A 288,358-nucleotide genomic window follows, 5' to 3' on the forward strand; every position below is an offset into this window, starting at 1 on the left:
ACACTGCAGATAGCGATATAGCTATATCGCTATGTGCAGTCACATAAACACACTATAACGCTACTCATGTGTCATGACAATGAATATACATTACCTCCAGCCAGGACGTGATGTGTATTCATTCTCCTGACCACTTCTGTAGCGTCTCTGTGAGTTACAGCATAGAAGGCGTAGTCTCGCGAGATTACGCTGTAAGCTGTCATTCACAGCGAGATCTCGCTGTGCTGTGCTGTAACTCACAGAAACGCAACAGAAGTGGTCAGGAGTGTATGACACTGACCAATCAGTGACCAATAAGCGTCATACACTCCTCTCCATTCATTTACACTGCAGATAGCGATATAGCTATATCGCTATGTGCAGTCACATAAACACACTATAACGTTACTACAGTGTCCTGACAATGAATATACATTACTTTCAGCCAGGACGTGATGTGTATTCATTCTCCTGACCACTTCTCTAGCGCCTCTGTGAGTTACAGCACAACACAGCAAGATCTCGCTGTGAATGATAGTTTACAGCGTAATCTCGCGAGACTACGCCTGCTATGCTGTAACTCATAGAGACGCTACAGAAGTGGTCAGGAGAATGAATACACATCACGTCCTGGCTGGAGGTAATGGATATTCATTGTCATGACACGAGTAGCGTTATAGTGTGTTTATGTGACTGCACATAGCGATATAACTATATCGCTATCTGAAGTGTAAATGAATGGAGAAGTGTATGAAGCTGATTGGTCACGGATTGGTCAGCGTCATACACTTTTCTCCACAACGCCCACTTGGTCAAAACTAAAACACGCCCAGTTGTCCATTAAGAAACTCATTAGCATAAAGCTAATATAGGTCATAACTCTGTCAAAAGTGATCGTTTTTCTAAATAAAAAACACTGCTGTAATCTACATTACAGCGTTGATCATATTATGTACAATATACGCCACTTATAATGTGGTGACAGAGCCTCTTTAAAGGGAATGTGTCGCTAGAAATTATTATTTTTTTTTTTAGTTAAATAGTTAGTGTATAAATAATTAAACATTGTTCTCATTTTTTTAATTTTTTCACGAGTCAGGAAATATTATAAATTAGATTCTAATTTATAACATTTCCCAGTGCTGGTCACTAGATGGAGCAATTCCCAAAATTGCAGCATTGGCATGTGGTAAAGCAACCACATTGTTTTATGCTGCAAAATTTGAGAAGACACACTCGCTCTAGTGAGCTCACAGAATCCCCCCTCCCTTATCCTGGCTAGTGCCAGGAGAAAGGAGGGGATTGAACAGTCAAACCTCCTACACTGTGTGTTGCCATTTTTTGAGCGAACACACAGTGTAGTAGGTTTACATACAGTAGTAATCACACACTAAAACACGTACATACACAGAAATAACTTACCTGCTCCTGCCGCCGCCGCTCCCTCCGGTCCGTCCGCTCCGTCTGCTTCCTCCGCTCCAAGTGCTTGCATTAGAACACAAGTCCGGAAGCCGCAACCGGAAGTAGTAATCTTACTGTCCGGCCGCGGCTTCCGGTCCACAAGAAAATGGTGCCGGGCGTCGCTTGGCCGAAGACCTTCCATTTGGATTGTGTGGGAGCGCCGCATGCGCCGTTCCCACACAGACGGCGTACAGCATAATGAATGGAACGGGTCCCGTTCGCATTCACTATGGGGCTGTATGTGCCGTATTCCATGTCTGTATGTGTCGTTAATCGACACATACAGAGATGAAAAAAAAAATGGCAGCCCCCATAGACAAGAAAAAGTTAAAAAATATAAAAAAGTAAACCACAAACACACAAATAAATAAAACATTTTTTAATAAAACACTATAAGCAAATTGATATAAAAAAAAAAAATTCGCGACACCCTTCCTTTAACAAATGTTGCCTTAAAACTTTGTCACTGTTATTTATATTATCCTTATATACAAAATTCTTAGACTTTTTAGCTATTATATTCACATGCAGAAGTCAAATGCTACACCATAGTGGATGATTTTTTTTTCAAGCCACAGATTTTAGGATATTCTTCTGTTATTAAATTCCACATCATTCCTTATCGGTTGTTGTTTTATTGCCAAGCATGATAGCCTCTCCATTTGGTTATCTAGGTCTGTAACACTTGTTAGCAAGTGTTGACTTTCTGCTAATTCTAAGTAACAGAAAACCAGAATAACTGATAAACCAGTTAACACAAAATGGTATACACAGAGCCGGATTATAGGGAGGGCACCCGGGGTTGCGTGCCCTGGGCCTCCACCACCCAGAGGAATTTAGGGGGCCTCCACCAAGGAAAATATGTCTGCCCCCATTTTTATTTCTACACATCTTGATTTTGCTAAGATTTTCAGCAAATCATAGCAAAAATGGTGCGGTTTTCATGACCTTGATTAACATCACAGTTATATGATCAAGTTCCTGCACCCAGGCAATGCAGAGAAAGAAGGGTAAGTGTGTGCTCTGTATGTATGTGTATAGTGTATAGTGTGTGTATATACAGTATTCTCTGTGTATGTAGTGTATGCTCAGCTGAGTGTATCTGCACCTTCTTGTCAGCGAACCTTCCTGCACCTTCTTGTCATATATGGACAGTGACATCGTCCGGGGTTTCCTCTATGAGCGGAATCTCTGGCCAGAGCGTTGCCGACGCTCTGGCCGGGGATTCCACTCCAGGGAGAGTGAATGGCAGAGCAGGAAGCGGAAAGTCTCCTGCTCTGCCATAGTATTCAATTGTATCTATGTCCTGTGGATATACAATTGAATGTAGCAGTTGCCGGGACACGTCCCGAGACAGTAATTTGCTGGGACTATCTCTGTAAATTCGGTGGCTGTAAACTCCTACTGAGCCACCAGCTGGGGATTGTTGGGCGACATCAAGTAAAGTTAGCCAGGTGCCAACACAAGAAGTCAGTAAGCATCAGCTTAGTCTAACTGACGTATACTAAGACTGCCCTGCAGTCCCATCCCGCTGGCTCAGTAGGAGGGTTGAAATAGGTAAGACAAAGCAACCACCTTGATGCAATTTTGGATGGTCATCCACAGCATTATAGGTCAATCACAGCAATACAGCATAGGGACTTTTATTGCAAGCATGAAAATACAAGAAAAAAACTATATATATATATATAAAATACGAGAGAAATGGAGCAGCACTGTAGCAGATGAACCTCGCGGCTCGTGCAAAAGTCGGGAAGCAGCATCCCATATCAAGGAATTTTATTCACCAAATATTCATCACAACGTTTCACCCTCTCTATGACAGGGTGAAAATACCCTCATACAGTGGGTAAAACGTTGTGGTGATGAATATTTGGTGATTAAAATTCCTTGATATGGAGTGCTGCTTCTCTACTACTTTTCTATAAATGTATATATAAAAAAAGATTAAGGTGGGCACCGTCATCACCTAGTGTGGCAATGCGTGGAGGTAAAGAGGACTTGGGCACGACAGACTTCGGTCTGAATTAATGTAACTGGTCTGGGTTCTAATTTAATTATGGGGTCTGGCTGGTGTCTAAATACATTTAGGAGTCTGGTTTGTGGTTGGAATTTATTTTGGGTGTGTCTGTAGTCTAAATTTATTTAGGGGTCAGATAGCGAAACCAATAGACAATTATGACCTATTTGTGTGGACCCCAACCTAAATCCGGCTTTGGATGTATATATACATAATCTGTGGGGTCTAATTCCAGCAAAATCACGTACATTTATACGTCATTCTGATTGCACGGCACAGAAACTCACCACAGAAATACAGCTGTGACTGAAAGACGGATTCTGGCTGCAATGACCAGGATTGGAGATCACTCCAATAGTGGCCATTTATCCCCTTAGATGTCTCTGTCAATAGCGACCACGGCATTTAAGTGGTTTGAAGAGGGATTTTCCTTTGTCACCTATAAGCGGTTCCCAGGCCTGCCATGGCTGTATGATCAGATCGGATAGTCATGTCCTCTACTGTGACTTTAAAAAGTAATTAAATAAAAGTTTAATTAACCCCTTTAGGACATAGCCTGTTTTGGCCTTGTGGACACAGATGATTTTTCAAATCTGACATGTGTCGCTTTATGTGGTAATAACTTTGGAATGCTTTAACCTATCCAAGCGATTCTGAGACTGTTTTCTCATGACATATTGTACTGTAGGTTAGTTAAAAAATTTGGAGATACTTCAAATTTTAGAGAAAATTTGCAAAAATTAGCATTTTTCTAAATTTAAATGTATCTTCTTGTAAAACAGATAGTAATACCACACAAATAGTTACTAGTTAACAGTTCCCATATGTCTACTTTATGTTTGCATTGTTTTTTAACACGTCCTTTTATTTTTCTAGGACATTACAAGGCTTAGAACTTTAGCAGCAATTTCTCACATTTTCAAGAAAATTTCAAAAGGCTATTTTTTCAGGGACCAGTTCAGTTGTGAAGAGGCTTTGAGGGCCTTATATATTAGAAAGTCCCCATAAATCACCCCATTTTCAAAATGGCACCCCCTAAAGTATTCAAAACAGCATTCAGAAAGTATTTGACCCCTTTAGGCGTTCCACAGGAATTAAAGTAAAGTAGAGGTGAAATTTACAGATTACATTTTTTTTGCTGAAATTAATTTGTAATACATTTTTTTCTGTAACACAGAAGGTTTTACCAGAGAAACGCAACTCAATATTTATTGCCCAGATACTGCAGTTTTTAGAAATATCCAACATATCTAGTCTGCTAATGGACTGAAGTACAGGCAAAGGAGCACCTAGTGGATTTTGGGCCCTCCTTTTTATTAGAATATATTTTAGGCACCATGTCAGGTTTGAAAGGCTCTTGTGGTGCCAAAACAGTGTAAACCCCCCATTTTGGAAACTACACCGCTCAAGGAATTTATCTAGGGGTATAGTTAGCATTTTGACCCAACAGGTTTTTTGATTAATTGAAATTAGTCTGTGAAGATGAAAATCTACTTATTTTCTGAAGAAACATAGAATTTTCTAATTATTACAAGGAATAAAGGAGAAAAAGCACCCGGACATTTGTAAAGCAATTTCTCCTGATTACAGGAATACCCCATATGTGGTAATAAACTGCTGTTTGGACCCACGGCAGGGCTCCGGAGTGAAGGAGCGCCATTTGGATTCTGCAGATTTTGCTGAATTGGTTTCTGGGGGCCATGTCGCATTTGCAGAGCCCATGAAGTACAAGTACAGTAGAAATTCCCCAGTTGTGATCCCATTTTGGAGACTATACCCCTCAAAGAATTTAATTAGAGGTGTAGTGAGCATTTTGATCCCTCAGGTGTTTTATAGATTTTATTAGAATCGGGACGTGAAAATGAAAAATATATTTTCCCAATAATATGAAGATTTAGCTCATAATTTTTAATTTCCACAAGGAATACAGGAGAAAAGATACCCCAAAATTTGTTACACAATTCCTCCTGAGTAAGGAAATACCCCATATGTGGTTGTAAACTGCTATTTGGACACACGGCAAGGGTCTAAAGGGAAAAAGCGTAATTTAGTTTTTGGAGTGGGGATTTTACAAAATAGATTTTTGACGCCATGTTGCATTGCGCTGAGGTACCAGTACAGTGAAAACCCCCCGAGAAGTTACTCCATTTGGGAAACTACACCCCTTTAAGGAATTTTGACCCCACAGGTTTTGCAGAAATTAGTACACAATAGATGTTGCAGATTGGAAATTGCCATTTCCCACATATATGCTATGTCAGTGCCCAATGTGTTGTGCCCAGCTTGTGCCACTGGAGACACACACCCCATAAATTGTTAAGTGGGTTCTCCAGAGTACAGTAACACCCCATATGTGGTCATTTGGGCACACTGCCAGGCCTAGAAGGAGCGCCATTTGGCTTTTGGAGAGCACATTTTGCTTGGTAGTAGTTTTGTTTAGTGTTTTACTTGTGTTTCAGTTTATAATGTGGAGGCATATGTACATCAGGGTATACATAAACTGTGTGGAGTACATCAGAGTATATGTAAGCTGGGCGGAGTACATCAGGGTATATGTAAGCTGTGCGAAGTACATCATGGTATATGTAATCTGGGCGGAGTACATCATGGTTTATGTAAACTGTGAGGAGTGCAACAGGGTATATGTAAACTGGGCGGAGTGCATCAGTGTGTATGTAAACTGGGCGGAGTACATCAGGGTATATGTAAACTGGGCGGAGTACATCAGGGTATACGTAATCTGGGTGAAGTACTTCAGGGTATATGTAAACTGGGCGGAATGCATCAGGGTGTATGTAAACTGGGCGGAGTACATCAGGGTATATGTAATCTGGGTGGAGTACATCAGGGTATATGTAATCTGGGCGGAGTACATCGGGGTATATGTAAACTGGGCGGAGTACATCAGGGTATATGTAAGATGGGCGGAGTGCATCAGGGTATATGAAAACTGGGCGGAGTACATCAGGGTATATGTAATCTGTGAGGAGTACATCAGGGTATATGTAATCTGTGCGGAGTACATCAGGGCATATGTAAACTGTGCGGAGTACTTCAGGGTATATGTAAACTGGGCGGAGTGCATCAGGGTATATGTAAACTGGGCGGAGTATATCAGGTCATAATAGGATGATGTAATAATGGGGTAAATTAATAATAAAATTAATTATCCATGGATAGTGACGTACGCTTTGAACCAATCTTTTATGCACAGGCCAGATTTTTGGGTGCGGGAGTCGCACTTCTAAAGAGTGTCCGTGGTATTGTACAAAATATCCGCACTCCAGCATCGCATAATCCTTGACTGCTTTACTAGCCCCATATGTAGCATAGAACCCAAAATGTCAAAGTTTCCGCTGCATTTACAGGGTCTACCAGTGGGGGCTGCAAATGGTGACGTGGGGTTTTCAAAGAGGAACTGCTACACATATAAATTATTCTGGGACGTCGTTTTGTAATATTGCGTTCAGAGAGTCATAACTTTTTATTTTTCCGTTGACGAGCTGTGTGAGTGCTTGATTTTCATGGGACGAGCTGTCGTTTTTATGAGTATCATTTTGGGGTACATGCGATTTTTCTGATCAGATTTTATTAAATTTTTTGGGAGGTGAGACCAAAAAACAGAAATTCTCTCAATGTTTGTTATACATTTTTAACGGCGTTCTCTGTGCAGTATAAACAACATGTTTACTTTATTCTGCGGTTCGATACAATTATGTTTGGGCACGCTGTAGGGTTCACAAGTCAGGGAGCGCCATTTGGCTTTTGGAGTGCAGCCTACACCATCTTGTTACTGCGGCCAGACTCCTTTTAGGCCCCGTCTCTGGGTGGGACCTAGCAGGCTTCCGTACTTGGCAGACAGGAGGCCATTGTTAGGCCACGGGTCTTTCGAAGCAGTCATCAGAACCCCGCAATTTTAAACACCATAGATGCAGCACTCGCTTTTGAGGGCTGCGTCTAAGGGGTTAATCGGCCAGATCGAAGGCTAGCTCCGGTCCTGGCCTTCAAGCAGTGAGAGCATTAAGCTATTACTGCTTTAAAACTGTGTCTGCAGACAAAGTATTCTATTAATTCTCTGACGTAATAGTCCGTCAGTTTGTGTTAACAGGACCACGCCTGTCACGGACTATTACGTCACATAGCGTTAAGGGGTTATATAAAGTTTTTATGTCAAACATTTTTTAAGACGTTTTTAAGGTTTCTTTTATTTATGTCATTATCTATTTTAAATAATAATCCTGGCCACTGGGCCTCATAAAAGATAGACACTTCCTGTTCTGTAAAGATCACTTCTCAGCAGTCATCTCATTATCATCACAGGCAGGAATACAATGAAAGGTAGCACCACTATATATTATAACACAGGATCCACTATTCATAATAGTCTGACCCTTCCTGTTCTGTAGAGATCACTTCTCAGCAGCCATCTCATTATCATCACAGGCAGGATTACAATTAAAGGTAACACCTCTATATATTATAACACAGGATTCACCTATCATAATATTCTGACACTTCCTGTTCTGTAGAGATCACTTCTCAGCAGTCATCACATTATGATCACAGGCAGGATTACAATGAAAGGTAACACCTGTATATAGATAACACAGGATCTACCATTGACAATATGTGATGGACACAGCTCACCTCCTATCCCTTCCTGCACAGTGACCTCTGCACATGTCACAGAGCATGCCTAGAAAACTCTCCCATAGAAGTCAATAGGCCCTTTCCTGTTCACATATGCTAATGGTCTGTGTGTCTGCTGTAAAGAATATCTCTTAATGCTATGAACATTTTAAAAACAAAAGAGAAAGAAAAATTTGGGAATTCAAGATGATAAAATTCCAGTCATTGACACAATGCCTCAATCTAACACCTAGATTAATGAGCCACTACATGGACACCCGTCAGATCCCCCATCAGACTGACTCCAGATGCCTTATCTCCTAAGACATCACCCCTATAACCTCAGTTTTATTGCCCCGGCTTATCTTAATGATATATCACTTCATGTACTAATTGTCTTTGTGTAACATCTAAATGTTGTGCTTTTTTCAAAGACATTCATTTGTAAATAGCCTGAAGAAGGAGCCTGTGTGCTCTGAAAGCTTGCATATAGAACTTTTATGGTTAGCCAATAAAGGTATCAAACCTACTATACTTATGTCTTTTTTGACACAAAAGTATTTAACATTGCATAAAATTATAGCATGAATCATATGGGGTGAAAAAACTAGTGTAAGTGTAAAATGGAGGAGATACCTATAGCTACCAATCAGGTTTCTACATTTATTCTCCAAAGAGCCTCTGAAAAATAAGACTTGAAAACGAATTGGTTGCTTTTAGCAACTGCTCCACTTTTTCCTTGCACTAGTTATGATAAATCTCCCCCACTGTTTCAGAACTCTTGTTGGAAGCAGAGACATACTTCTTCTTGAAGGAGATGATCCACTGCGCTCTCCAAGTGCCACTTCTTTTCAAAACCATTACAGTCATTATTACCTATTGGAAAAGATAGTAATCAATAAACTGAAAGTCAAATCCATATATCAGCCAACATACAGTGCAAATAAGTAACACGTCTAAGCTGTTTGCAGCAGGTGCACTTTTTTTTAACCAAAAGTATGGATAGAAAAATAAATGTGTCTGCTTATATAAAGGACCATCCTTGCAAATGCTCCTGTGTTCCAGTCCTGTACAAATCTAGTGGTGATGAGAATTGACAGTGGTGTATACTATGATGAAATGGAGAGCAAAGATATACTTATATAATACATATTATTCATGCCCCATTAGATAAAATAGACGGGCAGCCTGATTGGTATATGGATGTGCAAAAACAAAATGATAGCAAGTAACAAACATTTATGTATTCAATTAAACATGACCAATGACATATTGAGGACCAGGGTAAAAGTTTCACTTTAAATGAAAATAGGAAAGGGGAGACACGCATTGAGTCCCTGTGGATGTAGTTATTTTAACCTGTAAATCCATTGGGCTTCTTTCTGTTGCATACTCCTATCCCAATCTCCACCCTACTCTGAAATACAAGTCACATTGATCATGCAGAAACGTAAGGATCGATAATTATCCATATGTACCTCCCTAATATGTTTTCAGATAGGATTGTCCTCTATGTGCTCAATGTTCCCCATATGTTCAAGTGTCCTAAGCTAAAAATCACAGGAATTGCTCTATAGGGATACTCTTCCTACGGGAAAAGGCGTGGTGGCTCTCCCACCTAAGCAGTCTCCTTACAAAATATTGTTGTTGGAATATCACCTCTCCTTCCCTTTTGTAATAAAACATCCAAAAATAGGAGGATATCTCTGTTAATCTCATATGTAAACTGCAGTCCAGTTGGATTGATACTGATATCAGCTACAAATTAACAGGTTCCCGACCGCTGGCCGTAAATATACGGCCAGCGGTCAGGGTCTCTAAAGTCCGGCGTATAGTATATATACGGCCGCACTTCAGAGACTGTGCACGCGCGATCGCGTGCACACAGCTCTATGCCCTGGCTGTTGCTAACAGCCATGGGCACTGGGCAGAATGTCAGGGGTCAATCTTTTGGCCCCTGAACATGTGATCGCTGTGACAACCAATGACAGCGATCACATGCATTTCTGCATAGAAAACCGTGTGCACGCGATCGCGTGCACACAGCCCTGTGCCCTCGCTGTTACCAACAGCTCTGGGCACTGGGCAGAGTATCAGGGACCAATCTGATGGTCCCTGAACATGTGGTCGCTGTGACAACCAATCACAGCGATCACATGCATTCCTGCTTATAAAACAGTGTGCACGCGATCGCGTGCACACAGCCCTGTGCCCACGCGGTTACCAACAGCTCTGGGCACTGGGCAGAGTATCAGGGACCAATCTGATGGTCCCTGATCATGTGGTCGCTGTGAAAACCTATCACAGCGACCACATTTGTTTTATTTTGACTTTTCTGGCAGTAAATCTCCTGCCTCTTTTCTTCTCCTCAAACATTGTTTCAGTTTGAGGAGAAGAAGAGACTCGGGAGAATTGCTGCCAGAAGATTACAGTTACAGTTACACAAAAAATACAGTTACACTCTAAAACATTCTCTGTATAGATAGATTTCTATCTATCTATACAATCTATCTATCCATCTCTTTTTTTTCTATCTATCTACCTTTCTTTCTTTTATTCTATTAGAATAGGCAGGTAGGGAGTATATAATTATATATATATATCCACATATATATAATATATATAGCAATAGCGGTTTATTTTTTTGTTAGCGGTAGTATAGATATATATAGCAGTTAGTTTGTGTGTTTTATAAAAAAAAAAAAAAAATTTGTTTCGTTAGTGTTAGTTACGTTATGGCGAGGAAGTTGTTTAGCGCCGAGGAGGCATACGCCATGCTGTGGTCTGAGTCGGAGACCGCATCAGAGATGGCGTCCGAGATGGAACCTGTTTTAGGTAGTGACGATGACAGCGTCACTTCAGGTTCATCTTCAGGGGACGTTGTCCCTGATGCAGTCGAAACTGCAGAACATGAAAGCGCAGGGCCAAGTAGCGCTGTAGCACGGGACAGCCTGGTCCCTCCAGTCCAGGCTCTTGTATGGGCACCTGCCCCATCTTTTGGGCCTAGAATCCACGGATTTACGGCCACTCCTGGCATAACCGTGGACAATACAAATTTTGTCCAAATGGATTACTTCCATTTATTTATAACGGACGACATCCTAAATCAGATTGTCCACGAAACAAATTTATATGCCACGCAATATATAAGGCAGGAACCTTCATCCACCCATGCCAGAGATTGGACGCCCACCAATTTGCAGGAATTAAAAAAAAATTTGGGGCTCACCCTAAATATGGGTATTGTCAAAAAGCCCTCCATTAGGTCTTACTGGTCAACAAGACCCGCCCAAGCCACCCCAGTATATTCTGCAGTAATGCCCAGGTCTCGTTATGAGACAATAATGAGGTTCCTCCACTTCAATGACAACGCACAGGCCCCCCCAAGTACCGATGCAAACCGGGATCGGTTGTTCAAAATAAGACCGCTAATAAATTCCCTGAATAATTTATTTCTGCAACTCTACACCCCTGAGCAGAATGTAAGTGTGGACGAATCCCTCCTCAACTTTCATGGCAGACTTAGCTTTATGCTGCCAATATCTACCTTCCAAAAGGGCAAGATATGGCGTTAAGCTCTACAAATTGTGTGAAAGCGGGTCAGGATATACCACCGCCTTCAGGATTTATGAAGGGCGGGACCGCACAATAAATGTTCCTGGATGCCCCCCTGATCTTTCCACCAGCAGTAAGATCGTGTGGGAGATAATGCAGCCTCTGCTTCACAAGGGGTACCACCTGTACTGCGACAATTTTTATTCCAGTGTGCCCCTGTTTAGGCATTTGCATGCTGCAAGGACTGGGGCATGTGGTACCATGCGCAAAAACCGAATTGGTTTTCCACAGCAATTAGTGGGGAAGCGCATGGTAAAGGGGGACTCCTGTGCTTATGCATCTGAAGAATTGCTGGCGGTCAAGTTCAGGGATCGCAAAGATGTGTATGTGCTAAGCACGATTCATACCGCAGGAACAGTGGCAGTGAGGGAAAGGGGGGCAACATCGGACAAGCACAAACCAGTGAGCGTGTCCGAATATAACAAGTACATGGGGGGGGGTGGATTTAAGCGACCAGGTTTTACAGCCCTATTTAGTAAAACGCAAAACTAAAACCTGGTACAAAAAGGTGGCCATTTATTTGTTACAGGTGGCCATCCACAATTCATTTGTGCTCTATAAAAAAAACAGAGGCAGAGACACATACCTGGATTTCCAGGAAAAAATTATTGAAGGCCTCATTTTTGATGTTCAGGACACCCGAGAATGCCCCCAGTCTGAGGATGTCACGCGACTGACTGAAAGACACTTCATCAGTCGGATTCCCCCAACAGCAACCAGAAGCAACCCTCAGAAAAAGTGCCGCGTCTGCAGAAAAGACGGGCACCGCAAAGATTCCCGATATTTCTGTCCCTCATGTCCCTCACAACCAGGCCTGTGCATTGAGCCATGTTTTAAAAAATACCACACTGTTCTGAATTATTAGATTTTAGTTAATTTGTTGAAAATATATTTGCCCTACATTACGTTTTTATTTTTCCCCTGATTTTACTCCAAGGGTGAGGGAGGGAATGGGTGGGGGGGGTGGATGTCATGTTTGATGTTTTCTAAAGTTCATCTGCTGGAGAGCTCTATTTGCATAAACCTGCAATTTCTTATTTTAGAAAACCCAAAAAAAAAAATTCTCATTATACCCCTAGATGAATGTTTTGGGATCTCTGCTTCAAGAGCAGATATTTTGGAAGTGTTATAGAAACTCTGTTGAGTTTTGTAAAACCAGCTTTGAAAAAAAGCGATATGTGAAATAATCTTCTTCTATCGTCCGCCCTCCTACATCTCTATGTGATAAATAAGGCCACATATTTGGTATCCCCGTGCACGGGAGAAGTGGCAGAATGTGAACGGAGATTAATTTTGACCGTGGTCTATACCGTGTGTGAAAAATGCTGGTATAAACTGACGCATTTGCTAAAAAATTGCTTATTTTATTTTGATCCATCTTATTCAAGAAACTTTCAGAAGAAAACTGGACTTGCTAAAAATATGATAAACCCCTTGAAGGAAACCTTGTGGGGTCTACTTGTGTGAATGAAGTCATTTATGGGGTGTTTCTAATGTTTCAGCAGCATTAGGCCCCCCAGAAAACAGTATGCGGCTCTAAAATCAAATGCAAAATTCCTGGACCGAAAAGGCCAAAAAGCCTCCTTTTATGCCAAGCCCTGGCACATGCCCGCACAGTGAATAAGGCACACATATTTGGTATCCCCATGCACGGGAGAAGTGGAAGAATGTGAAAGGAGATGAATTTTGTCTGTGGACTATACCGTGTGTGAAAAATACTAGCCTAAACTGACGCATTTGCTAAAAAAGTGCTGATTTTATTTTGTTCCATCTTATTCAAGAAACTTTCAGAAGAAAACTGGACTTGCTAAAAATATGATAAACCCCTTGAAGGAAACCTTGTGGGGTCTAATTGTGTGAATGAAGTCATTTATGGGGTGTTTCTAATGTTTCAGCAGCATTAGGCCCCCCAGAAAACAGTATACGGCTATAAAATCAAATGCAAAATTCCTGGACCGAAAAGGCCAAAAAGCCTCCTTTTATGCCAAGCCCTGGCACATGCCCGCACAGCGAATAAGGCACACATATTTGGTATCCCCATGCACGGGAGAAGTGGAAGAACGTGAAAGGAGATTAATTTTGGCCGTGGTCTATACCGTGTGTGAAAAATGCTAGCATAAACCGACGCAATTGTTAAATTCTTGCATTTTTTTCCAATTTTGCCCACTTTAGAGAAGAAAAAAAAAATGATATATACTGACAAATGCCACTAAAACAAAGCCCTATCTGTCCTTTAAAAAGAGTGTAAAATTCAAAGATGAACTTTATTCACCTGCTGAGTTATAGTCATCTAAAGAAGCGCATAGCAAAATTGTGAAATTTGCTCTGGTCATTTAGCTGTAAAACAGCCTAGTCCTTAACCGGTTAAACAAAACAGATCTTTAATATTCGACTACATCACAAAAAATGTCATCAATGTACCAACCTCATAGGGTGATGTATCCATGGTAATTCTTGAACCCTTTAAAAATAACATAGTATACTCCCACCAGCCCAGAAGCAGGTTGGCATTGGAGGCAAAAAATACTTCTGCTCTTAAGGTGAAATTCAATTGGTTACAAATATTTGTCATGAGGTATGTGGCTATATAAGGCTTCGACATCTATACTACAATGCCATGAATCCTTTTATACTTGGAACCCCTCAACCCTATTCAAAGGAGCTCCATGGTATCCCTGATGTAAGATAGAAAGGTCGTCACATTGTTAGAATTTCATCAATATATAGAGTATGCCCAAATTATGAGTGAGACGATTAACACTTGACATTATTGGGCCACACTTATGAATTTTAGAAAGCCAATGAAAAGTGGCACATTCAGGTTTCTGGAGTACAGAAAATCAAACTTCGTTTTATCACTTACCTCTTGTTCTTAACCTCTTAGAAGAATAATTTTCCGTTCCCTAAGAAAACAGGAGTGGGATCGACATCAAGGAGCATATAACCTTCATTATCAGAGAGGAATGTCAAGCATATATCACAATATTTATTGTGGTACATAACAACAATGTTGCTGTCCTTGGCCACCAATTTTTTGACAATATGTGATCAGATTTGAGATTGACAAGGGCCTTCCACTTCTCTCTAGTAAGGTTATTTCTAAGTTGCAAAAGATCTCCTGAAAGTGCGTTTAGTTTTTCTATATCTTCCAATAAAATGTTCAGGACATCGATGATGTTATCAACCCCCACAGGAGGCATTCTTGTGCTCTTTTTATGACATTTAGTGAAAAGCCCCATGACTCCTGCCTCTTACATTCTCGTCAAGTAGTGATGCGAGACGGGAATACGCAGTAAATGGATATCGGGTGGTGGACAGAACAGCTGATCAGGTGATGAGTTTGGGCACATCTCCAATTTGTATTAGACCAATGTCTATGGCGGCAGATGTTTAAATATCATTGGTCCTAAGTTACTGTGCCACACACCTGGGAGCATCAGTTTCCCACTATAGCGATAAAACAGCTATGCTGACTGTGACAGCCAAACAGGCATCTACAGCCTGCATGGGACCGGTGATGGATACTCATTTTAACTTGTGATCTATATTAGCAACATTTCATTATTTCCATTACTGTATTTTTTTTTTTTATTGGCAATGGGAAACGGATTGAGATGTGATTTACAATTTGATTGCAACTCATTACTTATGTGTATTTTTAGGATTCTTTTCATTGTGATTACACGTTTATCCCACGAAGATAGGAGGTACGAGCAATTTTCTTTCCCTTTTTTATCAATGTCGTATATTTTGCACCAGGTCCATCTTTCTGGCTGGTCTCACATGTTTTTGTGATATCATGATATTAGGGCCATCCATGATAAACTAAGGCAAAGTTAGAGTGGGGTAGCCCGTTTTTGGGGCAGTTACTCTGGAATACATAGGATTGGCCCTTATCTAGAGCCAGTGGTAGTAATAGAGTGGGCCTCTATTCATAAGTTCGTACACCACTCTGTGATTTCTATTTACCTCCAAACCAAGTTTGTGACTTTAGGGTCCGACATCCATTTCAAAATGGCCAGCTCAATTAAACTTAAAACCATATATGTTCTAATGCATCAGATGGACTGGCAGCAAATCCACAGGGAATCAGAATCTATGCCGTTAATTATTGAAATCAATAATACCAATTTCTAAGGCCCTGTTCACACTGAGTTTTTTGCAGGCAGAAAATTATGCCTGGAAAAATCAGCTCCGTTTTTTTTTAGTGGTTTTGCACCACGCTTTTGTCAACTAATTTTTTACGCGTTTTTTTTGCCGTGTTTTTTTAAGCAATCTCTTCAAAAGAAAAAACACGATTATTTCCGTCTCCCATTGACTTCAAAGGGGTTTTTGAGGCGGAAAACGCCTCAAGATTGGGCATGTCGTTTCTGTTTCCTGCGAGCATTTTTTTGCTCGCGGTAAAAAAAAACGCCTCCACCTCCCATTGAAATCAATGTGAGTAAATTTCGGCCGTTTTTTGCCGCGGTTTCCTCGGCAAAAACTGCAGCAAAAAAAACTCAGTGTGAACAGGGCCTTACAGTAGAAATTCTGAGAATTCCATTATATTAGGGAATTTTATCCAATTTCCTGATATGATCTTTAAATCTTTCCCACCCTGTGTCGTATATACAAAGTGCGGGCGAGTGGACCTTTTAGGGGTTTTCAGGGACCAAGCACCGTCTGCCTATTGTACAATAACTTTGTAAATCCATGCGATGGCACGGTGCAGATGGGTTGCCATGACAGCAGGGGGCCCCTATGTCTGATATAGATTTAGAGGCTGGGCCTTATAGGCTGCCTGTCAGCAAGATTCTGACAGGCAGGCATAGTACACATAAAACTGGAATGTAACTGTTTAAAGGATAAAATATTCATGTTCTCTTGTAGATTGAAAAATATTGTAAAAAAAAAAACAGTGTTTAAAAATATAAAAAAATAAAATTCAAGTAAAAAAACCATAAGTTGCTTATTTTAAAATAAACAATGTTTTTTCTTTATAGAAATAAAACAATGAAAAACAAGAAATTGGTTAAACCACGTCCATAACGTCCCCTTTATTAAAATATGAAGTTAGTTATTCCGCATGGTGAAAGATGAAAAACAATACCACAATTGCTGTTTTTTAAAAATTCAGACTCTCAAAAAATTTATAAAAAGTGATCAAAAAGTTGTATGTATCCCAAAATGGTACCAATGAAAATTACCGTTAGTCCTGCAAATACACAAGTGCCCATAAAGCTACATCAATGGAAAAATATTTTTTAAAGTGTTTCTATTGTGCAAAAGTAGTATAAAAAATAATAATTTTGTATCGCTGTAAACATACTGACCCATAGAATGGGTAAAGTTATCATTTTATTTGTCCCGCACGGAAAACACCATAAAAACAAAACCCAAACAACAATGGTGTTTTTTTTACTCTCCATAGAATTTTTTTTATAAAAGTAATACAGTACATTATAAAGGCATGTTCACACAGAGCGGATATGCTGGGCAAAAATATAAATTTATATATATAAATTTGATATTGCCGTGATCGTACTGTACCGCAGAAGAAAATAACAAATCAGTTATATCCCACGGTGGAATAAAATCAAAAATTGATGGTGAAATTGATGATTTTTTTTTCCTACCACCCCCTCAAAAAAATTATAAATGTTATACAAGTCATTACATGCACTCAAAAATGGTGACATTAACAAAAAACAACCTGTCTCGCAAAAAAAAAACAAGCCCTTATAAGACTATATTTATGGAAAAAAATTAAATGTTATGGATCTTGGAGAGTTTCAACTCAAAAAAAATGTATGTTTCAATTTGGGTCACTAAGGGCCTGTTCACATCCGTGTTGGTCTTCCATTTGGCTTTCCGTTCAGAAACAGACAAACAGAAAGTATAGCTTCCGTTTGCATTTACCATTGATTTCAATGGTATATCTGTTTGTTTCAGTTTGCATAAGTTTGGCTCCGTTCTGTTTGGTTTGCATTTCTTTTTATGGAAAAAATAGCGTAGCACACTATTATCAAAATGGCACAGTCGTTAAAAAATGGCACAAATCAATGATACATTTGGTGCAACCATTGCAAGTTGATGCATCTCTTTTAAATCTGTCGTATATGTTGAAGATCAAGATGAAAAATGACGCAAGTTTTTCATAAACATGGCACATATAACTTGTGCAGTTTACATTGCGCCTTTTGATAAACGTACCCCATTAAATCCTTAGTGTATTAAAGACAACCTCCAATGGAAACACTACTTTCCATGACTGCATTCCCCACCTGACTGTATACCACCCTCTACACTTCTTTTATGTATTCTGGACTTACTTTGTGAACGGCTGCCTTATATGTGCTTTAAAAAAAGCCTCCTTCTTGATTCTTACATTTCCCCAGCTTTCTCTTCCTCTCTGCTTTGCTATCAATCCCATGATGCTTCAGCACAGCATCACATGACCAGCTAAAGACCGTACCATTTCTGCATGCTGGGGACACTGTGATTATCATTCTCTCTATATTCTCCTAAATAAGCTGAGAAACCATAAGTATACAGACAGGGAGGCTGCACTATATTCTTCTACATTATACCTGTGTGAGAGGAACCTAAGTATCAGTGGTAGTTGATGATAGAAGTTTCTGTCACCGACCCTGATTCACACTACTGCTAAGCAACCACCCCAGTCTGATATATAGAGATAGGAGAAGCAAGAAAAATAACAGGTGAGAGACTGACACATGGAATACCATTATGGTACACATGGAAAAGTTTAGTATCGGCCGGAGTGCCCTTTAAGTCAGCAGTGTCCCTGTGCCACCTTGCCAATTAGCACGCTGACCATTTGTAAATGGTCAGATAGACCTAATTATGTGTGAGCCTGTGGCTATTTTTATTTAGGGTCGATGCACACGGCATTGGCCCGTTTATGGATCCTGTACAGAGCACATAGAGTGAAAATGGGCCCGTATTATGGCCCCCTAGGTTCTCCGAATGACACAAAACAATGGCTCTGCGAGGAACTATATTCTTCCCTAGAAGTAATGCTTTTAGAGAATACAGCATGTGACGGAGCATACCAACATGTTATCCCTTTAAACACAATCAGGTTTTTACAAATTATTCCATCTAAACTGACAACAGGATCAGCTTTTCTTTTAACGTTTGGTCGCTGCAAATTTATACAATGTAATTTTTGGAAGACGCAGTGTCTTAAGTAGGATGAAAATCTTCACTCTAAATTATTGAGTTGGAAACTTAAAAAACAAAATAATATTTGATAAAATACATTAATGCACGGGCACTAGAGCAAGCATGGACACGTGTATATAAATAGCGGCATGAAATAGAGGGCTTTTCTGATTAGGCTAACATTACTTGCAGAGAACTACATGGGCCATGTCCTTTTCAATCTACTTATTAATGATCTCATAGAGAGAAAAATGTCCTGATTTGCAAATGACACAAAAGCTTTGCCTGATTATTTAAGCAGTGCAGGAGGGTTGGCTGGAACAGATGAATTGTGACTTGTACTAACAAATGACAAAAGTACTAGCTAAGAAAAAAAAATACATGTAAGGCTTCGTTCACATCTACAACAGGGCTCCGTCGGAGCTTTCCGTCAGATCGGTACCGACTGAAACAAAAGGAACTGTTTGCGTCACCATTGATTTCAATGGTGACGGAACCGGTACAAATGGTTTCCGTTTGTCACCGTTGTTTAAGCGTTCTGTCGTTTAGCGTAGTCAACTATTCCGTCAAAACAAGGGAACCCTCCCCTGTCCTCCTACAAAATGGAAAATACTTCTGGATAATCCCTTTAAGGCTATGTTCAGATGTGGTGCTACCGTGTGGGTTTTTAGCTTTCAGGCTGACTCCATCCACATTAAATTGTTGGCCCATCCAAAAAAAAAACGGACAGCTCAGCCGACTTTAATCTATTGTGTATTGCCAGCTTCAGATGGCAAATCATCACAGCTACGGCTCAGCGGCCTGAAGCGGGCTGCATGCAGTGTTTCCACAAAAAATGTAACATTCTGTGTCACCTCCGAAAACCCCATAAACTACAGTAATCCGATTCTGAATCTGCAACTTTTATCTTTCTACTTACTTACATTCGACAGCTGTAAGCTTGCAAATGGGCAGTGCACTGCATGCTGATGCATAGAGATGCATGCGCTATTGATTCCGTCGAAAACGGAAACCTGCCGGAACGGTGACAAACGGAAACCATTAGCAGTGTTTCCGTCACCATTGATATCAATGGAAGCTGTGGTTTCCGTTTGACTTTCCGTTGCGGGGTTCCACGACGGAAACCTCTGACGGAACCCCTGAACAGAAAGCCAACGCTGATGTGAACCGGCCCCAAATTGAATATATATGTTGCAGTGTTACTAGTCATCTACTCATGTTATTGTTCTATCCACACGGCTGTGGAACAGGAACAAACATTTCTTATATCTAAGGGACAGAGACTGCACGTTTGATAACACATAATGCATGGTACAACAGCGCTCTCTTATGGTCAGATGTTGGAAGTGCCAGATAATCACTAACTGCAATTTTAAAATAAATTTCTCCTAATGCAGTATGTGCTAGTGAAAGGAGTATAAATCCTTCAAACATGGCAAAATGTAAACATTTAATAGTGTGGTTGCATTGTAAATGTAACTTGCATTCTTGCCATCTGTTTGTACATGTGGCACGGTTTAGTCCACCAATGCAGGTATTCAAGCAAATGTGCAAAATTGGAAATCCCGACTTCAATAGTTTGCTATTTTGCAAGGGTGCGGGTAAAAATCCAAGGTGTGAGAATTGGTAGAGGTATCATATGGTGATAAGGGACAGGCAGAAGTAGAAATGCCATTGAGTGGCTGAAATTCAATAATGTGGTCTTTGTCGCAATGTACAGATGTAGCCGTCTTTTTTTTGACTTTTAACGGATTAAATACACAGTGGAAAGATCCTTTATCTTACCGTGTTTCCCCGATAGTAAGACACCCCCGATTGTAAGACGTATCGGGGGTTTCAGGGGGGTCGGCTAATATAAGCCGTACCCCGAAAGTAAGACATATGTCTTACTTTCGGGGAAACACGGGGGTATTTCTGATGCGCGGCTGCGTGATTTTCGCGCAGCCGCCATCATAGAGATGAGTCTAGTCGCCGCCCGTCACTGTCCAAGGTGCTGAAAGAGCTAACTCTTTCAGCACCCTCGACAGTGAATGCCGTGAAAAAAAGAAAAAGTTCGTACTTACCGAGAACTTCCCGGCCGTTGCCTTGGTGACGCGTCCTTGGTGACGCGCCTCTCGACATCGGGCCCCACCTCCCTGGATGACGCGGCAGTCCATGTGACCGCTGCAGGCTGTGCTTGGCCTGTGATTGGCTGGAGCTGTCACTTGGCCTGAATTGTCATCCCGGGAGGTCAGACTGGAGGAAGACGCCGGGAGTTATCGGTAAGTCAGAACTTCTTTTTTTTTGACAGGTTCATGTTTATTGGGATCGGAAGTCACTGTCCATGGTGCTGAAACAGTTTAACTCTTTCAGCACCATGAACAGTGACTATCTAGAAAATCGAGCAACGCAACGCAATATAAGACATACCCCGAAAGTAAGACATAGTGGGGATTTTGGGGATAAAAAGAAAGTAAGACACTGTCTTACTTTCGGGGAAACACGGTAGTAGTGACCAGAAAGGAGAACAGAATTCAAGATGGTAAGCACAGAATAGATAGTAGGTGATAGTAGATAGAATAAGGTGGCAGCCTCAGAAGTCCTGTATAGCAGCCTAATAAAAATGAAGTGGCACATGTTTTTAGTAGTATTGTTCTTAACTTTTCTTCAGTAAATTCTTGGACCGTGAATGTAGAATCAGATTATGGGGCAATTCCCCACAACTGTAATACAGCACCCATAGACTGTTAGTAGCCCATTCTCACACACTGCATTGCTTCTAGTGGAGAACACAATGCTTCCGAGAGGCACTATACGATGGTAAACGAAGGGAGCGTGATCTCGTGAGATGTAAGTCTGACGAGATCACACGTTGATCGGACAGTGACAGAGCAGATTATGGCGCACAGGCTAATTAAGCCTGAGAGTCACTGACTGTATGGCTATGTCCCCTTAAGAGATTACCCATGAGGTAACACTCTGAGGTGGCCAAAGATAATTGGCTGGTGAGCAGCACATAAAACCAGCATTCTCCCCCTCCTTGTCCTCTCTCCCGCTCCCCAGCTACTGGAGGAGTATCCACCTATCCAGTCAGGTTACATTTATCACTTGCTGATAACCTTAGTTGGAAATGTAAGGTTCCCTTTAGATAACGTGTGACCTCTTTTTACGTCATTCCAGTCCATCTGACTTGGCATTGAGACCTTTCCACATAAGGTTCCTGCTGCTGCGATGTCAGGCCATGTAACAGTGGTAACATATACGGTAGCTATTGTCCAATTGCTTTCCTGTACTGATTGTTATTTAGTAACAATGTCAATGTTTTGATCATTTCTTGAATCTTTTTCCTTTGGTTCAGAAGAAAACTGCTGTCTTTCTCTCTCTCAATCTGAATACCGAGATAATGATAGGTTTCCAAGATCTCTGGTCTCAAAAGTCTCATTTAGAGTTTGGAGTATTTTTGTTTCATCTCCTTCTTGCTGAAAACAGACTAGAAGATCCCCCACATATATGAAGCGATAGTAGACCCTACTAGCCGGCAGGCGTTACAATACCACAAAGATTAACTAATTTGCAATTAAGCAAAAAGATGCCCTGATTTCCGGCCAGCTTCTAAAGTATAAACTAAAATATAACTTTTATTGAGTATTATTAACCGGTTAAGGACTAGGCTGTTTTACAGCTAAATGACCAGAGCAAATTTCACAATTTTGCTATGCGCTTCTTTACATGACTATAACTCAGCAGGTGAATAAAGTTCATCTTTGAATTTTACACTCTTTTTAAAGGACAGATAGGGCTTTGTTTTAGTGGCATTTGTCAGTATATATCATTTTTTTTTTTTCTCTAAAGTGGGCAAAATTGGAAAAAAATGCAAGAATTTAACAATTGCGTCGGTTTATGCTAGCATTTTTCACACACGGTATGAACCACGGCCAAAATTAATCTCCTTTCACATTCTTCCACTTCTCCCGTGCATGGGGTTACCAAATATGTGTGCCTTATTCACTGTGCGGGCATGTGCCAGGGCTTGGCATAAAAGGAGGCTTTTTGGCCTTTTCGGTCCAGGAATTCTGCATTTGATTTTAGAGCCGCATACTGTTTTCTGGGGGGCCTAATGCTGCTGAAACATTAGAAACACCCCATAAATGACTTCATTCACACAATTAGACCCCACAAGGTTTCCTTCAAGGGGTTTATCATATTTTTAGCAAGTCCAGTTATCTTCTGAAAGTTTCTTGAATAAGATGGAACAAAATAAAATCAGCACTTTTTTAGCAAATGCGTCAGTTTAGGCTAGTATTTTTCACACACGGTATAGACCACGGACAAAATTCATCTCCTTTCACGTTCTTCCACTTCTCCCGTGCATGGGGATACCAAATATGTGTGCCTTATTCACTGTGCGGGCATGTGCCAGGGCTTGGCATAAAAGGAGGCTTTTTGGCCTTTTCGGTCCAGGAATTCTGCATTTGATTTTGATACTGTTTTCTGGGGGGCCTAATGCTGCTGAAACATTAGAAACACCCCATAAATGACTTCATTCACACAAGTAGACCCCACAAGGTTTCCTTCAAGGGGTTTATCATATTTTTAGCAAGTCCAGTTTTCTTCTGAAAGTTTCTTGAATAAGATGGATCAAAATAAAATTAGCAATTTTTTAGCAAATGCGTCAGTTTATACCAGCATTTTTCACACACGGCATAGACCACGGCCAAAATTAATCTCCTTTCACATTCTTCCACTTCTCCCGTGCACGGGGATACCAAATATGTGGCCTTATTTATCACATAGAGATGTAGGAGGGCGGACGATAGAAGAAGATTATTTCACATATCGCTTTTTTTCAAAGCTGGTCTTACAAAACTCAACAGAGTTTCTATAACACTTCCAAAATATCTACTCTTGAAGCAGAAATCCCAAAATATTCATCTAGGGGTATAATGGGAATTGATTTTTTGTGGTTTTCTAAAATAAGAAATTGCAGGTTAATGCAAATGGAGCTCTCCAGCAGATGAACGTTAGAAAACATCAAACATGACATCCACCCCCCACCCATTCCCTCCCTCACCCTTGGAGTAAAATCATGGGAAAAATAAAAACGTAATGTAGGGCAAATATATTTTCAACAAATTAACTAAAATCTAATAATTCAGAACAGTGTGGTATTTTTTAAAACATGGCTCAATGCACAGGCCTGGTTGCGAGGGACATGAGGGACAGAAATATCGGGAATCTTTGCGGTGCCCGTCTTTTCTGCAGACGCGGCACTTTTTCTGAGGGTTGCTTCTGGTTGGTGTTGGGGGAATCCGACTGATGAAGTGTCTTTCAGTCAGTCGCGTGACATCCTCAGACTGGGGGCATTCTCGGGTGTCCTAAACATCAAAAATGAGGCCTTCAATAATTTTTTCCTGGAAATCCAGGTATGTGTCTCTGCCTCTGTTTTTTTTGTAGAGCACGAAGTACAGTAAAAAATTGTGTAGTACCGTGTTAGCCAGAGACAATATGAAATGTTAAATACTTTTGTGTCAAAAAAGACAAAAGTATAATAGGTATGATACCTTTATTGGCTAACCATAAAAGTTCTATATGCAAGCTTTCAGAGCACAGAGGCCCCTTCTTCAGGCAGTTTACAAATGAATGACTTAGAAAAAAGCACAACATTTAGATGTTACACACAGACAATTAGTACATGAGGTGATACATCATTAAGATAAGCCGGGGCAATAAAACTGAGGTTATAGGGGTGATGACTTAGGAGTTAAGGGATCTGGAGTCAGTCTGATGGGGGACGTGACGTGTGTCCATGTAGTGGCTCATAAATCCTGGTGTTAGATTGAGGCCTTGTGTCAATGACTGGAATTTTATCATCATCTTGAATTCCCAAATTTTTCTTTCTCTGTTGTTTTTAAAATGACCCTTCAGAATGAGTACCTTTAAATCTGCCAAACTGTGGTCTGGTCCAGAGAAGTGTTTTCCCACGGGTGTATCCACCTCCTGTTTTATTGTATGTCTGTGAAGATTCATCCTAGTTAAATCTGAGATCTTGGACCAACAACACAAAGTAACACACAATCTCAGCATGGAGGAAAGGAATGCAACAAAATCACTCAAATCCAACAGAGACATCATCATCAAACCAGCTGATAAAGGAGGCGCTGTAGTGATTCTGAATACATCCGATTATATCCAGGAGGCACACAGACAACTCTCAGACAGAAAATACTACACCCTGCTTAATAAAGACCCCACCAAACAATACACAGTAGAACTTGTCCGTATCATCAATAATTTCAACGCTGTATCAGACAGTTTAATGGACCTTATACCGGACAATCCCAGAATGGGAACATTCTACATGTTACCTAAAATACATAAAGAAGGCAATCCAGGGAGACCAATCATTTCAGGTGTTGGGACTTTAACTGAGAATATTTCTGGCTGGGTGGAAAATCTTCTAAAGCCCTTGGTGAGGTGCACACCCAGTTATGTCCAGGACACCACAGATGTCCTCTGCAAACTCTCAGCTCTAGGTCCACTACCAGAGGGAACAATATTGGCAACTACATTGGAGAAACAATACAAAAACTACAAACCAGGATGAATCTTCACAGACATACAATAAAACAGGAGGTGGATACACCCGTGGGAAAACACTTCTCTGGACCAGACCACAGTTTGGCAGATTTAAAGGTACTCATTCTGAAGGGTCATTTTAAAAACAACAGAGAAAGAAAAATTTGGGAATTCAAGATGATGATAAAATTCCAGTCATTGACACAAGGCCTCAATCTAACACCAGGATTTATGAGCCACTACATGGACACACGTCACATCCCCCATCAGACTGACTCCAGATGCCTTAACTCCTAAGTCATCACCCCTATAACCTCAGTTTTATTGCCCCGGCTTATCTTAATGATGTATCACCTCATGTACTAATTGTCTGTGTGTAACATCTAAATGTTGTGCGTTTTTCTAAGTCATTCATTTGTAAACTGCCTGAAGAAGGGCCCTCTGTGCTCTGAAAGCTTGCATATAGAACTTTTATGGTTAGCCAATAAAGGTATCATACCTATTATACTTTTGTCTTTTTTGACACAAAAGTATTTAACATTTCATTTTGTAGAGCACAAATGAGTTGTGGATGGCCACCTGTAACAAATAAATGGCCACTTTTTTGTACCAGGTTTTAGTTTTGCGTTTTACTAAATAGGGCTGTAAAACCTGGTCGCTTAAATCCACCCCCCCCCATGTACTTGTTATATTCGGACACGCTCACTGGTTTGTGCTTGTCCGATGTTGCCCCCCTTTCCCTCACTGCCACTGTTCCTGCGGTATGAATCGTGCTTAGCACATACACGTCTTTGCGATCCCTGAACTTGACCGCCAGCAATTCTTCAGATGCATAAGCACAGGAGTCCCCCTTTACCATGCGCTTCCCCACTAATTGCTGTGGAAAACCAATTCGGTTTTTGCGCATGGTACCACATGCCCCAGTCCTTGCAGCATGCAAATGCCTAAACAGGGGCACACTAGAATAAAAATTATCACAGTACAGGTGGTACCCCTTGTGAAGCAGAGGCTGCATTATCTCCCACACGATCTTACTGCTGGTGGAAAGATCAGGGGGGCATCCAGGAACATTTATTGTGCGGTCCCGCCCTTCATAAATTCTGAAGGCGGTGGTATATCCTGACCCGCTTTCACACAATTTGTAGAGCTTAACGCCATATCTTGCCCTTTTGGAAGGTAGATATTGGCGAAAGCTAAGTCTGCCATGAAAGTTGAGGAGGGATTCGTCCACACTTACATTCTGCTCAGGGGTGTAGAGTTGCAGAAATAATTTATTCAGGGAATTTATTAGCGGTCTTATTTTGAACAACCGATCCCGGTTTGCATCGGTACTTGGGGGGGCCTGTGCGTTGTCATTGAAGTGGAGGAACCTCATTATTGTCTCATAACGAGACCTGGGCATTACTGCAGAATATACTGGGGTGGCTTGGGCGGGTCTTGTTGACCAGTAAGACCTAATGGAGGGCTTTTTGACAATACCCATATTTAGGGTGAGCCCCAAACATTTTTTTAATTCCTGCAAATTGGTGGGCGTCCAATCTCTGGCATGGGTGGATGAAGGTTTCTGCCTTATATATTGCGTGGCATATAAATTTGTTTCGTGGACAATCTGATTTAGGATGTCGTCCGTTATAAATAAATGGAAGTAATCCATTTGGACAAAATTTGTATTGTCCACGGTTATGCCAGGAGTGGCCGTAAATCCGTGGATTCTAGGCCCAAAAGATGGGGCAGGTGCCCATACAAGAGCCTGGACTGGAGGGACCAGGCTGTCCCGTGCTACAGCGCTACTTGGCCCTGCGCTTTCATGTTCTGCAGTTTCGACTGCATCAGGGACAACGTCCCCTGAAGATGAACCTGAAGTGACGCTGTCATCGTCACTACCTAAAACAGGTTCCATCTCGGACGCCATCTCTGATGCGGTCTCCGACTCAGACCACAGCATGGCGTATGCCTCCTCGGCGCTAAACAACTTCCTCGCCATAACGTAACTAACACTAACTAAACAAATTTTTTTTTTTTTTTTTTATAAAACACACAAACTAACTGCTATATATATCTACACTACCGCTAACAAAAAAATAAACCGCTATTGCTATATATATTATATATATGTGGATATATATATAATTATATACTCCCTACCTGCCTATTCTAATAGAATAAAAGAAAGAAAGGTAGATAGATAGAAAAAAAGATAGATGGATAGATAGATTGTATAGATAGATAGAAATCTATCTATACAGAGAATGTTTTATGAGTGTAACTGTATTTTTTGTGTAACTGTAACTGTAATCTTCTGGCAGCAATTCTCCCGAGTCTCTTCTTCTCCTCAAACTGAAACAATGTTTGAGGAGAAGAAAAGAGGCAGGAGATTTACTGCCAGAAAAGTCCAAATAAAACAAATGTGGTCGCTGTGATAGGTTTTCACAGCGACCACATGATCAGGGACCATCAGATTGGTCCCTGATACTCTGCCCAGTGCCCAGAGCTGTTGGTAACAGCGTGGGCACAGGGCTGTGTGCACGCGATCGCGTGCACACTGTTTTATAAGCAGGAATGCATGTGATCGCTGTGATTGGTTGTCACAGCGACCACATGTTCAGGGACCATCAGATTGGTCCCTGATACTCTGCCCAGTGCCCAGAGCTGTTGGTAACAGCGAGGGCACAGGGCTGTGTGCACGCGATCGCGTGCACACTGTTTTCTATGCAGAAATGCATGTGATCGCTGTGATTGGTTGTCACAGCGACCACATGTTCAGGGACCATCAGATTGGTCCCTGATACTCTGCCCAGTGCCCAGAGCTGTTGGTAACAGCGAGGGCACAGGGCTGTGTGCACGCGATCGCGTGCACACTGTTTTCTATGCAGAAATGCATGTGATCGCTGTGATTGGTTGTCACAGCGATCACATGTTCAGGGGCCAAAAGATTGACCCCTGACATTCTGCCCAGTGCCCATGGCTGTTAGCAACAGCCAGGACATAGAGCTGTGTGCACGCGATCGCGCGTGCACAGTCTCTGAAGTGCGGCCGTATATATACTATACGCCGGACTTTAGAGACCCTGACCGCTGGCCGTATATTTACGGCCAGCGGTCGGGAACCTGTTAAATAAACAAAAACAAAACAAAATTTTTAAGTGTGATTTTTTGTTTTTGTTTATTTAATAATACTCAATAAAAGTAATATTTTAGTTTATACTTTAGCAGCTGGCCGGAAATCAGGGCATCTTTTTGCTTAATTGCAAATTAGTTAATCTTTGTGGCCCCCACATATATGATCACAACAATCCATCTGTCTTACAGTCTCCTTTAGGGTCGGCCTTACTCCTCTGATAGCCTTCATCTGTAAGCACTTCATTCATTTTGACATTCCATGCTCTTGCCGTCTGCTATAGACCATACATACTTCCCTGAAGTTTGCACACTACGTCTGGTCTTTGTTCATCTTTGAATCCCGGTGGTTGTTCCATGTAAATGTTCTCTTTTACGTCACCGTGCAGAAATGCTGTTTCCACATCAAAATCTTTGACCTGCATTTTCCCTGTAACTGCTACTGCGAGCAATGTTCTGACGGTAGCATGTTTGACTACTGGAGCAAATCTCTCATCGTAGTCCTCTCCATATTTTTGTGAGTATCCCTTGGCAACAAGTCTATCGTTCCACCGTGCCATCTGTATTGTATTTAACTTTAAAAGTCCATTTACAGCCAATGGCTTTTCTCTCGGGTGGCGGCTCTGCTAGTGTCCATGCTTTGGTGTCAAGCATGGCTCTAATTTCTTCATCTGCAGCCTTCATCTATTTATTGGCTACCCCTTCTGGAAGATGGGATATGTCTTCCCAAGATGTGGGTTTATATATAGTGACTGTGCTTGCCTTGTATGAGATACATATAGGTGATTTACCTTTGTTCTCTCTTGGTGAACGCCTTGGTTCTGTATCTGGGTTTGGTTGTGTTTGCTCATTGGCAGGGCTTGGGTCTGCACTAACCAGTCATTTGCTCAGGAGACATACAGGTCGTCTGATCAGTGTCAGTTTCCTGTTCTGCTCTTGATTCCGGTGATGTCATCACCCCATCTTTCAGATCCTCAGCAAAAGTTACACTGTTGCTAGTAGTTACAGTCTTTTTTAGGGTTTAGGATTCTGTACCCTTTGCAGTAGTCACTGTATCCAAAAACTCTTAAATGCTTTAGACTTGGCTTCTCACCATGCCACAGTTCATATGGGGTTTTCTCCACTGTTCTAGAGAAGAGTCTATTGTGTAAATAAGTAGCTGTCATTGCACCTTCACCCCAATATTTTTTAGGTAATCAAGAATCTGTCATCATGCATCTGATCATTTCAGAGTTCTGTTCTTCCTTTCCGCTACCCCATTTTGCTCTGATGTATATAGGACTATTTTTTGATCCTCTATCCCATGTTGTTTCACATAGTCTTCAATTTTGCGCCCTGTAAATTTGCCTCCATTATCACTTCGAAATATGAGAGGCTTCCTCTGAATCTTCTTGCTTGTCTTTGTTACATAGTCTTGTAATTTATCCAAAACTTTGTTTTTGCTCTTCATTAGATAAGTGACTGTGTATCTTGAATGGTCATCGGTCGCTCGGTGTAGGCACTTATATAGGAGCACAAACATCACTGTGTATTAGGTCCAGTGGTTGTAAGGCTCTGGTCTTGCTTTCTTAGGAAGTGTTGCCCTTGTAGCTTTAGATTTAATGCAACATTCACATCTAACAGTGACTGGACAAGTGGACACTGTAAGATCCTTTGTTAGGTTCCGCATTTCAAGTTCCTGTGTGATTTCTGGATGTCTGTGACCTAAACGTCTATACCGCATGTGACTACAGTCATGGTGTCCATGCGGCAGAGTCTCCCCTGTTCCTTCACAGTGTTGGGATGATATAAATGCTCATCTGCTTTGGCACGGACTATCACCCGCTTTCCATGCAGGATGACACACTTGTCGCTTTGGAATTTTAAAGTGAGTCCTTTAGCTGTCAAACGTTTCATGGATAACAGTCCTCCTTCTGAACTGGGAACATCTAGCACGTCTTTTACTTGTACAGCTAAGTTGTGCCCATTTTGACTGGGAATTACTAAGATCTCATGCTCGATTCCTTCTGCATTTATTCTGCTTCCATCTGCAAGATAAATTGTTTCCTTGTTATTTAAGTCAAGTTCTGTGAAAAAACTTTTATCACTTGTCATGTGACTTGTTTCTTTGAAGTTAATACACCAGCCACGCAATATCTGACCGCTGTCACTTTAAAGGTGCCATTCCAATTATCTGCACACGGATTACAGATTGTGGCATTGACCTATTTTTTAGTCCCTTTTGGAAATTGTTTCTGCTGTTTTGCTTTCCATATTGTACAGTGTCTCTTTAGGTGTCCCTGTTTGTTGCATCTGAAACATGTTCTTGTTTCCTTCTGGTCTCTGTAGCTTTAAAGAGGCTCTGTCACCACATTATAAGTGCCCTATCTCCTACATAATGTGATCGGCGCTGTAATGTAGATAACAACAGTGTTTTTTATTTAGAAAAACAATCATTTTCACCAAGTTATGAGCGATTTTAGCTTTATGCTAATTACTTTCTTAATGCCGAACTGGGCGTGTTTTACTTTTGGCCAAGTGTCGTTGTACAGAGGAGTGTATGACGCTGACCAATCAGTAACCAGTCAGTGACATACACTTCTCTCCATTCATGTAATCAGCACATAGTGATCCTGTATTGTTCACTATGTGCAGTCACATACTCACACATTAACTTTATTGAAGTGTCTTGACAGTAAATAAGTTTGAACAGCAAAAAGATGAGGGGATGGCGGCGCTCCTCCGAGACTATTGTAAGGTGGTGAAGTGTAGATCGCCGGCTGCCACCCACTGCAGTCCCTTGGTGCTAAATCCTTAGTACCCGGCACAAGGTATGAGTCAGAAGGTAAGAAGAAAAATGCAGTCTAATTACGGGCATCGGCGCCAGGCTGTAGAGGATTAGGAACGGAGCGAAGTGAGTAGGATCTAGGAGATCTTTTATTGAGAAGACGACGCGTTTCTGGACCGGACTGGTCCCTTCTTCAGGTCAAAATACAATCATTTGTATATTGACCTGACGAAGGGACCAGTCCGGTCCAGAAACGCGTCGTCTTCTCAATAAAAGATCTCCTAGATCCTACTCACTTGACTCCGTTCCTGATCCTCTACAGCCTGGCGTCGATGCCCGTAATTAGACTGCATTTTTCTTCTTACCTTTTGACAATAAATAGACATCGTGTCCAACCAGGACGGGATGTCTATTCACAATCCCGACACTTCAGCAACGTTTGTGTGATTGGTCAGCGTCATACACTTCTCTCCACAACGTCCACTTGGTCAAAAGTAAACACACGCCCAGTCGGGCATTAACCCCTTAATGACCAGGCCATTTTGTGCGTTAATGACCAAGGATTATTTTTTGTTTTTTCACGGTCGCATTACATGAGTCGTAACTTTTTTTTTTATTCCGTCGACATAGCCGTTTAAGGGCTTGTTTTTTGCGGGACGAGTTGTATTTTGTAATTGTACCATTTTTGGATGCATATAATATATCACTTAGCTTTTATTAACTTTATTTTAGGAGAAAATTGAAAATAAGCAGCTATTTCAGCATTGATTTTCACGTTATAAATTGACGCCGTTTACTATGCAGCGTAAATAACATGTTACCTTTATTCTATAGGTCGGCACGATTACGGGGATACCAAATATGTAAAGGTTTTATATGTTTTTTCTACGTTTGCACAATAAAAACCCTTTTAGAAAAAAAATTACTTGTTTTTGCATCGCCGCATTCCAAGAGCAGTAATTTTTTTATTTTTCCGTCGATGTGGCCGTATGTGGGCTTGATTTTTGCGGGCCAAGGTGTAGTTTTTATTAGTACTATTTTGGGGTACATAGGACTTATAGATTAACTTTTATTTAATTTTTTATGGGGGGAATGGGAGAAAAGAGAATTTTGCCGTTTTTTGCGTTTTTGTTGGACGCCGTTCATCCGGCGGTTTAATTAATGTGTTAATTTTATTGTTCAAGTCGTTACGATCGCGGGGATACCATATATGTGTATGTGTGATTTGTTTAGACACTTTTACTAAATAAAACCACTTATTGGGCAAAGAAAGTTTTATTTTGACTGCAAATTTTTTTTATTTAACTGCTTTACATTTTTTTTTTAGTTCCACCAGGGGACTTCACCATGCGATCTGCTGATCGCATATATAATGCTTTGGTATACTTAGTATATCAAAGCATTATTGCGCGAGATTACGTTTGTCTTGCCGGAATCTCACAGAAAAGAGTCAGAAGTGTCAGGATTCTGAGTACACATCACGTCCTGGCTGGAGGTAATGTATATTCATTGTCAGGACACTGTAGTAATGTTATAGTGTGTTTATGTGACTGCACATAGCGATATCGCTAGTGCTGTGTAAATGAATGGGTAGAAGTGCATGAGGCTGATTGGTCACTGATTGGTCAGCGTCATACACTCCTCTGTACAATGCCCACTTGGTCTAAAATAAAAACACGCCCACTTGGTCATTAAGAAACTAATTAGCATAAAGCTAAAATCGCTAATAAAGTGGTAAAAATAATCGTTTTTCTAAATAAAAAGCACTGCTGTCACCTACATTATAGCGCCGATCTCCTTACGTAGGAGATAGGGCACTTATAAGGTGGTGACAGAGACTCTTTAATGTCATCACTAAGTTGTGCAACCACCTCAGCATTGCATCTATATGCTCCTGTATATCATTATCCTTGTTATGTCTAATTTTATAGTTTCCTTAGCAGAAATAACTCGCTGTTCAGACTGGATCTTTCACGCAGCTTTTGCAGTGCATCCCACATGCTTTTTGCAGCGCTGTCACATCTGTTTTTCTTGCCCCATTCCTGATAACTGACCTCTGGTCTCTCTGTAGTAATAACCTCCCACAGGTCTTCTCTGGATAGTAACATTTCCACTTCAAACTTCCATAGCTGGTAATTGTAATTGCTCAGTTTGGCTACTTTCAGCTGTGAGCTGCCGGCCATCTTCCTTTATATGTATAGCCTGTGCTTCTTACTTGTATTCAGATTAGACCTCTGCATGATTCCTAGTATCCGTCATGTCATTAAGCTGTGCTGTTCAGTTCCTTTGTCTGGGTCTGGGCCCATAACCTGTTGCAGTTTAGACATTGTGGGAGAATAAAACTGCTTTTTACTAGAGACAAACAGCAACCATCACCAGTAACAACATCAAGATGGAGAATACCAGAGATAACATCCACATCATCACCAGAGGAGCTACACAGAGATAATAACTAATAGTTAACACAGCGCCATCTACTGTCACTTCAAGATAGTTCCTCCGGCTTTAAAGAGGCTCTGTCACCAGATTTTGCAACCCCTATCTGCTATTGCAGCAGATCGGCGCTGCAATGTAGATTACAGTAACGTTTTTATTTTTAATAAACGAGCATTTTTGGCCAAGTTATGACCATTTTTGTAGTTATGCAAATGAGGCTTGCAAAAGTCCAAGTGGGTGTGTTTAAAAGTAAAAGTCCAAGTGGGCGTGTATTATGTGCGTACATCGGGGCGTTTTTAATACTTTTACTAGCTGGGCGTTCTGATGAGAAGTATCATCCACTTCTCTTCAGAACGCCCAGCTTCTGGCAGTGCAGACACACAGCGTGTTCTCGAGAGATCACGCTGTGACGTCACTCACAGGTCCTGCATCGTGTCGGACGAGCGAGGACACATCGGCACCAGAGGCTACAGTTGATTCTACAGCAGCATCAGCGTTTGCAGGTAAGTAGCTACATCGACTTACCTGCTAACGCCGATGCTGCTGCAGAATCAACTGAAGCCTCTGGTGCCGATGTGTCCGACACGATGCAGGACCTGTGAGTGACGTCACAGCGTGATCTCTCGAGAACACGGCTGTGTCTGTGCACTGCCAGAAGCTGGGCGTTCTGAAGAGAAGTGGATGATACTTCTCATCAGAGCGCCCAGCTAGTAAAAGTATTAAAAACGCCCCGATATACGCACATAATACACGCCCAGTTGTACTTTTACTGTAAACACGCCCACTTGGACTTTTGCCAGCCTCATTTGCATAAATACGAAAATGGTCATAACTTGGCCAAAAATGCTCGTTTTTTAAAAACAAAAACGTTACTCTTATCTACATTGCAGCGCCTATCTGCTGCAATAGCAGATAGGGGCTGCAAAATCTGGTGACAGAGCCTCTTTAAGCTGCATCTGTTGTAATAATTCAACACTTACATGAATCTACACATGTAAAGCCGGCACCAACATTCATTTATATAAAGAATTTATGCATTACGTTGATTCACTCTAACTAATATAACTCCTTCTTTAAAATTGGCCTTGCATCACCTCATTCACACATTGCAGATTGGGTCAGTATTTTGCATCCGTATTTGGAAGACAATATCTGGAATGGATGCAAAGAAGAGAAGTATAAATATTTCTATTATAGTTCCTCTGTGTTTAGGATGCAGTCCTGGTTTTGGCTTACAAATGCTAATGTAAAATACCAACCAAATCTGCAATGTGTGAATGAGGCATAAGAACCATGATGGAGTATTTTGTTATTTTATGCTCAAATCATTTTCCTCTGGCTGCCCAAGAAGGTACATATGAATGCAAATAATAAATGGGTTCCTATGGGTACCATAATATGTACAGTGACAGTATACGGAAATGTGAATCTAAAAGCAACTAGGGAGTTTCTGTGTCAGAAGAGCGTTTTCCCTATTAGGGTATGTTCACATGCTGAGTCAAAAACTTCTGAAAATACAAAGTTTTCAAGGGAAAACAGCTCCTGATTTTCAGAAGTTTATTTAAGCCACTCGCGTTTTTCGCTGCGTTTTTTACGGACGTTTTTAGAGCTGTTTTCAATAGAGTGTATGAAAAACGGCTCCAAAAATTTCTCAAGAAGTAACTTGCACTTATTTTTATTTTTCGCGGCCGTTGTTTTGAACGGCCGTTTTGAAAAACGGCCGCCCAAAGAAAAAAACGGCCCATCGGAACAGAATGCTGTTTTTCCCATTGAAATCAATGGGCAGATGTTAGGAGGCGTTCTGCTTCCGATTTTTTGGCTGTTTTTCATCCGATTCCAGCCTGAAAAATGGCCGAAAATAAGCCGTGTGAACATACCCTTTTGCCCTTTTGTTGCGTTTGAAAGCCGCATGTGGTCAACAGAATGTGTTTTTTGTCTCTGTAATGCTGCACTTCTGTTGCATTTTTTACGCACATCATTGATGGACATAGTTTTCACCCGTGTTGAAGTTTGTTAGGTGCTCCCTGTATATAGTTCATTACAAGGCATTGCAGAACTGTTAGCAAAAACACAGGCGGTTCAGCAACAACTTTGGCAGCGCGGTCAGTAACTGCATGCAGTCGGACATTATGAAGATGCGGTTAACCGCACAAAACACATTGTAATATGATAGCAGCAGTCTGTCCGTAACACAAATGCCACCATTGACTTCTATTGAAAGATGACATGCTGCAGTTTAAAAACGCAACATAAACGCAACGTGTCTGCACCGTGTGGCTTTACCCTTAGGCCTTATTCACACAAATGTGTTTAACGTCCATGATACGCGCGTGAATATGACGCTCGTCGCACGGACCTATGTTAGTGAATGGGGCCGTTCAGATATTCCAAGATTTTCACGTAGCGTGTGTCCGCTGCGTAAAACTCACGACATGTCCTATACTTGGCTGTTTTTCGCGCATCACGCACCCATTGAAGTCAATGGGTGCGTGAAAATCACGCGCAGCACACAGAAGCACTTCCGTGTGTCGCGCAACAGTATATAAAGAAATGAAGGCACAAATAAAAGCGCTTCCTTCATTTCTTTTTCTAAACATCAAAACCACGTGTCATAAAGATGGCATATGCGTTAAAATCACGCAGCCACGCAGCAAACACTGATGACACACGGAACTGCAACGCGCAAAAAACGCAGCATTTTTTGCGTGCGCAAAACGCACACGTTCGTGTGAATAAGGCCTTATGGTGTTTGGCTGGAAAGGGGTTTGGCTCTCTGGTTAATAAGCGTAGGCCCCCTTTCTATTAAATGGGTTTCTCATGAAGAAAACCCCTATTCAAATGCAAGCCAGCTAACAGCTGTTATCACTGCAGGTGGCCAGATATTTCCCATGTGGAAATGTGGCATTACATGGTGTCCATGTAATGCATGGATGGGCCACGTCCACTAGAGCAGGAGACGTTCTTACAGAGTGGTTCTCCATTCTGGCTGAGAGGTGGGTCGCCCTTTATGACTTCCATATGCCCTGGAAATGTATGAATAAATTAAAAACTAATTACCAGTGCCAGTGTCCTACCCACTCTGAGGGTATGTTCACACACACTGTTTTCAGACGTAATTCGGGTATTTTACACCTAAAAAAACAGCTCCATTACGCCTACAAACATCTGCCCATTGCTTTCAATGGGTTTTACGATGTTCTGTTCCAACGAGGTGTAATTTTACGCGTCGCTGTCAAAAGGCGGTGCGTAAAAAGACGCCCGCGTCAAAGAAGTGCATGTCACTTCTTGGGACGTTTTTGGAGCCGTTTTTCATTGACTCCATTGAAAAACAGCTCCAATTACATCCGTAAAAGACGCGTTACAAAAACATCTGAAAATCAGGAGCTGTTTTCAGGCGAAAACAGCTCCGTAATTTCAGACGTATTTTGCTACTGCCTGTGAACATACCCTCATACTGTCAGCATTTATTTCCCCCCTCCCCATGAAATGGTAACACCCAGAAGTCAATTTATTCATATATTTTCAGGAGGAATAACAGAGGAATGGCACAATGCACAATTTGAAAAGAAGATGCTCCAGAATTGTTATTTCATGGAAATACAAGTATTTAGCTATTTAGAGCCAGTTAGCGCAATAGGTAAGGTTTGGCATTTATAGTTGTTTTATGAACAGATATATTGGCATTTTTTTCTGTTCTATTCCATTTTTGCAAAAGTAATAAGATCAAGTATATTAATTAGTTTCTTAAAAAATGACAACTGTCACTTATCAGCATATCGGTAACAAAAGCTTACCGTCGGTTGCTGAGAAGACAAGTCAAAGGGACATCCACTACAGCTGCATTTCTGTTGTAAGTTTTGCAAAAAAAAGATAAAAATTCTCTTTAAGACATTGCGAAATTTCGCGTGGATAATAGGGCCACTTATGTGGCCCTTATAGGTTGTGTTCACATGTCACCATCAATATGTGTTTTTTTATGCGATTTTCAGGAAAAAGTCTCTGCAGAGCAAGCAGCATGAATCTCTGATGTTCCAGAGGTTTAGACAGTCAGAACCAGTGCTAAGCGCAACTAAGATGAGCAAACTGGGGATATCGGTCAGTGGACCATGGTTGAATACCCTGCAGCCAAGAAACTGTGCTCAAAAGTCACACCTTGCAAAGAAACAATGGAGTTGCCACGAATTACGCCTGAAAAGACGGCTCCAATACGTCTGCAAACATCTGCCCATTGCTTGCAATGGGTCTTACGATGTTCTGTTCAGACGAGGTGTAATTTTACGCGTCGCTGTCAACAGACGGCGCGTAAAATTAAGCCCGCGTCAAAGAAGTGCAGGACACATCTTGGGACGTTTTTGGAGCCGTTTTTCATTGACTCCAATGAAGAACAGCTTCAATTACGTTCGTAAAAGACGCCGCGAAAAACGCGAGTACATGCAAAAACTTCTGAAATTCAGGAGCTGTTTTCGCCTGAAAACAGCTCCATAATTTCCGACGTTTTTGCGTTTGCATTTCAATATACCCTAAGGCCGGATTCACACGAGCGTGTGTGTTTTGCGCACGCAAAAAATGCGGTGTTCTGCGTGCGCAAAAGGCACTTAACAGCTCCATGTGTCATGATCATATGGTGCGCCGCTGCATGTTTTTCGCGCAGACGCCATCATTATGACACTCCGTTTGTATGTTTGTAAACAAAAAAGCACGTGGTGCTTTTCTGTTTACATTCATAATTTAACTGCTGTTGCGCGAATCACGCTCGTCCCACGGAAGTGCTTCCGTGTGGTGCGCGTGATTTTCACACACCCATTGACTTCAATGGGTGCGTGATGCGCGAAATACGCACAAAGAACAGACATGTAAAATGCACCCCAATATTTGTAAAGCATCTTCTTCCGATTACGGAAATACCCCATTTGCGGTAATAAACTGATGTTTGGACCAACAGCAGGGCTCAGAAGGGAAGGAGCGCCATTTGGATTTTGGAGCGCAGATTTTGCAGGATTAGTTTTCAGTGCTATGTCGCATTTGCAACGCCCTGGAAGGACCAAAACAGTGGAAACACCCCAAAAGTGACCCCACTTGAGAAGCTACACCCTTCAAGGAATTTTTCTAGGGGTACAGTGAGCATTTTGACTGACAGGTTTTTTGCAGAACTTACTGCAATTAGGGTGTAAAAATGAATATCAACATTTTAGTCCAATAAAATATTGCATTTTTTCATTTTCACAAGGGATAAAGGAGAAAATACCACCCAAAATTTGTAACGCAATCTCTCCCGAGAATGACAATACCCCACATGTGGTAATATTTTTTTTTATTAGAAGATTAATTAACCTTTGCAGGACTGATCCTTTTTTGCTTTTCCATTTTAGATTTTCACTCCCGCCTACCAAACGCCATAACTTTTTTCTTTTTCCATCAATAGAGCGGTGTGAGGGCTTATATTTTGCGGGAAGAGTTGTAGTTTCTATTCACACCATTTAAAGTACCATTTATTTGCGGGGTGAAATTGGAAAAAACTGTGATTCCTCCATAGTTTTTTGGGTTTCGTTTTTACCGCTTTCACCATGCGATAAAAATGACAACTTAACGTTATTCTGTGGGTCAATACAATTACGGTGATACCAAATGTACACTACCGTTCAAAATTTTGGGGTCACCCAGACAATTTTGTGTTTTCCATGAAAACTCACACTTATATTTATCAAATGAGTTGCAAAATGACTAGAAAATATAGTCAAGACATTGACAAGGTTAGAAATAATGATTTTTATTTCAAATAATAATTTTCTCCTTCAAACTTTGCTTTCGTCAAAGAATGCTCCATTTGCAGACATTACAGCATTGCAGACCTTTGGCATTCTAGCTGTTAATTTGCTGAGGTAATCGGGATGAATTTCACCCCATGCTTCCATAAGCCCCTCCCACAAGTTGGATTGGCTTGATGGGCACTTCTTGCGTACCATACGATCAAGCTGCACCCACAACAGCTCTATGGGGTTGAGATCTGGTGACTGCGCTGGCCACTCCATTACAGATAGAATACCAGCTGCCTGCTTCTTCCCTAAATAGTTCTTGCATAATTTGGAGGTGTGCTTTGGGTCATTGTCCTGTTGTAGGATGAAATTGGCTCCAATCAAGCGCTGTCCACAGGGTATGGTATGGCGTTGCAAAATGGAGTGATAGCCTTCCTTATTCTAAATCCCTTTTACCTTGTACAAATCTCCCACTTTACCAGCACCAAAGCAACCCCAGACCATCACATTACCTCCAGCATGCTTGACATATGGCGTCAGGCACTCTTCCAGCATCTTTTCAGTTGTTCTGCGTCTCACAAATGTTCTTCTGTGTGATCCAAACACCTCAAACTTCGATTTGTCTGTCCATAACACTTTTTTCCAATCTTCCTCTGTCCAATGTCTGTGTGCTTTTGCCCATCTTAATCTTTTCCTTTTATTAGCCAGTCTCAGATATGGCTTTTTCTTTGCCACTCTGCCCTGAAGGCCAGCATCCCGGAGTCGCCTCTTCACTGTAGACGTTGACACTGGCGTTTTGCGGGTACTATTTAATGAAGCTGCCAGTTGAGGACCTGTGAGGCGTCTATTTCTCAAACTAGAGACTCTAATGTACTTGTCTTGTTGCTCAGATGTGCAGCGGGGCCTCCCACTTCTCTTTCTACTCTGGTTAGAGCCTGTGTGTGCTGTCCTCTGAAGGGAGTAGTACACACCGTTGTAGGAAATCTTCAGTTTCTTGGCAATTTCTCGCATGGAATACCCTTCATTTCTAAGAACAAGAATAGACTTTCAAGTTTCACATGAAAGCACTCTTTTTCTAGCCATTTTGAGAGTTTAATCGAACCCACAAATATAATGCTCCAGATTCTCAACTAGCTCAAAGGAAGGTCAGTTTTATAGCTCCTCTAAACAGCAAAACTGTTTACAGCGGTGCTAACATAATTGCACAAGGGTGTTCAAGTGTTTTCTAATCATCCATTAGCCTTCTAACACAGTTAGCAAACACAATGTACCATTAGAACACTGGAGTGATGGTTGCTGGAAATGGGCCTCTATACACCTATGTAGATATTTCATTAAATACCAGACGTTTGCAGCTAGAATAGTCATTTAGCACATTAACAATGTATAGAGTGTATTTCTGATTAATTTAATGTTATCTTCATTGGAAGAAAAACTGTGCTTTTCTTGCAAAAATAAGAAAATTTCTAAGTGACCCTAAACTTTTGAACGATAGTGTATATAGTTTTTTTTACATTTTACTACTTTTACAAAGAAAAAACTATTTTTAAAAAAAAAATTTGTATCAACACATTCTGAGAGCCATAACTTTTTTATTTTTGTGGTAGATTGAGCGGTGCGAGGGCTTATTTTTGGCTGGACGAGCTGTAGTTTTTATTGGTACCATTTTTTGGTGCATAAAATTTTTTGATCACTTTTTATTACATTTTATTTAGAGCTAAGGTGACCAAAAAACAGTGATTTTGGTGTTTTAAATTCTTTATTTCTTACGGCGTTGATTATGCGCTGTAAATGACAGTTTTACTTTATTCTACCGGTCGGCACGATTACGGCGATACCATATGTATATCGTTTTTTATGTTTTGCAGCGTTTGCAAAATAAAATCACTTGTTTATAAAATAATTTATTTTCTGTCACCATATTCTGAGAGCCCTAACTTTTCTATTTTTCAGTCAAAAAAGCTGTGTAAGGGCTTATTTTGGGTTGTAGTTTTATTGGTACTATTTTGGGGTACATGCGACATTTTGATCACTTTTTATTCTATATTTTGGGACGGGGTGACCAAAAAAATTGTGATTCTGGCATTGTTTTACGGTTTATTTTTTTTTCGGTGTTCACCGTGCGGGAAAAATAACATTAAAATTTTATAGTTTGGGTCGTTACGAACGTGGTGATACCAAATATGTGTACTGTTTTTTAACGTTTTCATTTTTTTCCTATAATAAAAGACTTATAGGAAAAAAGAAACTTTAATTTTTACACTTTTGTAAAACATTTTTATTAACTTTTTTTAACTTTTTTTGTAACTTTTTACACTTTCTTTTTTTACCTGCAGCTCTGATCGATGCTAGAATACATTACACTACCTAGGTAGTATTTCGGCCGCATGTCCCAGACCGAACACACTGCAGGGAGCCGGGCTCCTAGCATCATAGTTATGTACGACACTAGGAGTCCCTGCCTCGCTGCCGGACAACTGTTCCGTACTGTAATCATGTTTTCAGTACGGGACAGTAGTTACACGTAGAGGCAGGGACTCCTAGCGTCGTACATAACTATGATGCTAGGAGCCCAGCCCCATGCAGTGTGTTCGGTCCGGGACTTGCGGCCGAAATACGTTTCGTCCATTACGGACGGAACATGCTCGTGTGAATCCAGCAGGACAGTAAGTCTACCCTCATAGGCTTTCATACATGGCAGACCCCAGAGGCCGTTATCTGGCCCCCGGATGCCATCACAATCATCAGCAACCCCACAATTGCATGGGGGCTGCTGATGTGCTACAAACCCCCTAAATGCGGCAATCGCAATTGAGAGTCGCATTTAAGGGGTTAACTGCTTAAATCAGCGGCGATGAGCAGCTGATCGGCAACAGTCGGCAACAGTGGAATGTCAGCTGTCGTGGTCACTAACAGTGTGCATCAGGAACGAGACAGTTACTTCCTGTAACTCTGACAGGAAGCCTATCGGGATGCTCGTCCTGATAGGCTTCCATACATGGCAGACACAAAGGCCATTGATTGGCCTTCGGTCGCCATGCTAGCCATCGTCAAACCTCGCGAGAGGTCTGCCTATGTGCTAGAAACCCCTAAAATGCTGCAATTGTAATCGATCGCCGCATTTAAGGGGTTAATTGCCGAAATCAGCTGAAATGAGCCACTGATCGGCATTAGTGGAGTGTCACCTGTCGGGGACAGCTGGCCTCCCTGTTCCCGGCGCAGTGTCTGTACGTCCTCGTGCACTAAGACACTGGCCACCAGGAAGTACAGTTGTGTCGTGGTGCGCAGTAACTGTACGTCCTCGTACGTCCTGTACAGTTGCGTTGTGGTGCACCTAGGGGTTAAAGATAGAAACATAAAAGCAAGATGTACAGTAGAGACAAACTGGTAAACAACATAGAACTGTATTTCTAATAACTTGACCTGGACATGCTTCTATGTAACATAACACTATAATTTATGTCAGCAGATAGGAAAGACTAGAAACCCCTACTAAAGGCCCATTTACACAGGTCAATAATTGGGAAAAAGTGTTCTTAAAGGGTTATTCCCAATTCACATCCCAATACTTCTCATGGCTCCTTCTGTTTTACCTGCTTCTCCTACCCAGGAATTTCCTGAAATGTGGGCGTGTCGATCATCCACCTCTCTCCTCACCACCATCTCTGTGCACAGTCCTGATGCTGCTATCATAAACTTCTAATAGCAGCATCGGGCTCACAAAGGACGCCGTGCAAGAAGGGAACAGCTCCAGTGTTCCTGTGCTAGCCCTGGAGCCGTCTCTTAGAAATAATATTCCCAGCAGGGGTGGAGGAAGGGTCGGCAGTTCACAGCCCCAGCGCGCTCCCGGGAAAGCAGCCAGCAAAAGCAAAGGGAACTGCGCATGCGCGACAGGAGATTGCAAGCTCCGGCAGTGGTCGTTTCCATAGGAATGTCTACCGCAACAAAGAAGACGGAGTAGGGTAGAAAGGGACCATAGCTGCAAAACGCTGCACTACAGAAAGAAGAAAGTATTTAGAGATATTAATAAATTTACACTCCAGGACACTTGGACATAAAAGTATATGTTGTGAATAACCCTTTAAGAGCTCTTGTTTGGCTGATTATTGGCCTGCGTAAACAGGTCAGCGATCAGCTGACAAACAAGCAAATGCTCGTTCATCCGCTGATTACATTGTTTAAAGAGGCTCTGTCACCAGATTATAAAAGCCCTATCTCCTACATAATCTGATCGGCGCTGTAATGTAGATAACAACAGTGGTTTTCATTTTGAAATACTATCAATTTCGAGCAAGTTATGAACAATTTTAGATTTATGCTAATTTGTTTCTTAATAGACAACTGGGCGTTTTTTACCTTTCTACCAACTGGGCGTTGTAAAGAGAAGTGTATGACGCTGACCAATCAGCATCATAGACTTCTCTCCATGCATTTTTAGCAGTACTCGCAGCACAGTGTGATCTCGTGAGAGCACACTGTGCTGTCACATACACCCACATTAACTTTTCCCGAAGTGCCTTGAGAGTGAATAGACATTGCCTCCAGCCAGGATTCGATGTCTATTCACACTCCCGACACTTCGGTAAAGTTTGTGTGGGACTTAATCACAGCACAGCGTGATCTCGCGAGATCACACTGTGAATGATTGCACAGCGTGATCTCACGAGATCACGCTGTGCGAGTAAGTCCCACAAACATTTTACCGAAGTGTCGGGAGTGTAAATAGACATCGCATCCTGGCAATGTCTATTCACTCTCAAGACACTTCGGTAAAGTTAATGAGGGTGTATGTGACAGCACAGCAATATCTCGCAAGATCATGTTGTGATGCAAGTACTGCTAAAAATGAATGGAGAGAAGTGTATGACACTGATTGGTCTGATTGGTCAGCGTCATACACTTCTCTTTACAACGCCCATTTGGTAAAAAGGTAAAAAACGTCCAGTTGTCTATTAAGAAACTAATTAGCATAAATCTAAAATTGTTCATAATTTGCTCAAAATTTATAGTTTTTCAAAATTAAAAACCACCGTTATTATCTACATTACAGCGCTGATCATATTATGTAGGAGATAGGGCTTTTATAATCTGGTGACAGAGCCTCTTTAGGTAGGCTATAAAATCATCATTGCTGGTAGCACATCTCCCAACAATGATGCAAACTAATGGGAACCGAACAAATGTATTAACGATTGGTCGTCCCCATACAGTACTGCATCGGCCCGTGTAAAAAGGCCTGTTCTCGCTATATCCTCGTTTGGTGCTTGTTATGATCGGAAATCTGCCGTGTAAGCTCACCTTTTGCAATTTAACAACATTACGTACCTGTCTATAGAAATTATTATACAATTAAAGCATTGGCGGTGACAAAAGACAATTACAAATGTTTTTCTTTATGTATTCATATTGAGCATTGGCCTATTATTATGATGGCAGTATTATGATTTGTAAGGCAAAAATAACACATAATTGTTAGCTATGTGTCACCAGGTGAAGGGTTCGCTACTGCCTATTCTGCTAAATGATCGTATTAATACTTATCATGAATGATTAGGAAGTTGTTGACTGTCATACTTTGCGGTTTGGTGTATTCGGTTAAAATCCCAGAATAGGTAATCATTCAAAATATAACTAAAATAATAGGAGCCTAACCTAACAAAAGTTTCTTAACATGCCTATGACATTTAGATGCAACATAGTCTCTGTTATTTATTAATATTTTTTATAAATGTATTTTCTTTTTGTCTATAATGGAATATCCCCATTGTTGGAGAATAATAGGCAAAATAACTACAGCATTCCCATAGAGTAGTGGTTTCCAACCTGTGCCTATTCAGCTGTTGCAAAACTCCAACTTCCAACATGATGGAAGTTATAGTTTTGTAACAGTGGGTTGAAACCAATGCTTTAGAACTTGCATAATGTCACGATCTGTGGGTATCTGGACCCACTGGGCCGTACCGAGATAGCAGCTGGCCAAACAGGTTAGAAAGCAGGGCCGGACTGGGACTTAAAATCATCCCTGGCATTTTTAAGGAGACAGGCCCACCGCAGGCCATACGCAGCCGCCAGTGTTGGGCTGGTGTTCATGGGACCACCTTTCAGCTATACAAGATATGGGTACATTTATTAAAACAGGTGTAAATGAAAGAGGAATAGTTCCTGATAGCTCCAACTCCAACAAATCCACTGCTTTTCCACGAGAATAATGAACATGCTCATTATTCTAGAGGATTTTTTTTGCAGAGCAGAAAAAATTTCAAGCACACTTATTTTCGCTGCATGTGAATGGGGTATAAAATAGCCCATTCCCTTGTAATGGATGCAGAATGTTAGTGGATTTAAGACATTTAGGTGTGGAATCATGGACTTAGTCCTAATCAAATCCTGATTGCGTGATAATGGCCTAATACTGACGTATAAAGATTGCAAATTATACAATTGTACAATGCTAAAATATCACCATACTGTAACTAAATAGCATGATTTCAATTTTGGAAAATCATGACTCTGCACTATCTGGTCATCCAGGCATCCTGGGTACCAAGCACCTCATTGCCAGAAACTATTGGTGGACTGGGTTGCCTAAAGTTGTTAAGGCCTACGTCGCCGCTTGTGAAATTTGTGCCAGGTCCAAGAGTCCCAGGTCCCGACCAGCGGGCTTACTATGTTCTTTGCCCATTCCCCAGAGACCTTGGACCCATATCTCCATGGATTTTATCACCGATCTGCCTCCATCTCAAGGCAAGTCGGTGGTGTGGGTTTGTCAAACACATCCTGCGTCTCCATGGGGTTCCTGTCAATATTGTTTCTGACAGAGAGGTACAATTTGTTTCATTGTTTTGGAGAGCTTTCTGTAAAAAGTTGGAGATTGATCTGTCCTTCTCCTCGGCCTTCCATCCTGAAACTAATGGCCAAACTGAGAGAACTAATCAGTCTGTAGAACAATATTTAAGGTGTTTTATCTCTGACTGTCAATATGATTGGGTCTCCTTCATTTCCCTTGCCGAATTTTCCCTTAGTAACCGGGTCAGTAACTCGTCAGGGGTCTCCCCCTTTTTCTGTCATTTTGGGTTTAATCCACGGTTCTCCTCCGTTTCACCTGTTGGTTCCAACAATCCCGAGGTAGATGTCGTTCATCGGGAACTGTGCACAGTCTGGGCCCAGGTTCAGAAGAATATATATAGGGCCGTACAAGGTCATTGAAGTCCCTGTCTCCTTCCGACTGGAGTTACCCCGTCTTTTCGAATACACAACGTGTTTTATGCCTCCCTCCTGAAACGCTGCTCCCTGTCCTTGGCTCCCTCGAGGAAACCTCCGGTCATTGTTCTCACCCCTGAAGGGGTAGAATTCGAGGTGGCCAAGATTGTGGACAGCAGGATGGTCCAAGGTCCAAGGCTCCCTCCAGTACCTGGTCCATTGGAGAGGATACGGGCCTGAGGAGAGGGCTTGGGTACCCGCCCGGGATGTTCACGCTGGGGTATTGCTCAAGAGGTTCCATCTTCGGTTCCCCAATAAGCCAGGTCCACCTAGAAAGGGTCCAGTGGCCCCTCATAAAAGGGGGGGGGGGGAATGTAAAGGATCTGCCAGACACAGCTTCTGTGTCGACGCCCGTGGTTAATCAGTCTGCACCTGCTCCTAAGTCTGATAGAGTGACCCGATCTGCTACCAGTCAGGCTGGGAGGCTGAGGAGTGGGAGAGCCTATCACAGCCTGGCCAGATGGAGCTAGCTCCCGCCCTCTGTCTATTTATACCTTCATTTCCTGCTCCTCCTTTGCCTGTGATTTTGCCTGTTTCCTGGCTGCTGCTGCTTGTACTATTGTCCTCTGCTTCATATTGACCCTGGCTTTACTGACTACTCTCCTGCTCTGCGTTTGGTACCTCGTACACTCCTGGTTTGACTCGGCTCGTTCACTACTCTTGTTGCTGACGGTGTTGCCGTGGGCAACTTCCCCATTTCCCTTAACTTCTATGTACCCTTGTCTGTTTGTCTGTCGTGCACATATTGAGCATAGGGACCGTCACCCAGTTGTACGCCGTCGCCTAGGACGGGCCGTGCAAGTAGGCAGGGACTGAGTGGCGGGTAGATTAGGGCTCACCTGTCTGTCTCCCTACCCCGTCATTACAGTTCGAATGAAGATTAAATATTCATATGTCTACATACATTAAAAAATACCGGAGTCCATATTTTGCTATGCATATTAGGATTTTTTTTTATTTCTGTGCACATCTCTGCTTGGTGGCTATGATGGAGAAATAGGCCTTTTTATGGCTTAGCCTTCTTTGCTCTTATTATAGTTCTTTGTTTTTCTTGGTTAGATTCAAATAAGAACAAACTTTTCCTCTACTTTTACATTCATTCAACAAATGGGTATTTTGGCAAATATATTTTTAAATAAAATGTTTGAGGAATAACATTCCAAATGTCTATTTTTAACTATAGAAATAAATGCCATGTGACTACTGCCTCTTCTACCATCCTCCTCCTCCACGTATGCTATTTCTGATGAATTATCTTAAGCTTGTATTTTCTTTTCTGCTATGCAACAGCTGTTCATGTTTGGTACAACAGCTTACTTCCCTCTTATCATTCAGAAGGAAAGCTCTGGTGGGTTCCTATCACTTGGGAACTGTGACACATGCTTGTGAGCAAGACGTCAGCAGACCGCATAAGATTCTGTGAGTCATACATCAGGAGAATAGAGAAGATGTTACAATGATAGTGCTAAACATGATGATAGATAGATAGATAGATAGATAGATAGATAGATAGATAGATAGATAGATAGATAGATAGATAGATAGATAGATAGATAGATAGATAGATAGATAGATAGATAGATAGATAGATAGATAGATAGATAGATAGATAAAAAAAGGAAAGTCCAGCAGCACCGATGAATGAGAAAAGATGGGTGCAAATCCCAGGGAGCCGACCAAGCTCTCAATATCCACAGAAATACAAAAATAGGCAGCACACCATAGATGAAGTGAAAAAAAGGGTACTTTATTGGCCCCAAGTGCGACGTTTCAGCTCTATCCACTAGAGCCTTTCTCAAGGGCTTGAGAAAGGCTCTAGTGGATAGAGCTGAAACGTCGCACTTGGGGCCAATAAAGTACCCTTTTTTTCACTTCATCTATGGTGTGCTGCCTATTTTTGTATTTCTGTAGATAGATAGATAGATAGATAGATAGATAGATAGATAGATAGATAGATAGATAGATAGATAGATAGATAGATAGATAGATAGATAGATAGATAATTTTTTACACTGACTTTAACTAGATGCTTTAGGGCATATGTTGTAAAAAAAAATTCAAATGGTAATTTCCCACTTTTAAAGTAATGTCAAATTGTTAGCATATGCCATCACTTAAAGAGGCTCTGTCACCACATTATAAGTGCCCTATATTGTACATGATGTGATTGGCGCTGTAATGTAGATTACAGCAGTTTTTTTTATTTAGAAAAATTATGAGGGTGATTTTGTGCTGTGTCCTCTTTTACATTTTCCCTGCACCGTGGTGCTCCGGGCCACCTGGCTGTGCAGGTCCCGACAGCAAGCCACATTCACTTTAGTAGGGCTGTGGTGCATTTCCCTGCACAACATGTGGCCAGGGCGTCACTGTGCAGAGAAAAACAGTTAATGGGCGATAGCGCTAAATTAGCGCGAGAGCCCCATCGTTCTCGGGATCGGTGGGGGTCCAGGAGGTCGGACAACCACTGATCATAAAGTGATGACATATACTAGCGATATACTTTGCCATCACTTTAAAATATGGAAATACCCCTTTAAGTATGGGAATCCACATGTTGTGGAGCCTTAGTTAGGTGAATTATCTATGGACAGGTTCATGATGTGCTTGGTGGATGCTGCTGTGATTTTTAGGCATGCCTCTTTTCAGATGCTTCAGTTCTTGTTCTCTTTCGGGCCTTTCAGGCTACCTTTAGAGAAGAAAACCTTGTCTCAAACGTGTCGCTTTTTATATGCTACATTTTCTTACCTGTTGCTTGTAGATTCGCTTGATTTTACTTTCCGAGCACTTGATTGTTAGTATATTGCTCCATGCTTGAGTGCTAGCTACTGGGCCATCCACCATGATATTTCATCCCATCCTGCCCTGTCCACCCCTTACCCCAATCTTTTCATTTATTGTTCTCTATAGTCATATTGTTTTATTGATTAACAAATGTGTATATGGTTTCATTTACCTTGTACGCTCAGTGCGGTTGTCATAGTGTTTCCTGATCGTTACTTTCCCATATCTGATATATGCTCATAATATAAAAATGTGCTGTCTCCATTGTATCTTTATGTACTCTGATATACTCTGAATTTAGAAAGAAATTATGAAGCTCCTCTGTTTTGAATGAATAACAAGATCTGGTGGCAAAATTCTGTGTATTGCAAGTTATAGTAAGGGGTTTTTCCAGAGAGAGAAAATTGATAGCATATCCTCAGGACAGACCATCAATATCTGATTAGTTGGGGTCCGACTTTTGGCACCCCTGTTAATCAGCGGTTATGAAGTGGCGGCGGCACTGCTTCACCATCATTGCCTTTGTGGCTTAAAGAGGCTCTGTCACCACATTATAAGTGGCCTATCTTGTACATAATATGATCGGCGCTGTAATGTAGATTACAGCAGTGTTTTTTATTTAGAAAAATGATCATTTTTGACGGAGTTATAACCTATATTAGCTTTATGTGAATGAGTTTCTCAATGGACAACTGGGCGTGTTTTACTTTTTGGCCAAGTGGGTGTTGTACCAATCAGCGTCATACACTTCTCTCCATTCATTTTCACTGCAGATAGCGATATAGCTATATCGCTATGTGCAGCCACATAAACACACTATAATGTTACTACAGTGTCCTGACAATGAATATACATTACCTCCAGCCAGGACGGGATGTGTATTCAGAATCCTGACACTTCTGAAGCGTCTCTGTGATATTTACAGCAAGGCAAGCGTAATCTCGCGAGATTACGATGTAACCTGTCATTTCAAACGAGATTACGCTTGTCTTGCTGTAAATGCTGTAAATATAGCTATATCGCTATGTGCTGTGCAAATGAATGGAGAGAAGTGTATGACGCTGATTGGTCACTGATTGGTCAGCGTCATACACTCCTCTCCACAACGCCCACTTGCTCATATAGTAAAATACGCCCAGTTGTTCATTAAGAAACTCATTAGCATAAAGCTAAAATAGGTGATAACAGTCAAAAATGATCGTTTTTCTAAATAAACAACACTGCTGTAATCTACATTACAGCGCCGATCACATCATGTACCATATAGGCCACTTATAATGTGGTGACAGAGCCTCTTTAATAAAGTAAAATGTTGGGATTTCCCTGCACTGTAATAGTCACAGGCCAACACGTATTCTAAGCTATAGCACTTCGTACTTTTCTAATAGGACTTTCATAATTGATGCAAATGTCAAAATACAACCTGGGACTTTATTCAGATCGCCAGGTGTCAAATCCGCCGTGAAAAATGGAAGTTTTTCATGGCTGATTTGCACCGGTGCGGGACTTGTTTTCACGGATCCCTCATAGACTTCAGTCTATTGAGCAAGAAATCCGAGCAAACTGTCAAAAATGGGACATGTCCGATTTTTTTCCCGGGCCATTCACACAGTCTGTTAAAAAGATACGGTTGTGTGAATAGCCCCATAGACATGTATTGATTTCAATGCAGCTGTGTAACGACCGTTACAATAAATGGCCGCCACACAGCCAAGTTGACCTGTCATCTGAATAGGGCCTAATACAAAAGACCTAATTTCCTCTGTGGAAAATGAATAACACCTTCCTTATTGCATCTTTTGAAATATAAGTCCCTCATTTGCCGTCTTGAATGAAGTCCTTTAATATTCTATTGATGTATCTGTTATCTTAGTCTAACAACCATTAATGACAGCCATTAAAGTTTCGATAGATTGTAACTCTGTTTTGCCTAGACTTTGAATAGCATATAAACCTTTATAGTTATGTTAAGTTAAACCCTTCCACCTACTACTCTGCCTGTACTTTTGACATTTCTGCTGACTATTCATGACCCATTAAGATAAGGATGAAAGTCTTACTATTCATTTAGTCACTATGGATTGTATAGATAAGGCATGAAAAAAGATAAAGTAATTCTTCAATAGTTGGAGATTTTGTATATGTAATATTTTTATTACGTTGTTTATAAAAATAAAGTATATAACAAAAAAAAAACACTAGAAGTGAATGTTTGTCTAACTAAATGGTGAATTTTAAAAGTTGATGGGTACTATTGGTCACCATTACAGCACCCACATGGGTTGTCACCCAGACCCGTTTGACAAATCTGCCCAGTTGCGCAGCAATACAAACACTACTTCAGCATATTTCCACAACTGGGCAGTTTTGCCATTCAGGACAACTTGGTGGCTACTTGTGATATTAGGCTATGCTCACATCAAGTTTGTGATGTACGTTTAGGGTTTATGTCAGGAGCATTTCTTGACATATACATTAATGAGCCCATTAGCCAAACGTATACCAAAAGATTGTCATTTTGGAATACATTTGCTAGCCATACCTTATTTTTTTTCTAAACATAGTCAACTATGGTTTACAATACCGGGGGATGAATGGCAGATATATGCAACTGTATAGGATGTCTGGAGCATAGGTCTGGTGGCACTCTTCAAAAATGCACACTTACTGTATAGCCCATATGTGATGTGATTAAAACCTTAGTATCTAAGACACACTTGTAAGATTGCCCTTAATCCTCAAACTCAACAATAGAACATCTGATTATTACAATGAAAATTGTAATATAGAATTAACATCATCTAGGATTTAATAACTGGCTCCAACCATACATGCTTACTGGATCAGAGACAATTCCATCCCACGGCTATGGCATTAATAATATATCTACGTTCATATGCCATATGGTCTGTAGTCATAGCAATATTATAATAACAGAAGCTCCCTAGTTGGCAGCCTTATCTGTTTTAGTTATGACTTCAGTCCATAAATCAACAGAAGAAGTTTAGTGCTATGAGACCTGTACTGAATGAATATGAACTCTTCAAACGAATGTATGATACTGGTATGCAGTACTGAAAAATGGATTCCCAGAACGTGTAATGTTCAGAATATACCATACGTGGCATGTAGTTATATACAACGATTAAACCTCTAATTATTATTAGCCGCGTTGTACGGTGCCGTACACATGACATAAATGTCGGCCAAGGACGCTGATTTCGGCTGGATCATCTAATGTGTATGGTGGTGTCCTGAATCTCCCCCGACGGCAGATGTCGTGGGAGAGAAGAATGGAACTGTTGGTACGGCCAGATTTACAGTACCTCCGTATTACTACAATTTCATACAGATGCCATTTTTAGACAGAGGTTTTTTCAGATTCTGTAAAAATTGCAGTAATAAATTGTAGCAGTGGGTCCCTTATTGATCAGACATTGACAGCATATATGATCGATATGCCATTAATAGTTATGGCAGTAAAACCCCTTCATTAAAGTTTAAAATCTATGAATACACATATTTTTCTCTCATAGTGAGCACATCCCTGCAAGATCGTATACACTGCCCAAGGCCTAGATTTCAATCAGCAGAACATAGTCGGTGAATTTATAAAAAAAGGTTTATGGCTTTTTAAAAAGAAAAGTGGGTGGGACTTAGAATAAGGGGCTGGGCCACTCGTGGCGCAACACAGTTACTATAATTGACATCAGAAAATGACGTAAATTATAGCGGAAGCTCATAGGTGGCTTAGAGTTTACTTTCTGGCGCACATATAGAATAAGATGCGACTAATTTAATTAGAGGAATGCACCTCTTAATAAATGAGTTGCACCTTACTTGTGTGGGCTGTAGGCTAAGACTGGTGTATAAAACGCCATTTTTAGTAATTCTTCCCCCAGTATGCTGCTCAATTAGAGATCTTATTACACAACATTTACTTGCTGAGCTCGTATCTCACCCCTATGCCAGTCCCAGAACAAGTAAAATGCACATATTTTTCTAAAATGCAATATTATTGAATAGACTGCTGCCCTTAACAGTAATAAATTGCCATTGCATTCTGTGGTGGTAATTGTTATATAGCCTGAGGCCTCATGCACGCCAATGTATTATGGTTCTGTACACGTTCCAAGTTGTACAGAGATGTAATACGGCATGCAAGTCTATAAACCTAAATTGTACCTTTGTATGTCTGTGATTTCATATGGAGGATTTCATACAGAGGCTTTTTTCTCCCAGGCTCCATGCACACAGTCATTACAGGCACGGCCGTCCGCGGACAGTCACCCACATTTGCGGGCCGTGCTACCATTATAAAGTATGGGAGCACGGTCCGTAAAATCAAAATATAGGACATGTCCTATTTTTTACGGATGCTTTCTACGGCCGGGACGCCTTCCCGTAAATATACGGGAAGGTGTCCGTTGGCCATAGAAATTAATGGATCAGTATTTTGATCCGCAATTATGATTCTAATTACGGACATGGGGCCTAAGATAGCAAAAAATCATGTCATGTTCCATTGCTACTATGGGAGAATACAGTAAAGCCTCTCCAAAAGATCACCACTCTATCAAGATCACACTTTCTGTTATAGACGTTTAATTCCATTTTATTTTGCCTCTTTTTTGAGAGAACAATCCTTCTAGAAGACCATATTTTTAATGAAATGTTGGTGGTAGTCTCAAAGAGGTTTTACTGTGTTTTCTATGGCTCTCAAATACAGAAAATTATTTTTTTCATGACTGGGGGTGTTTTGGGCCTTCATACCCAGGGCTAAATTTCACCTTTTGAAATGCTGCATTCTAAAGCTGATTTTTTTTTTGTTTCTTGATCTACCCCAACATTTTTTGTTTCTTTTTTTGCAAGTCACATAGGTCTTTCATATAACCTAAAATTGGAGCCAATATTGATTAATTTTTAAGGTCTTTTTTTAGGACAAAAAATAGTTAGAAAGAGGAAAAAAATTTTTTATCTTAAGGTAGTTCATTCAATTAACAATATTTATCCCCAAAATAATTCATCTAAGTCTCCTGCACATAGTGATATCAAATATGTGAACATTGTTAAAGGGAACCTGTCACCAGCATTTCACTTATTAAACTTTACATATCCCTCACTGGCCGCTGCTATCAAAAGTTCATTGCCGTTATCCCCTCTCCTAAACTCCTCCTCTGAATGTAAATAACGGTCTGCAAACATTTCACGCTTTTTATCTTAATAATCCGGTGTCCCGTTGAGCGCATGCACAAGCGTGGGATTTTGTGTGCTGGGGGAAGGCGAGGAGCTGTCAATCAAAAGTAAAGAGGCGGGGTAAACTAGGAAAGACTTGAGGAATGAAGATCTGACTCTTATGCTCATTAGCATACGGTGCAGGGAGACTAAAAACTGAATACTAAAGCTACAGAGCCGACTAAGAAGACAATTATACGTTATATAGAAATGATTTTTCACCCACTACCACCTGATATTGCTGGTTTAATAGGTGAAATGCTGGGGACAGGTTCCCTTTAAAGAATGACCTCGCTATAGTGCTGAGAACAAAATCCCTGCTTTAGCTTTAAATGTATCTCCATCCCTAAGCTTTAGATGCAGCATCTGCACATGGTGGATCCAAGCACAGAATTTTTTTTAGTACATAGTGTCAAGATAGAACAGACTAAAATTGGTGGCCGGGGGTAATTATTTTATGTTTGGCGTAACGTACATTTTGCGTGATCACCTGATGTCCATGCAAAACACGTTTGTGTCATGCAGAATGTCTAAAATGAATACGTATGGATTCGCAGAGGTGTGTACTTTTTTTGGGGATGTTTTTTTTTTCTTTTTTAGAATTTTATTTTTAATTTTTTTACATTTTACTGTATTAGTGGTTTATTATTATTATTTTTACTATAGGGGCTCAGGTTAGCAGGGAACACATTATCTGTGTGTTCCTTGCTGTCCCCATTTAAAAATAACCAATAACAGTGATCTAATGGTAACAGCCCATTAGTTCACTGTTATAAAAGACGCAGATCGTGTCTTTTCTATGTCCTCTAAGTCCCTTTTGCACAGCAAATCCCATTGCAACAGGATTCGGAAACACGGCGCATTAGGTATTTTTGTGACGTGGAACTGATTATTTTAGTTCCCTGTCACAGTACAGGATCGGACTGTCAGTGGTGCTGCATGCAGGAATGTGCAGTGCCATCAAAGACAGCGTGTAAATGAATGGGTTGCAGGTACAAGAACCAGTTTCTTATGTGGTGTGGGTGGGAAGGGTTTCTTACATGAGCACAACTTATTCACTTACAGTACACAGTGATCTATGCATTGAAACCCAAAATATATTATAAAGTTGCACAACTTTAACATTATACAGTGATTAAGCTTTCACTTTGATTTTTATAACAAACCTTTTTAACCGTGTTACCAGAAATTTATCATTGGCATGCTTGCAGAAAAAAAGTGAAAATCTGTAGTTCCATTGATGTCCACTAGGCGGTGCTTCTATGTAAATATGACATTACAAAACAGGCATAATAGTTTTGTTGCATGGTATTCTCAGGTCACATCTTCTACAAAAGTAAAATCTGAATCTAGAAAATGTAAACTTCACATTAAAATTGTTTGCTATTAGATATAAATAATTTGCTCTCCAATTTTATATATATATATATATATATATATATATATATATATATATATATATATATATATATATACACGCATAGGGGGTGCAGCAATGGCATCGTTAACACCAGGCCCGGTGCCCCAGATCTGTACAAATGAACAGACCCAGCTGGCAGTCATCCTTTATTACCTGTAGACCCACTAACAAGAGTGCCTGTCAGTTTGGTGGACCTGGCCTGGTGATCAGGTATGTAATACTGCATTTCCCCTGCAGAGGCCACTGCTGATAGCTGGGGATTTATGAAGTCAGTCATGCCATGATCAGGGGTTATCCTGATGAGGCAATTCCATTAAAATCTTAGTAGTTTCATACCTGTGACATACTGAGGCATGTAGTTTACAGTTCACTGAATTAAACAAAGTTCGAAAAGCGGCACCACTTTTACATCGGTCTTAACTGTACTTCCCACACTGGTATACTTGGCAGGTCTGAATGGAGTAATCTTTTAATAAATAACATCAACTGATAAAAGGAAATCTTTGAGAAATTAAAACCAATCCCTTACTGAAATTATATTGGATTCAGATAAATACGGTAATACCATTTCGCAATACCGTAAACATATACAGTATTGGGATAAATACGGTGATCGAAGAGTACTAACTAGAATACGGTAACTGCTTCACTAGACTGTACCCACAATACTGGGATAAATTGGATGCCGGCGGACGTTCAGCTGGCTGGTGTAGAATATTAGATGGAATACGGTAACAGCTGTAAGAGTGGCAGAGCAGGAAAGATGCAGGCTGGCCCCGCCCCCCCGCGCTGGGTGCTCTGCACTGCTATGCACTCCCGGGGCTGCTCTGTGGACTACACAGGGAAGAGGAGCGCTGCCCTGGAGTGATAACTTCGGGACTGTGCATGGGGCTACTGCCCGCTGGAGAGAGCAGCGGAGGAGCAGTGTCGGCCCGGGCAGACCAGTGCCTCGTTTCTTATACAAGTGAGAGGGCCCCTGCACAGACCCGGAAGCACAAGTGAAGTACACTACACTAGTGCTGTATCGGCAGCCGGGCACCGGGAATGGGGGATCAGCATGAGGAGGCACCGCACACCCAGGACATGCAGCACACCGCCAGCAGTGACGACGAGGAGGACGACGATGAGGAGGAGGAAGAGGACGGGGGCACGCAGGAGGGAGTTGTGGCGGAACCCTGTTTGCGCACTGTGTCTACTGGGGAGACAGAGCAGACACTGAGCAGTACGGTTGAACCTATAGATGACGGCGAGAGTGTGACCAAACACCGGCCCGTGGACACCGAGGAGCCCGCCTCTGGGAGGTTTATGAGCTCCGTGGGGCGCAAGCCTAGGAAGAGATGTAGCGTCCTGTGCACCGTGTACTGCGTGGAGAGTGACTTCTCAGGGGAGCTACCTTCTGTGCCCCCGGCGGAGCTGGAGCAGCAGCGCCCTCTGGCGGATAGCTCCCTGCGGGGGACTAGCGAACTACCCCTGAGCCCGGCCAGCCTGGAGCTGGAACTGGCCCCCTTCCTGATCAGTAGCCTTGGCGATGGCGGCCACAAGGTGATGATGAGCTGCCGGGTGTGTTTGGAGGATAAGTCCATCAAGCCTCTTCCCTGCTGCAAGAAAGGGGTCTGTGAGGAGTGCCTGAAGCGCTACCTGAGCTCCCAGGTAATCATGGGGTATTACGTGCATAGGGCTGGGCCCACGAGCTCACAATCTGTTGGGGACACTTGCCAGCAGCTGCTGTCTTGATGATAAAAAATCTGACATTGTTCAAATAGTTAATAACAAATTGTCCTATAAAGGAAACTATTAGTGACCCTAATACTGATAACCCATAGAAGTATTGATTAGCAATAACGAGCAGTCCTTATAGTATTGGACATTTTTTAACACCCCCCCCCCCCTAAGATGTCCGCTATACAAAAATACATACATATTTTGCAATAATGTACCTATCCTTAAACTTTCCTTCCGTCGTTATTCAACCCCTGGTCTCGATCAGTCCCTGTCATTGATTATCTGACCATTTTATCATCACCATGGATGAAACGTTATCGAACTCCTCCGCTGTGTGGTCAATCGCGTCATGTTATGCCGCTTTCATGATAGAGTGGCAAGGACTTATCAGGACTGGGTATTTGGGTGCAGTTGAACATCTTAATGGCAAGTATATTGTAAAGCTGCTTTTTGTATGTGGGACCTCTTTAGCGGGTTTGAGAACTGACGGCCCTGTGAACGCGGTAATGAGGAGGGTAGCGCCACCTCTGCTATTTGCCTCCTACGTTTTCAAGTCTCTACAACCAGTTTACAATGTCAGTACAAGGGCACTTGTTATTTTTTTTAGTTATATTGCATCAATGCCTACGTATCTTGAAATACTGAAAAGTATTCTAGGCGGCCGGATCATGGTGACATCTGAGCCTTAATATTGGTCGAAGTCCATGGCAAAACGAAAAATATTGCTCAATTTATCCTTTGTCTCAGTGTATCACTAAAATAAGTATATAAGTTGCCAATTGGGCCCCATTGACATGAGGTTTTTGGCCTACGTTTAACGTATACGCTGGACGGATCTCACTGTTGCATCCATCGCTGTAGACTTGAATGGTATAACTTTAAATTAAGTCATTCACTTTTGACCCTGTTCATGATGTATAGGTTAAACCGATACCCTTCTAGTCTATGGGTGACTATACCACTGTTGGGCATCCATTTAACGCATCAGTCACCCATTACGTATACGCTAAACGTTTACCTGTGATGTATGACCAGCAGTATTAAAAAGTATAATGATGTATACCGGCCCAAAGGAGACCAAAAGCAGTCTCGGCCTACGTCAAGCTAATGGAGCCCTATGGACACGTTTAGCATCTACCTCAGTATAGAAACGCGTGTATGTACAAGTTTACTTGTTGTTCGCCCCCCCCCTTAGTGGTAGGTCCACAGCGTCCCACAATCGCATGACTCGAGTACAGCTGCCGCAGAAGACAAATGCTGTGGATCCCCCTACCACCAGCGATGCCCTGAACCCGCTGTCAAGAAACCAGAGTGCCAGACTATTGGGTAACCAACATGGGACTATTTGTGTCTCGTACTGGTTTAGCAGGAAATCCATCACTGTTCATAAATACATCTGTCACAATCATCGTCCTTCCAAAAGTTTGACTTCCTACAAGAATGAGGAACGTTTCCCCTAAAATAAAGGCCCTTGGTTTGTCCTTTTCTGTCAAGTGGTTAACAATTCGGAAATCCTGTGTCTTAGTCCTATCTGCGTCTGAGAGAATGGGGTGGAATCCAATGCGACTACCACCCAGCTCTTCCAGACTCCTAAATGGCAAATCTTCCTAATTTATACCGGTTTTGGTATATTTGCATAAACCGCTTAACCCCTTAATTACCGCTTATACGCATTTTCACGGTGCTGTGTCATAAGCCTGGCATAGGAGACTTGTGCCGATGGTTTCCATGGCAGCCAGGGGCTTAATGTCCATCCGCGTATGCCAGAGGCAGTGCCCAATAGAAAGCCTGTCTGTTTTACACTGCACGGTCTAATATACTACAATAGAGAGGTATTGCAGTGTATTATAAAAGCGATCAAACAATAGTCCCATAATGGGACCAAAAAAAATAGGTTAATAATGAAAAATTCCAAGTAAATAAAAAAGTTAAAACACACTTTTTCTCTTTTAAAATGCTTTATTATGAAAAAAAAACCTCTTGGTATTGCTGCGTCCATAATGACCTAAACTATAAAGCGGTTACGATATTTAACCCGCACAGTGAATGCCGTAAGAAATACAATTAAAGGGTAACTAAAAGTTCAACAAACTTCTGACAACATGTCATAGTGTCATGTCAGAAGTTTTGATTGGTGGGGGTCCGAGCACAGCTGAGCTGAGCCGCTAAGTTTATGATCGCCTTTAATAAAAATGACAAGTTGTCCCGCGAAACCGAAGATCTCATACAGCTACATCGGCAGAACAATACAAAAGATTTGGTTCTCAGGAAAAAAAGTTTTTATTGTGCAAAAGTAATAAAATATAAGAAACCTTCATGCCTGGTATCACTGTAATGTGAATGATCCGCAGAACAAAGTTATGTTGCGTATACCTCATGGTAATCAACGTAAATTTTACATGCAAAAAATAATAGTGGAATTTTTATTTTTTTTGTTTTTTTCTCCATTACCAGAAAAAAGTTAGTCATAAATGATAAGTGCCCTAAAATGGTAAAATAACCAACTTGTCCCGCAAATAACAAACCCTTACACAGCTGTCTCACTAAAGGGTTAATAACTACTAGATAGAAGGACTTATGTTTGCCTATTCTATAATAACATACATATATATTTTTTTTTACCTTATCGCCTCCCCATTTTGGGGGGAAGGAAACGCTCTTTGGTTGAACAGTATAATGCTTTGATTATATACAATATAAATACTGTAAAATGTCTCCGCGTGAACCTTCCAGGCTGCTAACTCCGATATTGTAATGGAAGGAAAATCTACCCCCAACCCTTGACCTTTGTGACGGGGTCACTTCCTGTGTGGCTGACTGGCTTATCTACTAACAAAACAACCTGTGTCTCAAGCACACCGCACGTCTGAGATAAGGGCACGGAGGATGTTGGCATTTGTTATCCTCCTCTTCACAGTGTGTATGTTGCAGGCAGCCATAAAGTTGTGTTGGCGCGTTTGCCAACTGTCAGGGAGGCAATGATTCATATCACATGGTCGCCACTGTTTATTTAACACGTGACAGCTACTTAATCCGTATATCAGTCGCAACTGCTATGTCTGATCCATTAATGGTGTTCATCAGGTTTCTGACCGCATTTTTGACAAAGTAGCTTTGCAGACGATCGTTGTGAAATGTCAAAAATTTTAAAAAATAAATTTAAAAAATGCCGGAACGACTGACCAAGTGAATAGAGCCACTTTGGCGATATTCGCAGTACATATAAGGGTATGTTCACACAGCGTATGTTTGAGGCAGAAAAGTATGGGGCGGATTTCAAGAGAAAATAGCCTCCCAGGCAAATTTTGGAGCTGATTTTCCAATAGTTTGTTTTGTTTTTGTAAGCATATTTTCATATCGTATGCCCTTGCCATTGAATTCAATAGGAAGCTGTCTGCAAGTGTTTTCAAGGCGTATCTTGGAGCGTAATGGGACCGTTTTTTACGGTCCGAAATACGCCTGATAAATCGTCATAAACATACCCCAACGCGTATGTGCTAAGTAATGACCGCCAAGCTCTGTGTGTGTGATTATATACATATGGGGCTGGGGTATATATTACAGCTGACACTGCTGCAACCCCCCGGATTGGAGCGCACTCTGATCCTGGCCTTTTAACCCCTTAGATGCCATGCTCAATAGTGACACTGGATCGAAGCAGCTAGACAGGATATGCCGTAAATGTATCATATGTGGGACACACAAATTATGCAAGTCCCTCCAATGTCCTTTTAAAGAACAGGATCCAGGACCGATCCTGCGTCCTTTTTTTAAAAAAATTTAATTTTTTTATTCTAACAATTTACATAATTTGGGGTGTTGCACTAAAGGACAAGTGCCTAAATGTATGTGGTTACTAAACTTTTTGTTTTCTCAAAAATAGTCTGATTGCTGGATTTCGTGCTATATTGCCTTTGTTTCACTTTGGCTTAATATATATTTTTATATTTGATAAAGGATTGAATAGATATATTGCAAGGCCATAGACCTGAGATTTTTACCAACAGACTGCCAGTTGCAATGAGATCCAATCTCCAGTCTATGGGCATGATAGAAAGACCGCTATAATTTGGTTGGTGAAGTAATATCGAGAGGAGTGTGAGAAAATCTTGAGGTTGGTAAAACGTCACAATTTTTCGGTTGACTTTTTTTTCTTCTGCGGCACCTTTCTTATAACTCTTTTATAGTGTTTCTCCCTTTTTACATTCAAGCACCAGAATATGTAATCTTGAGCATATTCCTATTTTTTATTTAAAGGGGTTGTCCATGACCGGACAACTGATGACCTATTCACCAGATAGGCCATCGGCATATGATCGGTGGGGGGTTCTAACAACCGGAGCACCCACCGATTAATTTTTCACGCATAACCATTGGGGAGTATTTATGAAGCCCTATACACCAGTTTTCTGGCATAGAAAAGTCGCAATTTGCGCAAAAACGTTGCGATTTTTCTATTCTTACGCTGACCCTGACACTTCTATATAAGTGGACAAGGCTTAGCGGGAGGGGGAGTGGACTCCGGGGACTGATAAATTTACTATGGTTTACGACAGAACACTGTTGTAATTATAGTGCAAATATACTCCAGCTCACAGGTGGAGTAGATTTAATTTTCTGGTGCACAGACCGCCAGATATGTGCCTAGTTTATTAAGAGGGGGGCAGGATTTCTTTATCACGAACATGGTCCCTGAAATTTTTTTTTAATCTGAATTGGATTAACTATAATGGGTCAATATTCAGTAGGGTGCTATCTGTTCTGCAGTCAGACAGCAACCAGAAGTGAAAATCGTTTGTCTCAATGCGCTGTAAGGGTATGTTCACACGGTTTATTTTCGAACATATTTTGGGCCCTAAGCGGCCGAAAAATCGGTAGCAGAATGCCTCCAAACATCTGCCCATTGATTTCAATGGGAAAAACAGCGTTCTGTTCCGACGGGCCGTTTTTTTACTCTGCCTTTTTCAAAAACGGCCGTGAAAAAGTGCATGTCCCTTCTTGAGTTGTTTGAAAATCAGCTGTTTTCCCTTGGAAACCACTCCGTATTTTCAGACATTTTTGACTTTGTGTGTGCACATACCCGAAGGGTGTGAATCCACCCTTCTATTTATATTCAGAAATTTCCATATGACCATGTTTCTAAAGTTATAGTTGTTAAACTGGTATAGTTGCTTGACCAGAATTCTTCAACTATAGTGTGTACTGGAGTATTTGATTCCTGGAAGTAAAGGCTCGCTTACACGTAGCAATAATCCATATGATTTGTCTAAATGCACAAAGCGATAAATGCTAAAACTATTGTTTGTTTGTTCAAAATTGTACCTACATAAAAAATCATTGCTATAGTAAGCGGTATTATAAACACTGGGCGAGTGTGATTACAGTACATATATATGCAGCAACAGTCAAATTTGTATTAACCCCTTCAGGACGCAGCCTGTTTTGGCCTCGTGGACACAGATGATTTTTTCAAATCTGATGTGTTACTACTATATGTGGTAATAACAATGGAATGCTTTTACCTATCCAAGAGATTTTGAGGTTTTCTCGTGACATATTGTACTTTATGTTAGTGAAAAAATTTGGTCGATATATTCAATATTTATTTGTGAAAAACTTCAAATTTCAGCAAAAACTAGCATTTTTCTAAATTTAAATGTATCCACTTGTAAAACAGATCGTTATACCACACAAAATAGTTACTAGTCAACATCCCCCATATGTCTACTTTTATGTTTGCATCGGTTTTTTTTCACATTTTTTTTTTTTCTATGACATCACAAGGCTTAGAACTTTAGCAGCAATTTCTCACATTTTCAAGAAAGTTTCAAAAGGCTATTTTTTCAGGGACCAGTTCAGTTCTGAAGTGACTTTGAGGGCCTTCTATATTAGAAAGTCCCCATAAATCACCCCATTTTGAAAACTGCACCCCTCAAGGTATTCAAAACCACATTTAGAAAGTATTTTAACCCTTTAGGCGTTTCACAGGAATTAAGGCAAAGTAGAGGTGAAATTTACAAATTTCATTTTTTTGGGCGAAATTAGTAATAAAAAAAATTCTGTAACACAGAAGGTTTTACCAGAGAAACGCAACTCAATATTTATTGCCCAGATTCTGAAGTTTTTAGAAATATCCCACATGTGGCCCTAGTGTCCTAATGGACTGAAGCACAGGCCTCAGAAGCAAAGGAGCACCTAGTTTTGGGGCCTCCTTTTTTTTTTTTCGGGAATATATTTTAGGCACCATGTCAGGTTTGAAGAGGTCTTGTGGGGCCAAAACAGTCGAAACCCCCCAAAAGTGATTCCATTTTAGAAACTGCACCCCTCAAGGCATTTTTCTATGGGTATAGTTAGCATTTTGACCCCAGTTTTTTTGCAGAATTTAGTGGAATTAGTCTGTGAAGATGAAAATCACCTTTTTTTTTTCTTCTGTGGAAACATAGCATTTTTTAATTTTTACAAGGAATAAAGGAGAAAAAGCTCCCTAACATTTGTAAAGCAATTGTTCCCGATTATGGCAATACCCCATATGTGGTAATAAACTGCTGTTTGGTCCCACTGCAGGGCTCCGAAGGGAAGGAGCGCCTTTTGGATTTTGGAGCGCAGAATTTTGCTGCATTGGTTTTCAGTGCCATGTTGGGTTTGCAACGCCCCGGAGGGACCAAAACAGTGGAAACACCCCAAAAGTTGACCCTTTTTTTGAAACCACACCCCTCAAGGAATTTTTCTAGGGATATTATGAGCATTTTGACCCCACAGGTTTTTTTTGTAGATTTTAGTGGAATTAGGATGTGAAAATGAATATCAACATTTTTGTCCACTAAAATGTTGTTGTTTTTTTTTTAATTATTTATTTATTTTTTTAAAATTTTCACAAGGGATAAAAGAGGCAAAGCACCCCAACATTTGTAAAGCAATTTCTCCCGATTACGGCAATACCCCACATGTGGTCATAAATGTTTTTTTTATTAGAAATTAATGAACCGTTTCAGGACTGATCCTTTTTTGCTTTTTCATTTTAGTTTTTCACTCCCCGCCTTCCAATGGCCATCATTTTTTTTATTTTTCCGTCAATAGAGTGGTGTGAGGGTTGTTTTTTTTTTTGCGGGAACAGTTGTAGTTTCTATTAACACCATTTTAAGTACCATATAATGTACTGGGAAGCTGAAGAAAAATAATTTGCGGGCTGAAGTTGGAAAAAACTGATTCCTCCATGGTTTTTGGGGTTTTATTTTTAAGTTTTCCAATGTGCGGTAAAAACGACAACTTTAGTTTTATTCTGCGTCTCAATATGATTACGGTGATGCCAAATTTATAGTTTTTTTTTATATTTTACTACTTTTACAAATAAAAGACTATTTTTAAAAAAATTAATTGTTTTGTATCATCACATTCTGACTGCCAGAACTTTTTTTATTTTTTGGTCGATTTGAGCGCTGTGAGGGCTTATTTTTGGTGGGATAAGCTGTAGCTTTTATTGGTACCATTTTATGGTACATACATCTTCCTGATCGCTTTTTATTACATCTTTTTTAGAGCCAAGGTGACCAAAAAAACAGCGATTTCGCGGTTTCAATTATTTTTCCCGGTGCACACTGTCGCCGAGTCTGTGCACCGGAAACAACTCAGTAACTATACATCCTCGTGCGGGAAGTAACCTCCCGCGACGACGTATAGTTACTTACTCGTGCGGATTGGGGTTAAATACTTACAAGCAGGCCTTAAGTTAGTAAAATAGGTTTTGCCAAAATCGCTTCATTTTGACAGCTACATGTGGACACCGCCTAATACATGTGACCGTCCATTCATCACACATAACATCTTGTCTTGTGTCTTTGGAATGGTGGTTTTGGTTACATGGGGATTTCTTTTTAGATCATTTTCTGTTTTATTTTTTTTCTCCCCCCTTTGAACTTAGTTGATTGAGAATATTATGGTCTCAAAGTTACATTTAAACGGGTTTCCCAAAACCCCCATTTATCTATCCACCGTGTAAATGCTACATTGCTGGGGGCCCTGCCTCTGGACCACAACGATCCCTGTTACGTGGGTACTGGACCTCTGCACTTCTCCTATAGACATGTGTAGAGCAGTAGCACGCATGCTTGACCACTGCTTCATACAACGGCTCACTGCAGTTGTGCTCGTGAGGAGGAATTGGGACTCAGGACCTCTGTACTAGTCCGCATAAGCCCCCCGGCAATCATACACTTAAAAGGTGTTTTTAGGACTTTGATATTAATGACCTATTCTTAGGATAGGTCATCAATATCCGATCATGGTCTGACTCCTGCCACCCCCACCGATGAGCTGATTAAAGAGTCTGCGACACTTCCTCTTTATTGTTTACCAGGCACAGCTTCGTACATTCAGTAGATGCTGTGCCTGATACTGCAGCTCTTTCCAGTTCAGTCCCATTCAAGTGAACAGGACTGAGCTGCAATATCGAGAACAGCCACTACATAATATAGGTAGCTGTGCCTGGTGGACAGTGAAGAGGACACAGCGCTATCTGGAGCACCGCGGCCCCTTCGAACAGCTGATCAGAGTGGGTGCTGAGAGGCAGACCTCCACCGATCTGATATTGATGACCTTACCTAAGAGTATAGTGCATTCGAAAAATTTGCAGACCCTTTCACTTTTCACATTTTGTTATGTTGAGGTCTTGTAATAAAATAAAACAAAATTCAAGTTAAGAACTGCCTGTAGAGCTCAGAGACCGGATTCTGTGGAGACACAGATCTGGAGAAGGGTACCAAAAAAAATCTGCTGCGCTGAATGTTCCTAAGATCACAGTGGCCTCCATAATTCTTAAATGAAAGAAGTTTGTAACAACCAGGACTCTTCCTAGAGCTGGCTGCCCCACCAAACTAATCGGGGGAGAAGGGCCTTGGTAAGAGAGGTGATCAAGAACCCAATGGTCACTCTGACTGATCTCCAAAGATCCTGTGTGCAGATGGGAGAAACTTCCAGATGGTCGACCATCACTGCAGCACTCCACCAATCTGGGCTTTATGGCTAAGTGGCCAGAAAGAAGCCTCTCCTCAGTAAAAGACACATGAAAACCTGCTTGAGAGTCCTTTAGGTGCTTTTTTGCAAATTCCAGACTGGGAGAAACCAGATTCTGTGGTCTGATGAAACCAAGATTGAACTTTTTGGCCTGAATTCTAAGCATTCTCTCTGGAGGAAACCAGGTACTGCTCATCACCTGTCCAATACCATCCCTACAGTGAAGCATGGTGGTCGCAGCATCATACTGTGGGGTTGTTTTTCAGTGGCTGGGACAGGGAGACTAGTCAAGTAAAGAGATATTCCTAATGAAAACCTGATCCAGAGTGCTCTGGACCTCTGACTGGGCAGAAGGTTCACCTTCCAACAAGACAATGACCCTAAGCACGCAGCCAAGACAACACAGGAGTGGCTTAGGGACAACTCTGTGAATGTCCTTGCATGGCCCAGCCAGAGCCCAGACTTGAACCCAATCGAACATCTCTGGAGAGGCCTGAAAATGGCTGTCCACCGACGGTCCCCATCCAACCTGCCAGAGCTTGAGAGGATCTCCAGAGAAGAATGGCGGAAAATCCCAAATCCAGGTGTGCAAACCTTGTGGCATCATAGCCAAGAAGACTGGAGGATGTTATCGCTGCCAAAGGTGCTTTAACTAAGTACTGAGTAAAAAGTCTGAATACTTATGTCAATGCAATATTTTAGTTTTTCCTTATCAATAAATTAGCAAAGATTGCTACCATTCTGTTTTCAGTTTCATTATGGGGTATTGAGTGCAGAATGATGGGGGAAACATGATTTATTTTATATTAGCACAAGGCCTCAACATAACAAAATGTAAAAACATTTAAAGGATCCGAAGACTTTCCGAATGCATTGTAAGTCATCAATATGAAAGTACTGGAAAACCCCTTTAATCGAATCAGGACCAGGCACCGTTTCACCATTTTTAGCACGCGTAAGTTAAACGGCTATGACTATTTTATTTGTTGGGCTAGCGATGTGATTTTTGTGTTATTTTTTTTTTCTTGATCAAGGCAGGTTTCTTTTTTATATACAATTTTTTCCTTATTAGCATTTTTAGGTTTATAGTTTGAAAAAAGAGGTAAACAAATATGCTTTTTTACATTTTAGCTCCTTCTTATTCTGTTCATGTTATAGTGTTACCCTAAGTAATTTTCCTCCTGCAAAAAAACTCAGTGTGAACAGGGCCTTAAGGTGATTTACTAGTATCTGGCCTCCTGTAAGTTTTTTTTTTTTACTAGCTGCTATGCTTTATGTTTAGCGTCCTTGTGTCATTTTTATCTTTCAAGTCATAACACTAGACTGTCATGTATTTTGTTTTTTGCTGTAGGTTATGACACAATGGTCCTTCCAGTGCAAAGATGACAGCAGACCTGTGTTTCGTCTCGGGTCCATATGATTTCATATCTAAAAGGCAAAAAAAGGAGCAAGAAAGAACAGTTAGGCTGGGTTCACACGAGCATGTTACGTCCGTAATGGACGGAATGTATTTCGGCCGTAAGTCCCGGACCGAACACAGTGCAGGGAGCCGGGCTCCTAGCATCATAGTTATGTACGATGCTAGGAGTCCCAGCCTCTCCATGGAACTACTGTCCCGTACTGAAAACATGATTACAGTACGGGACAGTTGTCCTGCAGCGAGGCAGGGACTCCTAGCGTCGTACATAACTATGATGCTAGGAGCCCGGCTCCCTGCCGTGTGTTCGGTCCGGGACTTGCGACCGAAATACGTACCGTCCATTACAGACGTAATGTGCTCGTGTGAACCCAGCCTTACAGGGCAGCATATACAAGCTAATGCAGCAAGAATTCTGTGTTCAATATAAAAATGGCTAGGAGTACCCAATAAGCATATTGCTCATTAGTCATGTGATCTTCTGACATGTCTGTCACTAGCGGTGGATGTCCAGGAACTGGAACCCAATGATGTCCTCCACAAGATGTTCCCAATGATGTTCTATACAGGATGACCCTGCTGCTCATTTAGGCTGTTGTGTTTTTGCAACTCTGGCCTTTTTTTTGAGCATTCAAAAGTGTTTTTTGTTTTTTTAAAAAAAAATAAAATAAAAATGGTAGCTATAGATATCACTCCTTTTTGCTTAGTGAGTTATCCAATTGTTTTTGTGACTAAAGTTGTAACCCCTTTGCTTGAACAATTCTCCGTCTGTTGCCCTGTTTTATCTCTCAAGGAAGCATGATGATCTAAGGAAGCCATACGTTTTAGCATACTGTATAAGCAGGACTGTTTCCCCAGAACTGCTCGCTCTCTATATAATTCTTAACCAGTTGATCACTACCCAGTTGTCTTAGATTAATATTGCCATTTTTACTACAAAAATGCTTTAGCTTATATTTTTATACTCTGATCAATTCTCCACTTTGAAACGGATGAATGGAAATGTCCAAAATAAATGGTTTGTGTCGATCTCCGACACATTGTTTACATCACACAACACAAATGGTCCATAATGCCTGTAGAATTCTATTGCGTAGGGTTGTATATTGATTTCATTGTACTCCATGTCTTGAAACTCTTCCACCCCTCACATGGATGAATGTTGTAGTAACTATGTCTCACGTTTGTTCGCAGTAGGTCAAGCAAATCGGTCCGGTATTCTTGACTGGAATCTGACTGTAGACTGTCCTCTCGCAGAAAGTATAAAATGCAAGTGTGAATGAGCCTAATGGCAATGGATACTTTTTTTTGTATAGTGAGACTATTTGTATTCAAAATAAAAAAATACCTTATGACTGACAGGGCCCTGTGCTACCAAATAATTTCCTCAGGAGGCAGTACCTTGGTTGTGATTATATGTAGGTTTTTCAGGGGGGATTCGCGCATGCCGTTTTTTGTTACGGGGATTTGTGTGGCAGGGCGTTGGTACTATTTACCTATGTGGGGTTGTTTCTGTAGCAACCACATGGATTTCTGCAGGTTCCATTTGGATGGGAGGGGCTAGCGGTTACCCTCGCTAAGGTAAAAAAGTTAAGCATTTTCTCCATGGGCTCTACGCTTGCAAGGCGAAGCCTATTTTAAGGGGATCTGTCACATATTTATGCTGTCCTCTGGGGGGGGGGGCAGCATAAAGAAGTGACAGATGCAGATTTATGTGGTTTGTCACTAGGTAATGTGCAATTGTTTCTGAGAATTTAGTAGTAGTGTTTATTGGGTGGGATTTATTTTTCATACGCCAGTCATAATATAAAAAGCGCTGTAATAAGACGTTTCTGATTTTATTAACCGGTGTAAATTAGGCGCTTCTCTGGCCGCTCGTGCATCTGGAAGGGACACCTATGCCAACTACAAGCTGCTCTAGATTTATGCTATCATATACGCCAGTTTCTGATGTAAATTTGTCGGGCCTCGGTGGGCTACATCCCCCTTTGGCACAAATTTCTACTCCAGAGAATGTAGAGTGCTTAGTAAATTCCCCTCAACATTTTTGAATTTATTATATGTAATTTAACTATCTGTATTTATCACATGGGAAGTTGTGGAAAAATGTAAATAACATTTAAAAAAAAATTCAAATAACTATTTTCCTTGAAAATTGCTCTTAAATGGCTCTTCCAGTGTTATGTAAATGTAAATGAATAGTTCTACAACATCCTTAGGGCTCGTTCACATTTGGGTTCTGCCGTTTTCCATCTTAGGGGCAGAACAACAAATACCAGAAGCACTAGATCCGTTGCATTATCCGCTTCATGGCAGAGGAGCAGTACCCGCTGATTGTCAATCCCGCGGACCTGACAGGTCTTCGCGCGCGATACAAATGCTCTGTATACAGAGTACAGAGGAGCTGTATCTCAAACTGAAAAATGATTTTTAATAAAAACTAACTTGAAAGCTGCACCAAACACACACACACACGTGTGTGTGTGTGTGTGTGTGTGTGTGTGTGTGTGTGTGTGTATATATATATATGTGTGTACACACACACAAATAAAATCTTTCGAAGGTGTACACAGCCTTTTATCTATAGGGGACTGTCTTATAGCTGGGGGCCCCACTAATTGTGTGAATGGGGGTCCCGAAACCCCCATTCCTACTCTCTGCGCTCGAGCAGTAGACTTTAAATTGAGCAGCGGTCAAGCATGCGTGCTGCCACTACATGCAAAGTCTGTTGGAGTACAGCCCTCGGCTGTTGACATCAGTCCCATAGAAATTGAATGGAGCGGTCACATGCTCTACCGCTGCTCCTTTCAAGCTCCTACTCGCTGCAGGAGGAGCAGTGAGGAGAAACAGTGAGGTTCTCGTGATTGTTGGTGGGGCCCCCAGCGATCAGACCGTTCTCACCTATCCTGTGAATAGGTGATAATTGTAGATTCTGGGACAACCGCTTTAGGACGAAGCTATATATTTTGTTGTCTCATTCCAAGAGCTAAAATCTTCGTTTTTTTTTTTACAGGCGTCATTTTGGGGTACGTATAATTTATTGACGCAACGTAAAAAAAGAACCGCAATTCCACCACGTTTTTTTTAGTTATTTATTTTATTTATTTTTTTCTCACGATTTACCAAGCATTAAAAATAACTTCAATATTTTTGTTAACTTTATTCTATGGGTCGGTGTTGCTGTATTCTGAACGCTAAACGTGTTCCTAGAGCTCTGTTAGGCTGATTAAAGGGCCAAAAGAGTTTATGGCCTACGTTGGTATATATTCATTATTCTTTTTATTTTTTTTTCAAGTATGGAATAAGGCCTTGTGCACACGCCCGTAGCCATGTGCACGGCCGTGATTTTCGGGGGGGGTCGCAAGCCGCCCGCAAATTCCGGGCAATGCACATGGCCGCGGCCATTATTTTCAATTATCCCAGACCGCAGAAGATGGCTGTAATAAGACATGTCCGTTCTTTCTGTGGTGCGGGCTCCCGGGTCACATGCACAGACCGTAAAAACTACGGTTGTGTGCATGGCCCCATAGAAATGATTGGGGCCGCAATCCTCCCGTGGATTTTCGGGGCAATTGTGGCCGCAAAAGCACGTTCGTGTGCATGGGGCCTAAGATAGTAGTATACGCTATTCCATACACCAAATGGAATGGCATGTCATTACTCCGTTTTGATTACGTTTAGCATGTACATCGGGAAAGCTCCGACATACCTGTCAATGCTTTTTCAGCCCACGTAGTCCAGAAAAAAAACGTATATATTATAATATAAATAGATATATAGTGAGAGATTACATTAAAGTGTCTGAATTGTGAGCAGGACCCAGTACTTTACCGGCCCCACAATGCGGTTTTAAATCAATTACATTAAGACCGGTTTCAAACGACAGTGATTGAACCTTGAAAATCTGATTTTCCGGCCCGACCACGGTACATGTGAACGGGACTCCTGCCATCATAGTCATCTAGGCTACAGTCACACGACAGTGGAAAAAAATAAGGCCTTTAAAAACAGATCAATTGTCAGTTCTTCATGTCCATTTTGCATCAGTGTCTCCAAATGGATTTCCTTTGTCTGGGTTTTTTGTTTTTTTTGTCTCCATCCCCAGAAAACTCTGCAGTGCCCATGAAGATAATAACACAGTGCCCACATATAGTGACATAGTGCCAACCCCATATAGTGACGCACACCATTGTAGCTGGCACCCCTACCATCCCTTGTAGGTCGCACCTCACATGTGGATCTCAGCAACACCCCCCTTGTAGATCGCAGCACCACCCCCCTCCATCGTTCTTGTAGATGGCACCACTGTAGAGGTTGCTGATGCTCTGACCGGGATTCGACTCCTAGTGGGAGCTAAAGTGGCGCTATAAGAAGGATGTGGGGGTGGTGCGATCTGCAAGGGGGGGGGGGAAAGTATCTACAGGGAGGTGTGGCTATATACTAGGAGTCCCTGCTTCCCATGTAACAACTGCTCCGTACTGTATCATTTTGTACAGTACAGCAGTTCTGTGGGGAAGGAGGGGCAGAACTGGACGCAGCTTTTCAGAGGGACAGAACAGGCAGTGACGAGGCTGCGGGGCGGAGCTTCCTCCTGCATCACGGCGCCACTAAAGAATAGATTTAATGATTCTGTTAATTCGATTAATTGCCCAACCCTTACCCATAGTGTCAGTCCATAAGATATTCAGACAAATTTTATGTGATGGGTTATGGCCCTTGTGTGGAGACTCCACGAGGAGGAAAGATTGGCGTCTTGCTACGCCGGTGCGATGTTTTGGGTGTCTGCCCCCTTTCTCAAGCATGCATATTGTGTCCTATCACCAGTTTAAATAGTTGTACATTAGACACATTCTATATCCGTTCTAAAAATATAAGCTAAAAAATGCAATAAAACATTGAGATGGAAGATGGCAAGATAGTACCACATAAAGTTACTCATGTCAGATTTGAAAAATAGGGCTCCGGCGTTAAAACAAAAAACTGTCCGCCTTGGCAAGGGGTTAATGACTCGTCTCCTAAAAAAGGTAGCCGTAAACCGTGTGAAATTGCAAATATCTGTCCTCACCCGGCTTCTGCAAAGAGAAGTGTATAGGATTTACACATTAAAATCTATTGGTACTAAAGGTCTTAATGAAATATGTAATATTTAATGTTTTTTTTTTGTAACACGTTACTATTACATTGATGCCGATAGTCCATTCTAGTTTAACATCTCTTGGGATTGCTACAGGAAAATGCGATGTTTGCAATTTAATACTGTAAACCGCTACCTTTTTCACATCAGAGGAGTTCATGATGTATCCATTAAATGGATATCATTATGGGGGATGGATGCCACTACTAAGCATCAGTCACAGCCTGCGTTTAACGTCGGGAACTTGTCCTGGCGTATATGTCAAACATAGTCCAAAAAACGTGATGTAAACATAGCTGTACTGTGGTTATTTTGAACTGCGCCGCCTTCTAGTGAGCCTTATATTTTATCTTTTGTTACTGTGACAGTGTAGTTCTTGTGTATGTCACAAGTGGGACTTTTATACTAGAGGTTTTATGGTTCCTGTGAAAGTGTTTAGCATAAACATGAACGGTCATGAACAAAACTGGTTTCTGTTGTGCCCACCATCCAGATGAAGCATTTACTGGGCTCTTGACGTTTTTGTTCTCTTGCTTTGTGTCTTACTATGGGAGGGATAAGCGAGTTAAACTGCTTTAACCTGTCAATGTGGTGCTAAAATACCTATCCCCAGCTATGGGTGTATCATAGAGAAAAACCTGTTCTCTCAATGGATTAAACAGTCGTCTTTTTATTGTAAGTATATTTAGCGACTGCAAAGGCTTCCTAAAGGCGATGTACACTTTTTAATATAATCAATGTTTTAGGTGATTCGAAGAAATTTAATTTGACCTTTATTAAAAATTGTGTGTTTATTTATTCCGATACAGCTTCTATATATCCTCTATACATAAAAGCTGTGTAGTTTGCTACAAGCCGATTACATCAGTTCAGATGATCCGATGGCTCGGTTGAGAGCTGGTGTGTGTGTGTGTGTGTGTGTGTGTGTGTGTCTAACACACACCACAACCATAATATCGATCACATCTAAGTTCTTCAACTATGTGATCGATATTATGGTAACGATACAGCTTCTATGGAAAGGGGTTAAATAAATCGAAGACCTGATGATGCTGGTGTACTTAATTTGAAAATTCATGTTAGAATAACTATAATACCTCCTCCCAAGTTTTCCTTCCTGATATTAAAATGAGCACTTTATGGGTCCATGTGCATTCATGAGATAAGCGCCATTTCCTCCCACCTAAGGCTGACAAGCTCCTACCAGTGTGTCGTATACCCCCCCCCCCCCCCGCATGATGTTGAGATTTCACACGTGCTCAGTACAAACTGCAGTCTCTCTGGCTCTGGAATAAAAGAAAGCAGCAGATGGAGTTAGCTGTAAGTCTACACTAAGGCCCCATGCACACGACCATGGATTTCGCCCGTAATTACATTCATTTCTATGGCCGACTGACACCTTGCGTAGATTTACGGGAAGGCGTGGGTGCCGTAGAAACTCTCCATAACCATAGGACATGTCTAGAAGACAGGCTCTCACTGCAGAGCTAGGGAAACTGCAACTTGTACTGAGCATGTGCGAGATTTCAGAATTGTACGGGAGAGAAGGGGCATTGATAGAAGCTTGTGAGTTCTAAGTGGGAGGAGATTCTGATTACATCATGCATATACTTGGTCTTCTGCATGTACTTGGTCTAATAAAATTCTCATTTTAATATCAGGCAGGAAAACAGAGGATTATACAGCCATTCTTAAACAGATTTTCTAAATAAGTACATCAGTCTCATCAGGTCTAAAATATATATTTAATAATCTGGTGCCAGTAGGAATTAGACCTACTGGTAATTGTATTTCCAGGAGTCTGTCATGACAGCACCATGGGAGGTTGCTCTATTGACCTCTATAGGGACAGGAAGACAGAGCGGTTTAAAGGCCCCTCCCTTCACCCACTTGCCAGTGTTTTTCTAATTACTACACCAGGATGGATACAACCCTATTGTATTTTTAGGGAAAATAACTGACCTGTTCATTGCACAAATCAGAATTTCAACATAGTGAGGGAATGTGAGGGTGCTGTTATGATGGATTCCTGGAAATACAATTACCGGTAGGTCTAATTACTACTTTCCAGTATGTCCCTCATGACTGCAACACAGGAGCAATACCAAATTATACTGCTCAGGTCGGGACTACGGATTGGAGGACTTTCCGTCCAAAACTAAGATCCGTATCTGACAGAACGTCCAATCCATAGTGTCTGCGAAAGGTATGATAGTTTGACCAAGTCTCTGCAGATCTGGTCCATAGAGCCTTCTCTTCTTTCTGCCCAAGAGGAAGAGACTGCTCTTGTTGAATGAGCTTTTATGCCCAGGGGAGCAAGGAGTCCTTGGGAACTGTAGGTTTCTTGAATTGTAATCCTTACCCATCTTGCTAGAGAGCTTTTTGAAGCATTCTTTCCTTTATTTCCGCCATAAAGGACAAATTTATTTTTATCTTTCCTCCAGTGGGATGTTGCCTCCAGGTAATGGAGTACAGCACGTCTAACATCCAGGGAATTATACCTCTGTTCCTGCTGATCTTTTGGATCTGGATAAAAGGAAGGCAAAATTATTTCCTGATCTCTGTGAAAGGAAGTAGCCACTCTAGGAATAAAGGGTGGTCTAGTTTTAGAATTATTTTGTCCTCCTAGGTCTTCAAGTAAGGTTCCATGATGGAAAGGATCTGCCAGGCACAGCTTCTGTGTCAACGCCCATAGGTAATCAGTCTGCACCTGCTTCTATGTCTGTGAGACTGACTCCATCTTCCACCACTCAGGATGGCAGGCTTAGGAGTGGGAGAGCCTATCACAGCCTGGCCAGACGGAGCTAGCTCCCGCCCTCTGTCTATTTATATTCTATATAACATACATATATTTTTTTTTTTTTACCTTCTCGCCCCCCCATTTTGGGGGGAAGGAAACGCTCTTTGGTTGAACAGTATAATGCTTTGATTATATACAATATAAATACTGTAAAATGTCTCCGCGTGAACCTTCCAGGCTGCTAACTCCGATATTGTAATGGAAGGAAAATCTACCCCCAACCCTTGACCTTTGTGACGGGGTCACTTCCTGTGTGGCTGACTGGCTTATCTACTAACAAAACAACCTGTGTCTCAAGCACACCGCACGTCTGAGATAAGGGCACGGAGGATGTTGGCATTTGTTATCCTCTTCACAGTGTATGTTGCAGGCAGCCATAAAGTTGTGTTGGCGCGTTTGCCAACTGTCAGGGAGGCAATGATTCATATCACATGGTCGCCACTGTTTATTAAACACGTGGCTGCTACTTAATCCGTATATCAGTCGCAACTGCTATGTCGGATCCATTAATGGTGTCCATCAGGTTTCTGACCGCATTTTTGACAAAGTAGCTTTGCAGACGATCGTTGTGAAATGTCAAAAATTTTAAAAAATAAATTTAAAAAATGCCGGAACGACTGACAAAGTGAATAGCGCAGATGTGACTAGAGCCGCTTTGGCGATATTCGCAGTACATATAAGGGTATGTTCACACAGCGTATGTTTGAGGCAGAAAAGTATGGGGCGGATTTCAAGAGAAAATAGCCTCCCAGGCAAATTTTGGAGCTGATTTTCCAATAGTTTTTTTTGTTTTTGTAAGCATATTTTCATATCGTATGCCCTTGCCATTGAATTCAATAGGAAGCTGTCTGCAAGTGTTTTCAAGGCGTATCTTGGAGCGTAATGGGACCGTTTTTTACGGTCCGAAATACGCCTGATAAATCGTCATAAACATACCCCAACGCGTATGTGCTAAGTAATGACCGCCAAGCTCTGTGTGTGTGATTATATACATATGGGGCTGGGGTATATATTACAGCTGACACTGCTGCAACCCCCCCGGATTGGAGCGCACTCTGATCCTGGCCTTTTAACCTCTTAGATGCCATGCTCAATAGTGACACTGGATCGAAGCAGCTAGACAGGATATGCCGTACATGTATCATATGTGGGACACACAAATTATGCAAGTCCCTCCTATGTCCTTTTAAAGAACAGGATCCAGGACCGATCCTGCGTCCTTTTTTAAAAAAAAAAATTTTTATTCTAACAATTTACATCATTTGGGGTGTTGCACTAAAGATACAACTAGGCACTTGTCGTGGTTACTAAACTTTTTGTTTTCTCAAAAATAGTCTGATTGCTGGATTTTGTGCTATATTGCCTTTGTTTCACTTTGGCTTAATATATATTTTTATATTTGATAAAGGATTGAATAGATATATTGCAAGGCCATAGACCTGAGATTTTTACCAACAGACTGCCAGTTGCAATGAGATCCAATCTCCAGTCTATGGGCATGATAGAAAGACCGCTATAATTTGGTTGGTGAAGTAATATCGAGAGGAGTGTGAGAAAATCTTGAGGTTGGTAAAACGTCACAATTTTTCGGTTAACTTTTTTTTCTTCTGCGGCACCTTTCTTATAACTCTTTTATAGTGTTTCTCCCTTTTTACATTCAAGCACCAGAATATGTAATCTTGAGCATATTCCTATTTTTTATTTAAAGGGGTTGTCCATGACCGGACAACTGATGACCTATTCACCAGATAGGCCATCGGCATATGATCGGTGGGGTTCTAACAACCGGAGCACCCACCGATTAATTTTTCACGCATAACCATTGGGGAGTATTTATGAAGCCCTATACACCAGTTTTCTGGCATAGAAAAGTCGCAATTTGCGCAAAAACGTTGCGATTTTTCTATTCTTACGCTGACCCTGACACTTCTATATAAGTGGACAAGGCTTAGCGGGAGGGGGAGTGGACTCCGAGGACTGATAAATTTACTATGGTTTACGCCAGAACACTGTTGTAATTATAGTGCAAATATACTCCAGCTCACAGGTGGAGTAGATTTAATTTTCTGGTGCACAGACCGCCAGATATGTGCCTAGTTTATTAAGAGGGGGGCAGGATTTCTTTATCACGAACATGGTCCCTGAAATTTTTTTTTAATCTGAATTGGATTAACTATAATGGGTCAATATTCAGTAGGGTGCTATCTGTTCTGCAGTCAGACAGCAACCAGAAGTGAAAATCGTTTGTCTCAATGCGCTGTAAGGGTATGTTCACACGGTTTATTTTCGAACATATTTTGGGCCCTAAGCGGCCGAAAAATCGGTAGCAGAATGCCTCCAAACATCTGCCCATTGATTTCAATGGGAAAAACAGCGTTCTGTTCCGACGGGCCGTTTTTTTACTCTGCCTTTTTCAAAAACGGCCGTGAAAAAGTGCATGTCCCTTCTTGAGTTGTTTGAAAATCAGCTGTTTTCCCTTGGAAACCACTCCGTATTTTCAGACGTTTTTGACTTTGTGTGTGCACATACCCGAAGGGTGTGAATCCACCCTTCTATTTATATTCAGAAATTTCCATATGACCATGTTTCTAAAGTTATAGTTGTTAAACTGGTATAGTTGCTTGACCAGAATTCTTCAACTATAGTGTGTACTGGAGTATTTGATTCCTGGAAGTAAAGGCTCGCTTACATGTAGCAATAATCCATATGATTTGTCTAAATGCACAAAGCGATAAATGCTAAAACTATTGTTTGTTTGTTCGAAATTGTACCTACATAAAAAATCATTGCTATAGTAAGCGGTATTATAAACACTGGGCGAGTGTGATTACAGTACATATATATGCAGCAACAGTCAAATTTGTATTAACCCCTTCAGGACGCAGCCTGTTTTGGCCTCGTGGACACAGATGATTTTTTCAAATCTGATGTGTTACTATATGTGGTAATAACTCTGGAATGCTTTTACCTATCCAAGAGATTTTGAGGTTTTGTCGTGACATATTGTACTTTATGTTAGTGAAAAAATTTGGTCGATATATTCAATATTTATTTGTGAAAAGCTTCAAATTTCAGCAAAAACTAGCATTTTTCTAAATTTAAATGTATCAACTTGTAAAACAGATCGTAATACCACACAAAATAGTTACTAGTTAACATCCCCTATATGTCTACTTTTATGTTTGCATCGGTTTTTTTTCACTTTTTTTTTTTCTATGACATCACAAGGCTTAGAACTTTAGCAGCAATTTCTCACATTTTCAAGAAAGTTTCAAAAGGCTATTTTTTCAGGGACCAGTTCAGTTCTGAAGTGACTTTGAGGGCCTTCTATATTAGAAAGTCCCCATAAATCACCCCATTTTGAAAACTGCACCCCTCAAGGTATTCAAAACCACATTTAGAAAGTATTTTAACCCTTTAGGCGTTTCACAGGAATTAAGGCAAAGTAGAGGTGAAATTTACAAATTTCATTTTTTTGGGCGAAATTAGTAATAAAAAAAATTCTGTAACACAGAAGGTTTTACCAGAGAAACGCAACTCAATATTTATTGCCCAGATTCTGAAGTTTTTAGAAATATCCCACATGTGGCCCTAGTGTCCTAATGGACTGAAGCACAGGCCTCAGAAGCAAAGGAGCACCTAGTTTTGGGGCCTCCTTTTTTTTTTTTTGGGAATATATTTTAGGCACCATGTCAGGTTTGAAGAGGTCTTGTGGGGCCAAAACAGTCGAAACCCCCCAAAAGTGATTCCATTTTAGAAACTGCACCCCTCAAGGCATTTTTCTATGGGTATAGTTAGCATTTTGACCCCAGTTTTTTTGCAGAATTTAGTGGAATTAGTCTGTGAAGATGAAAATCACCTTTTTTTTTTTCTTCTGTGGAAACATAGCATTTTTTAATTTTTACAAGGAATAAAGGAGAAAAAGCTCCCTAACATTTGTAAAGCAATTGTTCCCGATTATGGCAATACCCCATATGTGGTAATAAACTGCTGTTTGGTCCCACTGCAGGGCTCCGAAGGGAAGGAGCGCCTTTTGGATTTTGGAGCGCAGAATTTTGCTGCATTGGTTTTCAGTGCCATGTTGGGTTTGCAACGCCCCGGAGGGACCAAAACAGTGGAAACACCCCAAAAGTTTACCCTTTTTTTGAAACCACACCCCTCAAGGAATTTTTCTAGGGATATTATGAGCATTTTGACCCCACAGGTTTTTTTGTAGATTTTAGTGGAATTAGGATGTGAAAATGAATATCAACATTTTTGTCCACTAAAATGTTGTTGTTTTTTTTTTAATTATTTATTTATTTTTTTAAAATTTTCACAAGGGATAAAAGAGGCAAAGCACCCCAACATTTGTAAAGCAATTTCTCCCGATTACGGCAATACCCCACATGTGGTCATAAATGTTTTTTTTATTAGAAATTAATGAACCCTTTCAGGACTGATCCTTTTTTTGCTTTTTCATTTTAGTTTTTCACTCCCCGCCTTCCAATGGCCATCATTTTTTTTATTTTTCCGTCAATAGAGTGGTGTGAGGGTTGTTTTTTTTTTTGCGGGAACAGTTGTAGTTTCTATTAACACCATTTTAAGTACCATATAATGTACTGGGAAGCTGAAGAAAAATAATTTGCGGGCTGAAGTTGGAAAAAACTGATTCCTCCATGGTTTTTGGGGTTTTATTTTTAAGTTTTCCAATGTGCGGTAAAAACGACAACTTTAGTTTTATTCTGCGTCTCAATATGATTACGGTGATGCCAAATTTATAGTTTTTTTTTATATTTTACTACTTTTACAAATAAAAGACTATTTTTAAAAAAAAATTAATTGTTTTGTATCATCACATTCTGACTGCCAGAACTTTTTTTATTTTTTGGTCGATTGAGCGCTGTGAGGGCTTATTTTTGGTGGGATAAGCTGTAGCTTTTATTGGTACCATTTTATGGTACATACATCTTCCTGATCGCTTTTTATTACATCTTTTTTAGAGCCAAGGTGACCAAAAAAACTGCGATTTCGCGGTTTCAATTATTTTTCCCGGTGCACACTGTCGCCGAGTCTGTGCACCGGAAACAACTCAGTAACTATACATCCTCGTGCGGGAAGTAACCTCCCGCGACGACGTATAGTTACTTACTCGTGCGGATTGGGGTTAAATACTTACAAGCAGGCCTTAAGTTAGTAAAATAGGTTTTGCCAAAATCGCTTCATTTTGACAGCTACATGTGGACACCGCCTAATACATGTGACCGTCCATTCATCACACAACATCTTGTCTTGTGTCTTTGGAATGGTGGTTTTGGTTACATGGGGATTTCTTTTTAGATCATTTTCTGTTTTATTTTTTTTCTCCCCCCTTTGAACTTAGTTGATTGAGAATATTATGGTCTCAAAGTTACATTTAAACGGGTTTCCCAAAACCCCCATTTATCTATCCACCGTGTAAATGCTACATTGCTGGGGGCCCTGCCTCTGGACCACAACGATCCCTGTTACGTGGGTACTGGACCTCTGCACTTCTCCTATAGACATGTGTAGAGCAGTAGCACGCATGCTTGACCACTGCTTCATACAACGGCTCACTGCAGTTGTGCTCGTGAGGAGGAATTGGGACTCAGGACCTCTGTACTAGTCCGCATAAGCCCCCCGGCAATCATACACTTAAAAGGTGTTTTTAGGACTTTGATATTAATGACCTATTCTTAGGATAGGTCATCAATATCCGATCATGGTCTGACTCCTGCCACCCCCACCGATGAGCTGATTAAAGAGTCTGCGACACTTCCTCTTTATTGTTTACCAGGCACAGCTTCGTACATTCAGTAGATGCTGTGCCTGATACTGCAGCTCTTTCCAGTTCAGTCCCATTCAAGTGAACAGGACTGAGCTGCAATATCGAGAACAGCCACTACATAATATAGGTAGCTGTGCCTGGTGGACAGTGAAGAGGACACAGCGCTATCTGGAGCACCGCGGCCCCTTCGAACAGCTGATCAGAGTGGGTGCTGAGAGGCAGACCTCCACCGATCTGATATTGATGACCTTACCTAAGAGTATAGTGCATTCGAAAAATTTGCAGACCCTTTCACTTTTCACATTTTGTTATGTTGAGGTCTTGTAATAAAATAAAACAAAATTCAAGTTAAGAACTGCCTGTAGAGCTCAGAGACCGGATTCTGTGGAGACACAGATCTGGAGAAGGGTACCAAAAAAAATCTGCTGCGCTGAATGTTCCTAAGATCACAGTGGCCTCCATAATTCTTAAATGAAAGAAGTTTGTAACAACCAGGACTCTTCCTAGAGCTGGCTGCCCCACCAAACTAATCGGGGGAGAAGGGCCTTGGTAAGAGAGGTGATCAAGAACCCAATGGTCACTCTGACTGATCTCCAAAGATCCTGTGTGCAGATGGGAGAAACTTCCAGATGGTCGACCATCACTGCAGCACTCCACCAATCTGGGCTTTATGGCTAAGTGGCCAGAAAGAAGCCTCTCCTCAGTAAAAGACACATGAAAACCTGCTTGAGAGTCCTTTAGGTGCTTTTTTGCAAATTCCAGACTGGGAGAAACCAGATTCTGTGGTCTGATGAAACCAAGATTGAACTTTTTGGCCTGAATTCTAAGCATTCTCTCTGGAGGAAACCAGGTACTGCTCATCACCTGTCCAATACCATCCCTACAGTGAAGCATGGTGGTCGCAGCATCATACTGTGGGGTTGTTTTTCAGTGGCTGGGACAGGGAGACTAGTCAAGTAAAGAGATATTCCTAATGAAAACCTGATCCAGAGTGCTCTGGACCTCTGACTGGGCAGAAGGTTCACCTTCCAACAAGACAATGACCCTAAGCACGCAGCCAAGACAACACAGGAGTGGCTTAGGGACAACTCTGTGAATGTCCTTGCATGGCCCAGCCAGAGCCCAGACTTGAACCCAATCGAACATCTCTGGAGAGGCCTGAAAATGGCTGTCCACCGACGGTCCCCATCCAACCTGCCAGAGCTTGAGAGGATCTCCAGAGAAGAATGGCGGAAAATCCCAAATCCAGGTGTGCAAACCTTGTGGCATCATAGCCAAGAAGACTGGAGGATGTTATCGCTGCCAAAGGTGCTTTAACTAAGTACTGAGTAAAAAGTCTGAATACTTATGTCAATGCAATATTTTAGTTTTTCCTTATCAATAAATTAGCAAAGATTGCTACCATTCTGTTTTCAGTTTCATTATGGGGTATTGAGTGCAGAATGATGGGGGAAACATGATTTATTTTATATTAGCACAAGGCCTCAACATAACAAAATGTAAAAACATTTAAAGGATCCGAAGACTTTCCGAATGCATTGTAAGTCATCAATATGAAAGTACTGGAAAACCCCTTTAATCGAATCAGGACCAGGCACCGTTTCACCATTTTTAGCACGCGTAAGTTAAACGGCTATGACTATTTTATTTGTTGGGCTAGCGATGTGATTTTTGTGTTATTTTTTTTTTCTTGATCAAGGCAGGTTTCTTTTTTATATACAATTTTTTCCTTATTAGCATTTTTAGGTTTATAGTTTGAAAAAAGAGGTAAACAAATATGCTTTTTTACATTTTAGCTCCTTCTTATTCTGTTCATGTTATAGTGTTACCCTAAGTAATTTTCCTCCTGCAAAAAAACTCAGTGTGAACAGGGCCTTAAGGTGATTTACTAGTATCTGGCCTCCTGTAAGTTTTTTTTTTTTACTAGCTGCTATGCTTTATGTTTAGCGTCCTTGTGTCATTTTTATCTTTCAAGTCATAACACTAGACTGTCATGTATTTTGTTTTTTGCTGTAGGTTATGACACAATGGTCCTTCCAGTGCAAAGATGACAGCAGACCTGTGTTTCGTCTCGGGTCCATATGATTTCATATCTAAAAGGCAAAAAAAGGAGCAAGAAAGAACAGTTAGGCTGGGTTCACACGAGCATGTTACGTCCGTAATGGACGGAATGTATTTCGGCCGTAAGTCCCGGACCGAACACAGTGCAGGGAGCCGGGCTCCTAGCATCATAGTTATGTACGATGCTAGGAGTCCCAGCCTCTCCATGGAACTACTGTCCCGTACTGAAAACATGATTACAGTACGGGACAGTTGTCCTGCAGCGAGGCAGGGACTCCTAGCGTCGTACATAACTATGATGCTAGGAGCCCGGCTCCCTGCCGTGTGTTCGGTCCGGGACTTGCGACCGAAATACGTACCGTCCATTACAGACGTAATGTGCTCGTGTGAACCCAGCCTTACAGGGCAGCATATACAAGCTAATGCAGCAAGAATTCTGTGTTCAATATAAAAATGGCTAGGAGTACCCAATAAGCATATTGCTCATTAGTCATGTGATCTTCTGACATGTCTGTCACTAGCGGTGGATGTCCAGGAACTGGAACCCAATGATGTCCTCCACAAGATGTTCCCAATGATGTTCTATACAGGATGACCCTGCTGCTCATTTAGGCTGTTGTGTTTTTGCAACTCTGGCCTTTTTTTTGAGCATTCAAAAGTGTTTTTTGTTTTTTTAAAAAAAAATAAAATAAAAATGGTAGCTATAGATATCACTCCTTTTTGCTTAGTGAGTTATCCAATTGTTTTTGTGACTAAAGTTGTAACCCCTTTGCTTGAACAATTCTCCGTCTGTTGCCCTGTTTTATCTCTCAAGGAAGCATGATGATCTAAGGAAGCCATACGTTTTAGCATACTGTATAAGCAGGACTGTTTCCCCAGAACTGCTCGCTCTCTATATAATTCTTAACCAGTTGATCACTACCCAGTTGTCTTAGATTAATATTGCCATTTTTACTACAAAAATGCTTTAGCTTATATTTTTATACTCTGATCAATTCTCCACTTTGAAACGGATGAATGGAAATGTCCAAAATAAATGGTTTGTGTCGATCTCCGACACATTGTTTACATCACACAACACAAATGGTCCATAATGCCTGTAGAATTCTATTGCGTAGGGTTGTATATTGATTTCATTGTACTCCATGTCTTGAAACTCTTCCACCCCTCACATGGATGAATGTTGTAGTAACTATGTCTCACGTTTGTTCGCAGTAGGTCAAGCAAATCGGTCCGGTATTCTTGACTGGAATCTGACTGTAGACTGTCCTCTCGCAGAAAGTATAAAATGCAAGTGTGAATGAGCCTAATGGCAATGGATACTTTTTTTTGTATAGTGAGACTATTTGTATTCAAAATAAAAAAAATACCTTATGACTGACAGGGCCCTGTGCTACCAAATAATTTCCTCAGGAGGCAGTACCTTGGTTGTGATTATATGTAGGTTTTTCAGGGGGGATTCGCGCATGCCGTTTTTTGTTACGGGGATTTGTGTGGCAGGGCGTTGGTACTATTTACCTATGTGGGGTTGTTTCTGTAGCAACCACATGGATTTCTGCAGGTTCCATTTGGATGGGAGGGGCTAGCGGTTACCCTCGCTAAGGTAAAAAAGTTAAGCATTTTCTCCATGGGCTCTACGCTTGCAAGGCGAAGCCTATTTTAAGGGGATCTGTCACATATTTATGCTGTCCTCTGGGGGGGGGGGCAGCATAAAGAAGTGACAGATGCAGATTTATGTGGTTTGTCACTAGGTAATGTGCAATTGTTTCTGAGAATTTAGTAGTAGTGTTTATTGGGTGGGATTTATTTTTCATACGCCAGTCATAATATAAAAAGCGCTGTAATAAGACGTTTCTGATTTTATTAACCGGTGTAAATTAGGCGCTTCTCTGGCCGCTCGTGCATCTGGAAGGGACACCTATGCCAACTACAAGCTGCTCTAGATTTATGCTATCATATACGCCAGTTTCTGATGTAAATTTGTCGGGCCTCGGTGGGCTACATCCCCCTTTGGCACAAATTTCTACTCCAGAGAATGTAGAGTGCTTAGTAAATTCCCCTCAACATTTTTGAATTTATTATATGTAATTTAACTATCTGTATTTATCACATGGGAAGTTGTGGAAAAATGTAAATAACATTTAAAAAAAAATTCAAATAACTATTTTCCTTGAAAATTGCTCTTAAATGGCTCTTCCAGTGTTATGTAAATGTAAATGAATAGTTCTACAACATCCTTAGGGCTCGTTCACATTTGGGTTCTGCCGTTTTCCATCTTAGGGGCAGAACAACAAATACCAGAAGCACTAGATCCGTTGCATTATCCGCTTCATGGCAGAGGAGCAGTACCCGCTGATTGTCAATCCCGCGGACCTGACAGGTCTTCGCGCGCGATACAAATGCTCTGTATACAGAGTACAGAGGAGCTGTATCTCAAACTGAAAAATGATTTTTAATAAAAACTAACTTGAAAGCTGCACCAAACACACACACACACGTGTGTGTGTGTGTGTGTGTGTGTGTGTGTGTATATATATATATGTGTGTACACACACACAAATAAAATCTTTCGAAGGTGTACACAGCCTTTTATCTATAGGGGACTGTCTTATAGCTGGGGGCCCCACTAATTGTGTGAATGGGGGTCCCGAAACCCCCATTCCTACTCTCTGCGCTCGAGCAGTAGACTTTAAATTGAGCAGCGGTCAAGCATGCGTGCTGCCACTACATGCAAAGTCTGTTGGAGTACAGCCCTCGGCTGTTGACATCAGTCCCATAGAAATTGAATGGAGCGGTCACATGCTCTACCGCTGCTCCTTTCAAGCTCCTACTCGCTGCAGGAGGAGCAGTGAGGAGAAACAGTGAGGTTCTCGTGATTGTTGGTGGGGCCCCCAGCGATCAGACCGTTCTCACCTATCCTGTGAATAGGTGATAATTGTAGATTCTGGGACAACCGCTTTAGGACGAAGCTATATATTTTGTTGTCTCATTCCAAGAGCTAAAATCTTCGTTTTTTTTTTTACAGGCGTCATTTTGGGGTACGTATAATTTATTGACGCAACGTAAAAAAAGAACCGCAATTCCACCACGTTTTTTTTAGTTATTTATTTTATTTATTTTTTTCTCACGATTTACCAAGCATTAAAAATAACTTCAATATTTTTGTTAACTTTATTCTATGGGTCGGTGTTGCTGTATTCTGAACGCTAAACGTGTTCCTAGAGCTCTGTTAGGCTGATTAAAGGGCCAAAAGAGTTTATGGCCTACGTTGGTATATATTCATTATTCTTTTTATTTTTTTTTCAAGTATGGAATAAGGCCTTGTGCACACGCCCGTAGCCATGTGCACGGCCGTGATTTTCGGGGGGGGTCGCAAGCCGCCCGCAAATTCCGGGCAATGCACATGGCCGCGGCCATTATTTTCAATTATCCCAGACCGCAGAAGATGGCTGTAATAAGACATGTCCGTTCTTTCTGTGGTGCGGGCTCCCGGGTCACATGCACAGACCGTAAAAACTACGGTTGTGTGCATGGCCCCATAGAAATGATTGGGGCCGCAATCCTCCCGTGGATTTTCGGGGCAATTGTGGCCGCAAAAGCACGTTCGTGTGCATGGGGCCTAAGATAGTAGTATACGCTATTCCATACACCAAATGGAATGGCATGTCATTACTCCGTTTTGATTACGTTTAGCATGTACATCGGGAAAGCTCCGACATACCTGTCAATGCTTTTTCAGCCCACGTAGTCCAGAAAAAAAACGTATATATTATAATATAAATAGATATATAGTGAGAGATTACATTAAAGTGTCTGAATTGTGAGCAGGACCCAGTACTTTACCGGCCCCACAATGCGGTTTTAAATCAATTACATTAAGACCGGTTTCAAACGACAGTGATTGAACCTTGAAAATCTGATTTTCCGGCCCGACCACGGTACATGTGAACGGGACTCCTGCCATCATAGTCATCTAGGCTACAGTCACACGACAGTGGAAAAAAATAAGGCCTTTAAAAACAGATCAATTGTCAGTTCTTCATGTCCATTTTGCATCAGTGTCTCCAAATGGATTTCCTTTGTCTGGGTTTTTTGTTTTTTTTGTCTCCATCCCCAGAAAACTCTGCAGTGCCCATGAAGATAATAACACAGTGCCCACATATAGTGACATAGTGCCAACCCCATATAGTGACGCACACCATTGTAGCTGGCACCCCTACCATCCCTTGTAGGTCGCACCTCACATGTGGATCTCAGCAACACCCCCCTTGTAGATCGCAGCACCACCCCCCTCCATCGTTCTTGTAGATGGCACCACTGTAGAGGTTGCTGATGCTCTGACCGGGATTCGACTCCTAGTGGGAGCTAAAGTGGCGCTATAAGAAGGATGTGGGGGTGGTGCGATCTGCAAGGGGGGGGGGGGGAAGTATCTACAGGGAGGTGTGGCTATATACTAGGAGTCCCTGCTTCCCATGTAACAACTGCTCCGTACTGTATCATTTTGTACAGTACAGCAGTTCTGTGGGGAAGGAGGGGCAGAACTGGACGCAGCTTTTCAGAGGGACAGAACAGGCAGTGACGAGGCTGCGGGGCGGAGCTTCCTCCTGCATCACGGCGCCACTAAAGAATAGATTTAATGATTCTGTTAATTCGATTAATTGCCCAACCCTTACCCATAGTGTCAGTCCATAAGATATTCAGACAAATTTTATGTGATGGGTTATGGCCCTTGTGTGGAGACTCCACGAGGAGGAAAGATTGGCGTCTTGCTACGCCGGTGCGATGTTTTGGGTGTCTGCCCCCTTTCTCAAGCATGCATATTGTGTCCTATCACCAGTTTAAATAGTTGTACATTAGACACATTCTATATCCGTTCTAAAAATATAAGCTAAAAAATGCAATAAAACATTGAGATGGAAGATGGCAAGATAGTACCACATAAAGTTACTCATGTCAGATTTGAAAAATAGGGCTCCGGCGTTAAAACAAAAAACTGTCCGCCTTGGCAAGGGGTTAATGACTCGTCTCCTAAAAAAGGTAGCCGTAAACCGTGTGAAATTGCAAATATCTGTCCTCACCCGGCTTCTGCAAAGAGAAGTGTATAGGATTTACACATTAAAATCTATTGGTACTAAAGGTCTTAATGAAATATGTAATATTTAATGTTTTTTTTTTGTAACACGTTACTATTACATTGATGCCGATAGTCCATTCTAGTTTAACATCTCTTGGGATTGCTACAGGAAAATGCGATGTTTGCAATTTAATACTGTAAACCGCTACCTTTTTCACATCAGAGGAGTTCATGATGTATCCATTAAATGGATATCATTATGGGGGATGGATGCCACTACTAAGCATCAGTCACAGCCTGCGTTTAACGTCGGGAACTTGTCCTGGCGTATATGTCAAACATAGTCCAAAAAACGTGATGTAAACATAGCTGTACTGTGGTTATTTTGAACTGCGCCGCCTTCTAGTGAGCCTTATATTTTATCTTTTGTTACTGTGACAGTGTAGTTCTTGTGTATGTCACAAGTGGGACTTTTATACTAGAGGTTTTATGGTTCCTGTGAAAGTGTTTAGCATAAACATGAACGGTCATGAACAAAACTGGTTTCTGTTGTGCCCACCATCCAGATGAAGCATTTACTGGGCTCTTGACGTTTTTGTTCTCTTGCTTTGTGTCTTACTATGGGAGGGATAAGCGAGTTAAACTGCTTTAACCTGTCAATGTGGTGCTAAAATACCTATCCCCAGCTATGGGTGTATCATAGAGAAAAACCTGTTCTCTCAATGGATTAAACAGTCGTCTTTTTATTGTAAGTATATTTAGCGACTGCAAAGGCTTCCTAAAGGCGATGTACACTTTTTAATATAATCAATGTTTTAGGTGATTCGAAGAAATTTAATTTGACCTTTATTAAAAATTGTGTGTTTATTTATTCCGATACAGCTTCTATATATCCTCTATACATAAAAGCTGTGTAGTTTGCTACAAGCCGATTACATCAGTTCAGATGATCCGATGGCTCGGTTGAGAGCTGGTGTGTGTGTGTGTGTGTGTGTGTGTGTGTGTGTGTGTCTAACACACACCACAACCATAATATCGATCACATCTAAGTTCTTCAACCATGTGATCGATATTATGGTAACGATACAGCTTCTATGGAAAGGGGTTAAATAAATCGAAGACCTGATGATGCTGGTGTACTTACTTTGAAAATTCATGTTAGAATAACTATAATACTTCCTCCCAAGTTTTCCTTCCTGATATTAAAATGAGCACTTTATGGGTCCATGTGCATTCATGAGATAAGCGCCATTTCCTCCCACCTAAGGCTGACAAGCTCCTACCAGTGTGTCGTATACCCCCCCCCCCCCCGCATGATGTTGAGATTTCACACGTGCTCAGTACAAACTGCAGTCTCTCTGGCTCTGGAATAAAAGAAAGCAGCAGATGGAGTTAGCTGTAAGTCTACACTAAGGCCCCATGCACACGACCATGGATTTCGCCCGTAATTACATTCATTTCTATGGCCGACTGACACCTTGCGTAGATTTACGGGAAGGCGTGGGTGCCGTAGAAACTCTCCATAACCATAGGACATGTCTAGAAGACAGGCTCTCACTGCAGAGCTAGGGAAACTGCAACTTGTACTGAGCATGTGCGAGATTTCAGAATTGTACGGGAGAGAAGGGGCATTGATAGAAGCTTGTCAGTTCTAAGTGGGAGGAGATTCTGATTACATCATGCATATACTTGGTCTTCTGCATGTACTTGGTCTAATAAAATTCTCATTTTAATATCAGGCAGGAAAACAGAGGATTATACAGCCATTCTTAAACAGATTTTCTAAATAAGTACATCAGTCTCATCAGGTCTAAAATATATATTTAATAATCTGGTGCCAGTAGGAATTAGACCTACTGGTAATTGTATTTCCAGGAGTCTGTCATGACAGCACCATGGGAGGTTGCTCTATTGACCTCTATAGGGACAGGAAGACAGAGCGGTTTAAAGGCCCCTCCCTTCACCCACTTGCCAGTGTTTTTCTAATTACTACACCAGGATGGATACAACCCTATTGTATTTTTAGGGAAAATAACTGACCTGTTCATTGCACAAATCAGAATTTCAACATAGTGAGGGAATGTGAGGGTGCTGTTATGATGGATTCCTGGAAATACAATTACCGGTAGGTCTAATTACTACTTTCCAGTATGTCCCTTATGACTGCAACACAGGAGCAATACCAAATTATACTGCTCAGGTCGGGACTACGGATTGGAGGACTTTCCGTCCAAAACTAAGATCCGTATCTGACAGAACGTCCAATCCATAGTGTCTGCGAAAGGTATGATAGTTTGACCAAGTCTCTGCAGATCTGGTCCATAGAGCCTTCTCTTCTTTCTGCCCAAGAGGAAGAGACTGCTCTTGTTGAATGAGCTTTTATGCCCAGGGGAGCAAGGAGTCCTTGGGAACTGTAGGTTTCTTGAATTGTAATCCTTACCCATCTTGCTAGAGAGCTTTTTGAAGCATTCTTTCCTTTATTTCCGCCATAAAGGACAAATTTATTTTTATCTTTCCTCCAGTGGGATGTTGCCTCCAGGTAATGGAGTACAGCACGTCTAACATCCAGGGAATTATACCTCTGTTCCTGCTGATCTTTTGGATCTGGATAAAAGGAAGGCAAAATTATTTCCTGATCTCTGTGAAAGGAAGTAGCCACTCTAGGAATAAAGGGTGGTCTAGTTTTAGAATTATTTTGTCCTCCTAGGTCTTCAAGTAAGGTTCCATGATGGAAAGGATCTGCCAGGCACAGCTTCTGTGTCAACGCCCATAGGTAATCAGTCTGCACCTGCTTCTATGTCTGTGAGACTGACTCCATCTTCCACCACTCAGGATGGCAGGCTTAGGAGTGGGAGAGCCTATCACAGCCTGGCCAGACGGAGCTAGCTCCCGCCCTCTGTCTATTTATACCTGCCTTTCCTGTTCCTCCTTGCTTGTGATTCTTCTCTGTTGGTTTCCTGGCCCTGCTGCAGCTTCTGAACTATTTGACCCTGCTTCGTATTGACCCTGGCTTACTGACTACTCTTCTTCTCTGCGTTTTGTACCTCGCTCATCTCCTGGTTTGACTCTGCTCGTTCACCTCGCTTGTTGCTCACGGTGTTTCCGTGGGCAACTTCCCCATTTCCCTGGCTTCTTTGTACCCTTGTCTGTTTGTCTGTCGTGCACCTATTGAGTGTAGGGACCGTCGCCCAGTTGTACCCCGTCGCCTAGGGCGGGTCGTTGCAAGTAGGCAGGGACTGAGTGGCGGGTAGATTAGGGCTCACTTGTCTGTTACCCTATCCCGACATTACAGAATTTCTCCAATCCGGCCTGGGCGATTAATCAAATTAACTCGCCCTCAAGGGCTCTCACGATTCTGGTTTTTAACCATCGTTGAATCTATTCTGTAGTCACGCTGTGCTGCAGGGGGAAGCTCCGTCCCGCCGTCTCGTCACTTCCTGGTCCGCCCTGTCCCTGCTTCCCCATGGAACTGCTCTTCTGTACTGAACAAAATGATACATTGCGGAACAGCAGTTCCATGAGGAAGCAGGGACTCCTAGCATATAGCCATAGCCACACTGCCCCGCTGTAGATACCACCACCCGCTTGTAGAACGCGCCCCACATTGCAGATCGCCCCCCCCTCTTGTAGATTGCACGCCCCCTCCTTCCTTGTAGATCGCGCCGCTGTAGCTCCCACTAGGAGCTGAAGCCCCTGCCTAAGTGTCGGCAATCCGGCTGGAGATTCAGCTCCTAGTGGCTGGAAAGGGGGTTGAAATCTACAAGGGGGGTGGTGTTGCTATCTGCTAGAGCGTGTGGCACTATCTACATGGGCTCTGTGGCACTATATTGGGGAGTTGCACTGTGGGCACTGTCATTGCATGTGGGCACTGTGGCTCTGATGTGGGCACTCACTATGTGGGCAGTATGGCACTATGGGCACTGTCACTAAGGGCACTGTTTCACTATATTTAGGGGCAATGCAGCACGATCTACATGCGCACTGTGGCATTATGTGGGAACTATCTACAGGGACATTGCGGCACTATCTACATGGGCACTGTGGCACGATTTCACTGTATGTGGGCAGTGTGGCACTATGTATATGAACACATTCACTTTGGAGCTTCTGGCAGACGCCATAACAGGACATAGACATCCTTCTCTTATACAGCGATTGAGACAAAGGCCTGGGATGGGCCGCAACGTCTTTTGAAAATCCCCAGACAAAAAAACATTACAAAAAGTTTAATTACTTTGAATAAAAAAACCAATGATTTGAGAAAATCTATTTCTACGTCCATCATTTCTATAGAGTTCTTGGGTTTTTCTACTATACTGGCAATGTGGCACTATGTGGACACTGGCATTATGTGGGCACTATCTAAAGGGACATTGCGGCACTATCTACATGGACACTGGTGTTTTCAGGGGATTGGGACAAAAAAAATGAGAATTTGGAGACACTGATGCAAAATGGACATGAAAAACTGACAAAAGATCAGTTTTTAATGGCCATCTTTTTTCACAGCAGTGTGGCTGTAGCCTAAGGGTATGTTCACACAGCCTATTTTCGGCCGATTTTTCCGGAGTGTAAACGCCCGAAAAACTGCCGAAAAATCGGAAGCAAAACTTCTACAAACATCTGCCCATTGATTTTAATGGGAAAAACTGCGTTCTGTTCCAACTGGCAGTTTTTTTTACGTGGCAACAAAACAGTTGCGAAAAAGTGCAGGTCACTTCTTGGGACATTTTTGGAGCCGTTTTTCATAGACTATTGAAAACCGCTCCAGAAATGGCTGTAAACACTACGTGAAAATCGCAAGTGGCTTAAAAAACATCTGAAAATCAAGAGCTGTTTTCCCTTGAAAACAGCTCCGTATTTTCAGACGTTTTTGAGTTTGCGTGTGAACATACCCGAATTGTCTTTGATGCCAGAAGTCCTGTTCACATGTAGCGTGCTCTGGTTGGGAAATCCGGCGGAGATAGATAGTTTTTCAAGGTCGTGTGAATCTGGCATTCATGTAATTTATTTAACCCTCTATGGTGGGGCCGGCACTGCACAGGGTCCTTCTCAGAGTTGAGACACTGTAATGTAATCCACCCCCCCCCCCCCCCACCCAGAGTGCCCGCTCGGCGCTATCTACCTGGCCCTACTGCACTTTTACACTGCTCTCGCATGCAATGTCGGAGACCGGCTGAGGTGGTGACGGGCAGAGGTTGGATGTAAGTGCACGCAGTATATAATTGATGATAGATTCTGTTAACCTGTTAACAGAAGTTATAATCAATTAGATAGACAATTCTCCAATTTGTATTTATGATAAAAAAACAAAAGTATTTGCAGAGGTTAAAAGTTGTGAAGTTACGTACAATAATTATAGCAATATTTGTTATTTATATAAAGAAAATGTATTAAATTATCTCTGGGTATTACTGTTAAATAAACAAAAAAAAACGTAAAAATCGAGATTCAAATCGAAAATCGCCCAAAGCCTTGAAAAAAAAAATGTAAATTTTATATTATGTCAATCGCCCAGCCCTATCTCTAATCTTTCTTGCTGATGTGATATTGACTAAAAATGCTGCGTTTAAAGTTAAAGCTCTTATGGATATGGAATTTATGGGCTCAAAGGGAGGATCTATGAGAGCCGTTAACTGCATTTACATAGGTCCCAGGAAGAGACTGATTTCTTTAGGGATGGTTTTAATTTAGAAACTGCCTGTGTAAATCTTTTGATCCACCTATGTTGAGTTAGGGGAGTGTTGATAAAATGACCCAGCCCTAGTACCCTAAAAGTACAAGTTTCAGCTCTGAGTCCCTTTTTGAGCCCTGCTTCTAGAAAATCTAGGGTTTTTGCTATATTTGGCGAATGGATGGATCTCCATGCCAGGAACAGATTATTTTTTTTTCCAGATTTTACTGTATATCTTTGAAGTTACATCCTTATGGCTTAAAAGAATGGTTGAGATTACCTCTTCTGAAAGCCCATGATATCTCAGGATTTGCCTTTTAGGATCCTTGCTGGTAGATTGTGTCTCCACTTCTTGATCAAATAAAGGCCCCTGGGAGAGCAGGTCCCTTTTTACCGGGAGTACGATCGGGTCTTCCACTGCCAACCGTCTCAGGATTGGGAACCAGCTACTCTTTAGCCAGTATGGAAGAATTATAATTCGGTTCGTTAACTCCTCTTGAGCCTTCCTTAACCCCTTAGTGACCACCAATACGCCTTTTTACGTCGGTCACTAATGGGCTTTAGGCTAGGCTGACGCCTTTTCACGTCAGCCTAGTCTAAGTCCTGCACGGGTCTCCCGTGCAGGCTGGAGCCGGGGTTCTGCTGTCTGATGACAGCTGAGCTCCTGCTCCAACGCCCGCGATCGAAGTTTACTTCGATCGCGGCCGTTTAACCCGTTAAATGCCGCCGTCAATAGCGACCGCGGCATTTAACTTTGTTTACAGAGGGAGTGCGCTCCCTCTGTCACCCATCGGCGGCCCGCGAATGAAATCGCGGGTCTCCGATGGGGTGTCATGGCAGCCGGGGGCTTGATAAAAGCCCCCAGGTCTGCCCTGGACATATTCCTGTTAGGACGCGCCGGAGGCACGTCCTAACAGATTGCCTGTCAGATTTACACTGACAGGCAATAATGCTCTGATATGCGAAGTATACCAGAGCATTATAGCAGCGATCGGAATATCGCACAGTAAAGTCCCCTAGTGGGACTAATAAAATCAGTCATCAAAGTGAAATAAAGATTATCAATAAAAAGTACAGTAAAAAAATAAATCCATTTTTTTCCATAAAAAGTGGTTTTATTTAGTAAAAGTGTAAAGTGTGGTATCGCCGCGACCGTAATGACTCCATTAATAAAGTTAATATGTAACTTAAACCGCAAAGTGAACACCGTAAAAAAAAAAACGCAAAAAAACATGGCGAAATTGCAATTTTTTTCCATTGCCCCCCAAAAAAGTCATAATAAAAATGAATCAATAAGTCCCATGCACCCCAAAACAGTACCATTCAAAACTACGTCTTGTCCTGCAGAAAACAAGCCCAAAAAATCACTACATTGATGGAAAAATAAAAAAATTACAGCTCTTGGAAAGCGACGAGGCAAAAACAAATAATTTTAGTTCAAAAGTGTTTTTATTGTGCAAAAGTCGTAAAACATAAAAAAACCTCTACATATGTGGTATCGCCGTAATCGTACCGACCCATAGAATAAAGTTAACATGTTATTTACGTCGCATAGTGAACGGCGTCAATTTAAAAACGCATAGAACAATGGCGGAATTTCAGGTTTTTTTTATAATCCCCCCCCCCAAAAAGGTTAATAAAAGTTAATATAAAAATTATATGTACCCAAAAATGGTGCCATTAAAAAGCACAACTAATCCCGCAAAAAACAAGTCCTCACACAGCTATGTAGACGAAAAAATAAAAACGTTATAGTTCTTTGAATGCGACTATAGAAAAATGAATAAAATAGCTTGGTCATTAGGGCCTAAAATGGGCTGGTCACTAAGGGGTTAAGGGTATGTACACACGCAGAGTCAAAAACATCTCAAAATACGGAGCTGTTTTTAAGAGAAAACAGCTCCTGATTTTCAGACTTTTTTTTTTGTGCCGCTCGCGATTTTCACGGTGTTTTTTTACGGCCGTTTTTGGAGCTTTTTTCAATAGTCTATGGAAAACTGTTCCAAAAACGTCCCAAGAAGTGTCCTGCACTTCTTTTTTGCGGGCGTTTTTTTACGCGTAAAAAAAATGCAGCGAAAAACACTACGTCGGAACAGAACGCCGTTTTCCCGTTGAAATCAATGGGCAGATGTTTGGAGGCGTTCTGCTTCCTATTTGTCAGACGTTTTTCGGACGTTTACAGCCCGAAAAACGGACGAAAATAGGTTGTGTGCACATACCCTTATACTGCTGGAATTAGAGGGAATGGAGGAAACGCGTAAGCTAGCTTAATGTCCCACTGATGGGACAATGCATCTACTCCTACTGGGTTGTCTCTGGAGTTAAGGGGAAAAAAAAGTTATCTACCTGAGTATTTTGTTTTGTGGCAAATAGATCCACTTGAGGAGGACCATTTCTGGGTTAGAGATTGAAAGATATCTTTGTTCAAAGACCATTCTCCTGGATCTATTTTCTTCCAGCTCAAAGCCGGCTGATATATTTTATGTGCCCTTAAAGTGGAATGCTGATACGGACAGGACATTTTCCTCTGCCTAGCTGAAAATTTGAGCGGAGAGAGCTTGGAGATGAGCATGTCTTGTTCCCCCTTGGTAACTAAGCAAGGATATTGCTGTGATGTTGTCCTTTTACAAGTGGTAGAGCTTGCTGGAGGGTTTCCCAAACTTGTTTGCTGGCGCCTGTGGTGTCTACCACGTATAGAGACAACTTCATGGGACTCCACTGTTTAGGTTGTTTAGAGACACCCACCAGAGGAGAGATGTGTTCACTGACCTGAATCAATCTTTTTGAGCTTAGGTACTCCTGTTTGTGATCCCTCTGGGATAGAATCAGATTTTGTAATGTTCGAGAGTGGATTTGGGTTCATGGGATGGATTTGATACAGGATGTCATCAAACCCAGGATCCACATCCCCTCTCTTACCAACCAGCTGGTTTTCTTCAAAAACTTCCAGATCACCTACAAAACAAGAAGTCCAATAGAACTCCAAGAAATATTTTTTTTTTATTTGGGAAGAAATATTTGATTTCTCGAAGTTTAGCAACCAACCTAAACTTTGTAGAAGGGTCAGGATTTGGGTTTGTTGGCTTCTTAGAATGGATGTGGTATCTGCCACTAGAAGAAAGTCATCTAGGTATGGGATAATCACATTTTGCTTCCTTAGAAACACCATAACTTCTGCAATTATCTTTGTAAACACCCTGGGGGCTGAGGAGTTTCCGAAAGGGAGACAAACAAATTGGTAATGAATGATGGAGGCCCCATCCTGGATTGCAAATCTCAGATATTTTTGATATAAAGGGTGGATTGGGATGTGATAATAGGCGTCTTTTAGATCTATTGTACAAATTGATGCCCCTTGATTTATTAGTGGAGTAGTAGTTCAGATAGACTCCATCAGATAGACTCCATCTTGAACTTCTGATATTTTACCCCTTGTTTAAACCTTTGAGGTTGATTGTCGTCCTGTAGGAACCGTTCGGCTTTTTTTTAATCAAGAACATTTTTGAATAATGGCAGTGTTTTTTTCTTGTGTGGTATGGGAGATATCGCCTTCATCGGTAGAAGTTTTTGTATATCGTTGATGAGGACCTGTTGAAGATTTTTGGATTGGTATGAAGTAGGGCTGGGCGATTTTGCCCAAAGATTAAATCTCTATTATTTATTTTTTTAACCCTATGGCCGATTTTTTTTTTTATTTGAATCTTGATTTTTATTTTTGTAAGGCCTCATTCACACGGCAGGGTTTCCCGGCCGGGTGCCGGCCGTTCATAAATCGGCCGGCACCCGGCTGCATTAGGAATAATAGACCCCTAATGGGGCTATTCACACGACCGATTTTTTGACGGCCGGGAAACCCGGCCGTCAAAAAATAGGACATGCTCTATCTTCGCCCTGGTACCCGGCCGCCCGGCTCCCATAGAAGTCTATGGGGCCGGGTATTACACGGCCATCACCGGAATGTGTTCCGAGTGATGGCCGGGTTTCCCGGCGCTTGCGCTCTATCTCCTCCTCCTCACAGCGCAGAGTGCATGTGAGGAGGAGGAGTTGATGCCATTCTGACGAATGGCATCGCTGCACACTGTGTGGCAGGGCCGGGGTGTACAGCAGGTGGAGGGAGCGCTGCGCTGGCTCCCTTCCTCTGCTTGTTAAAATCACCCTGGCCCGGCGACACCTTCGATGGCGCCGCTAGCAGCTGCTGCTGCTGCGGCTGCTACTACTGTAGCGACGCCACTATAGCAGAGCGGGGAGGTATCTCCCCGCTCTGCTATGTGCTAGCCACACTTTAGCTCCTTGAAGGAGCGGAATCCCCGTGTTTTCGGGGATTCCGCTCCTGGACAGAGCGCTTGATGTCTCTGTCCATATCTGGGAAGTGACATCAGGGGAAACTCCTGAAGCGGAATCCCCGAACACATGGGGATTCCCCTTCAGGAGTTGCCGCTGATGTCACTGTCCGGATCTGCCCGGCCCGGCACGGGTGCAAAACTTTATGCAAACCGGCCGGGCAGAATGGCCGATTTTACCGGCCGGCACTCGGGCTCGGGAACGACCCGTTCGTGTGAATCCCGCCTTAAACTAACCCCCCCCCCCCCAAAAAAAAATACCCTAATCTTGGTGGTGGGGAGGTGCTGCTAGTGACAGTGAGTGGGGAAGATCCTGTTGGCTTGAGGGGCACCGTCCGGTACAGTGATTCACCTGGGGTATGGAGATGGGCCTTAAAGAGGCTCTGTCACAAGATTATAAGTGCCCTATCTCCTACATAATCTAATCGGCGCTGTAATGTAGATAACAGCAGTGGTTTTTATTTTGAAAAACGATCATTTTTGAGCAAGTTAGGAGCAATTTTAGATTTGGTTTCTTAATGCCCAACTGGTTGTGTTTTTACTTTTGACCAAGTGGGTGTTGTAAAGAAGTGTATGAGGCTGACCAATCAGTGTCATACACTTCTCATTGTTCCAGCCCAGCATGATCCACATCACAGTGAGATTGTGCAGTGAAAGAAGCTGGGCTGGAAAAATGAGAAGTGTATGTCACTGATTGGTCAGCCTCAAACACTTCTTTACAACACCCACTTGGTTAAAAGTAAAAACACACCCAGTTGGGCATTAAGAAACTAAATCTAAAATTGCTCCTAACTCGCTCAAAAATGATCGTTTTTCAAAATAAAAACCACTGCTGTTATCTACATTCCAGCGCCGATCAGATTATGTAGGAGATAGGGCATTTATAATCTGGTGACAGACCCTCTTTAAGGCACTATGTTGGCAGGGAGATGTCTGGCAGAGAAGGAGGCATTACCAGGGCTGCAAGGCACATGGTGGGTGGAAAGGCACATGGAGGGTGGGTGAGCCACATCCGGGGCAGCGAGGTGACTATAGGGATGATGAGAGAGCAGCAGAGGCACCTGGAGGTGAAGGATGAAAACAATATGGAGGAAGACAGCCATTTAAACCGCTATGTAAACCTTTGAAAGGCTTTTTTTTATTTTTTTATTTTTTTTTTAACGAAGGCCAGTCTGTTTAATTAGTGCAACTTTATAATTAGTTTTCATTAAATTGTCTTACTTTTTGAGATACAGCTATATGTAGCGCTAAATCCCGTCGGGTTCGCGTTACTGACAGGTTAAGTGAAAGCAGTTTGACACGCAGGATCCACCAGTAATCTATGACCTCTAAATTATGAATTTAGATGTGATAGATTACAGGTGGATCCTGTGTGTCAGAGACCCTGAACTTGTCGGGTCCGCGGGATTGACGGATTCAGGTCTTGGCGAACGATACAGCTGCTCTGTATACAGGATACAAAGCAGCTGTATCTCAAAAAGTAAAAAATATTCTTTCAAAATAAGTAATTATAGAGTAGCATCAATCACACTGACTGAACTTTTTATAAAAAAAAAAAAATGCCTTTCATAGGTGTAGATAGCCTTCAAGCTAACCTGAGGCTAACATATGCTGGTAGCAGGAACAGCAAAGTATTAGGTGTTGAGGTGTAACAGGGATACAGTGAGGGTACTGATTTATGTGTGTGTTGGTGCACAAACACATGATAAAAAAGGCCGTCGTTTTAGCTAACCTGGGGCTCCAAAGAACTCATATAGTCACTCATAAAGCCTGTAAAAAGGCTGAAAGAATTAGCCCTGCCTCCCATTCCCTTATATACAACTAGCTAGCCTGCCCTCTCCAACCCTGCCTACTAATCTCCGTTTACATTCCCCCCACCCATGTCCTCGGCTGGCAGCCTATGACTTCATAAGCTGCCAGACATTAGTAGAGTAATAGCTGCAGTACTGACATGCCGTGCCAGTACTTCAGAGCATTACTGTCAGGAAGCCACAGTAGGTGGGAGGAAACGGCATTGTTACATGCTGTATGCGGTCTCTTCACTCACAAGTAAACTTCGGAAGAGAGTGACGAGGCGTCAGGTCGGTGCTTAGTCTTGTAGCTCGGTCCGATGGTGCCACTATTAAATCGATTTCACGATTCTGTCTAAACACAGAATCGTCTGAGTCCTCAAAGGTGAATTAATCTTATTAATTTGAATAATCGCGCAACCCTAGTATGAAGTTACCTGAAATCTTTCTGCCGGTAGAAAGAAATTCTATTTTGTATCCTTCCATAATTCATTGCACCCAAGGATTTTGGGAAATCTTGGTCCACTCTCTGTGAAAGTGTATGAGTCTTCCCCCCCCCCCCCACTCACACACGACCGGCTTGATTGTTTTGTGGGTTGGAATGAATTGTTGGGGTTGAAAATAAATTCTCAACCTCTCCCCCCTTTGGGGTAACTCCAGCGACCGGACTTCCCTTTACTTCTATAGACCGGTTGTGGATGAAGTCTCTGAAATTGGGGCGTCTTTTTTTGGTTTCTCTTCTGAAAACCCTTTCTTTTTATCAGATGCATTCTCCAACATATTATCAAGGATTGGGTCCGAACATCAAGAATCCTGAGAAAGTGATAGAACACCACTTATTTTTTGATTTTGTGTCCCCCGTCCATGTCTTGAGCCACAACGCTCTTCTAGCGACATTGGATAGGGCCCCATTTCTGGCAGAAAACCTGACCGACTTTGCTGATATGTCTGCCAAGAAACCTGTCGCCGTTTGTAGAGGAAGAGTTTCTGAGATGTCTTCTCTAGAAGTCTTCGTTATCAAGTTGTTTTCTAATTGAGTTAAGCACATGAACATTGATCTTGCTACAGATGCAGCCGCAATGTTGGTTGAGGCTAAGGCGGATGAAGACTCCCGCGTTCTCTTTAGAAGACAGTCTGCCTTACTGTCCATAGGAACTTTTCTTTCCTGTGAGGAATCTTCAAAGGGGATTGCTGTCTTTTTTGCGAACGGGATGTCTACTTTTGGAATTTCATCCCAGGTTTTTGTATTTTCGGCGTCAGAGAAGTCTATTTTTAAATTCTTGAGAAATATACCTTTTTCATGAGTCCTCCCACTCCTTTTTTTAGGTCTGATTGCCTCAGAGAGGGTTATTTTTCCTTAAACTGATGAGGGGAGGGAGGTAAAATACCTGTATAATTAGAAAGTGAGTATGCCTTTAAATCCGCAGGAGGGACTCTCATGACTCTGGGACATATCTGGAATACCATCCGGCTGAGAAGGATCCATATTACACAGAGGATAAGGATTAACTCCAGTTAATCCTGTAGATAAATATTCGCAGACAAGTACTAATAGGATATCAGTTTGCTTACCCGTGCATGTCCCAATTTCATAGCTGGGAAGATTTGATTTTCCCGCTGTCCTCCCAAGATGGCCGCGGACAGGAACTGGTCCGACATCCCTTCCGGTGACGCTGCGATCTATACTGCAAGACGCGCATCGCCATTACTTTCGGTTCTGACACTCAGTTAGGGGAAGACCACCTGTGGTTAGGTCTTCCCCAAAATGGCCGCGTCTTCAAGCAATGCCGCTGGAGCTCGATGCGGCCATCAAATACCTCACCTCTGGACTACACTAGGATCCAGCTTAGGCCCCCGCTTCACCACCGGTTAGTAGTCTGGGGAGAGTGGGACTAAGGGACCCCTCCCATGAGGGGTGTTAGCCCAAGATTGTTTTTAAATCTGGGAAAGGAAGGAGAAGCCTTTCTCTCCGATCTTGCCTCATTCCAGGTAGCTGAACTCTCTGCACCTGTCCTCTGTAGGGATAGGAATAACACTGGCAATTGGGTGGAGGGAGGGGCCTTTTAACATCTGTATTCCTGTCCCCATAGAGGTCAATAGAGCAACCTCCTGTGGTGCTGTCATGAGTGACGTACTGGAAAGATCCTCTTTGCTATTAAACTATTTGGGGGAAGGGGAAAGGTGGCTAGCAATTTTTTTCCATCGGGCTACATCCAGGGTTGCCAACCGTCCGTAAATTTACAGACAGTCCGCAAAAAAAAAAAAGAGCGGCTGCAGAGGAGGAGCCTATGACTGTCTGGCTGGGGTGACCTCAGTCAGACACACACAGACTGTCATTGGGTCAGTGCCAGGACCAGTAACGTGAGTCACCCGGTCCTGACCTCATGTCCAGAGACCAGGCAGGGGGAGTGGATTGAGTGTCCGACTCAGCAGTCACAGCCCCGCTTGCAGCTTTCCTGTACTTAATTAACGTGGGAAAGCTACAAGCAGGGCTGTGACTGGTGAGTCTGTCACTCCCAGTGCATACTGCATGCAGAAGCAGTGGCAGCCAGTCTGACTCTGAGTCTCTGACCAGCTACCACCCCCACACAGCAGATAGACGTTGTCGGCAGGAAAGACTGAGACAGTGCCCGCCGTTCTGAATTGCATTGAAATCAATGATTCTAACGGAACCGTTGCTTTCCGTTTAATGTATTGATCCTCTCTTCCTCTGATGGAAGAGAGGTAAACGTATAGAAACGCTAGTGTAAAAGAAGCCTTACTTTAATCGGTTTTTAGTTCAACTTCAGTTGTGGTCGTACTCTTCTTTTTAGTATCCCACTCGTGTGATCACTTATAAAAGGTATTAGTCATGCTCTTTATTATCACTGAGGCCCCATGTACACGACCGTGCCCGTAATCACAATTTAAAGGATCTGCCAGACACCGCTTCTGTGTCGACACCCGTGGTTAATCAGTCTGCACATGCTCCTAGGTCTGATAGAGTGACTCGATCTGCTACCACTCAGGCTGGTAGGCTGAGGAGTGGGAGAACCTATCACAGCCTGGCCAGACGGTTCTAGCTCCCGCCCTCGGCCTATTTATACCTTAATTTCCTGCTTGTCTTTGCCTGTGATTCCTTCCTGATTCCTGGCTCTGCTGCTCCTGCTATTATTATTGACCTTCATTTTGACCCTGGCTTTACTGACTACGCTCCTGCTCTGCGTTTGGTACCTCGTACACTCCTGGTTTGACTCTGCTCGTTCACTACTCCTGTTGCTCACTGTATTGCCGTGGGCAACTGCCCCATTTCCCTTAGCTTCTGTGTACCCTTGTCTGTTTCTGTCGTACACCTATTGAGCGTAGGGACCGTCGCCCAGTTGTACGCCGTCGCCTAGGACGTGCAGTGCAAGTAGGCAGGGACTGAGTGGCGGGTAGATTAGGGCTCATCTGTCTGTCTCCCTACCCCATCATTATACACAATCTGTGGTTACGGGCAAGGACAGCTGCGGACAGTCATCCGTATTTGCGGACCGTGCTCCCATTATAAAGTATGGGAGCATGGCCCATAAAATAAAGATAGGACGTCCTATTTTTTATGGAAGGTTTCTACGGCCATAGAAATGAATGGGTCCGAAATGACGGACTAAATCTACGGTCGTGTGCATGGGGCCTTACTCTTGATTTTGTAATGTGTCCGTAAAAATTTTGGTCTGTCCGTGATTTTTAGCTATTCAGAAATGTCTGAAGTGGAGGTTGGCAACCCTGGCTACATCTTTAAATAGCGAAGTCCGGATAGCGTATAAATCTCAGCCTCTGCTTTTGTATTTTTTTTGTTGGAATGGTGCTTCCACACAGTTATAAATCGATTTTAGTTTCTTTCGCCAAAATCATTCTAAAGGCCCAGTAGAATTATATTTAGAAGTTGATGCGAAAAACTCTCCGCTCTTGTGATCACACTTGATCGAATTAGTAGTAGCTTTGAAAGATTCCTAGAATTGAAGCAAATTTCAAACAGAAACAGTGTGGCTTCAGTTTATACTTTGGGTCAAGGCTAAGATATTGAGAGAATTGCACAAATAGCAGCTTCTTCAAATCTTTTGATTATCAGATTCACCTTAATAAGATCGTATGGCAAATATGAAATCCGTCCAGTTGCCCTGAAAATCTATCAGCAAGTACAAGATGCTGTTTATAGCAGTCTATTGTCTATAGAATCTGCGGAACTAATTTAATATGAATGCAATTGATGTTTCCAGTTCCATTTTTTTTATTCTAAATTTACAATGTCTTATATGGGCATATGTGAGGCCTAGTTAGCTCAAGCCCGGTACACAAAATATACGGCTCCCACACTGAGCCATGTTATAACCATCTGAAAGCAGCCTAAGGGCACATGCTCGAGCGTTGTGTGGGGCTATTATACGGCACCCATAGCCCCAAAATCTTTTGGGGCCCTACTGTGCCTTATGGATGCCTTCGATTGCATAGTTCCGTAGCATGGTGCCACACAAAGGCACATTAAACCGCAGCGTGAGAAAAGGCTACGTGATGTCCCAAAAATTCTGACCATATAAATTTAAAATGCTGCATTTCACCATAGGAAAATACAGGTTAAAGCATGCCCCTACTGAAATGCTCTGCTGCTGTTTTTGGGATTTGTGCATTAGGCCTAAAGCTGGCCATACACTTGAGATTTTGGGAGGCTTAAAAAGCCAGTTTAGGTTATTTTCTGTCAACTGTCAGGGCGTTCTAGAAGGCAGATACAGTACTGAGAGTTTTTGCCCTGCGTTTTTTTCCACAAATTTGTCACATTTATATGTTTCAGATCATTTAACTAATTTTAATGTAAGATAAATACAACACAAGTAGGGCTGGGCGAATTTGTCCAAAAATGTTTTCAACACTTTGGGCGATTTTTTTATTTTTTTATTTTTTATTTATTTATTTTTTTTAATGTTTATTGAACAGTAATACCAAGATTTGATCTACACCTACAATGTTCTTGACCGGATGAGGGTGTGACGGGCAGAGGTTGGATGTAAGTTACATTCAACCTCTGCCCGTCAGCCGGTCAGGAACATTGTAGGTGCGAGCAGTGCCAGGCAGATAGCGCTGAGCGGGCACTCTGGGGGTAGGTGACATTAGTGTCTGAAGTCTGAGCAGGACCCTGTGCTGTACCAGCCCCACGATGGGGTTTTAAATAAATTAAATTAAGGCCGGATTCACACGATCGTGATTGGACTGTGAAAAACTATCCGTGTGTCCGCCGGATTTCCCAGCCCGACCACGGTACATGTGAATGGGACTCCTGGCATCGTAGTCATTTAGGCTACAGCCACACGACAGTGAAAAAAGATGGCCATTAAAAACTGATCATTTGTCGCTTTTTCATGTCCATTTTGAATCAGTGTCTCCAAATTCTCATCCATTTCCAGTCCGTCTGCCCATTTTTCATGGCCGTATATAGTGCCACAGTGCCCCATGTAGTGACATAGTGCCTCAGTACCCACATGTAATAGTGCTACAGTGCCCATGTAGATAGTGCCACACACCCTAGCAGATAGCAACACACTCCCCCCTTGTAGATCGCAATTCCCCTCCCTAGTAGATCGCACCCCCCTTTCCTTGTAGATCGTGCCGCGGTAGCTGCCATTAGTACTGTATCATTTTTCTTGTTCAGTACAAAACAGCAGTTCCATGGGGAAGCAGGGACCGGACGGGGCAGACCAGGCAGTGACAAGGAGGCGGAACGGAGCTTCATCCTTCAGCACGGCGCGACGGCGTCACTACAGAGTAGATTCAACGATTCTGTTAAACAGAATCGTGAGAGCCCTTGAGGGCGAATTAATCAAATTAATTAGATTATTCGCCCAGCCCTAAACACGAGTAAATACAAAATGCTGCTCTTAAATTCTTTCCATTTATTGAGGGGAAAAAATTTATTCAAAACCTTTATTACCCATGTGAAAAAGTAGTTTCCCCCCTAAACCTAATAACCAGTTATGCCTCCCTTGGCATAACCGCAATCAAATGTTTGCGATAAATTGCGATGAGTCTTTTACATTGCTGTGAAGTAATTTTGCAGAATTTAGAGCATAAACTGCCCCTTTTTAAGGTCTTGCCCAAAGCATCTCAGTGGGATTCAAGTCAGGACTTTGAATTTGCACCTCCAAAACCTTAATTTAGTTTCTTTTGAGCCATTCAGAGGTGGAATTTCTTGTGTGCTTCGGATCATTGTCCAGTACTATAACCCAACTACGCTTGAGTTTTAGGTCAGGAGCTGACCGGACAACATTCTCCTTTTAGGATTTTCTGATATAGAGCAGAAAACCGTCCAGGTCCTACAGAAGCAAAGCAGACCCAGACCATCACACCACCACCATGTTTGACTGACTGACTTTTTTTATGTTGGGATGATCTTTGTGTAGTCCGCCGGAAAAATCCGTGGAGAAACTATTCATAGCTTGACCTACAGTGAGTTTTTTTTAATCTGCAACCTCTCAATTTATTCTGCGGAGTTGCTGCCCTTCCGTTACAGGTTTTCCCCATTTGAATTCAATGGGGAGGTAAAACCTGCAACAAAGAGCCATGTGTTGCGACTATTGCGGTGGAAACGCTGCAATTCCACCACAAAAATCGCAACTGAGGGGGAAAAAAAAGTATACCCCCGGTCGTAGTCATAGCGATGTGATCCTCTGTTCAATCAAAGGCTGCGGTGGTCACATGGAATACAGCGTCCCAGGAGGCCGGGCTGCACTCAGAACAGAGGGACGCGTTGGCAAGTATAAACTTTTTCCTGCAGTATTTCCGCAGCGGACATCCCATTGCATTGTGGTGCAGCCCAAAAAACTGTGTACTTTAACACAGCGCAACCTCCCTGTGTGTTCCTACCCATATGGTGGAATGCGGTGTTAGCTTTTCGCTAGATGTAACGAGACCCATGTCTCGTTACACCTTTGACTTATCAGTCCACAAAATATTATCCTGAAAGTTTTGGGTCATCTAGATTTTTTATTTTTTTTGGGCACATGTGAGGTGAGCCTATGTGTTCATTTTGGTCAGCAGTGGCTTGTGCCTTGGAACTCTCCCATGGATGCCATTTTTGCCCAGTGTCTTTCTTATTTTGGAATTGTGTCCATTGATCCTAACTGAGGCAAGTGAGGCCTGCAGTTCTTTTAGATGTTCGTCTGGGTCATTTTGTGACTGTGAGGGTATGTTCACACGCTTACTAAAAACGTCTGAAAATACGGAGCTGTTTTTTAAGGGAAAACAGCTCCTGATTTTCAGCTGTTTTTGTTTAGCAACTTGCAGTGTTCGCAGCGTTTTTTTACGGCCGTTTTTGGAGCTGTTTTTCTATGGTCTATGAAAAACTGCTCCAAAAACGGATCAAGAAGTGACACGCACTTTTTCGTTTTTTTTTTTTTAAAAACAGCCAGAACAGAACGCTGTTTTTCCCATTGAAATCAATGGGCAGATGTTTGGAGGCGTTCTGCTTCTGATTTCTTTTTCCGGCAGTTTACGTCCCGAAGAACGTCTGAAAATAAGCCGTGTGAACATACCCTAAAAGTCATCGATGCGCTCCTGATTAAATTTTGGTAGGCCAGCCACTTTGGGGGAAGGCCCACTGTTCCAAGTGTTCTCCATTTGTAGATAATGGCTCTAACTCTGGTTCACTGGAGTCCCAGAGACTTAGCAATGGCTTTGTAACCCTTTGCAGAGTTTCACATCTGTATTTGAGTCTCTTTAGAACGTGGCATCATGATCTGCTATTTGAGACCTTCCAACCTGCTTCACGTTGCTCCAGACAGGTTCTATTTAAGTGATGTTTAGATTAAACAGGTCTGGCAGTAATCATGCCTGGTTGTAGCTACTGAAATAAAACCCAATTGTCAATTTGAGTTTGGTTAACTGGTTTATTTTAGTAGCTAAGGGGGCAATTGTGTTTACTTGGGTCACCCTTGTCTAATATTAAAAGAAGTTTGATCATCTGAAACATTCAGGTGTGGCAAATATACAAAAATAGAAGAAATTGGAAAGGCACGGTCTGTGGAAAAGTTTATCTGCCGTGTTGTATGTCTTTTGTCGTTGTTGGGTGCAGTCCTGTAAAGTCGTTTCTGCCAAACGACAGATCTGCTTCCCAATAATAGAAGACCAGGCCACTGATCAAGACAGATCGATCAGCGGTTTGTCGTTTTAACTAAAGCTGGGCATAAACATAAGATAATGATTGTCCGCAATGCAGCCGAATGATCCCACCAACAATAACTAACTGCCTGATCGGGGAGTCTGTTTTAAATAAAAATGTCACACTCTGGGGCTGGTTTAAATGATCGGTTGAACTCGGCCAATCATGCCATACATAGATAATTTTGGTCGACCACGGCCAACAGTATTTTAGGCATCGCAAATAATGGCCGACTGAATTGGGCAAAATCGGCAGTCTTTTATCTCTTGTATGGGCAGTTTTATGGCATTGTCATCTAGGACTACTACCTCCACAGACCAATTGTGAATGACAAGTCCTTCAGAAATCGCTATTGTATGGCCAGTTATTCTAATACAAGGTTTGTGAGGAACTGGGTGCACTTTTGTTTACTGAACGTACAAGAACATTAGATTCTAGCCCCATTCCATCTTTCCTTGCAGAACCGTCCTTCTATTTGTAAGTAGAATCCTCCTAGCCATACATCAGACATAACTTTCATATACCTAGGAGAGACCACATCAAATAACCGTGTAGAAACTTCAAGGTTATTGCACCTTTTAGAGCTGCGGTCTAGATGTGTTACCATAGTTAATTATTTATATCTGCCCTTTTGATTTTCTTTTTATTTGTTATGCACTAACATTTATTCAGGAGATCTGAAAGGTTAAAATATGACTGTTTCCGTGGTCTAACCACCTGCTATATTCTATGGTTACACCATCAGACGTTTTGAGCGTTGATTTATGACTGGATTTATAATGTAGTAGGGCACTGCTCTTCCTGGCGCAGTCCAGATGCTGTTCTGTTAGGCCGCTTGCACACGGCTGTATTATGGACCAGTGTTACCTGGGTTCATAATACGGGGCCCCTAGAAGTGTAGGGGCCTATACTGTAACTCCATGTGCCTTTTAATTCCATCTAGAGGAACATGGAAGTTTTTGCTACACATTCATTAGGATCCATGAAAATAGAAATCCTGACCAGCTCTATCATGCTGTATTTCAGAGAGGTTTTCCTGAAGGCCCCATACAGCAGCACAGGGAGTTCCTATGAAAGCTCGCTAGGGGCCCCTTCACTGGGACTTCCGCAGGTTCCTTGGACGGAGTGCCCCAAGCTCCCTGTTCCTCCTCACTGCACTATTGCAGTGATCAGAACTTTTTTTTCTAGGGAGTGGCGCACGAGTGGCACACCATTCAAAGTTTATGGGACTGACTGAAACATCGCATTGCTGTTTCCTTCAGCCCAATAGACATTAAATGGAGTGGTAGGGAGCATTCTTGACTTCCGCTCCATTTAACCTCCAGATCCCATTCTTTTGATCGTGGGTCTCCAGCAATCCGACTTATCACCTATACCGTGCATAGGTGATAAATGTTGACCTTGGAATAACCCATTTAATCTAAAGCTCGTCTCGTTTGGGATGAAATGGATGTAACTTTCTTTACTGTATATTACTGAGCATGCAAAATGTTTTGTTTTTTCTTTCCTCCTGGACTTTTTTGGGGTTCTTAATGTAGTATGTCCTCTTGTGGCTCCTCTGTACGTTCAGACACCTTAAAGGGCTGATGTAAGAGGTTGGTAGTTTGCATAGAGCATAGGAAAATATTTGAAGGTCAGAATCCCCATACGTTGATCAATACCCATTTTGGGAACTGGTGCTTTTTGAAATAATCTTACTTGACCTCACAAAGTACACCTGGGTCCTGAGCTATAAAACCTGCATCATAGCAAAAATGCCATGGGCATAAAGCAATTGTACACCTGTTAGTGACAGCCGGACAGCCATAAGTGATGGAAGAGGCATTTTATTTTTGTCTTGGTCTTCATTTTTCTAGAAAATTCATTTCTGTGTACAGTGCAGGCAGTCCCACTGATCATAATCGAGAACCTGGATCTGATGGGATGCCCTGCAGAGTCCACAATGCAAATTGTCAGCAACTTACAGTACAGTACGTGTGAATTGGGTTTTCAAAACCCCATCTACATATAATGGTAATATAAAGATACTGCAAATTCTCAAAATTCCACCCTTTTCAATGCATAGGGTGAAATCTGTGGCTGATTTTTTTTTTTCCACTACATCTGGACTCCGCCTAATAGTGACAAATTTATCGCGTGTCAAAGCTATTTTCACTTGTAATTGGGGCCTGCAGGCTTTTCTGAATTATTGTGGAACGCAGGATAGGGTAAAAAAGTTAGGTTGGTGAAATCTGACTTCTGGACTCTGTCTATATTGGAGAAACTCCTGTTTTTCCTCGTATGTTGGAAGAGCTTACCTGGCTGTTTCCCTTTCTCTCATAGACTTAGATGGAGAGTGCTGCACACATACTTGGTTATTGCTCCTTATATCTCATTCCCACCGCGGGCGTCCATAGGTGGATGAACAAGGGATGTGCCCCCGTTCTAGTGTTTAATGAGTGTCCTTGTAGTAAGAAGGCCCAATCTAATATTTCCTGTAGATAAATTCTGAAACTATTAGTAAAGCTTATTAATATATTTGTCACATGGAGACCGATCCTCTTTCGGCCGGTTCCGTTCAACCTTTCCGCCAGAGGAACCGATGAATGGACCCTAGCGTCCGTTGGCATTACCATTGATTTAAATGGTAATGCTTCCATTTCAGTTTTTCAGTCCGTTTCTGTTCCGTAAAGTTGTCAGGGGTTTTTTTTCTTCACGGAAACAATAGCGTAGTCGACGTTGCTTTTTTTTCTGTGAAAAAAACAAACTTTATGTGAACAGGCCCTCTAAATAAGTATGTAGCTGTTCAATCTGCTTTGTACCCAAAAAACAAGCACAAACAACCATTTCTCAACACAGGACCCTGGATTTGTGTAAATAAATGAGGTAACCTGAGTCACAACAGGAAAACCTATGTTTTCCAGATTCACTTCAGAAGAGGTCAAGTGGTCAAAAGCCACCTGGTCCTTTAGTACCGTCCCAGTGTGTATAGAAGAACAAATGGCCATGTAACAGCACTTCAGCATGCCCTTATATTTTCAGATAATTTTGATAAATGAGTGACTTTGTTCACACTTTGTTTTCATCAGGTTTCTGTTGCCCATTGACAGAATAGCATAGAATACGGCAATTTTTCTATACGGTAAAAAGAAACCAGACTAATGGACCCATCATAAGTCAGTGGGAAACTCTCATGATCTGTTACAAAATAGATCAGTTATCTGTCAAGATTCTGTAGAAACCTGTGATGCCAGTTGAACGCAGCCTAAGGCCTCATGCACACGACCATAGTTTTTATCCGCAATTAAGGATCTGTAATTGCGGATAAAATACTGACTCATTCGTTTCTATCGGCCGCGGAAACCTTCCCGTTTATTTACAGGTGTGTGTCTGGTGACGTACTATTTCTTGCATTTACGGAAATGTGGAGTACACTCCGCAGCCTGGCCCTGCGGTATTGACTGACCATAAATACTGCAGTCGTGTGCATGAGGCCTAATTATTGTAAATAGCTGATATTTTGAGTGGACAGATGGATAATCTGCCTATTTTTGGTGCTTATATATTAGGGCTGGACAATTTAATTGAAAAATCGAAATTCAGCACAATTAATCGACTTTCTCGGTTTTATCAATTATTTTTTCCTGGTTTAAACTGTATCTGCATCTTAAGGACGCAGATACATTTGAATTCAATGGTAGAGCGTGGGACCTGCTCCACCATTCGCTATGTATTGTCGGGCATGAGGCAGTGACATCATCACACGTGTCTGTGCTGTGCCGCAGAGACCAGAGAAGCAGAGGGATCTCCTCCACACGTCATTGGAACGAGGTTAGGTATGTATATTATTATTATTTTTATCAGGCACTATTGGGGGCAGCTATGGGGGACGGTATACTGTGTGGGGGGGCATTATGGTGTGAGGGCAGCTATATGGGCATTATACTGTGTAAAGGGCAGTTATGGGGGCATTATACTGTGTGGAGGGCAGCTATAGGGGCATTATACTGTGTGGAGGGCAGCACTGGGGGCATTATACTGTGTGAGGGCAGTGTCAAGGTGTATTATATACAGTAGTATACAGCAGGCTCAGGGAATAAATATGAATTCAATGGCGTAGCATGCAAATAGGGGGTGTGGCATGCAAAAGGGGTGTGGCCTAAATAATCATTTAATAATCGTAATCGAGGTTACATGTTCAATTAATCGTGATTTTGATTTAGGTCATAATTGCCCAGCCCTACTATATAGTATAAACAGTCAGGAGTGCTGTGCAGAAATTGTCACTATTCACATTAGTCTCTGGCCCAAACGGAGCTCACAATCTTCCAGTTTAGTTTGTTTTTGGCATGTGTGAGTACGCAGAAGAAATCCATGTAGATACAAGGAGGACTTACAAACCCCAGTGTGACAAGATACATGACTGTGATATGGCACATATATGCATTTGTACGTATAGAAACCATTGCAGAGTTATTAGGTAGCGTTGGGGTGCCTAGTCATGGATTATGGTGATGGTTGTTATAGGGGAAAATACCTTACACCTATATAAAAAAAAAAGTGTTCACTGAACTGTTAAGAGAAACAAAGGAAAGTTTACCTCAGGAAGAGGACGAGGTGTATTTCAGATGTATCTGGATAGTTGTTTCCATTGCTTATATAGCACTTTACAAAGATTGTCATCGGTCCCTTTTCCCAATGGGGCTCACCATCTAAATTCCATATCGCACGCACACACACAAGTACCAATTCTATTGGAAGACAATCAACCTATTAATGTTTTTGGAGTGAGATGGCAAACTGGAGTACTTGGCGGAAACTCCATGTATATGTTGCTCTGTCAGATTCGATCCCAGATCTCCATTCTGCAGTATGCTAATAACCACTGAGCCACCGTGCTTTACCATTTGTTGCAAATCTTTAAAAAACTCCAACTTTGGATACTTTTGATTTTTGACAATTTTTATAATCGATTTTATAAAGTCTAAAATGACCCCCATCATCCCTTTGCATAGTCCATCAAATTCCCTACCGATTCCTGTTGGAAAGGGATAAACAGGACATGTGAGATACCTCTATTGTTACTCTTGCAGTCCGTATAAGAACAGCATATTTACGATCTGTGCCTCAATGGACTTCCAACATGGACTTTTATTCTGTTACCTTTTAGTTGGCATGATGTTTTTTCTTTGTCTCTAGTCACATGTTTTAGTCTTGGGAATATTCACTGTGTGGCTTCATTTTTACTTGTATAGCCAGCATAAAAGGATGTCCCATATTAAACCAGTCAATGCCACTTGAGTTTCAAGCGAAACAACTATTGTGCTAGCATATTACTGAAAATGTGGGGGAACGGACTGGAGAATAGTATGGGCCTCATTTATGAAAACGGTCTCACCTGAATACTGGCTTTGTTGCCCATAGCAACCAATCATCACAGCTTTCATTTTTCCAGAGAAGTTGAATAAATGAAAGTTGAACTCTAGTTGCTATGGGCAACAAAGCCAGTTTATCTGATTTTTCCTGGACTACCTCTACCGTGAACAGAGCCATAGACCCTGCTCACACTGAGTTTTTTTGCAGGCAGAAAAAATCTGCCTCTATATTCCTTCAGGAATTTTGAGGCAGATTTTGACCTGCCTGCAATTTCTTTGCATTTTTCGCCACAGGCCATTGGGCGCAGCCGGCAAAAAACAGCGCGTAACAAGCTTTCTCTGCCTCCCATTGATTTCAATGGGAGGTCAAAGGCGGATCGGATCGAGGCAAGAAAGTGCATGCTGCTTTTTTTTTTACCGCGAGCGGCTGAAAGCTACTTCGGGGAAAAAAAGCCTCCCATTAAAATCAATGGGAGGCGGTTTCGCAATTACAGCGCCAAAATCGTCGTAAAAAACTGAACTGGGCTTTCAGTTGGAGGTATGTGTCTGGAATATGTCCCGACGCATATTTCTGCCGGAAGACTGCGACATATAGCAATTTTATAGGCATACAGTGGAATATGGCGCCCTTAGGACCCCATTATGTAAAAACCTATTTGTTTGTTCTTTTTACTGAATGCTTCAGCATGGAAAAGTGTGGTCTACTAAGCTTTACCTCCAGATGGATGCCATTCCATTTTACATATGCTGTGTAAATGGGGCCCTATGGATACATTCAGCATGCTATTGATTAATTTTAAAGGGAGATGATGAGTATTAATATCTTTTGATCATACGTGAGTTGAACACTTGTTCCAGGTTTCCTCCCATCCATCAGTTGGATGTGTTTAGACAGGTTCCATTCTTTAGCAGCTGGATCAATAGGTGACTATTGGTGGTCCTGACAAATGTCCAGCTTTGAAACGTAACATGTGAGAATTTCATCAGGCTGGGATTGTTTGGTTGTGTTCTTTCACAAAGAAGTTCTCTGCAACGGCGCGACCCCAGAAACTGCTTTCATTAGCACAAAAGGTGATCTGTAGCGTACTGTACCCTCGCTTCATCGCTCCCAATATTTGCCATTCTGTGCTAGTGCCTGGGATATAATCTGGTTACAGCATATTGACTACATTGTTACATAGGAATCAAGTCCAACTGCTCTGCTGCTCTAGTCTTTATCTTCATTTATCGCTTCCATATAGAATAACAGGCACTTTCACGGTACGTCCACACACCGTGTAAACAGTGCCGAATTTTCTGGAATTTCAGTGCAGAAATTCCACAGCATGTTACAGTAGCAGGAAAGTGGATGACATTTGAACAAATCTAATCCACACACTCCAGAAAAAACCTGCCGAAAACACGTGCGGAAATAAATCGCATATCTATTTCTCTAGCGAAACATGGCATCATTTTTGTAAGGAAAATCCGGAGGGAAATTCTGCAGTGTTTACGCTGTGAGTGGACATAACCTAAAGTAAAGCATGGCATTGTGTTCTCACCGCTTTCTGTTTTACAGTACATCATAAACTGTATAGTTATTTCTATTTTCTCCTAGATAATGTACTTCTATCACATTATACTTTACTTGCTTAGGATTTGGGCCCTCACTACCGCATTGTAATAATGTAGAATATTTTCCATTGTGTAAAATAAAATCTGAATAAAGGAGGCCATGCCCAATCTCATACCCACTCGTCATCGCTCACAGAAGACTTACAATATGTAGTAATCTACAAGCAATATTTTATATTTCTCATAGCCATGTCGCCAGCACAGCAGAGGTTTACGGGACAGGCCAATGTATCGCCAACAACTTCTACCTTTCGAATACGTTTTGAATGAAATGAACACAATTTGTACAATCTAATATATACACCCCTCAACATTGACATTTCAACACCAAGATGGAAAAGTTTTGAAATTGTGGAAATCACGGGATTGATTGATATGCAAATAACAAAAAAAATGGAAAAATATTCCAAGCATTTAAATTTTATTCAGTATAGAGTATAAGTGCCACGCGCAGAAATACACGTATTTCCACGCCTTCGCATGCGATCAATGAGGCTATTAATGGTTGTGTGAGGAATGTTATGCCACGCTGAATGCACTTGGGCACGCAAATCATCAAGATTGGCTGCTCCGTTTGCAATTGCCAACCAATGACGTCCAAGAAGTGCTCGATGGGAGACCAGTCCAGAGACGCTGGAGGCCATGGCAGCACTGCTTACACAGTAGCACTAGAAACGTGAGGCCTGGCGTTGTCCTGTTGAAAAAAGTCTTCTGGGATACTATGGAGAAATGGCTGTGCCACTGGTTCCGCGACCAAATCAATGTAACTCTGAGCTATTGGCGTACCTAAAATGAACACTGGAGGGGTCTGGCTACTGTACATTATGCCACCCCACATCATAATCCCATGAGTAGGGCCGGTGTGACATTCCCTAGTGAAGGCCTCTTCATGGCGTTGCCCATGTGGTCTCCAGACCAATCTCTGATTATCGTTGCATCCGAGACAAAAGCGGGACTCCTCGCTGAAGTAAACACGTTTTTTTTGTCGCTTTTTTTATCGTATAAAAAAAACCGCTCGCGTTTATTCCCTCTGTCTGTGGAAGAAATAGGGGAAAAAAACTTCAAAAAACACGTGTGGTGCAAAACCACTTCCAAAAAATCTGAGCTGATTTTTCCAGGCAGAATTTTCTTCTTCCTTACTGTGGAAATGTTTTTTTCCCCATAAGCTCTTTAAAGGGTTTTTCCCCATCAGGGACATTTTATGGCACATCCACAGGATATGTCATACATGTCAGATGTGGGTCTCACCTCTCTCTAGACTGTGGCCCCCCTCTCTACCTTTCTCTGGTCCCGCTGCCACTTGTAATTTCTGAAGAGGTATTCCGAAAACAACGTAGCTCGATCAGCTGCGCTGTTTTTCGTAACTCCCATAGAAAAGAAAGGCAGTTACGGAAATAGTAAAAAAAAACTACTTAAAAAACAAAAACTGTTGAAATGCATGGTGTTTTTAGAAAGCTGCAAAAAGTATATGAAGAAGGCGAAATGCTGGAAATGATTTGCCTGTAATAGTTTGGTGTAAGTAAGAAATCTCACCAGCTTAAATAGGCTCTGTCACCAGATTTTGCAGCCCCTATCTGCTATTGCAGCAGATAGGCGCTGCAATGTAGATTACAGTAACGTTTTTATTTTTAAAAAACGAGCATTTTTGGCCAAGTTATGACCATTTTCGTATTTATGCAAATGAGGCTTGCAAAAGTACAACTGGGCGTGTTGAAAAGTAAAAGTACAACTGGGCGTGTATTATGTGCGCACATCGGGGCGTGTTTACTACTTTTACTAGCTGGGCGCTCTGAAGAGAAGTATCATCCACTTCTCTTCACAACGCCCAGCTTCTGGCAGTGCAGCACTGTGACGTCACTCACAGGTCCTGCATCGTGTCGGCACCAGAGGCTACACTTGATTCTGCAGCAGCATCAGCATTTGCAGGTAAGTAGCTACATCGACTTACCTGCAAACGCCGATGCTGCTGCAGAATCATCTGTAGCCTCTGGTGCCGACACGATGCAGGACCTGTGAGTGACGTCACAGTGCTGCGCTGCCAGAAGCTGGGCGTTGTGAAGAGAAGTGGATGACACTTCTATACACAACGCCCAGCTAGTAAAAGTAGTAAACACGCCCCGATGTACGCACATAATACACGCCCAGTTGTACTTTTACTTTTCAACACGCCCAGTTGTACTTTTGCAAGCCTCATTTGCATAAATACGAAAATGGTCATAACTTGGCCAAAAATGCTCGTTTTTTAAAAATAAAAACGTTACTGTAATCTACATTGCAGCGCCTATCTGCTGCAATAGCAGATAGGGGCTGCAAAATCTGGTGACAGAGCCTCTTTAAATGATTTGCTTTGCCAAACTCCAGGCTGGATTCCTAAGTACTAATTTAGAATGGAAACAGATTGCTTAATTCATACTTGAGTGTTTACTAGCATATAAAGCAAGGAAAACAAGGAAATGGTTTTAAATAGCTATGTAATTGGCAGTCTGTTGGGTACACTCCTTTACCCATCCCACCTGGATGAGTTGTTAATGAGTGTCACGTTTTGGCACATAGGGCTATTCATTTTGCAGAAGCCAGTTAGATGCTACTAAACATAATCTAGTATTACTGAAAATATTCTCGCAAACTTTTTAAAGACCATTCACTAAAAATGACATAGTACAACATTTATACAGTGGATATGAAAAGTCTATACACCCCTCTTTAAACGCCAGGTTTTTGTCATGTTACAAAATCAGTCCAAGATGAATAATTTCAGAACTTTTTTCACCTTTAGGGTATGTGCACACGATAGCAGGCATTTACGTGTGAAAAGACAGACTGTTTTCAAGAGAAAACGGCTGCCTCGTTTCACACGTAAAAGCTCCTACTCGTATTATGCGAGGCGTCTGTGACGCTCGTAAATCTTGAGCTGCTCTTCATTGAGTTCAATGAAGAACGGCTCAAATTACGTTGCAAAGAAGTGCCCTGCACTTCTTTGCCGAGGCAGTCATTTTACGCGTCGTCGTTTGACAGCTGTGAAACGACGACGCGTAAATGACAGGTCGTCTGCACAGTAAGTCGGCAAAATCATTCAAATGAATGGGCAGATGTTTGCCGACGTATTGTAGCCCTATTTTCAGACGTAAAACGAGGCATAATACGCCTCGTTTACGTCTGAAAATAGGTCGTGTGAACCCAGCCTTAATGTCCCCTATAGTCTGTACAATTCCATTGAAAAACAAACTGAAAACTTTTAGGGTGGAAAAATAAAAATAACAAAATTAATGTGGTTGCATAAATATGCACACCCTTAGGCCTGATTCACACGAACGCTGCGCATCTCGGACATGAAAAACTACAGTTTTTTCACGTCCGAGGTGCATCCGTGCTCAGCGCTGCGGGACGTGATGTCACGCATCCATCATAGGTGAGAGTCTATGGAGTGATGCGTGAAAAGATAGGACATGTCCTATTTTCCCACGGACCCTTCACACAGTTCATTGAAACAACGGCTGTGTGAACGGCCACATTGAATTACATAGGTCCATGGAACGGCCGCTGTTTCAACGGCCGTCCCACGGACGTTTAACACGTTCGTGTGAATCAGGCCTTAAACTAATATTTTGTTGCATTACCCTTTGACTTTATGACAGCATTCAGTCTTTTTGGGTAGAAGTCTATCAGCATGGCACATCTTGACTTGGCAAGTGTTGCCCACTCTTTCTTGCAAAAGCGCTCCAAATCTGTCAGATTGCGGGGGCATCTCCAGTGCACATCCCTCTTCAGGTCACCCCACAGATTTTCATTGGGATTCAGGGCTGGGCTCTGGCTGGGCCATTCCAAAACGTTGATCATCTTCTGGTGAAGCCATTCTTTTGTGTATTTGGAGATATACTTTGTGTCGTTGTGCTGAAACGTGAAATTCCTCTTCAGCTTTTTATTTGCAGGTTTGATGCCAATATTGACTGATATTTGGAACTGATCAGAATTCCCTCCACCTTGACTAAAGCCCCGGTTCCAGCTGCAGAAAAACAGCCCCAAAGCATAATGCTGCCTCCACCATGCTTCACTGTGGGTATGGTGTTCTTTTGGTGATATGCAGTGTTGGCTTTGCGCCAAACATACCTTTTGGAATTATAGCCAAAGAGTTCAACTTTGGTCTCATCAGACCATAACACGTTTTCCCACATGCTTTTGGCAGACTTGATGTAGGTCTTTGCAAAGCATACCCGGGCTTGGATGTTTTTGTTTGTTAGGGTATGTGCACACGTAGTGACCAAAAACGTCTGAAAATCCAGAGCTGTTTTCAAGGGAAAACAGACCCTGCTTTTCAGACGTTTTTTGACCAACTCGCATTTTTCGCGGTGTTTTTCGCGCCGTTTTCGCAGCGTTTTTTACGTCCGTTTTTGGAGCTGTTTTCATTGGAGTCTATGAGAAAACAGCTCCAAAAACGTCCAAAGAAGTGTCCTGCACTTCTTTTGACGAGGCTGTATTTTTACGCGTCGTCGTTTGACAGCTGTGAAACGACGATGCGTAAATAACAGGTCGTCTGCACAGTACGTCGGCAAACCCATTCAAATGAATGGGCAGATGTTTGCCGACGTATTGTAGCCCTATTTTCAGACGTAAAACGAGGCATAATACGCCTCGTTTACGTCTGAAAATAGGTCGTGTGAACCCAGCCTTAGAAAAGGTTTTTGTCTTGTCATCCTACCACACAGCCCAGACATATGAAGAATACGGGAGATTGTTGCCGCATGCACTACACAACCAGTACATGCCAAAGTCCTGCAGCTCATTTAATGTTGCTGTAGGCCCCTTAGTAGCCACCTGGACCAATTTTTATCTGTTTTTTTTCATCAAGTTTTGAGGGATGTCCAGTTCTTGGTGATGTCACTGTTGTGCCACATGTAGTCCACTTCTTGATGACAGTCTTCACGGTGTTCCATGGTATGTCTAATGCCTTGGAAATTCTTTGGTACCCTTCTCCTGACCGATGCCTTTCAACAATCAGATCTCTTTGTGTTGTAAGCTCTTTACAGACCATGGCTTTTGCAGTCACATACCACAAAGAAAATGTCAGGAAAATCATAATAGAACAGCTGAAATTTATATGGAGTTACTCAGAATCACTTGAAATAATAGCAGCTGTGTACTGACTACTATTTAACATGAGTTCACATCTGATTGGTTAATTCTGACCGCAACCACATCCCCAATTATAAGAGGGTGTTCACACTTATGCATCCCTATTATTGTAGTTTTGTTTTAATTTTTCCCCTCCAAATTATTTCAGTTTGTTTTTCAATACAATTGTACAGATTATGGGTCACATTAAAGGTGGAAAATGTTCTGAAATGATTCATCTTGTACTGATTTTTTTTTTTTTACATGACCACCTGGCATTTTAGAAGGGGTGTGTAGACTTTTGATATCCACTATGTGAGAAATTCTATATATTGTATGACCGTATGTTTATAGGTAGTTAGCGATTTTTTTTTTTTTTTAATTTTTTTTAAGTTCTTTACTTGTGTACATATAATATGAATTCTTATTTTCTACTCCTGGTCATTTGATGGACACACAGATACTTGTTACAGTCTAGTTATCAGAGCTGTGTCTTATAACGAGCCATGCACCTGTGTCCATCCAATAACCAGGCAGTAGGCAATGAAAGTTTCTATTGAATGACAGCAAGCAGAGATATTGAAAACCATGAAGAATCGATACAGAAAATATTTTGTAAAAATGTATAATTTACACAAAGAATAACATATGTTTGACCTTGTTACTTCTAATATATGTATGCAAAAATGGAGCTCGGCTGAAAAATTAAGAAAATGATGAATATAATCGCTCCTCCGGTCACATTTTTCTTCTTTATTCCCACCACACACTTTGAAGACATTACTATTCATGGTAAATCGCAGGCACACCTAGCTCTTTACTCCACTCTGCTGTTGCGATTGTAGATAAAGGCGAAACCTAAATACCAGATGTGTGTACAGTCATTGCTGGCATTTAATTCTCTAATAAAAGCCTGGCATCTATAATAGGATGTTTGGCATTCCATGTGATTACATTGCTACTGTGAGGAAATGTCACCCTTGCTTAGTTTACAAACATAGCCATGCTACAGATGGGCCTGGGAAGAAGGGAACCTTTCTGATCACTAATTGTTTGTATATGTAACACAAAGCAATATCGTTATATCACAAGCTGGAACAAGATGAGTGTACAGTATACAAAGCACAAGAGGCGTAATCCTATAATATGTAATATATACTGATAGTAGTTAGCCGTGGAGTCTGTGATCATTCTAGTCTGTAGTTCTTAGGGTATGTTCACACGTCTTAACAAATTACGTCTGAAATTACGGAGCCGCTTTAAGGCGAAAACAGCTCCTGAATTTCAAATGTTTTTGCAAGTACTCGCGTTTCTCGCGGTGTCCATTACGAACGTAATTGGAGCGGTTTTTCAATGGAGTCCATGAAAAACGGCTCCAAAAACGTCCAAAGAAGTGACATGCACTTCTTTGACGCGGGCGTCTCTTTACGCGCCGTCTTTTTTGACAGTGACACGTAAAATTACACCTCGTCTGAATAGAACATCGTGAAACCCATTGCAAGCAATGGCCAGATGTTTGCAGGTGTAATGGAGCCGTCTTTTCAGGCGTAATTCGAGGCGTAAAACGCCCGAATTACGTCTGAAAATCGGCCATGTGAACATACATACCCTTACATTCAGTAGTTTTTAAAACCTTTTCAAAACAAGGTGTAACTATCAGGTATATTCTCACACTTCTGCCAGATTCTCTGTTTGGTTCTGGGTCTCAGTTGGCAGCCCCAGCAAGTTTGATGAAAACTAAACCCGACAGACCTGATTGTAAGTCAATGAGGTTTATCGGGAAGCTGGTGGTACCTGCCATATAAGGGTCAGTTCACATGTTGCATTGATACTGTGGATTTTCCGCAACAGAATTCGTTGGGGAAATTTTACAGCATAATACAGTAGCAGCAAAGTGGATGATAGAGAACAAATCTCATCCAAACACTGCGTAAATACTGAGCGAATTCTGCAGCATGTCGATTTGTATTTACGTAAACGCTGCTTATTTTTTGTGGGTTTTCCCCATTGAATTTAATGGAGAGGTAAGACCCGCAACAAAGAGCAGATGTGTTTTTTTGCAGCGGATTCGTAGCGATTCCGCTGCAAAAAATGCAACTGAAAAAAAATCTTCTACTTCTCCTGGGATGGTGTTTCTTCCCATGTGACCGCTGTAGCCAACCACAGGCTGTAGCGGCGGTCACATGGGATGAAACGTCATCCCAGGAGGCCGGCCTGATAGCAGGCCGGCTAAATGCTGAAGTTTTCTGCAGCGGGAATTCTGGGCAAAAAACTACACCGCAGTTTGGTTTTTCGCCCGGAGTTCCCTGCGGCCACCGGGGCAGGTACGCTGTGTAACTTTACACAGCGTATCCGCCCCGTGTGAACTCTGCCTAACTAATCCGGCAGAATGTTGGGGCTTACGTTATGAACGGAAGCCACAGCACAAATGTGAAGATAGAGGAGTGGACTCTTGGGCCAGGTTCCCGCAAGTCCGATACGCAGTGTAAAAACTGTGCAGCGCTTGTAGTTCAGCCTCCTGGGAGGACGTTGCATCCCATGTGCCGCTGCAGCGGTCACATGGGATGCAACGTCCTCCCAGAAGGCCGGACTGCAGGAAGAAAGAGTTCTGGGTTAGTGTTTTTTTTTGTTTTTTTTTTAGGTGGAATCGTTGTGATTCCACTGCAAAAGTCACAACACATGGCTTTCTGTTGCCTGGTTTTGCTTCCCCATTGAATTCAATGGGGAAAACCCACAAAAGAGAAGCAACGAAGACGCAGCATAAATTGACACTGCGGATTTAAATTCTGCATCGCAGGTCAATTAGCGTTTACGCTGCTGTTTTTTTTTTCCGCAGCGTGGACTTGAGATTTCCTAAAGCTCACCCACTTTGCTGCTACTGTAAATGCTGTGGAATTTCTGCACGGAATTCCGTTGTGGAAATTCTGCAGCGTTTACGCTACATGGGAACCCGGCCTTCAGCAGCTGATATATCCATTAAGTGTTTCATAGGTGAGAGACAAGAAATTTAAAGAGGCATGAATGGGAAGGAAAGAAACAGAAGAATGGTCTTAACCCCTTAACGACATGTATCGTACTGGTACGCGGCAGCCGTTAAGGGAGAGTATGCAGCGGGCTCACGGGCTAAGCTCGCTCCATACACAGCGCGCGACGGCTGTGTTGCACAGCGGACGCCTCACTGCAACAAGATCACTTTTATTCCGCCCGTTTAACACCTTAAATGCCGCGGCCAATCACGACCCCGGCATTTAAATTGTGAATCAGGGGGTGCCTTCTCAAACACGCCATCGCACCCCCCCCCCCCCTCCTCGGCACGATCGTCCGTTTACAGTGGTTTACAGTGTACTTTGTACTCAGCCGGCAGGGCTTCAAAAGGAGACTGTCAGAATCATGATATACTGCAATACATTACAGATATCAAGTATACCAGGATTTATTCCATTCCAGTCTCGGATCGCGTTACGCCTCTACTAGTAAACATCTTGCTCATTTAGAACGAGCTATAAAGATTTCTAGTCATGTTCTGTCAGGCATGAGGTAAATATGAGATCCCCAGAGTGCAGGAAATGCCACATTTTGTTCATCACTTTGTTTTCACTATTGAAAGAAAGTGGCCTGACTCAAGTCATTGACTCTTTAATTATGTTGGTTTTATGAATTGTATTGGATATCAATTGTCCTCGCTAATGTGGGAAATCCTCCGAACCATTATTAGAAAGGGTGTGGTTCCTGTGTTACGTATCAGTGTCTCGCTTGCCTCATGATATTTTTCATTACAATGCTTGCCATCTGCTTACAAGGTTATAAAGGGTGCATGCTTCTGCTGGCGACGTCTTGGATGACACCGCATTCTGCAAACGCAGAACTCCTGACTCCACGAGAATAAATGCATGTGACATAAGAGCATTTCAAAGCTGTTTAATAGGCACGGTTTGTTTTTATTTCACGGTATAAACCTGCAGCATTAATTTACATCAAATGATACAAAATGACACATAAATAAGGCCTTAATCACACGAACGTATTAAACGTCCGTTGAAACGACGGCCGTCACACGGACCTATATAATTCAATGTGGCCGTTCACAATGGACCGTGTCTAGGGTCCGTGAGAAAATAGGACATGTCCTATTCTTGCACACTTCACGCACTCCTCTATAGACTCTAGTCTATGGGGGATGCGTGATATCGCGTCCCGCAGTGCAGAGCACAGATGCACCTCGGACGTGAAAAACTCCAGTTTTTCACGTCCGAGATGCGCACGCTCGTGTGAATCCAGCCTAAGGCCTCATTCACACGGCAGGGTTTCCCGGCCGGGTGCCGGCCATTCATAAATCGGCCGGCACCCGGCTGCATTAGGAATAATAGACCCCTAATGGGGCTATTCACACGACCGATTTTTTTCCCGGCCGTCAGAAGTCTATGGGGCCGGGTAATACACGGCCATCACCGGGATGTGTCCCGAATGATGGCCGGGTTTTCCGTCGCTTGCGCTCTATCTCCTCCTCCTCACAGCGCAGAGTGCATGTGAGGAGGAGGAGTTGATGCCATTCGGATGAATGGCTACTCTGTACACTGTGTGGCAGGGCCGGGGTGTACAGCAGGTGGAAGGGAGCGCTGCGCTGGCTCCCTTCCCCTGCTTGTTTTAAAAGCGCCCTGGCCCGGCGACACCTTCGATGGTGCCGCTAGCAGCTGCTGCGGCTGCTACTACTGTAGCGACGCCACTATAGCAGAGCAGGGAGGTATCTCCCCGCTCTGCTATGTGCTAGCCCCACTTTAGCTCCTTGGAGGAGCGGAATCCCCGTGTTTTCGGGGATTCCGCTCCTGGACAGAGCGCTTGATGTCTCTGTCCATATCTGGGTAGTGACATCAGGGGAAACTCCTGAAGCGGAATCCCCGAACACATGGGGATTACCCTTCGGGAGTTGCCGCTGATGTCACTGTCCAGATCTGCCCGGCCCGGCACGGATGCAAAACTTTATGTAAACCGGCCGGGCAAAATAGCCGATTTTACCGGCCGGCACTCGGGCTCGGGCGGGACCCGGTCGTGTGAATCCCGCCTAAGGCTTTGCATACTGCTTATAAATGAGCTTTTACGTCTATTTATATCTTGTAGTCTTATCGCGCTTTTTTCCCCTATTATAGTAATTTCGTGAAAATAGTGGCAACAACGGCAATATGACCAAAGTGTAAGTAGACACTTATAGAGGCAAACGCCTAATTGGCATAGCGAGTCTTGTTCTGAAGGAGCACTGGTGTCTCTTCAGTTCTACCCCCCCCCCCCCCCCCGACAATCCACAGCAAATATGTACAGTGAGCGTTTGACGAATAGTTCATCTGGCAATAATAGCTGATCCAAGAACAGGTCTTGTATCAGCAAAAGTTATAGTCTAAAGTCAATGAATGCTGTGAACATTGTGAGTACGTAATTTCAGATGTAGCTTCTAAAGGCTCATTTACACGGGCCAATCATTTGCAGCAATCGCCCAACAAACAAGCAAACGCTGGTTGGTCGTCTGATCACATTGTTTATGCAGGCTATAAAATAATCGTTCTTCCTATGTAAATGGAGGATGTGCTGCCGATCCTTATTCAAACCGATCGGGATCAAACAATTGTATTAATGATTGTTCGTCCCTATGCTGTATAGCCCGTATATAAAAGGACCTGTTAACATGCACTGATCAACTTGTATTGCCGATCGGCGCGTGTCCACACGGAACTGAATTGCTGCAGAAAATTTTTGCATCAATTCCACGGCCTTAGAAAATCTGCAGCATGCCCATATTTCTGTGCTAATGTTTTCCCGCTATGTGTTGATGGGGTTTTTAAAATTGTAGTGTAGATTGCAGCGGATTTGCGGTGTAGAATCTGCACCACAAATCTGCTGCAATTCATGTCTGAACATATCCTGAGGGCACATGAACCTAGCAGTGTTGTTCGGAAACATAATACGGTGCCCATAGCCTGCTATAGGACCATACTGTACCTACATGTGCCTCCGATTCCCATAGGAATCTGTGAGAAAAGAAATGGTGACATATTCCATCGCATGCCATATTGAGGAGGCATTTTCCCATAGAAGCATCGCTTCTAACGGAAAAAAATATGGTGCTTCACAGAGGCACATGAAGTGTTTTTTCCGATACCATAGGGACTATACAGGGTCTATGAGCTATTATAAAGGATACATTTACTATGGTAGCTTTACAAATGTTTAGCTCAGAGTAGGGAGTTGACACTCTTTTATAAGGCTACGTGTATTTCACTTCTGTCTTCTCATATTAATTATTGGCGAAAATAATACAGCCATAGTGGTCCTTTGTCTATTCAAGGACTGGAGATATGGAGATAAAAGTGAAGTAATTGTCCATAACCAATCAGATCACTCCTATTTTCCAATCTCCTTTTAAAATTAAATCTGTTATCTGATTGGTTGCTATGATGAACTGCTTCCCTTGTTTCCATTAGTCTCAATGCTTGAGGCCCCATGTGTATACAAGAGTTTACTCTCCTCTTCGCTTCCTTTGAGTATTATATGGCGAAACTTTCCACAAAAATGTGACGTCAAGCTGTAAAAATAAAATGCAGCAGAACAACTGACTCTAAAATACATTCACCTTTACACAGAGTAACCTGGGCGTATTGATCACACGGTGTGTGCATTGTGTAGACTAGATTTACATTGACAACTCCAAGGACGGGTCTTGCATTATGTTTAATATACGTACAGTATATATTCTACAAACTATTTCAGAAGCCACATTATGGGTCCTTTATGCCTCAGGGCTCGTTCTGTCCTCATGTAGAAAGGTCTTCTTACTTTGGATCCAGTCCTGTTTTGTTTTTTTTGGGGGTAAGAAATATGCGGACAGAACACATGCGAATGAGCCCTAAAGCGTTCAGAAGATACGTTACATCGGTTGACAATTGTTCCCCTATAGCAAAAGCTATATAGTCACAATCAACCGTATAAGCCTCTGGTCTGAATTCAGTTTGCACTTTTGTATACCTGCCGTATGAACTACTAATAGATAATAGAGTTCCGTAATGTGAGACTGCTTGTGTGGAGACAGCTGGCCAGTGACTCGAGAATAATGCCATTCTTTCCAATACTAGCCGACATTGCCATAAGAATAAAATATTTGTTAGCCAAACCAAAATTTATATTGCCCCATGTATCAATGTAGTGTTGCTAGATTTGCTGTAAAATGCGACTTTTAAACATTTCACATCAGAACGTGCGTCAAATTTGCACAACTTTTTTTATGGCTTTTCTCCCCACTAGTGAATTTTGATGAGAAGTGTTTGTAGTCTCCCTGGAGACATAATTTAGGTTAAATGACGGAAATCTTTGCATGCCTTAGAGCTGGCGTAGGAAGCTGTTTTGCCTGTCAGAGGTCAAAATGCTCCAAATTTATTTAAGGAAATGTATCGTCAGAAAATGACATTATTTAAATACGTTTTTTATTATACATAATAAAAATGTTGAAGTAATTTTTACATTTTGTTAAGCCACATAAAAAAATTCTTGAAATATTACAGTACCACACTGGCCACTAGAGCAATCACTATACGCTGATATTTCCTGTTCTCTGTAGCTGTGTATATACATGATGTACAGCAAAAAAGTGTAGTACCGTTTAAAGGAGGTAGATATTTGTCCGTATTCACCACCTTTTTTAAACTAGCGTCGATCGGCGGTATAGCTTGTCGATCGGTGCTTGTTTGCTCTATTTAAGCAGAGCAGATTGTTCGCATTGGGACAATCCATCATTCTTCCGATCATTGGCGTGTGCAAAAGTGAACCATTGGCACTTAAATTTCCCTGGCCTGCTGCCATGCTGTGCGCCACTTCTCTCGAACATGGTATACATACAAGCAGCCACCAGAGAGCGCTTCCAGGTATCTTCAACCATCTGCACACTGTTTTCTGCAAACGTAGGATGTGGCTGTCCTTTGAAAGCTGTCTTTCTGAATCTGAACATGCTTATCTGGGGGCCACACAGAATGGCATTGCGTGCTGCATATGACGCCCAGACTGCAGATTCTACACACCTAGTTTAGAAGGTGACAGCCCATAGGCCGATAGTCATCATCTACTGTAATCTGGCTCATTTTACCATCACAACGGAAAATTAATATCATGGCGTTTTTGGTCTTTTGTGCATCATCTTTACCAACATGGCGTACAACTGTAAACGTGGTTCGTTTTAAAGGGGTTGTCAACTGATGACGACCGGACAACTGATGACCTATCCACCAGATAGGTCATCACTATATGATCTGTGGGGGTCCGACACCCAGACCCCACACCGATCAGCTGCTCCAGCTGCCTGTGGGCATCGGACGTTATTGCACAGTATGCAATGTAGAGCCGGAAGCAGTTGGTTTCGTACATTGCATAGCGGCCGTGCTGCAGCTCCGCTCCTATCCACTTGAATAGAAGCAGAGCTGCAGCTCGGCCGCTATTGCCATCTGCTTCCGGTGTGGACGTACGGTGCCCGGAGGCAGCTGGAGCAGCTGATCGGTTCGGGTGTCGGACCCCCACAGATCATATACTGATGACATATCCGGTGGATAGGTAATCCGTTTCTCATCGATCTGGAAGAAAGAAGGTTTGCGTTAATCTTTTCCTTGGGAGAAAAGCAGTATGGCTTCTGGACCCGTTCCACCCCCTCGTAATTTGCAAGTATTGAGGAGTAGGGGATAGGGGGGAGCTCCTTGCAGTCCAATTACCTAGTATTGTGTTAATACCTTTTTAGAACAGACTCCATGATAATGTTATGGGTTTCCTAATATAATCTGATTGATGCCATACAAATTGACTCTGGCATGAGCGCTGTTTTTTGGTTGTAGCAGTAAAATATCTGTGTACTTTTTTATTTATTTTTTTGGCCAGGCTTTTGCCATAAATGATTTGTTGCACAGAATTTGTGTGGCTGCTTCCGATCTGGGATAACTGGATAAATCTCATCATTTCAGGGTTCTGGCGCTTCCCGTGTCATGACTCAGAGGAGGAGAACTATTTAATGGCTCGGAGTTAAACATGTGAACATCACTATTTGCTATTAACGTCAGCCGAGTAGTTGTTAAGACCTCCTGCATAAAAAGGATTGTAGCTGGCAGCTCCCCAGAGTAGCCCCGCATGAGAACACTTCTAATTGGCAGTCAGTCAGAGTGACCCGCTGGCTTATTAATAAGCTCTTCACGGCTTCCCCTGGCTAAGCATCAGACATGTTTTTAACTTTACATCCAGAGATGTGCTCACCCCATCCTCCAAGTCCAATGTGGGAAAACATTCCTGGTTTCCAGGACATGTGGGTTTGTCACTTCACTGCAAGGTTTATAAGATTAGGTGCATTCACTATTCAAAATAAATAGCAAATAGCGGTCAGAGTTACCCACTCGCGCCCTCCAAAATAAACAGCTGGATTGCCTCTCAAGCAGTCCAGCATCATTGAGTAGATTTTTCTTGGAGTGTGCGAGGGAGGAGGCATGTTAAGATTTTTTTATGTGTCATATATATATATATATTTTTTTTTTTCTTCTCCTTAACTAATCCAATTGTACATGTCTAGATAAGAGTTTATTTTCAGGGATATAGGTGTCAGAATGATTTAGTCCACCCCCCCCCCCCCCTCTAGATTGGCAAAAACTTATTTGAAGTTATCCTTGAGTTGGGAAAATGGCAACCAAATCATGGAGAGGTGCGTAGACATCAATCATTTTGATGCCGCCTCTGTTTTGGATGACTGATCATGTGACAAATGTTAGTCTGTTAAAGGAAAACACTACCTTTGAAGGACTTTTTTTTACAATAGTACACAGCTGAAATCTGTATGAAAAGTTGAGTAGCGTTGCAAATACTACTTTTGTGTTTTGTTTTTTTTAATCTTGAATTGCTTTTTGATGACATGATGTTTAAACTCTGTTCAGGCTGGATTCCTCTCCCGACATGTCCATGCTCCCCCGGCTGGTCTCTCTGCAGCCTGCCTCCTGTGTTGACATTTCATCACATGACTGTTGCAGCCAATCACAAGCTGCAGCGGTCTCATCTGATGAAACAAGACTACAGGAGACCAGCAGGGGAGGCAAGTATTGCAGGTTTTTTTTTTTCTCTTTGTCAGCTGAATTCTGGAGTGGTGCGATTAGGTGCGGACTTTCGAGCGAAATTCCCTGTGGAATCTGGATTGTATTTTCTGCAAAATTTTCCACAGTGTATCTGACCTGTGGGAACATACCCGAAGACTAAGTTCACACTAGCGGTCGTATACGTTTACCTGTCTTTCGTCCGAGGAAGAGAGGATCGAAACTCTAAACGGAAAGCAAAGGTTCAGTTAGAATTCCCATTGATTTCAATGATAATTATTTTATATCAGTTGCTTTCCGTTAGTCTGTGTTCGCCTAGGGTTCAGTTTTTTTTTTGTTACGGAAACAAAAGTTCTGCAGACTGCACTCCTGTTTCTATTTAAAAAAACGGAAACCTAGCGAACGGAGACAAACGGAAAGAAACTTTTATACAAAAGAATTACAATTGAAAATAATGGTAATTCTAACTGAACCTTTGCTTTCCGTTTTTAACGTTTCAATCCTCTCTTCCTCTGACAGAAGAGAGGTAAACGTGTACTAACGCTAGTTTGAACTTGGGCTAAGGCGTTGTTCACATCTGCGTCGGGACTCGATTCATGGGTTCCGTCTCCGCTTTCCGTCAGGGGAACCCATGAACGGAATCCAAACTGAAACAAACGGAAACCATAGGTTTCAGTTTGCATCACCGTTGATTACAATGGTGACGGACGGTGCAAATGGATTCCATTTGTCACAGTTGTTTAAGGGTTTCGTCTTTTGATGGAATGAATAGCGCAGGCGACAACGGTATTCCATCAAAACGACGGAACCCTTAAACAATGGTGACAAACTGAAACCATTTGCTCCGGACCCGTTACCATTGAAATCAATGGTGATGCAAACGGAAACCTATGATTTCCGTTTGTTTTAGTCAGGGTTCCGTTCATGGGTTCCCCTGATGGAAAGGTCCGACAGAACCCATGAACGGAGCCCTGAAGCAGATGTGAACGAAGCCTTATTTTGATCCGTTTTTCACAGTATCACAGTAATGGATTATACAACGCAAGTGTGAATTTAGCCGAACGGTTAAAGCTCTGCTGTTCGATCACAGCTACATGGTGGGCAATTCTGTCTGTTTCCGAAGATGACCAGTGAAATCTTTGATGAATTTTGTAAGCAGCTATTCATATGAATAGCGAATATAACATTAAATAACTCCGTACATCAGTACAAACACAGTAATGCTAAGTATATGCAAAGTTACTCAGATTTTCATGTAGCTTTAAACTTAAAGGGGTTTTCCAGAACCTGACTTGTGATGGTCAATTACCTACAACTGCCAATACAAGTCAAACATGTGTAAGCAGAAATGCCTTCTAGAATCTCTCATACTGGGCCGTGGTGCATAGAAAGCATCCTGTGGCACCATCCTGTTTTTTTTAATCAAATGCTTTTTATTGTGCAGTTTCAACAAATACAGTAACATACACAAACATAAACACCCATACCCCCCCCCCCCCAGCCTTTACGCTCGACCAAGCATCCGGAGAGAGAAAGAAAGAACCATAGCAGGGAGGTGACTTGGCAAGAGGGTGACTTAGCGTATGCAAACACATAAATATACCTTCAAACATATATTTTAGTTACTACCCCCCTTTCACGTCTACAGCAGTCACCCAGGATCCCCAACCCTATGCAGTAGGAGATATAGATATTGAAATCCTCCCCCCTCTATCCCATAGCAGTGAGGCACAGGCCAGGCTATCAGTTTCTAGCCATGACACCCATAGTTTGTCAAATCTGGCAGACGCTCCACGATTAAGAAAAACAGCCTTTTCATTGACCAGCAACATATTCACCTTCGCTACAAACTCTTGCTCTGACGGGGGAGAGGGCTGTATCCAATGCTGCGCAATTAGTTTCCGAGCCACATATGGTAATCTCCCCACTGCCAACTTCCCATTGGAGTCCAGAGGCAGGCCATCCACGAAACCCAATAGACAAACCTTTGGGTCTCTGGGCACCGATATAGAGAACACCTTCCCCACAATGGCAAGGAGATTGGACCAGAACATATCTAATTGCGGGCAGTCCCACAGCATATGCAGTAGATCAGCAGGCTTTAGGCCACATCTCGGGCACGTAGCGTCAGGATGGACTCCAATACGGTGCAACACCACAGGCGTTTTATAGACATGGTGTAATATATATAGCTGTGAGAGCCTACCACCCTCGCTCAGCGAAACATTGGGGACAGCCGTCATTATGGTAGACCACTGGTCATCGTCAATCCCAGGTATATCCCTTTCCCATTTAGGCATAGCGACTAAAGGATCTCTATCTAAGAATTTAGACAATAGTAGCTGACACATCCATGATATAACTCCTTTCGTTTTACCAGAAGGACCAAGGGTTTGAATAATAGTGTCCGGTTGTATATTCACTGGTGACTGTGAGAATTGTGTATGGAACGCATGCCGGAGTTGTAGATACCTGTAGAAACTACTATGTGGGATATGCAATTCGTCCTGAAACTGCTGAAAGGATTTAAAGTCCGACCCGCTAACCAATCGGGAAACCCTTGTAAGCCCCGCAGTTTTCCAGTACTCCTAGCCATCTAGTGCAATAAACTCGGGGAGCGATCCATTCCCCCATAGTGGTGTATATTCCGTGTAGCCCCGCACCCCTCTCAATTGTTTAACTTTCCCCCACGTTTTGTGGACAAGGTCTAAAGTTGGAAACACAGGGTGTCTGCCTGAGAGACGACCAACCTCAACTGCCTCAAACGTCACATTTCAGATGGTATTGCAGTGTTAAGTCTGAAGCCTCCTCTCCTACGTGTGTACCCCACCCCTTAAGGTGTTGGCACTGCGCAGCCAGAAAATAGGGGTTTGGGAGGGCAAGGCCTCCTGAATCTTTGGGCCTCTGCAAAATTTCTAACCGCATTCTAGGGTGATTCCTACACCGTATAAGATCCTGGAAAAGGGCATTTATCTTGTGAAATCTAGTGAGCGGGATTCACACCGGTGCATTGTGCAACAAGTATAGCAGCTGCGGCATCCGTATAATTTTTATAAGGTTCACCCGGCCTACGACAGAAAGAGACATCTTTCACCGCCCCCATCTTACGTTTAAACTTTTGTAGTAGAGGAGTCTGGTTAAGGTCTTCAAAATCAGACAGTTGTCCAGTTACCTCTATACCCAAGTAACGTATCTGCTCAACACATTGGACCAAGGTCCCGTTCTTGCCAGAGGCTCGGGAAACGGGTCAATCGGGAGTAATGCCGACTTATGCCAATTAATAGTGAGACCGGAGAGACGTCCGAACTCATCCACCAGTCATAGCTTGTTAGGGAAGGACCAGTATCGCCCAAAAAGAGCAACGCATCATCTGCGTACAAGGCAATTTTGTTTTCGTAGCTACCGTATGTAAACCCTTTTGGAAAGTCTAAGGCCCCATGCACACGAACGTGTTTTTGCGTCCGCAATTCCCCCGAAAATCCACGGGAGAATTGCGGACCCATTCATTTCTATGGGCCCATACACACTATCCGTGTTTTCACGGGTCCCCGCATGTCCACAAATCCGTGCCGCACAAACTCAGGACATGTCTTATTACGGCCCGCAAATTCGATGCGGACATGCCCATAGAAATCAATGGGCCCGTGGAAAATGCGGGTACACCTCCGTGTGTCAACCGCAGTTTGCGGAAGTGTTGCTAGGCGACGACCAGGAATGAGTTCTGACGTCACCCTGTTTTACCTAGGCTTTTTTTTTAATGAACTCCGGATTACATACGGATGAACTGCGGAGGACATTTCACGAAACACGGTCCTGGAATTTGCGGACCAGAAAAACACTACGGTCGTGTGCATGAGGCCTAACTGCAGCAGCTAGGGGTTCACCATCCTATTTTTTACATAAATATTTTTTTTTACATGACAAAAAAAAAGGAAGTTTTTACTGGATGCCAAAACGTGATGTGAACATGGTCTTAGGATCACTTTTTCCAATGTGCTGTGCCTCCATGTAATGTGTTCCTGCCAGGAGACTTTATAACGGTAATTAATGATCGGTATCATTGAACCCACCTGTCGACACCGGTTTGGCTGTGACTACCATGCTCAAACAGATTAAGCGCTTGTAATAGCTTGTTTTCAACCAGGGCTCTTGTTTCCTAGAATACATCTAAATGCCCAACCAGTAACAAAAGCTCCCTCAATTATTTTTTCATGAGACTTGAACTACTTTGAAGTCCCTGCAACACGTTTAGTAAGCATGGATGACATGAAATGTGGCCATGTTGAGGACTTTTTATTTTTTTTTATTTTTTTATATCATGTATCTGTTTTAGCAGTTTGTCAGTTCTATATCGGTTATCAATAAAAGCATCTATGAAGCAGTGTAGGGTTAAAGGTCCACAGGATATGTCAGTTGAGGGGTCCACCTCTGGGACCCGGACCTTTCTCTAGAACGGGTCCCCCTAAACCCCGTTCTACCGCTCTCTGTTTTGGCTGAAGGGTGTGCTTTCAGACCATGAAGAATAAGAAAACCACGTAGCTCGCTGAGCTACACTGTTTCTGTTAGTCCAGTGTGGGCAGCGTCTACCAGACAATTTTCCAGCACTTCATGTTTCCCTCTGTGACCAGCTTTATGGAGATGCCGATTTCATTTTCCAGCAGGACTTGGCACCTGCCCACACTGCCAAAAGTACCAAAACAAAGTTTACTAACCACAGTATCACTTCGCTTGATTGGCCAGAAAACTCGCCTCCTCTAAACCCAATAGAGAATCTTTGGAGTATTGTCAAGAGGAAGATTAGACCCACCAGACCCAACAATGCAGACCAGCTGAAGGCTACTATCAAAGCAACCTGGGCTTCCATAACACCTCAGCAGTGCCACAGGCTGATCGCCCCCATGCCACTCCGCATTGATGCAGTAATTCATGCAAAAGGAGCCCCGACCAAGTATTGAGAGCATATACTGTACATACTTTTCAGTAGGCCAATATTTCCTTATTAAATTTTTTTAAATTGGGCTTATATAATCAAATTTCCTCCGACACTAAGTTTTGGGTTTTCATTAACTGTTAGCCATAATCATCAACATTAAAAGAAAAAAATGCTGGAAATAGATCACTCTGTGTGTAATGAATCTATATAATACGAGTTTCACTTTTTGAATTGAATTACTGAAACAAATTAACTTTTTGATGATCTAATTAATTGAGAAGGACTGGTGTATGATAGATCTAGAGAGTCACCCTAGATATCTATTAATAAATTGACAAAAAATATTATCAAAATAATTGAAAAATCGTGGCAAAAAACTGCTTTTGTAAATGTATCTTTACAGAAGTAAGCAAATTATTTTTGAAATTGTATTTATATTATTACAAATAATAGATTTTGCCATTCGATCCCTAAAAGCCTACGGCTACACTAAAGAGGGATGGCTTAATGTTTTGCTGGGTGCATTGTTATGGAAAGCTTGGACCTGTAGATGTATACTTAAAGGCCTCATGCACACGAACGTAAAAACACCCGTAATTACGGGCCCATAGACTTCTATTGGCCACGGGCACCTTCCCGTATGCTTACGGGAAGGTGCCCGTGCCGTTGAAAAATATGGAACATGTCCTATTTCAGGCCGTAATAACGGCACTGGCAGGCCCATAGAAGTCTATGGGGCTCCCGTAATTACGGGTGGCTATGTGTGTGTACCCGTAATTATGGGAGCGTTGCTAAGCGACGTCAGGGGATAGTCACTGTCCAGGGTGCTGAAAGAATTAACTGATCTGCAGTAACTCTTTCAGCACCCAGGACAGTGACTACCGCTGGAGTTAATAGTAAAAGTTAACTTACCCAGAAGTCGTCTTCTTCCTCCTCCAGTCTGGCCTCCCGGGATGACGTTTCATCCCATGTGACCGCTGCAGCCAATCACAGGCTGCAGCGGTCACATGGACTGCCGCGTCATCCAGGGAGGTCGGACTGGATGTCAAAAGAGGGACGCGACACCAAGACAACGGTATGTATGAACTTCTTTTAATAGCTGCGGAAACTCTGCCCGAAAGGGCTGCCCCTTCTCTCTTTCCAGCACTGATAGAGAGAAGGGGCTGCCGATTAGTGCAGAGAAAACGGGTCCTTGAATACTGGTGACACTGGACCCGTATTTATGGCCACGGGTCAGTAGATACTGGTGGAATACGGGTCGAATACGTGTGACAAAGGACCCGTATTTACGTCAGTATTTACGGGAGGAAAAAAATAAGTTCGTGTAAGAGGCTCTCTCACCACATAAGGTGGCCTATCTCTTACATAAGGAGATCGGCGCTGTAATGTAGGTAACAGCAGTGTTTTTTATTTAGAAAAACTATCTATTTTCACCAAGTTATGAGCTATTTTAGCTTTATGCTAATGACTTTCTTAATGGACAACTGGGCGTGTCTTTACTTTTGACCAAGTGGGCGTTGTGGAGTGAAGTGTATGATGCTGACCAATCGGCGTCATATACTTCTCCCCATTCATTTACTCTGCACATAGTGATCCTGCGTTCACTATGTGCGTCACATACACACACACTAACGTTACTGAAGTGTCTTGACAGTAAGAGTATGTTCACACACAAACTCGAAAACGTCTCAAAATACGGAGCTGTTTTTAAGGGAAAACTGCTCCTGATTTTCAGAGGTTTTTTTGTGCCACTCGCGAATTTCGCGGCATTTTTCGCTTTGTTTTTTTACGGCGGTTTTTGGAGCTTTTTTGAATAGTCTATGGAAAACTGCTCCAGAAACCTCCCAAGAAGTGTCCTGCACTTCTTTTTTGCGTCCGTTTTTTTTACGCGTAAAAAAAACGCCGCAAAAACGCTCCATCGGAACGTTTTCCCATTGAAATCAATGGGCAGATGTTTGGAGGCATTATGCTTCCGATTTTCCGGCCGTTTTTCGGGCATTTATGGCCCGAAAAACGTACGAAAAAAGGCTGTCTGAACATACCCTAAATAGACATCGCGTCCAGCCAGGACGGGATGTCTATTCACAATCCCGACACTTTGCTAACGTTTGTGTGTGACTTACTCACACAGCACATCGAGATCACGCCGTGCTGTCATTTACAGCGAGATCTCGCAAGATTACGCTTGCTGGGCTGTAAGTCACACATAAGCGTTACCGAAGTGTCGGGATTGTGAATAGACATCCCGTCCTGGCTGGAGGTGATGTCTATTTACGGTCAGGACACTTCAGTAATATTAATGTGTGAGTGTGCATTTATTTTTATTTATCTAGATTTTTTTTAGCTTACCGGAAAACCCCTTTATGGGGAGTTCACACAGAGTTATTTGACGCGGAAACAGTGCCGGAAAACGTGCCAAAAAACGGCCGAAAATGCCTCCCATTGATTTCAATGGGAGGCAGAGGTGCTTTTTTCCCACGAGCGGAAAAAACACCTCGCGGGAAACAGAAGGGACATGCCCTATCTTCGGGCGTTTACGCCTCTGACCTCCCATTGACATCAATGGGAGGCAGAGAAAGCTTATTTCGCTGCGTTTTTTGCCCGCGGGCGAAAATCGGCGTGCAGGCAGAGCAAAATCCGCCTGCAAAAACTCCATGTGAACTCCGTGTGAACCAAGCTTTTTGAGGCAGACTTTGCTCTGCCTGCCCGCCGATTTTCACTGCGTTTTTCGCCCGTGGACAAAAAACGCAGCGAAATACGCTTTCTCTGCCTCCAATTAATGTCAATGGGAGGTCAGAGGCGTAAACGCCCGAAGATAGGACATGTCCCTTTTTCTCGCGAGATGGATTTTCCGCTCGCGGGATAAAAACGCGTCCGCCTCTCATTGAAATTAATGGGAGGCATTTTCAGCAGTTCTTTGGCGCATTTTCCAATGCGGTTTCTGCGTTAAAAAATGTGTTAAACTGTGTGAACTGACCCTTGAACTTACGTTTTTTGCCGCATTATTAGGGTATTTTCACACGGCTTATTTTCAGCCGTTTTTCGGGCCGTAAACTGCTGAAAATACGGAAACTGAACGCCTCCAAACATCTGCACATGATTTAAATGGGAAAAACTGCATTTTGTTCCGCTGGGGCGTTTTTTTTAATGCGACCGTTTGAAAGAACGGCCGCAAAAAAAGCCTCAAAAAAACGTTTGTGGTTTAAAAAATGGCTGAAAATCAGAGGCTGTTTTCCCTTGAAAACAGCTCCATATTTTACATCCTTTTTTTGTTTACCGTGTGAACATACCCTGAGATGCATTATAGAGTTTTTGGGAACGCTCTATCTAGAGCTAATCCCTTTTGCTGCATTTGTATATGATGTCATTTAGTGACTAAGCCTTTAAACCTGCTGCTCCGTGTCAGGTTGTACAGAGAACGGTATTTCATTGTGTCAATAGAACAGCTAAAGCGATTGAACTGGAGATCAGCAGGTCACAAGTTACCTGTCTAGGTCTAGATGATGGCCGTGCTTACCAGGAGGAAGTTACAGCAGCACTATAGGATGAGAACAGCTGTATACTTAAAAGGCCAATTTGTTAATCATAAGGGTATGTGCACACGATGAGAGGCTTTTACGTCTGAAAAGGCAGACTGTTTTCAGGAGAAAACAGCTGCCTCGTTTCAGACGTAAATGCTGCTCCTCGTATTATGCGAGGCGTCTGTGACGCTCGTAAATCTTGAGCTGCTCTTCATTGACTTCAATGAAGAACGGCTCAAATTACGTTGCAAAGTGCCCTGCACTTCTTTGCCGAGGCAGTCAATTTACGCGTCGTCGTTTGACAGCTGTCAAACGACGACGCGTAGATGACAGGTCATCTGCACAGTACGTCGGCAAACCCATTCAAATGAATGGGCAGATGTTTGCCGACGTATTGTAGCCCTATTTTCGGGCGTAAATCGAGGCATAATACGCCTGGTTTACGCCTGAAAATAGGTCGTGTGAACCCAGCCTCACTGTGTGGTTATCCAATGCAGGTGCCCGTAACCATGTATCCATTCATATCTCCTGGTGTTTGTTTTATTTCACATTCTACATAAAACCGGCATCATTTAGTCATTATGATTTCTAGATGTTTGTAAAAAAAATTTTTTAGAAGTTAATGTTTGCTATGCAAGTATACCATAGACTATAGATCAACCTCGCCATCTCTTATTTTTTTCATCTTTTTTTTTGTATGTAACTCGAGCATAAAACAATTTGTACATTTTACAGGCAATATAGTTATATAAGGGAGTTGACATAATACATTAAAAGAAAATAAAGAGGTCAGTGCCGGACTAAAACAGATTGTATAACTGAGGCTAATGAGACTATATGGTGAAATAATGAACAGCCTCCTCTTGTAGTTAGTGCCACACACACCCCCTGTAGTTAGTGCCACACACCTCCTCTTGTAGATAGAGTCCCACCCCTCCTCCCTGTACATAGTGCCATTGGGTCTCCCACGAGGATCCTCTGATGTCACTGGCCATATACGGATAGTGACGTCGGGGGCTTCTCCAGGAGCGGATTCCCCGGGAAGAGCGTTGGCAACTCTGTGGCCGGGGATTCCTCCATACCTACAAACTTTGAAGTATCAGAAAGAGGGTCAACCGATGCGGCACGCATAGCAACACAGTATAATGCCCTTTAGCTGCTCTCACGCAGTACAATGCTCTCTAGCTGTCCTCACACAGTACAATGCTCTCTAGCTGCCCTCACGCAGTATAATGCCCCTATAGCTGCCCCATACAGTAGAATGCCCCACCCCCTTGAAGATGGCACCACCGTCTCTGTAGATAGCACTACCCTCCCCCCTAGAGATTACACCATTGGGACTCCCTTTAGGAGCGCAATCCCCAGCCAGAGCATAGGATGGGGATTCTGCTCCTAGATGCTACTGCATATATGGACAGTGACGTCACTGTCCACATATGGACAGTAACATCAGGGGCTACTTCTGGAGCGGAATCCTCTGGGATAGCATCGGCAAGAGGGATTCCGCTTCAGAGGAGCCACTGACGTGACTGTATATGGACAGTGACGTCAGTGGCTCCTCTGGAGCGGAATACCCTGCCATCGCATCAACGAGGATTCCGCTTCAGAGGAGCCACAGACGTCACTGTCCATATGGCTCTAAGTAGCGCTGTGCCCAGTCCTTGGCGAGCAGAGGATCTCCCTCTGCGCCTCCGCTCTAAACTAATGCTGAAGCAAAGAGCTTAAAGAGGCTCTGTCACCAGATTTTGCAACCCCTATCTGCTATTGCAGCAGATCGGCGCTGCAATGTAGATTACAGTAACGTTTTTATTTTTAAAAAACGAGCATTTTTGGCCAAGTTATGACCATTTTTGTAGTTATGCAAATGAGGCTTGCAAAAGTCCAAGTGGGTGTGTTTAAAAGTAAAAGTCCAAGTGGGCGTGTATTATGTGCGTACATCGGGGCGTTTTTAATACTTTTACTAGCTGGGCGCTCTGAAGAGAAGTATCATCCACTTCTCTTCAGAACGCCCAGCTTCTGGCAGTGCAGATCTGTGACGTCACTCACAGGTCCTGCATCGTGTGGGCACCAGAGGCTACAGTTGATTCTGCAGCAGCATCAGCGTTTGCAGGTAAGTAGCTACATCGACTTACCTGCTAACGCCGATGCTGCTGCAGAATCAACTGAAGCCTCTGGTGCCGATGTGGCCGACACGATGCAGGACCTGTGAGTGACGTCACAGATCTGCACTGCCAGAAGCTGGGCGTTGTGAAGAGAAGTGGATGATACTTCTCTTCAGAGCGCCCAGCTAGTAAAAGTATTAAAAACGCCCGCTTGGACTTTTACTTTTAAACACACCCACTTGGACTTTTGCAAGCCTCATTTGCATAACTACAAAAATGGTCATAACTTGGCCAAAAATGCTAGTTTTTTAAAAATAAAAACGTTACTGTAATCAACATTGCAGCGCCTATCTGCTGCAATAGCAGATAGGGGTTGCACAATCTGGTGACAGAGCCTCTTTAATGTTCCCTGGTTCAGAATTAAGTTCAACTGTATCTGCGTCCTGAGGACGCAGATGCAGTTGGCTGCAGGACAGGCCGCCTAGGACAGATTGGAGGTATGATTCCTCTCCTAGAGGAGGAGCCCCTGACGTCACTGTCCATATATGGATACTGAGGTCAGGGGGTTTCCGCTCTAGGAGGAGTAGTCGATTGTATCTGCGCCCGGCCCAGTGCGCCCCCTACCGTCTCTCCCAGTTGCGCCCAGGGCGCATGCCCAGCCTACCGCCCCGAGCTACGCCTCTGGTTGGACCCCTGACCTCTCAAGCCAAAAATCACAACCTCTATGACTTCCAGAAAACACAATTGTCTCCCTTTGTTAGGACGCTTTGCAAGCCAGAACCATTTAATGTATGTTCACACACAGCTTTAACCCCTTGACGCATTATCATGTACGTGATAAGCGTCCTAGGAAAGTATGGAGCGCGCTCACTGGCTGAGCGCACTCTATACGCTGCTGGTGCCAGCTGAGCTTTGCAGCTGACACCCGGGACTAACGGCCAGGCACAGTGATCGCGCTGTTACCAGCCGTTTAACCCCACAAATGCTGCGGTCAGTCGCGACCGTAATATCTGAGACGTTGAAAGTAGAAGCGGCCCCCTCCTTCGGCGCCCCCACAACACGATCGGTGGGTGCCGATGGTTGTCATGGCAGCCCAGGGGCCTAATGAAGGCCCCCAGGACTGCCTTCTTTCTGCCTCTGTTAAGCCCCTCCTCTGGCACAGCTTAACAGAAGCCTGTAAAAATTACAATATACTGCAATACATAAGTATTGCAGTGTATTGTACCAGCGATCTAACTCCCCCTAAAGGGGCTAATAAAATGTGTAAAAAAAATAAAAGTTTTAATGTTGTTAGTAATGAAAAAATAAATGTGTATGGAGAAATGAGTGGATAAGATTATAAAATGCTGTACAACATATTTTACAAAACTGAGACTGCTGACCAACAATGTTGATTAAACTTTACCTGTCCTTTTTTGTTTTTACCTATAGGTGCAGCTCGGACAAGTGGAGATAAAATGCCCAATAACTGAGTGCAATAAACACCTGGATGAATCCACCATTTTGTTCAACCTGCCACATGATGACATCATCAAGTACAAGTACTTCCTGGAACTTAGCCGAATGGACTCCAGCACCAAGCCCTGCCCACAGTGCAAGCACTTTACAACCTTCAAGAGGAAGATCCACATTCCAACCCCAAGCAAATCCGAGAACAAGTTCAAAGTAAGCCAACGACGCGCACATTGGAGATCCCAAAATTACTCATTGGGCCTCCTTCACATTTGCCTTTACGGTACCGCAACAAACACTTGATAATATTTTGGGTTTTTGCAATGATCCGCAGATGCATCATAAAGAAATAGCTCTATGGAATGTTCCTAGAACTGTATTATCACATTACTGGGTGTAGAATTATGCAAGCTCCCGGCAGTCGTCTTACTTGCTCAACGTCACCACGTGCCTAGCTTCTGCGTAGTTCACTGGGGAGCCATCACTGGCTATGTTGAGCCTCCTAAATGTGTCTTCATGGTTATGACTATCTGATCATTGCTCACTCCCTTTGTGCATTGTTTATTTATTCTCCGTTACGGTATATCAAAATGCTTACTTTTTTTTTAACGTTATTCTTTAACTTACAGCATGAGATAGGAGTAATTGGTCTAAAATATTGCTGAAACCTTGATGGGTTTTTATTAATATTACTTCACAGCGCTGGAGAAACCAGCTTGGCCTCACACTATATTTAGCGGTCAGTTGACATCTATTCATCCCGACTTTACCATTAGCATGTACACTCTGCTCCGGAGACCCCCATACACATTAGTCAGCGGATCCTGCTCAAATCGTTGCGGTCAGATGACTTTTATCTGTGCATTGGTGGGCACATCTTAGAATAGAATTGCATGCATTTGTGAAGTATGACCCACATATAATATAAAATGGAATCTGTCCTTTTGGCTTTCTGTTCCTTTTGCTTATATAGGATAATCTTGGTCTCACAGTTATTGGTTGCTAGTAGGTACAACTGATAGGGAGAAATGGGAGAAGAACCTTTACATACAGACACCCAGGCTTTCTGTGACCAGGTGACTGAGATATCTGCCACATGAGAGCTAATATGGATGCCAAGAAGTAGATGGTTCTTGTATCTATCTAGGAGGGACCCAGTGTTCACTAAAGAGGTTTTCCAGCTTGTAGATTCCAGAGCACATAATGTAGAAAAAAACCTTTCTAATATAATTATTTTACCAGTGTGATTCTTTTCCCGCACTGGGCTCTCTGCCCACCCCTGGTCGTCTTTTTTTTTAATTTTCTCTTCTATGTAATCTGAAAGCTTTAGTTATAACCCAGAAAACGCCTTTAATACACCGGCTGGTGTGTGTTGCCAGAACCACTGGACAAGTACAGGGCAGTAGGAGAGATAAATAGCAATATAATTCTGGAAAGCAACTCTAATGACACTGGCAGTATTGCCCAGTTGACGCTGGCTGTTACCCAAATGGTGGGAGAATGTGCAATTCTATCATTTTGGGCGCGAGCATGCATCCGTTCTGGGAAACAAATGTAACAATCAAAGTGTACAGTGAAAATAAAGGTATAATGTAAGTGGAAGCTTTACTGCTTGACCATGTTCTTCTTGCAGGTGAACAGAACTTATTTTGAATGTACTCCTATAGTGAACATATGTGACCCCATTCCATTTGGGATTACCAGCGGATCAAATTAATTTTTAGCATTCCAATCTATTGACTTAACTGTTACTTGTTGAATATGTAGAGCAGTTACATAACCGCAAATTACCATAATTCATTAGTGACTAATATTCCAAACTGATTTATCGCTATGATGCTATGGAGCATCCGGTTTTATTTTACGGCAATATTTATGATCTCATATTGTACAGAGTAGCAATTTTATTAGGATTTTGACTCAGTAGCAGTATATATCCAAAATGTGGAGGTTCACTGATGTGATCTGATGTAATGAAATCCTCGATTGGATTGAAGGAAAGATGAATGGCAGTAAATGCAGGGCAATTCTTGAGGGAAAACCGGTTTGTCTGCCATAGAGTTGAGACCGGTACTGATGTTCACCTTCCAGCAGGACAATGACCCTAAACATACTGCTAAAGGTGCATTGGAGTGGTTTAAAGGGAACCTGTCACAATAAAAATGCAGTCTGACCTACAAGCAGCATGTTATAGAGCAGGGGGAGCTGAGCAGATTGGTGCACATTTTGTGGGAAAATATTCAGTAGAACTGAAATATATTGATCGAAGCCTCTGCTCATTCTGGGCTTAGGAGTCCAGTGGGCGGTCCTACTCAGAGGTTTAGATCAAGAAATTACAAGTTTTATGGAATCTTTTACCACAAAAATGTATATTAATGTATTCAGCTGCCCCTCATCAGATCTGCCCGCAGCATGTTATAGGGGAAACCTATAAATGTCTTGGAATGGCCTAGTCAAAGCCCAGACCACAATCCAAATGAGAATCTGTGGCGTGACTTGAAGACTTCTGTACACCAACACAACCCATCTAACATTAAGGAGTTGGAGCAGTTTTGACTGGAAGATGGTGCTTGTGTCACAGTAAAAAATATTTTGCACCTTCAAAGTGGTAGACATGTTGTGTAAATCAAATGGTACAAAATCCCCAATAACCCATTTTAATTGACGGTTGTAAAGCAACAAAACAGGAAAAAATACCTGGGGCCAAATAAAAGCTTATTTTTGGAGAGTCAAGCAACTCGGTGAGCCTCATTCACACGGCAGGGTTTCCCGGCCGGGTGCCGGCCGTTCATAAATCGGCCGGCACCCGGCTGCATTAGGAATAATAGACCCCTAATGGGGCTATTCACACGACCGATTTTTTGACGGCCGGGAAAACCGGCCGTCAAAAAATAGAACATGCTCTATTTTCGCCCGGGTACCCGGCCGCCCGGCTCCCATAGAAGACTATGGGGCCGGGTAATACACGGCCATCACCGGAATGTGTCCCGAGTGATGGCCGGGTTTTCCGGCGCTTGCGCTCTATCTCCTCCTCCTCACAGCGCAGAGTGCATGTGAGGAGGAGGAGTTGATGCCATTCTGACGAATGGCTGTGCGCTGTACACTGTGTGGCAGGGCCGGGGTGTACAGCAGGTGGAAGGGAGCGCTGCGCTGGCTCCCTTCCCCTGCTTGTTTTAAAAGCGCCCCGGCCCGGCGACACCTTCGATGGCGCCGCTAGCAGCTGCTGCTGCTGCTACTACTGTAGCGACACCACTATAGCAGAGCGGGGAGGTATCTCCCCGCTCTGCTATGTGCTGGCCCCACTTTAGCTCTTTGAAGGAGCGGAATCCCCGTGTTTTCGGGGATTCCGCTCCTGGACAGAGCGCTTGATGTCTCTGTCCATATCTGGGCAGTGACATCAGGGGAAACTCCTGAAGCGGAATCCCCGAACACATGGGGATTCCCCTTCAGGAGTTGCCGCTGATGTCACTGTCAAGATCTGCCCGGCCAGGCACGGATGCAAAACTTTATGTAAACCGGCCGGGCAGAATGGCCGATTTTACCGGCCGGCACTCGGGCTCGGGCGCGACCCGGTCGTGTGAATCCCGCCTGGTAACCCCTGATGTGATCTCTGCTACATCTATTTGTTTGCTACATGAGGGCATGGTTCTTGTTGGTTTTTTACATAACTAACATCGGTACCATTTTAAACATGGCCGTCTCCAGTTGCTTATCTCACATGACACATTGATGGTGATACGTAAGAGCATTTATAAGTATTGGTGGTTGTATGAATCCCCTCCTCCTATGCAGATGTTCCATTGTTTACTGAATATCACGACATAATTACAATAATAAATTCTAATAAATGCATCAACGGTTAATTTTGATGTCTGAGTGAATGGGTACTTGTTCTTGTTGGCTACCTGGCATAAAGAAAATGTGCCTTGAAAGTACCTGCTGTCCCTAAACTTTTGGATTGTTCCTATTGATGTCTATGGGAATTTTTATTGCGTGTGAGTGGGAGTTTGTGCATTTTAAAAAAAAAAAAAAAGTCATGCTGGCTCCTGGACTAAAGTCTGCAGCAGCTCGTCCACCCCTTTTTAAAATCTACCCAATTCATACTTTGTATTTAATTGAAATAAAGAAAATGTAATGTATCACTCAGTTTTTATGACCAGGCTTATTGAATGACTGATTTGAAACTTTAACACATGACCACACATTTACTCGTAAAGAATTAACAACTAATTGTAATATATATTTTATTTTTTTTAATTATTATTTTAGGTTCAGTGTCCATATTGCCAATTTGTATGGTGTTTTAAGTGCCATTCTCCCTGGCACGAAGGTGTTAACTGCAGGGAGTACAAGAAAGGGGACAAGCTTTTGCGTCACTGGGCCAATGAGATTGAGTATGGGCAGAGGAATGCCCAGAAGTGTCCCAGGTGCAAGGTGAGTTTATGGCTGTTTAAGGGTCTGAAAAGGCCCATAAAATCACTCAACTGACTTTTACTATCAAACTAGACGGCTGCAAGAACAGTGGAATTACCTGCATTTCTGCATTGACTACATAGGGCCGGTTCACATAAGTGTTCGGGTTCCGTCAGAGGAACAGAAAGCCGAGCAAAAACGATCGCTTACGTTTGCATTACCGTTGTTTTCAATTGTAATGCCTTAGTTTAGTTTTTTTCCGTTCCGTAAAGTTTCTGTTTTTTTCACAGAAACAATAGCCTAGTCGACTACGCTATTGTTTCCGTGAAAAAAAACGTTACGGAACGGAAAAAAACTAAAACTGAAGCATTACCATTGAAAACAACGGTAATGCAAACGTAAGCGATCGTTTTTGTTCGGCTTTCCGTTCATCTGTTCCTCTGACGGAAAGGTTTAACGGAACCCGAACACGGATGTGAACAGGCCCTAATAAAATGTGGTCTGATTGTTATCGAAGTCACAATTATAGGCCATGACATGCACACGGCCGTGCCCGTACTCACGGGCCGCGATTGCAGGCATGACCGGCCGCGGACAGCTGCTGCATTCCCGGCCCGTGTTCCCATACAAAATATGGGAGCATGGCCTGTAAAACGCTAATGATAGGACACGTCCTATCTTCTGCGGTACACTTCTAAAGCCCGGACACCTTCTCGTAAATAAACAGGAAGGTGTCCTTGGACAATAGAAGTAGAATAGGTCCGTAATTGCGGACCGTAATTACGCTCCGCAATTACAGATTTTTACGGTTGTGTGCAAACATAATCTAACGAACCTATTAACACACACACAAACCTTTGTAACATTGCGTCAACATCCATGGGACAGGGACAGACGTACACAACATAGTGTGAACAGAGCCTTACTTTACTCCTTCCTAGCATATTCCTAGTTCTCCATTATCTGTTTGCAGTGGTCTGTTCCTCAACACCCACAGCATCTCTCTCAAACTAATTGAGTCCTAGAGAAATAGACCATGATCCTGCTGGCACCATGCTGCAATCTTGCTCCATTTGACATAGCGAAATCTATGAGAATGCGATTTGCCACTAAAAAGAGCAGCTCCCACTGGCAGACTGCACATGTCCATGTATTACGTGGACCCCCAATGATTTGTATGTGCATTATGTAATTCTACATATGTTGCGGCCTGCCACTTTACCTGGCAATATCCGCTGAAGGCCAGGGCTTTCATGGGCAAGGTCTGCAGGCTTTCCATCCCTCCAGAGGCCTGATTTGGTTAGTCTCTTCTTATTTCTAAGTAAGCTATGAATTGTGGTTTGTTCATCGGGTCGGCGAGGTAAAACTGTAACGCTCACAAATAACGGATGGATTTTACCTGCTTGTTTGCTTTCATCTGAGATGCTGTCCTTACAGAAGTGTCACATCTTTACATATCTGATCTCACAAGGTGATGGTAGAGAAGCCCCTTTTGTCAGCAACGTTGGTCTGGCGCTCACAAATGTCACACGGGCATTAATAATGGACACGGTAAAAACAAGCTTTGTATTTTACTGGGACAATTTTTCACAAAGAAAAGATCACATCTCACATTACAATAATCGGCCATCGCTGGAGAACACTTCCCACCTGGGCCCTGCTGTTAGATGTGCCAGTCTATTGTACTATTTGATGTGACTTTTTTCCTCTGCGTGCCCTCCATATGTGATCTCAATTTTGAAGGACACGACTGACAATAACCAGGCCATGTGAGGTTGAAGCTTTTGTTTCAGCAACACCTCGGAGTTGACAAAAGTCGAGTAAGTTTAGTATTTCACGTTCCCTGAGACAAGAACACTCGGCGGTGTGTCATGGGCACCCCCATTCTTGTGCAACCTGAACACACTTTGGTATAAACACGCTGTGTTATCAGTGTTTGGAGTGGGTTGGGAAGGAGAGTTTTTTTTTATTATTTTTTTTTCTTTCTGTTTTTAGAATCAACAGAAGACAACGGTCACTTGGTTTCTGCAGTTTTATTAGAAGAGATTACGTTCTAACCAGAGCGAAAACAAACTAAATTCTGTTGTTTGAATCTTGGGTTATACCAGTTGTACCTGAAATAATCAGTTCCCTGCTAGTAAAACCGGGATTCCCTGTGACGATCTGCATGTCTGTCATGTTTCCATTAGATCGTGGTTACCACAGATCTGTATATATGAACAGAAAGATCATGTGCTGACCTATGCCCCAATACTATAAACATAAATATATTGCAAATTATAAATAAATACAAATACATAAATTAATCATTAAAAAAACCAAAACATAAAAAAGTGGTAGAAAAAGACCCCCCCCCCCCCAAAAAAAAAACTACATGCATCTCCAAACTTAGGCCTTGTTCACACGGCGCACCAAAAAAACTACATGTAAAAGCGTCGAACACTAGCGTTTTTGCAAAGCGCTTTTTAAAGTAAAGGCGGTATTTATGGCGTTTTTTCACGCATTTTTGGGTGTTTGATTAGGACTCCAATTGACTATGGGCATTAGGCACGTTTCCGGCGCCAAGAATTGACCTGACGCTTTATTTACACAACGCGTTTTTTAAACACACGAGCGTAAAAAAAACACTTTTTATTCACTACAATGCGTTTTCCCATTGATGTCAGTGGGAAACTTAACGCAAGCATTTTTTACTCGTTTTAGACACGTAAAATGTGTCGCTTACATGCTGTGTGAACAAGGCCTTACACAAATATTACTCATCCAGTGTAAAACCAACGCATTTTGAATGGGCGTCAGGTAAGGCTGGGCAATTAGTCGGGAAAAAAGAGACCGAAATTCAGCGAAGATAACCGATGTCATCTTGCACATTTAGAAACTTGCGCCTGTCTGTGCTGAGCTGTTATGAGCGGCTTTGCACAGATGTATTACGTCCGCTGCACTTCTGGCATTTCTAACAATTGGAATAACATATCTAATTTCATACAATAGGAATTGCGTTTCCTACAATTGGAAAAATTTATATCTAATTGATTATAACTTCTGTTAACCTGTTCCCTGCCGGGGAACAGGTTAACAGAATCTGTAATCCATTATGCTCTACGTGCAGTAACATCCCTCTCTGCCTGTCACCACCTCAGCCAGTCTCTGACATTGCTGATGAGAGCAGTCTAAATTGCAGCAGGGCCAGGCGGATAGTGCTGAGCGGGCACTTTGGTAAGAGATTTCATTGTAATATCTGAAGTCTGAACAACACACCGTGCAGTCCCGGCCCCACGAAGGTGTTGTAAATAAATTACATTAAGGCCAGATTTACACGACTGTGATTGGGCCATGAAAAACGGTCTGTGTATCAGCCGGATTTCCCAACCCGACCACGGTACATGTGAATGGAACTCCTGGAAAAAATATGGCCATTAAAAACTAATCAACTGTCAGTTTTTCATGGCCGTTTTGCATCAGTATGTCTCCAAACTTTTATTCATCAGAGCCCACGTAGACCGTGCCAGTGCCCACTGTAGATAGTGCCACATTGCCCATATAGATAGTGCGACACCCCCCCCCCATTTAGTGCGACACCCCCTGTAGATAGCATCACCCAACTTGCCCCCTGTAGATGGCGTCACTGTAGCTCCCTCTAGCAACGCGATCCCCGGCCAGAGCTTTTCTGATGATCTGGCCAGGGATTCTCCTCCTAGAGGGAGTCCCTGACGTCTCTGTCCATATGTGGACAGTGACGTCAGGTTTTCCATCTAAGAGCAGAATCACCTGCCAGTGTCGGGAACTCTCTGGCCGAGGATTCTGCTCCAGGAGTAGCCCCTGATGTCACTGTCCATATATGGACAGTGACATTAAGGGCTTTCCCAAGACAGGAGTCTCCATCCAGAGTCCTTGCAATGCTCTGGCCGGGGACTCTGCTTCTAGAGGTACCCCTGAAGTCACTGTTCATGTATGGACAGTGACTTCCTGAAACAAAATCCCCGGTCAGAGGTTGCTGACGCTCTGGCAGGGGCTTCCACTTTTAGAGGATGCCCCTTACGTGTCTGTCTATATATGAACAGAAATGTCAGGGACTCCCTCTAGGAGCGGAATCTCCAGCCAGAGCGCCGGCTACGCTCTGGCTGGAGATTCCGCTTCCAGAGGGAGCTACAGTGGCACTAACTACAGGGTGGTGCTATCTACAGGGTGATGTGGCACTATACTAAGAGTCCCTGCTTCCCCACGGAACTGCTGTACTGTACTGTATCAGGGACAGAACAGGGAGCAGATGGAGGCAGAACGGGGCGCAGCCTCTCAGACGGGGCGGACCAGACAGGTGACGAGGCAGAGCTTCCTCCTGCAGCACGGCGCGACAGCGCCACAAGAGAATCTATTTCCACGATTCTGTTAAACAGAATAGTCAACGGCCTTGAAGGCGAATTAATAAAATTGATTTGGTTAATCGCCCAACCCTATCTTTTTATATAACCTCCATCATCCCGATATACAGGGATGATGGGGGTCCCCGTATATAACTCCCATTATCCCGGTATTTCACCCACATCATCCCTGTATATACTGTCACTGTCTGCTTGCCGTGGCGCGTGGGCATTGAGGCTAAACTAAGTAAATTGGGTGGGCATTGAAGACACTGTGGACCGATAGGATGCCTGAAACGCTGGCATATGCCAGAAGTGCAGCAGAACTGGAAGATATGCGCCGAGCCACACAGACCGGAGGAGCAGAGGGATTTCCTCCACTTGTCGTTGGAGCGGGGGTAGGGGAGTATGCAGTTTATTCTCTTTATTAGGCACTGTAGGGCTGGGCATTTAATTTAAAAAAAAGAAAAAATTGTTTTTTAAAAAAAAATTATCCCCCCCCCTCGTTTAAACTGTATTTGCATCTTCAGGCCGCAGATACAGTTGAATCTAATGGTAGAGCAGGGGGCTGTAAGGTCCCTCTTCGACCATTAATGCGAGTCAGTGAGGTAATCGTGCCTGTCTGCGCTGAGCTGTACAGACCGGAGGAGCAGTGGGATCTCCTCCACTCTTCGTTGGAACGGGGTTAGGTGAGCGTTTATATTTTTACCCTACTATTGGGGCTGTATAGGGGCATTAAATTGTGTGGGGAAAGCGTAATCTCTTGCGAGCAGGGTCCTCACTCCTCTGGTTTGAATTGTAAATTAACTTTGTCACTATATAATGTCTGATATTGTTTGTTTCATGTTCCCTCTAAATTGTAAAGTGCTGCGTAATATTTTGGCGCTATATAAATAAAGATTATTGTTATTATTAGGGACATTATACTGTGAGGGGCAGTATCGGGGGGGGGGGGGGGGGTATATTACATACTGTACAGTTATATACAGTAGTATGCAGCAGGCTCAGGGGATCTATATTAACCCCTTCCCGACTCATGGAGCGGGGGTGATGTTTGGAATGTGATGTTTCACGCTGAGCCCTCCCGATATGCTGCAGGTGTCCGCTGTGCATCACAGCTGACGCGCTGCTCTAATGTCCAGGAACCGCGATCGCGCTGTTCCTGCCCATTTAGTTAAATGCTGCAGTCGATGGCGACCGTGGCATTTGAGCCGTTAAAAGGAGTGGATGGCCCTCCCCGCAACGGATCACGGGGGCGCCGATGGTTGTCATGGCAGCCCGGGGGCTTGATGAAGGCCCTCACGTCTGCCTCTGCTAAACCATACCTCAGGCAGGGCTTAGCAGAAGCCTGTAAAAATGACAAAATACTGCAAAAACGATCGCTGCTTCATGTCCCCCAGAGGGACTAATCAAATGTGTGAAAAGAAAAAAAACAATTTTTTTCAGGAGTGTAAATTGTTTTTTAAAATAACGTTTAAAAAAAGTTTTCCCATCCCCCCCCCCTAGCACAATGTAAAAAATTAATGAAAGTAAACAAAATTGGTATTGCCGTGTCTGTAAAAGTCCAAACTATTACAATATACCATTACTTAAAGGGAATGTGTCGCAAATGAAACATTTTTTTTTAAGTGTCGTTACTTATTTCTATTATATTTTTTAAGTTTTTTGCTGTATTTTTTTTTTTTTTTCCGTATGGTGGAAAGTATTAAAAATTAAATAATAATTTGACATGTTTTCCAATGTTGGCCACCAGAGGGAGCACTTCCCAGAATTACAGCAAGGTGAATAAGGCAAAGCAACCTGACTCACAGCTGCCGTAAATGTGGGAGGGAACCTCACCCCCCCCTCTCACAAGCCAGGTAAAGGTGTCTTCAAATTGCTAAGCAGTGTCTGGCAGCCATATTGGGTGTGATTCTGCAGCTGGAAGAAGTAAGGCTTTATTCAGACGAAAGTGAATTACGTCCGTGCAACGCGCGTGATTTGCACGCGCGTTGCACGGACCTATATTAGTCTATGGGGCCGTGCTGACATGTCCGTGATTTTTACTCAGCGTGAGTCCGCTGAAAAAAAGTCACAACATGTCCGTTCTTTGGGTGTTTTTCGCGCATCACGCACCCATTGAAGTCAATGGGTGCGTGAAAACCACGCATGTCGCACGGAAGCACTTCCGTGCGAACAGCGTGATTCGCACAACAGCTGTCAAAAGGATGAATGAAAACAGAAAAGCACCACGTGCTTTTCTGTTTACAAACATCCAAATGGAGTGTCATAATGATGGCGGCTGCGCGAAAATCACGCAGCTGCGCATCATATGCTGCTGCCCCACGGAGCTGTTAGGTGGCTTTTGCGCACACAAAACGCCGCGTTTTTGCGTGCGCAAAAACGCCACGCTCGTGTGAATGAGGCCTTATAGGACACACCAAAAGGCTAAGTGTATGTTCACACGCTTACTAAACAAAGGGAAAACAGCTCCTGATTTTCAGCCATTTTTTAATCAAACTCGCGTTTTTTAACGGCCGTTTTTGGAGCTGTTTTTCTATAAAGTCAATGAAAAACGGCTCCAAAAACGTCCCAAGAAGTGATGTGCACTTCATTTTGGTCGGGCGTCTTTTTACGTGCCGTTTTTGGAAAACTACCACGTAAAAAACGCCCTGTCGGAACAGAACGCCGTATTTCCCATTGAAACCAATGGGCAGATGCTTGTAGGCGTTCTGCTTCCGATTTTTCAGCTGAAAACATTGTGTGTGAACATACCCCTAGGGTATGTGCACACGCTAACTGCATTTACGTCTGAAATGATGGAGCTGTTTTCAGGAGAAAACAGCTCCGTCATTTCAGACGTAATTGCTCGTACTCGCGTTTTGCAAGGCGTCAATTACGGCCGTAATTTGGAGCTGTTCTTCATTGAATTCAATGAAAAACGGCTCAAATTACGTCCCAAGAAGTGTCCTGCATATAATGTATATAAGTGTCCTGCACTTCTTTGCCGAGGCTGTTATTTTACGTGCCGTCTTTTGACAGCGACACGTAAAATTACAGGTCGTCGGCACAGTACGTCGGCAAACCCATTCAAATGAATGGGCAGATGTTTGCCGACGTATTGGAGCCGTCTTTTCAGGCGTAAATCGAGGCGTAAAACGCCTCGTTTACGCCTGAAAATAGGTCGTGTGAACCCAGCCTTAGAATGATGAAAGTGAAGTGAATGACTTTTCAGTTGACCGGTTCACACGCCTTGTATTTGACATGTTTTTTTTTTTTTGCACATTTTACGTGCAAAAAAAACACATAAACGCTTGATTACACTTGATTTTGTGTGTTTGGGGGATGTGTGTGTGTGTTCTCGCCGCTGATTCTTCAAAACAGCTGATAAGCGGCTATGAAGTATCAGCGGCGCCCGTGCACACTCCACTCTGCCACACACACACACACACACACACACACACACACACACACACACAGGAAAAGTCTTAAAGGGGTCGTCCAGGAAAACATGGCGCCGCACCTGTCCTCAGGTCGTATGTGGTATTACAGCTCTGTCCTATTCACTTCAATGGAGGTGAACTGCAATACCAGACACAACCTGAGGACAGGTGCGGCGCTGTCTCTCCAATCCGGACACCCCTTCTGTCCTGAGATGACCCGACGGAGGAGGCGGGTGTCAGAGCCACCCACCGCCATCACCGCAGACAGAACCACACAACTATGGCATGAGGGCAGGGCTTGTCCTGAGTGCACTGTCTCTTGTTATGGACAGAGTTATAGTCACATGAACCCCGTCTCATGAACTGGTAACCTAGGTCCGATCACATGACAGAGGGGGTCACCAAAAACCCTGTGCACCCTCAGCACGTCCATCCAGCCCTTTCCTGGTTATATCTGCGTCTGGGAAAGCTGGGTGACCACCATTACCCCTCATACTGGAGTGTTTAGGGATGTGACTAATGAACCTCTCACACTCCAGTAGGAGGGGTAATGGTGGTCACCCAGCTTTCCCAGACCCCTGAACGGTAAATCTGTCTAATCGTGCTAAGACTGAGAGGTTCATTAGTCACATCCCCAAACAGTCTCAGAACAACTAGAGGGATTTACCGTTCAGGGGTCTGGGAAAGCTGGGTGACCACCATTACCCCTCCTACTGGAGTGTGAGAGGTTCATTAGTCACATCCCTAAACACTCCAGTAGGAGGGGTAATGGTGGTCACCCAGCTTTCCCAGACGCAGATATAACCAGGAAAGGGCTGGATGGACGGGCTTCACACAAGGGAGGGGGGGCCGTTTCGGGGGGGGGGGGCCGTTTCGGGGGAGGGGGGCGTCGGGTGGGGGTGCCCGTCGGGGGTCACGAGAGCGGGGGTCTGTGAGGTAGAGAGTGGGACATGCAGAGACACACATCTTACCTGCAGTGCAGATGGTCTTCAAGATGGCGCCTGCTCTCTCCCTGCAAACAGCTGCTCTGCTCGGTCTGACTCTGACCTGCGTCTGCGCAGGACAGAGCCATAGTGCAAAGTCAATGGGACGGGTCCCGTTCATTGACTCCTATGGACTGAGCTTCCGTATTCCATGTCTGTATGTGTCGTTAATCGACACATACAGAAATGGAAAAAAAAATGGCAGTCCCCATAGAGAAGAAAAAGTGTAAAAATAAAAAAAAGTAACACACAAACACACAAATTAATACAAACGTTTTTAATAAAACACTAACATCAAACTGATATTAAAAAAAAATTTTTGGTGACACTGTTCCTTTAACTCGCTCGGTGAACGGCGAAAAAAGGAAATTAAAACACTAGAATCTTTGTTTTTTGGTCACCAAAAATAATGAAATAAATAGTGATCATATGTACCAAAAATGGTTCCATTAAAAGCTACAGCTTGTCGACGAAAAAATAAAGTTATGGCTCTCAAAATGTGGTGAAACGGGGATCGTCAGATCACTTTTTCAATACACTGCAATCTTGCAGTGCATTGTCCTTTTTTGCAGGCTTGCAGTGCACTCTTTATTGCGGGCTTGCAGTGCACTCTTTATTGCGGGCTTGCAGTGCACTCTTTATTGCGGGCTTGCAGTGCACTCTTTATTGCGGGCTTGCAGTGCACTCTTTATTGCGGGCTTGCAGTGCACTCTTTATTGCGGGCTTGCAGTGCACTCTGTATTGCGGGCTTGCAGTGCACTCTTTATTGCGGGCTTGCAGTGCACTCTTTATTGCGGGCTTGCAGTGCACTCTTTATTGCGGGCTTGCAGTGCACTCTTTATTGCGGGCTTGCAGTGCATTGTCCATTTTTGCAGGCTTGCAGTGCATTGTCCTTTTTTGCAGGCTTGCAGTGCACTCTTTATTGCGGGCTTGCAGTGCACTCTTTATTGCAGGCTTGCAGTGCACTCTTTATTGCGGGCTTGCAGTGCACTCTTTATTGCGGGCTTGCAGTGCACTCTTTATTGCGGGCTTGCAGTGCACTCTGTATTGCGGGCTTGCAGTGCACTCTTTATTGCGGGCTTGCAGTGCACTCTTTATTGCGGGCTTGCAGTGCACTCTTTATTGCGGGCTTGCAGTGCACTCTTTATTGCGGGCTTGCAGTGCATTGTCATTTATACCAGCTCTTGTTAAGGCGTGCCAGAGGCGGAAAGGAGGCTGATTTAACTATTATCAGCACCCCGCGATTGCTGTCAGAGGGGGCCGCCTTCCTCTATCGGAGTGGTTAAGCGGCCAGGAACAGAGCGATCTCTGATCCTGGCAGTTAGTGTGGAGTGACCGTTGTAATACACAGCAGACACCCACAGTGTATGGAGCGGGCTTAGCGCTAATACTTCACCCCCTACACCAGGACGTGCAGTTACGTTCTGGTACGTGAAGGGATTAACTTGAGTGTATACGTTGGGAAAGCTCTTGACATACATACGTACGCACGCACGCTAAATGTATTCATAGGGCTCTGTTGTCAGATGGAGGGAAAACGTAGGCCAAAAAATGTGAAGTGAACGTAGCCTAATCTCTAGTGAATTTGTTGGATGTCCTATATCTTCAGTATGATCACAAAGCATAAGAATCTGTTCATATATGTTTATATATTGGTTCCATATCACGGCCTGTGTAGCTGGCTCCCGTACTGTACCATGAGAACGGTGAATCCAGTATTCTCATCACTATGGCAGAAACACTTGATGCTGTGCCAGTAAATTTCCCTGTCACCTTCACAAATGTAATCAGGATTAGTAGAAGGATTACAGCAGTGGGTGGGATAATGGACTACCCTGTATTGTGGAACAGTTGGAGATTGCGATCAGATCAAGGATTTGTGACGGGTGATTAAACATCCTGTCTATATTACACAGCGCTTCAGTTTTGGGCTAAAAATCTACAACTATAAGAGTACAAACATTGTGGGTGGGGGGGGGGGGATTATTTTATTGGTTGTTATATAGTTTTTATATAGTTAAAGGGAACCTGTCAGTAAGTTTGGAGCCCCTGTACCACCAGCATGCCGTTATACAGCTGGGGTTTAGTGTTCCAAACCTGCCCATGGCAAAAACGGAAGTTTCAGGAATAGTAAAGTAAATAACTTACCGAGAGGAGTCCATGCGCATTAAGCATATGAAGCCGAGCACAGTACACCATGCGTCTCTGCCCATGCACAGTGTATTGTCCTCGTGTGCGCTATATACAGTCCCCGATGCCGCTTCTTGGTTCATCTCCGTAAATTGTACATTACTTTACGAACTAGTCCTGAAACCCCAATGTCATGCTTGTGGTTTAGTGACTCCAAACCTAGTGACCGATCCTCTTTAAGCCAAGATGATTGTCCTTTTTATCTTTTGAGGATATCAAAGATAAAAATACCACACTCACGTGGCATGATATTGGCACACCAGGCACAAGGCTTTCACTTTATTTCGGGGTTTTTTAGGCAATCTTTTCATCTACAAAACTTTGGAATTGGTCATGTTGACTTCCAGCATGCTTTGCCATCCTTTGAATAAAATAGTGTTATGTCTCCAAGGTTTTCCAACATAAACTAAAAACCTCCCTTATCCCAAAGCTTATCCACTACCAGTGAGGTCTATGCCATCTGGCACATATAGCATGTTATTTAAATTATAGCTATTTTGTAAAAAAAAAAAAAAAAAGTTGGCTCCAATGTTCAGGAGTTCTCACATTCCTATTATGTTTCTTGATCATTTTTCTTGCGCAGCATTGAACAGTGTTTATGGCAGTGGGAAATATTTTCTCCATGTTAAATCATTCCTAATATTTCATCCATCTGTTCCTATTTGCCTATAATCATCCTGATAGAGAACTTTGGGTTATGGGAAGTTGCTGGGCATTATGTGATCTATTTGCCAGGAAGTTCAGACCTGACTCCTGTGGGTAGTCGGGCCATTTACATACTGGGCGCGTGACAAATATAGATTTTTTTTTTTCATTTATTTACTTTTTTTGGGATAAGTTATATTTAGGCAAGTATTTTTTGGGGGGGCGGGGCTAATGATTTTTTCAATAAAACAGAGGGCAGTTCTAGCGATAGGTCCTCTTTAAATTGTTGGCTAGATATTCTCTAGATTCTGGAGTGAATCAAATAATAATTTAAGTGGTTGATACAAGTGTCTCTTGTTTCCTAGCTCTTCTGCTGATGCCATAAGTGAGGGTTTTTGTGTCAACGCTATACTTTTAAGTGTATATGTGTATTTTATTTCCTATACATGACCTGCAAAACATGGCATCTTGACCATTTTCACTATAGTTCTATTAAAATTTCAAGTATGGTATATCTTTCATACATTAACTTTAAATTAAAAGGTGTGTGTACATGCATATAAAATTAAATAAATATATATATACATATATATACATATATATATATATATATATATAAAATAAAATGTGTGTCAAAAGCCCCCTCTGCTGGCCTTTTTGTGAATTTCAGCATCCATTTTTTTTTTTTTCCATATTCTCTATCACCTTTTGAGTTTGCAAAAGAAAAATATTCCCAACTACTAGGAACATTATTTTTTTTTCTGCACTACTTGTGTTCTAGTAAGACCTAGTTACTACACATTTTTTGGCACAAATTTCTTTAGGCATCGTACCCCTTATTTCATTGGGCTTCAAAGAAATCCTTAATGCATTTGTTTTATTTGCTCAAACTAATAAAGAAGCACCCCCAGAAAAATGTGTATCTTTTGGTCCGCTTGTAATGGACATCCGGGTAAATAGGTTTGCAGCTGAATTCTCTAAAATATTGCTTTCTTCTTCAATTATCAGCCTCCGTTCATTCCTAAAGTTGTGCCATGTGACCAACTCTGACTCTCTGAATCATACAACGTATGAGGTCCGTCTCTCTGCATTCTTATGAGATTCTCATGGAAACGCATGGAGACTGACCTTCGATTAGTCTGATTTGGAGAGACCGAGGCACGGGCACATGGTACAACTGAAAGATCAAATGGAGGTTGATAATTTAAGGAGAAAGAGATAGGTAAGAAAATTCACTACAAATCTATTTACTGGATGTCCGTTACAAACGGACGGAAAGATAAAACAATTTCCGGGAATGCGTCTTTAAAGACACTTAAAACTGACCTATACCCATTGATGCCTGCAAACTGCTGTATAATCAATAAGGTTTACTTTAACTATATCTCTCATTTTCACCCTTACAGGTCCACATTCAGAGAACAGAAGGATGTGATCATATGACTTGTTCTCAGTGTAACACTAATTTCTGCTACCGCTGCGGAGAGCGATACCGTCAGCTGCGATTCTTTGGTGATCACACGTCAAACCTCAGTATATTTGGATGCAAATACCGCTACCTCCCTGAGAGACCGCATGTAAGGAGATTAGTGCGAGGCTCTGTTTGTGGTGAGTGCATGAATTGCTAGGCATTTTATTTGCATGGCAACAAAACTCTTCTTAAAGAAAATAAGCCTTAAAGTAGTTTTCCCATCAGACATTTATGACATATCCACGGAATACGTCATAAATGTCAGATAGATGCGGCTCCTACCTCTGTGACCCACACCTAACTCCAGAATGGGGCCCCCTAAACACCGTTCTAGCTTTTTGTACATTCTCGGGGGTTACGGAAATAGTGTAACTCGCTGTTTCCGTAACTTCCATAGAACTGAATAGTTACGGAAACCGTGTAGCACGCATGCTACGCTGCTTCCATAATTGCCATTCGCTACTATGGCTCTTACGGAAACAGCGTAGCTCAGAGTTACGAGATATTTGTCTTCAGTGGCACAAACTGGGCACAACATATAGTGCATTAAAATGGAATATTAAAATTTTCACTCTGCACCATACTCTGCGCATTAACCACTTTGCGCACCACAACTTAATAGCATGTTGTGGTGTGGGGGTGCCTTATCGAGGGAGCTCATGCGCTAAGCCCGCTCCATATGCTGCGGGTGTCAGCTGTGTATTACAGCTGACACCCGGGACTAACTAACAGGAACAGTGATTGCGCTGTTACAGGAGCCTGTAAAAATGACCTTGTACTGCAATACTAGTGTATTGTACCCGCGATCTAATGATCGCTGGTTCAAGTACCCTAGGGGGACTAATAAAATGTGTAAAAAGAAAGTAAATAAAGTTATTAGTGAAAAAATATATAATCTATTTAAAGTCCCAAAAAAAAAACCTTTCCCATTTTTCCTATAAAGTAATATAAAAAAATAAACAAAATTGGTATCGCTGCATCCGTAAAAGTTTGATCTATTACAATATACCATTATTTAACCCGCCCGGTGGACGCCGTAAAAAATAAAGCATTTAAACCGCAAAAATCGCAGTTTTTTGGTCACCTAGAGCTTTTTAAAAAAAATTTATGAAAAATGATCAAAATGTTGTATGTACCAAAAAATGGTACCAATAAAAACTACAGCTCGTCCTGCAAATAAACCCTCACACCACTCAATTGACCAAAAAATAAAAAGTTATGGCTCTCGGAATGTGGTGAAACAAAACGTTTTGTTTTATTTTAACAAATAGTTTTTACTTTGTAAAAGTAGCAAAATATAAAAAAAAAACTGTATAAATTTGGTCTCCCCTTAATCGTATTAAGTCTCCGCAAAAAAATTAAGTTGTGGTTTTTACTGCATGGGGAAAGCCATAAAAACGAAACCCAAATAACAATGGAGGAATCGCAGCTTTTTCCAATTTCAGCCTGCAAAGAATTTTATTTTCAGTTTCCCAGTACATTAAATGGTGTCACTAGAAACGACTCCTCCCGCAAAAAATAAGCCGTCACACCACTCTACTGACGGAAAAATAAAGTTATGGCTCTTGGAAAGCGGGAAGGGAAAAACTAAAAGGAAAATGCAAAAAATGGATCAGTCCTGAAGGGTTAATTTGTAATAAACCCATTTATGACCACGTGGGGTATTTTCGTACTTGGGAGAAATTGCTTTACAGATATTAAGGTGCTTTTTCTCCTTTATCCTGTGAAAAATGAAAAAATTCAACATTTTTGTGGAAATAATGTTGATATTCATTTTCACGGCCTAATTCTAATAAATTTTGCAAAAGACCTGTGGGGTCTAAATGCTCACTATACCCCTAGATAGATTCCTTAAGGGGTGCAGCTTCCCAAATGGGGTCAGTTTTGGGGGTTTTCCACTATTTTGGTACCTCAGGGTCTTTGCAAATGCGACATGACACCCGAAAACCATTCCAGGTAAATTTGAGCTCCAAAAGCCAAATATTGCTCCTTCCCTTCTGAGTCCTGCCGTGGGTCCAAACAGCAGTTTATTACCACATATGGCATATTGCTGTAATTAGGAGAAATTGCTTTACAAATTTTGGGATTCTTTTTCTCCTTTATTCATTGTAAAAATTAAACATCATATGTTTTTTTCAGAAAAAAAGTAGATTTTGATTTTCACGGTCTAATTCCACTAAATTCAGAAAAAAAAAACCTGTGGGGTCAAAATGCTAACTACACCCCTCAAGGATTTTTTTCCTAGGGGTATAGTTTCCAAAAAAGGGTCACTTTTGGGGGGTTTCCACTGTTCTGGTCCCTCCAGATCGTTGCAAACGCGACATGGCCCTGAAAACCAATCTAGCAAAATCTGCGCTCCAAAATCTCAATGGCGCTCCTTCCTTTCTGAGCTCTGCTGTGAGTCCAAACAGCAGTTTATTACCACATATGGGGTTTTGCTGTAATCCGGAGAAATTTCTTTACAAGTTTTGGGGTGCTTTTTATTTTTTATTCCTTGTAAAAATACTTTTTTGTTTTTTTTGTTTTTCCCAGAACAAAAGTAGATTTTCATTTTCACAGACAAACTCCAATAAATATAGCAAAAGACCTGTGATGCTAACTACACACCTCAAGGAATTTATCTAGGGGTAAAGTTTCCAAAACCGTGTCACTTTTTGGGAGTTTCCACTGTTTTGGCACCACGAGACCTCTTTAAACCTGACATGGTGCCCAAAATATATTCTAAAAAAAGGAGGCCCCAAAATACTCTAGGTGCTTCAGTCCATTACCGCACTAGAGCCACATGTGTGATATTTCTAAAAAAAAATGCAGAGTCAGGGCAATAAATATTGAGTTGAGTTTCTCTGGTAAAGCCTTCTGTGTTACAGAATTTTTTTTATTACAAATGAATTTCGGCAAAAAGAATTAAATTTGTACATTTCCCTTCTACTTTTCTTTAATTCCTGTGAAATGCCTTTCTGAATGCTGTTTTGAGTACTTTGCAGAGTGCAGTTTTTAAAATGGGGTGATTTATGTGGTCTATCTAGTACATAGGGCCCTCAAAGCCACTTTAGAACTGAACTGGTCCTTGAAAAATAGTCTTGAAATTTTCTTGAAAATGTGAGAAATTGCTGCTAAAGTTCTAAGCCTTGTAACGTCCTAGAAAAATAAAAGGACGTTCAAAAAAGTATATCAAGTAGTCATGGAATATGTGAAATAGTAATACCACACAAAATAGTTACTATCTGTTTTACAAGCAGATACATTTAGAATCCGAAAAATAATAATGTTTGCAAATTTTCTTTACATTTTGGTGTTTTTCACAAGGATTGAATTTATTGACCACATTTTTACCACTAACATAAAGTACAATATGTCACGAGAAAACAATCTCGGAATCGCATGGATAGGCAAAAGCATTCCAGAGTTACCACATAAAAGGACACGTCAGATTTGAAAAAAATGGGGCTGGTCCTGAAGGCCAAAATGAGCTCGGTCCTAAAAGGGTTAATGCTTTAAAGGGTCAAATCCTAAAGATCAGATCTTTTATAGGGCTAGATAAGGAAGGTGACTTGAAAATACATAATGTGCAGTTTACACAGTTCACATGCAGTGCGTATGTCATTGATAAACTGCTTTGACCTAAGTGTAATACAGATTTTCTTGCTCACACTGGGCGGATTAGCTGTGGATTTTACGCAACAGATTTCATTTCCGAAAATACACGGCATATTATAGTAGCAGCAAAGTGGATGATATTTGAACAAAGCTCATCCACACACTACAGAAAAAAATCTGCTAAGAAAATGTTTAACTGACCTTCGGTTCGTTTCTTGTTTTTTTTACCTACAGCATGTTTATGCTGTGGAATCGTTGCACTGTTGCTGCGGTTCTTCCCCATTGAATTCAATGTGGAGGTAAAAGACAAAACAAATAGCAAATGTTAGATTTTACATCGGAACAGCTGCAACTTTAAATTTAATAAAAAAAAAAATGTCTATACTTAACCCCCCAGGCGTTGTCATAGCAACAGCTCTTTGTTCCCCCAGCTATCCTCTGCAGCCCGGCCTGCCAGGATGAGGTTTAATCCCGTGTGACTACTGCAGCCAATCACAGGCTGTAGTGGTCACGTGGGCTGCAGCGTCATCACAGAAGGTCGGGCTGCACGGAGAACAGAGGGGCACGCCGCTATGGCAAAGCCAGTGAAGGTAAGTATTGTATTTTTATAAAATTTTTTTTTAGTTCTGCTTTTAATAGCGGTGATTTCTGGACGAAAAACTGCACCAAAATTTGGTGCGATTTTTCGGTCGGAATCCCCTGCAGGTTCTAAGTTGGATACGCTGTGTCCTGCTTTATTAGGGTACGTTCACACAGCACAGGTCAAATACACTGCATTAGAAGATCACCTCTGAGCAAACCATCAAACAATGGTACTAAATGAAAGATGTCTTTGAGAAACTAGGCCTAAGCACCCTGAAACTCCATACTAAACCCCACATAGGCTTCATGTTCTGTAGTCGTTGCTTGCTATGAGTTTGTCCCATTTGATTTTGCTTTGGTTCATACCACCGCATATTCTTCATACACGTGATTATTGTATACAATGGTAAGGGTTTTATTAATGCATGAGATTTGCAACACTCTTGTGTATGACATTGTATACAGCCATATAAATGTACATGAAACTTCCTGGACTGCAATATGCAGTGCATTTCTTACAGGTAGTCTCCCCATTTAGAAAAATGGGAACCGCCCCTTTAAAAAAATGACAGCTCTTCATGGCTGTTGCTGGATCTTAATATTTCTATGAATGATCACATGTTTTCTTTTTCAGCTGGGAAGCTACTCATTGCACCCTTGCTCCTAGTCATTGGCCTGGCATTGGGAGCTATTGCAGTTGTAGTAGGTAAGAATCAAGATGGTGTGTAACATGTGGATACATTTTTGTATCTATTGGCTAGAATAATAGTCCTAATTTGCTTGAAGGATCAATGTGTTTGATTTGGGTAGGTGATGTACATATTTTGCAGCTGATTATTCTCTGTAACAGATACCTATCTCTGCCCTATTAGAACACAATGCTTTTTTTTGTAGCCAGGCAATAGACGTAACATTTCTAGGTGTATTGACCACCTAGGTCCAGGAGTTTGTCAAGTGCTGAATATAAAATCTAACAAATTTATTATGCATCTTGTTCACGTTTTAGTCCATTTGTACAGTGCGGAACCATTACCAGTAGGTTAGGTTCTGTTTATGGACCTTATCGTGGAAAAATAAAATTGTTGTTTGTGTAATAACTCACATAAAATAAAAAATGGCCTCATTAACGTATGAATGCCCCATACCTTCAATGTCGCCTGAATACGCATTGCGGGGGGGGGGGGGGGTTTATTGTTTTGTGGCAGGATGGCTACAATGGTAGCGGTGTGGCTTTCCAAACATTCCATATGGGATGGACTTTATTAAGGTTGCGATAAAATAATGTCCATTATAACAGGGCATTGTCCGGTAGCATGTGCCATATTGCTCAATAATTGTATGCCATGTCAGGTAATACAGAGCATGTGACAGGAATTTTAGACTGACGTACCACATAACGGTATGCTGGGCTTAGAAATGTGTCCTTCAGGTACTTCTTGCCCCCACAGGCTGCACTTTGAAGAGAAAATTGTACTTGCCTTATAGTCCCTGTCCCAGCGCTAAAAGCCAATGATCATCATCGTAGTAAAAAGTGCTGGCAGAGGTATAATTTATTTATTGGGTAGTTTGAAGGATTTCCTAATAAATAGGGAAAATGGATTCCGCCAGGGGTTCTCTTTTAATTACCAGTCAATCAGACTCCAATGCCATTCACAACCGTATACAATGCACTCAAAATACTTAATAGACACATAATCTGCTGCTGTTGTCAGATTTGTTGTTATCCTTAGGTCATAAAAACAAAATGAAACCATTAAAACAGCAAAAAGGCTCATGACAATAAATTACAAAGATGATCGATTTTACTTTAAACGGGCGGATTATTCCTTAGAATAATTAAAATATTTTCTCTCTACAACTGGCATGCTGTTCTTTTCAGATTTGCCCACTGGCAGCTGAACACATGTAGTAGCCGTCTGCTCTCCTCGGAGGTAATCTGGGACACCTGCTGCAGACTCCATACAAGCTCATACAGATGGCGGATAGAACATAAATCCATGTTTAACATATAAATCCTTTTCAATGCCTTGTTTGTATTTAATGTTTAAAATCCAGGCTGTACCTCATGTGACATCCCAATAAAAAGCCGTTGTTGGAAAAACTGTACAACCCACATACAATTCTACTATTTCTAATAATTAATCCAAAAAAAAAATCAGAAATGAACACGCTATTTGTGAACAGTGTTGTTGTTTTTTTTTGTTGATTTTGGTGTTTTTTTTTTTTTAATGGTTGGTTTCTAGGAATTTATACTTCCTGTACAGTGTCTTGAATTTCCTCTCTATGTCCACTGTTGGCACGACAGAGTAACACTCCATGGCTGACCAGCAGTTCGGCCAGGGAGGAGCGAGGGCTGGTGACTCAATGAGGTTGCCCCACCTACCCTATTCATACAGGCCACATATGACCAAACGTAAGAAAGGGTAGGGGATGTAAAAGTGGGACAAGAACTTTAATAAAGTTTGGATAAAAAAAAATTAAATGCACCCCCTACTGCAGAAAAAATTGATCACAGCAAGGGGAATTGCTGGAAGTGGTCCCAGGCCATTACTACTCTACTGACCGGGATACTTATTGAGCAGGGCAGCTCAGTTTTGCAGTGGAGAATCAGCGGTGAACTGCTAAACACCGCATAGTTAATATTCGCAGAATAATTCTGCATGGAGGGGTTCACATTAATTTATTGACCAAGGTCTCTTCTACAGAGCGTCGCTATCACTTAAAGTTGTGTATCGACCGCGCACGGTCTTTATACTACCAAACAGCGCTGATCCAGCATAGGTGGCAAATTCATCTCTGCAATCACTCCGACAGACTGACCTGGCTGAGTACTACTTCTCTCCTCACTGTTCCTCTGTGGCTATGGCCACAGAAAGGCAAAGTTTGTTGTTATTGTTGTTGCCCTTAGATACCATGCAGGTGGCCTCTTTGGCACTTTAGATACAATTGTATGCTCCGAGTTTAGCGTGCTCTACTGATTGCAGCGACTACTCCACCACTTATGCTGGATCAGGGGCACTCTGCAGCAGACACTGCTAAACTCTGAGGATACAATTTATATCAAGGAGCTCGCCTACAGGGTATTCAAGGGCAACAAAAAATACAAACTTTACTTCTCAATTGTCAGGGCCGAAAAGAAACTGTAAGGCCCCATACACACGAACATATTTTTGCGGCCGCAATTCACACGCATATCTGCGGGTGGATTGCGGCCCCATTAATTCAAATTTCACGGTAGTGTGCATGGGATGGTGGGTGGCTGAGCTTATTACCCTGTCAGGTGACCTCCGCTCCCAACAGGTGCACTTTATGCTGCTGTCAGACACTGCACGTCCCATCAAAAGCGGCTGCGGGAGAGAGGGGCCCTGGCCATATCCAGAGCACAAGTGAAAATACACCTCCATTGCAAGCCAGAATTGCCCTACTCTTGTCATGCACAACCCAACTCCAGTGTCAGTCAAAGCCTGAACTGTCCGTCATAGAAACCACAACACTGTGCTGGATACATCACACAACGTACACCAATGTGGTCTATTGGGTTCCCTCATGGTGTCCGTTGTTTAGCCAGAAAAAATAGTCCTGCATGCAGCGCTTTTTTTCCCCATAAAATGTGTTACACTCCTTTTGCGTAAAGGTCTCTTTACTCTACGTTTTGCATTGTCCATTGAAGGTACACATTGGGAGGATTCCCTGATGTAGACCTCCAACGCATGCCTTTAGTGGCATCTGTTGCACATAGGATCCCATTGTAAATAAAAGTATAGCATGCAGTACACTTATTTTCCACTAGATGCCTATTACATATAGCAAAAAAAAATAAGTATACTGATATGTAACGGCTCAACGTAGCCCAAAAAAAGACTCTTCTGGCCTCTGTCGCGAGAATGGGGTTTTGTGTATGCACTGGGACCTTTTTTTGCTGATACTGCAAATTGCAGTGTGAAAGTAGGCAAACATGACTGATGCTGTGATGTGTATATATTGATATAAAAATGACAGAATATGATGGTAGATATGTCCTATTTTGACACCGCTTTGCTGATTCTGCACTTTTTCTCCAATGTTTTTTTTTTACTTGTCATTGCCTCTGTCATCTTTATCTAGCTAGGCCTATAAAAAGAATAGATCTGTCATTCTGTCATTATCTTGCAGCAGGTTGTAAACTGCAAATAGTCTTTGCTACCATTTAGCAATTTGTGCTCACTGCTAGCAAAGGACAATATTTTTGTATTTAATAGGTAATTGCACAGTATTGCCAGAATGTAAAAGAATAATAATTCTAAAATTTTCCCTTGAATATTGCATTTATAAAAAAATACTCCTTTTTGACGGAAATGTCTCTATCTAGTCATTCCTACTTAGTCTTAATTTTAAATAAGTTATTTTTAATCTTAGACTATGTAAACTTTTGAAAGCTATTTATTTTTAATATAAAACGGTGGTCAATCAGTGTGTTTTGTGCAACTTTATAATTTAGTCTTTATTAAAAATACTTTTTGAGTTACAGCTGCTTTGTATTCTGTATACAGAGCAAGTGTATCTTACGCTGTGAGAAAACCTACTTGGTCAGTGGCTCTCAGTGTGCAAATCTTGATTTTAAAGCCAAGGATATATAGTATTTTTACAGTGGAGTGTAGTAGTTTTTTTTCTCATCCACTGAAAATCCTAAAATGTCAGTATGCATTGCATTTTAATAATAAGGATCACGTCCCTCGGGGATGCACTAATATGTTTTTCCTTTATACAGCCCTCCCAGGAGGAGTTCAGGAATCTGTTTGGTGTGCGTAATGGCCACCACTAGCTTATTTTTATTATGGTATCTAATAGATGCAAAAAGAGATCGGTCTGGTTACAGATTTTCTAGTTTTTATTTTAAGCAAGTTAACACATTATAATGCAGTGCTGTCTGTTTTACATTTTCCCCTAGGGTTATTTGGACTGCCTATCTATTGCCTTTGTAAAAAGCAACGGAAACGAACACGGACTGGTATGCCGTGGTAGGAGTAGAGGACTTCCTGAAGCTTGAAAAAGTCCTGTGGGGGCCAAACAGTGCTGTGTACCGGAGGACATTATCACCTTTGTCACCTGATCTTGGAACGCAGACAGTAGACTACCATTACGTCAATATTCTGCTTTCTAAACCGCCCCCAAAGGCAGACCATAATGCCACCTGTTATGGGTGCACTCCCAGCTGGATATGCCCAGAATTGCTGCTTTTTTTTTTTTTAATTTGTAATATTTTGTATTTTTATTTTGGAACATTAATTTGAATTGCCATTCCCTTTATAGAAGTGTAGACTAGATTTTTTTTATTTTTTTTTTTGTTAGACAATCAAAGAAAGTAATCTGATCAGAACTTGAAGACTTGATCAGCCATGTCTATTCCTAAAGTCTTTGTCACAGAACTGGCCTATTTACAAAAAACAAACCTTGAAATAATTGGAAACCGCTAGAAGTCCACCACAGAGCAAATTGGATAATGAAGGCCGCAGTAAGGAGAACTCTTACATTACACACGGAATGTGTACAACATAGTGATTGAGATTTCTGAAATTCGATAAGCCTGCGTAGAGATCAACTTATGATTACGCAGTTATTTCATCGCAAGGTTCAAACAACGCCTCCCCCCCGATGTGTCTTCTAATAGTCAAGCTGTCTAGCTCCTGTTAAGGCAACCCTTCACTTTTCCTTTGACACCTCCGGATGGAATACACAAATGCAGTGCTGTGTATTCACTGAGACAATGGAAAATTCTACTTCTTCGTTTCTTATTCCAATGACTCACAGCCCAGGAACTTTTTGATATAACACTAATATAAAAGATTGTCAGCAGCTTGCGTTCATCTATACAGCATTGTTCTGGCACAAAATGGCATGTGTTCTGTCTTCTAGATAATTTTTATCATATTCGCAACTTTTTTTTGTAGTATAAATATAATACTTCCAAAAGCTATGTCAAGTACAATTCCTCTTGAGCAACAAATAAGATCTCATATTCCGCCACTGCCTAGAGTGTAAAAAAATCCACATTGTGTTGCGTGCACAACCAGTTGATCGGTTTACTTGAGGGTTACTGGTTCTACCTTTTTTTCACAATATAGCGAATATCCTGCAGGGTGAAGCAATGTGATGCCTGGTAGTTTATTTGGCACAGTGTAATTTTATTGAGGCTTTAACTAAAGCCTTTATAATTTTGCTCCAGCACAGATTCAGCCAAACGTCGAGCTTAAAACGTACCTGACATTTTATATATATTTTTTTTTTTTGCATCGTTCAGTAGTACATGTTAAGATATATTACAAAGTTTTATATATTATGAGGGGTAAGTGTCATCGTACAGAAGCTTTTTTCTCTGCTTGCAGGCGATGTAAATGCTCAAAAACCAGAGGAGAGGACAATGAATGAGGAGGGGATGCTGCTGCAGTCTTGGGGAGGGGGAGGGGGAGCTAGACATTTGATAGTTTTGAGCATATAGCACAGCTCTCTAGCTCCATGCCAGTCAGCTGAGTTACATGGAAAATGTGCATTTACAAAAACAGAGGGAAGACCGAAACATTTTTGGCTGCACTACTTCCAATATAAACCTACAGTTGCCTTAAGATGGATATTTGTTTTGTAATAGGAACTCTTTAAATGCAGAATCTAGATTAAATCTGTGCCACAACTAGTTGAAAGGAAATCTGATTACATTAAGATTTCTGTTAGTGGAATCAACAAATTCAATGTATATTTTATAGAAGACCTTCATAGTTTGCCAAGAACAGAAATGCCAAAATAAACTAGTGTTTTTGTTATGCCAATGAACGCCTTTAGTTATATAGTGTACAACTTTTTTAAATACTAAAAGCACCCTTAAAGGGTTTTTCCGCTTCAGACAATCTAATTTTGTTAGGGCTCCCCGAAAATAATCTGATTATAGGGTAGCCTGCCACTGGGAACTCAAGCAATCATCTGTAATCCGTGAGAAAACTGGGGAGCAAGTGTTCAGTTCCCCTGCAGCGCCAACACTGGAGAAATTTGGCATTACATGGTGCCTTTTGACATAAATGGGTTGCCCATGTAATGTCCGCCCTAACAGAGTATTTGAGAATGGGTTTTCTAAACCCGACCTTATTATTTTAACAATAACCTCTCTGGAAGTAGAAAAATCAACACTTTGTCTTCTACCCAAAACCTACAATTGTAGGTAGGACCGGAATTCCTTCCTGCAATCTCAGCCAAATGTTGTCCATGAAGTTCTGATTCTAGTACTATGTGTGGTGGACAGAATATGAATTAGAGGACCTGTCACCTCTTCGGACGTGTTTGTTTTAGTAAAGACTTGTATTCCCCATGAAATAACAATGCTGGAACACATTCTCTCAGAACTCTGCATTGTTTCATTCCTTTGTTATATCTTCTGAAAAGTTAAGAATTAAAAAATGTATTGACTACTGGGTGTGACCGTTCCCCCGTGTTAAAGGGGTGTGTCCCTACAGTCTGGCACCATCAGCACTGATTGGATATTGTCTGTCTGTGTAGCGACACAACCCCAACTGGTAGCACCCAGTTGTCAATTTATTAATAAATTATTTCATGGGGCATACAATTACTTACTAAAACAGGCAGGTCAGGAGAGGTGACAGGTCCTCATTAAGAATTATGCCAACTGTTTGACCATTTCTCAGACCAGAATGGTGATGAAAGAAGAATTACATTTTTGCCAAATTTGAGGCGGCACAGTGCCATTTTATTAGGTACACCTTCTAGTACTGGGTAGGATCTCAGAACAGCCTGAATTTCTGTGACCTGGATTCAAGCTTCTGGAAATTATGGTGACAGAATCACACTGCAGATTTATTATCTCCACATTATTCTATAAATCTTTGTCCACCCACATCCCTAAAGTGCTCCGTTGGATTGAGATCGCAGTCATGTTTGTGAAAACAGTTTAAAATGATAGATGCTTTGTGATTTGCCATGTTTGATCCCACAATCGCTTTTTTAATTTGTCCGGTTTTTGTGGCCATGTGCCCGCTCTATTCCCAGTTCCTTTTTCTTAGGCTTCTTTCACACTATCGTTACTATACGTTTACCTCTCCTGTCAGAGGAAGAGCAGATCGATACATTAAACGGAAAGCAGCGGTTCCGTTAGAATTACCATTGATTTCAATGGTAATTCTTTTGTATTAGTTGCTTTCCGTTTGCAACTTATACAAAAGAATTACCATTGAAATAGATGGTAATTCTAAGGGAACCGCTGCTTTCCATTTAATGTATCGAACCTCTCTCCCTCTGACAGAAGAGAGGTAAACTTATAGTAACGGTAGTGTGAACTTAGCCTTAACTGACACGAGTCAGTTCTGCTGATGCAGCTTCTCCTCTTCAATATTCTTCTCCATGCAAATATTGTAACATATGGTTATTTGAATTAACGTCTCTTTTCTGCCAGCTTTATCCAGTCTCTAACCAAACTAATATGGAGTTTTCATGAACAGAACTGCTGCTAACTGAATTCTTTTTGTTTTGGGCAATATTCTGGAGAGACTGCTGTTAGTAAAAGGGTTTGTCCTGTTTCAGCAAATTAATGTTCATTTTTTGAATAATTAAAAGGTTGTGAAATTTTCCAATATACTTTTTTTGTATTCATTTCACATGGTTTTCAAGATCTTTGCTGCTTGTTATTCAATAGGAACATTCATTATTTACTTAGAGTGGAAACAATTCTGTCCATGGTCATGTGATGGATACATACATACCTTAACTATGACACACCGTGCAACTGTGTCCATCACATGACCACGGACAGAATTTTATTCACTGGAAATAAACAGTGAATCTTCCTAATAAATAAAACAAGCTGAGGTCTTGAAAGCCATGAGGAAATCATACATAATTTATATTGTAAAATTGTATTACACTAAAAAAATATATTTTGCTGAAACCGAACATCCACTTTAAAATCCCAGGATTCTGAGATATACTAACAAAGTCAAAGTCCTTCAATACATTTCTTCCCCATTCTTTGAAGATTTTGACCATGCCTGGAAGCATTTAAACACTAAAGGGGTTTTGCAATCTGTAAAAATTGCGTGTAGATGGTTTAACTACAGTAAGATTGGTCAGTTACTGATGTGCTGTCTGTAGCTGAAATGCCTCTGTAAGCCAGTCTTGCGTGCAGTCACATGACCATGCTCCTAGTGTTTTATCTCCCGGCTGGTGCGACTTCCTGTACACTAAACACGTGGTTCTCTACTTCTTCTTCCCTCCTTCTAGTGTTTGGGACGTCAAACATCACATGCCTCGTATCTCCACTGGTCCGTGCTCTCCCCTTTGCTCCCTGTCTTTTGAGGGGTAATTTTTCACATGCTGGGCAGCAGATAGCACACAGTATATCTGCAGAGCTGTGTAAGTAAGTACAGCACTAACTTACACATTGTAATAGAGGGGCGTGCAGGCAGCTTTAAATATAGGCAATGTCTGTGAAAGTAGAGCGGAATCATGGAGGAACTGTGTAGTCCTTTACAAAAAAAGCCCTTAGACCAAACACCTTCAAAATGAAATTAGTGCTGCGCAGAGCTGGGCAACATAATGGAAATGAAAAATTACTAATGAGCTACGGTGGCATAATCTGGTTAGAATTCAGACGCATATAGGTACTTCTCTGAGTTTTTCATTAGCTCCGAAAACCGCTTTATGTTTTAGCCACACGATTGGCTAGTTAGATATTTGCATTAACAAGCATATAAACAGGTGTACCTAATAAAGTGACCACTAAATGTGGATTTTAGAAAGTAGAACCATGTGCACATATCCTTCTTAGTGCCAATGATTAGGTATTTTTTTACTCAAAAGGTAGTAAAAACATATGAAGCTTTACAATGTTTGTATACAGCAATAGATCCCTATATAATGTTCGTGAGACGGTTACTGTGGAGGCAAGTATATGTGTATGTATGTATATATATATATATATATATATATATATATATATATATATATATAGAGAGAGCGCGAGGAGGCAGCAGTCTAGCATTGACAGTGCTGCTCCAGCTTTCACACACGAGATATATATATCTCGTGTGTGAAAGCTGGAGCAGCACTGTCAATGCTGGAAAATGCCCTCATTGTGAGGGCGAAACGTTGCACCGAGATGTGGTGGTGAATAAACTTTACCTTTTAGACTGCTGCTTCCTTGCTCACTATATATATATATATATATATATCTGTATACACACACACACACACACACACACACACACACACACACACACACACACACACACACACACACACACAATGATGCCGATCATTGAAGGGGTTGACTTGTAGTGGGCAGAGCCACTAACCAGCAATGACTTTCTGGTCGCATGTAATACTATATTTCCCCTGTAGCAGTTTGCCGGGGTTCCCGTAATCTGGACCTTCTGTGATCAGCTGATCACCCCGGTAGCGCTCATATTAATGGGGTTGTCTATACTCTAAGACAACTCCTTTTAAAGGGCACAAATTTCAGTACACCTGTTTTGTGAAATACAAATAAATACACATTGGGTGGATGTGTTCTTTAACCATGCAATTGTGGCTCCTAGACCATATTTGTTGCTGTAAGAGGACATGTCACATAATTGTAAGCTTTCTAATATTTTCTAACCAGGTATAACAAACCATAACTTCCAAATTCGTGAGAGGAAATACCCTGACTTTCTTTCTAGTCATATTTACGCTATTCCAAATGGTTTGGCGAAAAGAATGCTTGTAAAATTCAAAAACGTTTGAAGACTACTATGCGGACAATGCCATTTGAAAGTAATTTTGCCAAATATATGTGGTAAATGTGGTGTAGATTTACAAATTTGTTTGCTTTTAAGGATGTTTAGGCCTAAGCGCCCTGTCCAGAGTCTCAGTCCTAGTCAGAAGCCATAAACACTGTCATGTATGAATTGTACTAAAATGAAAGTCTTGGATAAAATGTTTAAAAGTTTCTTAAATATCTGTGCAAATCGGGGCCAGATTGTATATAACGGTCTAAAACCGTTTAGGAGGACAATGTGTCATTGCCTTATTGTTTATTTGCATCTCTTCCTGGCTCTTCAGTGAGATTGTGTTCTAGTAAGTAATTCACTCAGTACGGTCAAATGATAGTTTTCACACAAGTTCGTTGTAATTTTTCTTTCCGGCATTAGATATATACGCCAAATAATTAACATTCTCTATCAGTTGAACAGATTATTTTTAACTTTGAATCAATTTTTGTGACGTTCACATTTGATTCAGCCACAATGTGTTCCATTATTGTGTACCTCTGGTTCAGAAGTAACCAGGCTAATATATCAGGAATATATAGCCTTTTCCAGCTCACCATACCAGAAGACTATCTAAAAAAACGCAGTACCCGTTTTTGTTTCTAAAATGCTGGGTAGCTTTATTCTCAAACATTGTGATGTTTCGACCCCAACGTGAGTGTTTTTCAAGCCTTGAGAGACACCCACGTTCGGGTCGAAAATCGCAATGTTTTGGTAAATAAAGCTACTCAGCATTTTAGAATAAGTTCTGTGTTTTTTTTCTTTTGTGTTCCATATAAACATCAGAAGATCAGTGAATCACCCCTAATATGCCGAACCAGGGGGTTATAGTACATTTGAATCCATTTTATTTTTTTTACCATTTAGAGCTTTCCATTACTGGAAATAAGACTTGACCATCTTAAGGAGGTTTTGAGGCATTGTTCAGTTTTGAAAATTGACAGCGGTCCGAGCTCACAGACTTGATTGACATGTCAATATCACTTTTAGGCCGGATGCACATGCCACATTTTAAGATGCAAATTTCAACCACAACATCCAAACACCACTGCAGTTCTAGAACGACATACGTTCAGTTTACCATCTCTTTCTGAGAGGTGAATTCAAAAGTACCAACCAGTATGGATGCAGTTTTGATTTCGCAATATATGTCCAAGTTTAACTTTTGCTCGATTTCCGTCTCAAAGTACACCGTATTTTTATTTTTTTCCAAACTCGTTTGGTTCTCTAAGTGATTTGTTTTTTTTTTCCCTTTTGTTTCATTTAAACTAAAATCTTAATGATTTGACTCTGACAGGTATTTTGTCAAATACTGATACTGTTATAGAGCATTTTTGTTGATTTTATTCTTTTTATGTTCTAGAACTCTCCCAGGACTTTCTGTAGCTGTAAGGTCGAAAAGTATGATGTTTGCCTATAATTTGGTTCTATTGCTTGCTCTCTAAACCTTCTACACTTGTTTCATGCCGGTTTCTGTATTTTAGCATTATGAGGTAAATGGGTGACTTTGTCTCTTGTACTATAATTTAATTCTATTTATGTTTGGCATTACACACACCATCATTTTAATGTAACTTATTTAATGATAATGTACAAGCTGCACTTTAAGAAATAAGTTTTAATTGCACATAAATTAAACATGGCTTCTAGGTGAAGATAAACATTGGTTCCATAGGCTTCCATTTGGTGCTGTGTCAGTTTGAATGTATATGTATATACTGCTAGTATATGCATATACATAATAGTTGAATACTTGTTTAAATATACTTTAGTGCCTTATTTCCTGAATCAATTGTTTTCCGGTTAGTTATGTATGACAGTGCCCAGAAAGTTCCAGTTTTTCTGTTTGATATAGCAGTTTGATTACACGTGATACAAATTTGCGGTAGGTGAAAATTATCATGCCATCTTCTTAAGAGATTATATACTAAATGTACAGATAAGTGACTTGTTGGAATAAACAGATGGGCTGGGTAATGTTTCAGAAATAAAGATTTTTTTTATATACTTTATGTTGTCTTGTTTGTTATTACCTATGTGTTTTATTACCTCAGAACGGAAATCATTGTGGTGTATATAGTAAAAGTTTAAAAGTATTAAAATTTAACTTTACTGTGTAATATATTGAAGATCTGTTTTTTTTATGCTAAAATGTTTGAAATAAAAAATAAAAAGAAGCATTCAGCATACCGGTTAAAATTTTACCAATTACATCTGAGCAGCAGGTATTCCTCCACTAGTTGCGAAACTGATCACTAGTGTTGTCTTATATCCTGTTATGTAGTTACTGCAATTAAATAGTGGCTGTATTATGGCACGGATTGTGACCTGAAAATAATTCTACTCTTAATAAAGTGCCAGTATTCCACAATTTACACGTTAAAAGAATTTTATTTGCATATTGTTTGCTACTATGCTGCTTGAAAGTGGTTGCTGGTCGAAATGTTCATGCTGCTAGTGTATTCTCTGCTGGGACCTAAGCAGTACAACCAGCCCCAGATTTCTCGCCTTATATTCCATACCCAACACTACAAAAAAGCAGAAACATTGTAATTTTGGTGCTGTGTAGGCCTCATTCCAGTTTGTTTTCCCATCTGTGACAAGTAAATTGAAGGAAATTTACGGTTTAATCTAAAAGTGTAGACACTTTTTATACCTCAAAGAAAAAATCAGTATGAAGGACCACTCCTGTTGTACCCATGACCGCAGGGACACTAGTCCCAATTTATCCAAAATTGCAAAAGTATATCAAGCTTGAAAAGGCAAATTGTTCTGATAAAGCATTGCACTTTTTTATATGGATGAGATTGCATATATATGGTTAGGTCCAGAATTATTTGGACGGTGACACAAGTTTTGGCATTTTAGCTGTTTACCAAAACATATCGAATATACAGTTCTATAATCAATGTGGGCTTAAAGTGAAGAGACTCCGCTTTAATTCGAGGCTATTCACATCCTAATTTGAGGAAGGGTTTAGGAATTACAGCTCTTTAATATGTAGCTGCCTCTTTTTCAAGGGACCAAAGGTAATTGGACAATTATCTCAAAAGCTATTTAATGGGCTGCATGGGCTATTGCCTCGGTAATCCATCGTCAATTAAGCAGGTAAAAGGTCTGGAGCTGATTCCAGGTGTTGCATTTGGAAGCTGTTGCTGTGAACCCACAACATGTCGAAGGAGCTCTCAATGCAAGTGAAACAGACCATCGTTAGGCTGAAAAGTGAACAAATCCATCAGAGAGATAGCACAAATGTTAGGAGTGGCCAAATCAACAGTTTGGTACATTCTTGAAAAAAAAAAAAAAAGAGCGCACTGGTGATCTCGTGACCTCCAAAAGGCCTGGACGTCCAAGGAAGACAACAGTGGTGACAACAGTGGTGGATGATCCAGGGCATCCTTTCTATGAACTGGAGCCCAGAACTGAACTGCATATTCTAGATGAGGCCTCACTAATGCTTTGTAAAGTGGTAATATTACATCCCTGTCCCGCGAGTCCATGCCTCTTTTGATACACGACAATATTTTGCTGGCCTTTGAAGCAGCTGATTGACACTGCATGCTGAAATTTAGTTTATGATTTACAAGTACACCCAGATCCTTCTCAACAATTGACTCCCCCATTGTAGCTCCCCCTAGGGGAGTTAAACAATTAGTATTTGAGTGATTACACATTGTTTTTAATTTTTCATAAGTTAGGAAATATTATAAATTAGATTCTAATTTATAACATTTCCATGTGCTGGTCACTAGAGGGAGCAGTTCCCAAAATTGCAGCATGGTCACTGTGGTAAAGTAACCTCATTGATTTATGTGGCAAATTTGGGGTGGACACACTCTCCTCTAGTGTCCTCACACAATCCCCCCTCCCTTATTCTGGCTAGTGCCAGGAGAGGGAGGGGTTTGAATCTTCAAACCTCCTACACTGTGTGCTGCCATTTTCTGAGCAACTGCACAGTGTAGGAGGATTTGATACAGGGCTCAGCAGACAGTATCACACGAACATAATACACACATCACATAATGCCCACATCACATACACGAACATAAATTACCTGCTCCTGCCGCCTCTGCTGGTCTACGCTCCTTGCGCCTTCGCTTCGTTGAACATATGGCCGGAAGCCGTGGCCAGAAGTCGTCATCTTACTGTCCAGCAGCGGCTTCCGGTCCACATGAAAATGGTGCTCTACGAACGAGCTTCGATTTGGCCTGTGTGGGAGCAGCGCATGCGCCGTTCCCACACAGACTGAGTACGCTTCTGTGAATGGAACGGCTCCCGTTCGCATTCTCTATGGGGATGTATGTGCCGTATTCCATCTCTGTATGTGTCGTTAATTGACACATACAGAGATGAAAAAAAAAATGGCAGCCCCCATAGAGCAGTAAAAGTAAGAACACAGTAAAAAGTTTAAAGTCACAACACTAATAAATAAAAATGTTGTTTATATTTTATTAAAAGCAATATAATAAAAAAAAAAACAATTCATGACACCTTCCCTTTAAGGCAGGAAGACTCACAAACAAGCAACAACTGAAGACGCTGCAGTAAAGACCTGGCAAAGCATCACAAAGGAGGAAACTCAGCGTTTGGTGATGTCCATGGGTTCCAGACTTCAGGCCGTCATTGCCTGCAAAGGATTCTCTACAAAGTATTAAAAAAAAACATTTTATTTATGGTAATTTAAATTTGTCCAATTACTTTTTAGCCCCTGGAATGAGGAGTCTGTGTAGAAAAATGGTCACAATTCCTAAACGTTTCCCCAGGATATTTTTGTTCAACCCCTTGAATTAAACCTGAAAGCCTACACTTCAATTGCATCTCAGTTGTTTCATTTCAAATCCAATGTGGTGGCATGCAGAGCCCAAATCGTGAAGATTGTGTCACTGTCCAAATACTTCTGGACCTAACTGTAAATAGCAACATGCACCAAGAATCTGTTGAGATCTTTTTTTGCAATTTTCATAGAAGCTTGGAGTGTGGGTGGGCTAAGGTTTTTAATAACTAAAGGGGTATTCCCATAATCAAGATCATATCTTCACAAAATGGTACACATGTATATATGCTCTTAAGAGTTATACATACTGCAATCTTCAAGAGAGAACTGTCCCCAAAGTTCCCCAAACCCTACATTGATTTAGGTGCCAGTGGTTACGTTCTGGTGAAGTTCTTGTTTGACAGGATGAGCATGCCCAGTTGTCATCCATTTGTTTAATGCGTGCAAGGAAGAGATTTCATCTTGCGCTTTTGCACTAGTTCCGTCCTGATAATATAGTGTGGGCATGCACATTAGACTCCTCTGCTCCACAGGCATGCGCAGAACTGTTTTAATCAATGTAGCGTGGCTCATTAGATGTCAAACGGAGTATGCACAAATGAGAAATGTTCTCTTATAGCACAGCTGCAGTTATTGTAACCATTGTAAAGCGTTACACACCTCGGTGGCGGAGTGTTTCAGTGTGCACGGTTACAAGCGAGTCACATGACCATCTCTGCAGGACCACCCATATCAGAATGAAAAGATACTGAAGCTGCAAGGGGTCAGGAAAAAAAGAGCAACGAGCAAGCTGTGGATACCATGGGCCATACAGTAGGCATGCATATCAAAGTTTGGAAAAAACTTTGAAAGTGGAAAAATCCTTTTAAAGCATCTTTGGTCAGGAAGAGGTGAAATTTAGATTTGTAAGCAGGCTATAGGTGGGGGATTGTCTAAGGCTGTGTTCACATGGAGTTTTTTGCAGGAGGAAAATTCCTCCTGCAAAAACTGCTCCAGTAGGTTTTTGCACAGTGGTTTGACAAAAACTCGTCAAAACACTCGTCAAGGTTTTTTTTTCCTCTTTCTGACTCATTCAAATGGGGTTTTGGAGGCGGAAACCGCCTCAAGATGGGTCATGTTGCTTCTTTTTATCACGACGTTTTTTTTTTACTCGTGGTAAAAAAACTCGTCTGCCTCCCATTGAAATCAATGGGAGGCATTTTCGGGCGGTTTTTGAGTTTTTTGGCGTGGTTTCTGCCCCAAAAAACTCGTCAAAAAACTCTGTGTGAACAGGGCCTTATATACACGTTACTCCCCGGAGATCTCAAATTCCAAAAATCTCTGCATCATCTTATCAGAATGTTCTCCAAGCTGCAGGAAGTGATTCCATCAGAGAATGGTTACCTATGAATAGCTTGATGGTGGACCTACACTATAATGGTGGGTCACTAGTTGGGGAGAGACGTGCCGGAGAGCGAATTGAAGGTTGGCAATGAGATGAGACCTACTAATTTGAGGTTCTTAGTGAATTTTGACCAAAGACCAGAAGAGCGATCTGTCAGACGCCATTTCTGTTTCTCATCTAAAAAATACGTTCCAGGAAAGAATCCAGTGCAGAAGAGGATGCAGCAAAGTTACAATTAACAATATTTGTAGCTACATATGTTGTCTGTACAGATGAGTAAGGCTACATTCACACGACAGTAAAAATTGTCCGTGTGATGGACGTTTTTTTTTTACGGGCGTCACGCGGCCGTTTTCAGAACAGTGACGTTCTATGGGTGTATTTACACTGCTGTTTTTTTAAAGGCCTGTAAATACTGGGCTCCTGCTCCAAAGGTAACGATCGAAGGTTAGTTTGATTGCGGCCGTTTAACCCCTTAAATGCTGCGGTCTATAGCGACTGCAGCATTTAAGTCCTTTACAGAGGAAGGGACCTCCCTCTGTCACCCATCGGCGGCACGCAAATGCCATGGCAGCCAGGGGGCCTAATAAAGGCCCACAGGCCTGCCATGGCTATATGCCTATTAGTTGTGGGTTTTCCCAATTGAATTCAATGGGGATATAAAACCCGCAACAGATTTTTTTTTGCGATTCCGCCGCACAAAACGCAGATCTTATACTTACCCAGGAGTCTGTGTTTCTTCCTCCAGGCATGATGTTTCAACCCATGTGACCGCTGCAGCCAATCACAGGCTGTAGGGGCGGTCATATGGGAGGAATAGTCATCCCAGGTGGCCGGTCTGGATGATGTCAGAGGGCCGGCCTCCTGGGATGACGCTTCATCCCATGTGACCGCTGCTGCTGCCAATCACAGGCTGCAGCGGTCTAAGTGCTGCAGTTTTTCGCAGCGGACATTCCGGACAAAAAACTGCACCAGTTTGGTGCGGTTTTTTTACCCGGAATTCCCTGCTGCGCACAGGGTGTATACGCTGCGTGCTTTTACGGAGCGCATCCGCCCCGTGTGAACTCAGCCTTACACTGACCGGCAATAATGCTTTGGCATACTACATGTACCAAAGCATTATATATGCGATCAAAAGATCGCATAGTGAAGTCCCACAGTGGGACTGAAGAAATAAGTAATTAATGTTAAAAATTATTATTAAACATTACAGTTAAAAAAACAAACAAACAAACATTTTTTCTATTAACCCCTTAGTGACCCTTGTCATTAAGCCCATTTTAGGCCCTAATGACCAAGCTATTTTATTCGTTTTTCTATAGTCGCATTCAAAGAGCTATAACGTTTTTATTTTTTCGTCTACATAGCTGTATCAGGACTTGTTTTTTGCGGGATTAGTTGTGCTTTTTAATGGCACCATTTTTGGGTACATATAATTTTTAGATTAACTTTTATTAACCTTTTTGGGGGGGATTATAACAAAAACCTGAAATTCCGCCATTGTTCTATGCGTTTTTAAATTGACGCCGTTCACTGTGCGACGTAATTAACATGTTACCTTTATTCTATGGGTCGGTACGATTACGGCGATACCACATATGTAGAGGTTTTTTTATGTTTTACGACTTTTGCACAATAAAAACACTTTTGAACTAAAATTATTTGTTTTTGCATCGTCGCTTTGCAAGAGCCGTAATTTTTTTATTTTTCCATCAATGTAGTGATTTTTTTGGGCTTGTTTTCTGCGGGACAAGACGTAGTTTTGAATGGTACTGTTTTGGGGTGCATGGGACTTATTGATTCATTTTTATTATGACTTTTTTGGGGGGCAATGGAAAAAAATTGCAATTTCGCCATTGTTTTTTGCGTTTTTTTTTACGGTGTTCACCTTGCGTTTTAAATGACATATTAACTTTATTAATGGAGTCATTACGGTCGCGGCGATACCACATATGTGTACTCTTTTTTTTTTTTTTTTACACTTTTACTAAATAAAACCACTTTTTATGGAAAAAAAATGGTTTTATTTATTTTTTTACTGTACTTTTTATTAATAATCTTTATTTCACTTTGATAACTGATTTTATTAGTCCCACTAGGGGACTTTACTGTGCGATGTTCCGATCGCTGCTATAATGCTCTGGTATACTTCGTATACCAGAGCATTATTGCCTGTCAGTGTAAATCTGACAAGCAATCTGTTAGGACGTGCCTCCGGCGCGTCCTAACAGGCATATGTCCAGGGCAGACCTGGGGGCTTTTATCAAGCCCCCGGCTGCCATGACACCCCATCGGAGACCCGCGATTGCATTCGCGGGCCGCCGATGGGTGACAGAGGGAGCTCACTCCCTTTGTAAACAAAGTTAAATGCCGCGGTCGCTATTGACGGCGGCATTTAACGGGTTAAACGGCCGCGATCGAAGTAAACTTCAATCGTGGGCGTTGGAGCAGGAGCTCAGCTGTCATCAGACAGCAGAGCCCCGGCTCCTGCCTGAACGGGAGACCCGTGCAGGACTTAGACTAGGCTGACGTGAAAAGGCGTCAGCCTAGCCTAAAGCCCATTAGTGACTCACGTGAAAAGGCGTATTGGTGGTCACTAAGGGGTTAAAAAGTGGTTTTATTTTCTAAACGTGTAAAAAAGAAATCCAAGAACACATATATGGTATCGCCGTGACCGTAATGACCCAAACAATAAAGTCAACATGTAATTTAAACCGCAAGGTGAAAGTCATGAAAAAAAACACAAAAAACTATGACTGAATTGCGATTTGTTTTTCCTTTGGCCGTCAAAAAAGTAAAAGTTAATCAATAAGTCCCATGTAGCCCAAAAAAGTACCAGTGAAAACTACACCTCGTTCTGAAAAAACAAGCCCACATCTCACTACATTGACGGAAAATGAAATAAGTTATGGCTCTTGGAAAGCGGCAACAAATAATTTTAGTTCAAAAGTGTTTCACATGGCTTGCAACGTCATCCCAGGAGGCCGGACTACGCGCAGAGAAGAGGGGGGGGGGGGGGGGGTATGATCGCTTTTTTTCTCCACATCGCTTTTTTCCGCTGCGGAAATTCCGTTTGGTGCGATTTTTAGTACGGAATGTACTGTGGGTTCCAGGTCAGATACGGCGTCCAAGAAACCGGCAAAAAACAACGGCAACATTATTTTCTCCCTCCCCCCCCCATAAAAAAATAAAAGAAGTTAATCAATAAGTCCCATGTACCCCAGAATAGTACCAATGAAAACTACACCTTGCCCCGCAAAAATCAAGCCCACATACGGCCACGTTGACGGAAAAAAAGAAGTTACGGCTCTTGGAATGCGGCGATGCAAAAACAAGTAATTTTTTTCAAAAAAGGGTTTTTATTGTGCAAACGTAGGAAAACATATAAAACCTTTACACATTTGGTATTCCCACAATCGTGGAATAAAGGTAACATGTTATTTACACTGCATAGTAAACGGCGTCAATTTATAAGGGGAAAATCAATGTTGGAATAGCTGCTTATTTTCAATTCTCTCCTAAAATAAAGTTAATCGATATATATATGAATCCAAAAATGGTGCAATTGAAAAATACAACTCGTCCCGCAAAAAACAAGCCCTTATACGGCTATGTCGACGGAATAAAAAAAAAGTTACCACTCTTGAAATGCGACTGTGAGAAAACAAAAAATAATCCTTGGTCATTAAGGGGTTAAATCAAAAGTGTAAAATAGTCATATGCAGTTTCTGACAAAAAAAAAAGGCAGGGGGGGACGACGACGACGACACAATGCTACTTATGTCACGTGTCAAATTAAAAACATAAATGCGGAAAAATAAATTATGTCATACAATACTCTCCAGACTGCATTGATCATGGAGGCAGAACGGCTGATAACAGCGAGCAATAGATTGCATTCAGCTGCACAGCACAGGCCACCCTCGTTGGGGTGTAAAGTGCAGGTTGCGCCATTGTATAGAAAAGGAAGTCTGCAACTGGAATAACAATAAGAACTTGGTTTATCCGCTGCCCGCTTCTCTCCACCCTCCATCCTTCCCCACACCGGAAATGACTGCATCCCCGGGCAACCGGCATCGCGTCCTTCCCTCACACAGGAAACGTGACGGACGCTGCACTGAGAGGAAAACGTCGTCGTGTGCTGGTAGTGTATACTCATAATGGAGGGATTCCCTGCACTTGTCCCGACCTACACAGGGACTCCGCTGCTTCTCCTCTATACAAAATGATTTGGTGACATTATAACAGTCAGTGTTACCGGAGCTAAAATATGTTGTAGAGCACTGACCCGCCGCTAGAGGGCAGACGTGTCACAGCAAACAACCGAACCCTAACAATCGAATGTAGCGTAGGAAGAATATAATAACCAACATGACGATATCATTTATTTATTTTTTTAGAAAGGAAATATGGATTCTGCAAAATTTAAAGTGGAAGGGGAATACATCAAGAACCTGCAACAACAGATATACTTCCTGGAACTGGAGGCTAACTTCCTATATCCTTTACCTGTGGAGAATCATTAGGGACGTGCATAATGTAAAATATATGATAGCTATATTTAGACAGTTTATTAATTACATGGTTTTACTATATGTAATATATCATATTTTACAGAATGGTGACAGCTCAAATATAGGGGGTGATGTGTCATTGACTTGGAGGCTTAGTATAAAATATATGAAATCATTTGCAACGAATAATTTTATTAAATGAAAAAAATCATTTACTCACGATATCAGCTTTGTACGTTAGGATTTCTTGCTTTTATTCCATTTTTTTCCGTTACATTCAGTAAAATTTTCTATCAATCTGAGAATGCTGAGTACTTTCCCCCAACCTTCACACTCTGCCGCGATTTAGAGGGATACAGAAGAGAACCTTAACCCCTTCAGGACCAAGCTCATTTTGGCCTTCAGGACCAGACCCATTTTTTTTCAAATCTGACATATTTCACTTTATGTGGTAATAACTCCGGAACGCTTTTACCTATCAAAGCGATTCTGAGATTGTTTTCTCGTGACACATTGGACTTTATGATAGTGGAAAAATTTGCTCGATAAATTCAATATTTACCAGTGAAAAACACCAAAATTTTGTGAAAAATTAGCATTTTTCTAAATGTATATGTATCTGCTTGTAAGACAGGCAGTAATACCACACAAAATTGTTGCTAATTAACATCACCCGTATGTCTACTTTAGATTGGCATCGTTTTTTTAACGTCCTTTAATTTTTCTATGACGTCACAAGGCTTAGAACTTTAGCAGCAATTTCTCACATTTTCAAGAAAATTTCAAAAGGCTATTTTTACAGGGGCCAGTTCAGTTGTGAAGCGGCTTTTAGGGCCTTATATATTAGAAACTGCCAAAAAGTCACCCCATTTTAAAATCTTCACCCCTCAAAGTATTCAAAACAGTATTTAGAAAGTTTCTTAACCCTTTAAACGTTTCACAGGAATTAAAGCAACGTAGAGGTGAAATTTTCAAATTTCATTTTTTTTTGCAGAAATTCTTTTTTAATCTATTTTTTTTGTAACACAGAAGGTTTTACCAGAGAAAGGCAACTCAATATTTATTGCCCTGATTCTGCAGTTTTTAGAAATATCCCACATGTGGCTCTAGTGCGGTAATGGACTGAAGCACCGGCCTCAGAAGCAAAGGAGCACCTAGTGGATTTTGGGCCTCCTTTTTATTAGAAAATATTTTAGGCACCATGTCAGGTTTCAAGGGCTCTTTCGGTGCCAAAACAGTGAAAATCCCTCAAAAGTGACCCCATTTGGGAAACTACACCCCTTGAGGAAATTATCTAGGGGTATAGTGAGCATTTTGACCCCGCAGGTTTTTTTGCAGGAATTATTGGAAGTAGGCCGTGAAAATAAAAATCGTCATTCTTTCAAAGATAATGTAGGTTTAGCTAATTTTTTCTAATTTCCACGAGGACTAAAGGAGAAAAATCACCACAACATTTGTAAAGAAATTTCTCCAGAGTAAAACAATACCCCACATGTGGTTATAAACGGATGTTTGGACACACAGCGGAGCTTAGAAGGGAAAGAGCGCTATTTGGCTTTTGGAGCTCAAATTTAGCAGGAATGGTTTGCGCAGGCCATGTCGCATTTGCAAAGCCCCCGAGGGGACAAAACAGTGAAAACGACAAAAAAGTGACTCCATTGAGAAAACTACACCCCTTGAGGAATCCATCTAGGGGTGTAGTGAGCATTTTGCCCCCACAGGTATTTCATAGATTTTATTAGAATTGGGCAGTGAAAATAAAAAAAATCCTTTTTCTTCAATAAGACGTAGTTTTAGCTCCAAATTTTTAATTTTCTCAACAAATAAAGGAAAAAAAGAACCCCAACGTTTGTAAAGCAACTTCTCTGGAGTACGGCAATACCCCACACGTGGTCATAAAATGCTGTTTGGGCACACGGCAGGGCTCGGATGGACGGAGCGCCATTTGCTTTTGTTGTACAGATTTTGCTGCATTTGGTTTCTGGTCGCTATGTTGCATTTGCAAAGTCCCTGTGGGACCAAAACAGTGGATCCCCCCCAGAAGTGACCCCATTTTGGAAACAACACCCTCAAGGTATTCACCTAGGGGTGTAGTGAGCATGTTAACCCCACAGGTGTTTTGCAGAAATTCGTGTACACACGATGTGGGAGAATGAAAATGGGAATTTTTCCTTAGATACGCCAATATGTGGTGCCCAGCTTGTGCCACCATAACAAGACAGCTCTCAATTATTATGCGGTGTTTCCCTGTTTTAGAATCACCCTACATGTGGCCCTAATCTTTTGCCTGGACATTAGACAGGGCTCAGGAGTGAAAGAGTACCATGTAAAATTGAGGCCTAATTTGGCGACGTATAAAGTATTGGTTCACAATTGCAGAGGCTTTGATGTGAAATAATAAAAGAAACCCCTGAGAAGTGACCCCATTTTGGAAACTGCACCCCTCAAGGCATTTATTAAGAGGTGTAGTGAGCATTTTCACCCCACGTGTCTTTTCCATAAATGATTGCGCTGCGGAAGGTACAAATTAAAATTTTTCCCTAGATATGCCAATTCAGTGTCAAATATGTCGTGCCCAGCTTGTGCCACTGGGGACACACACCCAAAAATTGTTAAAAGGGTTCTCTCGGGTATGGTGATGCCATATATGTGGAAGTAAACTGCTGTTTGGGCACGCTGTAGGGCTCAGATGGGTGGGAGCGCCATTTGGGTTTTTGAGCGTGGAATTTGCTTGGTAATAGTTTTGTTTGGAGTATCACTGTTGTTTCCGTTTATAATGTGGGGCATATCTGAGCTGGGCAGAGTACATCAGGGGCATAGTCAGGTGGTATAATAATAAGGTAAAAAAAATAATGAAATGATCCATAGATGTGTGTTACGCTGTGATCGATCCTTTCTGCACAGGCCGGTGTCGCACTGATAACTGGCGTCCTTCCTTATCCGCCTTTTGGTCCACACTCCGCACCTTTGCAGTTTGGGGAATTTTGCCGGGAAAGCGTTGTTCTGGTATAATACGGGCACCGTCGCTTCCAGCGGATATGGTTGGGCCCTCCCCTTCCTGGTTCCCTAATTTTAGTGCCTTGATACATCGCCTTTTGAAACAGAAGAAACGTTCCCCTCGGGCCTTCATAACTGGATAATTTTCTTTCCTGAATTATTGGAGCCTTAACTTATTTTATTTTTTCATAGACGTAGTGGTATGAGGGCTCTTTTTTTATGGGACGAGCTGTAGCTTTTATTGGTACCATATTGGGGTACATGCGACTTTTTGATCACTTGTTATCCTTTTTTTGGGAGGCAAGGTGACAAAAAAAACAGAAATTCTGCCATAGTTTTTTTAGTTGTTTTTTTTTTATACAGCGTTCAACATGCGTTATAAACTACACGTTACCTTCATTCTGCGGGTCAGTACGATTCCGGCGATACCAAATTTATTGAACTTTTTTATAACTTTTTGCACAATAAAATTACTTTTGGAAAGAGAATGTATTTTTTCTGTCGCCAAGTTGTGAGAGCCATAACTTTTACATTTTTTCGTCGATGGAGCTGTGTGATGGCTTGTTTTTTGCGAGACAAGGTATAGATTTTATCCGTACCATTTTTGGATACATGCGACTTTTTGATCACTTTTTATTTCAATTTTTGGAAGACCGTGACCAAAAAAACAGTAATTATGGCAGTGTTTTTGAGGTTTGTTTTTTTACGGCGTTCACTGCGCTGGATAAATAACATAATATTTTTATAGTTCAGGTCGTTACGGTCGCAGCGATACCAAATATGTATGGCTTTATTATTTTTTTCTATAATAAATGACTTGATAAGGGAAAAAGGGCGATTGTGTTTTGTGTTATTATTTGAAACTTTTATTGTATGTTTTACAACTTTTATTTTTACTTTTTCTACACTTTTTTTTTACACTTTTCTTTAGTCCCACTAGGGGACTTGAATGTCCAACTGTTTGTTTGATGTTCTAATACATTGCACTACCTATGTAGTGCAATGTATTGGAACTGTCAGTTGTTCACTGACAGCAAGCCGATCAGGCTCCGCCTCTGGGTGGGGCCTAATCAGCTTACGTAATGGCAGACAGGAGTCCATTGTTAGGGCTCCTGTTGCCATAGTAACAGTCGCCAGCCTTGCCATCGCATGGCAAGGCTGCCGATTTTCTACAAACCTCTAGGATGCAGCGATCACAATGGATCGCTGCATCGAAGGGGTTAATGCCAGGAATCGGAGCTAGCTCCGGTTCCTGGCGATAGATCGGGGTGTCCGCTGTAACATACAGCGGACACCCACTGCTGTTGACGCCGGCTCAGCTTCTGAGCCGGAAGCTGAGGCGGCGCCATCTTGCCGATGGTACCGGAAGCCTCCTGGGCCCCGCCGACGACGGGGCATAGGAGGATTCTGTTACAGGCTGATCGGGAGGTAAGCATTAGCCCTCCGATCGCCTTTGCAACCACCGGCAACCCAGCGATCACGTTGCTGGGGTGCCGGTGGCTATAAACTCCTCACATGCTGCGATCTCTATTGAACGCAGCATGTGAGGGGTTAATCGGCCGGATCGGATGCTAGTTCCGGTCCTGGCCGATACCTCAGGGTGACAGCTGTAACATACAGCTGTCACCCGGCGGTGATGTCGCTGGCTCAGCTCCTGAGCCAGCTTCATCTCCATGACGTACAGTAACGTCAAAATGCGGTAAGACACCGTTTTTATTGACGTTAATATACGTGATCCGGCGGGAAGGGGTTAAAGGCTATGTAAACATTTGAACACTTTTTTTTTCTTTTATTATTATTATTTTTTAATAAAACAATGTATTATAATGTTTTAACCCCTAGCCACACGAGGACGCAACTGTACGTCATGGCGAGAGGTCACTTCCTGCACCAGGACGTACAGTTACTGAGCTGTTCCCGGTGCACACTGTCAGTGGTAGTGTGCACCAGGAACCGGGAGATCAGCTGTCCCCTGTCACCGGCAATGGACCCATAATAGCGGTCCAATGCCGGCGATCTATGTGTTTAGTGGATTTCTACACATCCATCGATCACATTGTATCTACGTTTAAAACCGTTCCTGCTACTTGTAATTAAAAAGGCTCTGTCACCAGATTATAAATGCCCTATCTCCTACATAATCTGATCGGCGCTGGAATGTAGATTACAACAGTGGTTTTTATTTTGAAAAACGATCATTTTTGAGCAAGTTATGAGCAATTTTAGATTTAGTTTCTTAATCCCAACTGGGCGTGTTTTTACTTTTGACCAAGTGGGTGTTGTAAAGAAGTGTATGAGGCTGACCAATCAGTGACCAATCAGTGTCCTGCACTTCTCATTGTTCCAGCCCAGCTTCTTTCACTGCACAATCTCACTGTGCTGTGGATCATGCTGGGCTGGAACAATGAGAAGTGCATGTCACTGATTGGTCACTGATTGGTCAGCCTCATACACCTCTTTACAACACCCACTTGGTCAAAAGTAAAAACACGCCCGCTTGGGCATTAAGAAACTAAATCTAAAATTGCCTCTTTAAGTCCGTGAACTTTAACAACAATGTCCCGCCCATGTCCCATGTGACGAGCAATAGATTAATCGCTGTGGTCCATTGCTGTGATTGGTGGGTCTGTTCAGACGCACCAATCACAGTGCGTTTTCGCCCAGGGCAGGTGAAAAATAAAGGTCTCAGGCTCTGATCTCTTAGCAGGTGAAGTGAAGTATAAGAGATCAGAGCCTGTGCCGTTTTGTCTGCCCCTCAGATTGTGAAAAATAGACTTAACCAGTGCCAATCCTCTCATCACTTCCTCCCTGTATCCAGTGTCTGACCCCACCTCCCAGTGTATAAAGGAAAAATATATATATTTTTTTATCATAATTCACAAAAAAAAAGAATTGTATATACTTCTTAGGTAATTGTCTAGCTCATCTACGTCAATCCATCGCGTCAGTTCTTCAGTCAATCCATTGTCAGTTGTCAGCATCAATCCGTCGTGTTAGTTGTCAGTTCGTCATTGTCAATCCATAGCATCAGTTCGTCAGCGTCAATCAGTCACGTCACTTGTCCGTATCAATACGTCACTTTCAATTAGTCCCGTCACTTGTCAGCATCAATCCTTTAGCTTCTCAGTCCATGAGCTTGAAAGTTAGTAACTTAAAAGTTAGTGTGTCAGTGTTAGAGTAGGCTAGCGTTAGCGTTTTATGTGAAAAAAATAAACAGTTCACTGAGCTACGTGTGTGTGTATATATACACACACATATATATATATATATATATATATATATATATATATATATATACATTTCTAAAATGGCATTGAGATGTTACACCGCTGAAGAGGCGTATGCATGACCGCGTCTGATACAGACTCAGCGAGCGATGCTGAACCACAGTTCATTCGCTCGTCCTCCTTCAGTGACAGCGAGGAACCTCTTTGTAGTCGCAGGTGGGTTAGTGCTCAGGTTCTCCTTGACCCTGGTACTGCTGTTTTGCCTGACCCTGGTACTGCCAGCATTATTGGTCACCCCCAACCAATTATAGCGAGTAGCGAGTGGGACGGTCCGAAAAAAAACAGATGCACCTTCCCAAGACCCGCATCAGCCAATACCTGCAAATTGGCGAAAGCAGGGCATTGCTGCAGGATGGGGTCCCATGTCTCAAATATAGAGACAAAAAAGATGTCTGTATGCTGACATCTATACATGACGCCAACTGCACCCCTGTCCTCACATGTGGCTTCACATTATCCACAATGAAGCCTTTGTGCATACAGGCATATCATAAATTCATGCGGAGGTGTTGATCTGAATGATCAGATTTTAAAACCGTAAAGTGCCATGCAAAAAAGCTAAATCTAGTACAAGAAATTTGCAGTGTACCTTGTCCAGATGGAACTATACAATTCGTTTTTAGTTTTCAGGAAAACTGGTCACCAGGGTACGTAATTTGAGTACCAAAAAAATGTATCAACATTCTTTTGCTTTGAGACGAGGTGTGGGAGACTTCTGCTGCTCCAAGTAATGTTTCTCGTATAGTTCCTGGGCAGCACTTTCCAAGTGAAGTGCCTGCTACAGCACAAAAAACGCAGGGCGAGTTTTTGGGAGGCGGTTCTTAAAATTATATTGGAAGTTACTGGGGTCTCGGTCCCTAATTCTCCAGAGGCGCCCCTTTTATTTATGTTCCCTATGCCACTACCCATTTACAAACGCTCCCAAATTAGGCACCTCCTTCAGGCTGCCAAATCCGTTGTCCCCCGCAAGTGGAAAATGGCAGTTCTTCCACTGTTGGATGAATGGTTTAAGGAGGTTGCGTATGGAACACCTCCTGGCTCAATCCCCGGCTGCCTCTGCACGATATACGGACCCTTGGTCTTAATGGCTTATGTTCCTCTCTTCTCCCACCTACAGTACTGCAGTGGCTTGTGACTCAGTACCCATCCTTACCCATGAGACTCAATCTGAGAGGGGACTGTACACAGGTGCGCAGGGGTTTGCTTTCTCCACCCAGGTTTTTATCAGGTGCATAGCTGCATTTTCTTCTTTACCCATGATTATCCGGAACTGGAGTCCAGGTTCACCATGAACTCTCCTTGTCTCTCTCTTGCCCTTGTTTGTTTCACATTTTATCTCTCCCTTCCTTTCTTGTGTCTATTTTGAGGGGTCATTTGCTTCCTGTGATTGCGCTCACCTACTATTGCCACTGCATTTTAGGATGCATAGGAAGCTGAATTATTGTATGTTCCTTTCCCTTTTCTTTTAAGTAATGCTCCTTCCCATTATGATTTCTCAGATTGCTGTCTTACTATGTGCTCTTCATAGGTTGTGATGCTCACCCTCCTGTTTGGGCTGTGCCCTTATTTGTCATGTTCTTTTTATTATGGGGACACCCCTTCTCCAAATGTTTTTGTACTTGTTTATATTGAAACCAATAAAAAAAATTGAATTGGAAAAAAAAAACGCAGGGCATAAAAAATGTACCGTGCCTACACTAAAGTGGTATCCGAAAGGATACCATATATCGGTGCGACCAGTGGCGTAACTACCACCGTAGCAGCCATAGTGGCTGCTTTGGGGCCCACGGCATGAGGGGACCAGTGCCACCCGCCGGTACGGGCCCCCTCCATGCCCAGTGGTACCGCTAGCAGCCGCTATGGCTGCTACAGCGGTAGCTACACCACATTCAATAGTATCAGTGTCCTTAGGACTCAGATACTATTGAACAAAATGGCAGAGCAGGGAGGTATCTCCCTGCTCTGCCATTTACTGGGCTACAGGCCACGTTCGGCCTGCAGCCTATGAGATGGAGGGACAGGATCCCTGCCCAGGCCGGCGTGATAATGTGACTGGATCACGCCGGCCTACGCAAGATCTACAAGGGGGAGGTAGGGGGCACTATCTACAGGGGGGCTGTATAGCACTACCTACAAAAGGGAGGTGGGGGCACTATCTACAAGGGGAAAAGGTGGCGCTGTCTACAAGGGGGAGGCAGGGGCACTGTCTACAAGGTTAACGGGGCACTATCTACAGGGAGAAGGGTGGCACGATCTACAAGGGGGAGATGGGTGGCACTATCTACAGGGGACTGTATGGCTCTATACAAGGGGGAGGTGAGGGGCGCTATCTACAAAGGGCGGCTGTATGGCACGATCTACAAGGGGGCTGTATGGCACTACCCACACGATCTACAAGGGTGGGGGCACAATCTACAGGGGGCTTGCTTAGGACTCAGATTGTGAAAAATGTATCATTTTATTTTTCATTCCAGATTTCCACTAAATTCAACAAAAAAAACTATGGAGTCATAAAAGTGATCACACCCCCAGATAAAAATTTTTATATTTTCATTTTCACAGACTAATTCCAATAAATTTAGCAAAAAAAACTTGTGGGTTCAAAATGCTAACTATATGCCTAGATACATTTTTTGAGGGGTGCAGTTTCCAAAATGGGGTAACTTCTTGGGGATTTCCACTGTACTAGTACCTCAGGAGCTCTGCAAATGCGACATGGCACCCGAAAACCATTCCAGCAAAAGATGTGCTCCAAATGGCGCTCCTTCCCTTCTGAGCCCTGCCGTTGGTCCAAACAGCCAATTATTACCACAAATGGGTTATTGACATAATCGGGAGAAATTGCTTTACAAATGTTGAGGTGCTTTTTCTCTTTTATTCCTTTTAAAAATTAAACATTTCTACGTTTGGAAATGGATCGTACCCAGCTTTTCCTGGTACCCCTGAGGGCGGTGGGTACCAGGGTAATAATGGGGGTTAGTGTTAGCCTCTGCATCGGCTAACACTAAGCCCTGCCTTAGTAATGGATGCTGTCAATCAGCCAGTGGCCATTACTAAGGCGGTAGTAGTGAAGTTTAAAAGAAAATACAAACACATAGAAAAAATATTTTATTGAACTAAAAAACCCCACACAACCCTCATTAACCATTTTATTGAAAATAAATAAAGCCGTCCTCGCAGTAGTCCTCAAATTCGACATAGTCCAACAACCAAACCTGTAAAAAAACACAAACACACAAAAAACCCATTAGTAACACAGGTGGTAGGCTTAGATACAGGGCCCATGTGTGATACTGTCTGTTAGACCATGTATTTAAGCCTCCCACAAGGCAGGCTTAGATACAGGACCCCAGCAGGCAGTAATCTTATACTGTATAAGATTACTGTCTGCTGGGGCCCTGTATTTAAGCCTACTATGTGGTAGGCTTAGATACAGGGCCCATCAGACAGGATAACACATGGGCCATGTATCTAAGTCTACCCTGTGGTAGGCTTAGATATATGGCCCCAGCAGACGGTAGTCTTATACTGTATAAGATTACTGTCTGCTGGGGCCCTGTATCTAAGCCTACAATGTGATAGGCGTAGATACAGGGCCCATTAGACAGTATCATACATGGCCATGTATCTAAACCTATGTGGTAGGCTTAGATAGAGGGCCCATGTGTGATACTGTCTGTTGGACCCTGTATCTAAGCTTACCACATGTTAGGCTTAGATACAGGGCCACAGTAGACAGTAATCTTATACAGTATAAGATTACTGTCTGCTGAAGTCTTGTATCTAAGCCTGCCTTGTGGTATTACTATAGTAACAGGGGCCCGTGTATTTTATGACATAGGCCCCAGTTACTATAGTAAATTTCTATAGACTCGATTCGGGGGCCGCGGCCCGGTCACAATCACGACTGCTGCAAACTCTGTAGCGGCAGTCACCCGGGGCAACAGGCCAAAGATTCGGGGCTTGGGCCCCGGAAGTCCGGTGCTAGCGGTGCCCTTGGTATGACCTGTGATGGCAAGTATTGGAACAAATTGAGCTTAAGGAGAATGAAGAGGAAAATAGAAGACTATTATTCCAACGTGAGGTCTTCTGGATTAATAAACTAGGAGCCCTAGTGCCTAGAGGGTTAAATGAGGCATGTCGTTTTAAGGTATTCTTCTGATTGATATACAGTATATCAACCCACGCATAGGGACCTAAAAAAAGGTTCAAATTGCTACTAAGTTGTTACAGGATGATTAACTCATGTTTATAATATATAGTGTATGTTTTTAAAACAAATGTACAAAACAAGCATTTTATGGGATTTGTCTACTACTTAAGACTGTCACCTGTTTCCACCTGCACGCATGAGTAAAGGGGCGGAGTCTCCCAAAATATCGCGCCAGAATGTATTATAGGTTGGAGGAAAAAGCTCAGCGTTCTCAGATTGAAAGAAATGTTATGGAATGTAACTAAGGGATTCATTTAAACAGGTATAAGTTGCAAAGAATGTTGCACATGATTGGATATATTGGATACTAGGATTTGAACATGGAGTGATGTGAGACTTCATTTTGCAGTCTATTGAGTGAGCGTAATTGCGATAGCCACAAACCACATACTTGGATTTACTTGGAGGCCCAACTATATCACTTTATCTAGTTGTATACAAAATTGATGGTCTTCAGGATACAATAGGACCCGTTCACATGGCATAAGATGTCTCCTATATCCCTGGCGCAATGGTAATCATATCACCTCGATAGAACTGCATTAAGCCCAACAACTGCTGAACCAGAGGCGTAGCTTGAAGCTCCAGGATCCTGATGAAAAAACGATACCTTGGCTCTCCATTTAACCGCCTATGATTTCTTCTGCATATGTAATATACATCACATTGTATAACATCTATACATAAAGTAAAAATGAAGTTTAGTGAGATAGCTCCATCAAGCAAAATTACTTTATTTTGCAGTTGGAATGGTATATCATCATCACTCATCTGCCTCACCTACTTATTGCACCAGTGTTCTTATTTGCCACGATGGCCTATATGCCACCATATTGAGGCCTGGCTTCAAGTGCTTTCTTTGCTACTCCTGTTGCTATGACTGTCCTTCATTATAATGAGCGATCTAAGGCTGGTTTTCACACCTTGCAGTTATGTTGCATTTTTAGCATGCAGGTTTTTTTTTCTTTGGTTCATGAACTTCCATTGAGAGACATGGGATTTTATCTACCAAAATAAAAAACGTATGGTAAAAACGCAACAAAATCACAGTGTGTACCCAGCCTTAGGGTATGTTCACATGGCCTATTTTCGGAAGCAGAATGCTTCCAAACATCTGCCCATTAATTTCAATGGGAAAAACGGCATTCTGTTCCGATGGGGCGTTTTTTTATGCGGCCGTTTTTAACAACGATCGCGTAAAAAAACGCCCGCGAAAAAGAAGTGCATGTCACTTCTTGAGTCGTTTTTGGAGAAGTTTTTCATTGACTCTATAGAAAAACAGCTCCTAACACGGCCATAAAAAAACGCAGACAAAAACGCGAGTTGCTTAAAAAACGGCTGAAAATCAGGAGCTCCGTATTTTCAGACGTTTTTTAGTAAGCGTGTGAACATACCCTTAGGGTACGTTGACGTTTCACCACAGGAGAACTGTGTAAAAATCTAGAGTGGATCAGGTTGTACCAGTCATAATCAGATACATCATGATTTATTTTTTGACAAATTTGACATAACAATTGTCTTCTGGTCTGTTTTATTGGACAACTGGGTTTATGCATATCTTCGTTATATAGATCCTTAATTCCAGAACCCTACTCGTGAGCAAACTAAAAAGGCCACAGATCTTCACCCCCAGCTCACATTGGAAGCAGATCATCTATACAGGAAGATTTTGGTAAGAACTCTGTGAATAGGCCAAACCAATAACGAGTAGATCAAATGATAATTGGCTGTTCTATGGTGACTATATACTGTATGTATGTATGTGTGTGTGTATATATATATATACTAGTCCTTCTCACTGAATTACAATATCATCAAAAAGTTAATTTATTTCAGTGATTCAATTCAAAAAGTGAAACTCATATATTATTTAGATTCATTACACACAGAGTGATCTATTTCCAGCATTTTTTTCTTTTAATTTTGATGATTATGGCTAACATTTAATGAAAACCCAAAATTTAGTATCTCAGAAAATTAGATTATTATATAAGCCCAATTTCAAAAATGATTTTTAATACCGAAATGTTGGCCTACTGAAAAGTTTGTACAGTATATGCACTCAATACTTGGTCGGGGCTCCTTTTGCATGAATTACTGCATCAATGCGGCGTGGCATGGAGGCGATCAGCCTGTGGCACTGCTGAGGTGTTATGGAAGCCCAGGTTGCTTTGACCTTTTTACTTGACCTGAGGAAGACGCCAGTTCGGCTTCGAAACGTGTTGTTTTATGTACAAAATACTAATAAACCATCTATAAACATTACGAAGTTCCAATATCTGTTTCTTCAGATATCAGAATTGATTGAAGTCGGCTGCGCCAGGGCAACTATCCGGATTTTCTCCTCTTCACTTCTCGATAGAGGTGGTATAAGGAAGAGAAAAGTGTTTAACTTGTCTAGTAAGATGTGCCAAATCTACCATACAGCATTCACCACTGTGATACATTTGGTGCCAATTCTCACTGCCTGGTCTAGTTTTATCCTGTCTATTAAGACAGTATTAATAAATCTACCCTATTGAGTTGTATATTTTTCTTTAAGGATAGGAACGCACTCAGCATATACACTGCAGATTTTTCGCAACGGATTCCATTACGGAAAATCCGCAGCATAGTACAGTAGCAGCAGTGTGGACTAGATCACATGGAAAAAAATCAGCCGAGAAACTGTTCATAAATTGACCTGCGGTGCATTTTTTTTAATTCGCAGCATGTCAATTTATGCTGCAGAATCACTGCTCTTCTGTTGCGACATTTGCGTCGGAAAACTGGCCTCCTGGGATGACGTTTGATCTTATGTGGCTGCTGCAGCCTTTGAATGACTGCAGCAGTCACATGGACTACAGCGTCACCCTAGGAGGCTAGTCTGTGCACATATCAGCCCTGTGTGTCCGTACCCTAAATGTGTTTTTTTTTTCTCCTATGAAAATTTTATTTATATTCGTTTTTCTTGATCGTGGTATAATAAAAAGCTCTGCAGCTTTCTTATATACTTTGGGGGAGATTCAAAATTTTCAAAAATTCCAAATTGTGTCAAAATATGTAGTTCATGACGATGGCTAAATTTTGTATGTGTTTTGGACACTTTTTACGTCTACCTTGTCAGATATGAAAAGTTATGATGTCATGTATATTAAGCTTCACTTATTGTTAAAGGATTTGTGTGAGAATAGAAAGACAATACCACTTGTCTATAGGCTGCATCTGATACTGCAGTTCCACCCTATTCACTTGAATAGTACTGAGCTGCAATACCAAACACAGCCCAAGGACACGAGTGGCGCTGATTTTGTTGTCAAAAAGCATCCATGTATTTTTAATCTCATACAACCCTTTTTTTTTAATTATATAAAGGAATGTATTGAATTGGTTATTCAATAAGGACTATGTTACACCTCCTGGATCCACTTTTTTAATTTGATCATGATTTGCTGGAACACAGGCTATATAATTGTTACAAGCCTCTATGACAGAAACAAACTTGCACAGAAGAGTACTGACCATTAGGTTTTTTATGTTTCTCAGGATCTTCGTTCTGAATGTGAAGGTCTGAAACTGGAAGTAAAGCGCAAAGATGCTCATATACTAATGGTACAACGAGATCAAGAGTCTCTGAGAGGACAGATCAGAGAAGCTGAAGGTCTTACTCTCTACATAAAATTATTGCAATTCTCCTCTTCGTTTTTCTCTCCCCGCCTTCCAAGAGCCATAACTCTTTTTGCGGGAGGAGTTGCAGTTTCTATTGGTAGCATTTAAAGTACCATATACAGTAGTGGGAAACAAAAAAAAATCTTTGCGGGCTGAAATTGGAAAAAAATGTGATTCCTCCATTGTTTCTTTTGGTTTCGTTTTTACGGCTGTCACTGTGCGGTAAAAATGTAAATTTAACTTTGTTCTGTGGCTTAATACGATTACAGTGATATCAAATTTATATTGTTTTTTTTAATATTTTACTACTTTTAAAAAACAACAACTTTTTGTTAAAAAAAATGCTTTATGTCAACGCATTCTGAGAGCCATAACTTTTTTATTTTTCTGTGGATTGAACGGTGTGAGGGCTCATTGCTTGCGGGACGAGCTGTAGCTTTTATCGGTACCATTTTTTGGTACATACAATTTTTTGATCACTTTTTATTCCATTTTTTTTTAGAGCGAAGTTGACCAAAAAAACTGTGATTTTACTTTAGACCAAGTGGGCGTTTTACAGAGGAGTGTATGACGCTGACCAATCAGCGTCATGCACTTCTCTCCATTAATTTAGTCAGGGCATAGTGACACTGCGTTGTTCGCTATGTGCTGTCTTATGCTGACATATTAACGTTACTGAAGTGTTTAGACCATGAATAGACATTCCTTCCAGACAGGACGGGATGTCTATTCACAATCCCTGCACTTCCGTAACGTTTGTTTGGTACTTACAGCAGAGCAAAGCGTAATCTCGCTGTAACCTGTCATTTACAGCGTGATCTCGTGAGATTAGTTTTTATCGGTACCATTTTGGAGTACATGCGACTTTTTGATCACTTTGTATCAAATTTTTTTGAAAGTCAGGATGAAAAGAAAACAGGAATTTTGGCATTGTATTTTATTTATTACGGCGTTCGCCGAGCGGGTTAAATAACATAATAGCTTTATAGTTGGGGTCGTTACGGATGCGGCGATATCAAATATGTGTAACTTTTTTTTCATATTAAAGCATTTTGTAAGGGGGAAAAAAGTGGGTTTTTCTTTTTTTTTCTCTTTGGGGTTTTTATTTATTAATTAATTTATTTATAAACTTTTTTTATTAGTCCCACTAGGGGACTTTACTATGCGATCTGTATTGCAGTGTATTATTGCCTGTCAGTGTAAAACTGACAGGCATCTGCTAGGCCATGCCACTCCATTGCCAAGCAGGGATTAACTAGAGGCAGAGCTGGGGGCCCTTCTAAGGCCCCCGGCTGCCATAGAAAATACCAACACCCTGTGATCGCATATCAGGGTGCCAGTAGGATGAGAGAGGGAGCCCCCTCCCTCCCAAACCACTTAGATGCGGCGCTCACCATAGAGCGCCGCATCTAAGGGGTTAAACGGGCGGATTTCGATCCGCCCGCTCGAGCATCGCTGCTCCAAGCCCTCAGCTACCGGAGGTAGCTGAGTGCAGGGGGCTTTTACTACAGCGGCGCTGCTTTATTCTGATGCCGCGCCGTGAAAAGGTGTATGCATAAGAATAAAGCCCGTTAGTGGCCGCCGTGAAAAGGCGTATTGGCGGTCACTAATGGGTTAAGAGACGTACGCCAATCTATAAAAGTTATGAGCTGGCGTAGATTTGCGCTATATTTGACTTAAAATATGGTAAATTTACATTAAATTTGTTTGGCTGTGGAAGTCCTGCCTCTTCTGCTAAGCCCCACTCAAAAATGGAGAAATGGTAAAAAAACTGAAATGGTTATAAAAATTTGAAGAAGTAAGGATGGGTATTCTATAATAAAACTTCTGGTTTATGACTTTGCATTCAGCTGTTACAAAGGCTGATGTGACAAGACTGGATGACATTGTATTTCTTTTGACTAAAGATACATACTAAGATGAGCTTGGGATTTTGTATGTTACCATATGTAGAATGTATATGTGTGGAAGTATGAAGGTAACGCCTACTCTCATTTCCTTACAAATAAAGATGCATTTGCCCCTCCCAGGGACAGAGACTGTTTTGAGCACCAAAGCTGCGTGTCATGGTCTCTCTCTCCGGCCGGCCAGCCTCTCTGAAATCCACCAATGAAAGAGCATTAATTAATTTGGAACTCCTAGACAAATGCAGATAATGTCCGAATTTAACGGACAAAGTCAATTCTGCAGCGACACCTTCAACAAACTTCTAACATGTTATAGTGACATGTCAGAAGTTTTGATTGGTGGGGGTCCGAGCACTGAGAGCAATACGGTCTTGTGCATGAGGCCTAAGGCTGGGTTCACACGACCTATTTTCAGACGTAAACGAGGCGTATTATGCCTCGTTTTACGTCTGAAAATAGGGCTACAATACGTCGGCAAACATCTGCCCATTCATTTGAATGGGTTTGCCGACGTACTGTGCAGACGACCTGTTATTTACGCATCGTCGTTTGACAGCTGTCAAACGACGACGCGTAAAAATACAGCCTCGTCAAAAGAAGTGCAGGACACTTCTTTGGACGTTTTTGGAGCTGTTTTCTCATAGACTCCAATGAAAACCGCTCCAAAAACGGACGTAAAAAACGCCGTGAAAACGGCGCGAAAAACGCCGCGAAAAATGCGAGTTGGTCAAAAAACGTCTGAAAAGCAGGGTCTGTTTTCCCTTGAAAACAGCTCTGGATTTTCAGACGTTTTTGGTCACTACGTGTGCACATACCCTAAGACCCATTATACGTATCATATATAACAGCTGTCAATTAAAGCGATCCTACAAATTCCTTATAGCCAACAACCTGGTCTCCTTTGGATCCATACTGCTGCACACCAGGGGCGTTGCTAAGGTCTTAAAATATCAGGGGCACAAGCCCCAAGACCTATATTTAACCCAACCCCCCCAAAAAAATATACTTTTTTTTTTTTACATATATATAGGAGATAGCATACATATATATATGCATACATATCCTAGGCTGCTGCTGCTTCTGTGTTGTATCTGGCTCGTTATGAATAAATTAAAAAAAATTTGTGCAGCCTAGCATTACCAGGGTGGGAAGGGACACTGTTTTTGGCCTTTCCCAGCCTAATAATACCAGCCTGCCGGCGGCCCAGTACCCTACCATCTCTACAGATGGTCGGGTACCCAGCTCTTCCCAGTACCCCTGGTGGCGGTGGGTACCGGGGTAATAATGGGGGTTAGTGTTAGCCTCTGCACCTTCTAACACTAAGCCCCTTGTCAATCAGCCAGCTGTCAATCCGCCAGCTGCCATTACTAAGGTGGTAGTAATAAAGTTTAAAAGAAAATACAAAGTCATAGATAAAATATTTTATTGGAATAAAAAAAAAAAAAAAAAAACAACCCTCATTAACCATTTTATTGAAGATAAAGAAAGGCGTCATCGAAGTAGTCCTAGAATCCGGCGTAGTCCAACGACTGAACCTGTAAAAAAACACACACAAAAAAACAAAAAACATTAGCAACATATGTGGTAGGCTTAGATACAGGGCCCATGTGTTATACTGTCTGTTAGACCGTGTATCTAAGCCTACCACAAGGTAGGCTTAGCTAGAGGGCCCCAGCAGACAGTAATCTTATACTGTATAAGATTACTGTCTGCTGGGGCCCTGTATCTAAGCCTACTATTTGGTAAGCTTAGATACAAGACCCATCAGACAGGATCAGACATGGGCCATGTATCTAAAAATACCATGTGGTAGGCTTAGATACAGGGTCATTGTGTGACAACCCTGTATCTAAGCTTACCACAAGGTAGGCTTAGATACAGGACCCCAGCAGGCCGTAATGTTACACTTACCTCCTCTCCGGCTCCGGGTGCAGCGGCTGTCCCAACACCATCTAGCGTCGTGACGTCATCCACGGCGCACAGCGTCGTGACGTCATGACGCGAGAAGATGTCAGGACTTCCACTGTGCTCAGGAAGGAAGGAAGATGGGTAAGTATGTGTCGTTACTATAGTAATGGGCCCGTGTATTTTATTACATAGGCCCCAATTACTATAGTAAGTTTTACAGATGCGGTGCGGGCGGCCGCGGCCTGGTCACAATTGTGACTTCTGCGTCTCAAGTGTGTCAGTCGCCGGGGATGTGGGGCACCAAGCCAAATATCCAGGGCTTGGGCCCCGAAGGCCCAGTGCTAGTGACACACCTGCTGCACACTACATTCATTGGTTCCTCCAATATGGCAACATGTTTCCAATTAAGCCATCAAAGTACTTGTGTGGGATGCAAATTGTATACTTCAGCAAGGGGTGGGCAGATGCCAATTGTCCTTTTGAAAATGGTATTTGCAAAATAAAGTAGACATAAAACTGGTCGCCATACCTCCCAACTTTCGAGTATTGCAAAGAGGGACAACCAATGAGGCGTGTGTAACAAAGCACTGCAATTTTTTTTTTCTTTTAAGAAAACCACGTCCATACACACCCGGTTCAGCCCACACGGTATCCTGCTCCCATAGTGCCTTCCCACAGTATAACGCCCATATAGCTGCCCCAACACAGTATAAAACCCAATAGTGCCTCACAGAGTATAATGCCCCTCAGCACAGATGCCCCCATACAGTATAAAGCCAGCACAGATGCCCCTATACAGTAAAATTCCCACACAGATGCTCCATACAATATATTGCCTCCACAAATTCACCCATACAGTATAACACCCCATAGCTGCCCCATACAGCATAATTACCCCATAGCTGCCTCCATACTGTATAATGCCCCCATAACTGCTCCCATACAGTATAATGCCCACACCGATGCCCCAAAAGAGTATAATGCCCCATAGCTGCTCCCATACATTACAATGCCCCCATAGCTGCTCCCATACAGTATAATGCCCCATAGCTTCCCCTATACAGCATAATGCCCCATAGCTGCACCCATACAGTATAATGCACCCATACAGTACAATGCCTCATAGCTGCCCCGTACAGTATAATGCCCCCTTAGCTGCTCCCATACACTATAATGCCCCCATAGCTGCTCCCATACAGAATAATGCCCCCGTAGCTGCTCTCATACATTATAATGCCCCCATAGCTGCACCCATACAGTATAATGCACCCATAGATTATAATGCTCCATAGCTGCCCCTTACAGTTTAATTCTCCATACTGCCCCATACAGTATAATGCCCCCTTAGCTTTCCCTAGTGCCAGTGCCCACATAGTGCCACTGTGCCCATGTAGCTAGTGCCACACCCCCTCCTGTAGATAGCGCTACACTCTCCCTGTAGATAGTTCCATTGGGGCTCCCGCTAGGAGCGAAATCCCCAGCCAGAGCGTCATCTAGCCAGGGATTTCGCTCCTGGAGGGAGCCCCTGACATCACTGTCCATATATGGACAGTGATGTTAGGGGCCTTGAGATGCTGGAATACCCGGCCAGAGCATCGGCAACGCCCTGGCCGTGGAATCCCCTCCAGGAGGAGTCCCTGACGTCACTGTCCATATATGGACAATGATGTTAGGGGCTTTGAGATGACGGAATCTCTGGCCAGAGCGTTGGCAACGCTCTGGTCCGGGATTCCGCTGCTAGAGGAGCCACTGTCCATATATGGACAGTGATATCAAGGGCTTTCCGAATACAGGAGTCCCCGACCAGAGAGCTTGCATTGCTCTGGCCATAGAGTCCCTAGTTGAAAGCCTGATATCACTGTCCATAAGCTCAGAGTTTAAGCCCTGTGCCTGGGGAGTCCTCGACAAATAATGGACAATGAATGCTGAAGCAGGACGGTTGAATGCTGACGGTTCCTTGCTTCAGCATTGGATTCAACTACATCTGCATCCTCAGGATACTGGGACATACCACCGGCTGCCCTTGAATCCGGGACTGTCCCGCTGAATCCGGGACGGTTGGGAGGTATGCTGGTCGCCATTTGTGACATCACTGTTCTTTCCCTGGGGACAGTATTCTAGCACAATTGCCTGAAAAGAACGGTGTTCAGACAAGACCGTTTAATTACAAAAAAAAGCCCCCGTATTTTCAGGCAGAAAAGTGTCAGTAGGCTACAGCAAGTTCAACCTAGTGTAGCTCAGTAGCTGCAGAGTATTCATCACAGAGCATGCAACATGTTAATAAATATGGCTCAAACTACTCTGTATGCCAGTATATAACTTTAGAGTCCGGTGTCATTGATTTTCCTATATAATCACTGTAGATTCCCATTCAAAAGTAAAGCAGCAACTGATTGAGGATTTAGTTCAGCTCAAGAAAGGGAAGGAGCTCACTGACAAGCGGATGTCTAAGAAGGAGATGGAGATACTTCTCAACAAGCAGGAGCTGGACCGTGAAATGATCAATGCAACCAACAGTGGCCAGAGAATAACTGCACTTCAGAGACAGGTATGTGACATACATAGTATACAAGGATGCATATGGGGACAGTCTTCCTACAGTTGCACATTAGGAGCACATGCACTACAAAAAGCCTGTTGATTAATTAACAGATAACTCCATCAAACTTGCATACTAATGAGAGGTTGTCACAATTCCCTCTCCGTTTTTAAGATCACTGAATTCTACTATGATTTTGTCCAGGGGCGTTCACAAGGAGGCAGTTACACTGTTAAAAACGCCACCTTGCACCCCTTTCAACTGTCGCCCCGTCATACAATCTTGTAGTCTGCAGACCACTGGCCACTTCAGGCCTGTGGCCTACAACGCGCCAGGAGCTCAAACCTGGCCAGCGCGATACAGTGACATCATCGCGTCCTCCTGTACTGAGCCAATGACAGCGCAGGTCACAAACGTTAAGAGTCCTGTTACCTGAGCAGTTCCGTTCATCGAGGGGAACGGCATTAGATGAGTATTATTCAGAAGCTATGTGGTGGTAATATTTAGTCATGATTTGGCAATATTATTAAGGCCCTTGTACAGTGGCATTAGATGGTAACTGTATGATTGTATTATTTAGAGCAGGGGTGCAAAACATTCTCTGCTCTGAAGGTTACATTGTCAGTATGTGCCACTCCCAAGTGCCGCAATGAAACTTACAGAGCAATTCCCATCTCAAACATTTATGGCATACAACAGTATCTGTCAAAAATATCTAAAAGATGAGAGTTCACCACAGTGACCATTGTAACAAAAAAATTGTGAATAGTGTGAAATCAAAATACTGACAATTGTGACATCATTACTACAGTGACCATTGGGACATCACAACAATGAACAATACAACCTCACAACAGTGACCATTCTGACTTGTCAAGAGTAACCATTGTGGAATCATCACAGCAAGCACCATTGTGACATCACAACAGTGACTATTGTGTAATCACAACAGTTACCATTGTGACATCACAACAGTGACTATTGTGTAATCACAACAGTTACCATTGTGACATCAGAACAGTGGCCATTGTGACATCACAAGCATGACCATTGTGACATCACAAGCATGACTGTTGTGATATTACAACAGTGATTATTGGGACATAAGAACAGTTACCATTGGGACATCACAACAATGGCTATTGTGACATCACAATATTGACCATTGTGACATCAAATCAGTGAGCATTGTTACATCACAACAGTTACTATTGTAACGTAAGAACAATTAACCATTGTGACATCACATCCGTGACCATTGTAACATCACAGCCGTGACCATTGTGACATCACAACAGTGGCCATTGTGACATCACAATAGTGGCCAATGTAACCATTTTGATATAAAAATGGTTACCATTGTGATGTCTGTTTTTTTGCTCTTGCACAAGGTGCCATCCCGGTCGGCTGGCATATGTCTCCCAGGTTTCTCATAAACAGATAATAATATCAAGTGAAATAAAATTATCATCAACTTGACTGAAGAGTCGCACTCAAAAATGTTTAACCTCTTCGTGTACAGAAGCTGAATCAATGCAGTATATTCTATATGCACATAGCCATGTATGTTTTTCAAAGTGAAATAATTTGCAGCATTCTGCGTGCAAGCCTTTCAGCCTTTTGTCAGTAACCTATATACTTTTGTCACATTTGTCATTTTCCTCTATTTTGTACAGCTAAAGCAAAGAATGGAGCAACAAAAAGATATGGAAAAACAACTGTCACAGAAGAGAATTGAGCTGCTGAAAGTGAATTCAGCCAGGCATGAAATGGAGGAAAAACTGGTCAAACACACAGCAGTGACTCAGAATGAGCTCACACTTGATTTAAGGTGAACAGATCTGTTCCTATTAACTATTTCAACAGCGACATTGCAATCCACTGTTCAGGAGACTCAATCATTTAAGCATATAACACACCACAGCAAAGTTTTCAGATGTTAGCCCTACCCCATCTTCACCTCTAAAAGTATGGTGTTCTCTAAAAGCCCCCAGACCTAGTGATATCAATGATCTCTCAATTGTTTCAAATTGTAGTGCTCATAGCAGACGGAAAAATAAAAAAAGATATGGCTTTTTGAAGATGGGAAGTAAAAAAATAAAATGAAAAATAACTAAAAATGCCCTGAATTTGCCTGTAAGGCCTGAGTTTGTGAACTTCGATGTGATCGATAATAGCTGGATCCTGTGTGTCAGAGACAAATTCACCGAAGCCATCAGTCCTGCAGACCTGACAGATTTTGGCTTTGACCGCAAGATACAGCTTCTATGTATTCATGATACATAGCTGTATCTCAAAAAGTAACACATTTTTTAAATAAAAAACAAATGAAACAGTTGTTCAAAATGAAATAAAACATTTGATTTATTAAAAAAAATTTGCTTACATAGCCTTTAAAGGGAATGTGTCGCTAGAATTTTTATTTTTTTTTTAAGTTAAACTGTTAGTATATAAATGATTAAACATTGTTTTAATTTTCTCACAAGTCAGGAAATATTATAAATTAGATTCTAATTTATAACATTTCCATGTGCTGGTCACTAGAGGGAGCAATTCCCAAAATTGCAGCATTGGCATGTGGTAAAGCAACCTCATTGCTTTATGCTGCAAAATTGAAGAAGACACACTCGCTCTAGCGTCCTCAAACAATTCCCCCTCCTTTATCCTGGCTAGTGCCAGGAGAAAGGAGAGGGTTAAATGTTCAAACCTCCTACACTGTGTGTCGCCATTTTTTGAGCGAATGCACAGTGTAGGAGGATTACATACAGTGGTAAATACACTGTATAACACGAACATACACAAACATAACTTACCTGCTCCTGCCGCCGCCGGTTAAAGAAGAGCTACTAGAACAGATATGGAAAAGGCCATTGTGTGATCCAAATCACCATTCACATCAAGATTTACATCCCAACCTGCTTGAAAAGTGGCCGTTATGACTGTATATAAGTAAACATTTATGTGGATATTTTTTTGGTTCCACGCAATGTCCCTGTGACAACATTGAAATCTGTTTTAGAAGGTTTTTGGTAAAAGCAATCTGTTTTGAGAATGAACCCGTTTTAGAATAGGGCATGAGGGACATTTGTAAAATGAATGTTGAACAGGTGTAAGAATTTATAATATATGGTTTTGCAGGAATGAAATAAGTTTCCTCCATCAGCAAATTCGGGAGAAAGATCTGCTTTCTGAGCAGGACCAATTCCTGAGACAGAAAATGATCAGCGACTGTGCAGAGCTGACCAGTGAAAACAATGGATTGCAAGGTCAACTACTAGAACTTACCAAACAGCTGGAAATAGTAAGAATTCTACCGCTATTGTTATTGTAAATGTAATCACTTTTTAACTGAAGATTGGGTTTCACACATAAGACAATTCTACATGGCTACATTTGAATTTGTTGTTTTAGACCTCCATTTGAATTTGTTGTTTTAGACCTCCTCACTGAGGGCAGCCTAATGTAGTAAAAGACACACTGAGTTTAGCGGTCTGTCACTTGTTTTCTAAAGTGAAGCCGTTTTGGAGAACTTACATGTAGACTGCTGCCAGTAATAAATTCCTATGCACAGTATTAAGGAGAAATCTGTCAATCAGTGGCAACAGCCAACAAGTATAACCTTTAAGGAGAAGGGGGGTTTCCTTAAAATAATTAGGGTAATGGTGACATAAGGTTTTTTTGTAATGTGACTGAAAGGAAGGAAGTCAGACCACCCGAGTATGAGGAACAGTGGCGCTATATAGAGAAAGAGTAGGGCTGGACGATTATGATCTAAATAAAAATCATGATTAATTGAACATGTAACCTTGATTACGATTAATGAATGATTATTTAGGCCACACCCTTTTTGCATGCCACACCATTGAATTAATATTCATCCCCTGAGCTTGCTGTATACTACTTTATATAATATACCCCCTGCCCCAACAAAGTAAATTGCCCCCATAATGCTCCCTACACAGTGTAATGCCTCATAGCTGCCCCCACACAATATAATGCCCCATTGCTGCCCCCACACATTATAATGCCCCGACACAGTATAATGCCCCTATAACTTCTCTGCACACAGTATATTGCCTCCATAACTGCCCTCCACACAGTATAATGCCCCCATAGCTGCCCCCATACAGTATAATGCCCCCATATTTGCCTCTACACAGTATAATGCCCCTATAACTGCTCTCCACACAGTATAATGCCCCCATAGCTGCCTCTAAACCGTATAATGCCCCTATAACTTCCCTTCACGCAGTATAATGCCCCCATACAGTATAATGCCCCCATAGCTGCCACTACACAGTATAATGCCCCGATAACTGCCCTCCACACAGTATAATGCCCCTATAACTGCCCACCATACAGTATTATGCCCCTTTAACTGCCCTCCAAACAGTATAATGCCCCTATATTTGCACTTTCCACAGTATAATGCCCCCATAGCTGCCCCCACACAGTATAATGCCCCCATAGCTGCCCTTCACACATTATGTAGTCCCCCAGAGCTGCCCTCACGCTGTAAAATGCCCCACAGCTGCCCCACACAGTATAATACCCCCATAACTGCCTCCACACAGCCCCAATAGTGCCTAATAAAATACATACCTAACCTCGTTCCAATGACGAGTGGAGGAGATCCCTCTGCTACTCCGGTTTGTGTGGTTCGGCACAGACAGGCACGATGACATCACTGCCTCGCGACTATCTTCACCAAGCCGTGAGCGTCCGGCCACTGTTGAGTTGGCCCCCTAAATGCTAATTTGCTGTAGTTAGCCAATGGGGTCGAGATAGCTTCGCTGCCTTTGATGCTAACTCAGCAGTCCGAGGCATCTTGAGGTTAGTTCACGCCCTGTTGGCTAACTATAGCAAATTACCATATAAGGAGGCAACACAACAGTGGGCCATATCTCTGGAACGGTGGGGGGTGGGGGTTCAGTCAAACGCACTAGAATCAGGGAGACGGGTAAACCAGTTCAGCTTATATGACCTAGTGACAGGTCCTCTTTAATATATTAAGACTATGCTAAAAATCATCTATGCTGCTGGAAAGTAAATATCTATCTTCTTATTGAGATTTATTTAATCTTGCTCAAGAACATTCCAATGCCAAGCTGTCCTCCTCCTGCCCCCATTGCTCTGGCACATAATTACATAGGAGGGGCAGAGGCACATAGGTGTTCCTAGTTTTCGCTCCTTCTTGACTCCCACTCACACTGACCTAACAAGTTGCCAAGCAACAGATGCAGATTTAGAATATTAAATATTTTGATGTAACGTTGGCTGACTCATGATTTGCTTCATGTTCAACTTAACTCTGTCATATATGGAATTACGTATTAGGATTTTATTTGGTTTAATAACTGCAGTTCTTAATCTAAGCATGTGTATATCAAATAAAGCTAGTAATAATTTTTATGTATATTTGATCGAAGTGAACATTATACATACACATGTGTACATACCTATTTTCTATTAAAGGGGTTTTCCCATCAGGGACATTTATGACATATCCGTAGGATATGTCAGATAGATGCGGGTCCCACCTCTGGGACCCGCACCTATCTCTAGAACGGGGCCCCCTAAACTCTGTTCTAGTTTTTTGTGCTCACACTAATTTGCGGCCACTACCTGATTACATGGTCGGGAGTTACAGAAACAGCGTAACTTGCAGAGCTACGCTGTTTCCATAACTCCTATAGTAGTGAATAGCAGTTACGGAAGTGGCGTAGCATGCGAACTCTGCTGTTTCCGTAATTACTATTTAGTTCTATGGTAGTTACGGAAACAACGGAGCTCAGCGAGTTACGCTGTTTCCGTAACTCCCGACCCTGTAATCAGTAAGTGGCCGGGAGGCAGCGTGAGCACAAAAAGCTAAAACGGGGTTTGGGGGACCACGTTCTAGAGATAGATGGGACCCACATCTATCTGACATTTATGTCATATTCTGTCATAATATTTATTACATATTCTGTGACATTTATAACAGTAAGTGGCCCGGTGCCACAAAAAGCAGCACACCTATCTCTAGAACGGGGCTCCCTAAACTCCGTTCTTGCTTTTTCTGCTCACACTGCCTCCCGGCCACTTAATGATTACATGGTCGGGAGGTACTCGCTGAGCTATGCTGTTTCCGTAAGTCCCATAGAACTAAATAGTAATTGCGGAAACAGCGTAGCTCGCATGCTACGCTGCTTCTGTAACTGCCATTCACTACTATGGGAGTTACGGAAACAGCGTAGCTCAGCAAGTTACGCTGTTTCCGTAACTCCTGAACATGTCCCGACCATGTAATCAGGAAGTGGCCGGGAGTCAGCGTGAGCACAACCAGCTAGAACGGGCTTAGGGGGCCCTTTCTAGAGATAGGTGCGGGTCCAGAGGTGGAACCCATATCTATCTGTCATTTATGACATATCCTATGGATAAGTCATAAATGTCCCTCATGGGAAAACCTCTTTAATAGAAAATAGGTATGTACACATGTGTATGTAATATGTTGAGAAAGACCCTCCACTTGTTACGGGTCGAAACGTTGCCAATTTTTTTGCTGGATGTTTAACCAATAAAAGATTACTTTGATTGAATTCCTGGAGACGTGGGCTGCTGTTCAACCATGTTTATTATGAGGATATCCTGTGGATATATGTATCATAAATGTCCCTCATTGTAATACCCCTTTAATATACACAATATATTAAATGAATACATTTCCCAGCAGGTCTTGGAGAAAAAGGATGATTCCTGTTACTTAAAGAGGCTCTGTCACCACATTATGAGTGCCCTATCTCCTACATAAGGAGATTGGTGCTATAATGTAGGTGACAGCAGTGCTTTTTATTTTAAAAAAATGATCTGTTTTCACCACTTTATTAGCGATTTTAGATTTATGCTAATGAGTTGCTTAATGCCCAAGTGGGCGTGTTTTTACTTTAGACCAAGTGGGCGTTGTACAGAGGAGTGTATGACGCTGACCAATCAGCGTCATACACTTCTCTCCATTCATTTAGTCAGCGCATAGGGATCCTTTTAGATCGATATGTGCTGTCTTATACTAACACATTAACAATACTGAAGTGTTTAGACAGTGAATAGACATTCCACGGGATGTCTATTCACAATCTGTGCACTTCGTTACTGTTTCTGTGGTAGTTACAGCAGAGGAAGCGTGATCTCGCGAGATTACGCTGTAGATGACAGGTTACATCGAGATTACGCTTCCTCTGCTGTCCACTAATAAAGTGGTGAAAACTGATAGTTTTTTTAAAATAAAAAGCATTACTGTCACCTACATTATAGCGCCCATCTCCTTATGTAGGAGATAGGGCACTTATAATGTGGTGACAGAGCCTCTAAGTGGTTCTATTGATGGATAGAAATAGAGATTGAAAGATAGTTCTTTTTACATCTGCACGCTTATTTCCGTTATTCTGTTTCATCATAGGAACAGGATATCGAAAATAACGGAGGCGCCAGATCTGTCAAATGACTAACACCTGACAAAACCCATTGATTTTAATAGGTTCTGTTGGGTTTCCTTCATTTTGCTGGACAAAATAAGCACTGTATCCTGCGCTATTTTGTTCGTCAATCTGTGACAGAGGCTCCTAACAGAGCATCTGACACATACATGAACAGAGGGTGCAGTCACACGTGGCAGATTTTGTTGCAGAAAATCAGTTTTATCCATCTGAATGGAACTTGCGGAAATCCATGCACCTGCTGCAGAAAAAAACAACACATTTAGATAAATGGAATTGATTTTTAGTCACAGAAATTCTTTGACAATATCTGCCGCATGTGAACCTACCCTCACAAAGCTTGTGTTTTCCTTACACTGGCTAAGATGCACTAGGTCGCGGCTACAGGAAAGGTTATTTATTGACACAACCAATTTGCCCAATGACAGAGCAGTAGGGTTCCTAATGACGTAGCATCACAGACATCTTTCTATATAGGTGATCGGTGTGTATGTTAATAATATTTTCTCTAATGTCTTGATTAGAAAAATATAAAAGTCTATAAATTGACATTGATGTTTTTTTTCTGTCATAAAAAGTTTAACTGTGATCAGAACCGGATTTACCTATAGACAAAGAAGGGCCGTGCCTATACGGGGGCCTTGGGTAAGGCGACTGATGAAAGGAATATTTACTGATCAGTGTGTATTCATCTGAAAATTGTGTGTTAATTTGACACACACAGTGATGTAGGAATAGGAGGGGGACACCCAGGGACTGACAAAGGGGAATCTGAAGCGGGTGCGTCATATAAGAAGTGCACAACACAATGTCCTTTTTACTGTAAGAACAGACAAATATTTTGAAGCCATAATGACTTAAGGTGTGACCTACTTCATGGGTAGAGTCTAAGGCGCCATACAATATATGTCTATAGGTTCCTGAGATGTAGATCCAGTGCTGTTTGTGATTTATTAAATGTTTTAGTTAGGGCTGTAAATTAAAATAACTAATTGATTATTTCAGCAAAAAGTACTTAAAGAAGACAGCTATACCCACAGCTCTACTAGTGTTGCTCAACTTCTTAGTGTCAAGGACAAAGAAGAGCAACTTATCAAGCAGGTGGATCTGCAGCAAGTGCTTCTCAAGAAAGAGAAGGAGTATTTAAGGGATTTCATGGGACAGGTACGGCTAACATATAGATGATAGAAATAAAGTTGTATGTGTCGCCTATCAAATTATTGTAGAACATTCTGATAGACTAGAGGTAAAGCAAGTGACAGCCCTACCCCTCCTAAGTGTCCCTTTGTTAGAAGGTATGCACTACCCTTTTAATGGTCAGTCCAGCTAGCTGCTATTAAAGGAGGACTTTGAAAGTTTTTAAAGATGCTAAGTTAATTTAACTATACAAAAGAACCCAACTATCATTCAGAATCCATGGAGCCCAAAAATCACAAAAGATACCCCAAATTCTTCATATAGAAATCAAGAAAAACCTGTTTCCCTACACATAGTACGGTTGAAAAAATACATATGTCCATCAAGTTCAACCAAGGGATAAACCGGAATTGAAGAACAGCCACTAGTTTCCATCTGGAAACAAAACAAATGAGGAAAAATAATCTTAATACTGCATATGTGGCAGGACTACAAGCCCCAGGGTAGCGATGTTCTTACTCCTTACAAAATGTCCCCTGCTAAGCAAGCGATATACCAACTGACTGTCTGTGAACTTTATTACGAAACCAGTAACATGATATTTTGCTCTAAAAAAATGGCACATGTCTTTGAGGTTTGGAAGAACAAGGGTATCCTTCAAATTTATATTTATACAATGCAAGCTCAAGTCTTGTCATACTGTTGTACATTAATTTAATCTGGAGGTTAGTGGGATATCTAAATATCTACAATTAAACTCGGCAGTCAGATCTCAGGGGTTTGGTAGGGGAGTCGAGTTCAGCAGTATAGAGCGGTTAAATTTCATATTGAAAAACAATTATGTAAGTAAAGAGACTGGTAAATTATATAATTTATGATGTCTCGCCCTGAAAATATACTGGATAAGTTAAAAAAAATAAGTGGCAAGAAGATCTGGTTATAGATATTATAACAGAGTATTATAATTATGGATTAAGATATAAGGAGTAATTAATGGGATCTCCCCCATCCATTCCAAAGAACCTCTCAATTATATAGTGTACATAGGTCACATACTATTTCTAGGCTATACAGAATAGAATCGACAAATTTAGAAGAATGCTCAAAATGTGTAAAGGGACGAAGTGAGATTCTTCATCTTTTCTGTCTTAAATTGTGCAGATATTGGCAAGAGGTGTTGGATAAATTAAATAGTATTTATTCAGTAAAGATGATTTAAACTGATCTAGTATCTTTGGAGTATTTAGGGAGCTAAAGATAAAATAAAGATACAAGAGCGCGATAGCAAGAGCGTTTTATCTAGAAAGAAAATAATACTGCTGGATTGGATTTCACATCCAGCCCCTGAGATATACAGTTCGGTCCAGAATTATTTGGACAGTGACACAAGTTTTGGTATTTTAGCTGTTTAACAAAACATATTGAATATACAGTTATATAATCAATATGGGCTTAAAGTGCAGACTCTCTCAGCTTTAATTTGAGGGTATTCACATCTTAATTTGAAGAAGGGTTTAGGAATTACCGCTCTTTAATATGTAGCTGCCTCTTTTTCAAGGGACCAAAGGTAATTGGACAATTATCTGAAAAGCTATTTAATGGGTTGCATGGGCTATTTCCTCAATAAATCCATCATCAATTAAGCGGGTGAAAGGTCTGGAGTTGATTCCAGGTGTGGCATTTGCATTTGGAAGCTGTTGCTGTGAACCCACAACATGGGGTCAAAGGAGCTCTCAATGCAAGTGAAACAGACCATCGTTAGGTCGAAAAAAATTAAGAAGTCTACCATAAAGAGAAGATTTCATGAGAGCAAATATAGACCGTTCAGCACAAGGTGCAAACCATTAATCAGCCTCAAAAATAAAAAGGCCAGATTAGACTTTGCCAAAAAACATGTAAAGAAGCCAGCCCAGTTCTGGAACAGCATTCTGTGGACAGAGGAAACTAAGATCAACCTGTACCAGGATGATGGGAGGAAGAATGTATGGAGAAGGCTTGGAACGGCTCATGATCCAAAGCACAGCACATCCTCTGTAAAACATGGTGGAGGCAAGTGTGATGGCATGGGCATGCATGGCTGCCAAAGGCACTGGGTCACTAGTGTTTATTGATGATGTGACTGAAGGCAGAAGCAGCCGGATGAATTCTGAAGTGTTCAGGGATAAACTTTCTGCTCAGATTCAACCAAATGCAGCAAGGCTGATTGGACGTCGCTTCACAGTACAGATGGACAATGACCCAAAACATACTGCGAAAGCAACCTAGGAGTTTTTTAAGGCAAAGAAAAGGAATATTCTGCAATGGCCAAGTCAATCATCAGATCTCAACCCGATCGATCATGCATTTCACTTGCTTAAGACAAAACTTAAGGCAGAAAGACCCACAAACAATCAACAACTGAAGACAGCTGCAGTAAAGGCCTGGCAAAGCATCACAAAGGAGGAAACCCAGCGTTTGGTGATGTCCATGGGTTCCAGACTTCAGGCAGTCATTGCCCGCAAAGGATTCTCTACAAAATATTAAAAAAAACCATTTTATTTATGGTAATGTTAATTTGTCCAATGACTTTTGAGCCCCTGAAATGAGGAGGCTGTGTAGTAAAATGATTGCAATTCCTAAACGTTTCACAGGATATTTTTGTTGAACCCCTTGAATTAAACCTGAAAGTCTTCACTTCAATTGCATCTCAGTTGTTTCATTTCAAATCCAATGTGGTGGCATGCAGAACCCAAATCATGAAGATTGTGTCACTGTCCAAATAATTCTAGACCTAACTGTATAGCTTAAAAGAGGCCATTGACAAACAGGTACATTTGGATAGAATAATGTATTGGAATGGAGGTAGATTCCACAAATATATAGATAGACCTATTGGATGCTTGGATAGAGCGTATGAACCCTCGTCTCTGAGACTATATGAGACATTAGTTTCTTCATAATATATCTTTTTTTCCCTCCACTTTGGAGGAATGGTAGGCATTGGTTGGGCTTGTGGGAGGCAGATAATATTTATTATATCTATTTTATAAAAAAAATAACACGTCTTTACTCAATTTTGTGCATTTTACAACTTTCAGCTACATCACTCACTCCAGAAACACCATGTACTCCACTTTTTTTTACGCAAAGTGTGAACAAACTTTTTTCTTAGTAAATCTCTCCCTATAGTCTTTATGATACATTTTAATATATAAATATAAACTTAAAGGGACTATTTAAGATCGGCAGCAGGGCAAGGGGTGGTTAATAAACTAGAAGATACTCACCCTCGGAAGTGACCCCCCCCCCCTTCCCACTCTAGTGCTGAAACCCCGTTCTCCACGGCTCTGGTGCCGCAGCGCTCACGTGCTGCTTCAGTCAACTGCTAGTTTCAGCGGTGATACTGCCATGAACGGCACGAATAACCCCTTTAATTCTAAAGAACCTTACAAATTTGGAGCAGTGCATTTGTATTAGTAAAATGCTGTCATTTTTCTAGGGCCAAACTAATTTGATGCTTCTTGATCAGGGACTAAAAGTAGAAAAACCCCAGTATCTAAGTAGCACCCAATAATATGACTTAGTTTATATAATAGAATCCCTCATTTCTAAGATGTTAAATTAGAAGTACAGCATTTGCTCTGTTTAAAAGATTTTTTTCAAGTTACAAAGTACAATGCAGGGCTTTTTCTAGGTTCCCTCAAATAACACTGTTGCTATAGTTTCCTATGTATATGTGACAGGTATCAGCAATGTGGTTACATTCATACACTACGCATGATTCTATTTTCAGGCATAAAACAGCTCGTGGAAGACATATTTATTGCAAGTAAACTAGAGTACAAAGTATACAACTAAGGCCCCATGCACACGAACATATTTTTGCGGCCGCAATTCACCCGCAAATCTGTGGGTGAATTGAGGCCCCATTCATTTCAATGGGCCCATGCACACAACCGTGGTTTGCACAGTCCGTGCATGGCTCAGGAGCCTGGACCGCAGAAAGAAAAAACATGTCTTATTACGGCCGTGTTCTGCGGTCCAGGCTCATAGAAATTAATGCATGCGGCCATGTGCACGGCCCGCGATTAGCGGGCGGCCCGCGGGTGACACTCCGCGGCCGTCCGACCTGAAAATTATGGCCATGCACATGGCTACGGTCATGTGCATGAGGCCTAAGGGCTTGTCCAAATCTCATCCACACACTGCGTAAAAGGTCCAACTAGAAATTGACCTGCGGTGCATATTTTTCGTACTGCAGCATGTCAATTCCTGTTGCAGAAAGTAGACTGAATTGCTGTGTTTTTCAAAGGCGGTCACCATCTCCCAACATTGAGAAAAACAAAGCAAAATCCACACCATTTTCTGCAGTACAAAAAACGCAGGAAATGGTGCGGTTTTTTTCACAGCAGAAATCCTGCTAGTTTCTAATGAATTGCTGCAGAAATTTTCTGCAGCATTTCCGTTATGTGTGGAGAAGCCCTTAAAGGGTTTTTCCCATCAGAGACATTTATGAAATATCCACAGGATATGTCATAAATGTGGGTCCCACATCTGGGACCCGCACCTATCTCTAGAACGAGGCCTCCTAAGCCCCGTTCTACCACTCTGTGTTGTGGCTGAAGCATGTGATTCCCGACCATGAATTACAGAAATAGTGTAGCTTGCGGTTTCTGTAAGTCCGATAGTAGTGAATGACATTTACAGAAGCAGGGTATCATGCGAGCTACGCTGTTTGCTTAACTACCATTCAGTTCTATGGGACTTACGGAAACAGCGTAGCTCAGCGAGCAGTAGAACAGGGTTTAGGGGGCCCCATTCTAGAGATAGGTGCGGGTCTCAGAGGTGGGACCCGCATCTATCTGACATTTGTGACATATCTTGTGGATATGACGTAAATGTCTCTGATGGGAAAACCCATATTAAGTTAGAGGTTGTGATATAGAAAGGATAGCATTCTTGTAAAACATGGTTTGAGTGAGCCACTGAATGCATATGTACAATATCACATCTATATCCTCTAAGCATGTACAGTATACAGGCTGCTCTTAATGTCATGTCTTTTTGTTTTACTAGATTGACTTGCTGCTTAAGGGGAATGATCTACAAGATTTAAGAACCACTACATTAAGTAGCCAGATTGATGAGCTACAAGCTATATTATTCAAGGAAGAGCAAATCAACACAGAGTTAAGGAGAGACAAGACTTTGCTAGTTGACCATATATCTTCCTTGCAAACCCAGGTAATGAACTGAGATAGAAGTCATTCACTTTCAATATTTTTTCGCTTCATGTCAGTGACTTACTGTATTTGGTCACTCATCCCATTGCACCATTGCATGGTACTCTTACACAGGTCTTTGATACAAGGAGGTTGGCTGTGGATGGTCGATAAATGTGTACCTCCTGTATCCATATAATGAGGAATATAGTGAGGGAATAGACACCTACATGTCTTACACATGTGGAGCTTAGTATTATCTCATTTTTATATTCCATTAAGCACTTCCATTAAGGTTTTCATATGTTGAGTGTGATTGATGTGTGTGAAAAAAATAATGTGATACTGCCCACTCTGGGACCGATTTCACCACCCATTGATTCTGCTAATCACTAACTAGGATTTTTTTGTAATTTTTTTTTAAGCCTGTGTAAAAATAACCTTACCTTTTCATTTTCATTGCTCCAGTGCATCTAAAATAAAAATAAAAACCTGTGCAGACCTATGTGTCTCCATGTTAACAGACTACATATAAACCCTGTGTAGTCTTATCCTACATTTACACTCTTCAATTTGTCCCCTACTTCTTGCTAATCTACCAAATGTTTGTTCGGAAGAAGTAGGGGACAAAAGTAAAGGAATATGACTGCCACACACAGCCCCTGCTTGTACAGAGTGCCACACACAGCCGTCCCCTTGTACAGAGTGCCACACACAGCCGTCCCCTTGTACAGAGTGCCACACAGCCCCCCTGTAGAGAGTGCCACACAGCCCCCCTGTAGAGAGTGCCACACAGCCCCCCTGTAGAGAGTGCCACACAGCCCACCCCCTGTAGAGAGTGTCACACAGTTCGTCCCTTGTAGATAGTCCCACACATATTGCCCATATTGCTCTGCCTGACGTGACCCACATTTAGCAGGTCACACAGCGGCGTTCTGACTGCTGTTGGTGCCAGCTCGGGAATGAACCTGTTTTGTCACCTGACCTGAGTCAGTCATCTGACGATCCACTCCCGGCACTGACCTCAATCAGACTTACTCACTTGGCCACGGCCTGGATATTTTTAGATTGAAAATATGCCCGCGGCTGCCTACACTTCACTTTGCACTGCGCATTTCCTTTTTGGCACATGCGCAGTGCAATGTTCCGGGAGAACTAAATCCTAAGTGCCTTTTTCTGCTAGACACTACCGACAGCAGAAAAAAAAAACACCTGTTGTTGTGGCGCTGCATGTAAAAACCTGATTCAGGTTTTTACATGAAGTGGACCTCGCAGGCCACATAAAATTAGGTGGCGGGCCAAATTTGCCTCGCGGGTCTCATGTTTGAAATGTGTGCTCTAGCAGATATGTCAGATACAAAAATAAATAAATCAATCAGTATATACTAATTTGCAATTACATTTCCTTCCACTAGATGGCAAAATTACTTTATCTGCTATAAGAAAAAAAAAAGAAAAAAAAATTTCTGTGCTTTAAGTTGTGAAGCGATTTGTACCTTGTAACTGTATAATTAAGGAATCTTAATCTCTTTGTAATTTTTTTGTATCTGTATGTAGCATGTTGTCAACATTTCAGAAATCTAATTTAAAAAAATAGCACTTTTTATTATTTTTCATAAATGAGAAATCTATTAACTCTGCAGTCAGTTTGGCTTTGACGTCAATGAACGTTGTGATTTTCCAATCATTTAGACTAGATAGATGCTGTTAGATTACTGATGACTGATGAGTCATTTTGTCTGTTCTATTAAATGTAAACTAAATATATAGCTACAAAGTACACAGACTAAAGCTCAAAAAGAACAAAGGCTCAACAAACTCAATCCGTATAACCCAGAGTCGGGAGAATGTGGTGAAGTGGTGGAATGTCCAAATTATGAAATCATTAAAAAGTGGGAGGGAAAAGTGGGGTGGTGTATCTGCAGGTTTATTGAGTTTTAGGAGAAGTTTTTATGTTGTGAATATTGGGATGTTATCAGGGTTGTGTGCAGGTTTGTCATGGCAGGGTTTCAGCTAGCAAGTTTATATTTTGAACATGTTTCAAGGAAAGGAGTCTGAACCATGCTCACCTGAACGTCAAACTGGACGAGGCAGGAGGGTGTGCATATGAGTTTTGGTCTTACACAAATAATAAAAGCAAATATCCCAGCAATTCCTCCATTAATCTCCTATTCTCCTTTGATGCTACTTTGTCTCATATTGCAGTTAATACTGATATAAAGAACACTTCTATATGTGTTCCCGGAGATCAGCTATTTCCCCCCTCCTTCTCTTCACTCTGCTGTATCTGGCTGTAACACAACTGGCTGCAGCAGGAGCCACCCCCTCTGCCCTGTCTGCAGTAGGACACAAGGATGGTTAAGCCCCATTTCTCAGCTGTTCACCAGCCAAAAATGGAACAAATCTGCAGGATATTAACCCGTGATAATTTCAACGTAAACTGGGGTTAGTGCCTGTTGTTAGTGGGTCTAGTTGTGTGGGTGGGTTGGGGGCACGACCAGTTGACTATGTTGTTGTATTATGTTTATCCAGAAGAATGGGAAAGCAGAATTCCAAATGAGCCATCATTTTCTGCACCCCTGTACACAGATTGTAATCACTCACCCTTGAAAACTTGGAACTTGAGTAATATAAAGAGAAAAGTTTGGGGCGGAGTTATGCTTTAATGTACAGAGCCTTAAAGAAATTGGAAAATAAATTGCTGTGAATTGGTCTGTTTCTTCATAAAGAAATCTCATCAATTATTTAACTCTGTTCTTCATGGTTGATTATCATCATAGTCACACCTTCCATGAGGCAAGGTTAATACACAATTTATGTCCTCTTAGCATGCCCTCTAGCCCCAGGAAATCCCAATGACGTAATCAATAGTGTCAAAAGTTTCCATGACAACCAACCGAATGTAGAAGCAACAGCTCCTCTACTATTGTACACAATGCTCTAATGAACACTATGTTCAGGAGCTTTACAGATAGAGAAGTGATTGTTACAGTTCCCTATCACAGAACAATATCAAGCTGTCAGTGTGACAGCCCGATCCAGTTGCTGGTACTGTACATAGAAGTGACCATTGTGCTCCATTAGCTCATACATTTATGCGGGTAGAGGAGAAGTGGTTAATCTACTATTTATTCTTAAAGAGGACCTGTCACCTGTCCTGAAATGTCTGTATTTGTAAATAGTTGTATTCTTCATGAAATAACAATTCTGGAGCACCGTTTCTTAGAACTCTACATTGTACCGTTGCTCTATTTCCTCCTAGAAATTTATGAATAAATTGACAACTGGGTGTTTTCAATCAGTTTATGTAGAGGGAACTGCAGTGATATAAAGAAGCATTTGTAATTTAGTAGACATCCATATAGATTTTCTCATACTGAATTAGGCCTCGTTCTCACCTGCGTCGGGCTTCCGTTCATGGGTTCCGTTAGACCTTTCCGTCAGGGGAACCCATGAATGGAAAGCCAAATGGAAACCATAGCTTCCGTTTGCATTACCATTGATTTCAATGATAATGGTTGCGTTGCTAATGGTTTCTGTTTGTTTCCGTTCCATAAAGTTTCTGTGTTTTTGGCGGAATCAATAGCACAGTCGACTATGCTATTGTTTTCGCCAAAAAAAACCTGAAATCTTATGGAACGGAGACAAACGGAAACCATTTGCAATGGAACCATTACCATTGAAATCACTGGTAATGCAAACGGAAGCTATGCTTTCCATTTGGCTTTCCGTTCATGGGTTCCCCTGACGGAAAGGTCTAACGGAACCCATGAAAGGAAGCCCGACGCAGATGTGAATGAGGTTAGAGATATAAGCAGCCAGAGATTTGGAAAAATTTGAGTAAATGCATTGCATGGCTTCTGAAGTATTCCTGCATATTTAAAGTTAATCTCCACCCTTGAACACCATTTTGTTTTTTATCTACAGTGCTGTGAAAAAGTATTTGTCCCTCAACCCAATTTACTCTGATTTTGCTAATTTGTCACATTTACATGTTTCAGATCATTCAACAAATTTTAATATAAAGTAAAGACAACTTAAGTAACACAAAATGCAGCTTTTAAATGACCATAACATTTATTGAGGATGAGAATTCATTCAAAACCTGTTTCCCCATGTAAAAAAGCTATTGCCCCTGTAAAGAATCTGCCAGGCACAGCTTCGGGGTTAACGCCCATAGATAATCAGTCGGCACCTGCTTCTATGTCTGTGAGACTGACTCCATCTTCCACCACTCAGGATGGCAGGTTTAGGAGCGGGAGAGCCTATCGCAGCCTGGCCAGACGGAGCTAGCTCCCGCCCTCTGTCTATTTATACCTGCCTTTCCTGTTCCTCCTTTGCTTGTGATTCTTCTCGTGTGGTTTCCTGGCCCAGCTACAGCTTCTGACTATTTGATCCTGCTCCATATTGACCCCGGCTTACTGACTACTCTCCTGCTCTGCGTTTGGTACCTCGTACACTCCTGGTTTTACTCGGCTCATTCACCACTCTTGTTGCTCACGGTGTTTCCGTGGGCAACTGCCCCATTTCCCTTAGCTTTGTGTACCCTTGTCTGTTTGTCTGTCGTGCACTTACTGAGCGTAGGGACCGTCGCCCAGGGCGGGTCGTTGCAAGTAGGCAGGGACTGAGTGGCGGGTAGATTATGGCTCACTTGTCTGTTTCCCTACCCCCATCATTCCAGCCCCCTTAACCTAATAAGCAGTTATGCCTCCCTTGGCAGTAACAACTGCAATCAAACGTTTGGATAACTTGCAATGAGTCCTTTACATCGCTGTGAAGGAATTTTGGCCCACTCTTTGCAGAATAGTTTTAATTTGGCTATATTGGAGGGTTTCGAACATGAACTACTTAAGATCTTTCCCCAGCATCTTAATGGGATTTAAGTCAGGACTTTGACTCCAAAATCTTAATTTTGTTTCTTTTGAGCCATTCAGAGGTGGACTTGCTTGTGTGCTTTGTTTCATTGTCCAGCTGCATTACTGGAGCTTTAGGGCACATTCTTCTTCAGGTTTATTGTTCCATCAATCCATTTAAGTACTTTAAAAATTGTGGTCGATAGAGTAACTAAGTGGCAGTTACTTTATTCACATTGATAAAATGGATGTTGGACACCTAATACGACTTTTATTATAAATTTTAGAAGATCCAAAATGAATTACCTAGCAGTCTTTTTATACCACTGTAGCTAACACTTGTGACCAACAGAAGGTCTTTTTATTGGATGTAAGGACAGGGAATAGAATTTCGCTATCGTTTGACCCCATTGCAGCAGGTTTTCCTGTCAGGAGTAGGGGGATACAAGAAAATGATAAGGCTACTGTGCACACAAATGTATTATTGTTGGGATTGCAAATCTAACACCACATTGATAAAAAAAAAAAAAGTAGAAGCATCTGAAAAGTTTCCTTGAATATTAGTCCGTATTGGACGAGTTAATAGTATACAAATCCTATAGGCCCTTCATGAATATCAGGAATAACTGGGAATTAGGTCCGAGAAGTATAAGTGTTCTCTTGGTGCCAGTAGTTAATTCAAGTCCACAGTTGCAGCCTATGTTCTTAGTCTTCAGTACACAGGTAGGCAACTTGCAACAGGTAGTCACCAAGACAAGTGATAAGGGTGGGTTCCATTGCAAACATTGAGTTGTAGTCCACAAAATGAAACACAAAATAAAGTGACGTCAATAATCCATAGGGTAGGTACAAATGTTGTAATCCACAGTGTAGACACAATAGTTGTAGTCCAAAAGGTGAACATAGTAGTTGAAATCCACAAAGTAGGTACAATGGCCCTCAAACTTTCTGACAGGTCAAGCATTATGAAGCATGCCACTCATGCTTAGGCACCACCTAGCCCGCTGTTGGTGAAGATCAGACATACCAGCACATTTCACTCTTTATGTACAATGCTGTGAAAAAACATTTGCCTCTATTTTTGCATAATAGTCACACTTTTAACAAGTGTTAAAAATGCTGTTCAGTCCTACCTGGCCCCATGTAAAAAAGTAATTGCTCCATCAGTTACTAAATCAACCAGTTAACCAAATTTAATTGACAAGTTCAATTTCACTAGCCAAACCCATGCACAATTACTGCCAGACCTGTTAAATCTAAATATCACTTAAAGAGGCTCTGTCACCAGATTTTGCAACCCCTATCTGCTATTGCAGCAGATAGGCGCTGCAATGTAGATTACAGTAACGTTTTTATTTTTAAAAAACGAGCATTTTTGGCCAAGTTATGACCATTTTTGTAGTTATGCAAATGAGGCTTGCAAAAGTCCAAGTGGGTGTGTTTAAAAGTAAAAGTCCAAGTGGGCGTGTATTAGGTGCGTACATCGGGGCGTTTTTAATACTTTTACTAGCTGGGCGCTCTGATGAGAAGTATCATCCACTTCTCTTCACAACGCCCAGCTTCTGACAGTGCAGATCTGTGACGTCACTCACAGGTCCTGCATCGTGTCGGACACATCGGCACCAGAGGCTTCAGTTGATTCTGCAGCAGCATCGGCGTTTGCAGGTAAGTCGATGTAGCTACTTACCTGCAAACGCTGATGCTGCTGCAGAATCAACTGTAGCCTCTGGTGCCGGTGTCCTCGCTCGTCTGACACGATGCAGGACCTGTGAGTGACGTCACAGCGTGATCTCTCGAGAACACGCTGTGTCTGCACTGCCAGAAGCTGGGCGTTCTGAAGAGAAGTGGATGATACTTCTCATCAGAGCGCCCAGCTAGTAAAAGTATTAAAAACGCCCCGATGTACGCACATAATACACGCCCACTTGGACTTTTACTTTTAAACACACCCACTTGGACTTTTGCAAGCCTCATTTGCATAACTACAAAAATGGTCATAACTTGGCCAAAAATGCTCGTTTTTTAAAAATAAAAACGTTACTGTAATCTACATTGCAGCGCCGATCTGCTGCAATAGCAGATAGGGGTTGCAAAATCTGGTGACAGAGCCTCTTTAAAGAGGCTCTGTCACCACATTATAAGTTCCCTATCTCCTACATAAGGAGATGGGCGCTATAATGTAGGTGACATCAGTGCTTTTTATTTAATAAAACAATCTATTTTCACCACTTTATTATCGTTTTTAGATTTATGCTAATTAGTTGCTTAATGCCCAAGTGGGCGTGTTTTTACTTTAGACCAAGTGGGTGTTGTACAGGGGAGTGTATGACGCTGACCAATCAGCATCATGCACTCCTCTCCATTCATTTAGGCAGTGCATAGGGATCCTTTTAGATCGCTATGTGCTGTCTTATACTTACTCATTAACAATACTGAAGTGTTTAGACAGTGAATAGACATCCCACGGGATGTCTATTCACAATCTCTGCACTTCGTTACTCTGTCTGTGGTAGTTACAGCAGAGAACGCGTAATCTCGCGAGATTACGCGGTTACAACGAGATTACGCGTCCTCTGCTTTAACTACCACAGACAGAGTAACGAAGTGCAGAGATTGTGAATAGACATCCCATTTCTAAGGCTTTGGGACTCCAGGGAACCACATCACGCATGGCCCAAGTGAGCCAAGGAATCGGTCATTCTGTTATCAGATTTAACTTTTTGCAGGGTTTATTTCGATTTTTCAAGCTTATCATGTTATTGGCATGGAAGAGATTATAGTGTTTGTCTACTTTAGAAAACTTGTTTTCATATACCCTATTAGTGAATTCTGTTTATAGTAGGGCAGCCACTGTTCAGGATCCTCATCTCTTAGGCCTCATGCCCACTTTCGTTTTTTCCTTCAGGGTGCTAGCCGTTTTTGTGACGGCTAGCACCCTGACCCATTCATTTCAATGGGGCCATGCACACTTCAGTTGTTTTGACGGTCCCGTTGTTCCGTTCCGACAAAAGTAGAGCATGTCCTACTTTGATCTGAGATTCCGTGACCGGGGCCCATACAAGTTAATGGGTCTGTCAAAAAAACTGAAGGCACACGGAAGGCATCCGTGTGCCGTCCGTGTGTGATGGAGCCGTTGCCTAACAACGGCTGGGCGGGCAGAATTACACGTAGAGAGAGATATTGCACTGCACTAATCGGCAGCCCCATCCTCTCTATCCAGCACTGATAGAGAAAAGAGGTTGCTGAACAGTGCTGGATAGAGAGAAGGGGCAGCCCCATCTCTCTATCCAGCACTGATCGCCAGCCTCTTCTCTCTATCCAGCTCTGATCGCCAGCCTCTTCTCTCTATCAGTGCTGGATAGAGAGAAGAGGCTGGCGATCAGTGCTGGATAGAGAGAAGGGGCAGCCCTTTCGTACCCCGGCCATTGTCTTGGTGTCGCGTCCCTCTTTTGACATCCAGTCCGACCTCCCTGGATGACGCGGCAGTCAATGTGACCGCTGCAGACTGTGATTGGCTGCAGTGGTCACATGGGATGAAATGTTATCCCAGGAGGCCAGACTGGAGGAAGAAGCAGGGAGTTCTGGGTAAGTATAAACTTTTTTTGTTGCGGGTTTTTGGAGTAAACATCATAAATCTATATTGTGAGCGCCGCGCATGGTACTCACTGTCCAGGGTGCTGAAAGAGTTACTGCCGATCAGTGCAGCCCCTTCTCTCTATCCAGCACTGCTCGTAACTCTTTCAGCACCCTGGACAGTGACTACCGCTGGACAGTGAGTACCTCTCGGAAACAGAAACACGGAAGTGTACACGGAGTACACACGGGAACCACACTGACACAATCACGGACACACGGATCCGTGCAAAACGGTGATGGAAGTGTGCATGAGGCCTTAGAGTCTTAGAGTGAGGAGCAGTAACAAAGAGTGTCTCTCACTCTAGAAGATCTATGCTGTATTACACAGGCAATATGTGCAGAGAAATTGAACTCTTACCACCAGTTTTCCACAGAGATTACAGCTGATTGCTGAGGTTCACACTTTGCGATCTGCTTATTTTTAAGAGACCCTTCTAACAAGTAGGGATTCTCCAAAGCGGAAAACCCATTAAAAAAAGGTACATAATCAGGCAAACAAGAAATAGCAACCAACAAAGCAAAGTTAGGACATATTTGAGATCTGTATATTGTAGCTCCATGTCTCTCCCATTTTACACATAAACACAGAGATATTACGTCACAACTTTATTTTCTGTAAGAATCCATGAGAAGAAAACTGTGCTATGCTGCAGTGCATCTTGTTTTACTGCATTTTTCTCCCCTAGAAGCAATGAAAGTATAGTGCTCAATGAAGGTACCACATGGCAGCACAAAAAGTACCCACCGGTCTGTGCTGTCTGTGCCTTGGCATATGGGTCCACGCATGTGTCATTGCCATGTGTGTGAGGTCTAAGGTTTTGTCCACACGTAACGGATGTGCTGTGGAAAATTTCCGCAGCATTTCCGCATCAACTAGTAGACAATCCACATTTTTTTTTTTTTGCTGCATTTTTTCAAGGGCTGTGATATTTCTTCTTCCCGTGATGTCATTCCCACCTCCTGTTAGTAATTCTGCAACGTTTCCGTAGCAAATGATGTAGTACATTGTAGTTTGCTGCGGAATTGTTGTTCCTCATTGATTTCTATGGGGAAAAAACGCAGGAATCAATCCACTTTCCGCTGCAATAAAATCTTAGGTGAATTTCTGGATGGAATTTTTAAACAGTGTGTGGATGACATTTGTTAAATATCACACACTTTTCTGCTATTGTATTAGGCTGGATTCACACGAGCATGTCCGGTCCATAAAGTACGGAACGTATTTAGGCCGCAAGTCCCGGACCGAACACACTGCAGGGAGCCGGGCTGCTAGCATCATAGTTATGTACGACGCTAGGAGTCCCTGCCTCGCTGCGGCACAACTGTCCCGTACTGTAATCATGTTTTCAGTACGGGGCAGTAGTTCTACGGCGAGGCAGGGACTCCCAGTGTCATAGATAACTATGATGCTAGGAGCCCGGCTCCCTGCAGTGTGTTCAGTCCGGGACTTGCGGCCTAAATACGTTCCGTACTTTATGGACCGGACATGCTCGTGTGAATCCAGCCTAATACAATAGCAGAAAAGTGTGTGTTATTTAACAAATGTCATCCACACACTGTTTAAAAATTCCATCCAGAAATTCACCTAAGATTTTATTGCAGCGGAAAGTGGATTGATTCCTGCGTTTTTTCCCCATAGAAATGCCCTACAAAAATGTGAATAAAAAGTGATCAAAAAGTCGCATGTATCCAAAAATGGTACCTATAAAAACTATAGCTCGTCTCGCAAAAAACAAGCCCTCATACAGCTCCGTCTATGAAAAAATAAAAAAAGTTATGGTTCTCACAACATGGCGACAGAAAAAAGATATTATTTTTACAAAAGTAATTTTATTGAGCAAAAAGTTGTAAAACATAAAAAAGTTCTATAAATTAGGTATCGTCGGAATCGTACTGACCCTTAGAGTCCCATGATCCTGTCTCATGGGCCCCCTAAGCCTGCTACATCGTAGGCTTAGGGGTTGTGCAGTTCCTAAACATTGATGGCCTATCCACAGGATAGGCCATCAATAGCTGATGTGTCGCCCGGGACCCGCAAATCAGCTGTTTTGAAAGGACCGCAGCACTCGTACGAGAGCTGCTTCCCCTTCATTTCACTACTCGCTCACACTGTGAATCGCCGACACGGATTCACAGTGTGACCGGAATGAAGTGACAGGAATGAAGGGGAGCAGCTCTCGTATGAGTGCTGCGGCCCCTTCAAAACAGCTGATTGGCGGGTCCCGGGAGTCGGACCCCGCCAGTCAGGGCTAACCTTACCTTCCTCTTCGGCCACGGCGGGAGTTCAGTCGTCTCGATGCTGTGCATGGCGCATAGCGCTGTGACGTCATGCGCTGCGCACAGCGCTTGACGTCAGGACCTCCGCTGCGATCCGGAACCAGGAAGGTAAGTAAAGTATGTTACTATAGTAACAGGGGCCTGCGGCCCGAGTTACTATAGTAACTTTTTATTGATGTGCGGGGGGCTGTGGGCCCCCCTGGCTTCGGGGCCCGGTCGCAATTGCGACCGCTGCGACCCCTATAGCTACGCCAGTGGGGGAAACCATACAAAAACTACAAACCAGGATGAATCTTCACAGACATACAATAAAACAGGAGGTGGATACACCCGTTTAAAAAAACACTTCTCTGGACCAGATCACAGTTTGGCAGAGTTAAAGGTCCTAATTTTAAAGGGTCGTTTTAAAAACAACAGAGAAAGAAAAATTTGGGAATTCAAGCTGATGATAAAATTCCAGTCATTGACACAAGGCCTCAATCTAACACCAGGATTTATGAGCCACTACATGGACACCCGTCAGATCCCCCATCAGACTGACTCCAGATGCCTTAACTCCAAAGTCATCACCCCCATAACCTCCGTTTTATTGCCCCGGCTTATCTTAATGATGTATCACCTCATGTACTAATTGTCTTTGTGTAACATCTAAATGTTGTGCTTTTTTTCTAAGTCATTCATTTGTAAACTGCCTGAAGAAGGAGCCTCTGTGCTCTGAAAGCCGCATATAGAACGTTTATGGTTAGCCAATAAAGGTATCATACCTATTATACTTTTGTCTTTTTTGACACAAAAGTATTTAAAATTGCAAAAAAAACATTTTTTGTACATTTCTCCTCTACTTTGCTTTAATTCTTTTGAAACGCCTAAAGGGTTAAGAAACTTTCTAAATTATGTTTTGAATGCTTTGAGGGGTGCAGTTTCTAAAATGGGGTGACTTATGGGGGGTTTGTATTGTATAGACCTCTCAAAGCCACTTCACAACTGAACTGGTCCCTGTAAAAATGAGAAATTGCTGCTAAAGTTCTAAGCCTTGTAATATCCTAGAAAAATAAAAGGTTGTTAAAAAAAAACTATGCCAATCTAAAGTAGACATATGGGAAATGTGAAATAGTAACTATTTTGTGTGGTATTAATATCTGTTTTACAAGCAGATACATTTAAATTTATAAAAATGCTATTTTTTTTCGCTAAGTTTTGTTTTTTTTTACAATTAAATACTTAATGTATCTACCAAATGTTACCACCAACTTAAAGTCCAATGTGTCACGAGAAAACCATCCCAGAATCGCTTGGATATGTAAAAGCATTCCAAAGTTATTACCACATAAAGTGAAACATGTCAGATTTGAAAAATAAGGCTCTGTCAGGAAGGTCAAAAGTAGCGGCAGCGGGAAGGGGTTAAAGATCTTGACGGACGGCCAGGTCCCTTGAGCATCACTATATAAAAGGTCCAGGAAAGGCTATAGTGAGGCTACAGTGTCTAATGATTTTAGTTCCTTGAGCAGCTTCACTCAGATGCAGTTAAAAAAAAAATGTCAGGCTTAGGCCCCATGCACACGACAGCAAAAAACCTCAGTTTTTGCGGACCGCAATTGCGGTCCGCAAAAACGGAGCCATTCACTTTCATTGAACACTGACACCTTTCCGTAGCACTACGGAAGGGTGTCAGTGGCGTGGAAATGTTCCGGGAATTATGGAACATGTCCGTTCTTTCGCATTTTGCGGGCCGTGCTCCCATACTTTGTATGGGAGCACGGCCCGAAAATGCGGCTGTCAGTCAGCGGCCGGCCGTGCCCGCAATCGCGGGCCGTGATTGCGGGCACGGTCGTGTGCATGGGGCCTTAATGCAGGATTTACCTCAAACATAGTAGTTTAATTATATATCCAATGTGGCACATAGCATGCAGCTTTCGTGTTATAGTCACTGGAAGTCATTCTTGTCATCAATCTCCCCCTTCATGGTCTTAAAGAGGTTCAGCAGCGGCTGTGGTATGTAGTACAAGGTATTTTAGCAGGGAACATGTGGCGTTTTGTGTTAATCCCCATTGTCTACTAGGAAGGACTATTGTGACAGTATTGTCAGGGAGGAGGAGATGACAAATGGAGAGGGGGGGGAGCTGCAGTGGAAATTGTCTGAGTGGTTACCCATACCATTCAGATTTGCCTTTTACAAAAGCTCAGTAATCTCATAATGCATTTTCATGTTTGGTGGATTATTTTTTGCAATCCACATGTGAAATAGCACATTTTGTTCTCGAGACACTTTATGTGCATAGGGTTACAGCATTGTCACCTACGCTGTATGCATATGACAAACATATTGGAGAAAACAGAAGCTCTGTTATAAAATTGACATTAACTAGAAATTGTGTACAATAAGTTAGAATCCTCTTAGGGTAAGGCCACACAGTGCGTATATGTTGCGGTTTTAAACTGCAGCAAGTAGTTTTTCAATAGAAGTCAATGGTGGCATTTGTGTTACGGACAGACTGCTGCTATTATATTACAATGTGATTTTGTGCAGTTAACTGCATCTTCATAATGTCCGACCGCATGCAGTTACTGACCGCGCTGCCAAAGTTGTTGCTGAACGGCTTGTGTTTTTGCTAATGCAATGCCTTGTAATGAACAATATACAGGAGGCACCCAACAAACCTCAACACGGGTGAAAGCTATGCCCATCAATTATTTCCTTTAAAAACGCAACAGAACTGCAGCATTACAGAGACAAAAAACGCATGCAGTTGACCGCATGCGGTTTTGAAACACAATAAAACCGCGTCAATGACGCACCATGTGGCCTTACCCTTACACGGCCTGACAGGGGCAGTGTAAATGAGCGTCGATCAACAAGTCCGCTCCTTGATCAACGCTCAATTTCACAAGGAGCTATGTTTTGAGCGATTGTTACAATGATATCTCATCATCATACATAAAAACTTGATGTAAACAAAAGGACATTTTCTGATAATAGAATTCCTATATGACATTTTTTAGGCCCTGTTCACACAGAGTTTTTTGCAGGCAGAAAAATCTGCCTGTAATTTGTAAATCAGAACCAGAAGTGGAACATAACAGATCTGGCACAAACAGTTAAAAAACCTCTAGAATGTTTTTTTTTATATAAGATGAACATAGCTTAAACTAATTTATGGCAAGGTTAAAATGAGTTATCAATATCTGTGTGATGTCTATAATTATGTTAAATGTTTTCTTTCTTATTCCCTTTGTATTGCTGCACCTACAAAACTAATAATCTTTCCTGGCAGAAAAAGGGGAAATCTCATATTTGCTTAAAATAGCTCCCTCAAGAAGCAACTCCTGTCCATATGATCTATTAGGACATATGGACATTATAGTAAGGAGTCCCCCAATTGTGTCCGCCCCCCCCCCCCCCTATTAGCTAGGGCAGAGAGCCACTAAGAAAGGGCAGCTCCCACTCTGATGGTCACTTTAATGGGCATCATGTTATATGAGTGGCATGCCTGGCTGGAGAGATTTTTGTCCAGGTTGTCTTTCACCTATATTTTACACTATGATTTTATACATTCTTTCTAATAATTACTGTGTTTTCTTATTTTCAGATCACTAAAAAAGAGTCTGAGCTGCTGCACATTTCTTTAAAAATAGAGGACTTGGACAAGCACCTGTCAGCTGTTCAATCTAAGCATTCTCTGCAGCGGTCCCTACAGTCAGTCAAGTGGATGGAGATCTCAGACCTGGCAAGTTCCATGAAGAAACTCTCCCAATCATTGCCTGATCAACATCTTGACTAGCATTAATGCAATTTGTCTAACATTTTAAATTCAGGGTAATTTAATAATTCTTCTTGTCCAATAAACCTCAAACTTTTTATCACTTTTAAAAAAAATGTAAATGAATAATTCGTTATTAATTGCACATTGTAAGGGAATGTTCACACGCAAACTCAAAAACTTCTGAAAATACGGAGCTGTTTTTCGCGTTTTTCGCAGTGTTTTTTACTGTCATTTTTGGAGCTGTTTTCAATAGTCTATGAAAAATGGCTCCAAAAAGTCCCAAGAAGTGACCTGCTCTTCTTTTTCGCGGCCGTTTTTTTACGCGGCCGTTTTTGAAAAAGGCCCCGCAAAAAAACAGTCCGTCGGAACAGAACGCCGTTTTTCCCAATGCAATCAATGGGCAGATGTTTGGAGGCGTTCTGCTTCCGATTTTTCATCCATTTTCGGACGTTTACGGCCCGAAAAATGTCCGAAAATAGCCCGTGTGAACATACCCTTAAAGTGAAATACAACAGATATTTTACCGCTCAGACGGCACCGAAAACAAAGTCCAACGTGTAGTCAATCAGCATAATGTGTCCCAATCTTTCAGCAAATAGATAATCCAAGATCTAGTGTAGCTGAAGGTAGTTCTTCTGGTCCCTGTAGTTCCACAGAGTCGCTGCTAGCCTCCAAACATCAACAATCCTGGCAGCATATAAACCTATAACTCCAGTGTGGAAAGAAAACGGGATATATAGTGCAACACCCTTCGACACTGTACACTTCACTTTTGTTTTTATTCCATACTCACATGAAAAACACTGTTTCAAAGGTATATAAAGAACTCAAAAAATCAGTAATGCCTAAGCGGCACGCCAAACACTCTCACGAGAGTGCCGTCTGAGCTGTAAAATATCTGTATTTCATTGTTTAGGGTGTTTTTAGGATCCCACCCTATTATTATTAGTTGTACCTGCTCCAGTCCAATATTGTCTATTGTGAGTTATGGAGCCAGGGTACAAAAACTATTTCTATCACATTGTAAAAGTATTCACTGTTCCAGTATGGTTTCTACATTGTAGCACCTAGTGGCTGTTTCACTAAGGAACATATTTTCCCATGCTGGAAAAAATCTCGGACTCCACCCCTATCTCTGCACATAATATATGATAACAAAGCTCTGCAAAAGGTAGCCGAGGTATAGAAATACCAATAATTGAAAGTGTCAAATCATATCAATAAACTAAAGGGAAAGAAAGGGTTATATGTATATTTCCATTCTAGACCTTTCAATGCTGATTACTGTAGAGTATGTGATTATCGGAGTCTTTATTTTCACTATGTTGAAAGAGCCACTGAAAAGACTAGTAAATCTACTCTAAAATCAGCTACTCAAAAAAAATGAAAGGAACACTTAAGAATCACAATATAACGCCAAGTCAATTAAACTTCAGGTATATCTATCCAGTTAGGAACCATAAGCGATTGTGAATTAATTTCTCTTGATTTGGCGCAAATAAAAGTGACAACAGGTGCAATTCATCAGCAACAAAACCCCCCAAAATGGAATGGTTTTGCAGGTGGTGGACACAGACAATTCCTATCTCCTCATTCTTCCTGACTAATTCTTCTCTAATTTTGCATTCGAGAAGATGGGAATACCTGCTGGGAGACGCAGCAGGTATGGAGAGCATGGAGCAGATACTAGGACACGGGCCGTTATATGAGGAAAACCGGACATGGCCGTAGAAGGGCATCAACCCATCAGCAGGACCGATGTCTACTCCTTTGTGCAAGGAGGAACAGGTGGAGCGCTGCCAGAGGCCTACAAAATAAGCTTTAGTGGGCTACCGGTGTACATGTTTCTGACCAAACTGTCAGAAACAGACTCCATGAAGGTGGCATGGAGCACCACAGTACTACTTTATTGAGCTTACTGCCCTAAGACTGGTATCACACAGGCTGTTTTTGGTTACGTTTAAAACTGCAATGTGTGAATTCAGCCTAAATGGTCACATAAGGACATACAGTATATTCAAAGCAATTTAGGCTGGATTCACACGAGCACATTACGTCCGTAATGGACGGAACGTATTTCGGCCACTAATCCCGGACCGAACACAGTGCAGGGAGCCGGGCTCCTAGCATCATAGTTACGTACGATGCTAGGAGTCCCTGCCTCGCTGCAGGACAACTGTCTCGTACTGAAAACATGATTACAGTACAAGAGTTGTCCGGCAGCGAGGCACGGACTCCTAGCATTGTACATAACTATGATGCTAGGAGCCCGGCTCCCTGCAATGTGTTTGGTCCGGGATTAGTGGCCGAAATACGTTCCGTCCATTACGGACGTAACATGGTCGTGTGAATCCAGCCTTATAGTAAACTCTAGTAAATGGCCAAAGAGGGGCATAATGATCAGATGCATGTGTAGATTAGATAGATATTAGATTAATCTTGGGTGTGGTGATGAATGTTGTTTATCTTGAGTTTACGGAGATATTATCAGTCTTAATTGAATAATATGGACTTGTCCCGTTTGTTCCAATTGTCTAAGAGCTCATTCAGACGAGCGTATATCACGTCCTTGTGACGGCCGTTAAAACAACGGTCGTCACACGGACTCATGTATTTCAATGGGGCCGTTCACACGACCGTTGTTTCAACAGAGTGCGTTGAAGGATCCGTAAAAAATAGGACTTGTCCTATTTTTTTTGCGCTTCACGCATCCCTCCATAGACTCTAGTCTATGGGGGATGCATGATAACGTGTCCCGCACGGGTGCACCTCGGAGGTGAAAAACGGCAGTGTGAATGTAGCCTAAGGGTATCCGTTCTATATATCTGAATGTTTTCCTTTTTTTGCATCATGCACATGGATTTCTGCAAATCCAATTCAGATGAATGTGAACTGTCTCCAACAAATCTGCCGTGGGCGAATATACCTTATGTGTGATTCTCTGTAAATTACACAAGGTTTAATAGATAAGCAGCCACATAACCTTAGCTGATATTATGATCCAAAATCGATGCCTGCTTATGAATTGAATTCATCTCAATTATGGAATCATTCTGCGTTGCATTGTGTTACAATTGTCACAGGGAGTCACTTGTGTCCTTTCTGTAGTTGGAAGGGGCATTATTTATTAAAATGCATATTAATGATATTAGTATATGTGTGTAGGCAGATAGAGTAGCAAATGATTATAACGGAGAGGATTGGTTTCCATGGTTACCAGAATACAGATGCCTTTGCCTGGAAGTGCAGCAATCCTAATCCTCTGTACCTGTTTGTCAGACTGCATGATTTTCATCTCGTGTCCAAGAAGGGATTTTGCCTGCACAAGATACATACAAAAGATACTTGCAAGCGCTTTTTTTTTCTTTCTCTGCATTTCATTAGCAACTGATGCGCGAAACATGGACAGCACACATATGTCGTCCGTGTTTTTCATGCACCCATAGACTTCAATTGGCGACCTCGTCCGCAAAAACAGACCAATATAGGACATGCAGTGAGTTTCACGCAACGGACACTGGCTGGGTGAAAAATCATGCTTGTCTGAATGGCCCTAGCACAGAACACGCTCGTCTGAATGAGCCGTAAGACTTAATCTCAGCTTTCCCAAGCAAACGTCATAATATTTGCGCTTTAACCAACAGTCACACATTGAAATCTTCAAGCTGGCGGATTTCTTTTGTGTATCATATTTGTCCAGGGTTGTAATTTTATGTGCGGCCAAATAAACGTATTCAAAGAATCCATTTTTATGAGAACCCAGAAGGCGCCGGTTCTCATCCAACACCTATTTTCATGTAGCAAAAATGAAATGTAATAGTAAGATGCTTCTTTTTCAGAACAGCTTTGGACTCCCCACTACCACATAAATGAATGCTTGTCCAGAATATCATGGCTTCTGTTTGGATCTTCACAATTCTCAATGGCACTTTTATGTTTTTTACATACTGCAGTATTTATCTTTATTGTTCGTATTCATTCCACTGCTGTGTACCATTCGACTTTATTAGGACAGTTGTTCAATAATCTTGGTCTGCTTTTATTCCCAAAATTAAGAACAATTTGTCAATTACTAAGTTTCTTTTATGCACCATGAAATCTTGGTATACCTGTAGTGCTACAGAAACCACAGATAGCAAATTGTAAAATCACTATCAGATGTACAAATTGCCAAACTCATCTCTGTTCTATCCATAGGTTTAATGACAAACTCCTCTGTGTTTCATCAGAAAATACATTGACAAACTTATCTCTGTTCCATATGTAGGTATATTGCCAAACTTATGTCTGTTCCATACATAGGTATATTGCTAAACTTATCTCTGTTCCATACGTAGGTATGTTGCCAAACTTATCTCTGTTCCATACGTAGGTATATTGCCAAACTTATCTCTGTTCCATATGTAGGTATATTGCCAAACTTATGTCTGTTCCATACGTAGGTATATTGCTAAACTTATCTCTGTTCCATACGTAGGTATATTGCCAAACTTATCTCTGTTCCATATGTAGGTATATTGCCAAACTTATCTCTGTTCCATATGTATGTATATTGCCAAACTTATCTCTGTTTCATATGTAAGTATATTTCCAAACTGATCTCAGTTCCATATGTAGGTATATTGACAAAATTATCTCTGTTCCATATGTAGGTATATTGGCAAACTTATCTCTGTTCTATCCGTAAGTACGTTGACAAACTCAGACCTGCTCCCCCTGTAGCTTCAGTCTGATTATTTGTACTTCAAGCCGCATGTTTGGGCTGATCCTGACAAGGATCATTGTCACCCATGGTGTTCTTAAAAAATCTAATTCTGATGTCAGAACCTGATGTATGTACAGAGGTTGGTGGCATAGGCGCTGCTCATGTCTCTGCAGAAGACGTCTGCCACAGATCACTTTCCTGGGAACTTCCTTCTCCTGTGCCAACCTCTGACATGTAGTGTTTAAAAAGAGATTCTTCACCAGGTGCATTATTATACAGTTGTATGCCCCCAGCTGCTGCAGAACATCATAATCCACACCTCAGCTGCTGCATACTTTCTTTTTTAAAAAGAATGACAGTGTTTTATATCAATCAACAAATGGTGGACAGGAATCTTTGATCTCTTAAGGAATAATGTAGTCCCGGACCCTATAGTAAATGATCAAGAATATTAGGAGTGATCTAGTTCTATGACCTGCATAAATGCGCTCGTTTTGCGGTCTCATGCTTTTTTATGGTCACAGAATTGAAATATTGCTACTGTAATAGACCTTGCTCTTCTCAAATGGTATATGAAATGTCATTGTTGGAGAGATTATTATAAATAATATGGTATGTTGTAGGATATTTTATTAAGATATGTTAATGATAATATCCTGACACCTTTGTATATACCTGTTGCCATCTTGTGGATAGTCATATGTTGAGGGGTGTATTTGCCCTCAGGTCTCCAGAGGGTTAATCCCCCACATGTCCAGTGAGCACTCTTTACAGGAGGTGTGCTTCATGAAGTGATGTCAGGGGAGAGAGGTGGAGTAGACCCAGTCAGGAGTGGGAGGGGGAGACATTCACAGATCCCTGCCTAGTACTGAGATACAATAGCAAGTCTCAGCCCTGGTTTCTATGTGCGCTTCCTCACACACGACTGGAGGCACACACAAATCCAGCATGGAAAACAAGCGACAGCCAGGTCAGTCAGTGTCATTCCTGTTATGTATGTGCCATCCCTGATTGTCTGACACCTGGCATGTGTGGCATTAATAATGTGTGCCCACACTTCTCGCTACAATACACACAATGACTGGTGGCGCTATCTAGTCACACCTTTACTGCAACACATTTCACAGTTTAATGTGCCAGCTACCTCTAACTGATTATTATGGTAAAATGTTTCTAGGCTGTTAGTAAATGAAGTTCACACTGGAGTAAATGATATAAAGTGTGACAGCTCCCTAAAGACCTTTATAGAGATACATGTCATTTATATAGAATACAGTATACATTATATCTATCCATTATTTACTACATCTATCTCCATACAAAATCTATCTATCTATCTCATATCTATCTATCTATCTATCTATCTATCTATCTATCTATCTATCTATCTATCTATCTATCTATCTATCTATCTATCTATCAATCATCTATCCCATTATCTATCTATCTATCAATCATCTATCCCATTATCTATCTATCTATCTATCTATCTATCTATCTATCTATCTATCTATCTATCTATCTATCTATCTATCTATCTATCTAATATCTATCTATCTAATATCTATCTATCTAATATCTATCTATCTAATATCTATCTATCTATCTATCTATCTATCTATCTATCTATCTATCTATCTATCTATCTATCTATCTATCTATCATCTATCCCATTATCTATCTATCTATCTATCTATCTATCTATCTATCTATCTATCTATCTATCTATCTATCTATCTATCTATCTATCTATCTATCTATCTCATATCTATCTCATATCTATCTATCTATCTATCTATCTATCTCATATCTATCTATCTATCATCTATCCCATTATCTATCTATCTATCTATCTATCTATCTATCTATCTATCTATCTATCTAATATCTATCTATCTATCTATCATCTCATATCTATCTATCTATCTATCATCTCATATCTATCTATCTATCTATCTATCTATCTATCTATCTATCTATCTATCTATCTATCTATCTATCTATCTATCTATCTATCTATCTATCTAATATCTATCTATCTATCTATCTATCTATCTATCTATATCTCATATCTATCTATCTATCTATCTATCTATCTATCTATCTATCTATCTATCTATCTATCTATCTATCTATCTATCTATCTATCTATCTAATATCTATCTATCTATCTATCTATCTATCTATCTATCTATCTATCTATCTATCTATCTCATATCTATCTATCTATCTATCTATCTATCTATCTATCTATCTATCTATCTATCTCATATCTATCTATCTATCTCATATCTATCTATCTATCTATCTATCTATCTATCTATCTATCTATCTATCTATCTATCTATCTATCTATCTATCTATCTATCTATCTATCTATCATCATTCATCTATCCAATCCATCAAACCGATTTAATTATATCTACCTATTTATATATTTCTTTTGGGATTCAATAGAATTTAAACATAATAGCAACTGTTTGTATCCTTGTTTCTGCATGCCAAAGAACCCGTGTATCCTACCAGCTGTTGCTCCATGAGATACTGACATTGTTTCCAGGCATATAGAAGACCTGAGTTGTTTGTATTTGAGCTTTTGTCACTGGAGAGAATATCAGGAATGATAGTAGTTTACAGAATTACTTAGATTTTTGTTCATTTGGCCAGTGGATAGGACGTATGTGTGAGTGGCAGTATATATTATCTGATTACCTCTAGTCCCTGATTTTGTAGGTCACAGAACTGCCTAAATATGCAAAATAAAATTGATGTGGGGCAATATCTTCAGTGCACTATTAATTGCAACTCACAAATCGCAGTCAATGTTGGGGGAAAACACAATAGTTTTCCAGCAGGGATTCCATTTTTTACCGGAATACGCACAAAATCTTCTCTATAAATCGTATATGCACTTCCGATTCTTGTAGGAAAAACATTTAGAAAAGGGTGTCCTTTCTTAAATAGATAGCAGCTCCGTTCTTGATAGATCACAAATGGTCAATAAGTTATAGGCCCTAGGCTGGTTTCACACACAGTGTAAATGGGGTTTTTAAAATTCCACCCAGATGTATTATACTGTAAATTGCAGTGTATTTTCAGTACAGAATCCACACTGAAAATCTGCAGCAATTGCACATTGTGTGAATTTACTCTTAGGCCCGTTTACATGGCAGTATTTGGAATCAGTATTTGTAAGCCAAATCCAGGAGTGGGTCCAAAACACGGAAGAGGTACAAATCTTTCCATTATACTTTTTTACGATTATGTTCCACTTCTGGTTTTGGCTTATAATTACTAATGCAAAATACTGACCCAAATACTGTCATGTGAAAGTGGGCTTAGGCTGATTCTGGAGTCAGTCTCATTATATAAAGCCAGGTCCTATAGCATGCTGCAGATTATAGCAATGAAGGGCACAGTCTAAATATTTATATTCCTTGTACCATATGTGTCACCTGGATGGATTTTTGAATTCTCCGCATTATAGGACTGATTCAGATCCAGGCTAAAAAAACTATAAGCAGTTTTGCTACCATTATTGTTCCAATCCATCTAACATATAGAAATAAAGCAACTTTTTAACCAATCTTAATGTAAAAATATCCCACCATTTTCTGTATACAGCTCCTATGCAGATCTGTGTGTCTCCATGGTTACAGACTTTAAAAAAAACCTGATCCTGCAGTCTTGTGTATGTCTCTCTAATCTTCTCCCTCTTCTTGCTAAGCTAAAAACGGTTGTGAAGGAAGTAACAAATGACTGAAGGCTAAGACTACAGACAGGGTTTGTTTGTAGTCTGTAACCATGGAGATACAGTACATAGGACTGTATAGGAGCTGTAGATACGCGACAGAACGATACTTGTAATTAAAACTATTTGCAAAGTTCATTCATTTAAATTCTTACGATTTATAAGAGTAATACTCCACATGGTTTATATAAAAATGGGTGCCAAAGTGCACTTATCGATTAACCTAGCAGAAGGGATGTAAAGAAAGGTGGGTCTCAGTATGTTTACACATAATTGGTCAGTTGCTTACATAAAGCATGAGGAATCTCAGTAAAACTGCTTGAACATTATAACACATAGTAACTGACATTATAACATAGTTTCCAAGGACATTGTGCATTATGGATTGTCCAGCTCAACAGCAAAAAGTCTTGGAGAACCAAGTAGCACATTAGTTCCTAGCTTGAAATTATTACTGATCATATAGTATGTATGTTCCTGTGCCAGAGGGTGGTCCCCCACTCCAGCGGTTCTGAAGGACTCAACCCTGGATTAAATGATTCATTTTAATGGTGACATGTAATGCTACGTTACTCCTGCAGGGAAATGTGTACATGACCACAGCATCTTCCTGCAATGACAGCTGAGCTGTTGGAGGTTACCCATGTCAGACACCTTACAATCATCTCATCTGTGGGATAGCTGCAATATGAGAAGGTTGTCCTGATGAGTCAACCCCTTTAATTTTCTGTGCCCTGTTCTTTTTAGAAAGAGACGTAAGATCCTCTTCTTTTCCTGCTGCAGTCGGTATATATACTTTATATCTGTATTTACTGTACAGACTCTGACATTTAGGACAACTTTGCCTTTGTTAAAGGGTAACTAAACGTTCAACAAACTTCTCTGACATGTCATAGTAACATGTCAGAAGTTTTGATTGGTGGGGGTCTGAGCACTGAGACCTCCACCAATTGCTAAAAGGAAGTGGCAGAAGCGCTCGTGTGAGAGCTGAGACGCTTAGTTTCTCTTTGGCTTTTTCCGGAAAGCCAATGTAGCGGTGTACGGACTCATAGACTTTCTATTGAGCCTGTACACCACTACATCAATTTCCGGAAAAAGTTGAACAGAAACGAAGTGGCTCACCGCTCACACAAGCACTTCTACCGCTTCGTTTTAGCGATGAGTGGGGGTCTCAGTGCTCGGACTCGCACCAATCAAAACTTCTCACATGTCACTATGACATGTCAGAAGTTTGTTGAATGTTTAGTTACCCATTAAAAGCAGAACTTATAGTGATTAATGCAACTAAGGCATAATCGGCACTGTTCACACTGACTGAGCAGTAGGATTTACTTGGTAATTACGTATATGGCACATTCACAGCTTAAGGGACCTTTTGGACATGAAGATAAAATTATAAAAATGAGCAAATGAGCAGTGATCGCCGATTTAGCGAGTCATTTACATCAGAAAGACGTGCATTTATATGTAACAATATTTGTATGTATTTTTGTTAATTCGATAACATCAATAACTCAATGCCTGTTTACTTGAGGGAATGTATCGCCGGCAAACCAGAATTTGTAATACCTACCGGCTTGTAAATATTAGCAGAAATGTTGGGTATAGAACTTGGGAAACTAATAATGAGAATTAAATCTAACAAGAATAAAAAGAAGATATTCTTTAAATTATTAAACAAAGAAATTGCATTCCCATAGATGATCTGATTAGAGACAGATGACAACTATGGCAGTTCTGCTAAAGCTGCAGCCTCCTTATATTCCTAACTACGTATATAATTATCATTGCACTCTGACATCGGCTATAATACTGTACTGCCTACATAAATGGCAGGTAAAATGAATACTGTGTTGTGATTATATGCACGTCTTCTTGTTTCTTTACAAAAAATGTTAATACTTGTCCAAACGCCTCTTGCTACAGATTTAGTGATCAGGCCTGGTTGGAGCTAGTCCAAAATACCGTGGTTATGGACAACCAAAACTAAAGGCAGGTCCTCAACTGACGTCTTATCTAAAGCCTAACACCGTGAGGATAATGTTGTTGATATTAATCACTACTTAGATCCAAAATGAGGCCAAAAGTCTATCTATGCTTATAGAGGTCCCTATCTAGAAGAGTTTGACAACTGCAAAATGACTGAATATCCCTTGGAGCTGAATGACGTTTATTCTAAAGCAAGGATGAGAAGGAAGTCACATCATTTCAATCAGGCCGCAACCTTAGGGTACAGTATGTTCAAACTGAGTTATTTGCGGCGTTTTTTGCGGAAAAAAACGCCCAAAATCGCCTTCCATTTTCCCATACACACTCGCGGGAAAAAGAAGCGACATGCCCTTTCTTCTGGCGTTTCCGTCTCTGACCTCCCATTGACATCAATGGAAGGCAGAGAAAGCGTTTTACGCTGAATTTTTTGCCTACGGTCCTCCATGGCCAAGACCGAAAAATGCAGTGCGCGGCAAACCGCGTGCAGACAAGTCAAAATTCCTGACGGAATTTTGAGGCAGATTTTTATGCCTGCAAAAAACTTAGTGTGAACAGGTTAAAGATGATTTCTCTTGATAATAAAAAGAATACCTGTAAAAAAAAAACCTTGTGAGAGGAGTAGTTCAGAGAGGACAAGCACCTTATCTAATGTAATCCTCCTGGCGATCAGCTGATTGTGGGGGTCTGGCAGCTGAGACGCCTGAAAGTCAGCTATTGTCACCCACAAAGCTACAGGTGTCTGCACATTTCCCCAACAGAGAGCAGAGGTGATACACAGTTTCCACCCAAGTAAATACATAACCATGTAATACTTGGTAGCGCTGCTAGGGGATCACTCCTAAGATAAGGGAGTTCTCTATATGAAGGTCATATGCCTCTTCAATGGAAACATTTAATCAGCCAACTTAAAGAGGCTCTGTCACCAGATTCTCAAATCCCTATCTCCTATTGCATGTGATCGGCGCTGCAATGTAGAGAACAGTAACGTTGTTTTTCTTTTTTAAAACGTTCATTTTTGGCCAAGTTATGAGCTATTTTATATATATGCAAATGAGCTTTGAAATGGACAACTGGGCGTGTTTTTTTTTGTATGTCCAACTGGGCGTGTATTGTGTTTTTAACTGGGCGTGTTTACTTGTTTTACTAACTGGGCGTTGTGAATAGAAGTGTATGATGCTGACGAATCAGTGACCAATCAGCATCATGCACTCCTCTCCATTCATTTACACAGCACATAGTGTTCTTACTAGAACGATGTGCAGCCACATACACAAGTGTCCTGATAATGAATACACATGACCTCCAGCCTGGACGTCATGTGTAGTCAGAATCCTGACACTTCTGAATCTTTTCTGTGAGATTACAGCAAGCCACGCGTAATCTCGCGAGATTACGAGGTAAACGAGATTTCGTTTCCCATTGCTGGAAATCTACTGGGGGGTTGACTACGCTATTGCGTCCGGCAAAATGACGGGTCCGGTGCACAACAGAGGCAAATGGAAACCATGGGCACCGGATCCGTCACCATTGAAATCAATGGTGATGGAAACGGAAACCGCTCGTTTCCATTTGTGTCAGTTTGTGTCTGTTCATGGTCCCGTTCTGACGGAAACCTCCACCGGAACGTCAGAAAGGGACCCCAACGCAGATGTGAACGAGGCTTAACTTGCATGCTGGGTTTTTGGATTCTGCCTTGAAGGCCGGAATCTATGCAAGTCTCTTTGACATTTGACATTGTTCCAATCAAGGTTTTTCTATGCTTTGAAACAATCAGTGTGGCTATTGTGTGTAAGCAGAGATGGGGCTGTATAGAGGAGGGGAAGGGATGTTTATAGTTGGAGGGGATTATCATAAGCACAGAGCAGATGTTGGGGCACTAATGACTATGCATCCTGTCTCGAGTCTTGGCCCAGTAAGTAGATTACCTGCTGCATTAAACATCAACTGGTGATTGGTTGAAATATGTAAGCCCATATTCTTAAAAAAATTCCCATCAGTGTGAATGTACCCTTAGAGTGTATTCACATGTTGTGGTCATATTGCATTTTTTGCTGCGATTTTCATATATGGCCGCAACACGTGAACATACCCTTACGAAGCACACTTACCCTTATCATCGAGACATGTCAGATCATGTTCACTAAAGGTCTGTGAGTTGGGACCACCTCACTATCAATCTTTAGAATAAAGAGGCTGCTGTGCTTAGTGTCCCTGTAACTTCAGTTGATTTCCCTAGTAAATTAATGTATCACTAAATAAAGTTGTTGATTCAAAAATCTCCATACACAGGGAATTGTGGGCCTTATAGTTCCTGGGTTCCTAGATAAGTTAATGTGGTCCTGTGCAGTGGTCTCTGAGATCCACAACCTCCGCACCCATGATTTATACCTTGAATCTCATGGTGCACGAGGAAACAACATGAAATATGAATCTAAGGCAGAAGTCGTTAACCTGTGGCTCTCCAGCTGTTTTGCGGAACTGCAATTCCAGCCTTCACCAGTCAGGGCATGATGGGAGTTGTAGTTCATGAAGAACCACAAATTGGAGACCACTAATCTAAGGAAACACATTTGAAATTTAATTACTCACATAACACAAGTTCCATGATGGAATGGGCATGTACGAATTTTCAAAGGAATGATAACCATGTAGGCATGTTTTCAGTGGCGGATTAAGTAAACCATGGGCCCTGGGCTGTTCCACAAGCTTGGGCCCCCTTCTCCACCACCGCCCTGCCACGTCATGTCTATATTAAACACCACCTTTCTGTGTGAGCATTGACAAATGAGTGCTACAATTCCCCTTGTCAAAGGGCTGTGTACCAACATACTGACAGTCTCCAACCATCGCTGACTATATCACACTGAGTAGGGACACATCCTCCTGACAATGGGAATGGTAACACACATTTGTCTATTAGTCCTGGGTACACAAAGACTTTATGTGGAATACAAGGATTTCCGATAACTGACATGTCAGGAGAGGTGACATATAAATGCAATGACTCACAGGAGATGTCTTCACTGATGGGTTGGTCGTTCTCTTTTCTTCTCCATCTGACACAGACCGTTAAGGCGACTTCTCCTGATGACTGCAGAGTTTCCTGATGAGAAATCTTTTCCCCTTGATTCTGTAGCCATTTTCAGCGTCTATAGCAACATAAAAATTCAGAAATAAACACCATAAATTGTCTTATACCCCAGACCCCTAAGCAAATTAAGACCCAGGCCCATACATTAACTCAAACCAATAAATTCAGTCCCCAAGAGGTAACTAAACTTTTAAAAAACATTTGGCGTGTCATAGTGAGAGTGATATGTCAGAAGTTTTGATTGATGGGGGTCCCAGCATTGAGACCACCACCGATCACTAAAACAAAGCAGCAGGGGTGCTCGGGTGAGCGCTGTTCCACTTAATTTCTGACTGTCTTTTCTTGGCGCGGTGTACGGACTCATAGACTTTCTATTGTGCCCATACACCGCATGCTCGGCTATCAGAGGAAAGACGATCAGAAACAAAGTGACAAAGCACTCACCTGAGCGCTTCTGCCACTTTGTTTCAGCGATTGGTGGGTTCTCAGTGCCCGGACCCCCACCGATTAGAACATTTGACATGTCACTATGACATGTAATTTTTTTTTTAAAAGTTTCGTTAGTTACCCTTTAAGCAGTCAGACACCCCTCCCCAGTGTATCTGACTGACTGCTGAGTGCCTTATGGGAGGGTCTAAGTGTCTGACACTTAGGGCGGATTTACACGAGCGTGTGCGTTTTACGCACGCAAAAAATGCGGCGTTTTGCGTGCGCAAAAGGCGCTTAACAGCTCCGTGTGTCCTCACCATATGATGCGCGGCTGCGTGCCTTTCGCGCAGCCGCCATCATTATGACACTCTGTTTGTATGTTTGTAGCACCTGGTGCTTTTCTGTTTGCAATCATAGTTATACTGCTGTTGAGCAAATCACGCACGTCCCACGGAGGTGCCTCCGTGTGGCATGCGTGATTTTCACGCACCCATTGACTTCAATGGGTGCGTGATGCGCAAAAAACGCAGAAATATAGGACATGTCGTCAGTTTTACGCAGCGGACTCACGCTGCGCAAAAATCACTGACGGTCTGCACTGCCCCATATACTTACATAGGTCCGTGAGACGCGCGTGAAAAGCACGCGCGTTGCACGGACATATTACACGTTCGTGTAAATCCGCCCTTATGGCTCTTGGGGGGGGAAGGAGTTATTCCCCTATAGAACCCTGAACAGTCAATCAAACGCTCTGACCCCCCCCCCCCCTGCAGTATAATAACTACTGAGGGCTCCATGGGGGAGATTATACTGCAGGGGGGGGGGGGGGGGGGGTTCTGAGCATCTGACTTACTGCAGAGGGCTCTATGGGTGGGAAATTATTTTGCACACAAAAAATGTGAGATTAAACACCCTATATACAATTCACACTAACACCGCACACTATATATTCAAACCACACACACTATATAGACTTACATTATAGACACTATAAACACAGCACACACTATATACACAGTACACACTATATACACAGCACACACTATATACACAGCACACACTATATACACTATATACACAGCACACACTATATACACAGCACACACTATATAGACTTACATTATGACACACACACACATAAACACACACACACTACATAGACTTACATTATAGACACTATATACACAGCACACACTATATAGACTTACATTAACTAACACACACACTTATTTACTTACTTACTTACTTACTTACTTACCAGTCTCTTCCTCTGCGGTGCTTGTCTCTGGCAGCCTCCAGGACCTTAATCATGTGACTGTGACGTCACCACAGGTCCTTCACCCTCTAGTTTCAGTTTTGCCGTTATCAGGCAGCTGCTGGAGGTTTAGACAGGAGGGACAGTGCACAGCAGCACAGAGGAGCAGACTGTCAGGGAGACTCCAGCACCTGCCAATCACAATCTCTGACAGTCTGCTCTCTACAGCTGATGTGCTGTGCCCCTGTTCCCTGGCCGCAATTGACTCCCCCTGCACATTCCCCCCGCCTCTTCATCAGCACGTGGGACCGATGATCACTAGAATGCGGCCGGCAGCAGCAGCCCTGGAGAGTTTTGTTTCACTTGTGTGCGGTGTGGGAAGCTATGGGCCCCCTGCAAGCCTTGGGCCCCGGGCGACCGCCCGAAATGCCCATATGGGGGTCCGCCACTGCACTGCACTGTTTTGTGTTAAAAAAAAAAGGGGCCTGTTTTCTTTGTTAGGGTCTATTAGCCAAAGAGACAATATTGTCTCACTTACAGTATATTGACAATAGCCTTGTATGAGGGATAGAAAAGCACATGCATTGCAAGGGTCCCAGACCAATGGGAACCTATCCATGATGGGAACAAACTTTGCATAAATTACTAATAATCCCCCCATACGAATCTTTGGTGAAACGCGCGTCAGGTCAGCAGCGGTGGTGCTCTGGCTTGGTCCCTTCTTGGCGTGGGTAGTATGTTCTTAGCTGTTGGTATATGTTTTTGTTTGTTCTACCAAGACTTCATGTATTTACTATTCCATCCATATTCACACTGCTGACTTCCTCACTACTCCCACGTCATCATACAAAGGGCCTTGACACTATTGTTTATACCCAGATCCCCAACCGTGTTCTTCTTTTTCCGCTTGTTATGTGAATGCTCTGTGTTTGTATTTTTTATCTATTTATGTATATTTTATATGTCATGAAATAAAAATTGGTTGTTATATTTGTAGCTACGGTCGTGGTTTTTTTCACATAGGATTTATAAATTAATAATACAAGCGAATATAAGAAACTTTGTAATATATCTCAATAGAGAAAAAGTCCTCTTTCTCCACTTATCAGACCCCGACCCCTTAAACTAACCGTTTACTCAGTCTGCACCTACTGATTTTTCCATCTTCTCAAAACAAGATGGACTATCAGCTCACTGAAGGATGAGATTACAGCTGCCCATAAAAGTCTATGGAGTGGGGAGGGTACAGGAGCAGAGGGAGAGAGATGCAGACAGAGATGCTGCAGCAGCTTATAGTAAGTGTTATATGTCACCTCATCGCTGGATTCACAGCTACACTACTCATTACTGCTGTATAATCTACTCCATTCTGCTGCTACTGCTTTCATATATGTGATAGATAGAGATAGGAGAGCAGGATTTTCCTTTTCTCTGTGTGCAGTATATAGAAAACATAATAACAGTAAGGGTATGTTCATACGCCCTATTTACGGACGTAATTCAGGCGGTTTACGCCTGGAATTACGGCCGAAAAAACAGCTCCAAAGCGTCGGCAAACATCTGCCCATTTAATTCAATGGGTCTTACGATGTTCTGTGCAGACAGGCTTTTTTTTTACGCGCCGCTGTCAAAAGATGGCCGCCTCAAACAAGTGCATGTTACTTCTTGGGACGTAATTGGAGCCGTTTTTCATTGACTCCATTGAAAAACAGATCCAATTACGTCCGTAATGGACGCCGCAAAAAACGCGAGTACGAGCAATTACGTCTGAAATTCAGGAGCTGTTTTCACCTGAAAACAGCTCCGTAATTTCAGACGTATTTTATGTTTGCGTGTGAACATACCCTTAGGCTCCACTTACTAGCTCAGAGAAATCTAAGGGTATGTTCACACGCAGTGTTTTTAGGCATATTTCGGGACGTTTACGCCTCGAAAACGCCTGGAAAACGGAAGCTGAACGCCTACAAACATCTGCCCATTGAAATCAATGGGAAAAACAGCATTTAGCTCATACGGGGCGTCCTTTTACGCCGCTGTTTTAAATAACGGAGTGTAAAAAGACGCTCCTTAAAAAGAAGTAGCATGTCACTTATGAGGCGTTTTTTGGAGCTGATTTTTCATTGAACACTATGAAAAACGCCTCAAAAAACACCTCAAAAGAAGCATGAAAAGAAGCCTCAAAAGAAGCTCCAAATTAAGGGTATGTGCACACGACCTCTTTTCAGACGTAATGGAGGCGTTTTACGCCTCGAATTACGCCTGGAAAGACGGCTCCAAAACGTCTGCAAACATCTGCCCATTGCTTGCAATGGGTCTTACGATGTTCTGTGCAGATGAGCTGTCATTTTACGCGTCGCTGTCAAAATATGGCGCGTAAAATGACGGCTCGTCAAAAGATAAAATTCACATGGTGCCACATACTATGCCGCTAAATATAATAGCGCCATACACTGCACCTCTAATTATAATAGCACAATACACTGTGTCCCCGATTATAATAGCACCATACACTGTGTCCCTGATTATAATAGCATCATGCACTGTGTCCCACACACACACAGTGCTCCCTGTAGATAGTGCCCCATAGAGCCCCCTGTAGATAGTACCCACATACAGCGCCCTGTAGATAGTACCCACATACAGCGCCCTGTAGATAGTGCCCCACATATAGCCCCCTGTAGATAGCGCCCTACATATAGCCGACCCTGTAGGTGGCGCTCTACATATAGCCCCCCTGAAGATAGTGCCCCACATATAGCCCCCCTGTAGATAGTGTTCCACATATAGACTCCCTTGTAGATTGTGGCCCACATATAGATCCCCCTGTAAATAATGCCACTCACACTTTTAAATGAAAAAAAAAAAACTTTACATACTCACCTTGATCCCGTCCCCGCGCCGTCCTGTGTCTATACAGGCCTGCTCTCTTCTGAGCAGGTCTGCTGGGGCTGATCGACACAAGCGGCGCGATGACATCATTGCTCCACTTGCGTTGATGAAAGGTGCTGATTCGCAGGGCAGAATGACCCCGCCAATCAGCACCTTTCAACAACGGAATCGCTAGATGGAGAGGGTGTTGGCGGCAGGTTTCAGTTGCGGCGGTCGTGGTGGGCCCCACCCGCTCAGTGGGCCCGGGGCCACCGCCAACTAGGGAGGTACTATAGGGTCCATAGAGATCTATCGGCTATAGGTCCCCTATTTCAGCTCTGTAGAAATCTGAGGTTATATGAAGCTGTGATATGCTTGTGTGCATGAGGCCTTAGCATATACCAACTACTAGCCCTGCAGTGAGAAATGGAGGAAAACTGCTTTTTTAAGCAGAGGCGTAGCTAGGTTCTCCAGCACCCGGGGCAAAGATTCAGTTTGGCACCCCCCCCCCCCCAACCTCTTTCCCGACATCTCCTTCCCCCTCGCCGTGTTTGTTTTCTCTACCAATCGACGTGTCATTTCTTTTCCACATTTCTTTTTATGTAACGCGAGCATAAAAACATTTGTACATTTTACAAGCAATATAGTTCTATACACAACACCAGAACCAAGCTCAGTACATATATACAGCACCAGCACAAATACAGCTCAATTTAGTGCAACCCCTTCCATATAGGTATGTACGGCGTAAAACTACAGCTCCCAGAATGGCCCGAACAATGATAAGGATATGCTGGGAGATGCTGTTTCACAAAAATAAATCCTATCAATCATACCACCATCTCGCTGCAGATCATACAGTGACTACAGTGCTGATTAGAGACAGAATAAACATCTACATTAAGTGACTCACCGGTGACGTCTCAGATTCTAGTTATTTTTCTCCATCCGGTCCAGACCTCTATGATGACTTCTCCCGGTCACAGCCCATTTCTGCAGTTTGCCGCTCACATGTCTTCAGCTTCTCACTTTTCCAACATTTCTGCACCTATAAATAAAGATAAAGTTATCATTATACCACACACTACGCCCCTAAATATAATAACACCATACACTGCACCTCTAATTATAATAGCACCATACACTGTGTCCCCCACACACACCGTGCCCCCTGTAGATAGTGCCTGCCATAGAGCCCCCTGTAGATAGTGCCCCCATACAGCCCCCTGTAGATAGTGCCCCCATATAGGCCACCCCTGTTTATAGTGTCCCACAAATAACTCCCCCTATAGTGCTCTACAGATAGCCCACCCCTGTATATAGCCCCCTGTAGATATAGCCCAGCCTTGTATATAGTGCTCCACGTATAGCCCAACCCTGTATATAGCCCCCTGTAGATATAGCCCACCCCTGTATATAGTGCTCCACAGATAGCCCACCCCTGTATATAGCCCCCCTGTAGATATAGCCCATCCCTGTATGTAGCCCTTCTGTATATAGTGCTCCACATATAGTCCACCCCTGTATATAGTGTTTCACAGATAGCCCACCCCTGTATATAGCCCCCCTGTACATATAGTCCACCCCTGTATATAGTGCTCCACTAGATAGTCCACCCCTGTATATAGTGCTCCACAGATAGCCCACCCCTGTATATACTATATACAGGGGTGGGCTATCTGTGGAGCACTATATACAGGGGTGGACTATATGTACAGGGGGGCTATATACAGGGGTGGGCTTTCTGTGGAGCACTATAGGGGGAGCTATTTGTGGGATACTATATACAGGGGTGGGCTATATCTACAGGGGGACTATATACAGGGGTGGGCTATATTTACAGGGGGACTATATACAGGGGTGGGCTATATCTACAGGGGTGGGCTATATCTACAGGGGTGGGCTATTTCTACTGGGGTGGGCTATATCTACTGGGGTGGGCTATATCTACAGGGGTGGGCTATATCTACAGGGGTGGGCTATTTCTACTGGGGTGGGCTATTTCTACAGGGGTGGGCTATATCTACAGGGGGACTATATACAGGGGTGGGCTATATTTACAGGGGGACTATATACAGGGGTGGGCTATATCTACAGGGGTGGGCTATATCTACAGGGGTGGGCTATTTCTACTGGGGTGGGCTATTTCTACAGGGGTGGGCTATATCTACTGGGGTGGGCTATATCTACAGGGGTGGGCTATATCTACTGGGGTGGGCTATATCTACAGGGGGACTATATACAGGGGTGGGCTATATCTGCAGGGGGGCTATATACAGGGATGAGCTTAATCCTGTATAGCCCCCCTGTAGCTATAGCCCACCCCTGTATATGGTGCTCCATAGATAGCCCATCCCAGTATATAGCCCCCCCTGTAGATAGACACTCCCACCGTAGATAAAGCCCCCCCCCCCCCCCGTGTAGACAAAGTCCCCCCTCCGTAGATAAAGCCCCCCCCCCGTGTAGATAATGTCCCCCCAGTAGATAGAGTCCCCCTTGTAGATAAAGGCCCCCCGTGTAGACAAATTCCCCCCGTAGATAAAGTCCCCCTTGTACACAAAGTCCCCCCTCCCGTAGATACAGCCACACACTTTTATTACAATTAAAAATAAAAACTCACCTTATTCCCGCTCCCACGCCGTCCGGCAGCCATGGAGACCTGCTCTCTTCTGCGCAGGTCTCCTGGGGGTTGAACGCGGCGTCTATGAAAGGCGCTGATTGGCTGGGCAGGATGACTTTCCCTGTCAGTCAGTCAGCGCCTTTCATCGACGGAAGCGTCACTGGTACAAAAGGTACCAGTCGCTTCACTCGTGGAAAGGCGCTGAATGGCCGGGCACGGAACGTGCCCGGTCATTCATTGCTTCTAATTGTACCTGTGTCCTTGCGACACAGGTACAATTATAGTGCAGGAGGAGGTGGCGCTGGCGCCCCCCTCTAAGTTGCTCCCGGGGCACATGCCCCACCTGCCCCCCCTAGCTACGCCCCTGTTTTAAGGAAGGATCGGGTGCGGGTATTAAACCTTATTTAAAAAGGAATTCATGTTTCAATGTAATTTTACTTATGCCTTGAGTGATGAATTACCACGCTCACCTCTTCAGTAGTTATAATATAAACACAGATGCACAAAACAAGGAGATACCATCGTAGGTTGCTTTATTGGCTTGCTTATTTAAGACAGAATGAGCTAGAGGGTGCAATATTACATCTATAGTATGCACCTCTCAGTACAGAAACATTTCCCTGGTATACTAGCCTGCTTTTAGTTCTGGGTTCATATTTACATGGACTTACCAGTAAACTTTGAAATGTGACACTCCTTTGTTGATATTAATATATGATATGCTATTATATTAGACACCATCGTACTAATTCACGTTTAATATATAAACAAGTGTACTATTTATTTTATACATTTTTTTGTTGACCACTTAATACATTACCATTATAGTTAATCTCCAGGCAAAGGTCCATAATTAGTAAAATGGCGCTAATTAGGTCATCTAACATACGGAGGCCATTCACTATCAACCCTCAAATACAAGTTTCCAAGGTGCACTGTACACTATAGGTCCTTACCACAGGAAATAAAAATAGAGATCATTAGAAATGTTTCCGTCACCATTGATATCAATGGTTATGCAAACGGAAGCTCAGACGGAAACCTTTAATAAAAAGCCAACACTGATGTGAACAGGTCCTTAGATTAGGAGCTGTAAGTTACAGCTCCTCCTTAGAGGATGAGCGCTCACAGGAACGCTCATCAGCCTCTTCTACAGCGACGCCAAAAGACATTGGTGTAGACAAAGTATCTGCCCCACCTGTTGTCAAAAGACGGTGGGCGGTCGTTAAGACTGCGGCACCTTGTGGAAGTTGTGACTGATACTTTAATATTATGTACAGAGTGCATGCAGGGGGCAGGCAGGGCAGGAAGTTTGTGAAGTTCAGCTTCAGCCAAGTGATGTCAGAAATGGGGGCATTGTTTTGGCAACTTCTCATATATATATATATATATATATATATGTATATATATAATGTGATGTGCACATGTGCTATATTTGTTATCTGAAATGTAGCATCACAGGAATAAAGGGAAAGATTTATCAAAACTGGTGCAAAGGAAAAGGGGTGTAGTTGCCCATAACAAAAATCAGGTTCAAATTATCATATTTCAGAGGCCATTTTGAAAATTAAAGATGTAATATGTTTGGTTGCTATGGGCAACTACTCTTTTTTTCTTTGAACAAAATTTGGTAAATCTCCCCACAATCTTTTAAACTGAAAACATTTTTGAAATGCTGCTGACATAAACTCTGCTATTATTTAATTGTGAAGTGGTAGAGATGGACCAAATCCACCAGGTGGCGTGAACCATGATTATTTTCTTCATTTGACTCTATAGGTGCTGCTTAAAAACTGTATTCTGACTTTATATTAAGCGCTTAGCACGTTTTTCGGATGGTTGCAGTTATGGAGGAAATCAAACAAAATTTTTGAAAGTATAATATTGAGTGCTGTGAAAGTATGTTACTGCTCCGTTACTTGTTCATGCTGTTAAGAACAACAGTGTTTATGTAGTGTACGTGGAGTACTTTACCTTTCCGTTGACATTTTAAATAAGGCTCTATGAGGTAGAGTTGTATGGCACTGGAAAAACAAATTCTACTTCAGCAAATAGTAGTCTACAGTCTACATACTAAAGTAAAGTTTGTCACACTTGAGAGAACAAGAACAACATAAAGATGTAGCAGAGCTTAGTTCTTTTAACTCTCCCGGGCTTGTGCAGTGTCTCTTAATAGATTTATCTGCTGTGCTATGTAAAACTATAGATAAACACATATATAATGTATACATGAGCTGGGTACAGTTGACAGACAGGTCTGTTACATATTTACACTTAACTGCGTATTATATATCTATATAAGGCGCCCATAACTTGCTATGGTCCTATACTGAACATGTAGAATCCATTCGAAAAATATTGTGGCATACTCCAGTGAATGCTGCAAAACCTTTGCCTCTAGTGGAGAATATGGTACCTCAATTAGGCACTTTAGGGGGAATACCCATAGGTCCGTATTACAGATCTATAAGGACTCCTTGCATGTTATGTGCATGACCCCTAATAAGTTCCTTGACCATACACATGGAATCTGTCTGTAGCAATATAGTATTTTTAGTCTATAATTATAATCTTGGCTACATACATTTGTTTTATTTATATGTTGCTTTCTGTGTGTATTTAGTCAGAAAAGCATTAATACTAATTAACAATGACTAATTCCAAAAAATGCTCATGATTTGTTATTGTAGCTCCCCAGCATTGTGTTGTGTGGGTATGTGGTATGGTCATCCCTCCCAACTTTCAAGTATTGAAAAGAGAGACAACCGTTGTGACACGCTTAGCGGCAATTTTTTCCCTTTTAAGCCACGCCTCTAATCCCTCTTAATCCCCGCCCATACACACCCGCTTCAGCTCACACAGTATCATGCTCCCATAGTGCATCCCACACAGTATAATGCCCTCATAGCTGCCCCCATACCGTATAACACCCCCATAGTTGCCACCATATAGTATTATGCCCACACAGAGATGCCCCCATACAGTATAATGCCCCATAGCTGCCCCTTAAAGTATTTTGTCCCAGAGCTGGCCAATACAGCATAATTCCCCCCATAGCTGAGTCATACAGTATAATGCCCCATAAATGCCCCCATACAGTATAACGCCCCATAGTTGCCACCATATAGTATTATGCACACACACAGATGCCCCCATACAGTATAATGCCCCATAGCTGCCCCCTTACAGTATTTTGCCCGATAGCTGGCCAATACAGCATAATACCCCCCATAGCTGCCCCAATATAGTATAATGCCCCATAACTGCTCTTATATAGTATAATGCCTCATACAGTAAAATGCACATATAGAGCCCCCCATACAGTATAATGCCCCCATAGCTACCATACACTATAATGCCCTCATAGCTACCACCATACACTATAATGCCCCTTTAGCTGCCACTATACACTAAAATGTCCCACAGCTGTCCCATACAGTATAATGCCCTGTAGCATCCTCCATACAGTATAATGCCCCTCTAGCTGCCACCATACAGTATAATGCCCCTCTAGCTGCCACAATACAGTATAATGCCCCTTAGCTGCCCCCATACAGTATAATGCCCCCTTAGCTGCCCCCATACAGTATAATGCCCTATAGCTGCCCCATACAATATAATGCCCCCTTAGCTGCCCCTAGTGCCAGTGCCCACATAGTGCCCATGTAGATAGTGGCACACACAGTCCCCATGTAGATAGTGCCACACCCCTGTAGATAGCAATACCACCCCCATTGTACCCATTGTGACTCCTTCTAGAGGTGCAATACCAAGCCAAAGTGTCGGCAATGCCGTGCCCGGGGATTAGGCTACAGGAGAAGCCACTGATGTCACTGTCCATATATTGACAGAGACGCCAGGGATTCCTTCTAGGAGCGGAATCCCTGGCCTTAGCGCCAGCAACGCTCCAGCAGGGGATTCCACTGCAGGAGGAGTCATTGACGTCACTGTCCATATATGGACAGTGACATCAGGGATTCTCTTTAGGAGCGGAATCCTAGGCCATAGCATCAGCAACGGTCTGGCGGGGGATTCTGCTACAGGAGGAGCCACTAACGTCACTGTCCATATATGGACAGTGACGTCAGTGGGTACTACTGGAGCGGAATCTCCGGCCAGAGTGTCGCCGACACTCTGGCAGGGGATTCCGCACCAGGAGGAGCTACTGACTTCACTATCCATATATGGACAGTGATGTCAGGAATTCCTTCTATGAGCGGAATCCCCGGCCAGAGCGTCGGCAATGCTCTGGCAGGGGATTCCGCTCCAGGAGGAGCTATTGACGTGACTATCCATTTATAGATAGTGATGTCGAGTGCTTCCCCCGAGCTCACCAATTAAAGTAGCGCTGTGCCTGGGGAGTCAACTCTACTAATGCTGAAGCAGGCAGCTGACAGTTCCCTGCTTCAGCATTGGGTTCAACTGTATCTGCGTCCTGAGGATGCAGATACAGTTGACACCGGGAGTCCGGGACATACCACCAGTCACCCAGGACAGCGGGACACCACTGAAATCTGGGACTGTCCTGCTAAATCCGGGAAGGTTGGGAGGTATGGGTATGATGTCTATTGCAGTTCAAGTGTTTTCTTCCTCGTTTAATGACATTTTAGCAGAGCAATGCATGGCGGCGCTGATTCCAGGTGGTGAATTGCTATAGTTCAGCCGCCTACTCTGAATCTTAGGAAAAAACATAGTGAGTAGGTGTTCTCATTAATTTCTTTGCAATATTATAACTGCTTGTGAAGACAGAATGAACTACAAATCTTCACACAGATTTATAGAAACTAAAAAGTGAAAAAGAAAATGCCTTTTGGAAATCAGTTACTTGAATTGCTTCGTATGTGAAAAATCATAACTAAAACATGCGCTTTGTAGTCATACGTATATAGATACCTGACCAGCTGAGTTTATTGGACAACCCATTTCAACAGGGTTGGACACAAACAGCATAGATCCCTCATGGAAAAACAGAATCCGGGCCCTTGCTTATAGCTAGCTCATCATAGAACACCCCCTTATAACCACCAACAATTGTTACCTAAGAAATGCATTATTTTAGTCCCTTACATGCAGGTTAATAGACAGTAGGAGTAGCTTTTAACTGCTTTCAAAGGAACGTGGACCCCTTTATCTACTGAGCCCCTGTGCAGCTGCCATGAGTGTTAATATGGAGTTGAGTCCCCTTTGCAGCTATAACAACCTTCATTCTTCTGGGAAGGCTTTGCACAAGATTTTGGAGTGTGTCGGTGGGAATTTTCACCCATTCAGCTAAAAGAGCATTTTTGAGGTCAGGCATTGATGTTGGATGTGTAGGTCGTGACTCGCAATCAACATTCCAATTCATCCCACATATGTTTGATGGTGCTGAGGTCAGGGCTCTGTGCAGGTCACTCGATTTCCTGCACACCAAGCTCATCATACCATGCGATTATGGACCCTGCTTTGTGCACTTGGGAACAATCATGCTGCAATCGGAAACGGCCATTGTTTTGGAATAGGAAGTCCACATAGTTTCATACCTCCAGCCGTGGCCTCAACATGCCCAATCCTTCTTTCCCCCGACACCTGCCTTCGAAGGAAAGTTGTGTGACCCCCAAACAGAATAGATCATCGGCCAATTCCACAGAAATAGGCAGGTTTAGCCAAGCTTTGTCATGTGTATCGGCACCTTAACACTCACCCTTACAATGCCTCAAACTGTGCTGAGACATGCTTGACATTGCAGAGCTTGGGGCATGTGTGTTGTCTCATCATTATATACTTAGATTAGGTAAGTACCAATGTAAAATACCATATATAAGAATAAACATACTTTATACATTAAGGCCAGTATCATACACACGCAGTTTTGATGCAGTTTATGGCTCCGTTTGATTGCTCCGTCCCCCATGATGTTGGAATAGATGTCTGGAGACGCTGTGTTTTAAAAAGTGGATATTTGTATTGGACCTATGCTTATTAATTCTAGTCCTCAGCATTTGTTTGGTCCTACCTATATACTGCAGTCCACACTTGCATTCGAGGAGATACACTACATAGTCGGACAAGCAATTTAAAAATTGTTTTATTGGGAATATTTCTCCCGTGATATTGCATTTGGATGTCAATTGCCTATGTTGAATATTGGTGCAGCATTGACACCTGGCATTGGAGGATGGTTTGAGGTGCGGATCACACCATTGGTACAAATCCCCATAGAGGCCAACAATAGATTCTCACTCCTGAAAAAGAGAGAGTCCTTTTGGATATACAAATTTCACTACCTCATACTCGACTATCAGTATAGAATAATATTGGTAGTAATAATAGTATAGAACAATATATAAAGATATATATTTTTTTAAACATTAACAGACTCAGGAGGCTAAGGTAACCAAGGGCAACGAAGCCAACATATACTATTGATTTCCTCTACTTTCAATAAACCCGACAAAACTCAGAGTGATCTATATATCAGCACCATTGATGGATATAAGCTATAATGCTGCAATACACCCTCGCATTCATGGAAGGAGTACATTCCCATATTATACATAGATATCCACAATTTTATAGACCTATGTGTCTTTATTATTATTTTTAATTTTCATTTTAGTGCAAACCCAACTTTGATATAGAACTGATGGTGTAATTTTTTAATATTAATATTTTTCTTTTTCATCATGTTTATGTTATGCTTATAGTTATCCACTATGAACATACTACATTTTATGAAAAATAATGGTCCGTTTATAAGTATATTTGTTTAGCTTTGATTGTAATAGGCTGTTTTTTTAATATTTTTTATTCATGCAGCATTGCGTTCTCTATAAGATGCATCGTTTTATATTTACTCTCATTTTTATCATTTCATTATTATGTTTACAATTTTTCTTTTTTTTAATATGATAAACACAAATTATGAGTACATTTTATGGAGTTGAAATGTCAAATGATCCCCTTTTGCAAATATGTAAAAAGTCCTCCTGTACATGGGTGGACTATGCACACTGACCTTTTGAGGTCAATCCATTGGGAAATTGTAACCCCTCCCTCTCTTTTTTCAAAAATTGAGTAGTAACCATCATTCCTACCAAACACGTTTTCCATTTGTTTTTCCGGGTTTTTCTGTATATAAAATGGTGCCTTTTTGTGCATCACGGTATGTACCTGAGGAAGGGACCTGTCTGGTCCTGAAACGCGTAATGTCTATGTGTCTATAGCAATGAAGAAACTGAAAAAACACTCTTCGTTGAAGTACTTACCTGTCAGGCGCCGTGTCCCGAAAGCTGCAACTTTTCTTCTCTTCTTCCTCCATTTATTAAATGACACTTTTAATTGTCCTGGCTTGCACCATTAACAAATGTCCAGCCCAATCTTATCAATGAATCTAATGGGCAGGACGCATTGTTCAGTGGTTAGCACTGTTGCCTTGCAGCACCTGGGTTCAAATCCAATCAAGGACAACATCTGCATGGAGAACATCTGCATGGAGTTTGTATGTTCTCCCCTTCCTCCAGCTACTCTGGTTCCCTCCCACACCACAAAATCATACAAATGGGGAATTTAGAGTGTGAGCTCCAATTGGAACAGTGAATGAGGACAACCTCTATACAGCTCTGCAGAATATGTTGGTGCTCTATAAGTAACAGAAATAAATAACATAAACTCAAGAAGGCTACAATATTAGCTATAAATGTAGAACTATTTACCTTTAGCATCGCCCTGTCTGCCAATGCCTTATTATAGACCCATCTTCAGTGAAACCTGTGAAAATGTAGGACTATTTTGTTATAACCCTTGGATACTTTGACCCTTTGTACTTCATTATAAGGACAAAGGCCTAGAACCAGTGTTGTAACTCTGACATGTATAAGTAAAACACTTAAATAATCCCTAAATGAATTGCCCTTCATGCAGCCATAGCTGCATGGGGTCACCCAAGCTCTCTATATGCTAGCCCAATTCACTTGAATAGTGTTGTGTTGCAGTTCCGTGGCAGACCTCTGTCCCTTCATTTTTCGGATCAGCGAGGGGTCCCCAAGGTCAGATCTTACTGAAGAGGGTGTTATAATGAAACAATGTATCCCAGAAAAAGAACCTTATACTTTCCCAATAAGCACTTTTCCCTTTTGGCAAAAAGCTGTGCCCAAGAAGTTGGAGCTGAAACTTGGCGTCGATGGAAGTAAGGAGGGTAAATCAGGATATCATCTAGATAGACAATGAGGAATTGGTACTGAACATCCCTGAAGATTTAATTAACAAAGTTCTGAAGAACAGCAGGTGCACGGCAAAGTCCAACGGGCATGATGAGGTACTGGCAATGACCATCCCGTTTGTTAAATGCATTTTCCATTTGTTACCCTTATGGATACGAAGTCCATATTTATTAAGCTTAGCTCTCTTGAGCCTATCAAATAATTCTGAGATCAAGGGAATAGGGTAACAAGAGGGGTCTGACCACAGAACGAGATCAGTGGCACAGTCATATGGTCAATGATGTGGCAAAGAGTCTGCACTTTTTATTTTTATTTTTTGCAAAGAGCATCTCCAAATTGCATATTGTAGGTGGGATGAGGAGGACAAATGTCAAGTGTAGAAAATGGATGAACTCTGAATGACTTAATGGGAGAAGCAGATAAAAAAAAAACGCGTTCAAGAATATATGTATTCCATTGGGACAGGAAAGAGTTCCCCAAAATTGATATCCCATATACGGGAAGTACATGGAGGCAATCCAAAATGCTTGTCTTTTGCGGGCATACATCGTGTGTTCACCCCACGGGAGGGTGGCGATCGACACGTTAGATTACTACGTTGTGAAGCAAACTGGATAATAAAAACAGAGGCTGTAGGATAACTTGGTTTGAACAATAGGAATGACCTATCTGCTTTTCTAATATGAAACCTTTAAATAGGTATGTTTTACACTTTATACTCAGTCTACTGACCAGCTGTTTAGAATATGTATATTTTTCTACAAATATGTGATGTTTTTATATATATAATGCTGTGAGAAGCAGAAGTGGTTGATGAGGCAAGGTGTGGGTATTTAAGGGTGTGTGCACTGAAGCCCAGTATGCCTTGAGAAAGTGTCTGAAGGACGTGAAACGGTCGACTCTATTGTCTTCTAATCCCGTGTTGCCTGCCTCAACATAAGACTAAAAAGAAACCTTTTTTGCAAGTGGTGAGTGCCGTGCTGTCTTTTCTTCTACATATTGTTATAGATTAAAAAAAAAAAAAAAAAACAGACACCATGACTTATGGACCTTTTAAACCCAAGACAGTGGTGTTCAACTGTAGGAAAAAAAGAATGAGTATTACAGGATGAGTAACCTTCAGCAACATAAAATGAGATCTACTGAAATAAAAATACTCAACGAATATTTGTATGGGTAAAGTCCAACAAAGAATTGCAACTTGAAAACCGGGGTCCAAAAGACAGATGAAGTTTGCTCTTGTTTTTTTTTTTTAGATTACTCCTATAATGAGTTTGTTCTATAATATGCAGGTCAATTCTAACACACAGGAAAATTAATTCAGGAAGATCCCAGAAAGCAAGTTTGTCTTTAAGGGGTTCAGTGACAAAATGTTGCCACCAGTGAGTCATTATGCCTAGACAGGGTACGGAATTAGACTGTATACTACCACACCAACTGGGGCCCTTGGCATAACTGAAGCAAAGACGAAGCAGTGAAATCAAACATATGTCAGAAACCAGCAATGAAGATAGAGTCATGAGAGTTGTTTCTTTTCCACAATTGGGAGGACTAGGCTAAGACCTATCCTAACAGCAAGAATATTATAAAGTCCAAACTAAAGTTCACAGGAAGTTACTTTAAGTGGATAGTACATTGGCTCAGGGACCCTGAGCATGTTTGTGGGTCACCCCCATAGGTGAGAGGATGAGGGTTCCATAAAGAAGAGGAGGAAACAGCTTGAAGACAAGGGAGGATCTGATGGACATGGACCCAAAGGACAAGGCAAGGAAATTTGCAGTGTATCTAAACAACCGGAAAGGCTTTGAAGGTATTGGAAAACCTTGTACTTGAGTCTTTGTTGGTTTATCAAGATGCTTAGTAAGACCACAAATGTTTGTCCTTAGGTGCAGATGTACCACTAAGATAAATGGCTAAAGCAAACTATAATGGTCAGGATGTAAATCATCTGTGTTTCCAGTGATTGGTGCTGGTAGGGACCAAGGTGCAGAGTTTAAAGAGACTCTGGTATTTACATTTGATTACCACAAGGGTGTATGGATTATAGACAAAATAAAAAATAAGCAAGGGTCAATGTCCACAGACAAAGTTGGAGACATGTTGTGGTCCACGGGCAGGGGCGTAACTAGGAAAGATTGGACCTTGGACCCCATAGCAAACTCTTGGCTAGAGCCCCCCAGGTGCCACACGCAGCCCCCCTTATAGATAGTGCCCCCGTAGATTGTGCCAAATAGCGCCCCTGTAGATGGTGCTATACAGCCCGGCCTGTATACAGTGTCACACCCCACTTGTAGATAGCGCCCCCACCTCCCACTTGCAGATAGTGCAATACAGCCCCCTGTAGATATCGCCATAAAGCCCCCCTGTATATAGCGCCATACTGCTCCTCCTGTATATAATGCCACACAGCCTGCCCTTAGTAGATAGTGCCACACAGCGCCCTCTTAGTAGATAGTGCCACACACAGACCCCTGTAGATTGCACCACACACAGCCCCCTGTAGATAGAGCCACAGCCCTCCCCTTGTAAATAGTACCATACAGCCCCCTAGTAGATAGTGCCACACAGCCCCCCCTTAGTAGTGTCACACAGCCCCTTGTATATAGTGCCACACAGCTCCCCCATGTGTATAGTGCCACACAGCTCCCTCCTTGTGTATAGTGCCACACAGCCCCACCTTGTATATAGTGTCACACAGCCCCCCCCAAGTAGTATAAGGCAATGACGCATCCGAGAAAGTTGTATCAGCCAAGGGGATGTCAATCAAACATGGAAAGGTGGTTTTGGAGGCAGGACTATGTCACACTTCAGGATAGTGGCACCGCCCCATGACCATTTAATGAGTAATTGGCATATATTGAGCGCCGTTTTAAAAGTTGATTTTATAGATTTTGCTGCATCTGAAAAAAACATACATTTTGAAATATTGTCAGGTCATGTATTACCGCATGGTGGCAGTTCAAGGGGTTAAAACTACCAGACAGGTTTCCATTAAATATGCAAAGAATTGAAAACAATTCCATCTACCCTGCAATTTTGTTATTATAAATATATAGAATATATATATATATATATATATATATATATATATATATATGTATATATATATATAATTACAGCTCCAGAACCAAGCTCATACATATATACAGTACCACAACCAAGCTCAGTACATAAATACAGCACTAGGACCAAGCTCTGACATATATACAGTACCACTACCAAGCTCAGTACATAAATACAGCACTAGGACCAAGCTCTGACATATATACAGTACCACTACCAAGCTCAGTACATAAATACAGCACTAGAACCAAGCTCATACATATATACAGTACCACAACCAAGCTCAGTACATAAATACAGCACTAGGACCAAGCTCTGACATATATACAGTACCACTACCAAGCTCAGTACATAAATACAGCACTAGAACCAAGCTCATACATATATATGGCACGAGAGACAAGCTCAATACAAATATATAGCACCACAACCAACCTCAGTACATAAATACAGCACCAGAACCAAGCTCAGTACATATATACAATACTATAACCAAGATCAGTACATATATACAATACCAGAACGAAGATCAATACATAAATACATCCCCAGAACCAAGCTCAGTACATAAATACAGCACCAGAACAAAGCTCAGTACATCCTCAGAACAAAAGGGGTTCATCTGCACGCCTGACTAACTCTCCCGTTTCACGTATCATTGGTAAGACTATCTCTGGATAGAGGGGTGGGGGCTGATTGATCAGTTTGTGGACTTATTATTACCAGTGATTCATCTTTATCCCTAATCCTGTTTATTGTATATATAGGTTGTATTATGTTAGGGTATAACTATTCACTCATATCACTTGGCATCTTGCCCATACCCCACACTCTGTACCTGGAGTGTTTGTAACTCTGCCCTGGACCACTATTGGGAGCCTTTCTTGTTGTGCTTCACTGGAACGACAGAGTCTCTTTGTCCTTTTGTAACTTTTAACATGTTATGTGTATTAATGTGTAAAATAAAAGTATGTATTTTTACTATATTTGGCTGTTTAGCTCCTTTTTCTCCTCCTGTTTATATCCTCAGAACAAAGCTCAGTACATATATACAGCACCAGAACCAAGCTCAATACATGAATACAGCCCCATAACCAAGCTCAGTACATATATACAGTACCAGAACAAAGCTCATACATATATACAGCACCAGAACAAAGCTCAGTACATATATACAACACCAGCTCAATTTAGTGCAACCCCTGCCGTATAGGTTTGTACGACCCAAACAATGGTAAGGATATGCTGGGAGATGCTGTTTCACCCAAAAAAAAAATCATACCACCCATCATCTTGCTGCAGATCATACAGTGACTACAGTACTGATTAGAGTCAGAATAAATATTTACATTAAGTGACTCACCGGTGACGTCTCAGATTCTAGTTCTTTTTCTCTTTTCTTCTCCCTCCGGTCCAGACCTCTATGATGGATTTCTCCTGCCCACGACCCATTTCTGCAGTTTTCCGCTCAGATGTCTTCAGCTTCTCACTTTTAAAACATTTCTGCACCTATAAACGAAGATAAAATTCTCAACACCTCTAAATATAATAGCACCATACATTGTGTACCTGATTATAATAGTACCATACACTGTGTCTCACACACACCGTGCCCCCTGTAGATAGTGTCCCCATAGCCCCTGTAGATAGTGACCCACATAGAGCCTCTGTAGATAGTTCCCTACATAGAAGCCCCTTTAGATAGTGCCCCACATACAGCCCTCTGTAGATAGTGGTCACATATGCATTCCAGAGCTGCAAGGCAATAGTGTTAACCACTGAGCCACCGTGCTGCCCTACATATAGCTTCCCCTATAGATAGTGCTCCACATCTAGCCCACCTCTGTAGATAGTGACCTACATATAGTTGCCCTGTAGATCGTGCCCCACAGTTAACTCTTACCTGTATATAGTGTCCATCATATAGCCCACCCCTGTAGATAGTGCCCTACAAATAGCTCCCCCTATAGATAATGCTCCACATATAGTGTCCCACATATAGCCCCCCTGTAGATACTGCCCCACATTCCTACATATAGACACCCTGTAGATAGAGCCCTTACAGTAGACAATGCCACTCACAGTTTTAGTAAAAAAAACAAAACTTTACATATTCACCAAGATCCCGTTCCCGCGCCATCCGGTGGCAATGCAGATCTGCTCTCTTCTGAGCAGGTCTGCTGGAGCTGAACGACGCAAGCGGCGTGTCGTTGAAAGAATGACTTGCTCCGTCAATGAGCGCCTTTCAACCCGCACCGCTAGCGTAGTTGAAAGGAGCTGATTGGCTGGGCCAGTAATTCTGCCCCGCCAATCAGCGTCATTGTAAGGCGCTGAATGGCCATTCAGCGCTAATGCATGTATTTGTACCTGCGTGCTATAGACACAAGTACAATTACTGCAAGAGGGGGTGGCTGTCTCTAACACCGGGGACCCCTCCGGTGCTAGCGATGCCATCGGGCATGAGAGGCCCGTGCCGCCCGGCCCATAAATTTGAGGCTCAGCGGCGCGGGCCCCATAGTAGCGTCACTACCGCTGTAGCGTCGCATCTGCTGCAGCAGCCATAACGTCTGCTAGCGGCACCACCGGGCATATGGGGTGGGCGTGTCGGCGGGCGGCACAATCCCCCTCATGCCGCGGGCCCCGTAGCAGCAGCTACGGCTGCTACAGCGGTAGTTGCGCCACTGTCCACGTGCATAGACAAATAGACATGGCTGGAGCAAGCCACAGATAAGCTAGACCCAAAGTTGCAGGAATAACAAGCAGAAGCAGGATAAGGATCCTACCTCTAAGCAACCAGAGTATTTATACCCCTGGTCCATTGGAGAGGATACGGGCCTGAGGAGAGGACTTGGGTACCCGCCCGGGATGTATGAAGCAGAGGCAGAGTAACTGGCAGCCAAAAGCCGCAGCACAGTGGAGAGAACCAAAAGGGATTTGTGGAGCATGACAAGAGTGTAAATTAAAGAAAATCAGAAGCAGCAGCAAAATCCAAAAAGGTTAATTCACCCAATATTTTTGAGCTCTCAAAATGAACCTTTAAAATCTAGGTTCAGTGACAGAACAACATGTGACTTATGTAACATATATAATGTACAATGTAATAACATTGCAGTAATTTTCGTCTGTGATGACCTTTTTTTCTCCTGAAGATGTCCACCTGTCAGCATCTGTCAATCAGATGACATCACTTCCAGTCTCAGTGACCACAGACTCTAGTCTCCTAACAGACCAAACTGTCATGGTCACAGATAAGGCCCCATGCATACGAATGTATTTTTGCAGCCGCAATTCACCTGCAAATCTGCGGGTGAATTGTGGCCCCATTAATTTCTATGGGCCCATGCACACGACCGTGGTTTCCACGGTCCGTGCATTGCCCAGGAGCCTGGACCGCAAGAAGATAGGACATGTCTTATTACTGCCGTGTTTTGCGGTCCAGGCTCATAGAAATGAATGCACGCGGCCATGTGTACGGCCCGCGATTTGCGAGCGGCCCGCGGGTGAAACTCCGCGGCTGTACGAGCCGAAAATCATGGCCGTGCACACCATTACGGTCGTGTGCATGAGGCCTCATAATTCAAATAGGGGCCTTAGATAACTAAGTTAGGCAGAGGTATAACTAGGGGTAGAATGCAGAGTAAAAATAGGTGGGAATGTACATAGAGCTAGGGATTTTATCAGATTGGTAAAGGGTTTGGGATATTTTTGTGGAGGAATTAAACTTTAGTTTTGCTTGAGATAAGCTAATGCATATGTTGGATAAATAAAACTTTTACCTTTTTGGATGCTGAATGCTGATTCTTCTTTCCTTTTGTGCATTGATACTTTTGACGTTGTGGACCAGTTGTTATTGGGAAATTGTATTCTAAAGCATTGTCTGTACCTGTAACCTCTGAATTGTAAAGTGCTGCGGAATATGTTGGCACTATATAAAGATTATTATTATTAATAATAATAAGCAATGCTTTATTACCTATCTTTCTCTTATAGTTTCTGATTAAAGCGCTACTGCAGAAATGTCTGCAACTGTTCCAGACACCTAAACAGGGTCTCTAAAAATCCATACAAATGCTGCAGAAACAACCCCATTCAGAAGTGTGCAACACATTTTCAGTGGCAGAAAAGTGTGACCATCCAATTAGGGTATGTTCACACAGGGTAGATACACTGCATAAAAGCACACAGCGTATTCGCCGTGGTCGCCGAACGGAATTCTGGACGAAAAACCGCAACAAATTGCGGTACCGATTTTCGGCCAGAATGTCTGCTGCAAAAAACTGCACGTAAAAAAATAAATGGTGACGCGTCCTTCTAACGTCCTGCAGTCCGGCCTCATGGGATGATGTTTCATCCCATGTGACCGCTGCAGCTTGTGATTGGCTGCAGCAGTGACACGGGATAAAACGTCATCCCAGGAGGCCGGCCTGGACTAAGAAGCACAGGATTCTGGGTAAGTATATGTGATGGGTTTTTTTTTCCGGCGTTGGGATTTTTGCAGCGGATTTGCAGCTTTTCTGCTGCAAAAATCGCAAGATCTGCAATTTGTTGCGAGTTTTACGTCCCCATTGAACTCAATAGGGAAAACCTGCAACAAAAAAGCAGCGATTACGCAAAACAATTGACATGCTGCAGATTAAAAAGCTGCACTGCAGATCAATTTCTGAACTGTTTCTCCGCTTATTATTTACGCAGCATGTGAATGAGATTTGTTCATATCTCATCTACTCTGCTGCTACTGTATTATGCTGCGGATCCATCATAAAGGAGGAAACCCAGGCAGTCATTGACCGGCAAAGGATTCTCTACAAAGTATTAAAAAAAACATTTTATTTATGGTAATGTTAATTTGTCCAATTACTTTTGAACCTCTGAAATGAGGAGGCTGTGTAGAAAAATGGTTGCAAATCCTAAACGTTTCACAGGATATTTTTGTTGAACCCCTTGAATTAAACCTGAAAGTCTTCACTTCAATTGTATCTCAGTTGTTTCATTTCAAATCCAATGCGGTGGCATGCAGAACCCAAATCATGAAGATTGTGTCACTGTCCAAATAATTCTGGACCTAACTGCATATTGGATCGTATACATTTACAAGAACAATCTTTGTCGTACTGTTAATATAACTAATGTCATTAAGGGTGAAAAGCTCTCAATTTAATCTTTTAATAATCCAATCTAACTTGTCCTCTGAAATGGCTTGTAAGTAATGTATGAGAAACAAATAAGGCATAGCTATGTATTGTGTTGTCCCCTCCAGCAGGTAAGTTTTATTTCAGGCATCCAGCAGCTAAGCATTCACTGGAACGTGTGAAACACAAAGTATCAGAGCGGCTGGATAGTGAGTAGGAGGCAGCATTTTACAATTTAGAGATTTATTGTAGGGCATCAAGAAAATTGACTATTTTAAGCTGCTATAAAGCAAAACACTTTCCGTCAGAGAATTTACATAAGGTAGGCTGGCAGGAACAGTTTTTTAGAGAAATACAATTGAGAATGTAAAGATTACAGAGTACTTTTCTCAATCAAAGTTTTTCTTTGGAGGATTGTGTAATGATGGGGGTAGGGAAACGGACAAGTGAGCCCTAATCTACCACTCTGTCCCTGCCTACTTGCAACGACCCGCCCTAGGTGACGGGGTACAACTGGGCGGTGGTCCCTACGCTCAGTAAGTGCACGAGACAAACAGAAAAAGGGTACACAAAGCTAAGGGAAATGGGGCAGTTGCCCACGGCAACACCATAAGCAACAAGAGTGGTGAACGAGCCGAGTCAAACCAGGAGTGAACGAGGTACCAAACGCAGAGCAGGAGAGTAGTCAGTAAGCCAGGGTCAGTATGGAGCAGGATCAAATAGTTAGAAGCTGTAGCTGGGCCAGGAAACCACACGAGAAGAATCACAAGTAAAGGAGGAACAGCAAAGGCAGGTATAAATAGACAGAGGGCGGGAGCTAGCTCCGTCTGGCCAGGCTGCGATAGGCTCTCCCACTCCTAAGCCTGCCATCCTGAGTGGTGGAAGATGGAGTCAGTCTCAGAGACATAGACTCAGGTGCAGGCTGATTACCTATGGGCGTAGACACAGAAGTTGTGCCTGGCAGATCCTTTACAGATTGTTTGCAATTAAAATAAAGGCTGTACAAATAATTGCTATACAATTCCTTATTTAATGCACACATTATGTGCTTTCTTTGGAAATGTTTTCTTGTCCAATAATTTGACTACATTCCATTATATTGGGTAGATCACACAGGTAGCTTTTTGCACAACAATCACTTATAATACTCACACAACTTGGGACTTCTATACATGGGGATTATTTAAAGGGGTTCTCCGGGACTTAGGATAGGCCATTAATGTTTAGTCTGGGTGTTTCCGACCGCCCTATGAGGCACAGTGCCATATGTATAGTTGTGGCTGTTATAAAGTGAATGGGACTAGTGTCAGTTCCAAGTACAGCTGCCCATATGGAATGGCCCTTTGAAAAAAATGATGGGGGCGCATCTGTTTTTGTATCTGCTGCTTGACATTGAATACTGCTGTTTAGTTTATATGTAGCCAGAATATCCAGATCCTTCTCTTGTTCTGTTATATATTTAATAGAATAAAACTGGGGATACGTAAAAAATATAAACCCTGAAAAATATCCACAGGACAAAAATCCATCAATTTAATCAGAAAAAAGCTTTATTGTATAACAAATAATAAAAAACAAATGTAAAAACACTTAAAAGGAGAAAGAGAACCCACATTAATGGCAGTGAGAGGTAAGTACATAGTCCTTTGCAGGAATGGTAAGTGGACATAAAACGTGCCACAGAACTGAATAATAAATAGTAGAGCTCTGGCTGCATATAAAGAGCTGACAAGAGGTAAATAAAAACCATACATCCAGCTAACAAACAGGTATGTTACAGCCGACACCCTGCTGTAATGGCGTGGTCCACAGTTAGCTCTGATCCCCGTCATTAACCACTTAAACGCAGCGGTCAAAAGCCACCACTGCATTTAAGGTGTTTGTAGCCAATTGTTAGCCCAGCGACGAGATTGCCAGGGTGGCAATCACTGCAATGGCAACCGGAGGCCTAATACTGGCCTCCCGGTCTGCCGGCTATGGAAGTCTCCTAAGCCCCGTCTGGAGGCAGGGCCTAAAAGGCTTCTGATAGCGATGGCTAAAAGGCGCAGGCTTAGAAGATGAGCCGATATCAGCGGCGGGTGTCAGCTGTATGTTACAGCTGACACCCTGCTGTAACGGCAGGGACCTGAACTAGCTCCGATCGCTGCCATTAACCCCTTAGATACAGGAATCAAAAGCGATCGCTGCCTCTTAGTGGTTTGTAGCAAATCGGCACCCCCTGCAATGCGATCTTCTGAAGCCTGTGCTTCAGTCCAGTAGTACACTAGCGCAGTGGAATATTTCTAAAAACTGGGCAATAAATATTGAGTTGCGTTTCTCTTCTAAAACCTTTTGTGTTACAGAAAAATATGGATTAAAAATGAATTTCTGCAAAAAAAATGAAATTTGTAAATTTCGCCTCTATTTTGCTTTAATTCTTGTGAAACACCTAAAGGGTTAAGAAATGTTCTAAATGCTGTTTTGAATACTTTGAGGGGTGCAGTATTTAAAATGTGGTAATTTATGGGGGTTTGTATTGTATGAGCATCTCAAAGTGACATCACAACTGAACTGGTCCCTGTAAAAATAGCCTTTTGAAATTTTCTTGAAAATGTGGGAAATTTCTGCTAAAGTTCTATGCCTTGCAAAGTCCTAGAAAAATAAAATGATGTTCAAAAAACCATGCCAACATAAAGTAGACATATGGGATATGTGATCTAGTAACTATTTTGTGTGGCATTACTATGTGTCTTACAAGCAGATACATTTAAACTTATAAAAATGCTCATTTTTTTAATTTTTAGATAGATTTTGGTGTTTTTCACAATTAAATTCTAAATGTATTGACCAAATTTTACCAGTAACATAAAGTCCAATGTGTCACGAGAAAACAATCTCAGAATCGCTTGTATAGGTAAAAGCATTCCAAAGTTATTGCTACATAAAGTGAGACATGCCAGATTTGAAAAATAAGGCTCTGGTAGGAAGGTCAAAATTGGGGACACGCTGAAGGGATTAATGAAAATCAGCTAATTTGATAAAAATCAAAAAAACATCTCTTTGCTGCGACTCAATGAGGTTCACATAATGCAAAGCAAATTAGTCATGACTACATTAGTGGAAGAATTGTACTGTAGTTTTATATATCTGGTTTTATCTTGATAGAAGCAAATAGATATTCAAGAGAAAAATAAAAACAGCAGACACAGAAAAATCTGTTATGGACTTTTTACCACGAGTTCTCCTAGATGAGTTGTTATGCTAATTGCTGAATTATTCTGGCAGGATGCTCTTTATAGAGACAGGCAGTAAGAAGAGAAGATAACAAGGTCACTTTGATGCAAGTGAACTAGTTTAGGTGACACGTGCAGAGTGCAAAATATGTTGGCAGTGAATACATAAATGATAATATTGAAACCTCCATTTTTTTATAATCTTAAATTTACACATAGCACTGTAATTCCTTATGATTAAGTTTTTTAGCCTACAGGATCTACCAGGTTTTATATAAGTATTAAGAAGTTGAAGAAAGAACTATCAGGTCAGTCATAACACAGGCATGAAGTCCGGTCTAGAAGTATTTGGATTGTGACACAATTTTCGGAATTGAGCCTCTGTACACCACCACTATAGACTTAAAAGCAAGCAATGATAAATAACAAAACAAAATAGTAACAAAAATATTGTATTTACCGTTTAGGAATTACAGCCAGAGGCAAATTATAATGAGGGCAATCTGGGGGCCCAAGACTCCGGTAGGCTCATGAAAGTAAGCCCTCATTATAATATCCTCCCTGGTCCTGCTGTAATCCTTAAGTCTCCCGTCACCCCTACCAACCGCCACATCCTCTAGGCATAGTGGAGGAGTACCCAGAATCTGTTTAGTTTCTCACTCAGGCACAGTAAGTGTTCATGCCGGTGCTGGGACCGCTGGGCAGTTAGACATCACCAATACAACCAGCAAATAAGTGGTTGCGCTGGTGACTTGTAGTTCCGACGCCAGTGCGGACACTAAGGGCAAAGCCCCACGTGGCGGAATTGCTCTTGAATTCCGCTGCGGACACTCCGCAGCGTTAATTCGCAGCGGACCCGTTTCTCCATTGCCTTCCATTTCTTTTTAGTAGGCTTCGTTTAGACGAGGCTGAAAATTCCGCTGCGGAGCATAGGCTGCGGTGCGGAATTTGGTGTCCGCAGCATACAATGGATGTTGCGGACTGGTTGCGGACTCATTGCGGAAGTTCTCCATTGACTTCAATGGAGATTCTAAATTCCGCAATGAAGTCCGCAGATGTCATGCACATGTTATGTGCTGCGGATGCGTATTGCTTTTTTAACATGACATTTCTTCATTCTGGCTGGACCTATGTATTTCTAGGTCTACAGCCAGACTGAGGAAGTCAATGGGGCTCCCGTAATTATGGGTGATTATGTGTGTGCACCCGTAATTACGGGAGCGTTGCTAGACGACGTCAGTAAATAGTCACTGTCCATGGTGCTGAAAGAGTTAAGCGATCGGCAGTAACTGTTTCAGCACCCTGGACAGCGACTACCGATCCCAATATACAGCAACCTGTAAAAAAAAGTTCATACTTACCGAGAACTCCCTGCTTCTTTCTCCAGTCCGGCTTCCCAGGATGAAGTTTCAGTCTAAGTGACGGCTGCAGCCAATCACAGGCTGCAGCGGTCACATGGACTGCCGCGTCATCCAGGGAGGTCGGACTGGATGCCGAAAGAGGGACGCGTCACCAAGACAACAGCCGGTAAGTATGAAATTCTTTTACTTTCACTAGGGAAAGTGCTGTCCCTTCTCTCTATCCTGCACTGATAGAGAGAAGGGAAGTACTTTCACCGCAATACGCAGCAGCTAGTCCGCATCAATTTACTGCACATTTTGGGCAGATACGCCACAGAATCTGCAACGCAGATTCTGTGCGGCATTGATGCGGACAGTTGCGGTGGAAAACCGCCACGTGGGGGCATGCCCTAAAGGTATGTTCATACGCAGTCAAAAATGTCTCAAAATATGGAGCTGTTTTCAATAGAAAACAGCTCCTGATTTTCAGACGTTTTTTGTGCCACTCGCGATTTTCGCAGCGTTTTTTTACAGCCGTTTTTGAAACTTTTTTCAATAGAGTCTATGGAAAACAGCTCCAAAAACGTCCCAAGAAGTATCCTGCACTTCTTTTTCGCGGCCGTTTTTTTATGCGTAAAAAAACGCTGCGAAAAACGCTCCGTTGAAACAGAATGCCGTTTTCCCATTGAAGTCAATGGGCAGATGTTTGAAGGCGTTCTGCTTCCGATTTTTCAGCGATTTTTCGGGTGTTTACGGCCCGAAAAAGGCCGAAAATAGGTTGTGTGAACATACCCTTAGAGACCTTTTACATCAACCGATATTGGGCGTAAAAACAAGTGCAGATCCACGAGATAGCTCATTGATCAGCGCTCGTTTGCTTTCACAAGGAGCTATGCATGGGGACGAGCAATTGTTACTACGATCGCTCTTCCCCATGCATTTCCATCATGCCGGCAGCACATCTCCATGTTTACACAGGGAGATATACTGCCAAAAACTATAATATCTTATGCTACCTAAACTATACGATCAGCCGATGAACGAGCAACTCCTACCCTGGAAGACTTCGGTTGGCGATTTATTTGGGCGCCACACAGAAATACATTTCAGCCACTTCACTGCACAGCACTGTTTTGTCAGACCCAGTATTATCAGCCAATTGCCAGTAAATCCAGGAGCAGGTCCTGTGTCGATCAGCTAAATACCAGGGCAGCATTTATTTAAGTTGTTGTCTTAGTTAGGCCTCATTTACACGAGCGTGTGCGTTTTGCGCACGCAAAAAAACGCTGCGTTTTGCGTGCGCAAAAGGCAATTGACAGCTCCGTGTGTCATCCGTGTATGATGCGCGGCTGCGTGATTTTCGCGCAGCCGCCATCATAGAGATGAGGTAGTCGACGCCCGTCACTGTCCAAGGTGCTGAAAGAGCTAACTGATCGGCAGTAACTCTTTCAGCACCCTCGACAGTGAATGCCGATCACAATCTACACCAACCTGTGAATAAAAAAAGACGTTCACACTTACCATGAACTGCCTGCTTCCTCCAGTCCGGTCTCCCGGCCGTTGCCTTGGTGACGCGTCCCTCTCTTGTCATCCGGCCCCACCTCCCAGGATGACGCGGCAGGCCGTGAGACCGCTGCAGCCTGTGATTGGCTGCAGCCTGTGCTTGGCCTGTGATTGGCTGCAGCTGTCACTTGGCCTGAATTGTCATCCCGGGAGGTCGGACTGGAGGAAGAAGCCGGGAGTTCTCGGTAAGTCAGAACTTCTTTTTTTTTTTACACGTATATGTATATTGTGATCGAAAGTCACTGTCCATGGTGCTGAAACAGTTTAAGTCTTTCAGCACCGTGGGCAGTGACTGTCTCCTGACGTCGCGTACCCGAACATTTTTTGCCGGGTTCGGTTAAAACGAGTTCGGCCGAACCCGGTGAAGTTCGGTGCGCTCATCTCTAATTTGACACTCCGTTTGGATGTTTGTAACCAGAAAAGCACGTGGTGCTTTTCTGTTTACATTCATCCTTTTGACAGCTCTTGCGTGATTTTCGCGCATGCAACGCAGGACCGTCAGTGTGGCATGCGTTGTTTTCACGCACCCATTGAAGTCAATGGGTGCGTGTTGCGTGAAAAACGCAAGAATATAGAACATGTCGTGAGTTTTACGCAACGCACTCACGCTGCGCAAAATTCACGCATCGTCTAAACAGCCCCATAGACTATTATAGGTGCGTACGACACGCGTGAAAAGCACGCGCGTCGCACGCGCGTATAATACGCTCGTGTAAATGAGGCCTTAGGCAACACCTTTAATCGGTAGGAAATATTGGACCTTGAAATTACATAGTATACTGTTATGTTTCTGTAGGAAATATCACAAGCTTGGCTACCTTGTACTTACCGTTTACCTGATGTCCGTAATATCCATTAACTGTATACATCGCACAAAGAACAGTTTGATACCATATGTATGGCTTCACATTAGGTGCTTAGTCTTTAAGAAGGGGGTTACCCAAATTCCGTATAGATTGCCTGGATTGAAACTCAGAACATATGTGCCTACTCTTCTGGAAATTAGATGGTAGGTGGAAAATAAGCCCTTGAAGTATGTTTTAAGAATATTCTTTGTGTAAGACTGCTTGTAAATTACTGTACACATAGCAATATCTCAACAGGAAGAGTCGTACTTATGAGTTTATATTCTGTACATTGCCTATGTTTTTACACACTGGGAGCCTCTGTTCCTAATTACATTAGTCCTTGAAGGTACTATTGTGGGCGGGGGATAGTGGAGTTGAGCAAAACACTTCAACACACATTACTTCTGGCTTTCATTAGCTGAATAAAGAAAATATGATTACTGTATCCTGTCAAAGCACCAATATGTAGAGAAGATAGAAAAGAAGCTAAGCATAGCTCAAGTTCAATCCCAGGAAAAATGCTGTTAGGAAAATATTTCCCCATTAAGGGAGGATTTACACGAGCGTGTGCGTTTTGCGTGCACAAAAAATGTGCCGTTTTGCGTGTGCAAAAGGCACTTAACAGCTCCGTGTGTCAGCCGCATATCATGCGTGGCTGCGTGATTTTCGCGCAGCCGCTACCATTATGACACTCTGTTTGTATGTTTGAAAACAGAAAAGCACGTGGTGCTTTTCTGTTTTCAATCATACTTTTGACTGCTGTTGCGCGAATCCCGCGCGTCCCACGGAAGTGCTTCCGTGTGGTGCGCGTGATTTTCATGCACCCATTGACTTCAATGGGTGCGTGATGCGCATAAAACGCAGAAATATAGGACATGTCGTGAGTTTTACGCAGCGGACTCACGCTGCGCAAAAATCACGGACTGTCTGCACGGCCCCATAGGCTAACATAGGTCCATGCGACGGACGTATTACACGTTCGTGTAAATCCGCCCTTAGGCCGAGAGGCAACTTCTTTTGCATACAGAGCATGCTTTGAAAAGCATCTGCTGATGTGACTTAGGGCTCATTCAGACGAGCGTGTAACTGGTCCGTATGACGGCCGTTAAAACAATGGCCGTCACACGGACACATGTATTTCGATGGGGCCGTTTACATGGCCATTGTTTCAATGGAGCGTGTGAAGGGTCTGTGGAAAAATAGGACATGTCCTATTTACTTGCGTTTTCATGCATCCCTCCATAGACTCTAGTCTATGAGGGATCCATGATAACGCGTCACGCACGGGCGCACCTCGGACGTGAAAAACATCTGTTTTTCACGTCCGAAGTTGCACACGCTCGTCGGAATGTAGCCTAAGAAAGAGCATATAATGTTTATTAGGGGGAACATGTCACCACTAGATTTAAGGGCAGTAAACCATGTCATTATACTACTGGGGTTTGGTGTTCTAAACATGTCCCTCTCAAAACGGTCCATTATAGCATACAGTAAAAATACGCAACATGCCTACAATCCACTGCGGATTTTTACTGTGTTTGTGATTGGGGTTTGTAAAAAAAAACAACCTGTATTTTGTTGCAGATCCTGTGAACCCAGCCTAATTCCTCATGCACACGACCGTAGCCATGGGCACGGCCGTGATTTTCGGGTCGGCCGGACGTGGAGTTTCACCGTGAGCCGCCCGCAAATCGCGGGCCGTGCACATGACCGCATCCATTATTTTCTATGAGCCTGGACCGCAGAACACGGCTGTAATAAGACATATACGTTCTTTCTATGGTCCAGGCTCCTGGGCCATGCATGGACCGTGGAAACCACGGTCGTGTGCATGGGCCCATAGAAATTAATGGGGCCGCAATACTCCCTTTGATTTTCGGGGGAATTGCGGCCGCAAAAGCACGTTCGTGTGCATGAGGCCTTATAGTTGTGTTTATGAGATTAAGGCCTCATGCACACGACCGTAGTGTTTTTCTGGTCCACAAATTCCCGGACCGTGGTCCGTATTTCGCGGATGAATTGTCATCCGTAGTGCATCCATGTGTCATCTACAAAATGCGGATCATAGAGAAAAAGTGCAAGGAAAACTTCCTATCGTCGCTTAGCAACACTTCCGCAAATCCGCAAAATTACAGATGTCACACGGAGGTATATCCGCAGTTCCAACTGGCCCATTGACTTCTATGGGTAAGTCTGTAGCAAATTTGCAGGCTGTAATAAGCAATGTCCTGAGTTTCTGCGGCTCATATTTGCGGTCCTGGAAGGAACCGTGAAAACCAAGGTCGTGTGCATGGTGCCATAGCAATGAATGGGTCCGCAATTCACCTGCAGATTTGCGGGTGAATTGCAGACTCAAAAACACGTTCGTGTACGTGAGGCCTAACATGAAAAAGTAACCACTTGTTTTATTATTTTATAGTTTACATTACTTGGACCTTGTATCAATACTAAATTTTGCCAAATTTGAAAACAATGTTAAAGCATACATACATTTTGAGATGACGTAAGACGACTTTTCAAAATAAGCAGTCATATGTGTGTACATGAAGAGTAACACTATTTATGGCTATTTATATGACTTGTATAAAACATATTTTAGCAGTTTTCTCTGCATGCTCTATCTCTACTTCTCAGTTGTCTCTGAGCTAGTGTTCGGAGCCTAACTGCTATCATGTCTGCCATACACTGCACACAGAGAAGATGAGAATCCTCGTATCTCTATCTACCACATACATAGAAATTGCAGAAGCATGGAGGTGATTATACAGCGGTAATGAGCAGTGTAGCTGAGAATCCAGTACTTGAGTGAGATATAACACTTACTAGGAAGCTGCTGCACATCTCTCTGCCTCTCTCTAGCTCTGCTTCTGCTCTCCTCCCTCCTCCGCTCTCCTTAGACTTCTATGGGCAGCTGTAACCTGATCAGTGAGCTGAGAGCCGGTCTAACACAATTCGGGAGGAAGGGGAAGTGGAGGAAAGGGCCTTATAAGTAGAAAGAGAGTAATTTTTCTCTAATAAAATGTATTCAAGTTTTTTATATTGGCTTATACTATTGATTTATGCAAAGTTTGTTCAAAGTGCAGTGCCTATTTAAAATTTTTAAGCTGAATCAGGTATTACACACACTAATCTATGGAGTCTAAAGAACAATCTCTGATTGAGTTTCTAAGAAGTTATGACATTCTAGCCACAACTCTAATATAAAAAGATATTTAGCCTCGAAAAAAATCAATAAGGCATTTGGTCTAAATTCTTAACTTTTAACATGCTCATCATCATCTTTGGTGGGATAACATTTACATTTGATAAAATTACGCTACATTTTAATAATACACAATGAGCCTCATACAAGAAAAGTAGGGTAACAAGAAACTAGATATTTTACTAAATCAGACTCATGCTGTCATTTTTTGGGCTCAGGTTAGTAAGCTGGAATCTGGTTGGTCACTAAGCGCAATACCTTCAGCTTTTGTTTGCTCCAATTTTCATTATTGAGGCTCATTGTATGAGATTTTTGTTTCAATGAAATTTTGCACTATACATTTAATGTCTATGCATAGCTTCTCTAGTGGTGAACTTTGCTTGGCTTTCTATTCACAATAATATTGTCCTGCAACCATTTGAGCATGTCATCCGTTTTGAATGGTTTATGATTATATCAGCATGCTTATTTCCTTTACAGATCTTTTGGATACTCAGCCACTGCAGGAAACAGATGAGGAACTGACAGCTGACATTGACTATACAGAAATAATATCCGAGGAAGAGAAAGAAGAGTTAAAGAATGAGCTAGCCAAGGTAGTCTTCACTTTATACTTCTATACATTTTCATTCTTTCTAAGAATGTAGGAACAGAACAGATGCTATGAATTGACTAAGCAATATTTCAACTACATATTTCCCTGTTCGCTAAACTTTTTAATAACTAGTGAAAACATTTTTTATTGGTATGATTGTTACTTTACTCTTGCTATTATATCTTCATTACTTGTGTTTTTTTGCTATACTGTGATGTACAAAAATCTCTTGTAGCAACCTGGAAACTGTTAACAAGAAGGCTAGCTACTGTTAATTCATGTTATTCTTGAAAATGATCATATTTTAACCAAACTATGATGATCAAACCACTTAGAGGTTGAGACATGGCCTGGTGCGCACCAGATGGAAGTGCTTTGCAGAGCTCTTATTTACATTAGCCTTTATAAGCTCAAAATCGACATTACCCATGTGCAAAATCTGTAAAAATCAGGGCAACCAAAGAGAGACCTCTTCCAAGCTGTCAACTTACCTGGATGCTTTTTTGAGCAAATTACCAACCTCCGATGTGCTCCTGTAAGACTTCAGCTATGCCATGCCATCCTCATCAGAGTTAAATATTGTTCATTTTTTCACTTAATATTCATTATCTGATTAGAACTAAAGACTTATTTCATCATGAAAGTTAGAGCAAGCCCATCAAAGTCTTGTCTGTGAATTAAGGCCTGAACCAAGCTCAAAGCAGCATTTGTGTGAAATATGTCTGAGAGAGTGTCCGAGGTCAGAATGAGTGAGAGAGAGACAGAGAGTGGGTGCGATAGTGTGTATTGGTGTCCCTCTATTATCTCAATATGCAAACATAATCATTCAGCTTCAACATAGAAGGTAAGGTTTCAAGATGCATCCAATAGATTGGAGCGTCATGATCTCCACAATTGTAGATCTTCATCAACTTAAATGTGGAGGGAGGGTAAGGTGTGCAATATATTAATAGTATATTTGGGTTAACCGGATTCTCAAGTATTGAAGGCAACTCCATTTAGGTTAAAATTTGCCTTTAAAAGCACATTGCATTCTGGTAAATTACTAGTCACATATTTAGAATTATTTATCTTAAAACATGAAATCTTCATGAAAAGTCCCAGATCTTTAAAGGGGTTGGGAAGGGTCCCTTATGGGAATGTGGTAAACACTAGGACATTGTCAGTGCATATTGAGCATTTGTCCTTAATTCCCCCAGCTGACACAGATTGTTGTTCAAGCATAAGAGTTAAAGGGTTAAAACAGCCAAAGCAAGAACAAACAAGGCCAGGTTGACTTAAAGGTCACTATAGATAAGGATGTTAGGTCAATTGATGTAAACATGTCTGATACAAGGGGACAGGCAGTTAGTCAAGGTGGAGGACTTTCCCAGAATGTAAAGCGTTCATCTCCTGAGAAACGCCCATAATTGTTTTTTTCCCCATCTAAAACCTCCTGTTAAGGGGAAAAAGGATAACTTTGAATCATTGTAGAGCTGTTTACATCTAGAGTTTGGGTACGTCCATTTACTGGATTTGCAACTGAAAAAAATCTGTTGCGGTTTTCGCCGCAAATTCTATGATGAACCCGTAGCAAATACCACATGATTTACATGCAGATGTTGTCGTGGACTTCCCCCTATGTATTGCAAAGAATGAAATCCACTATAAAAATCTGCAACATAAATTGACTTGCTGCAGATTCAAAATATGCACCCCATGTCAATTTCTGCGTTTATTTGTATGGATGAGATTTGTTAAAATCTCATCCACTTTGCTGCTACTGTCATACACTTCATGTTTACTGCCCGCAAATCCGGACGTAAAATCTGAAGCGTATCCACCCCGTGTGAACATATCCTAAGATTGAATAGAATGTATGAAGTTTAGCTAAAATATTTGTGGGTCTTAAAGTTATGAAACATCATTGGGTATGTTTGAATTTGGCCAAGCTAAGTTTTCAGTACAGGGTGTGTTTCCGAGGATACTTTCTTAATCCCTATGCGTATACTTTTCTTTACATACAGTTAGGTCCAGAATTATTTGTACAGTGACATAAGTTTTGACATTTTAGCTGTTTACCAAAAACATATTGAATATAGTTATATAATCAATATGGGCTTAAAGTTCAGACCCTCAGCTTTAATTTGAGGGTATTCACATCCTAACTTGAGGAAGGGTTTAGGAATTACAGCTCTTTAATATGTAGCTGCCTCTTTTTCAAGGGACCAAAGGTAATTGGACAAATATCTCGAAAGCTATTTAATGGGCTGCATGGGCTATTCCCTTGTTAATCCATCGTCAATTAAGCAGGTAAAAGGTCTGGAGTTGATTCCAGGTGTGGCATTTGCAAGCTGTTGCTGTGAATCCACAACATGGAGTCAAAGGAGCTCTCAATGCAAGTGAAACAGACCATCGTTAGGCTGAAAAAAATGAAGAAATCCATCAGAGAGATAGCACAAATGTTAGGAGTGGCCAAATCAACAGTTTGGTAAATTCTTGAAAAAAAAAGATCGCACTGGTGATCTCGTGAACTCCAAAAGGCCTGGACGTCCACAGAAGATCACAGTGGTGGATGATCGCAGAATCCTATCCATGGTAAAGAAAAACCCGTTCACAAAATCTGCCCAAGTGAAGAACACTCTCCTGGAAATAGGTGTATCAGTATCTAAATCTACCATAAGGCTTCATGCCCACTTCAGTCTTTTCCTTCAGGATGCTAGCTGTTTTTCTGATGGCTAGCACCCTGACCCATTCATTTCAATGGGGCCATGCACACTTCAGTGTTTTTGACGGTCCCGTTGCTCTATTCCGACAAAAGTGGAGCATGTCCTACTTTGGTCCGAGATTCCATGAACGTGAGGGACATGCAAGTCAAAGGAAGGCATCCGTGTGCCGTCCGTGTGTGACAGAGCCGTTGCCTAGCAACGGCCGGGCGGGCAGAAGTACATTAAAGACATTACACTAATCGGTAGCCACTTCTCTCTATACAGCACTGATAGAGAGAAGAGGTTGCTGATAAAAATAAAATAAAAAGCAGTTCATACGTACCTCGGTCGTTGTCTTGGTGACGAGTCCCTCTTCTTCCTCCAGTCCGACCTTCCTGTATGCAGTCCATGTGGCCGCTGCAGCCTGTGATTGGCTGCAGAGGCGGTCACATGAGATGACGCGTCATCCCAGGAGGCCGGCCTTCCGACGCCATCCAGTCCGGCATTCTGTTATGACTTTTATCCCATGTGAACGCCACTACAGCCTGTGATTGGCTGCAGCGGTGACATGGGATGAAACGTCATCCCAGGAGGCAGGACAGGAGGAAAAAGCAGGGAGTTCTGGGTAAGTATGAACTGATTTTTTTATTTTTTATTTAATTAGAATTGTATTTTGCGAGCGCAGAGCATGGTCATTCTTCAGCGCTAGTCACTGTCCAGGGTGCTGAAAGAGTTACCGCCGATCAGTGCAACCCATTAACTCTTTCAGCACCCTGTACAGTGACTAGCGCTGAACAACCATGCTCTTTCAGCACCCTGGACAGTACCATGTTCGGCGCTCGGAAACGGAAACATGGAGTGCACACGGAGATCACGCGGATAACAAAACGGGCACACGGATCCGTCAAAAACGGATGTGAAGGAAGTGTGCATGAGGTCTAAAGAGAAGACTTAATGAGAGCAAATACAGAGGTTCAAGTTCACCACATGGTGCAAACCATTAATCACCCTCAAAAATAGAAAGGCCAGATTAGACTTTGCCAAACAACATCTAGAGAAGCCAGCCCAGTTCTGGAACAGCATTCTTTGGACAGATGAAGCGGGAAGGCACGACTTGGCTTTCACAGCAGGTGACGCCGCGGATGCAGCGGGTAGGCACGACTTGGCTTTCACAGCAGGTGACGCCGCGGATGCCACGACTTGGCATTCACAGCAGGTGACGCCGCGGATGCGGCGGAAGACACGACTTGGCTTTCACAGCAGGTAACGATAGTACGGGATACAGGGTACAGGCAGCAGGAACGGGCAACACTGGGAACTGGAAAACACTGGGAGACCTTTAGCAAGACAGACTAGGGTATACAACAACGCTCAGGCATGGAACCAGTGGGCAGAGCTCATTTTTATAGTCCAGCAGCCATTTGGGCTAATAACTGATTACTGGCAGCTGGACGCGTACTGGCCCTTTAAGGCCGTGCACGCGCGGGCACGCGCGCCCTGCGGGGAACGGCGCGAGGATCCGGAAGACAGTGCCGGCGCCTGCCAGAGGGAGGAGGACGCCGAGCAGAGAGGTGTCCATGGCCGGGATCGTCAGGGGGTGAGTTAGAACGGCGATCCCCGGCCCTGGACGTAACAGAAACTAAGATCTACCTGTAAAGGATCTGCCAGACACAGCTTCTGTGTCGACGCCCGTGGTTAATCAGTCTGCACCTGCTCCTAGGTCTGATAGAGTGACTCGATCTGCTACCACTCAGGCTGGTAGACTCAGGAGTGGGAGAACCTATAACAGCCTAGCTAGACGGTTTTAGCTCCCGCCCTCGGTCTATTTATACCTTCATTTCCTGCTTGTTTTTGCCTGTGATTCTATCCTGTTTCCTGGCTCTGCTGCTCCTGCTATTATTATTGACCTTGCTTCATTTTGACCCTGGCTTTACTGACTACGCTCCTGCTCTGCGTTTGGTACCTCGTTCACTCCTGGTTTGACTCAGCTCATTCTCTACGTCTGTTGCTCACGATGTTGCCGTGGGCAACTGCCACATTTCCCTTAGCTTCTATGTACCCTTGTCTGTTTGTCTGTCGTGCACATATTGAGCGTAGGGACCGTTGCCCAGTTGTACGCCGTCGCCTAGGATGGGCCGTGCAAGTAGGCACGGACTGAGTGGCGGGTAGATTAGGGCTCACCTGTCTGTCTCCCTACCCCGTCATTACACAACCTGTATCAGAATGATGGGAGGTAGAAAGTATGGAGAGGGCTTGGAACGACTCATGATCCAAAGCACACCACATCCCCTGTAAAACATGGTGGAGGCAGTGTGATGGCATGGGCATGCATGGCTGCCAAGGGCGCTGGGTCACTAGTGTTTATTCATGATGTGACTGAAGACAGAAGCAGCCGGATGAATTCTGAAGTGTTCAGGGATATACTTTCTGCTCAAATTCAACCAAATGCAGCAAGGTTGATTGGACACCGCTTCACACTACAGATGGACAATGACCGAAAAACATACTGCGAAA

The 288,358-nt window shown here is 42.1% G+C and overlaps 3 protein-coding genes across 4 annotated transcripts in view; all 3 read left to right on the plus strand.

Moving 5' to 3' along the window:
- Positions 1-56,862: 56,862 nt before the first annotated feature.
- On the plus strand, positions 56,863-173,105 carry RNF217 (ring finger protein 217). 2 transcript variants are annotated; one of them, XM_075862316.1, is made up of 6 exons: positions 56,863-57,844; positions 143,326-143,559; positions 147,616-147,780; positions 160,764-160,965; positions 165,642-165,713; positions 169,935-173,105. In XM_075862316.1, exons 1-6 carry the CDS (start codon positions 57,239-57,241, stop codon positions 170,006-170,008), a joined length of 1,353 nt encoding a protein of 450 aa, XP_075718431.1. In that variant the 5' UTR covers positions 56,863-57,238; the 3' UTR covers positions 170,009-173,105. The 2 variants fall into 2 exon arrangements, with proteins under 2 accessions (XP_075718431.1, XP_075718430.1); XM_075862315.1 differs by having other exon boundaries at positions 160,764-160,934; positions 169,935-170,019.
- A 12,890-nt stretch (positions 173,106-185,995) lies between these two features.
- LOC142761062 (uncharacterized) lies at positions 185,996-236,662 on the plus strand. The gene is made up of 10 exons (XM_075864254.1): positions 185,996-186,093; positions 186,350-186,447; positions 198,554-198,632; positions 200,486-200,600; positions 206,787-206,971; positions 208,639-208,793; positions 210,101-210,263; positions 215,440-215,598; positions 220,627-220,794; positions 235,126-236,662. Exons 2-10 carry the CDS (start codon positions 186,359-186,361, stop codon positions 235,315-235,317), a joined length of 1,305 nt encoding a protein of 434 aa, XP_075720369.1. The 5' UTR covers positions 185,996-186,093; positions 186,350-186,358; the 3' UTR covers positions 235,318-236,662.
- Positions 236,663-240,785: 4,123 nt separating this feature from the next.
- Positions 240,786-288,358, plus strand: part of LOC142760513 (tumor protein D52-like) — a 63,669-nt gene continuing 16,096 nt past the window's right edge. The window contains exons 1-2 of the mRNA XM_075863711.1: positions 240,786-240,974; positions 283,043-283,158. Coding sequence (XP_075719826.1) covers positions 240,908-240,974; positions 283,043-283,158 — 183 coding nt within the window. The 5' untranslated portion in view covers positions 240,786-240,907. The remainder of the gene's footprint in view (positions 240,975-283,042; positions 283,159-288,358) is intronic.

The sequence above is a fragment of the Rhinoderma darwinii genome, chromosome 4, assembly GCF_050947455.1.
Source record: "Rhinoderma darwinii isolate aRhiDar2 chromosome 4, aRhiDar2.hap1, whole genome shotgun sequence".
Taxonomy (NCBI): Eukaryota; Metazoa; Chordata; class Amphibia; order Anura; family Rhinodermatidae; genus Rhinoderma; species Rhinoderma darwinii.

Bases quoted from the DNA above. Each gene is read 5' to 3' on its own strand.
- LOC142761062 (XM_075864254.1), top strand. From the start codon at position 186,359: ATGGATTCTGCAAAATTTAAAGTGGAAGGGGAATACATCAAGAACCTG. The intron at 210,264-215,439 runs GTAAGAATTCTA...TGATTATTTCAG, and splicing joins TTACCAAACAGCTGGAAATA to CAAAAAGTACTTAAAGAAGA. The intron at 215,599-220,626 runs GTACGGCTAACA...TTGTTTTACTAG, and splicing joins TAAGGGATTTCATGGGACAG to ATTGACTTGCTGCTTAAGGG.
- RNF217 (XM_075862316.1), top strand. From the start codon at position 57,239: ATGGGGGATCAGCATGAGGAGGCACCGCACACCCAGGACATGCAGCAC. The intron at 143,560-147,615 runs GTAAGCCAACGA...TTATTATTTTAG, and splicing joins AATCCGAGAACAAGTTCAAA to GTTCAGTGTCCATATTGCCA. The intron at 165,714-169,934 runs GTAAGAATCAAG...ATTTTCCCCTAG, and splicing joins AGCTATTGCAGTTGTAGTAG to GGTTATTTGGACTGCCTATC.